General features: G+C 47.9%; 8 protein-coding genes across 22 annotated transcripts in view; 4 read left to right on the forward strand and 4 right to left on the reverse strand.

Moving 5' to 3' along the window:
* Positions 1-45,314: 45,314 nt before the first annotated feature.
* SDC4 (syndecan 4) lies at positions 45,315-77,177 on the reverse strand. Of its 2 annotated transcripts, none has more exons than XM_073309687.2 (5): positions 76,513-77,177; positions 50,273-50,417; positions 49,192-49,235; positions 48,709-48,898; positions 45,315-48,242 (listed from the first exon to the last, which is right to left on the reverse strand). In XM_073309687.2, exons 1-5 carry the CDS (start codon positions 76,534-76,536, stop codon positions 48,091-48,093), a joined length of 555 nt encoding a protein of 184 aa, XP_073165788.1. In that variant the 5' UTR covers positions 76,537-77,177; the 3' UTR covers positions 45,315-48,090. The 2 variants fall into 2 exon arrangements, with proteins under 2 accessions (XP_073165788.1, XP_073165787.1); XM_073309686.1 differs by lacking the exon at positions 76,513-77,177 and adding an exon at positions 68,764-68,925.
* On the forward strand, positions 77,134-125,936 carry SYS1 (SYS1 golgi trafficking protein). Of its 5 annotated transcripts, none has more exons than XM_073309693.1 (4): positions 77,134-77,228; positions 78,044-78,287; positions 79,146-79,213; positions 81,051-81,793. In XM_073309693.1, exons 2-4 carry the CDS (start codon positions 78,126-78,128, stop codon positions 81,289-81,291), a joined length of 471 nt encoding a protein of 156 aa, XP_073165794.1. In that variant the 5' UTR covers positions 77,134-77,228; positions 78,044-78,125; the 3' UTR covers positions 81,292-81,793. The 5 variants fall into 5 exon arrangements, with proteins under 5 accessions (XP_073165794.1, XP_073165796.1, XP_073165791.1 ...); XM_073309695.1 differs by lacking the exon at positions 81,051-81,793 and adding an exon at positions 125,848-125,936 and having other exon boundaries at positions 77,142-77,421; XM_073309690.2 differs by having other exon boundaries at positions 77,160-77,421.
* On the forward strand, positions 79,144-134,632 carry DBNDD2 (dysbindin domain containing 2). Of its 2 annotated transcripts, none has more exons than XM_073309689.2 (4): positions 79,144-79,213; positions 125,848-126,000; positions 126,290-126,433; positions 130,750-134,632. In XM_073309689.2, the coding sequence occupies exons 1-4, from the start codon at positions 79,201-79,203 to the stop codon at positions 130,950-130,952; spliced, it is 513 nt and encodes a 170-aa protein (XP_073165790.1). In that variant the 5' UTR covers positions 79,144-79,200; the 3' UTR covers positions 130,953-134,632. The 2 variants fall into 2 exon arrangements, with proteins under 2 accessions (XP_073165790.1, XP_073165789.1); XM_073309688.2 differs by lacking the exon at positions 79,144-79,213 and adding an exon at positions 116,193-116,426.
* LOC140897282 (neuritin) lies at positions 87,252-97,940 on the reverse strand. Its single transcript, XM_073309696.2, has 3 exons — positions 97,548-97,940; positions 95,081-95,228; positions 87,252-88,448 (listed from the first exon to the last, which is right to left on the reverse strand). Exons 1-3 carry the CDS (start codon positions 97,588-97,590, stop codon positions 88,376-88,378), a joined length of 264 nt encoding a protein of 87 aa, XP_073165797.2. The 5' UTR covers positions 97,591-97,940; the 3' UTR covers positions 87,252-88,375.
* Positions 134,633-137,106: 2,474 nt separating the features above from the next.
* PIGT (phosphatidylinositol glycan anchor biosynthesis class T) lies at positions 137,107-144,610 on the forward strand. Of its 2 annotated transcripts, none has more exons than XM_073309663.2 (12): positions 137,107-137,322; positions 137,629-137,833; positions 138,782-138,909; positions 139,757-139,857; positions 140,128-140,214; positions 140,614-140,701; positions 140,800-140,897; positions 141,322-141,487; positions 141,895-142,095; positions 142,886-143,051; positions 143,259-143,342; positions 144,029-144,610. In XM_073309663.2, the coding sequence occupies exons 1-12, from the start codon at positions 137,127-137,129 to the stop codon at positions 144,279-144,281; spliced, it is 1,773 nt and encodes a 590-aa protein (XP_073165764.2). In that variant the 5' UTR covers positions 137,107-137,126; the 3' UTR covers positions 144,282-144,610. The 2 variants fall into 2 exon arrangements, with proteins under 2 accessions (XP_073165764.2, XP_073165765.2); XM_073309664.2 differs by having other exon boundaries at positions 137,656-137,833.
* Positions 144,611-156,604: 11,994 nt separating this feature from the next.
* BLCAP (BLCAP apoptosis inducing factor) lies at positions 156,605-175,285 on the forward strand. Of its 2 annotated transcripts, none has more exons than XM_073309665.2 (2): positions 156,605-156,734; positions 173,501-175,285. In XM_073309665.2, exon 2 carries the CDS (start codon positions 173,619-173,621, stop codon positions 173,880-173,882), a length of 264 nt encoding a protein of 87 aa, XP_073165766.1. In that variant the 5' UTR covers positions 156,605-156,734; positions 173,501-173,618; the 3' UTR covers positions 173,883-175,285. The 2 variants fall into 2 exon arrangements, with proteins under 2 accessions (XP_073165766.1, XP_073165767.1); XM_073309666.1 differs by lacking the exon at positions 156,605-156,734 and adding an exon at positions 156,741-157,041.
* Positions 175,286-194,693: 19,408 nt separating this feature from the next.
* SRC (SRC proto-oncogene, non-receptor tyrosine kinase) lies at positions 194,694-267,023 on the reverse strand. Of its 7 annotated transcripts, XM_073309678.2 has the most exons (16): positions 266,450-267,022; positions 232,868-232,942; positions 228,739-229,050; positions 224,269-224,518; positions 223,835-223,934; positions 221,868-221,885; positions 215,112-215,144; positions 213,807-213,905; positions 212,749-212,852; positions 207,350-207,499; positions 205,980-206,135; positions 205,164-205,343; positions 204,220-204,296; positions 202,920-203,073; positions 201,873-202,004; positions 194,694-201,386 (listed from the first exon to the last, which is right to left on the reverse strand). In XM_073309678.2, exons 4-16 carry the CDS (start codon positions 224,507-224,509, stop codon positions 201,178-201,180), a joined length of 1,653 nt encoding a protein of 550 aa, XP_073165779.1. In that variant the 5' UTR covers positions 224,510-224,518; positions 228,739-229,050; positions 232,868-232,942; positions 266,450-267,022; the 3' UTR covers positions 194,694-201,177. The 7 variants fall into 7 exon arrangements, with proteins under 7 accessions (XP_073165779.1, XP_073165778.1, XP_073165780.1 ...); XM_073309677.2 differs by lacking the exon at positions 228,739-229,050; XM_073309679.2 differs by lacking the exons at positions 228,739-229,050; positions 266,450-267,022 and adding an exon at positions 266,192-266,338.
* A 13,017-nt stretch (positions 267,024-280,040) lies between these two features.
* MANBAL (mannosidase beta like) overlaps positions 280,041-285,382 on the reverse strand; it is a 10,476-nt gene continuing 5,134 nt past the window's right edge. Inside the window, exons 2-3 of the mRNA XM_073309697.1 lie at positions 283,532-283,728; positions 280,041-280,455 (exon numbers count right to left, since the gene is read on the reverse strand). Coding sequence (XP_073165798.1) covers positions 280,348-280,455; positions 283,532-283,705 — 282 coding nt within the window. The 5' untranslated portion in view covers positions 283,706-283,728 and the 3' untranslated portion in view covers positions 280,041-280,347. The remainder of the gene's footprint in view (positions 280,456-283,531; positions 283,729-285,382) is intronic.

Consider the following 285,382-nt stretch of genomic DNA (forward strand, 5'->3'; position numbering starts at 1 on the left):
CTGAGCCGAAGATGTAACTTTTCTTCATCTTTCTCTGGTTCCTAATGTATTTAAAAACCCTCTTCTTACTGCCTTTTATGTCCCCTGCTAGGTGTAACTCACTGTGTGCCTTAGCCTTTCTGCTTTTGTTCCGGAGAACTGCTAGATAAGGTCCACTGGGAAGAAAATCTAATGGATAAAGGAGTTCAGAAGAGCTGGCAGTTTCTTAAGGAGAGAATGTTAGAGGCACAACTGTCAGCTATCCCAATGATCTCTTCTTATTCTTCTTCACATCAGGCTAGTTTGCAGTTGTGACTTTAATAAGATGGGACCTTACCACCAGTTCTCTGCTTGTTTGAAGTTCATTGTCCTTATTCTGCAGCTCTCATTCCTTCCTTTCCTTAGAATCCTGAAATCAGTGATTCTGACTTGCCTACTGGCTCATGTGGAATTCATTACAGTTTGCAAAGCACCTGGAGAAGGGGGAAGGTAGCTAAGGAAGGGCAGAAGGCTATTAAACCCCCCACTTAGCGACATTGTTCTGCCTTTCCACCCCTGCTGGCCCCCCACCTCTAGTGTCCAGCAGAGGGATCAGCAGAGAGCAGCGTCTGTGGTCCCAGCCACGTGACTCATGGGCATGAGTCAAAAGCCTGCTCCCCATGGTATAGTTTCCTGTATTCCGCTCAGCTCGTCGGTTAATTCTAACTTTAGCACATAAAGAAAAAAAGAGCCATTCTGTTTTCAAGACGGCAATTCGCCATCGCTTCAACAGAGCTCTCTGTTGACTCGGGGCAGATATATTGCACAGTGGAACTCCAGGCAGCTCTGGCAGCTTCACGGTCCCCGGGGCATTAGGCATGAATGGCACAATGTGTAGCCCTAGATCATTCCAGCAAGAGTGGTGAGAAGAAAAATACATTTGATTGGCTCTGCTGGCTCCAGTCGCAGGCAGGTGAGGCCAACAGCCGTGCTGAACGGACTTGGGGTCGAGTCTTTTTCTACTTTATGGAGACCAGGTCTGCGCTGGCAATGCTGCAGGAATTGATTTTTACAGGCAGGGCAGAGCAATGCACAGAAGCTAAAAATACATCCCAGGGCTAGCTGCCGAAGGAAATACATATAACCTGTGTTTTTAATGCAATAATACAGGGGCAGATCCTCAACTGGTGTAGCTTGCATAGCACCAATGTGTGAATGGTGTGAATTGCCCTTCCTTAGCACCCTCTAATGGTGTTACAACCATTTATACCAGCTGAGAATCTTTTCCACAGTGTCTGCACCCGGTGGCATGGCATGGGCATCCACAAACGATATGGGAAAGGTTTTTGGAGAGAGAGGCAGTAGCAGCAAAGTTTCCCAGGATTTCAGGGAGTACCGAGTTAAAAGAGAAGGTTCAGAGATAAACTCTAATGCCAAAGAGAGCTAAAGAAATATTTACGACATTTGAAAATATATATATATATTCCAATAATAAACTATGTTACAGGAACATTAAAGATTGCACAATTCAGCAGAGAGAAGCCAGGAAATGCCAACATTAAGGTTTCCTGTTCAATCTAACTGTACCTTGTCCACTTGCGTTACAGAACACTCCTTAATTCCATGATCACATATTAGCTCTCAAATACAGTGTAGCATAGGGTTTTTTTCTATCACGTTAACCCGGGTGTCCCTACATCGCTGACTACCAGATGCTGGGACTGGGCAAAAGTGAGTGGATCACTCTAGCTAACTGCCCTGTTCTGTTCATTCTCTCTGAAGCATCTGGCACTGGTCGCTGTCTGAAGACAGGATACTGGGCTAGATGGACCATTGGTTTGACTCAGTAGGGCCATTCGTATATTCTTATGTTAGCCTTGCCTGTGCTGCACCAAACAGTACATGATAAGCCAGACAAAGAAACTCTCTGGAATTCTTATGAAAAGTAAACTTTAAACCTTATTAGCTATGGAGCAGTGTGGCATAGTGCAGAGAGCACTAGATTGGGTAGTCAGGGGACCTAGATCCTATTCCCAGCTCTGCCCCAACTTTGTGGGTGATCATGGGCAAGTCACGTCATTGCTCCCTGCCTCAGTTTCCCCATCTGTAAAATGGGGGTAATGAAACTCCTTTGTAAAGTGCTTTGAGATCTAGTGATGAAAAGACCTAGGTATTGCACAACATACCCCAGAGTAAGTAGACAACAGAGTAATAGTGAAACCTTCCTGGCAGCCCTACTCTTGGCCTCCTAACTGCACAGATACGTTAACTGCAGGTTTGTTTCTGGTTGAAAATAAAATATGTAGTACATGGATGCTGACAAAATTATTCCAATACAGACCTAGAGAGAATTTGATGAAGATGTACTGGGTTACTCTGTCACTGAAATTAGCATAAATAGAAAAGAATGACAAAAATAAATGCTACAAATCTTCTTTTCAGGTAATTGGGGAAATTGGTGTGATATTCCATTGCATTGTTTTAGAAATAGTAAGTGCTTTTCCTCATTAAGGGCTACATTATGACAGCCGTGCAGAAGGAGGCAGAGAGTTTAGCATTTCCTAACTTTCGAGTGTTTAACTATGTAACTTTAACTTTCTGTTAACATTGTTTGCGTGTGCAGTTTCCTAGTTTCTTTTCTTCTTCTTCTTTTTTAAAGAAGAAAACAGATGGAAACAAAATGATAACACAAAGGAACTTAGTTCTCCAGGATTTCCAGGCTCCGCTGGCATTGCAAAATAATTGGAACTAGCTTGTGGAGATTCCAGAGTAATAATAATACCTAGCATTTATACAGCACGTTTTATCAGAAGACAAAACTATGTATAAAGGAATGGCAGGATCATTACCTATATTTTACAGATAGGGAAACTGAGGCACAAAGCAGTGAAATGACTTGCCCACAGTCACAAAGCAACTTAATAGTAGAACCAGGGATAAATCCTTAGGTCTCCTGAATCCTAATCCAGTGCTCCAGCTACTAGACCGCACCAGAACTACTTGCCTAGCCACCAGCAGAACATCGTGGAGCCAGAACACCCCTCTCACCCAAAGAAAGGTTCCTTCCAGGGCAGAGCTCAGGCCCATTGGCAGGGACAAGCAGGCTCCTCAACCTGCACTTCCAGTGGTGTGACAGCCTGGTGGAAGAGCCTTGGTCAGTATCGTAGAAAACTATACTTTTCTGTAGATTTTTTGGAACCATCCTATAGACTTTAAGAGATAATAATACCCCTGCTGAGGAATTGTACAGGATGATTTAGACCAGTGATACTCAGACTGAAGCTGGGGAGCTGCAAGTGGCTCTTTAATGTGTCTCCTGCGGCTCTTTGCAGCACATGATATTAAGACACTGTGTGATTTAATTATTAACCAATCTAAGTTATTAACCAATTGGGATGCTTTTACTGTGTTATTAACCAATTAATCAGTCTCCAACATACGAAAGAGTGCCTTTGAACTGCTGTCTCCAGCATAGAGCCCAACTTCACAGCGCTGGTTTTATAAGAGTGCCACAGTGACAGCCACACAGGTAAGGATCATCATTTGAAGTTTGGATAACACATGATTCTGAATAAGCATTAAGAGTTCTGTCACTACAATTGTGGTTGATAAAATAATAATACTTATTATTCAAATACTAAGTATTTCCCCTGCCATACTGTTAAAATATGAATAGTACTATAGTAAATGAAACAATAAATTCACACGACTGTGGCTCTTTTGGGTAATGTTGATTGCTAATTTGGCTCCTGAACCACTGAGGTCTGAGTATCACTGATGTAGAGAGAAAACGTCTATAGAAAGAGAATGGGATTCCCCTTAATTTCTCTAGGTGTTTAATGTAACTGAGGTAGAACCCGGTTACATTTCCAGAACCCTATTGCTTTAATCCCCTGTAAATTATGTAGGGCTTTTCCATATGGGCACTGGACCTATTCTTCAGGGGATATCAGCACCAGATTCTCAGCTGGTGTAAACCAGCGGAGCTTTACTGATATTAGAGTTGTATTTATACCCACTTGAAGGGTGCTTTACAGAGCACCAGAGTGGTGAAAAGGGGCCTTAGTGTAAACAGGCATCAGGCCCAAGACAACCCCTTAAATCGATGACCACGTGACAAAGTCCCTGCTTTAAGGATTCTTCCTGTAATCCCCTCCTGAAACTATTTCCTACCCAGATCTGCTATGAGAAGAGCTGGAATTGCATGAAAGGATGGGAGATTCTTTTAAGTTGATGTCTTAATTCTCTGGTTCTATCAGTGGGAGAGATGGAATAAACAATCTGCTTGAGCCACTTCCCCCTTCCCTTTGAAGCTTCCCTACAGAATGGGGTGCCATTCAGATTTTGTGAATGGAAAGAGCCCGCCACTATATTTAGCAGTATTTTGTGTTCTGTGGGGAAGAAGTGACACTTTTTACTAGACATCAAGGGATTTGAACAATAGAGAGTTTTGTTTAGTTTTGTTTACTGCAAAGCACTTCGCTGGAGCCGTCAGAAAAGCGGCACATTCTTAAACCCCAATGGATTAAGCAAACAGCTGCAGTAATTTGAATCACATAGCAAAATGGAAAACTCAGCAGCTCCTTTGGGTTGGAAGGAACCTAGAGTGGGTTGCCCAGCCTGTCCTCCTGCATCGAGGCAGGATCGATTTCATCCTCCCTTAAACCAGCCAACAGCCTGGGTGCGTTTTTGCCCTCTGCCTTTCCCACCAAGCCCTGCAAGCCATTTGTAAACAGAAGTCCACTACTCTTAAAGGGGCGGCTCCTTCCCTGCCACTGGGGGGACTGTGTGTTCGGCCTCTCAGCAGAGGCGCTGGCAAGGCCCTGTACACTGTTTATTAGCATACTCGCTGATGAACACAGACGGGTTCTGATGGATGCCTGCCCTCGAGTCATAAAGTCTCACTCCCAAACTGTAAATCAGCAGCCCCCAGTTTCCTGCTGGAATGTAACATAAAGCTGCAAGTGTTAGGCAGCATGAGCACAGAGTGTGCCCATCTGGCTTCCCTAGTTCTCAGCCCACCTCTCTGCAGCTCTCAGGACTCCTGCCTCTGAAGCTGAAGCCAGCACTGTACGTTCTGCAGCGCTGGAGGGCTAATCCCATGGCAGGCGTTGAAAGCTCAAAGCAAACTCCTCCTCTCAGGCCTGCACTTCAGATGCCCATGGCCTGTCTTGCACATGCTGCCCCCAGTATTGCCAGCCCCCCACATTCATAAAGAATCACACCTCATTCTTCAAAAATCATGGGATCAGCTTAATAATCATGAGGAATTTTTTAAAACTAAGAAACCTGCTGGGGCTCCTGGTATTCATCTTGGTGTGCCTGAGCCACTGTGTCACACCCAGGATGTATTTTTTAAGCTTTTGTCCACAACAGCGAAGGCTAAAAACTCAGTTTTATTAAAAATAAAAGCTGAGAGTCTCACCTAATCACATGACTCCATGAGCTGGAGCTTCAAAATAATCAGCTACCACGAGACTTGTGATAAAATCATGAGAGTCAGCAAATGCTGCCACCTGGCTGTCCCAGTGATGAGGATTTTACACAAAGGAAAATGGCCAGGCTGTTAGGCTATCACTAAGGCAACACTGGCCATCTGGGGGAGCTGAGTTTGTCCTAACAACCTGGACAGGTAGCACCAGGACTTCCCCACACACCTTGCTTCCTCCTGATGAGCCAGGAATGGTGTTGATGGGCAAAAGAAAAGAAGAACATAAGAATGGCCATACTGGGTCAGACCAAAGGTCCATCCAGCCCAGTATCCTGTCTGCTGACAGTGGCCAATGGCAGATGCTCCAGAGGGAGTGAACCTAACTGGTAATGATCTAGTGATCTCTCTCCTGCCATCCATCTCCACCCTCTGACAAACAGAGGCTAGGGACACCATTCCTTACCCATCCTGGCCAATAGCCATTAATGGACTTAACCTCCATGAATTTATCCAGTTCTCTTTTAAACGCTGTTATAGTCCTAGCCTTCACAACCTCCTCAGGCAAGGAGTTCCACAGGTTGACTGTGTGCTGAGTGAAGAACTTCCTTTTATTTGTTTTAAACCTGCTGCCCATTCATTTCATTTGGTGGCCCCTAGTTCCTATGTTATGGGAACAAGTAAATAACTTTTCCTGGCCATTATCTTTGAAAACTCGTGGCGAACGGGGGAAGTCCCGGATGACTGGAAAAAGGCTAATGTAGTGCCAATCTTTAAAAAAGGGAAGACGGAGGATCCTGGGAACTACAGGCCAGTCAGCCTCACCTCAGTCCCTGGAAAAATCAGGGAGCAGGTCCTCAAAGAATCAATCCTGAAGCACTTGCATGAGAGGAAAGTGATCAGGAACAGCCAGCATGGATTCACCAAGGGAAGGTCATGCCTGACTAATCTAATCGCCTTTTATGATGAGATTACTGGTTCTGTGGATGAAGGGAAAGCAGTGGATGTATTGTTTCTTGACTTTAGCAAAGCTTTTGACACGGTCTCCCACAGTATTCTTGTCAGCAAGTTAAGGAAGTATGGGCTGGATGAATGCACTATAAGGTGGGTAGAAAGCTGGCTAGATTGTCGGGCTCAACGGGTAGTGATCAATGGCTCCATGTCTAGTTGGCAGCCGGTGTCAAGTGGAGTGCCCCAAGGGTCGGTCCTGGGGTTGGTTTTGTTCAATATCTTCATAAATGATCTGGAGGATGGTGTAGATTGCACTCTCAGCAAATTTGTGGATGATACTAAACTGGGAGGAGTGGTAGATACGCTGGAGGGGAGGGATAGGATACAGAAGGACCTAGACAAATTGGAGGATTGGGCCAAAAGAAATCTGATGAGGTTCAATAAGGATAAGTGCAGGGTCCTGCACTTAGGACGGAAGAATCCAATGCACCGCTACAGACTAGGGGCCGAATGGCTAGGCAGCAGTTCTGCGGAAAAGGACCTAGGGGTGACAGTGGATGAGAAGCTGGATATGAGTCAGCAGTGTGCCCTTGTTGCCAAGAAGGCCAATGGCATTTTGGGATGTATAAGTAGGGGCATAGCGAGCAGATCGAGGGACGTGATCATTCCCCTCTATTCGACATTGGTGAGGCCTCATCTGGAGTACTGTGTCCAGTTTTGGGCCCCACACTACAAGAAGGATGTGGATAAATTGGAGAGAGTCCAGCGAAGGGCAACAAAAATGATTAGGGGTCTAGAACACATGACTTATGAGGAGAGGCTGAGGGAGCTGGGATTGTTTAGTCTGCAGAAGAGAAGAATGAGGGGGGATTTGATAGCTGCTTTCAACTACCTGAAAGGGGGTTCCAAAGAGGATGGCTCTAGACTGTTCTCAATGGTAGCAGATGACAGAACGAGGAGTAATGGTCTCAAGTTGCAGTGGGGGAGGTTTAGATTGGATGTTAGGAAAAACTTTTTCACTATGAGGGTGGTGAAACACTGGAATGCGTTACCTAGGGAGGTGGTAGAATCTCCTTCCTTAGAGGTTTTTAAGGTCAGGCTTGACAAAGCCCTGGCTGGGATGATTTAACTGGGAATTGGTCCTGCTTCGAGCAGGGGGTTGGACTAGATGACCTTCTGGGGTCCCTTCCAACCCTGATATTCTATGATTCTCTGATTCCTTATTCGCTTTCTCCACACCACTCATGATTTTATATACCGCTATCATATCCCCCCTTAGTCTCCTCTTTTCCAAGCTGAAAAGTCCTAGCCTCTTTAATCTCTCCTCATATGGGACCCATTCCAAACCCCTAATCATTTTAGTTGCCCTTCTCTGAACCTTTTCTAATGCCAGTATATCTTTTTTGAGATGAGCAGTCCATATCTGTACGCAGTATTCAAGATGTGGGTGTACCATGGATTTATATAAGGACAATAAGATATTCTCCATCTTATTCTCTATCCCTTTTTTAATTATTCCAAACATCCTGTTTGTTTTTTTGACTGCCGCCACACAATGTGTGGATGTCTTTAGAGAACTATCCACGATGAGTCCAAGGTCTCTTTCCTGATTAGTTGTAGCTAAATTAGCCCCCATCATATTGTATGTATAATTGGGGTTATTTTTTCCAATGTGCATTAATTTACATTTATCCACATTAAATTTCATTTGCCATTTTATTGCCCAATCACTTAGTTTTGTGAGATCTTTCTGAAGTTCTTCACAGTCTGCTTTGGTCTTAACTATCTTGAGCAGTTTAGTATCATCTGCAAACTTTGCCACCTCACTGTTTACCCCTTTCTCCAGATCATTTATGAATAAGTTGAACAGGATTAGTCCTCGGACTGACCCTTGGGGAACACCACTAGTTACCCCTCTCCATTCTGAAAATTTACCATTTATTCCTACCCTTTGTTCCCTGTCTTTTAAACTGTTCTCAATCCATGAAAGGTTCTTCCCTCTTATCCCATGACACTTAATTTACGTAAGAGCCTTTGGTGAGGGACAGCAGCATCTACCCTGGCTTGAGTAGTGCAAGTCCTGTCCACCCTGAACTTACAAATCTAGCAGCTGACAGTCACTAGACTTTTCCCCATTGTCTTTAGTGAAGTCTTGTTAAATCTCATTGTATGTCTGGGCAGTCAGTTCGCTGGGATCCCCAAGCCTCAACATCCCTTGGGCAAACGTAGACCAAAGAGAGCATTGGGTTTTCACATGGATTCTACGGGGTATCCTGCCCACAATCATCCAATTCAGGCCTAGTCTACATCTAAAACGTAGGTCAACCTAGCTATGAGAGACGTAGTTAAGCCAACCTCAGCCCTGCTATAGACAATGGCTAGGACAATGGAAGAATTTTTCTGTTGAGCTAGGTACCACCTCTCAAGGGGGTGGATTTCTAAAAGCAATGGAAAAAAATCCTTCGGTGGCTGTAGCAAGAGTCCACAGCAGGTAACTGCAGTGCTTGTAGTGTAGACATAGCCTCAGCAAATCAGCTAATGTGCCTCACCTGCCTCTAAAAAGGAAGCCCTGAGGGTTTGAGGTAAAAGAATAAACAGGAGGAGGTGTGGGATGCTGGCAGCTGCTCTTCCCAGCAGTGCAGGTACCTGAGAGGCTTCCTGACCCTGGGGGATTCACATATCAGACACATTGTGACATTAGCACCAAACTCGGCCCAGGGAGCTCAATGCTTCTCGGTCACCTTTTAACTCCTTTTCTTATTTGGGGCCTGATTCTGCTCTGCCTTACACAGGCTGTAAATCAGGAGCGAGTCCATTGAAGCCAGTAGAGTTTACACTGGGGTAAGAGAGTGAAAATGACAGGTTTCAGAGTAACAGCTGTGTTAGTCTGTATTCGCAAAAAGAAAAGGAGTACTTGTGGCACCTTAGAGACTAACCAATTTACTTGAGCATAAGCTTTCGTGAGCTACAGCTCACTTCATCGGATGCATACTGTGGAAAGTGTAGAAGATCTTTTTATACACACAAAGCATGAAAAAATACCTCCCCCCACCCCACTCTCCTGCTGGTAATAGCTTATCTAAAGTGATCACTCTCCTTACAATGTGTATGATAATCCAGGGGGCACAAATCCAGGGTTTAACAAGAACATCAGGGAGGGGGGTAGGAAAAAACAAGGGGAAATAGGTTACCTTGCGTAATGACTTAGCCACTCCCAGTCTCTATTCAAGCGTAAGTTAATTGTATCCAGTTTGCAAATTCATTCCAATTCAGCAGTCTCTCCTTGGAGTCTGTTTTTGAAGTTTTTTTGTTGAAGAATTGCCACTTTTAGGTCTGTAATCGAGTGACCAGAGAGATTGAAGTGTTCTCCGACTGTTTTTTGAATGTTATAATTCTTGACGTCTGATTTGTGTCCATTTATTCTTTTACATAGAGACTGTCCAGTTTGGCCAATGTACATGGCAGGGGGCATTGCTGGCACATGATGGCATATATCACATTGGTAGATGTGCAGGTGAATGAGCCTTTGATAGTGTGGCTGATGTGATTAGGCCCTATGATGGTGTCCCCTGAATAGATATGTGGACACAGTTGGCAACGGGCTTTGTTGCAAGGATAGGTTCCTGGGTTAGTGGTTCTGTTGTGTGGTTGCTGGTGAGTATTTGCTTCAGATTGGGGGGGCTGTCTGTAAGCAAGGACTGGCCTGTCTCCCAAGATCTGTGAGAGTGATGGGTCATTCTTCAGGATAGGTTGTAGATCCTTGATGACGCATTGGAGAGGTTTTAGTTGGGGGCTGAAGGTGATGGCTAGTGGCATTCTGTTATTTTCTTTGTTGGGCCTGTCCTGTAGTAGGTAACTTCTGGCTCTGTCAATCTGTTTCTTCACTTCAGCAGGTGGGTACTATAGTTGTAAGAACGCTTGATAGAGATCTTGTAGGTGTTTGTCTCTGTCTGAGGGGTTGGAGCAAATGCGGTTGTATCGTAGAGCTTGGCTGTAGACAATGGATCGTGTGGTGTGGTCTGGATGAAAGCTGGAGGCATGTAGGTAGGCATAGTGATCAGTAGGTTTCTGGTATAGGGTGGTGTTTATGTGACCATCGCTTATTAGCACTGTCGTGTCCAGGAAGTGGATCTCTTGTGTGGACTGGTCCAGGCTGAGGTTGATGATGGGATGGAAATTGTTGAAATCATGGTGGAATTCCTAAAGGACTTCTTTTCCATGGGTCCAGATGATGAAGATATCACCAATGTAGTGCAAGCAGAGTAGGGGCATTAGGGGACGAGAGCTGAGGAAGCATTGTTCTAAGTCAGCCATAAAAATGTTGGCATACTGTGGGGCCATGCAGGTACCCATAGCAGTGCCGCTGATTTGAAGGTATACATTGTCCCCAAATGTAAAATAGTTATGGGTAAGGTCAAAGTCACAAAATTCAGCCATCAGGTTAGCCGTGACATTATCGGGGATAGTGTTCTTGATGGCTTGTAGTCCATCTTTGTGTGGAATGTTGGTGTAGAGGGCTTCTACATCCATAGTGGCCAGGATGGTGTTATCAGGAAGATCACCGATGGATTGTAGTTTCCTCAGGAAGTCAGTGGTGTCTCGAAGGTAGCTGGGAGTGCTGGTAGCGTAGGGCCTGAGGAGGGAGTCTACATAGCCAGACAATCCTGCTGTCAGGGTGCCAATGCCTGAGATGATGGGGTGCCCAGGATTTCCAGATTTATGGATCTTGGGTAGTAGATAGAATATCCCAGGTCGGGGTTCCAGGGGTGTGTCTGTGCGGATTTGATCTTGTTCTTTTTCAGGGAGTTTCTTGAGCAAATGCTGTAGTTTCTTTTGGTAACTCTCAGTGGGATCAAAGGGTAATGGCTTGTAGAAAGTGGTGTTGGAGAGCTGCCGAGCAGCCTCTTGTTCATATCCGACCTATTCATGATGACAACAGCACCTCCTTTGTCAGCCTTTTTGATTATGATGTCAGAGTTGTTTCTGAGGCTGTGGATGGCATTGTGTTCTGCACGGCTGAGGCTGTGGGGCAAGTGATGCGGCTTTTGCACAATTTCAGCCCGTGCACGTCGGTGGAAGCACTCTATGTAGAAGTCCAGTCTGCTGTCTCGACCTTCAGGAGGAGTCCACCTAGAATTCTTCTTTTTGTAGTGTTGGTAGGAAGGTCTCTGTGGATTAGTATGTTGTTCAGAGGTGTGTTGGAAATATTCCTTGAGTTGGAGACGTCGAAAATAGGATTCTAGGTCACCACAGAACTGTATCATGTTTGTGGGGGTGGAGGGGCAGAAGAAGTGGCCCCAAGATAGGACAGATTCTTCTGCTGGGCTGAGAGTATAGTTGGATAGGTTAACAATATTGCTGGGTGGGTTGAGGGAACCATTGCTGTGGCCCCTTGTGGCATGTAGTAGTTTAGAAAGTTTAGTGTCCTTTTTCTTTTGTAGAGAAGCAAAGTATGTGTTGTAAATGGCTTGTCTAGTTTTAGTAAACTCCAGCCACGAGGAAGTTTGTGTGGAAGGTTGGTTTTTTATGAGAGTATCCAGTTTTGAGAGCTCATTCTTTATCTTTCCCTGTTTGCTGTAGAGGATGTTGATCAGGTGATTCCGCAGTTTCTTTGAGAGCGTGTGGCACAAGCTGTCAGCATAGTCTCTGTGGTATGTAGATTGTAATGGATTTTTTACCTTCAGTCCTTTTGGTACGATGTCCATCTGTTTGCATTTGGAAAGGAAGATGATGTCTGTCTGTATCTGTACAAGTTTTTTCATGCAGTTGATAGATCTCCACTCCATACGGCTAAATGCAGTGCCTTGCATAATGACAGGTTTCAGAGTAACAGCCGTGTTAGTCTGTATTCGCAAAAAGAAAAGGAGTACTTGTGGCACCTTAGAGACTAACCAATTTACTTGAGCATAAGCATAAGCTTTCAGCCACACTATCAGAGGCTCGTTCACCTGCACATCCACCAATATGATATATGCCATCATGTGCCAGCAGTGCCCCTCTGCCATGTACATTGGTCAAACTGGACAGACTCTACATAAAAGAATAAATAGACACAAATCAGATGTCAAGAATTATAACATTCATAAACCAGTCGGAGAACACTTCGATCTCTCTGGTCACGCGATTACAGACATGAAAGTTGCGATATTACAACAAAAAAACTTCAAAACCAGACTCCAGCAAGAGACTGTTGAATTGGAATTCATTTGCAAATTGGATACAATTATCTTACACTTGAATAGAGACTGAGAGTGGCTAAGTCATTATGCAAGGTAACCTATTTCCCCTTGTTTTTTCCTCCCCCCCCCCCCCGACGTTCTTGTTAAACCTTGGATTTGTGCTGGAAATGTCACACCTTGATTATTATACACATTGTAAGGAGAGTGATCACTTTAGATAAGCTATTACCAACAGGAGAGTGGGTTTGTGTGTGGGGGAGGAGGGGAGAAACCTAGATTTGTGCTGGAAATCGCCCAACTTGATTATCATACACATTGTAAGGAGAGTGATCACTTTAGATAAGCTATTACCAGCAGGAGAGTGGGGTGGGCGGAGGTATTTTTTATGCTTTGTGTATATAAAAAGATCTTCTACACTTTCCACAGTATGCATCCGATGAAGTGAGCTGTAGCTCACGAAAACTTATGCTCAAGTAAATTGGTTAGTCTCTAAGGTGCCACAAATAGTCCTTTTCTTTTAGAGTGAAAATGCTGGCTCCTAAGACAAGTCCTTAGATTTAGTAAGAACATTATAAGGAACTAGATGGTTTTTAAAGTTAATTTGATTTCAAACAGTACATGTGGGAGGAGGTTCTGGCCTCTGAAATTCCCAAATCCTGTATTATGGGCTCAGCCATTGGCCTGTGGGCAGGGCTGGCTCCAGGCACCAGCGTTCCAAGCAGGTGCTTGGGGCGGCAGTTAGCAAGGGGCGGCAGTGTTTCCGTGGCAGCAGTTCAGCGGCAGCTTCTCTGTTTCGCCAGCCGCAGCAGCAAATCAGCAGCAGCTTCTCCCCTTTGCCATCCGTGGCAGCAGTTTTTTCACTGCTTGGGGCGGCAAAAACTGTAGAGCCCACTGCCTGTGGGCTTGGGCTGTGACTTTGGCCTTCATGGATTTTCAGGCTGCGGGTAACAATGTACTGCAAGAAGGCTGAGCTCTGAGTAGCCAGCTGCAACCTCCTTAGTTGGCAACCTCTAAACTTCCAGGGTTTAGAGATTTCAAGGCCAGAAGGGGCCATTGGGATCATCTAGTCTGACCCCCTCTATAACACAGGCCATAGAACTTCCCACAAAATAATTCCCAGAGCAGAGCTTTTAGAAAAATATCTGATCTTGATTTAAAAATTGTCAGGGATGGAAAATCCACCACGACCCTGGTAAATTGTTCCAATGTTTAATTACTCTCACTGTTAAAAATGTATGTCTTATTTCCAGCCTGAATTTGTCTAGCTTCAACTTCCAGCCATTGGATCATGTTAGACCTTTCTCTGCCAGAATGAAGAGCCATTATTAAATATTTGTTCCCCATGTAGGTACTTATAGACAGTAATCAAATCACCCCTTAACCTTCTCTTTGTTAAGCTAAATAGATTGAGTTCCTTGAGTCTATCATTACTGGGCAGGTTTTCTAATCTTTTAATCAGTCTCGTGGCTCTTCTCTGAACCCTCTCCAATTTATCAACATCTTTGTATGGTGGACACCAGAACTGGACCCAGGATTCCAGCAGTGGTCACACCAGTGCCAAATACAAAAGTAAAATAACCTCTCTACTCCTACCTGAGACTCCCCTGTTTATGCATCTAACGATTTCTCTGGCCCTTTTGGCCACAGCATCACACCAGGAGCTCATATTCAGCTGATTATCCACATGACCCCCAACCCCATCCCAGTCCTTTTCAGAGTCATGGCTTCCCCGAATAGAATTCCCCACACTGTCAGTATGGACGACATTCTTTGCTCCTACATGTATACATTTACATTGAGCCATATTAAAATGCATAGTGTTTGTTTGTAGCCAACCTACCAAGTGAGCTGCAGGTACCATCCATCCCCAGCTCACCCCTACTTCTGCAGATCCAGCACCCCTTTACCACAAATACTAAAATGCCCCCATTTAGTTGAATTGGGGGAGGGGGAATCCTGCTACTGGGCAGCACCCCCCATTCCATCATGGAGGACAACGCAGCCGCACCACACTACTTTCTTTTGTCTCCAGTACACAGGGTCAGTGAGAAATCCCCTCAGCCCAGCACTACTGTTGTACCAGCCCATGTGCCTGGGTCACAGATTCCTTTTAAAAAGAACAGGAGGACTTGTGGCACCTTAGAGACTAACAACTGTATTGCTCAGATAAAGGTGTTAGTCTGTAAAGTGCCACAAGTCCTCCTGTTCTTTTTGCGGATACAGACTAACACGGCTGCTACTCTGAAACCTGTCAAAAGATTCCTTGTAGTGGCTGAGTTCCGGCAATGCTCAGCCTCCAGTTTATTTGTGTAAACAGCTGCTGCCATCTAGCGCACAGGAACATGTACAGCAGTGTCTCCTCATAACCAGAGTTATCACAGCCCGTGCGTTGCACACGTATGCTGTTGGGTTTGTTCCTGTGGCCAGGTGACAGGATCAGGTGGAAGTTGGGGTGGGGCTTGGGGTGCGTCCTGGAGCTTGTGATGAGCAAACTGCCACCCCGCTAGTCTGAGAATCAGCCTTCCCAAATGTGACCCTGAGCCAGCTCTTCCCAGCCCAAGGGCGGTTTTTTGTCCTTATCCCATCATGTGTTGGTGTGTCACAACACAGTTCATCATGTCTGTCTTGCTGAGAGCTCGGCAGCCATTGTTACTCTGACCTTCCCTTTAGCAGGGTTTTGAGTGAGGTCATTTACCGTTTTTTAGATAATCTGTGTACTGATTTGATTCTGTAGACCAGGGGTAGGCAACCTATGGCACGTATGCCAAAGGCAGCATGTGAGCTGATTTTCAGTGGCACTCACACTGCCCAGGTCCTGGTCACTGGTCCTGGGGGCTCCGCTGCTGGCCTGGGGTCCCAGCCACCGCCCCCTGCCAGTCGGGGTTCCATCCGCCAGCCCCGCTTAGCCTGCTGCCAGCCCCGGGTCCTGGCCACCAGTCCAGGGGACTCTGCTGCTGGCCTGGGGTCCCAGCCACCGGCCCGGGGCTCTGCAGCTGCCTCCAGCTGTGGCCCACTGACCCCATCCTGAGGCAGTGAGGGGTGCAGACAGGGGCAAGAGGAGGCACAGCTCAGCACCCCCATCTTAAAAATGGTTCCAGCGCCACTGTGCTGGGATATTTTAAGTCCTGATTTGCTGCTTACATCACTATCGTGTCATGTGAAACAGCACATTGCATTTGACATTGAGATTAGAATGTACATGCAAGAACTGGAATCAGAATTTTCTGACAGATGTCAAGATTTCCAGCAATTTGGCCCAATGCTTTCTTTTCTAATTAAACCTCAAAAGTTCAACAAAAGCAACTTTCTTTCAGTGGATGGGTGTTGAAGATTTCTAAATGCCTCTCATTCACTTAAAAAGCTCAGAATTTTGAGCATCAAAGTTTGGAGATCTGCGGAGTGCACTTGAAGCTACCGAGAGAGATCATGGGGCCTCTATTCTGACCTGCTGGACGTCACTGCCAATGAAATTTAACTGTTTGAAGAAAATTGCGTTTGCAATGCTTTCAGCATTTGGATCCACATACCTGTGTGAACAGGTATTTTCACACATGAAATCTGTCCTCTGTCCCTCTCGGAGCCGGTTAATAACTGATCACTCAGAAGCCTGTGTGCAGCTTAAAGTATCCAAATACGTGCCAGACATTGGAAAACTCAGCAAGCAAAAGCAAGGGCAAGGATCACACTAAACTGATAAATTCTGCATTTTAATTTAATTTTAAATGAAGCTTCTGAAACATTTTAAAAACTTTATTTACTTGACATACAACAGTTTAGTTATATATTATAGACTTATAGAAAGAGACCTTCTAAAAACGTTAAAATGTGTTACTGGCATGTGAAACCTTAAATTAGAATGTAGTGATTAAAGTGCATCTGGAGAGAGCGGCATGTAGTTTGGGGACCAGGTAGTGGCAGAGGAGAATTTATTGCATGAACTGACATTCTGTCCAGAAGCCTGAACAGAAACCAGAAACAGTCCTCATGCCCCAGTGCATTCCAGAACCCCCTGGACGGATCCCAAACTTTGCTGCAGGCCAGAAATCCCCAAACACAGCCTGGGACCTCCCTGAGTCCAGAAACACCCCTGCACAGTCCAGGTTATCACTGTGCAGTCCAAGCGCACATGCTGGTCACATTCCAGACTCCCTGTGCTGTGCCCACACAAGGACCGTGCTGCCCCTTCATTCCTTGTTCTTTAGGCAAAGTGATTTCTGCACATCAGTGGGGAAACTCTCAGTGTTATCCAAGTGCAAGAAGAACCCTTAAAAATCCAACCTGGGGAGCTTGTTCTCCAGTCCAAATGGGGTTAGTTTGTTTAAATGAGGCTGGGGTTTTTTCATAGATTTTAAGGCCAGAACAGACCACTGTGATCGTTTAGTCTGACCACCTGTATAATACAGGCCATAGAACTTACCTGAGTTAATTCCTCTTTAAACTAGAGCAGATCTTTTAGGAAAACCTCCAATCTCAATTTTAAAATTGCCAGTGATGGAGAATCCACCATGACCCTTGGTATATTGTTCCAGTGGTTAATTACCCTCACTGTTAAAAACTGGTACCTTATTTAGAGTCTGAATTTGTCTAGATTCAACTTCCAACCACTAGATCTTGTTATATCTTTGCATGCTCAATTGAAGAGGCCTCTATTATCACATTTCTCTTCCCCGTGTAGGCATTTATAGATTGTGATCAAGTAACCCCTTACCCGTTTCTTCGTTAAGCTACATGGATTTAGCACCTTGAGTCTGTCGCTATAAGGCAAGTTTTCCAATTGTTTAATTGTTCTCATGGCTCTCCTCTGTTTTTCAACATCCTTCTTGAATTGTGGACACCAGAAATGGACAGAGTATTTTTAATCCCAACATACAGAAACTTCTGAGAAACTTCAAACTGGAGGCAACTTTTGCAACTGAGCTCCAAGCCGTGAAAAGGATGAAGGAGTGGGGCTGGGAGAGAGGCAAGGCTGGCTCTAGGCACCAGCGAAGGAAGCAGGTGCCTGGGGTGGCCAATAGAAAGGGGCGGCAATCTGTCCGTGATTGGGGCAGCATGACCACGTCTTCGGTGGCAATTCAGCAGCGAGTCCTTCACTCCCTTTCTCCCTCTGCGGCGGCAATTCGGCAGCAGGTCCTGCTTTTTTTTTTTCTTTGCCACTTGGGGTGGCAAAAAAGCTGGAGCTGGCCCTGAAGAGAGGGGAGTGTTTGCATAGTGATGGGGAAGAAGTATTATGGGAGGTTGATGAGGGAAGTGCAACAGAAGCTTAACTGTACGGTGGCAAGGGCCTCTCCTCATCTGCAGCTTGGCACAGACAGGCCCAGCCATGGGGTTGGTCTCCTGTCCTTGATCTGGTTTCCCAGCTTTACTCTAATTGCTTATGCATTGGCAAGAGGAGCCTGGGGCAGCTGCCTGAAGTTGTGCTTTGGCTGAGAGCCCTCCCAAAGACCTACTATCAAATCAAAGCAGTTGCTTGGGTGGCAGGGATCACACGGGCACAGCTCACTGCTGGGGACTGAAAAGGGCACTTGACAAGGGCAGTCAAGCCTTCAGGCTTCTCCCAAACACTGGGATGGAAATCTCCATGTCCAACCACAGCCCAAGTAAGACACAGCAGCAGGCAGGAGTCGGAACAGGAACTCACACACAGTGACAGGGATAGATGAACCCCCAGAATGGACCTGGAGATGCTTACCATGCTTCCTCAGGTTCAGCCTAACAGTCATGCAAGCCACCGTAAACTAGGTCTTGGAAAAGGGAACTTTGATTGATTTAAAGGAGGCAGGCAGTTTCAGGGTGTTTGACCACTTTCTAGTGCTAATAGCTAATAGCCCTAGTAATCACTGACTCTGAACCCTGGGCCCCAGTCTGGCAGATCTACCAAGGCGTGTGTCCAAGCGGTCCTCTTCTGGGAATGATCCTCCATGCTAATGTATTAGACAGGTCTATGCTGGAGCCCCCGGGATTATGTGTTGGAGACATGAGGGTGTGAGATGACTCTACTCTGCAAGCCAGGTGTGGGGCGAATTAGGAGAAAAAATGCACCACTTTCCTGAAAAGCCTCCCCTGACTCACAGCAGGCCCTAACTCACCTTAAATGGAATGTCCTGCTCAGCTTGGCTGAGCATTTGTTCAAGGTCTCCTCATCTCAGCTACTCTCCCCTGACCCTGTTTGCATTGCAGTAGCATTGGGTAACAGCAGAGCCCATAAAATATCTGCTAACTTTACTGTTTTTCTGTCAGGACTATATATATGCTGCCTGGGCCAGCAGGGATGCAAAAGAGTCCATTGGCCAAACCCAAGCTGAATTTGGTTGCTTAGGAATTTCAATTACTTGCTCAAAGGACTCCCAGAACAGCCTATGCATATGTGCGTGCTGACCAGAATCAAACATAACGAGCATTAAACATAGAGTAGGTCAGACACCAGCCAGGACTAAAATTACACCAGATGGCTCACGCCACCAGGCTCCGGTATTATTGGCTATTGTCCCAAAGCCAGAAATCCACACTGCTCTGACTGTAGGGCATATTCCTGCTGCTCCCTCCCCAGCTCTTGAGCCACGAGATCCAGCAGGTCCTTCCTGGATACCCAGAACGCTTTTACAGAAATCCTTTTTTAACATTCCCTTGGAAGCGCCAAACATCCCCATTTCCCCAAGATCCAGCAGAACAGAGTCTATCATCCAAGGGGCAGGGGATAAATGACACGAGGTCTCATGGACGCTGTGACCGGAATAGCCAGGGTGAGATCACAAGAGAACAGCAACACCTTGCTCCAGACTCCTGTCCAATGTCTGTAAAGGGTACATGGCAGACTATTGCACAGGCTCTGTTCCAACAAGGGCTCTCAGTCCTCATGCTGGAGGTCTTAAGTTGATGGCTGGCTAGGGCCAGGTAGGAATTCCCCTTCCCCCTCATTGGCCCTGGGCTTTTACAGCTGTTTCCAAAGCATGACATCCCTGCTGAAGGCAGCGAAGGAGGCTAGACTGGGTCATTGGTCTGGTCTGAATTGGCTAGTTATGGTCCTCTATGTCCATTGAGGCAGACTAGTGAAAAACTGGCCAGGCACAAGTATCTGGAGCTCCAGCCCTAGGTACTATTCATTCATACATAAAAACAGGATCACAAACCAAACAAGGAGTCTTCCTAAACAGTTTGCAGGCTGCAGAGTCAATGGTGTGCTAATGGGAGGTGGAGGAAAGAGGGGTCCTGGAAGGGGACCCAGGATAGGGGGAACAGTGCTGGGGAGCAGCATGTGCAGTTTGTTGGCAATATTGTTTAACTTTGTTTCAGAATTCAAGTTTCAGAGAGGTAGCCATGTTAGTCTGTATCAGCAAGAAGAGAAACACTGATGTTTTTTCTCAGAGTTCACTATACCAGGGAGGCAAATTTTTAAACAGCTTAGATAAACAATTGGGTATGGCAAATGTAGGCCTAATTTCCATGCACAGTCACTGTAATTATTTATATCTGTAAATTAGGCAAGCAATTTCATCTCTCATGTGTTTAACAAACTGGTTCAGGATTTAGAAAGCAATGACTGGGTCCCAACTGTCCCTCCATCAACCCAGTGTGGTCACTTCCCCCATCCAATCCAATCCCCCCTACAGGGTGGGACACACGTATGCAAGGAAGGAGGAGCCCTGGTGGTTGGAAAGACCCTCAGCAGGCTCCAGAAATGATGGGTCAAACCCCAAGTGCTTTGGGAAAGGTTCTGTTGAATCCAGAGCCTCCTTCCTGGTGAATGTTATCTCCTGGGGCATTGGAGCAGCCTGGGTATACCCAGGCACCCTCCTTCTCTAACCACCTGCATGTGGCTGTAATGGGAGGGCATATAGAGTTCATGCTGTTGGCACTACCCAGTGCCCCACCCCAAACCCGCAGGTTAGCCTAGCCTGATCCCCTCCCTGTGTTGCTCAATGTGGTTATCTTGCCAGATGTGCAGGAGATCATGAAGCCATTCAGCAGTCACTTTTTTCAGCTGCTATTGCCCCAAAGTGACCCAGTGCAGAGGGAAAAGAACTAACTCTGCCCTAGGAATGCTGGATTTACCTCGTTGGCACCAAGTCTGCCCACATCTCAGATTCTTGGACAACTGAGATACCTCACTGCACCAGCAAGGCTGCTCTGGGGCCCCATGTTGCATAAGGCAGCCTCTGACCAGCCTCCAGGAGATGTCTGGGCATTTAAAGCATTTAAAGCCCTCCTGAGTTGTACGTCTCTTGCCCTGGACTCAGGGAGCCATAGCTGTCAGGACCATCAGTCTCTCTAGCTGCTCTTTGCTCAATAACCACACAGAGCAGCAGTGAGCAAACATTGGTGGTAGCAGGCCGGCTGGGGCTCTGTGCACAGAGGATCCCAGCCCAGCCAGCCTCAGCCTACTTGCTTTCATTCACACTGGTACTTTCCTAGGACCTGGGGGCGCCTCATTTCTGTCTGCCTGGCAGCAATGGGCTGCCTGGACTAGGAGCCCTCACTAACAGCCATGAGCATACTCCAACTATCCCATTAACCCCAAAGCAGGCCTGTGTTCCTGGACAGAGAAAATCACCTCTCACTTTGTATCCATCCCTACTGCCCTCTGATGGCTGCTGAGCTGAAGAAACCCCATGGGGCAGCCGGAACAGGCTAGTGAGTCCACTCGGTGTCAATTGGCTACTGTTTGCTGCCAAATTCCTCCGTTTACCGGACTGTTCAATGCCACTGAAATTGGCTGAAGTTCTCTCTCTGTCATGTCACATACCCTGCCTTAGCCACCTCAATTATACCCTCAGCTTAGGTCAAGTGAGATTGTAGGAGATTTCCTGCACAAGCAGACAGCATGTGGGATGAAACAACCACAGAGAAGTGACTCAGGACTTGCTTGTAATGGTAGGCCCTGCTCCTTTAAGGGCTGGAGGCCTGGAGCCAACCAACCCCATCCAATTAGCTCCCAGCCATACCATTAGTAGAACAAGCTGCCCATGGATGAGCTGGTTCCCCTATAAAGATCAGCAGGAAGCTACAGACCTGGTGATAGTTAGGGAGAGAGACAGTCAGAGTGAAGGGGGAAGACTATAGGGACTGCTGGGAGTGAGGCAGCTCCAGCAGGGACCCTGAGTCTTTGGGGAGAGGGCTTCAGGCAGACTCCTAGCAAGACAGACTGGGTGTATGGGGATTTTGAGAACTTTATTTTGTGATTGATTGTGTTATTTTAATAAATACAGCACCAAAGATGGGTGTGGCTGAGCCACAAAAGAGTTTGTTTGGGCAATTTGATTTTTGGGGCACTGAGCTAAAGAAGAGGGAAATTGAGGCAGGGAGCCTGCAGAGCCACCTCAAGCCATAAATAGGCACTCAGGAGGTGGCTGGTCCATTTACATTGCTACATAACTGTGCCCTAAAGGTATGATTAGCCAGTGAGAGTCTCCTGTGATGATGTAACGCTTCTGGCTTGCGTTTCATTGGTGGAGTGGGTTGTCACGCTAGCCCTTTGTTCTATTTGCAGCACTGAGGCAAGTAGGTCTAGGCCTCCCCAAAACTAAATTTAGGGGGAGGAACCACTAAGCCCAGGCTACAATTGATTAGTGGGACAACAAATGAAAAAACAGGAAAGAGAATGAGGTTAAGGGTTGAAAATGAGGGATCCAGAGGGGGGACAGTAATCAGAGAACCCCCGACAGTGCCCAATGCTCCTCAAAGGCATCTGGGGAGTCAATAGACACTGCCCAGAGGAACTCTGCCTGGAGACGTGAGGGGATAAGGGACCAGAAATAGGCTCCACGCTCACAGAACACCATCCTCACCACCACCCCAGCTTCCTCCTCCTTGACAAGGTGGTCTTGTGACTTTGTGGGGCCATGGATGGGGTGTGCATAAAGGAGGAGGTGAAGGAAGAAGTGGATCCAGAACCTCCATAGGAGGAGCTAGAAGAGGGGCTGCAGTCTGACACACTTACATAGAGGTGGGCCAGGGTCTCCCTCTCACCACAAAAGGAACCGCTGTCAGGGGAGTTTGTGAGCTGCTCCAGGTATGTGGCTATGCTCACGGCCCCATAGAAGAGCGGCCAACTAATTTTCCCCATGGGCCATAGAACCAAAGTGGAGTACAGGCTGGCCCCCCCCCCCAGGGTTCCTCACTCTGCTTAGGCGGCAACAGGTCTCACCACTTGGTGTTGGGGCAGATGTAAGAAAGTGTATGGCGTGAAGTGTGAGCCTGTACAGATGTTCTCTGTGTGCGGTTCAGAGGCAGACCAGCTGGGTATTGTAGCATGTTGGGGGCAGTTGGGGAGGCTCACAGGACAGGGGCCCAATAATAAGTTCCAGAGGGACAGCCGGGTGCATAGTGGGCAGGGAGTACCCTCCTGCAGGACCTGCTTGAGGCAATTAAGAGAAGCAGGAGGCAAGGCTGCCCTCATCTCCTGAAGCACCTGCCTGGGGATGTGCAGGGTGTGCAGCTCCATGCACTGGCTGGGCGCCATGGTGTCCACCCAGTCCTGATCATAATCTAGGAAGTCTCTGAGTCTGGTAATACCAGCCAGGCACTATCCTCCACGTGCTAAGGTGAGGATTGTGTAGCAGGGGTTCTGCTAGGAGGTGCTCTGCCTCACGGCCACTGCAGACCTGGTCGTTCATGCTAGTCTGTTGTGTGGTTGGAGTTCTGGACTAGAAGGAATGCTCCGTCTTCCCCACTTGTGGTGGAATGTGTCGCTCTCTCAATAAAAGTCTCCATTTTCCTAACTGGGCTTGGACTTAACACACTTGCTCCAAAAACAGTCAGCGATCATAGCCCTGATCCTGCACTATTAAAATCAACCGCAGCTTTCCCTGCATCAAGCTCCAAATGCACAACATCCAGAAAGGCAGTATGATTACTAACCCTGTTGGTGTCCAAGCTGACACCTAGCAAAGACTTTATGGTGGTTCCCTTTTGAGGGGACTGCCTTTCCAAATCTGCTCTTTTCCCACCTCCACCTCAACTTGCTGTGTGAGCTTGTGAGAGTCACTTCCGCTCTTCGTGCTTCCGTGTCCCCATCTGTAAAATGAGGATAATGACACTGACCCATCTTTGTTACGTGTTTTGGGATCTGTGGCTGATAAATGGGACTGAGTATTGATTGCGGCAAGTGCCCAGATACGAGGGTGATGACATTGTTACTAAACCCTTAGAGAGAAATGGAATCTAATTTGGTGCTATTAAAATACAGATGGCCATAAACATCCAGTACTTAGCCCATTTTCCCACTCTGGAGTCTGGATAAGGGGCAGACAGCCAGCCCTTCATTAGATTTCATGAAGCCAAGTGGTATTTGCAATTTTTAATAGTGAGAACAAAGACCAGGGTAAATTAAAACTATAAAAAAGCTCCAACACATTCCAGTGGCTTAAAATAAAATACTAGAACCCCTTCAATCCTCCGTCCCTGCTTCTCTGATTGCCTCTCTGGTAGTGCTGCTCACGCAAAGGTTTGAATGTTAGGGAAACTTCCCTAACTGTGGTGTCATATCCATGAGCTTGTGACCTCACCAGATGAATCAGCCAGGAGGAAGCATGGTGGAAGAAAGGGAAGTATCTGGGGGTTTTTACACACAAAACATCCTCATAGTCAACTGCAATAAGGAAGGAAACCCAGAGGGGCAGGGAAGCCGAGTGTTCTTAACACTGCACAGCCTGCAGGAAGCTGGGTTCAATTTCAAAAACACAGGGCTTGTCTACACTTATAGCTTCGTGAAGACACTACCTACAACATTGGGAGAGCTTCTCTCCTCAGCATAGGTAGTCCACCTCCCCGAGAGGTGGTAGCTATGTCGACCGGAGAAGCCCTCCCATCAACACAGCACTGTTTACACTCGGAATTTGGTCAGTATAACCACATTGCGCTGGGGTGTGGATTTTCCACACCCATGAGCGACATAATTATACCAACATAAGTTTTGTAATGTACACCAGGGCAAAGTCTGAACAAATAAAACTCTTCTCCTCTCCAGTAACACCACTTTAAAGCAAAAGCTGTACACTACACATATACACTGGCTCACGTGAACACACACACGGAGCCTTGTGTAAATTGTATCTGATCCAAACCACTTAAGAAGTTAAAATAAGCCACGTTAGAAAGTGCACAGTCCAGCTGGATGAACATGAAGTGGTGAGACCTATGAAACAACTGCCTCAGAATAGTGTTAGCCAAGGTAAACAAGACAGGGTTTGGGCTAACTGGTCCCCACCCCAAATCCTTGCTCCCACGGGAGGTGGGATTATAAACCCAACAGTTGAGGGAATAAATTAGCCTTAATTGCGTCTTGTTTAATTTGACCAATTAAACAGCGAACCCTTCTGTAATGTGGCTTCTTTGCCACATGACCTGGTTCGGACAGAGTTATTTATTCCGCTTCCAAGACAAATGCCTGAGTCCCATTTTGGGGTTTATTCCAGGTTTTGAGGAGGTGCTTTGAGATAGCAGCTTCCTGGTGAATTTGCCCTATTGTGTCATCATGGAGAACAGAAAAAGTCTTTGTAGCAGTTCAACAGGGTGGGGGAAGGAGGAGTTCTGATTCCAGCCATAGAAAAGGTGGTAGCAGCCTCTACTATTGTTAAAGAAATATTGAGAGATCTCAGGATTCAGAAAGGCTGAGTCTGTCCAACAGGAGGACACGCATATATTTGTCTGTTGTGCGAGTGTCCTGGGGCAGGAGAACACAGCTATGTTATATGTGTTGTTAAACAATCACAATTCATTCTCTAGCACCTGCCATCCAAGGATTTCAAAGCACTTTACAAGCATCTGTACATTAACCCTCACAAGAGCCCTGTGAGGCAGGCATTATTCCCATTTACCAGATTAGGAGACTGAGGCATAGAGCCCCAAAGAGACAGTAGATCATCACAGAACTGCCCCAGGAATAGAACCCAGGAATCCTGATTGCTAGCTGTCTTGTGCTAGCCCATACACTACACTCCTTCTCAATGATCAGAACAGAACCAAGGAGTCTTGACTCCTATCCCTGTCCCCCCTCCCATCCCTAATACACACACACACACACACCTCACAGAGCCAAGAAGAGAACCCAAGAGTCCTGACTCCCCGCCCTCCCTACTTTAACTAACTCCTTCCCCTCCCCCATCTGTGATTAGAGAAAAGAAAGGGAACATCTGAAATCACCAGGACGCACACAGACAAGTGCAGTATGGGCTTGATTTTCAGAGAAGCTGAATGTCGCCAATTCCCGTGGTGTTTTGGGTGCCTAGCTGGGGCCTTGTCACTCCGCGAATCAGCGTGAGTCTGTGGCATTTAGCAATTCTGGGCACTTCAGGGCATGGCTGACAGGGAAATTGATAAGAAACCCCCTAGACTCTGACATCTGGGCAGAGTTCAATCAAATGCAAATATGTGAGTTTGGCCCTGGGGGCATTAGGCCAGGAGCAGAGTACATGGCTGTAAGATCCTGGGGTACGCAGTCAGCAGAGCATACCGTAGGTCAGGCTCAGCACCAAGCTCCTGTCAGTTCCTTTTCAGAGCCCATGTCCTGTTTCCTGTTGTGCATGTTTTACACATTGGCTCTTGGGAGCCTGTTCTGGTCCAGCTCTAGTCTCTGAGCCCTTCAGAAATGGGTCCCTGAGGAGGAGGGCTCCCTCCTGGCCCTGGCTAACAAGAACCCGGTGTGGATGGGAAAGGAATCAGATGCTTGGCTTGCTCGGGGGAACCAGCTCCAGGAAGAGAGGTGCTAAAGGCAGCTCCTTTTCCCAGAAATTGCCCTTTCCGGTGCTTCACTCACTGGGGATTTCTTTGTGTTGAAGTCACTGCAGCAGCACAAGCCCCAGTGAGAGAAAAGGAGAAACGGTCAGGAAACAAATGATCTTTCGGGCAGAACCAGCCCAGAAAGGGACATAGGCCAGGTTTGGCCAGGGCCAGAGACACACCAAAGGGGTTAATGGAGTCACTGGGGAGCGAGGGCTTTGGTGACAATAATTGTGAGTCGGGGTCAGTTCTCCCTGCAGAGGGGCAGCGCCAAGCACCCCCATTCAGCAGCATGCAAACTAGAACCTGCCCTGCGAGAATCCAGGGCAAACCTGGCTTTGGAGCAGGGTTAGAGGAGAGCAGGACAAACAAACAGGGCTGCTGGCACTCCCTGGCCTGAGCAGTTGGCCTTCTCCTACCATGGCTGGAGTAAGGCGGCAGCATATCCCACTGCACGAGCCCCCACTGCCCAAGGGTCTCCATAGCTTTCAGTCTTGTGTTTCCTCCCAAACATAGACAGAGACTCCCCACCTAGCTCAGAATCTGTGCCATCATTTTTGAGCCGCTCCTGTCTGGTATGTCATGTGACTCCAGCTGATGCTGGGCCGGTTCCTATTAAACTAATTGGCAATTGTCTTCCATTTAATGCAGCTAAAACTCAAGTGTCCTGGCTCCCGCTTCTCTCACCCGCCTGGTGCCTTGTGCATGAGCAGCTCACACCTCAAGCCCTCAGAGTAGCACAAGAGTCTTCCTTCCTCTCATGCTGGATGCTAGCAGCATCTTTCAGGACAAATGACCATGCATCCGCCAGCAACACCCTAGGCCAGATGCTCCTATGAAACCATAGGGAGCAAACAAGCATTCTGAACAGACAGCATCGAGCATCCCACCTTCCTTCGGGGTGCCGGTACCCAGTGCTGGCACAACAGGGAGCAGTGACGTTCCCCAGCCCTGGGGCAGGATTATGCCCCAGCCTGGAGCTGTAGGTGTTACAGATACCACATGTGCCATTGTCCCCAGAGAGCTTTAAGGGCCTGCATATTCAGTGAGGGGTAAGTGGAGAGGTTGTGAATTCCAATCATGTCAACAGCCACCATGCAAAATGCTAATGACTTCATATGGATGTAAATCAGGAATGACACTGCAAAGTTGGTGGAGTTACACTGGGGTAAAACGGGTCTAAGTCAGAAACAAGATAAAAATCTTAAACTGAATGGGACCATCAGCTTTCTTGTTTAAAGGAGACCTGCTCTGTTGTCTGAGACGCCCGGATGGACAGACCAACTGGTGGGAAAACACGCCAAGGGGCCATTTTGCACTTCACCCAGTGCAGCAGTGAGTGCAGAATACAGAATGATGCTGGCAGCCAGAGAATGCTCCAGGGGAGAAACAAAGCGCTGCGGGATGGCAGAGGGTGATGCACTCATTTTTATAAATGCACCTTCAGTGTTAGGGCTAGGCCCTGGGGCCTGCAGAGCAGATCTGCAGAACAGGTCAGGTTTCCGAATGGCAGCTCCCACAGATGAACTTGAGGCCATTTTCAAAGGTGCATGAAATCAGGCACCGAACTCTTTTATATACATTTTCAACTCTTTTGAAAGCCTGGCCCAAAACACTACTCCTGGCACAGGCCTAAGGAGTGAGTCAGAACATTACATCATAGAGGCCCCCGCTGTCCTTGGCCAAACTTTCTCCTGCTGCTGCACGGGCTGCCGGTGGCTGCTCCCTCCCACCCAGGGGTGAGGCATGTCTCTAGTTAGGTCGGCTGGGAGGAAAGGAAAGCTCCTTGTGTCCTTCCTGCTTTCTGGAGCTAATGCTCCTGCACACAGAGGCAAGTGCCCTGCCCAGGACTGCAGCCCCTGGCTCCCAAAGGGAGATTAGCCTGGGTGGTATGTGGCAGGGAGAAGAGGTTAGATCTATTAGGTGTCAGGTTATTTTCCAAGGGTAGCATGTGGGAGCCAGTCGGGAGCAGAATCAGAAATGTAATCAGCTGACCTTGGAGAGAAAATCCTGATCTGGTTGCAGCTGGACCCCACAGCCTACACCTTCCTTGTCCCTCACAACCACAGCTCCTACAGTCATCATTCTCAATGGACAGTCCCTAGTGCTCTTTACTGCACCCCCTTGAGCTCACCTCTTCCCTTAGCTCCCTGGGAACTGACTAGCTAGTACATAGACCACCCTTTGCACAGGGGCTGCCAGGAGCTACCTGCCTGAATGGTAGTGAACAGAGTGGGTTCTGTAGATATACACTGAGCTCTGTGGAGGGGAGCTGAAAGCATTCAGCAGGGAGCGGCCAGAGGCTCCCATCCGTGATACGAGCCACCCCAGGGGCAGTAGAAAAGGTGCTTGATTAAACCAGCTCCAGTTAACTGGATTAACAAAAAGAATAGACACCCAGGAGCAGGAAGGCATTTGATCTTCCTGCCTCACCTGCTGCAGAAATGGGAATTTGGCCACAGGACAAAGGCTGCAGACAGCTGGGGAGGGACTGAAGGGCGAGGAACTCATCCCAACAGGCCGATGCCAGAGCAGCTGATGCAGCTTCCAGTGCAGATGGATGCAAACTCACGCCACGTCCCAGCCCTGAAGCAGCAGTTACAGGCCCTCACTGAGCTACTTGGTTGGGAGGCTGCTGGTCAGAAGCCAAGGCCCCCACGTCTCAACTGAACACTGACAAACACATAGCTGGAACCAGTCTGGCTCACTTGTGCGGTAGTGTTGTTAAAATAGGTCTCAGTGTTATAAAAATGTGCTTAGTGTTTAGACTTTATTGAATGCTTGTAAATTGCCACTTATAGCATCTGTATCCCATCTCAGAAGGTTTCAGAGTAGCAGCTGTGTTAGTCTGTATTCGCAAAAAGAAAAGGAGTACTTGAGACACCTTAGAGACTAACCAATTTATTTGAGCATAGCTGTAGCGCACGAAAGCTTATGCTCAAATAAATTGGTTAGTCTCTAAGGTGCCACAAGTATCTTCTGAGATGGCAAAAAGAAAAGGAGTAACATTTAAGTGTTTGCATTGTAAACCTCTGTAACTGTAAATCAGCAGGCAAGAGAGAAGCATTAACTACTGTGAAATACTAATCTCCAACAGAAGGGGTTATCTCCTGCCTGACAAAGAAGGGCCATCAACACCAGACAAACTATTGTGGAACATAAGATGACAAAAGACTTTGTTGATTGCTCCTCCCAACCTAACCCCACCCCCAGTTGGAGACATACAAGTGAATTCCTCCCGGCAGCTGAGCTGGCAGCTCACAGAAGAGGAAAGGGAATAAAAATCCCTGACAAGGAGACACAGGGCTATGCTGCTCAGACTCTCGAGGCAAGATTTCCTAAGCATAAGCAAGAGATCTCCGGTGTTTAGCCTGGTTAGCCCTAGGGGACATATAGAGCTTGCTTATTATAGATGCTTCCATTACCTTTCGAATGTGAGACTAACTCTTTCGCATGTGCATGTTTACCTGCTTTAACCTTGTAATTAACTCTATTTCATTCATAAATCTTTAGCCAGTTTATTATAGGATTGGTTACAAGTGTTGGCTTTGGTGTGAGAGCTAAACTGCAATTGCCCTAGGGTAACTGAGTGCTCCTTTTGGGAATATTGGGACCTTTTAATAGTGTTGTGATGTTTGGTGTAAGGGACCTTCTATCACAAAGGCAAGCTTGCCAAGGTGACAAGATAGAAGAGTTCCCTCTGACTCCATGGTCAGGCTGTTTTAGTGCCCAAGGAGTTCACACTTGATAGGTGAAATCTAAACGTGGAACTCACCGCCCATTTGGGGTTTGTGCCCTGCCTCTTTAACAGTCTGCCCTGAGGCTGGTACTCACGCTCTTGAGCCACTGCAGGGCAGCTGGACTGATATGGCCATGTTTTTCTGGGTCCTTTTGCACCAGCAGCTTCCTGTGCAGAGTGGGCTGGTACTAGGGTGGCCAACGCTGTATTTCAAAAATAAGGAACCATTTTCTTAGCACCCCGCCATCCCTCCTCCCAATATTGTATTATTATCATCATCATTAATAATAATAATAAATAAGCAGTGCTCTCCTACATTCGCCAGGGATATTTCTTGCTGCTTTTTGCAGCACTCAGGAACTCCCGATCTTGTTGTAGGGAACTCAAAAAGTAAGGGACGTCCCTTGTAATAAGGGACTGTTGGCAACCCGAGGTGGTATCTGGCTGGAACTGAGGCAGGCTGCATCTCCTGCTGTTAGCTCAGCCAGAAGTAGGGCTCACCCAACAGCAGGCTGCAGTGCAGCACCTGTCCAATAGAGGGTGCACATACACACACAGTGCAGAATGTGAAAGTCAGACCCATATCCAATAAAAGGGGTTGAAAGGAACAGGTAATAAATACAGCTAATCCCTTAAGTGACCACTCCAGGGACTGACAAAAGGGTACAGCCGAATTGTAGCCAAGGGGCCAAGTGGTATAAATAAGTGTTATAGTTTCTGACTTTGACACAACTCCCTACAGTGTCTTACACCAGCTGAGGATCTCGTCCCCTCTCTAGGGACTCTCTGGGGCACTCTGAAGATGATAGGCAGCCTTATAAAGGTGATGGGGGGAGAGAGGGAGTGCCCCGGGTGTGGGTTTTCTGCATGCCCTGACGTTTCCCTGCAACACAATATTCAGGGTCAAAGAAGTGATTTTTCCCCCTTGATTAGCTATAAAAGTGCTGCTCTTGCCCAAGGGGTTCCATTCACCACTCACAATAACCTATGGATACAACTAACCCTGCAGCAGTACCCCATGCAGCAGCCATCCATTCGCCCCACACTCAGCCATCCACCCTGCACTCCATCACGCCCCCGATCCCTGGCAGGAATTCCTTGGCCCCCCCATTCCAGCTCTGCCAGAAGGAAGCCAGCGCTCGGCAGTGGGTTTAAAAGGCCCTTTGTTATCCTGTGTAATTTTACCTGAGTGATAGAATAGAAATGTGCTGAAAACTCACTGCAGACTTTCAAAAGGAGTAACACAGTTCAAACAAACAGTGAGCCCATTGTTCCCAGCAGCGCCAGGCTGTTGGGGGCTCATGCTCCCCACTCCCCATTTCATATGTTAGCCTGGGATAATCAGCCAGTGATAAAACGGGCCTTTCACTTAGCTAAAGTCAATATTGGGCAGCGAGCACCTTGAAAGTTTCTCCTTCATCCAGCAGCACTTACGCTCCTGGGAGCCAGACCCACTGGGGAATGGCTAGCCCAGCAAGGTGGAATGTAACAGCGGGTTATAACCTGTGGGAAGATGGAGGTTGAACCAAGTTTGGGAATGAGGAAGAATTTTGGCCCTAAGGCTCGTGAACTGGGCTCTTAGCTCAGCCACTGCCCATAAACAGCCTATGGGGAATATCCACCGCGGTCATTGATTATGCACAGTGCTCAGATACAAACAATCCTGCCCATGATGAGCTCCCCATCCCATGCCTGACGCTCCTGCCACACCACTGAACAGCTCTGTGCACACAGATGGGGAGGGAGCAGGGAGATGATTGGTTCATTCCCTGTGGATCTGGGTCTAAACATTCGATCCTAAGAGACTTTTTGACGCTGGCCTCGATTTTCCGGAGAGAAAATCTCCCACTTGGGTACCAAAGCATGTGGCCAGGTTTTCAGGTGTCTATGGTGGGCGCTGAGCTCTGTTGGAACTCTGGCCCCATGAAGATTTGAACTCGTGCTCATAAATATCTAGCCTGTCGGTCTCAACCCCATTGATCTGTAGGCGGGAGAGATCCAAATAGCATGGAACACAGCACCAGCCAACTAATGGTGAGGCTACTATAGCATATTTGGCTATATATAATCAAACCAATAGGCCAGCCTAGGGCTATGTCGATCCCAAAGAACCCAGCTCAAGGCGAATCATAGTCATATAGGCTCTTCTGCTAGGTCACGTGCAGAGGAATTGGACCCTGCTGTGTTTTTCAGAGGGAATGACTTCCTCTGTCACTCTGCCATGTGTTTCAGTGACGGTAAACACTGGGCAAATGGCTCCCAGAGCCCAGGATCAATGGCAGACCTGGGACTTTCTGCAAACTATACGGCCGGTTGGTTCCTAGGTATGAACTGGTGTTTGCCAGCATGAATATCTGGCCATGCAGCCTTTTGCTCACTGCTGGCCTCTCTCTGGTTCATTTACTGCTGCTGACCAAACCCATCCCCCAAATGTAGTGAGTCTTAACACATACTCTAATGAGGGGTGTGGGGGGCATTAAAGCAATTCCCTGAGCAAACCTGGCTGTGTCTCTGCAGGAGGTCTTCGCCTCCAAATGGAGCCAGTCACCACTGTGTAAATGCAGCAGATTCTGCTGCATTGTAAAGTAAAATCAGCCCCTCCAGCTAGCATGTCCCTCTGCAAAGCACTTTGTAAACACACATCCCTGAGGCAGGGAACCTCCCAGAGATCTAGCCACTGGTGCTCTGTTTTCACACCGTGCTCCCCCTGTGGTGTCTGATACAAGGAGCAGCAGTCTTGCATTTCTCAGTGAGGAAATGACACGGTGCTGGGGGAAGATTTAAGACAGAGCAGGATTAGGCCTCAGTGCCCTGGGAGCCCAGTTCATGCAAAACAATTGCTTTTCCCTGCTGCCGGGCTGGATTTCTGGATTTTCCCAGCTTCTGAGAACTGCTGGGTTTTCCCGAAGCCTCGCAAGAGCCAGAATCTCTTTGGTGCAGAGGCAGCACATGTTGAGCCCCACAAATCCACAGATGTCCGCAGACCAATTTTGCAGATTGCGGATCGGATGCAGATACAAATTCTGTATCCGTGGAGGGTTCAAAGCACATGGACAAATCTCGCCTGACCCTCTTCTTTCTTTCTTAGCTCTTTGGCACCTCGATCAAAGTATAACCACGAAGCAGTCATTGCAAGCTAGTATTTATGAGACTGCCACATTTCTGAGCAGGAACTCCGTTTCCTCCTCCGTCTAGTTCCCTCCGCTGCTGTCTAGACCCAAAACCTCAGCGAGGTTTGCAGGGTAAAAATTTCAAGCAGCTTTCAAAGAGCGCTGACCAGTGACAGGAGCATCAGAGAGAGGGAGAGGTGCCAGAAGCAATAGTGAAAGCACGAATGAGGGGCACAGAACAATAGGGAGGGCATGGTCAAGATGAAAGGTGGAGAGAGGGAGGCATGCATGTACATACACATCTTCTCCCATGGCAGGGATCTGGGCAGACTCTTTCAATCTGCCCCAAGGACTGTGGAGATCTAGGAGCCGCCAGTACGGAATTCCACTCACTATCAGGCAGGAGGAACGCCCCTTGGAAACTGGAAATATGGGAAGGAGGTGGGACCTGTGTTCTGGGCAGCCTACAGTCAAAATCCTCCCCACAGTGCTCCAAAATTTTATTTCCTTTCCATGGACTGACCAGCTGTAATGACACCCTATTTCAGAAGAGCACATCCACAGGAAGGCTGAGCTTTGGGAAGTACCAGGAGCAATCTGCCCATCAGTAGCCACAAGGCAGCTCTCTGAAGGTCCCCATCAGGTTTTGGCCCCAGAGTCACATCAGTTAAAAACTGTGGTCTACTGAGGACCGTGGTGGAATTGCAAGCTATCACTTTAAGAGTGGAGGGTATTCTGGCAAGCTAGGAGTCTCAGTATGGAAATATGTTAGTGGCAGCCAGCCAGCCTACAATAAGATGGAGTGAGTTGTGTGTCTCTGTTTTAGGGAGCAGCCTGTTTTTTCTCTCTCTGTTTTGGGGTTTGTGAGTGTTCTGAATTCTAAGTATTGTTATATTGCAACCTCCCAGCCAGTGTATTTAAGTTTTCATCCAGTTTCTTTGTATGTATGCCATGAAACATAACTAGAACAAGCTTGTGTCCAGTCAAATCAAGACTAGAACCAAGGGTGATGATGTCACGTCAGCTGAGGCAGGATAGGGAGAAGGGCAGGGGAGCTGCTGCAGCACACTGTGGCTGTGGGTTTTGTTAACATCAGTATCCACATTGACCAGGACTCTGGACTCTGGCTGGCCCATTGCCAGGCATCTTGCTGCTGAGCACTGGAACAGGCTGCCCGGAGGGCTCAGAGAAGCTGCTACAGAAAGGACCGGAAAAGACTTGGTTCAGGATTCTTCAGTTCAGGCTCCTCTTCCCACAGGGGAAGGCGAGTAGCTGCTGCCAGGGGTTGGGTTTAGGGGAGTTTGCCAGGACAAAGGTGGCTCAGTCACCACCAATATTTAGGTAGCACCAGGGTGGCACAGGGCACTTAATGAAATGGACCAGACTGTGTTGTGTTAATACAGAGTCCTTACCCCAGAGATCCCTCTGTTGACCTTGGGCCCAAAGAGGCAGTCGTGATAGAACAGGATGAGGCTTTCTTAGACTGCTTTAAAAATCTGCTCTGGTCCATAAAACACCCTCCCACCCCCGCCCCCAGGCTCACCAGACACAGCCCTGGATCCTGTCACTGTTTAGTGTAGCCCCGACATACCCCTGCTGCTGTGTTTACCTGTGAGGGTGCAGGTCTGTGCTCCTGTCGCATCCGATTGATTAAGTTGTGTACAAGGCGGCTCTGTAAGAAGGGCTGGCGGCAGGCCGGCTGACTGCTGCAGGGAGTGTAGAAGGGCCTGAGAGAGAGGGGAAGGGGAAAAGCAAATGCCTGTCCTTGAGTGGACAGAGATGGGCCCTGCTGGCTCAGCTGGACGAAGGGGCAGGAGGCTAGAGAGACCAGTCCTATTTGTGTGGGGACAGGTCCCTCCCAATTTGGCAGAAGGTGAAAAGGGGCCAGCTTGAGAGTGCCGTAGGCTAAAAAGCCCAGTTTAATCAACAGAGCAGGGACAACACAGAGAATGGCAGACCAGCCTCTGCCAGATTGCTCAGCCCCGCCTGCCAAGGGCAAGGCCCATTCAATCCTTCCCCCAGCAGAACCCGCCAGCAATGGGTCCACTTGGTTCCGGTTGTGGTGGTAAGTTGTTTTTGAGATGTGTCCACCTGGAACTGGACTGAGACCCACCAGCTCATCCCACATATGGAGACTAATTGTCACTGGGCCAATCTCCTGAGCAAAGGGGCTTTCTGGGTCCCTCTGAACACGAGAGACGCTCTCATTGATTTAAACAGAGGTTCTCATGCCCTCTCCAAAGGCAGGTACTCAGTCCTTCTGGATCAGACAAAGGCCTACAGTGGGGTGGAGGGAGAACACCAGGACCCTCCAGAGCCAATGAACAATGGTGCCAGCAGGGATCTGGAGTCAGATTCGTGACACGTGCGATTCAGGTATCTCAACTGAAAGGTGGGCTGGATGAAAGTGAGCAAAGAAATGTCCTCCTTGTTTGAATAAGGAGCCCAGGAACTGGCTGGACTTACTAGCCTTAGTATAAGACAAGTGCTCTGGTTTCCTAGGTAAACCCTCTGGAGGCTTCCAGAGAGCCGGCTGGTGCTAAAAGAGCCACATCACCACAGGCAGAAAATCCACAGATTGGAGGCCCTACAAGGGCCTGGTGGAGGCGGAAAGGCCCAAACTAGTCCCAGGCGTCTGTTTCCAGAATCTGGGATGCCCTTTATACGCGACTGGAGCCATCTTTGTATGTAGTGTAGTTGTAGCCATGTTAGTCCCAGGATATTAGAAAGATAAAGTGGGCGAGGTAACATCTTTTATTGGACCAATTTCTGTTGGTGAGAGAGACAAGCTTTTGAGCCACACAGAACTCTCCTTCAAGGCTGGGAAAGGTGCTCCCAGTATCACAGGAAAATGCGAGGCGGAACAGCCTTCTTTAGCAAACAAACACTTTTCTCCAGTTCACACCACTGAGCCCAGGAGTAGCCCTGCAATAAACTGCCTCCAAGAGCGTGGGATCTTCAGGGCAGGGTCTGGCTTTGTTCGTGTCTCTTACTGCACCAAGAACATCCTCAGTGCTTGTCATCAGTAACAAGCCAGAGCATGCACACAGCACAGAGCTCACAAATGGCTCCACGCTTGAGAGCAACCCTTTAATAAGAAAGCAGGGTGCAGCCCCAGTACTCAGGATTGATCTTCAGTGACAAACCAGTGTGTGTCGCCCAGGGCTCAGCAGTAACCCTACAATAACAAATTAGGGAATGTATGCACAGTCTCGGGAAGTCTATTGCTGCACAAAGTCACATTGCAGTACCACGCTCTTATAAAGAGTGAATTGTTTTTTGGGAGTTTTTTGAAACTTTTTTTATTTGATCATCATTAATATGCATGGACTTTCCATACGAGTAGTAACAAATCTTTTTCATAACCTGTACTTTTATCTGTAAAAGATACGTTTGTCTGTGGTCATCCACTTCTCATTATTTGTGCACTGATTTTGGTAACCATATATTATAAAACCGACCTTCTTCCTGGTATAAGTCTGTCATCTTTGCCCATTTGAAACACTTCCCGTACTCTATTTCTCCATGTCACTAATATCTAACTCTCCCAGTTAATATTTCAGTGCACAAAACATCAAATCATAGAAATGTAGGGCTGGAATGGACTTCAAGAGGTCCTCCAGTCCATCCCCTGTGCAGAGGCAGAAGCATGCTAACCTTCAAATGCTCTATCATTTCAAGAGCTGCTCAGCAGCAGCAGATCCTCACGGAAGGTCTTTTCAAAGTGATTTCTCGAAGCACAAAGTGACTTTTATAAAATGTTGATTACTTTTTTTTTTTTTTCACTCACTCCCAGTCGCCCAATCAGATACAGTTTAACTTCTTTCAGGCATGGGCCTAACTGGCATCAGCCTATTAGATGCTTCCTTTGATAAGACCTCCGTAATGCCTTTTGCAAACACATGGCACCTCACAGCACTATTGTGCCACATTTGGTTCCATAGCAACGGTTGGAATGCTCCATTTTGAAAGGGACGCTGTGAGGACAAATCATGTGGTTTTAAAATGCAGTTTCCTCCCCCGAGTTACTGCCACCAGAGGTTACTAGAGTGATTTTTGAAAATCGAATGTGGGCTTCTTTCTGCTTCTGCTTTTTTTTTTTTTTTTGCCTTTCACTCAGCCAGGGAGGAGGAAAAAGACCAGGCCATGCCCCTTTGTGGTCTCAGATATTAGCACAACATTGGAAGGTGTGGTTGCACTCAGGGCTGGATATGTTTGAATTCAGGCAAAATACACCTCGATCAGTAGGCGTCTACTTAGGTTGAATGATTCCTAAACTCCCTGGCATTGACCTCTAAGGTCAAACTGGGAGGGAACAGCCCTTTCCATTTCAATTTCTCCATCATCTCATTCACGCGTGAGACTGTAAGCTCTTCAGGGCACGGCCCTTGGAAATGCTGTAAAAGTCATAAGATCATAATTTGGGAGTGATGTAAGTGGGGAAGGAGCTGTGAGGGGGGTGGGGGCAAGGTGGTGATGGCTTGGAGCAGGTGTGGGAGGTGCAGAGGGAGTGGGAAAGGGGCCAGAGGTGACATGTGGGGTGGTCACATGCCCCATCACCCCCAAATCTTTAAATTGCGGCCCCCCACTATCACCATCAAGAATTATGGGTCGTCTCTGTACCACTGTGCTGTTGCATCTAAGTATTGAGGCTCTTTAAAATTCCATTTGCCAGCTGGTCATTGATTATTGGCACTATGTACCTGCAAAATAGTTAGACTGCCAAGTCTTGGTAACACCACGACTTCCACTGCTCTCTGCTGATGCAAGTGGAAGCCACATTATCACCAGCGGCTGGTACTCAGGGCTTTACTGAGAATATACACTAGACGGAATAACGTGCTCTGTGACATATAATGCCACTAATCCCAAGAATGGCCCTGCCCCTAAGTGGCCATGTCTGGGACAGTCTCCAGCACCCATCCTTGTTCAGGCAAGGTGATGTGGCCTATCATGATCTGTGCAGACAAAAGCTTGCCAAGACTGGGCATTTGCTCTGACTCCCACCATCAGAACAGCTGCACCCATGTAAACCCACAGTGTAGCCAGGCAAAGCCCCTCATTTGCATTGGCAGAGCTTACCCTGGTTTCAAAGATGGCCACCAATGGCTGCAATGAGGGCAAATCCTTTGCCTAGACAAGGCCGCTGGTTCCCTTACAGCACTGCAGATTTTGATGAAGAGGTGGTAGCAGAAGCAATTAGGGGGTGCCCTGGGCTCAGCACATGAACAGCTGGGATCAAGTAAAACGGTGAGATGGGGAGGAGAGGGGAGAGTCAGAGTGGCTGGGGAGGGATTGAGGTGGGTGTCTGTTTAGCAGCTGATTCTATTGCCATCCTGAGAACTGGTCACTGTCTAGAGGAGTAGCCCCTTTGCCAAGGCGAGCTGATGGACTGCAGGTGTGTCCGTGTGGAAACTATTCCCCTTCCGCCTGCCCTTTTCACCCCGGGTGGAAAATCAGCACCATTGACTTGCAAAGCATGCAGAAGAGAGCAATCTGAATGTGGCGGCAGGCGTAGGCTGCACACCGAGTGCTTATCTCGCCCCATCACGCACGCTCCAGGGTCAAACGAGTGTGCCCGAGTCCACACTTGGAAAAAGCTCCCTGCTGATTTCCTTTTCACTGTGACATCATGGACACAGAACGAAACCGTTCCCAGAGCAGCTTGGGGCACTCGGTGGTTTGAGGGCCCAGGGCGCAGGGAGAGGGTTAGCCCAGCAGATGGCAGTAGACTACAAAACGAGTGGGGAGTTATTTATGTACTGGGGATTTTAAATATTATCCTTGGTTCAGAGGTTTAGTGGAATTGCATGCAGCAATTCATCGTACACATTTTACTGACATTTCACTGGTGTTAACGTGCTTGTAACTGGAGCCGTGGCTTGTCCCTCCTTCAGGAGAATGGCCAGTCCCTCTGCCCTCTTTTCCATTCCGGATTTGTAAACTCATTACATTCCCAGCTTTTCTTCTGACTGGGTCTCTTCATCTTTCCTCCTAGGTCCCCTCTTATAAGGGAACTATAGACAGGCCCAAGCTGGAAAACCAGATCCAAATCCCAGACTTTAGGATCCAGGTCCAAACTTCATGGCTCAGGCCCAGCTTTATCAAGAACAGAAACATCACGGCTTTCAAATGTTCATCTAATGTCAGACAGGGACCTGTACAGAGATTTAAACCTCCATAATGCACTTATTTGTGTAACACTCACATGGCATGGGGGAAGGGGGTATTCTTACCAACACCCCACCCCCACTGCTGATCGACTACTGACCTAAAGCAGGAAACTAGAGCCCTTATGCCAGGGAGTCACTGCAGATGTGATTTAGACATAATAAAAGCTGCTCCCTAAATCCTATTCATCTATGTGTTTAAATATGATATTTTATCATGCAACAGTGAGTTCTGCAGGTTAATTATAGCTCTACTAACAGCACTATCTTTCTCTTGGTGTCATGGACTCTGTTTTAAATTTGGTGCAATTAATAGCCCTGTAGGGCAATGTGTCTATAAAGGTCCCAAACCTTCTCGCTTTTTGGTCCCTCTTCTTTGAATGCTCCGGTTTGTCTCTGGCTTTTTATTTTCAACGTGCGGCCCCAAACAGCACAATGACTGACACCACCCCTGTGCCAAGTAGAGCAGAATAACTACCTGGTGTGGTGTACACATGATGCTTCTATTAATACGGCTCGATAGAGCATTTGCCCTTTTGGCAACAGCCTCCTGTTGATTCACATTCAATTCACCATCTGCAAGGAGGCGGCAGGTGTCCAGGGAGGTTCAGAGAGGTGCAACTCAGAAGGACGGGTTCCAAATGGGCAGAGGAAAGTTTTTAGACTGGACTCCAGGAAAAAAATGTTCTGGCAAGAAGGGCCACATGCACCCTGGGATGACAGAGAACACCAAGAACAAAGGCATTTAATTGATGGTTGCCTCATGCCCAAAGGCAACCTGCCTGATTTCCTCCCTTGGACTCTCCTAATCCCCATCATTACAGATGACCAAGGCTCAGACTAGTCACTAGCTAACAGGGATAATGAAGCCAGCCCTGCTGTGATACTGGGGAGTGGACTGTGTGGCCTAGGGCAGGCTCCCGCTGACCCAAAGCATTCTGTGGTGAATGTTCCAGATATAAACAGGCTGGCTAATCTCCAGTTCCACTTCCTGTTAGCCAAGCTGCCCACATTCATGTCCCTGTGCCTCTCCAAGTACCCAGTCCCTTCTGACGATCTACCCTGAATGTGTTGACATCTCTCTTATACTGGGAGGGCCCAAAATTGCATGCAAGGTTCCTGGCATGGTCTGAGCAGGACTGCTGCTGCTCATCCCAGAGCTCAGCACATTGGTTATCATTTGTATTATGGTAGCACCGAGAGGCCCCAGCAGAGCTCAAGGTCCCATTGTGCTAGGTGTTTGGTACAAACACCGTGAGAGATGGTCCTTGTCCCAAGGAGCTTACCATCCAAATAGGTAAGACAAAGCAAAGGTGAGAAGAGAAAGGGGCACAGAGAGAAGCAAGTGACTTGCTCAAGGTTACCCAGCAGGCCAGTGACACAGCCAGGTATCCTGAGTCCCAGGCCAGTGCCTTACCATATTGCTCTCTTCCCTTTAGGTGACTGTGGAGGTAGGGAGAGGATGCGTGAGCACCCACGGGGCATGGCCAAGGGGTCTTGATTCCCTTTGCTTGCTGCTTCCCTTAAAACTTCCCAGCTCTGCCTGCAATTGGAAAGCTAGACATGTGAGCCTCCCCTCCTGCCACCCACCTCAGGGACGGGCCCTCTGCTGTTTGTGTGGGAAGTGCTGACAGGAAATACATTGTTTCTCAATTCAGAAAAATACCATTCCCTCCAGCTGACTGTGGGGCTGCAGGACTGATGCAGTGCCCCCACAAGGCCCTATTCTGCTCCTCTCATGTCCCTGTGCCTCTCCCCACTGAGATGCTATGGCCAGAGTGTAGCCAAAAGTCCTGAAACTGTGGAGGCCATTCCGCTCACACCCTATCCCCAAAGCTAGGCAACTGTTGGTGTTTGGGGGAGGCAGGGGGACTCTTTTCTGCTATAGAATTACAGGCTGATAGGGAAGAGATCAGTAGCTCAGTGCTTTAGCTGGCCAGGGTGGAGGCTTGTTTCTGTGCTGGGGAGGAGAGGAGGATGTGTATTGGTTCGGCTGGTGTGACCTTAGTTTGCAAAGCCCTGGGCTGGCACTTGAGGTTAAGCACATGGGACCTGTGTTGGCAGCGGTAGAAGTCAGAGATCCCCAGCAGGAGCATTCAGCACAGGCCCTTCAGCTGCATAGCCAGTGCCATGGCGATGTCTACACTAAAGCCCTGGAAGGTTAGAGCCCCTCTGGCCCAGGGGCTGTTCAGAGGTCACATATTTAGCCTCCAGCACCTCCTTCCTCTTTGCCATCTCTGAGTCCATCTACACTTACTGCAGCACGTACAGACACTGTATGCCCAGCCAACATGGATATAAACAGCAGTGTCGATAGTGAGGCATGGCTTAGGTGAGTGTATATACTCCACAGGGCTCTCTGCATGCTTAAGCAGTGCCTCCCACATCTATGCTGTTCTCTTTAGAAGTGCAGTGGCCTGCTCCCTCCCCGCTGCAAGGAGCCTGTACCCACTACAGTGAAAGGCTCCAGCAGTGGGAAAGACTCTGGCAGCAGGAAAACAACACACTGCCATCTCCCTGCTGTAGGAACTTTTCCCCATGGCCGAAGCTTTCTGATGCAATGTATAGCTGCACATCAAAGTGCCAAGTGTAGACACAGCCGACCTGTCCCTGCAGCGTTTAGCTATGCATCTAGTACCTAAGTGTAGACATAGCTCCTACCTTCCTTCTCTGGAGGGGAAAGCCCAGCCTGGGTTCTCTTTGGGCCCAGGGCTAACTCACTGCTCCTCTCTTGCTTGAGATCTCTGTTCCCAGGCAGCAGGGTCCTGATAAATCTTCTGCCTGGAGCTGAAATTCTCTCTGCTTTGATCAGCAGCACATCCCGAGAGTCTCTGCCAGGTTTTCTTTTGACCCGTAGGGGCTTTTTGTTTTCACTTGAACTTTGTTACAAAAAGTCTCCTAGCTACCCTTTGGGTCTGGTCAAGCAATCTGTCTCCTCCCTCTGTGGAATGTCCCTGCAGCTCCCTGAGGGAGCCGCTCCCTCCCAGGGCCAGAGCTCACTCCCTTAAGGTAGAATGGCAGCCAGTTTCATCTGTCTCCAAGGGATGGTACTGGCTTCCCACCCCAACCTTTTCAGATTTCATCCCAATAATACTGGCTTTTGAAAACCTGCTCAGCCCAAGAGAAGGGACTGGCAGAGTGCAGTGACTGTACTGCAGCTCATTCACTCATGGAAGCAGAAATTGGGAGCAAAAAGAACAGTTCTGCTGGGGGTCTCTCATAACTCTGCCAATATCTATCCACCTAGTGCTGTCTACGCAGGGACTTAGGTCTGGTTAGGTACGCTGCTGAGGAATGTGGATTTTTCACATTGATGAAGTTAAACTGACCTAATTTTCTAGCATAGATCAGGCCTCAAGTAGGGGCAGGTGTGCGTGTGTCCCACCTCCCATTAGCTTACACAGAGCCGAGCCAACCCCACATGGTCAAAAATCATGAGTGACACCCAACCCCCCCCATCATGATTAGCATAAAAATGAGATTTTAAACAAATTTTTGGTGCCCCCCCCCTTTTTTTTTTTGGCCTTGAAGTGGCCCATGGGCATAGCCAGTCCTGCTGCAAGCAATGCAGGCCTTGCATACACCAACACCATACCACTGGGAGTTAGGTGCCTACTTTTTATTTATTTATTTTTAAGTGGGCCTTACCCTCTCAGTTTCCCCTGCTTTAGCAGTCAGGCACAATTCACCAGCAGTGTTGCAAGGACGAAAATAGCTACAATACATGTTAATGGAAGCTCAAAAAGTACTAAGACAGTCAAAATAGAATATTGATTTACCTGAAGTTACATTGGCACAACTGGTGTGTAGACAAACCCTTAGATGCCAAAATAGAAACATTTTTGAAAAATGGGACAACCCTTCCCCGCCCCGATGAGATATACAGTCATTTCACTTGTGTATATTTAGGGTCATCTGGGGAAGCACACTAACAGATTTTTCTTTTTGATTAAAAGAAGTTACCTTTAGCTCAGAATACAAGAGAGCTCATTAAGAGGATAAAAATAGTTATACTGATTCCAATTGGTGGGGCAGATGGGCATGCCTCTGAACTTTGTCCTCCATGCAGCTTTGTTTTTATAACAGGTTTCAGAGTAACAGCCGTGTTAGTCTGTGTTCGCAAAAAGAAAAGGAGTACTTATGGCACCTTAGAGACTAACCAATTTATTTGAGCATAAGCTTTCGTGAGCTACAGCTCACTTCATCGGATGCATACTGTGGAAAGTGTAGAAAATCTTTTTATACACACAAAGCATGAAAAAAATACCTCCCCCCACCCCACTCATCCCAAATTCAGGTTTTGTGCTGGAAATGGCCCAACTTGATTATCATACACATTGTAAGGCGAGTGATCACTTTAGATAAGCTATTACCAGCAGGAGAGTGGGGTGGGGGGAGGTATTTTTTCATGCTTTGTGTGTATAAAAAGATCTTCTACACTTTCCACAGTATGCATCCGATGAAGTGAGCTGTAGCTCACGAAAGCTTATGGTCAAATAAATTGGTTAGTCTCTAAGGTGCCACAAGTACTTCTTTTCTTTGTTTTTATGTAAGTCAGAGCTGCCCGAAGCCATGTGACTTGGCTGGACTAGAATCTGGGAGGGTTTGGGGTTAGTAGTAGCTGAGTGAAGTGGGACTTTAAGATTTATTTTTAAGTGTACCGTATTTATACCACCTCATGTGCCAGCAGGTGAAATGACAAATTTACATCTCATAGGTCAGAGCTGTAGTATAATCAGCCTTTTTTCTAAAGTCTGTTATGCACAGAGTCCCTGTGCTGTAAACTCGGGAGGGCAGTGAATGCTGGAACTGAACAGTTGAGTCCGAAGAGTTCTGCTACTCTGCTCAACAAGATGTTGCAAATTCAACCCAGGGGCTCAGAAAGCCCTTTCCCCAGAAACTGGGGAAACTGAGCAGAGCTCAGGTTCCTGATGTGGGCAAAAGCCACCAAGCTCCCTTAAATAAAGAATGCAAAAGTTTGGTGTTTTGCAGTTTCATTTGTGAGAATATTGTGGTAGAAACTTTGGAAAGCTCAGGCAATTTCCTCAGCTCAGAAGAGGAAGTCTGGGCAGAAGAGCTTACTCAGAAAAGTAAATCCACCCACCCCTCATGACTGTAGCAAGAGGCAAATGAACACTGAGAACCTTGGAATAAATCAGCCTCAGTTCCCTCTGCAAACAGCAAGTCCCAGAGGAGTAAAGGTCAGACATGATTCAGAGAAGTTGGCTGATATATTGGCCTTATAGAAGAAGCAAATTGCTCAAGAGCCCAGTAGACAGGACATGAAACATTAGCAAACAATAAGGAATGAAGTAAACATTTCTGCTATAACCATGTAGGAGTCTGAATGTTTGAGCCCCATCCCATTTCCCTAGACATCTGCTAATTCTGCCCACTAAGCACCTGGAGCAGGTGTTCTGCTTCTAACACCAGCTACAAGGGAATAAGACTCTCACATGGGCTCTAATCCAGAGAAATACAGCACCTCGTAGAAGGCTCAGCACTTTTCATAGAGAGCAGTCTTGCTGTACCCCCTGTGCCAGGCAGTTTTGCAGCTTTCCCTTACCATATGGTCATGGAGTAGCTGTGTTTAAGCAGCCTCACACTATTAGAAAGCAGGCAATGAAGTTCTGAGAGGCTGACTAGGTGCACTGGATCCTGAAGGCAACAGTAGCTCTGAGGTTCAGGTGTATACCTGGAGTTGCACCAGTTGAATTTCTATGTGTAGACAAGCACTTAGTGTGAATCTAAAGTGAACTCATTCGGATTAAGCTAATTTAGACTAAAGTGCTCATTCTGGAATAAGAGCATCCACACATGGAGTTATTCCAGAATAGCTGCTCCTGATTAACTCCTCATGTAGACAAGCTCTAAAAGTGTGGTTTTAAACCTATTCAGTTAGCTTGTCAGTAGACTTGCATGCATTAAACCCACATAAACAGTTTTAAACCAGTGTGCATCTCCATACAACACTTTGCATGGATTTAAACTAGCTTACTCACAAATTTGAATCAGGTAAGGCCTAAGTGCCATGCGTCATTTATGTAAAAAAAACCCAAAAGAACGTTTTTAGAAAGTACCAGTTTATTTGATAAAGTACCAGTGGGGGAAAACCCAAACAAAAAAACAAAAAAACAAACAAAAAAGCACAATTACATGAGAGAATCTCTTCCAAACATCAAAAGAAAGACAATTCATGTTTCACAGGTGGCACGGTCTGTAGACAACAGTTGCAAATGGGTTATTTCCATAACAGCAGAATTAAAAAAATATTAAGTTTCCACATATTAATTCATTCCAGAGCTAGGCCCTGGGACAGGCTGGTCTTTGAATTGAAAGGTACCCATTTAAAAAAAAAAAAAAAAAGGAGGGGGGAGGGAGAGACAGGACTCCTGCTAGAGACTTCATTGCAGGGGTTCTTAAGCTACAGGATCAAGCCTTAGCATGGAGTCCACAGAGAGGAGACCCCTTGCCCACAGCTATAGAACTCAGAAGAGATCCTCTTCCTTACACCAGTCTAGAATCAGGTGTAACTGCACTGATTTCAGTTAAGTTATAACAGGTGCATAACTACAAATGGAAAGAGAATCAGGTCTAAAAAGTCTATGAAAAGATTCTCCAGGGCCTTCAGAACCAGTATGATTTTTATGAGCTACACTGTATGCAGTTGCCCCCACTCTCCACACACAAAAAGCCACCCCACAGTCAGCTATTCTGTAATCTTCGTTGTATCTGGAAAGGTAGAGACTCAGATCTAGCAAGTAAGACTGATGCAACAGGACCAAGATAAGTGGATGTTTTATATACCAATTCTGGAACTAGCCAAAGACTGCCAGAAAACCCTGTAGGACAGGAATGCATCTTCTATTCACTCAATGAATGTTTTGTGGAACTGGACCAACTCTGACAGAGGTAGGATCTGCTTAAATGATGCATTAAAACCCCTTAAAAAAAAGTTAATAGCAAGTGGCTTGAGGAAGTCAGTGTTCCCATAGAGCCACCCTTAGCAAGAGACATGATCAAACAATATTCTAAATACTGAAAGCCATCCTACTGAAGGCAAAAGGGACTAAAGGAGACTAGTTCAAAATCTCTTAAATAGCTTAGCCTATAAACTGAACAACAATTTTGCAAGAGAAAAGGTAAAGGTTACTTCCTTTGAACAGTGAGCTTCCAACTTTTGTTTGCAGCTCTACTGCAAATTAGAAGTGTCACTTTGAAATAAGGGGACGGGATCTCAGCTCCACCTCCTGAACATGAAGGAGCAAGGCTGGCATTTTCAACACAGCAACTGTTTCTAATTCATGGAAGTTAATCTGATGGCTGCTGCATTCAGGGGGCACACAGAGCGTTAGTGACCTGGCTAGTTCAGCAACCATTAGCCTGACCCCCAGCTGTGATGAACAAAACAAGGAAAATATTACTGCATTCAACATAAACAAGACATTGCACAAAGAGCAGCATATAAACAGACCAATACGCCCTTCCCTTACACACAGTAAGGCTGCACAAGCCCCAAAACCTCTAGCCTTTGTATTCTTAATATTTGTACACTTTGCTGGAAAATATATATATATATAAAATATATAGCTCTATAGGACTGATTACAATATATTACAGGATAAAAATTCCCATCTTTCCCTATAATATACTTTAATCATGTTTTAAGAATCCAATTTTGTATACAGAGTAATTCTAGCAGAAGTTATTGCCTTCAGTTTATAATTAAAAATTCACAGAATAAAGCTTAAATAGTTTTCACAATCATAAGAGATTCATTATATTAGTGTTTTATATATAAAAATGAAAAAATAACCAAAAAACCAAAACATGAGAAGGAACCATAAATAATCCTATAAAAATCAAATCAAAAAATTATGGAAAATCCCCATAAATATATCAATTGCATACAGTAGCTGCTATATAGAAAGGGAAACCTGTAACATACTGTAGCCAATCCTGCTTCAGTTCAGAATATGAATTGTATAAAACACAATATATACATCTAGAGAAATGCCCAGCCAAAGGAAACAAAGGATTTAAAAATTAAAAAAAAAAAAGTCTTAGGAATTTTTTTAAAAGTGTGTTTTTTTTTATTTCAGTACTATTTCTACAAACATAACACATTAGGCTATTTTTCCTACTTAAAAAATTATAAAATCCTACATTAAAAGGTAATTCTCCAACTTGTAAGAGGCTAGGTGCAGGGAAAGGTTAGTCTCAGAGTCAAGCAAGCCAAGAGGCTTTCCTGATTTTGCAGATTGTGACCTACCAAGGGCCAAAAAGGAAGAGGAAATTTCTCCCTAAGAGCCATTTAGGCCACATAGTTATTTCTCCCATGGGCCCTTTATGGCATATGGGCATCCTGAGCCAAGGGCACAGCTACTCCCTGATAAGGCAATGATACACTGTAGTGTAAGAGATTAATAGATAATTCTCTATAAAATGCTTTATATGATTGGCCTGCTGCAGGACAGGCACAATACTACAGGGGAAATAGAATAAAAAACCTTCTACAAAACAAGGCAAATTGGAGAGTTGCACACCAGATGCAAACACACATATATACACCCTCCCCTAAACCAAAAATAAGGAATTTGACAATCATTTGCACGCCCCCTCCCCCCAATATAGCCATGACAATGTTCCCCTCCCAGACGCTTTACATTTGTTGTGCCCTTGTTAGTTTAGCAGGATGGAAGGGTTGCACAGAAAGATTTTTTTTTTTTAAATCGCTTTGAAATTAGATCCAAGAGAGCATTTGTTGGGAGCATCTTAGCTTAGGTCCAAATGCTTTAACAATCAGTTTTTGTCCCTAGAGGGGCACAAGGTGCTGGTGGCTTTAAGCGTAGAATTCATTTGTAGGCGCTTTCTTGTAGATTGGTTTTTTGCCAAGATCATAACTGCCCTCATCCTTTTTCTTCATGCGATAGACCAACAGGAGGATCAGGAAGACAGCAAACAGCAGCCCAACTGCCCCACCTGCAATAAGAGCTGGAAGAGAATATGGAATGAATATAGCATTTAGGAGGAAACGGCTACCCTCACCAGTCATAAACCTATGAAATCTATCCCAGAGTTCCAGCATTTCAGGGCTTTCTACTGGCAGCTTCCATGTTGCTGAAAGTGACATTTTCAGTCCAAACAGCATCTAGAGACCAGAACTCACTTTCCACGCAGTTTATCCATAATTAAAAAAACCAGCATTTAATAAAAAAGTTTCTTTTGATTAACACAGGAAAGAAGCTTCCCTAATACTCTGTGCCTCCCAGCTTACCTGAACAAAGCCAGTTGGCTCAGTTTCAAGTGACCTGTGGGTTGTGTGTTTTTGGTCACCATTCTTGCCCTCTAAAGTATGGGAACAATCATATGACCCCATTTTTGGCATCCCCATTTCCCCTTCCTCCCACATTTACAGCGTGGCTGATGAGTCACTAGACTTTGGGGACAGTGAAGTTACCTGCAAGGACTTCTGTTCTTTCAAAGAGGCTGCCGTTGGCTGTGCTGGCCATGGAAATCTTGTTGGACGGATCCATTTTCTCAGCGGGCAAGACTTTACGTGGAGTTATTTCATTGTCTACCACCAGGTTTTCATCCACATCCTTTGTCCCCTTACCGGTATCTTCAGGGATATAGTTGTCACTCGAGAACTGAATAAAGCAGAGACAAACCACACCCTGTCATGAGCAGCTACAAAACACTTCAAAACAGGAGAGACAGGACAGACACCATTTAATGGCAGGACAGTTGAGGTCATTCAAGAGTTCGGTGCATCGTGAGCACCTTATTCCAGTGGACTGGATATGGAAGCCCGCTATGGGGGGGTGGGGAGTGGGTTAAGGCAACAAGAGCCTTCACAGGCAGGCAGGCCGGGCCGGCCAGATACCACACAGAGAAGGGCTGTTGGGCTATGTTTTTCTGAGAGTGCTCAAACACCACCTACCATAGGACTCTCTTCAGTGGTTGAAGCAATGTCATCTTCAGCATCTAGATAACATGCAAACATACAATACAGAATTAGTTTCCCTTTGCTTTCAGAGTGTTTTCCCAAAGCCCAGGCACACTCTATAGCAGCACTAGCTGCTATTGTCTAACTAGGGCTCTGCTTTGATTAAAGTGCCCTCTTATCTGTAAGTACTTTCACCAGTTAAATATAGTTTTGATTACACAAAGCCACATGATGCAAGCTCCAGATTACCTCATTCAGAGAAGAAATCTTCAGCTCCATCAAGTGGCTCTTGCTGCAGGGTACCAGGATTTGCTCAGAAAGCTAATATGCTCTTGTGTGCTATGCTGGCTTCAGGAGAGCACTCTTTTGAACACCCATCCCTAGAGGATAATTTGCTACGATACTAACCACCAGATCTGCCTGAACATGCCACATACTAATTTCAGAGCTTGTTCTTTACCTTTTGAGAACACAATGTGAACATAAAAAGGGAACAAGGAGCTGTTTAAACTAGTTTATGCTGGGAGTTTTGAAAGCCAAAAAGAGTTCTCTGAAAACACTGAATTAACTAGCTTTCACTACTACACTGGTTTTAGGGACAAAGCTGGAAGATTCAGAAATGTTGGGGCTGGAGGAAGATGAGATTTAACAAAACTAGTTAAACTTTACAGCCCCATGGTATTAGGGTGTGGGGGGGTAATGATTTGAGTAATGCATTGTCTACCCATTGAAGATAGCATGTAATCTCATTACAGGGGTGACCTACTTGGATGCCCCTATAGAGAGGGAAGACAGAATGAGTCCCACATCATGGCATGGTGCCCTATTGCTGTTCCTATCAGTGTACTGCATCCAAGCAAGCCTCCACATAGGAGGTATTTTATTAGGCTGCTCTACTGATTCTTCTGAATGACTTGCTGAGCTTAGCTTTACAGACTTTGTAGCCCATTGCAAGTTCCATTAAAGAGCCTGTGAGACTCAGGGGACTATGTAGCTTTTCCAGGTCACAGCTATGAAGATGTAATAGTCAGAGGAAGACTCCAATTTAAAGGCTATTTCTTTCTTGCCTACATACCATCATCTCCAGAACCAGAAAACCAGTCACCCTCTCTGCTCAAGTCAGGCCTGGGGTCACTGATATCTTCATCATCTGGCAAGGCTCCAGAAGAGAAATAGTCTTCTCCATACTTCTCTGGGTCCATGGTCTCAGTTTCTCTCACCTGAGAAGGGAAAACCAGCATTAGACATTAGGCAGTGCAGCCAGCACAGTAATATTTCACCATCTAACTGGTGAAGTTCAATTCAGCCCACCTAAAAGCACCATCTTTACCTTCTTGAAAACAGCTGAATTCCCCTAGTATTTGAGAGCAGGAACCAAGATCAGCCTGCGTGGGGATTTCCAGAAGGACTGTGGGTTCAGAAGGTTCCCATGAAGTGACTAGGGTCTGAATTTACTGAAAATAGCTTTCTGGGCAAGAGCTCATGGCAGAACTCCTTGAGGTAGAAGGGAGGAATAAAGTTCAGTGTGATAGGCAGGAGAGTAGTCGTGGGACTTATGCCTAAAGAATCTTTTCCAAGCCTGTGTCAAGAGCTAGATTGAGGTTTCAGTGCTACAGTGAGAACCCAAACCCAGTATGTTTAATAGCATCATTATTTCATTTACAATTCAGATACTTTATCATACAAAAGGTTAAAACTGAGATTTGTTTGCTCCCCCCCCCATCTGTATATTCTGGGGAACAATACAAGGAGATCAAAAGCATTATAAACAGTAACTCATTTGTATCAAGTGTCCCCTCAACAACACACACAATTCAAAAAGCAAATACCTCAGCAGTTCCCTTCTCAAAATAAAACCAGGATACTGGGATCTGACAAACAGTCAGACGTGCATTAGCATGGCAGCAGTAGCCCATATAAGCCAGTCTGCAGGGGCATACAAAGGAGCCAAGCCAAAGAATTGGATGTTAAACTGCCTGACAATGGTTTAAATCAGACCGCATTTTTGCTTGGGCCTCTGAAGAGTAGAGGGTGAAGGCAGAAGATTTAGACCACGATTATATAAGTTCCCATAACTATTCTGTATAACTTTAGTGACCCTTTAGGGCCAGTCCAGGCGAGGATTCCATAACTCTGAGATCATGGACCGTCCACACTTCCAAACTGGCAGAATCCAGTGTTTGCTGTGGAATTCCAGCAGCAATTCACAATTCCACAGCCATTAAGTCATTTGCTTGTTAAGGAATTTAACCCTTTCCTTACAGTTGGAAGTACAATGCAAACTGAATGGACAGCTGCTGCCGCCGCCGCCACCACCACCAGTTTCACTGGCCTTGTTTGGCTAACGATTCCCATTGCTATCACCAGTTCTGCTCTGCTAGCGATAGAAATGCTGGGAGCACTAGTGTGGCTGGTGGTGCCTAGCCACCTGTTACAAGCATGGAGATGCAGGGTTAACTGGAGAGGGGGGAAGTGGAGACTTGGGGAGTAAGGAGGGGAACACAAAATATTGGTTCTCCACCAAAGCAGCTCACCCTCCCTTCCCCCAGATGGAATGCCATCTTATCTGGTAGCTCCTGGAACCATTTAATCGGTGTTAAGCGCTCCCAGTGCTTCAAGGGGGTGGGGGGTGTTCAGAAAGCAGCCTGTCTGCTGCCTTGCCCCAGGCATGGTCCCACTGCAATAGAAGACCTGTGGCATTGCCACAGCTAGCCCTGCTCAACTTGTGGGGCACAGGCTGCAGACCAAAAAACTGCAGTACAGATATATCCATAAAAACTTTATTACAGTGCCAGATACAAGTGGTCTTTTCCCCTCACACCAACAATCCACTTCCACATCCGTAGATATTGCAGTTGCCCCAGCCACCAGGCTCTACAATCAGGCTATGAGAAGCTTCTCCTCATCCTGAATTCGAGGGGCTAGAACAGTGACGCAATAGCTTTTCTGGCAGCTCTGGTTCATTCTACCCCTTCAGAGTCAAAAGGGACCAGAAAACACTCAACTGAGCATCCTGAAAAACCAAGAAGAGCCTGATTCTGCCAGACTCCTCACCTCCCATTATGCCCCAACTAAGACAGCTAGAAATACAGCCTGGAACAAATATTCCCAGCATCACTGGTCATTTATAGGACAACTTTTATACATTTATAGCGCCAACCTTAATTAGAAAGGAGGCATCTGAAGCTAGCCAAGACACCAGGGCTCCCTAAAATGGTACTGCAGCATAAGCCACAGCTGGAATGAGGAGGCTGCTGCTCCCATCCCAGACTGCGGATGTTTTATTAAGATACAGAAAGGGTTTGATTTCCATTTGCTACCAGGCCACTGTTCAGCAAGTCAAGGTGTGTCCCCCAGACAGTAGCTTTCATGTAGTGCAATGGCAACAGGTTGAGGAGGTTTTCCCTTGAAAAGCAGACAAATATTGACAGGTGTCAGTACTACATTACATCTTTGTGCCAGCTCACCCAGACTGTACACTCATGACTGGTGAATCACAACCATCAGGCAGACACAAAGCAAATGCCTAACAAGGGAGGCTCAACAGAGAAAACTAGGCTGGATCAGTGAGTCTGAAGGGACTGAGTAACCTGCCTTATTCAATCAAACCAAGGATGAGTAAGAATGGTAGACATTTGCTATTACTGGATACTTTGGAATACACCAGGTTCAGATATCACAGGGGGCTTATTCATCAAAATACACACTGTCTGTGTGTATGAGTGAGGGAGGTCCAATACTAACGAAGTTACTGACTCACAGCAGTAGATACGATTATATGGAGTTTTCCATGCCATTGCTCGTTTGGCCCTGGGCCCAGGAGAAAGTAAGTGGGAAGTTCACTCTTCATCTACAGTAACTTTCTGGAAAATATCCAGACAGCTACTGGGGGAGGTGAGCAGCAGCAGAGGGACCTACACTTCTACACACTTACCCTCAGAAGATTAATTGTGTATCCTTAGGGGCTGGGAGTTGAGACTATTTGAGGTACTGGGGGTGCTGTTGGGCATCTCACTTCCTTCCTGTATGGGTAAATGTGGTGACATTCATTCCATGTTTCTCCCTACACAAACTCAAAACACACCCACGTAACAAGCAGGCACCTCCCTGGAGCTAGGTGTAAATCCCACCTTGCAGAGCATTCTGAATGGGAAGAGTTAACAGTGAAGCATCTGTGCTCTGTGCCGGGTGGATCTGGAACAGTGACATTCCTCACATACACACCTGCAAAGGGCACAGAGGAGCAGTTCAGAGACTCCAATGGGGTTTGTGGGCTCAGGGAGAGGCTTAGTGCAATGTTACAGTTTCTTTTAATATTGTCTACTAGGGACATTGCATTTCTAAAGCAGGAGGAAAGTCTCCCCGCTTCCCCATATATATTCTACAGGCTTCCCTAGGAGGCAGTTTCCAGGTATGAAGACTCCCTCCCAAATGGGAATTTGCAGTCCATGGGGTGCAGAGTCAATAACACAGTGGTTTTCAACCTGTGGCCCATGTGACATCCTCAGGGCCATATAGGTAGTATTGGATACAGCACACAACACTGTTGGTAAATAAGTTGAGAACCACTTCCCCTTTTCAAAAATACCTGGCACTTGCCGAATGTCCTCCACAGCCGCATTCAGCCTAACACTTTTGGCAGTCACCAGCTGGAGGCTGGCATCGGATCGAAACTGCTTGTGGCCAGTTGTTCTGCCACCTGCTATTATTGTGCTGGAACTGCCTCAGGGCTGAGTCCAGCCACTCTTATGATGGGAGAAAGACTAAATGACTGTGCAGCCTCACCTACTTCTGGCAGCTGAAGTCAAGCCTTCCTGCTAATATGCTTTAGCAAATAGAATCCTTTGACTACAGAAGGATGTCGCTTCTGCTAAAGTCCAGCTCCAGGATTTCTTCTGGATGTTAAGCAGCTTTTACCCACAGTGACGTGAATGCCAAGTAAGATTAACAAACATCATTGGGGGGAGGGGAATAGAAGGGAGGAGAAAGAGGGCAGGAGCTTTCCCTGCTTAGCAGGAGCAAAAAGAGAGGCTTACTTCTTAGCTGCCAGCCAGAGTGTGTGCAGGTATGCATACTCTGCCTTTATCGTCACATGCTGCTTCAGTAGGATCCACGCAGGGGAAGTGAATGTTTAGGCATTACAGGAATTAGCACACTAGACATGCCAAGATGCAGAGGTAGCAGCCTCCTGTGTATGGATCATTCATGTAGAAGAAGCCTATGGCTCCAGGCAGAGGAGCTGGCAGGGCTGCGATACCTGATCCCCTCTCTGGCTGAGGAGTCTGATTTCAGAGTGGCTTTGGCTCTATTTCAGAAACCCAGATCAGCACTAGCTGCTTCTCACAGTGAAATCTGCTCACACTGCAGCACACAAAATTCCTATCTAACATGTGACTTTCCACAGCCACTGACTAGTTCTGAGAAGGAAAAACAGTAAACTCTAACCAAGCCTGCCTCCTCCAGCCCACACACCACTGCCATAGCTTATGTGCCCTTTCACAGCAGCCGAAAACAAGTAACATTCTCTAGGGCAAGGGCATGAAATGCACATGATCAACTTTTAGTGCTGGCCATTGTCTCTGATCAAACACACCAATGTTTGAATTCACTCCACGCTTCTTTGAAGCCTGGTAGAAAGTGAGTTGGACAGGGCTTGCACATGCCAATTCCCAGGCATCTGAAGTGCAGGGAGCTCTTTACAGGGTTTCCAACAAGCCAGATAATGGAGCCCTATAATTTGCTTCAGAGTCTCTGCTTCCCAGCACTGTGTACACAAGCCCAGGAGTAAACAGGAGTGAGGTGAAAGTCAAAAGAACATGGACAAAAGAATATGGACCTGAGCCAAATTTGAGAGGGCAGGAAGTGACAAGAGAGGCAAATCAGCACTTAGTTAACTATTTGCACCCTGCAAAGACAGAGGTATGGGGAGTTGGTCTGACAGCTCCTTTCCAGATGTTTACTGATAGTAAAAATTCTATTCTTAATTTCAACACCAGGAGATCAAGAACTGATTTTCATCAGAGAGACTCAACAGAATGTGTGTCTCACCTGCACATCCATTCATATGACCACTGGAAAGTGATTCAAACCCAGACAAGTCCTGCTGCAAGTTTCCTCCTCCGCACAGTGAATTTGAGAACGGTCACACAGGATCAGACTAGGGATCCATCTAGTCCAGTATCCTGTCTGACAGAGGAAGATGTGAGAAGTTCCATACTGGAACAGTCATGGACTAGCCTGCCCAAATGGGAAGTTTCTTCCAAATCTTGTCAGCTGTTGATTTGTGCTCTGAAGCAGTCATCCTGCTCAGTACAGTCAGTTCTTCACAATATAGATATCTAATTCTTTTGAATTCTACTTTGATCTTTATGTCTCTCTTCTAGCAAGAAGTTCCACACAGTAATGGTGCATTGAGTGAAAATATTTCCTAGTTTTGAATTTGCCACCTTTCAGTTTCATTGAATGTCCTTTTGTTCTTGTGTTATGAGACATGGGGTAAGTTAGAAATTCCTGATCTACCTTCTATACCATTCTATATGGAGAAACATCTTGTCCCCTCACTAAACTCAGTAGTCCTGATCTTTTCAGTCTCTTAATGCGGCACTGTTCCTCTAGTCATTTCCATTGCTATCCCTGAACACACACTGGTGTTCTGAGGTTTGACACTGTACTCCAAGTGAGGGTATACCGTTGATTTAAAATAATGGTATTGAATCTTTTCAGTATTCTTCTCCAGCCAATTCCTTGCTTCGTGTAGTTCTGCTGCACACTGAGCAGAATTTTTTCATTGAGCTGTCCACAGCAAGGCTTAGGGCTTTTAAGCCATAACCACTCAAGGAAAAACTACTCACCCACAGCTTAGTTGTAGGGAGTTGTTGGATCCCCAGTTACCCAGACAGGCTGGAATGGTTTCGAGAATATGCTAAAGCTCATCCAGCCAGTGAGTATTTGGGACTTCCTCCAAGATGCAGCTCATAGCCTAGAGACCTTCAGCAGTTTGTGCACTTGTGGATTTAGGGAGTAGCACAGAGTCATTGTGGGCTATTATATTAGTGGAGTATTCATGAAAGAGACAAGAGCCCTTACAACATAGCCAACCTAAAATTCAATCACTTAGTATGCATCCGATGAAGTGAGCTGTAGCTCACGAAAGCTTATGCTCAAATAAATTGGTTAGTCTCTAAGGTGCCACAAGTACTCCTTTTCTTTTTGCGAATACAGACTAACACGGCTGTTACTCTGAAACCTACCATTTAGTGTGTTTGTTGTTGCTTCAATTGGGCACTTGGAAAGGAGTGGCATGTGTTTATCTTGACACCAGAGCATAATCCCATCCTCCCCAGGCATACACATAATGTCACATGCAGCAGAAGTCATATTACTAAAATGCACATCTAGATTTCAAGTTAAAGGATTCTCAGAATGGGGCTTACACAATACTGAAGTCAGCCCTAGAGTCTGTACTCTAAGAATCTGTGTTTAAAAGAAGCATGCCTATACGAAAGCCACCACAACTGACACTAATTAGCCCTCTTGCTGGATGTCTCAGCAGAGAGGCCAAGGACCAACTACTAGACCATGGAAAGTGAACTGTGTCAGCACCAGATGTAACCCCTCCAGGGCAGGGACGTGAGGCATACTGGTAGAGTACATACATGTTGCTTCACTGCTTATGCTTGTGATGTGACTGACTGAAAGCTCCATGGCTGTCCTGACATTAGCACTGAATTCACTTAAATACTTCATTTCTGCCCCTTTGCCCTTAGTTCCAGGCCACCAAAGAGTTGTCATTCTTGTATCAGGAGATCCCAGAAACTAAGCCATTGTTGAAGCAATCTTGGCCAAAATGGATTTGTCCTACCATGGTACATGGCTGGGATCCAGCTTGTCAAACTAAGTGTAAACCACTGGAAATCTGATGCTATAACGGAAGCGCTGAGGCCAGCAAGCTGCAGACCATGTGCTAGGAGAGCTGTGAAAATAAGGTAGGCAAAAGAGCAAAAACTGTGATCTTAGAAACAAAGGAGCTAAGCCTGGGACAGGAGGGAATTTCCACCCACTGCCCTTTGTTCTATCTGATTTATTTACATGAGACTCCTGTCTCTTCCTAGCTGTTGGAAGGGATTTTAAATAAATCTGTTCTTAAAAAAACAACAACAATGAGGAGTCCTTGTGGCACCTTAGAGACTAACAGATTTATTTGGGCATAAGCTTTGTTAGTGTCTAAGGTGCTACAAGGACTCCTCGTTGTTTTTGCTGATACAGGATAACATGGCTACCACTCTAACTTTGTTGTAGACAGTTACTTTAACACGCACTCAAGAAGTGTCTTCCAGAGAACTCAGTGATCTTCAGATACCAAGCCTCAGATCATTTTAGCATATTTTACAATATCCACCAGTCAGCTCTCTACTATAGATGCTTTGGAGTCACATCAGACTCAAAACACCTCCAAAACAAGAGCCACTTGTTCCCTTCCAGCTTCTCTAACACGGACGCACTGTAGCGCCATGGGGTATGCCACCATCCATCTGCCCCTTTAAAGCAGAGACAATACCCTCCTCTCCCATGAAGAGCTCTGTTAGAAGGAAATCACTGCTTCAGAAGCAAGAGTTTCCAGAGACTTCTGTCTTATGTGACTGCTTACTACTGTGGAAAAAGTTGGATAGTACCAAGCCAGTCACATATGACTGAACTCTACCTGTGAGGGGTCCTGCATGCTGAGGTAGTAGTTATCCCCCCATGTTAACAAGCATTTCTGTATGTGGTGAGCACAAAGGCCTGGTCTACACCTAAAATGTAGATTGACATAGTTATGTCATTCAGGGGTGTGAAAAATGATGGAAAATGGTGGAAAAAACACTTCTATCTCTGTAGAAAGGATCTGCAGTATAGCATTGCTGCTGTGCCACTGTAGCGCCCAGAGAGTAGACAAGCCCAAATCTCACCAGCAGAAAATGGGTTGCTTCTTTTCCTAACTCCAAAACTCCTCCTCTTTAGATGCATAAACTCCTTAGCACAGACACTGAAGAAATCTCTTCTATGCCTGGGAGCAGAGCAAATAACCTTATTTTAATCCAGGTCACACCTTATATCAGCATTCCTCTGCATAACAAGTACTGTAACAAATCCACATTAGCTGGCTCACTGTGCCCTCTGATCATCTTTGGTGACTGCTTGCTAGTCAGCTTGCTCCAAATTATTGACAGGATAGATGGCCCCTTCTGGCTTTAGTGCCAAGGAAGAGAGTTTAATCAAGGCTTCCCTGCAAGTGCATGCACTTAAATAGGCTGGAGCCTACTGAGCCAATTGTGCTAGGAGCTTTCAGAGACAAAGTGCTACTGTGCATTTCCTCAATATACTTTAAAGTATCAAGTGATTGGTCATATTGATGAGCAGCATCAGCTCTCACTAGGCAAAACTACCTTTACACCCAAACTATCACATAACTACTTGGCTAGGGTGTCCTCAGGTCAACATAAATTGCCAAAATAAACCCAAAACTTTAGGTTAGATCCTGAAGCCTGTGCTGAGTAGGAAGTAGCAAGAGAGAACAGCAGGCCAGGATTTCTGCAGACAGTTATCGTCCAGCTGTCTGGGTGGCAGTGAGACTGGAGCAAGAAGAACAAGTCTGTTGGCAAGCATATTCTAGTTGTCTGAGACTGGGAGAGTCACTTTCAAATTACAGTGCAGTCCTTCTGCATTTCCACCTCGGGTTCCCTACCAAGAACCTTAGCAGGTAGATAGCGGTAAGAGTAGAATCACTTGTCATTCCTCCTGTACATTCCTATTGTGATGTTTTAAATACTGTGGCAATGAGGGGCTTCCACCTACCCCCGCCATCAGACAACCCTGCAGTGAAAGGATAATCTCATAGCAATAGATTATAATGTATTAAGCAGAGAAGTCAATTTGCCATCACCAGTTCAGCAAGAGGGCTTTACTGTAGCCAGAACCCAAGGAGAGTGAGTTCCAATATGTAATCCAGAGCAAGCTCTAGGTAACATTGTATTCCGAGTTTCATGCTCTCTGGAATCAGTTAGCTTTTGACCCATGTGCATTTGCCTAACAGAGCCCACACTTATTTAAGACTAGGTGTGTGTGTCACTTAAAAACAAACAAAAACAAACAAAAAAAAAACCCTGAAGAAGATGCAAAGAGGAAGACAAAGAATTGACTGGGAGGAATTTCTTGTTTAAATAATCTGATATTAGCAAACAGAGCCATAAAAGAGGTTGTACAGTTCCCATGACAGACGGTCACATGCAGGGATCTATTTACAGCAAGTGGACTCATTAACTAGCATCATAACCTTTTCTGATGAACCAGCTATAGGTGTTTGGAATCGTAAGTATCTATTGGTTACAAAGTCTAATTTCAGCATCTTCACCACAGGGATCTACTCATGTTTTAAAGAGCGATTCAGTTAAGCAGCTCAAGGCAGGATAAATAAAGCCAGCCACTGACAGCCATAGTGTCCAAATTCAGAGTACGGGTGGGAAGAGTCCATTATGCCTGTTCTCCCAGGGAGGTGAAGGCACAATGGGTTCTCAACAGGAGTAGATCCTCTTATCATGGGATTTTCATTCAAACATCAAAGTTTGGTATACAGAAGACCAGAGTCAAAGAATGCAATGTAATATACCTGTTTTCCAAAATTTAGTCTTCTCCTTCCCTCACCCGAGGGAGGCATATGGAGATCCTTCCTAGAGCATAACTCAATCCTCCAAGTTATTTTGCAGAATTGCTATGGTGTTTTTTTTGTTGTGGTGGTTTTGGGGTGTTTTTTTTTTTTACATGTGTATTACATTACTAGCTTGTGTGTCTTGCACCTTTAAATTCCTTTGTAACAGTGTTAGCAAGATCAGACTTCAAAGAGAATAAGGCACACAGCAGAAGTTTTGGTGCCTTTCCTAGCTGGCCCAATACAGAGCTAAAATGGCCTGACAAGCAACTAATCTAAGCTTCCTTGTACAGTTGAGATCCTGATACTGCATCTTGAAAATGTTTCAATTCCCCACAATCTATGCAAGTTTAATCATATCAAGAGACTAGAGATTTAGGTTTGATTTACACTTAGCTATGTTAGTTTAGGAAGGTTTTGCTCATATAGATGTGATTTAAAAAATAAAATGTGTAATTAAACCAGAAAAGCCTTTAAGCGTAGCTCAGAAAGGCTCCACTAAGGTCTTGTCCATGCCCAGGAAGCTAATGCCCACATCTTAACTATTTCCAGATACTCACACCTTCCCAGAATCATGCAAGTCACCTACTAAAGTTAAACATGCTTACAGCACCCCAGCATTCTAGGGCTTGGTTTTTCTCCCCCTCCTCCGACAAAGGAATACTTCAGCTTCACACACACAGACACACACACCCTCCTTAACCCCCCATCATCTGGGTGCCAGGGTGTCTTTCTAAATGCATGCTAGTAATCTAGAAGACCATAACGTTCTGTTATTCACCCCTTCTCTGGCTTCTGAAATCCATAGACCCCACAGCACTATCAAGGCATTTAGTTACCAGCATGCAATGACAAGGCCCATTAACAGTAGTAATGTTTATATGACAGTGTTTCTGATGCTTGACCTTTGTTTAGTTAGAATTAGTGCCAAGACAGAGTGTATAAACAGCCTCCTGTATAAGAGGCTTCAGAGCATGAGAGAGAATATTCTGGATCCAGTGTGCATTTCTATTTGCAATAAATATTTCTTTTCTTGGAAAAAATCCTCTCATAAATTAATTCTAGTAAATGAAGTCTCCTCCACCTACCACCACAAATAGAAACAGTCTTTTTAAATGGGCTCAGAAATAAAATTGGAATCCTTACCACCTTAAGAAAAGGTACCTGCTCTAACAAGACTGGGGACTTCTAATCACAGTGCCAGGAGGGCTTGCTGTACTGACCAAATTCCTAATTCCATAAGGTCAGACAGGGAGAAGAAATCCTATTTAGGAGTTGCAGTTTAGCCTTATCAAATTTGAACAATGGTCCATCATGCGAGATATGGTTTGAGCATTGGCCTGCTAAACCCAGGGTTGTGAGTTCAATCCTTGTGGGGGCCATTTAGGGATCGGGGCAAAAATTGGGGATTGATCCTGCTTTGAGCAGGGGGTTGGACTAGATGACCTCCTGAGGTTCCTTCCAACCCTGATATTCTATGATTCCTCCCACCACACTACATCAGGTCACTGGTCCAATAATTCAGTCTCTGGTCATCAGAAGTAGCTAGACCCTGATGTTCTAGACTGAAAAAAAGAACTCATAATAATTCTGTCCAGCTGCGATCGCCTTAGATACAAGGGGTCTTCACTGTGCCAAAAAGAAAAAAAAAAAGTGGGATGGGGGGGTATTTAATTAAAGAATTGCTACCTCTCTAGAAAATTGCAGAACTGCAACATCAAGGAAAGTTTGAGTCACTGATTCTCAGAAGAGAAACAAAACTATTATACAAGTGCTGACAAGAGGTTTACAGAACCACAGTAAACTTCTGTCTTAGAAAAAGTAATTTTCAGACTCCAGCAAGCTTCTGTTTTAGAAATGTGACTTCCACAAGTCCAAATCAGAATGTAATCTCTATATTACTATTAGTAAGAAGATCTTGGAGAAGTTCTGAGCAGAGGCAGTTATGGCTTTAATGATTCACAAAAAGAAAAGGAGTACTTGTGGCACCTTAGAGACTAACAAATTTATTTAAGCATAAGCTTTTGTGATGCATCCGATGAAGTGAGCTGTAGCTCACGAAAGCTTATGCTCAAATAAATTTGTTAGTCTCTAAGGTGCCACACGTACTCCTTTTCTTTTTGCGAATACAGACTAACCCGGCTGCTACTCTGAAACCTTTAATGATTCAGCAACTCATCTGTATGACGAAAAGGCACTGGTTTCTAAATGTGTAACTTAAGCTATGTATCTAACAAGAAGTGAAAATTCTCACCCACTCAGTCCTAACTGGAAATGGGAGTCTGAAGTATTTAATCCAATAAAAAGCCAAGGCAGCTGCATTCAAGTAGAATCTTTTATGGCACAGCAATGCAATAACTTACCACATCTTGTGTTAAATATTTAGCACACTGCCCCCATCCCATTCACTAACAATGAACTCAGCCCTGCCTCACCACAACAGCTCTATTCTAGTGCAAATCATTTCACGCCTTAATCTAAAGGGCCTGCATTCCACCAGGTTTCAGCAAGCAGCCATTCGCTCACTGATAGAAACAGTTTAGAGGTCAGATATACTCACAGCTGGCCTACACAATTTTTGACTGCTTTAACTATATTGTAGTTAGGGAAGTGTACAACCCTCTATTGTTTGACACAGTTATAGCAGTAGAAGGGTGATGACAGAAATAAGGTGTACCATATAGTTTATTTCTGTCAGCACCTGTACACTGGTATAACTGTTTCAACCTAGGGGATTCTACTTCACTAACTACAATCCATTGCTAAACCAACATGGTTAAAGTGGTACCCAAAAGGAATAAAAATCTTTTTCAGATCAGCCAGGAAAGCAAGCCTCCTGTAGGGACAGGATAAAGCTAACATGAAGTCACATACATCTCTGCACTGCTGTGGTGAAGATATTTTCCAGTTTGGGGGAGTCCATTATATGCAGGGTTATGCACCAGAGAATTGCCCAGCAGTCAGTTACTACACAAAAATGTAATTCTACTCATCTAGGTGTGAAAACAGGGGCTACCTTGACAATAGGGGTCACTTATTTTACAGATACTAGCACCCACTATACCACACTATTCCCAGAGATGCAGTTCCAGCCCAAATCACACCAGGCATTTAGGAAGCACCATGTACAGAGCAAAACAAAGATTCTCCCATTTGAGGACAAACTTTTTTTTTTTTAAAGCAATAGAGAGAATAGTGAGAATTCAGAGTCAGCCAAGTGGATTCTAGCAGCAAGCAAGATTTCAGTAGCGTATTTAGCAGCAACAAGAGTTTGAAGTGTGGTAAAAACAGACTGTGGGAATTCTGCAGAAGTTCGCACTGTGATGGCAGACAGACTCTCCTCCCCATTGTTAGGCTAGAAGTCAAGTTAATAGAGCTCAGCCTTACAATTGAGAAATAGGGCAAAACAAGGCACTAGACACTATGCAGGAACAGCAGGATAAGAGAACAAAGTCATATCCTGAAATGGATTCAAGTCATGCACATTGGAAGGGCCTTGTCCTCTCTCCCCACCCAAAAACCAGAAAGAAGAGTCCATGGTATCCTAGCCATAAACAACAGTTTTCACAGCTGCTGGACTGGAGGTGGATTTCAGCAAATAGTCCGCACATCTTTGCCAAGCCATTGCCAGCCACCTCACGGGCCTGGTGCACTAGCAGTAATGTGGTAGAGGTAGAACGAGGTAGAGCATTAGGATAACAAACATGTTTAACTCCTTGTCTTCTTATACATCGTGGGTTTGGGAGTCTCTAATATTAGAATTCTCTGGAAAAAGTGAAGAGTTCAGCCCTGGGCTGCCTCCACCTGTTCAGAACGCAAGAGTTCTCGTGATCTCTTCTCAAATAGGGGACTCAGAAAGGTGACTTATGCAAGGGATTTGTTCCCCAGCTTCCATTGTGGAGACTACTTCATAAGAGAAGTTCCTCTCAGGGACTCGTCTTGCCAATCCTTAGTTTCCAAAGGATTTCAGTCTCTGGGACACAAGGAAGGGCTCTGGGGATTCCTGCTTAAAAGCTACCTATGAAGATCTTGTTCTGAGTATTCAGAGTACTGAACTGAGGGGACTATACAGATATCACTCCCACCCTATTGGGTGTAACCAATTTGCATATTAGAAACATTTCTGTGAAGTGCTAAAAACTAAAAGAAACTAACTTTTTTTCATTTGCAGACCGCCTAACAAATTTCAAATGGAGGTGCAGACCTCTTTGGAAATTCAACCTGTGGTCCAAGGACCCCTACCATAGAAGTCTTAGACTAAAAACTGACTGAACAGAATTCAACTGTAAATGCTGCACATGCTCTGCATGGCATTTGCTGCACTGTGAAAAGGGCACTAAACTGTGGGCATCTATGGGAACGACAACACTTCTGATGGACCACAGGTTGAAAATCACTAATCTATTCCCTCCAATACAGCTGCTAATTTGAGCAGATGCATTAAAAAGCATTTGATTTAGTGACAAGAGCCATCATCTCCTCTTTTTCCTTCAAAACTCTGTTCCAGGTACATTAGTCTTTGTAATACAGTCTGCTGCTCTATGTTGGACAGGTATTGCTCTGGCCAAGTTAAAAATCACACCCTGATTGAACGCATCCACACACTCCATGAGCCTCCCCAAGTCAGAAGGTGAAGCAGATGGAAAATAAAGTTATACATACAGATAGCAATATCTTGATTTGATTGAGAGGGACAGATAAGAAACTGGGCAAAGAGCAGAAAGAACAGGCCTCGGGGAATGATGGTAGCAGGACAAGCCAAACCGGTTTAAACATTAATAATGCAGCACTACTTTCCAAATACCATCATGAACAACAAAACATCAACTCAGCCAGTCAGATGCCCAGTGAGTTCTAGGAAGTGTTGACACTTTTTTGAAGCGTTAATAATAAAACAGACAGGTGTTGCAGCAGAAAAGCAGGGCCTGCCTACCTACCTGCTTCACTCAGACCCCTTCTCTCCTCTCACATCTCCCATTTAAAAGAGCTTGATTAGAGATACTCTGGGTGTCATAAGTTCAGGACTAGTCTATGAAATGATGCTATGATCTGGCATGCCAACCTCTAAAAGGCAGAAGCACAGCACCTCAAAGATTGATTCTACATAACTAAAACCAATGGAGCTCATAGGAACGGTCTCACATTTAAATATTACATCACGTTAACATAATCCAGTCTGTTACCTAACTAACAGAGCATAGGAATTATGCCATGGAGCTTTCAGGAATATTTTCAGTCCTTTTACATGTGGTAAGGCTGCCTCAGTCAGAGAAAACCTGGCTGCAGTGAGAGCCACATGGGGCATCACATGCCACTTGAAAGAAGTAGAGCTTGCTCCAAAGAATTTCTGGCTCTTGCATTGTAAAGGCTCTGTCGGACCATCACCATACAGGATCACGTAGCCCTCAAGGCCCTGCCCTTACACAAACACAAAATAGACTCCATGTCCTGTGGAGTTCCAACAATATGTCTGCACCCTCTCCATATCTTGGGTGTACAAAAATTACAAGCCACATGCTGTGTAATCCAGCATATTGTACCAACACTACAAAAAGGGACCCATTCCTCCCACACTAACCTAGATGCTGCATCACCAGAGACCACTCCTCAGTGGGGGTTAGGCCCATTACCAGCACTTCTACTAAAGTAAACTTGGTGGCATAAATCAATTCAATATTGCAACACTAGAATACAGCCACACTAATTAAGCATAGGGCAATAAGTTGTATTGAGTGTACTGTAAACTCAGCAGGAGGGGTTATAGATACAGCTATGCAGAAATGTTATCTTTGGAGGCATCTGAACTCTTTAGGACACAGCCTACCAAACCCACAACCCATTATATTCCCCAAGCACACTAGGTTGCAATGTTAATTTCATACCAGATGTGGTCAGAGAGCATCCAAAAGCTGTACTGACCCAAGACGTCTTTGCCCAGACACTTCAAGCATTTTGGCCTGAGAGCTTTCTTGCTAAACCACTAGCATCTTGGAATGGAACTTCAGGACAGAAACTGAACAAAAAGTAGTAAGTGGTGACCTACCTACAGAGCCTCAGGGTGCAAGTGAAACAATGTGGACGATTAAACCTAGTTTGGGGATACTCTAATCTCTTGCAATTGCCCCAGTCCCAATGCAATCCCTACTAACCAGTACCAAAGCAGGAGTCAGAGCTGGATACCTTCTGATTTGAGCATAGATACTTGTTAAAATTAAAAGTTAAAAGCCAGAAACCCCTCTGAGTTACATACATGCCTGGTGTTTGTACAGGGTCCAGGATCATTTTGAAAGGTAGAGAGGATCTAATGCCCATAAAAATGAGAGGTACCAGTAGAACTTCATTTAGAGATACTTGTAAAACTTCGGGATTACATTTTCCAGCACTCACTGTATCTGAGCACCATACAAATTTAAAAAATCCCTCAGCATCATCATATTTTGAATTCCTTTCCATCCTCCTCAGACTTTTGATCTCCATACACCTTTGCTCCCCAATCCTAATCTATATCCTTGTTATGCAAATTCTACTCCCCCTCTTTCTTAAACTCTACAACTGCACCTCAAGCCTAACCTGCAGCATCCCTGTTAGCCCACTCCTGAGCCTCTTTGAGAACTACTGGGGTACAGACAAGCAAGAAGAGCAGGGCCCATCCAAGGGCACAGCAGTCACAGAGGCAGAATCAGAAGGGGAGAGCAAAGGCGTAAAGGAGCACAAAAGAAAGAGCATATATTGTGGTAGACTAATTGTAGAGTGAGAGGAAGGCTGTAAGGCATGGGTAAGGCAAATGCTGATAAAATAGAACCCGCAGGGCAAGCGGGTGGGTAGGTTGGTAGGTAAGAAAGTCGGGCCAACATCAGAAGAGGTATCACCTGATGGGAGGAGAAAAGAGGAAGATTTGTGAATAATCAGAAGGAGGTCGCACAGAGAAGGGAGAGGAAAGGAGTCTCTGACCCAAAAAGAGGAAAAGAATGTGATAAGGATTGAGAAGAGAACAAGGAACTTGGTGTAGAGACAGGCAAGTGGTGATCAAGACAGGAGTTTAGCCGGGGTGGGGTGGGGGGGAAGAGTCAGTTAGACAGGAAAATTATATTTGGAAGCATAGCAGTGCACAGGCAGGCGGCAGATCCATTTGAATGGCAAGCCAAGTAAGCGTTAGTCAGTTAAAAGATAGGTTTCAGAGTAACAGCCGTGTTAGTCTGTATTCGCAAAAAGAAAAGGAGTACTTGTGGCACCTTAGAGACTAACCAATTTATTTGAGCATGAGCTTTCGTGAGCTACAGCTCACTTCATCGGATGCATCCGATGAAGTGAGCTGTAGCTCACGAAAGCTCATGCTCAAATAAATTGGTTAGTCTCTAAGGTGCCACAAGTACTCCTTTTCTTTTTAGTTAAAAGATAGAAATCCATCATCAATACATAAATAATGGTGAGTAGTTCAGTATCCATCAAGCCACACGGTCCTATCACCAGCATATTTTCAGATGGAAACCAGCTACTCCTCCCTCATCCCACTCCATTCAGATGGAAACCAGCTACTTCTCCCTCATCCCACTCCATTCAATACACAAGCTGTCAAAACTAGAGATAGTTTAAAACCACAAGACAGGGACAGCCTTAGATAGCTCTGCCCCTTTCACCTACCCAAAGTTTATGGAAGTTGGAAAAATCGTGGCCATATTTACTTCAAAGCCTGCTACCAAGTAGCATATTCCCTCCCTGGATAATAGATATAAATTGCTTCAGGAGCAGGCACAAAATCATCTGGAAAAAAAGGCCGTTCTGTTCTCCCTCAGAAAAACCTGTTTCCCTCCTGATGGGAAAAGCCAGGTTTCTGCCACTAGCACATATAATATTAAGTCAGGTAAGGACAAAGTCACACAGAATATTTGGGGGAGCTAAACCTGGAGTCCTGGCTCCACAGCTAAAAATTCAGAAAGATGGGGGGGACGGTGACAGTAGAGAAAGGAATCGGGTGACCAGATGTCCCGATTTTATAGGGACAGTTCCGATTTTGGGTCTCTCTGATACAGGCTCCTATTATCCCCCACCAGGTTTTTCCCACTTGCTGTCTGGTCACCCTGGGGAGGAATGGGGTGTTTGAGCTCTGGTACAAGTCTGCATCACACGTCTCTTCTCCTCCAAGGCTGGTTATAATCCATTACTCCCCCTGAGGAGGAGTTAGATCGAGTTCGAGATCACGAGGCGAGGATGGAATTGGAGCAATGCCGCTCTTACCCCAGCTGGAGTATGGGTGCGGGAGGCCTCTGGTGAGGGAAACTCAGCCGCTTACCTGGGTTTCCCCTCAGCAGCCCAGTATTCTCAGCCCGGGGAAATCGGGGGTTGGCACAAGGTAAAGGAAAACCGCAGCTGCGGGGCGTGCCGTAGGAGGGGGATTTCAACAGGTCCCTGTGACAGGAGGCAACTGCCGCAGCCTTACTCATGCCCCAGCTATGAGGGCTGGGCACTATCTGCGCCATGTGCTGATGCTGGAGCCCGGGGGCGGCCGCAGGAGCAGGGGGGCAGGCACGAAGCAACGTCCGGCCAAGGGCTGTCGCTGTCCACCCCCGGGACGGGGCGGCCCTTTGCCCTACAGACCCACCCGTCAGCAAGGGACGGAGACAGGCAGAGACTCCGAGGAGAGCTGTCCCGCGTGCGGCCGCTCCCCAGCCCTTCCCTGGCGCCGGGCACCACCTGGGACACAGCGAGTCTCAGGAGGCCGAGCCGGCCCCGGCGCCCCGCAAAGAGCGGAGTCCGGATCCGGACCCGAGCCCGCCCCCTGCCCTCAAGCGGGCCCGAGCGCTGCCCCCCGCACTCGGGGCCCCGCGACGCCCCCCGGCGGAGGCACGGAGCCAGGACACCCCGCGGCGCGGGCGGGCACTCACCGACTCGGCAGCGCTGGCGGCCACCAGGAGAAGCAGAGCGGCGCAGAGCGCCCCGGGGTGCCTCGCTGACAGGAGCTGCATGGTGCTCGGGTGTGACAGTGGCGGCACGATGATCAAGCGGCTAGCACAAGCCCCCCGGCCGCGCATTTTATAAGCGGCCCGGCCCCGCCTCAGCTGGCCCGGCCCTGGGGAGGCGGAGCCGCAGGCCCAAAGCGGGTGGGGAATGCCCGGAGCTGCTGGGAGTCCGGGACGTGCCGCTCTCCTAGTCCTGTCAGCAAGGCAGGGGCATTCCTGGGCTCTGGGTAAACCGGCAGCCCCCTCTCCACCACCATTCTCCTCACAGCCCCGTCCCCTTCTGCTCCCATACAATCCCCTTCCCAGTCCCTGGGGCGTGACGCCACCCTGTCCCCCCCACCTAACAGCCCCCTCCCCCATCTCCTGGGGCCGGCCACCACCCTGTCATCCCCCCCTCCACCTAACAGCCCCCTTCCCAACCTCCTGGGGCCCAGCACCATCCTGTCCCCCTCCTAACAACTCCCTCCCCAAGCTCCTGGGGCCTGACACCACTCTGTTCTCCCCCCTCCACCTAACTGCGCCCTCCCCAGCCTTCTAGGGTGTGACATCACCCTGTTCCCCCTTCCCAGCTCCTTCCCTGGTCCCCTGTATTCCAACCCCTCACCACTCCCTACATTTTACCACCACTTTACAGCCCCCTTACATCCCCTTCCCAAATGCCCCCATGTGCAACTCTAACACTTCACCTTCACCCTTGAAGGCCCTGCCAACCTTACACCCTGCTTCCTGAACTCCCCTCACATTCACACCATCCCCCTTACACCCCCAACCCAGTCCTATACCACCTTACCATACACCCCCACCCTCTTACACCAATAAGAACTTTATGAACACATAGGAAGAGAGGGAAATGGTAAGTCAAATTTTGGGCCATGTTACCTTGACGTCTCTTAAAAATCAAGGTATGAGAGAAACCAGCCTATGAAAATACCATTCTAAATATGATTTTTATAAAAATCATATTTAGAATGGTATTTTCATAGGCTGGTTTCTCTCATACCTTGATTTTTAAGAGACTATAGGATTTTTTTTAAAATCCTCCTCTTGTCCTCCCCTCCAGATTTGCCATTTCTGCCCATCTTCTCTGGGTCTCTCCTGTGGATTATAAATCCTTCTAGGTAATGCCTGGCTGTACTTCTGGGTGTTATACAATGTTTATCCTACTATTGGCTATTAACAAATAATAAATTATTGCAAAAGGGACCAATGGGAATTACTGTTAACAAAAGTGCACCATGAAATTAACAAAGACTGGTCACTTTATTTTATTTTAAAATTTATTTTTTTCCAGAAAACTAAAGAAGGTTGTATTTTAAGGGTACCAAAAATATTCTACTGGACATTCTACTGAAACAAGCAGGGCACATGTTTTATGACAGGAACGAGGCCCTGATCCTGTAATCTGATTCATGCACTTGGACCCCTATGCCTGTGAGGAGCCCTGTTGATTTCAATAAGACACCACTCCAGTATAAGGGTCTGCCACAAGGATGTAATTACAGGATTCAGGCCAATATCTAAATCCAGAACAACATTACAATCAACACAGACCATGACGACAATGTTCTCTCCAACATTTAAGACTAAGCTGTGAAGGCTGGTGATGTTTCCAGGGCAAGTTTTCATAATCAGGCAATCTTTATGCAAAATAACTTCCAGGAAAATCTATTTTGCACCTGAATACTGACTGCAACTAAAGTCTGCTGCAGTTTCCACGGTAAACATCTGATGAAGTGAGCTGTAGCTCACGAAAGCTCATGCTCAAATAAATTGGTTAGTCTCTAAGGTGCCACAAGTACTCCTTTTCTTTTTAACACTGTGCTTAGATACTATGGTGCCTAGATACAATATCTCTGATAAACATGGAAATAATCTGTTACTCATGTATGATAGGAGCAAACAGATATTTTAATTTTTTTTCTGGAAGCTTCACAGTCAGGCATTTAAAATCCATATCTGTTTTTGATTAATGCAATAGAATTTTAAGGAATATTTCCAGCCTTCATGTCAGATATTTAAAAACAACAAAAGTGTTTCAATGTTGTTAATATCTGGGACAGGCAGCAATCCCGATCCTTCTATGAATCTCATGCAAGTGTATGGCTCTGCTTGCATGGAGCTCATTGCAGGATTGGGGTTTTAGGTAGCTTTTGTTTTTAATATTTTAAGCTGCAACAAATATTACCATAAATAAGTGGAATCCATAAAAGAACATTAATAGGTAATGTAGGTCCAAAAGGTAAGTTTTGTAACTTTTACATGAATACAAATGTTTGTTACATTTGATGAAAAAATGAAAATAGTTTTCTGTTTCCAAAAACAGCAGTGGCAGTTTTAAATGTAAACTGGGACATTACATCACTGTGTTCCTGAATGAGACCCTGAAAGCAAAACTGCTTGGTCTGTTTTCTGTATCTAAGCAGAGGCAAGTGCACAGACCAAATAGCCATCACAGATGGTAAAAAGAAAGACTTAAATATTTCAATTTTAATCAACTCAAGGTATTCATAACACAAGTAAGGGAATTTGTTTATGCTTTTTAACCTGACAAGGTCCCTTTACACAAGAACCTTAGCTCTTTGTAACCAAACTGATAAAATCTTTGGCTCAGGCTCAGTCATAAATATAGTGGGAAATGAGACTTGCCTGTAATGTGTTTTCCAACATTTAGAGTAAATTTGCATAAATCCAGTAATGACAGACTTCCTGAGCACATTTTGTAGATTATCTTTCCTCTTTTTGAAATGTAAGTTCTCTCTCTACTGTCACAAAAAGAAACTGCTTGGTAGGAAATACAACCCTAAAAATTTAACACTGTGCTGTGAATTCATTTTGCCCTTCAAATGTCCCCTTTCAAGATGTTTATATTTTACTCTCACTAGAACAATGCAAGAGAAATCTTATGTACATGACACTCACTGAGAGTGACAGGATAAAATGGGCATAGAGAGAATTAGTAACTGAAATTTTCTCTGCTGAAATCCACTACCATCAAGTAGCATAAAAAGTCACATCTCAATGTTGTGATTTGATCAGACTTTTGAATTATGACATTTTTAGGTATACATCAGCCCTTGTAAAATATAAGATTACAGCTTTCAAGGAAACTGCACAAAAGTCAGCTTGGCTCAGCCTCTGCTGTTTCAGTCCCATTACTTAATAATAATGCCCTGTTCATTAAATCTTAAAATCAAACCATAACTGGGTAAAAAAAAAAAAAAAAAAATCTTGAAAAGTTAATTAACTTGTAATTGTGAATCTGTGACAAAAACATCCAGGAGGAGGAACTATGATTCCGGATAGATTTTAGTTCTAAAACCACATTTTTCTTTTGTCATATATAAAGCACAGACTTTGTTATCTTCAGGAGGCCATGCATAAAGCCAACAAAGACTAACTTCTAGTCAAATCCATCATAGTTCCTACTGGACTGGCCAGGGAAAGACAACTTCCATCCAAGACTTGCTTAGCACAATTTCTAGGGTCTGATTTTTAAAAGAGCACAGGCCTGGATTTTGAAGTAGTCAGAACCCATTACTGAGTATTTTCAAAAAACCTCCCACCTAACATGCATCCAGCATGCTGAGCTCTTGAAAATCTGACCACTTGCTTTGGTGCCTAAATGGGAGCTGAGCTCTTCTTAAAATCTGGCCTCAGTTGTGGATACTGAGCTTTTTGAAAATCTACCCTTTACTTTCTCCCTGCCAAGATCACCTTAGTGGTCTATTACTTCCTGCTTGTCCAGGGGGTGGTGAATCCCAGCAGTGACCAGTTCAGCAAGTGATTTGGTCCACCTTGATTATCATACACATTGTAAGGAGAGTGATCACTTTAGATAAGCTATTACCAGCAGGAGAGTGGGATGGGAGGAGGTATTGTTTCATGGTCTCTGTGTATATAATGTCTTCTGCAGTTTCCACAGTATGCATCCGATGAAGTGAGCTGTAGCTCACGAAAGCTTATGCTCAAATAAATTGGTTAGTCTCTAAGGTGCCACAAGTACTCCTTTTCTTTTTGCGAATACAGACTAACACGGCTGTTACTCTGAAACATGGTTTTATGTCACAAGTTGAGTCAGAGAGCTGGTTGCTAAGAGTTCTAGCTGGGTTTTCTATAGTGAATTGATGGGAGATTATTATTATACAAGCATTTCTAAAGTCACCACTATCATAGTATTTGAGTGCTTCATTTTGTACTTAAAAACTGCATAATTAAAGGGAAAGTCAGTCTGTAAAGACTGAAAACGAAACTAGGAAGTGGAAGTTAAAGTCTAGCCATTGGCTTTCAGTTCCCACAGTACCACAGAGCCAGAAACTGAAAACTAATGTGTACAAAGTACTAAATGAGGCAGTGCTGTGGCTTGCAATTCTCTGTGATATGCAGGCAGCAGAGAAACTATGTGACCCTCCATGTCAGAATCTGGGACTTTCCCAGTCATTTTGTAAGGTCTAGAAATTACATCAGAATCAAGCTATATCGAGGGCACTGAGCCAGGTTTTTGAAAATGGTGCAGTCATAAAGAGCTTCCTCTTCCTTGCACAAGCCCTTCTGAGGGAGGAGGGAAGCAGCTGGCTTCTGAGGGCGGAAACTTGTCACTACAATGATGCAAGCTCAGCTCTTGACGTTACCCAGAATGGTGAAGGAAAGGCAACCATCAAGACTATACAAGGAACTTCCCAGCTGGGTCAATGGGAAAAACCAAGCGTCACGGGAGAATCTGCCAGAGAGAATGAAACTTAATTTCTTATTACCAGGAACATTCCCCCCGCTCTCAAAGACCTTCTCACACCACAGAGACCTGGCCTTCTTCATCCTCCTCCATCTCACATGGACCTAGAATTCCTTTGTTACCTCCTACATGCTGCAAAGACCTGGGATTCTTCCCCTCCCCTGTCCCACAGAGAACCTGAGGTGTCTCCACCATCTCACTGTTGGGCATTAGCTAATGAACTAACTACTCATGGTCCACAGGAAATGAACAAATAGTGACGGGTAGGATAATTGAACTATTGAATTATTTTTATGTACAGCATCCAGGTTTCCTTTTGGCCTGACAGCTCAATACATTATTTAAATAAATATCACATTATTCAGGAAGAGGATAAATAAAAAACCCTGGAAAAACTAGATCACTCACCTGACCAGAGAAAAACAAACTTAACTGGGGAATTTCCCATCGGGAGTAAATCACCTTCCCTAGGAAAATCCAGTATTCCATACTGCCTTGAATGCTTGGTATACCCTCTCTCATGAGGCTCCTTGTATTTAAGTCCTTGCTAAACACCCATTTCTGCTGCGATGCCTATGGGGAATCTAATGGACATATACTATCTACTCCTAGGTGCAGTCAAGCACAAACTGGACCTACATATATGTTGTACCCCTTTCTTCTAATCTCTGTCTGTTCTTTTGTCGTACTTTAGAGTGGCAGGTACTTGAGCAGGAATTGTGACTTATTTCTGTTTAGAAAGTTCCTATTGGAATTCCCCGCTGGTAGTGCCCACTGCTTGGGCACTACCAGCAATAAATAATGAAAAGCCAGGAAGCTTCAAGTAACTGCTATATATCTCCATTTAACATTTCACAGTAAACCCGCTATAAATTCTTAAAGGTCATATTTACCCAAACACTGAGGATAGCGAGGGTAGTGGGAGGAAGCTGCCAGGTCCCCTCAATCATCATATGCAGGGCAGTGACTACCCAGGTCTGATCACAGCTTCCAAATGAACTTTTGGAATGTGGAAGATGATCAAAACAAGCCTTAAGAATCAAACCCCAGAATGGAGAGGGTGAGACTAGGATCTTAACTATAATGGGGACAATATGCTAAACCAAAATATAGCATTTACCTTCCCACATAGATTGGCTCAGCAGAATTACCTGGCGGATGGGATGCCATCAGTAGAGAGCATGATGGAATACTATGTCATCCAAGACAGCTCTGAGTATTGTAGATCACAAATCCAGCACAAAATCAAGATTTGACATTAAAATGTGTGCAGTACCCCTCCTCAGTTTGGTTATTTTGGGCCATTCAGATCTGCATGGAATTCTACATCTATAGTCCCTCAGGATATCTAAATCATTAAATGATATAGATATATATGTACACACACACAGTATGTGTCAGTCACCTTTAAGGAAAACTTGCTTTATTGAAACCAAACCACCAAATACATAACAAAAGATAACTGCCACCTAGTGACTACCTGGCAGTAGTGCACCAAGACAAATAGCTCCATAGCTCCCCCGTCAGAAATTCAGCCCCAAGTATAAGCAAACATTTCTGGAAAACTGAATTGTTTAAAATGTCCAAAGTGAGGAAAATTCCCACATTTCCTTGGGAAACTGTTCCACAGTCTGATACATCTCATTGACAGAAGATTTCCCTGAAATTCAGCCTCAATTTTCCCTTTCTTAATTCCATGTTATTAATCTTAGTTATAACCCAGTGTAACACATGGAACAGTTTATCTCCCTCATTGTTTTTTCCTTCAGATCTTGCAGACAGTTATTTTGTCACCATGTCCCATCTGTCTCCTGTTAACCCTCCAGCTCCCTGATCATTTTTGTAACGGTTCTTCAAACAACCTCCAGTTTGTCTATATCTGTGGTAGCAAGGTGACCAGAACTGAATCAATAGTCCAGGTCTGGTCTCCCATCAGTAAGGAGAGGGGCTGCCTTGTCCACTTTGCCTTGTGACAGAATGCCTCTGTGAATGCATACAGAAATTGTACTTGCCTTTTAAACTTGTATTTCTATCTAACTTGCTGTCCATTATCACCCTGGTACAGTACCACCTTTTGATTAAAAAAAACTAGAACAATACAAAATTAATATGGCACACATTAAATGGATTAAAAACTGGCTAAATGATAGGTCTCAAAATGTAATTGTAAATGGGGAAATCATCAAGTAGCTGTGTTTCTAGTGTGGTCCCACAGGGATCAGTTTGTGCCTGTATGCTATTTAACTTTTTTATCACTGACCTAGAAGAAAACATAAAATCATCTCTGAAAAAGTTGGCAGATGACACAAAAATTGGGGGAGCGGCAAATAATGAAGAGGACAGGTTGCTGATACAGAACAATCTGGATCATGTGGCACAAACAAACAAACAATATGTGTCTTAATATGGAGGAATATAAATGTATACATCTAGGAACAAAGATGTATCTGGGAAGCAGCAATTTTGAAAAAAGATTTGGGGGTTGTGATGGATAATCAACTGAACATGAGCTCCCAATAGTCGAAAGGATTAATGTGATCCTTGAATGCATAAATAGGGGAATCTCAAGTAGGCATAGAGAGGTTATTTTACCTCTGCATTTGGCACTGGTACAACCACTGCTGGAATACTGGGTCCAGTTCTGGTGTCCACAATTTAAGAATGCTGTTGATAAACTGGAGAGGGTTCAGAAAAAAGCCTTGAGAACGATTAAAGGATTAGAAAATGTGCCAACAGTGACAGATTCAAGGAGCTCAGTCTAGTTAGTTTAACAGAGATGGTCAAGGGGTGACTTGATCACAGCCTGTAAGTACCTACATGAGGAACAAATATTTAATAATGGGTTCTTCAGTCTAGCAGAAAAAGGTATAACAAGATGTAATAGCTAGAAGTTGAAGCTAGACAAAATAAGACAGTGAGAGTAATTAACCAATGGGACAACTTACTGAGCATGGTGGTGGATTCTCCATCGCTGACAATTTTTAAATCAAGATTGGAAGTTTTTTCTAAAAGGTATTGCTCTAGGAATTATTTTGGGGAAATTCTATGGTCTGTGTTATACAGGAGGTCAAAGATGATCACAGTGGGCCCTTCTGGCCTTGGACTCTACGAAGCCGTTGGTCTACCAAGGCTGCTAACTTGTAGGTCATCATTTGTTTGACCCTAATCATGTTACCAGGGAGGTCTTTTCCCACTGATTCTACCCCTCAGTTCCACCTTCTGATCCTGTGGAGCCTTGTCTGGGTCAAGGGCCAGGACATCACTATGATACCCCATGTCCCTCGTGTTGGCAGCACCTGGGCTAGGCAGGTGAGGTCAGAAGGCCGCCATCCTCCTCCTCCTGCTGCTGCTGCTGCAGAGTGTCAAAGTAATCCCAGGCCTGATCGGCAGTCGGGGTCAGCGGTCACACCACCGTGCCCAGCGGAGCCGCACCGGAGCCAAAGTTCACAAGGTCACGCCTCATTTTGTACACAGCCCTGACGAGGTCAGAGGTCACCGGTTTCCCGACCCCTTGAGAGGGCGCCGAGCACTGTACGCTGCTGCCCATGCGCCGGGGCTGCCTGGTCGGAGAGGTCCCTCTAGGCCCGAGCGCCGTCTCCGTGGTATTTCCGGAAATCCGGTCCCGGTGATGCTGCTCTAGGCGTCGGGCGCCTTTTCTATGGTAACTGGCCGAGATGTTGGTGCCGCTCTAGGCGAGCGTTGCGGCCTCCGTGGTCCGTGCTGTTAAGCCGAGCCCGGCCTGGCTGTGAGGTGGCCTGTGCTGTCTCGTCCCGAGTGAGCCAGAGCGTCGCGCGGGGCTGAGCCGAGGGACTTTTTCCGGGTGGGGTTGGGTCGGGAATCGGAGGCTGCGGCTCGTGAGTGCGATGGGAGACTGGCGGGGGAGGGTTCGTGAGCTGAGGGAGATGCTGGCGGGGGAGGGTTCGTGAGCTGAGGGAGAACCGGGCGGGGGCGGGAGGAGTTGATGAGGAAGATGCTTGGGGGGGGGTTGGAAGAGGAGATGCAAGGGCGGGTTGGGGGGGAGGGCTCATGAGCTGAGGAAGATGCAGGGGGGAGGGGAGGAGAGGGTTGTGGGGGTTGGAGGAGGAGATGCTGGGGCGGGTGGGGGGCTGGAGGGAGGGGAGGAGATGTTCTGGGTGGGTTGGAGGGGGGAAGGGTTCGTGAGCTGAGGAAGATGCAGGGGGGAGGGGAGGAGATGGTTGTGGAGGTTCGAGGAGAGGTTCGTGAGCTGAGGGAGATCCGGTGGGGGGGAGGAGTTGATGAGGAAGATGCTTGTGGGGGTTGGAGGACGGGAGGAGATGTTCTGGGCTGGTTGGAGCGGGAGGGTTCATGAACTGAGGGAGATGCTGGGGGAGGGGGGCTGACTCCGTGTCATAGCGGAGACCCCTTGGGGCTGGGCTCAGATGGGTGTCTGTGTGGCTGGGCTGAGGGGGTGAGCTGGACGCTGCTGTTGGCATTACCCCTGCCCTTCTCTTCTAGGTGCTGAGGAAATCACCTAGTGTCTCCTTTTGTGGCAGATGTGCATCAGCTTTCCCCTGGTTGTGTGCGAGCTGCCGTGGGAATGGCAGGACAGTTCCGTAGCTATGTCTGGGACCCTGTCCTCATTCTGACGCAGATTGTCCTCATGCAGGCAGTCTATTACAGCTCCTTGGGGCTCTGGCTAGCTCTGGTCGACAGCCTGGTGCAGAATAGCCCTTCTCTTGACCAGATTTTCAATTATGAGGTAAGAGTTTTTCCTTAGCTCGAGCATGGAGAAGGTCTCACAAATTCAGAGACTAAAACACTGCAGTCTTACTTGGAAATGCAGAGTCCTCAGACCATTTTGGATCTTGAGTCTCCTGCACCACTGAGCACAGAATTAGGGTGATTCCACAGTCGAAATCTGGGTTCAGTCTAACAAAAAATTCATGCATGAAAATATTTAGCTGCTGATTGTGGCTTCAGACCTAATCTTCTGGCAGTACTGTTGCTAGAAAGAGGACCACAGGAATCCATACAGCGTTTCTATTTGCTGTGCGCACGCTGACTATGCTTCCACAACTCAAACCTCACGTGCTCTGAGTGCTCCAGAAGAGTCAGTATCTCAGAGAGCAACTGAGATTCTACATTTAGTTATCACATGCAACAACCGTGGGAATTCTCATAAGAGAGATCCCTGCTCTGAAACCTAAAGAGAGCTTTGTTGCAGAGATGGGATCTAGTCTTATCATTGTTGTTCTCCAGACCCTCCTTAGACCTACAGGGCCAAACTCAGCCCTGGAGTAAGTTTACTGAAGTCAGTGCAGTTGCATCCAGGGTGAATTTCTCCCTTGTGTGTTTTGACATACAAGCTCTAAAATTCCCAGATGCCCAGGTAGAGTTAACCTTATAAATACAAATCCACAACTTAGCAACAACAAAAACATTTTATTTTCCTATCTTTGGCTTTTTTGTTGTTTTTTAAAATCTAGAAATATTAGTTTGTCAGCTTTGTAGGTGGCAAATAAAATGGAACTGGGCCACTGGGAAGAGCCTGAGTTGAGTAGAGCTAAAGCAGTTTTGAATTTATTTGGGTGTCTGTCTTATTTATAACCCTATATAGATCTTGGGATTCTCTACCCCACCTGGAAGACTTTCCATGATTGCTTTCATCCTCAATGCACTCACCTGGTAAGTCAGCTCTCCAGTGATCAGTTGTGAGATTTTGAGCTTCTGTTTATCCATACTGGGACTGGACATCTTCTATCTGGGATTAGCCATCATTGTCTTGAAATTAGAATTTAAAGCTGTGATGTTAGCATGTGCTAGCTAACACCTTGTAAAAGGCTACTGACTGTATACAAGACATACTGCCTTTAACACAGCAGGGAATCTAGGCTTTAACTCAACAAGTTTAGCACATGTTAAAGTCTACCCTGCTGCCTTGTCTATGCTAGACTTTTCAAATGTATTAGTACACAGTAGCTAACATGCTAACAACACAGCTTGTTACCCTGCTCTTGATGAGGCTTATACTGTATTGATGGTAGGAATGTGGACTGGGTTCAGAACTAGCCGAAGCCTCTTACTCCGCCTGAAACGTGATATCTGAGTCTGGTGACCTTGCAAACTCTGTGGGAAATTGTGTTTCTTGCAGTGTGAAGGGAAATGATGTAAGTGCCTCTGTTGCATATCCACAGTGTGAGCCTGGTGCTTTGTAAGTTAAATTTGTCCAGTGAGGGAGTCTGTTTTTATTATTTTTTTGTTCATAGCACTCACAGTGTGCTAGGTATCCTACACTTACAAAGCATACAGAGCCACAAGTTCCCTGCTTGAAGAGCTTTCAGGCTAATGGTAGACATGATGCAACAAGTGAAAGCTACAAACAATAGGTTGTGAAATAGGAGGATGGGCTATAAATTAAAACTGTAAAAACCAGATCACACATTCATGCGCATATTGTATCCCCAATTCCCTCCATTCCAATTTACTAAAATGCTCTTCTAGGGGAAAGTGCCCCCTTAGGACAGTCATCTTCTCCTGAGCCTTCCTTGCCATCCAGTCACTCTCTATTCTTTCTTCATACGTCAGTCCCAGGCACGTCATCCTGTGAAGAGTTTTACATCTCTCTGGAACAATTGCCCTCTTTCCTTAGCACAAGTTTCCTATCACTCTGCATTGGTCCTGCTCTCAAAAGCTGTTCCTATTCCCTGCCCCTTTGCCAAGCTGTCCAAGCAGACAGCTGGTATTGTGTCTGATTATGTCTTGTGTGCTAGAACTAGCCCACAGTAGCAAGGATCTTGCCCCGTAAGGTGCCAGCCAGGAGGTCATTTGGGTCTGGTGATTTGAGTGTCTCCTTGATCGTTCTTTTGTTTTAGGTAGAGGTGTGTGCATTAAGGTCACTTGAACTATGTTGTTGCAGAACAAATGTATCTTGTTCTTGTTGGCTGAGATCTGAGAATTCCTTCCATTTATCCATAATGACTCCTGAATGGGACAGTTGGCAATTAGGAGGTCTAAGCACAGGACTGGGAATGAGGAACTCCTGAGTTCTAGTCCTGACTCTGATGCTGATTCTTCTGAACCCTCAACAAGTCATTTAACCTCACTGCCTCAGTTTCCTCATCTTTTAGCTGGGGATAAAATATGCACCTGAGGTATTTTGTGAAAATTAATTAATATTTGTAAATAATTGTTTATCTATAAGGTGCTAAAAGGTGCAAAGTATTTAGTCTCAGCCAGTGACCAAAGAGTGTAGATACAATGCAGAGAGCCAGCCAGGAATTTTTAAACTAAAAGCTCTGCCATCACATAATTTAAAATGCTACAAGCTGCTTAAGTTTTACTGCAGTAACATTGAGCAAGGTCAGAATAGTCCTGACTTCAGAACAGTTAAGATTTATTTTTAATGGATAAATAATCAGTACAGATAATTCCTGGTGGCTGCTGCTAGATTCCTCCCTCTGTGGCCACTCCAGTTTAAGGCAGTTTGCATATAGTTACACCTGTCTCTCCTTTCTTCTTGCAGTGCTTTGGGCTTGTTGTACTTTATCCGGCGAGGAAAGCAGTGTTTGGATTTCACAGTCACAGTTCATTTTTTCCATTTGCTGGGTTGCTGGATTTATAATGCACATTTTCCCACAGCTCTAACATGGTGGCTAGTGCATGTTGTGTGCACGGCGCTCATGGCTGTGATTGGGGAGTATCTCTGTATGAGAACAGAACTCAAAGAAATCCCATTGAATTCAGTCCCCAAGTCCAGCGTATAAACTTGTTCTGGGGATGCGTTGCATCAGGCCATCGTTTCCAGCACCTCGGCAGTGACACAAATCAATGCCAGAAAACTTCATTAAATAAGCACAGCAGGTCTGTTTGGACTTTTTTAGATCTTGGTGGCTGCATGAGTGTGACGATCTCTGCTGTTGCCAGAAGATAGTGAATAAAGCAGAAGTTTTATTTTAATAACACAAGACATTTAACATGACTATTCTATGTGAGCCCTTTCACTATTCATTCGAGTGATACGGCCCAGCAAAAAGTCAGGCAACAAAACCTAGAGCATGAGAAGCAACTGGAATTTAACACATGTGCAAGGTCTTTGGAGTGCATGTTGGAGCTGGGATGATCACACCTTCTGGGAGAAACGCACAGGGATTGACTAGGAGCTGCTTCTTACATCTTCTAATGCATTTTTCCTTTGGTTGGTTTTTGTTTTAAAATCAAGGAGCTAAACTGATGTAGTATTAAAAATAATTGTGTTTGTCTCAGTCACCAGTTGTGAACCTATAAGACCTGTACGCTCATATGGGCTTGGTTATTGTTCCTGTGTTTAGTTCCTAGAGTAGATGTAAGGCAACATATGTTGCTGACTTGAAGACACTTTTTTAACAAAATAGGAAAAATGGTATTAAGTTGCCGTCAGTGTGTTACAAGCCTTCTGGTGAGCTGAGCACTTTGAGCTACGCAATGAATGTCCACATCACAGCAAAGGAGTAAGGTCTGGCCAGAAAGGAACACCAATGGTCACTTTCTAGGGTTTGTAAATCTTCCCACAATGAATGTTAAACACCACAATCCAGGAGCCAGTGAAAATGAATCAGTTTATTCTCATCTTGCATGGAGGGTTGGCCATAACATTCACCAAACGTTGAATCTTATGTTGAGTTGGTTGAGGGGAGCTTTCTGCTGCATGTTACAAGCACCATTTCATCATTCCCACTCTGTAGTAACCTGCGTCTTCCTACCAATCGTCAGGTTCCAGTACTTACTCCTGCCTGAAGGCTGCCACCAAAGACTGGTTTCCAAAATTGGTAGGTGGACTTGCTGCAGGACGCCATACTTGGGACTGTTATTTGTCTCTTATTTTATTAACGAGATGGTGCCTTTGACTGATAGGCAATTTAAATAGAACCTCCCTTCTCATAAGGCACCGACCCCAGTATTCCCAATTAAAGGAGTAGGCCAAATGGTTTCCTAGAGTCCTGCATTCCAAGTGGTCAGACTTACCTCTAGTTGTGTAGTTTCCTCTAAGGGATGTTAAGTCTGTGCTGTCTGTGTGTCATTCTAATTTAGTGACAAACTATGATTTTAACGTTGAAATTCCTTTTTTCCTGTGTGGCTTGCTGCTGCCAATCTCTTTCCTTTGTACATTAATATTGGTGAACATTATTAGTTTGAATAAATTATATTTGCTAAATTAATGTGCAGTTTGTAAAGAATTGGAATTGCTGGGATGATTTGACGCAGAATTTGATAAACTCTCTCTAAAATGGGTCTCTTGATTTTGTTATTTCGTTAATTTCAAAGCCAAATTTCAACTGTTCATCTCATATATTCATATATAGTGTTTTCATCCAGGGTAAAATATTTGTTTGAAACTCTCCTGAGGTATTACGGAGTGGAGAGAATCTCTCTGTACTATCAGTGAACAGAATGCTGCTGTTTTCATGAGCAGAGCATCATGGCATTCTGTGGGCTGCTGTCTCTTGATTTTCATCTGTCCTGTGTGAGTAGGGACAATGTGAGACTTGAGCTTATCCTATTTGACCTTGATTGAGTGCTGTCTGGAGAACACAAACTGTTTCTGTTTAAGCACAATTCTGCTAATTTGTATTTTTCTCCTTACTACTTTGGGGGCATAGGGAGGGGAAGCATTTTTACGATGACAGGGTCCTAGTTTCCTCAGAGTTCAACTGCTCCCTGCTGCTCCAGTAAAGTCAGAATCTTCTATTTGCATTACAAGCCTTTCCAAATAACTCCATTCTGATTTAGGAAACCAAGAATCTGTTTCCATTAAATGATCCTAGGAAAGAAAGGAGGAAGGGAATATGCAAAACAATTGTGGTACAGCAGTCTTTCCCGAGGAAATAGTTTAGGCAGTTTTTTCCTAAATAGAGCAAAGAGCTCTTTAGAAGGCCTTTTCCTGCTGTTTAGAGTGCAATACTGCAGTAGCCAACCAGCCTTAATCCCCCTTATCCTGTTTTACCTAGGCCAAAATGCTACTCCTTCCCGGTCTGTTTAGGGATGTGTCTGTTCCTTTAGGCATGTTCAATCCTGGGTGTGAATTACCATTTCTTCCAGGAGGTGGCATTGTTACCTTCCTTTCTAGGAGAGGAAAGTGCCCAGACGCAGATTGGAACAGACAATGCTGTAGCCTTGGGTTGTCAAACTTTTTAGTATAGATAACATATGAAGAGAGACTATCTCCCAGCCACCTCCCTTCTCATTCACAGTAGGATGAATTTCCCCTCTGAATATGATATCATAATACTGTACTTGCTTACAAGGAAAACTAATATCAGTACAATATGTAATAGCTAAAAATATCTCCTATTGCAGTTTAGCAGCTGAAAATAAGAAATGCTAGCACTATGTGACCATACGCTCTGAAGACCACCAGCAACTGCTGAACGGACCACAGTTTGGGAATCTTTGCTGTAGCCTTATTAAACACCATCACTGCAGGCTCAGCTGACCGGGCATATGTTCAGAACAATTCTAATCCCATTCGTAGTGGTTTCAGGGCTGAAGCACGTAACCAGAATGATCTGTTACAATTTTCTCCAGTGTACATTATCCCATACAGTTTGTGAAGAGCCTGCTGCGTATATGTGACCCCAACTTCAGTAGTAATCTCATTAAACCATAGTTATTAGTTCAGATCTAGGATGAATAAACGATCTTTCCACTCTTAGAATATTGGTAATTTGGGATAGTCCACATCCAAGTGAGCCTCTAGATGAAAGGCTGTTTGTGATATTCAACCTTAATGTCTCCTTTCTGTCAGTACTAGTATGAGGGAAGGCTGAGTCCCATATGCACAAAGAGCTGCAGGGTCTTGTAGGTTTGATTAGTGGGTCGGTAACATGCTGCCAGGAGAGTGACTTCACAATGGCTCTCAATCACATTTTTAACAGTCGATCTTCTTGAGGAAAATATCAGAGTCTCCTTGACTAGAATAGATACAAGGGAGAAGCAATGGAGAGCTGCAGTAGTCCCACTCATTAAAGAGGAAAGAGCTGCTGGCTACAGATACATATTTGTGAGACCTCCTGATCTAAGTGTTACTGTTATGTTTCCCATTCTCGTTCTTATCTGGAAACAGTACCACTTATCTCTTTATGGTCTAGACCAGCAATTCTCAAATTGTGGGTTGGGACTCCAAAGTGGTCCGGGAACCCATTTTAATAGGATTACCAGGGCCAGCATTAGACTTGCTGGGGCCCGGGATTAAAGCTGAAGCCCGGGCCCCAGAAGCCAAAACTTGAGGGCTTCAGCTCAGGGCAGTGGGGCTTCGACTTTGCCAGGAGGGGGGTGTCATGTAGTAATTTTTGTTGTCAGAAGGGGGTTGCAGTGCAATGAAGTTTGAGAACCGCTGGACTAGACCATGCTGCATTGGTATGAAATGCTGTAAAGTGGGATTTGAAATATGTTTGTTGACAGGTCTGGATTCTTTGCTTCTGAGCACTTGAATTTATACTATATGTCAGTGCCTTTTATAGGAAAATTCAGTGCCTATCTGTCCTTGGTTGAGGGGAGCAGAGTCTTTTTAAATCAAAAATTGAGTTGGAAACGCTGAGACCCTCCACTCCCATGTCCTAAAGTCTAATTTTCACTTGCACATAGTTGATGAATTCTCAGCAGTTCTTTGGCTTTGGAACTTTTACAACTCCACACCAGAGCAATGGCAGACGGTCTATTTCTTAATGAACCTTTTCTTTTGTACATTGGAGCTGAGGGGTTTTGCTCCTAGGGAGATTTTCTCCAACACCTGCTCCCTTTCTGGGGGTTGCAGTAGTGTCAGCAAACTGGATATTTTAATCCAGGCTCTGTAAGGTTTGGCAGGAAGGAGGCTTTGCAGAGAGTACTTATTGTTAAGACATCATTCTGTCTTCTAGAACTGTTTAAAAGCTTGAAAGTTTAACACTTGGAAAGATACCGATCTGTTAAAGCAGCTAAGAAGAGGAAGCCTGTTAAAGCATTAGATAATTATCTACTCTAAACCATACTATTGCTTCCTTTAAAGCAGAATTAAATAGGTGTGGCCACAAAGCAGTCTCTGCCTTGGCCGTTGGCAGTGTCCAGCTATTCCAGCTTTCCCCCGCAGGAGAATGTGTAGGGAATAGGCAGGGACACTGATAGTGGAGAGAGGAGAGAATGGAATGAAACCACAGCCTGTACTGCATTTTGTATCAGAGCAGAAAGTAGAACCAAGCTGAATATAGAGTTGAGATTAGTTCATCTAAATCCTACAATGATCCTTGTTAACCGCTTCACCTGCCAGCTACCATTGTGCCCAATGCCAGAGATGTTTGTCTCCCTGAAATCCATATGCCATCATTAAGAGTGTGTTATTAATGTCTTCCTCATCAGCAAAATCTCTGAATGCCCCACTTGGAAGTGGAGTTTAAATACCTGCTTCTCCTCCCCTGAGCTGTTTGATTTCTTGGGAGCTGCCACTTCATTAATTTTGTAGAGGACTCCCTCCCGGCTGAAAATGAGAGCAGGGTTGCTTAGCAGTGCTGTGGTGAGCAGGGTGGTAAATAGTAACTCGGGCAGCTGGCAGAGTGCAAGAAGTTACACAGGAAGGAACTTGACTTGTCAAGGGTGGCACTAATGGACCTCTTGTCTGCAGTATCAGCAGAAAGACCAAAAGATGTTCCTTGCTGAAAGAGAAGCTTGCGTACATGCCTGTAATATACTTGGCTAAATCCCAAGGGCCAGCAGTGCCTCGCTTACTGGCCCATTAAAGTCATTGTTCATACTCTAAAACATGTTCCCAGATTTGCAAATGTTGTTAGAATCTTTATACCTATTGTTTCTAATTCATACTTGCTGGTTTGAACCAATCTGTGGATGTGTGAGAGAGACTAACCATAAACACAGGCTTCTCATTTAGGATAACTAACAATTTCTTCCCTACTGTGGTAATGGGAATCCTCAGAGCTGTGCAGCTCATCCATACTGTACAATGCGAGCTGCTGCTTCCCTCTATTCAAAATGGAATGAGTGCCCTGCTCAATGGTCATGAGTGTCATAATAAAAGTATATACAATTAACGCTACAGAGAAAGTAGAGCAGGAGCTTCTGTTCTCCCTGTCTCGTAATACAAAAACAAGAGGACCTTCAATACCATTAAATGATGCAAAATTAAAAACTGATCCAAGGAAAGACCTTTTTACCCAGCGCATAATTAAACTGTGGAACTCATTGCCACAGGAAGTTGGTGAGACCAAGTAAATCGCAAGATTCAGAAACAGATTGGAGTAATATCAATGACAAGAGCATCCCTAGTTGTTATACTTAAAGCTAACAAACGTTTTGGAAAGGATATAAAACAATATGCTGAGGCCTTGAACCAATCTCCAACTATTAGGGATCAAGCTGAGACCTTCAATGGGCACAGATTATCCCACATCTGCCTACTGCAGATTTCTTGTACCTTCCTCTGAAGCATTTGGTACTGTCAAGGGATAGGTTACCGGACTAGATGGACCTTGGGTTTGATCCATTCTGGAAATTCCTGTTCTCTTTGAAATGCTATAATAGGTGTGGAAGAGCAGGCCTGCATTGATGCACATTATTGTCTTTGACCCCCTTGTTTGCCCAGGTGGGGCCTCTAGGGCCCAGGAGATAGTTCTTAGTGCCCTGCTTTCAACTGCTAGATAATACAGTTGAGTTTTTCAACATATCCTGAAATCACTTGCAAGAGTCTCCTAGTATTGAAAATATATTTAATGGCAGTGTTGAAGCCGTGACATGAACAATTGTCTGGGCTGCACAAGAAGAGACAGGGAGCGACTGTGCTATAGACCAAGAAAGCAGGACAAATGATTTCCAATTTGACAGGTTTAGGTTATACAATAGACATTATTTGATATTCTTGAATTACACAGTCAGTCACAGTGCTGCTCACAGTGCCTCCTGGGATACTTTTAAAGCAAAAGAGTTATTAGAAATCTTTACTTTGCCACTAGCCCAACCCTGCCCCTTTTCCCCATTACGTTTTTCCCTCTTGTTTCCTTATGAAAGGGATTTACACATACCGCAAGAGTCATTCAGGTAGCCAGGTGCATCTCACAAGAAACAGACCCATCCGAGATTGTTCTGCAAGGGGAGGCTTCACCATCCCCCCAGGGGAGGATTCTACTACCAACATAACAAGGAATCCTTCCTGTCTTTGACGGGCTCAGTACGTTCTTCCTGCATTTCAAAAACACCACCAACAATTGCTTCCTCCCGCCCATCACCACTGAAAAAACATCAAGAATTTATCTGGCAGAAACAGGCAGCTGAATAAACAGATTCGTTTCCAGTGACTATAGATAGAAAAGATTGCAAAAGAATCTAGTATTTAGCACTAATCCTGAATTTCTCCACACTCCTTTGGCCCTCCGGCTACAGCCTCCAGCACTCTGCACCATCTTTTGGAGCTGTGGGTGCACTTCCAGTTGAACAATGTCCAGTTAGAGCAAGTGCTGAATTTATGATTAATCATGTAAGTTACTTAGAGACAGTGCAACCAAGGCTATGCTGCCAAGCTCTTCTGAAGCTCACAGATCTGGAATAATAAAATTAAGTGTCCATCAAGCGCCATACACAGTATTTCTCAAAGGTTTGGAAATACTACATTTCTGATCATAACTACACTTATGACACTGATAATACCTCTTCATTCCAATACTTTCAGAGCTGCTCCATTTACAAATTAAACCAAGTGACCATCAGAGAGATGCTTAAGACAATAAAATTTGAAACATTTGTCAAACTGAAGCTCTGGGAGCTATTGGGACTGCAGAGATCAAACAAGCTGCCTTGGAATTTGATTTTTCTAGATTCCCTTTTCAAAGTCTCCTAGATACTGGCTGCCTCCTTCTGGCATTCCCAAAGAGCAATCATGGTGCACATGTGAAATTCATCCCAATACCTGTAGCCGAGGGAAGAAAGGAAGCTGTTAGTTCATTTAAAACACTACAGAGCAGAAAGACCCAAGACAAAACCTTTCTCCCCACTAGAAACTCTCAATTCAATTGGCCCCAACATTTACATTTGGTGCACTTGTTTGGCATGTGATGTCTATGTGTTCAGCATTGTATAATGCCTCAAGATACAGAAAGTCTTAGTCCTGAATTGCTTACAGTTTAAGGCCCCAATCCTGCAATGAGCTCCTCCAGTGAGAACTCCTATACCTCCTTGAAGAAAAGGAGTACTTGTGGCACCTTAGAGACTAACCAATTTATTTGAGCATGAGCTTTCGTGAGCTACAGCTCACTTCATCGGATGCAATGAGCTCACGAAAGCTCATGCTCAAATAAATTGGTTAGTCTCTAAGGTGCCACAAGTACTCCTTTTCTTTTTGCGAATACAGACTAACACGGCTGTTACTCTTATACCTCCTTGAGTTCAGTTGGATTCTGCACAGGCTTATGGCTCTACCTGCACTGAGAGAATATCAAGATCAAAGCGCTAAAGAGAGCAGAAGCCAGATGCACTGGTAAATCTGAGGGAGACTGACCCAGTGGTGGTTTTTGTTAGTGGAATCATAGGGTTAGGAGGGACCACAAGGGTGATCTAGTCCAACCCCCTGCCAAAATGCAGGATTAGTTGGATTTGAACCATCCAAGATAGATGGTGACCCAGTCTCCTTTTGAAAACCTCCAATGAAGGAGCTTCCACAACCTCCTTAGGCAGTCTGTTCTATTGTCCTACTCTTCTTACAGGAAGTTTAGTTTTCTACCTCCCTGCTCTGGCATCATTAATCCCCCTTTGTGGGTCTCTCAGAGCTCATTTGCTAAAAACTAAAACCCCAAACTTGTTGAAGTGTTTCTATGATTTTTTTGAAAGCCAATAAAATCCATTGTTTTTCATAAACTGATGTCCCCCTTCAGTGCTTGGAATTCCAACTCTGAGTCCCTGAAAGTGAAACAGATTAAGAGTAAATGTTTGACTGACTTCATTGCTCTTCTTTGTCCAAGCTGAATGATAGGCACAATGTAATCACAGACTGGGGGTAAGGACACTGGCTCCTGAAAACTTTCCGTTCTCTAATCCGGTGTCTATACAGAATGAGGGAAAAGTCTATAGTATTTTTTTAATGTGCCTCGGTTTATTTGCTTGATATCGTGCCTGAGTGAAAGGAGTTAAATCAAAGGAGGCTGTTAATGAGGTGTGGGGTGAGGGGAAGAAACAGGAAATTAAACAATGACAAAAATAAGATACGCTAGAGAGAATGGTTTGCTGGCCATATTCTTCAAGGAGGGATTTGATGCACACATCTAGATGTCCCATGTCAATCTGGGAGATTGAGCAGACCATTTGGCTGGGGTCAGCCCCCCAAGCATGGGAAGACATCTTTTTACTTTTGTCCAAACCTTCCTTTTCTGGAGATGACACTATTTCTTCTTGAAGTATGGACATTAGTGCTTTTCTTTTTTAATAGGATTTATGTCAGAACACCAGCTGCATAGAGTTCATTAAATAGAGCCAGTGTGGCAGAATAAATGTCCTGAGATCATAATCAGAAACATTGGTGCCAACCAAGGCAAGCTCTTGTGTTCATTAGAGCGCTTCACTCAGTACCCTGCAGCAGCTGAACAGGGAAACACAGCTTGGTCAGGTAGGGGTTAAAAATGCTCTCTCTCTTCAGGCAAAAGATTAAGTGGGGCAGGGGAGAAAGAATGTCAACTTTTAGTCCTGGTTCTACTTTCAGCTGGGTGATCACAATTCCCACAATGCTTCACTCTTCACAGCCTCCATCTGTTCAGCCAGACAAGCTATGATCAAATGACTTGTCAGTGTTGGACTCTGGGGAAATACTGCACAAGCAGAACTGAAAAACAAATGCTGCTGATTTCATACTAGGCTGCCTTCCAAGGCATCAATTATTCTGATCTCCATATCTGTCACTGACCTGTGTACCTCACTCCTGGAGAGAACATGGCACAGGAGAGGCTTGAGAAAACCATCCTCCATCAGCGGAATTGTAGATGGCATAGGGAGAGTTAAGGGTTAAAGGCCAATAACTGCCCAGGATATTCCTTGAAAGGAAAGGGGATCATTACTTTTTTCCTTCAATCACAATAGCACCGGTTGTCTTGCAGGTTGTCCATTCACCAGGACCTACGCAAGAACCCCTGGTAGTGTGGTCAGGATTCTGCTGCTACATAGCACTGTCCGCAGTTCCAGTGTTTTACTGATTTTCTGTATTTGTTTTCAGCCCTGTGCCCTGTAACTTCCTAGAAAATCAGGCTTTATTGCAAATTGGAGCAAAAATCAGTTGTTTCTTTAGAAATGAAACAAACAAACTTTGTTTTTTAAAAACACTGAAAAGCTGTTCAGTAAAACAGTCAAATACAGGCAATTGTTTGCATCCACAAAAAGGTCAGTGGTATGATATGCTGTTGTGTGCTGCCAGGAAGAAATACAGGCTACAATTCACAGCATGACACATGGACTCCTCTGAAAGCCCCTTTAAAGGAACCTGGCTATTTTCTACTGCTAGCGAAGATGCCCTTTGTCTTCCATTCCCAATTCAAACCAGAATCTCTGCCCAGCATTATCAGTCCAGGAGGCTTTTCCTTCTAACCTTGCTGGAAGTTCTAATTTGTACATGGGATTCGCCATTAAGACATTTTTAAAATGGAAAATATACAAAATTTTATATTTTCAAAATTAAATAGTTTGTTTAATGCCAGATGGATCCAGCACAAAACATTTTGTTTTGTCAAAACAAATTGAAACATTTCATTCAGTTTGACATTAATCTGTGTCTGTTTGAGTTGCCGTGGTACGTCATGGGAGTTGCAGTTCAGGTGCTCCATGCCCCTTTTCTTCTCTATGGGCTGGGCTCCCTGGCTGGACAAGATCTCCTATGGTTAAGGCTGCGTGTCTGTCATGGAAATCATGGACTCCGTTACTCTCTGTGACCTCCATGACTTCTGCAGCAGCTGGTGCTGGCTCAGGGGCTGCCCAGCTGCTCAGCCCCTGGGCCATCAGCAGCAGTCTGGGTGTGTGGAAGGGGGCTCAGGGCTGGGGCAGGGGGTTGGGGTGCACGGCGTCACTTACCTGGAGGGGGACCCCGGTTCCCATCAGCATGTCCCTGTAGCTCCTAGGCCAAGGGGCTCTGTGCTGCCCGGGGCACCGCCCCCGAAGCTCCCATTGGCTACAGTTCACGGCCAATGGGAGCTGCTCAGCTGGCACTTGTAGCGGGAGCAGCAGGCAGAGCCCCCCTGTCCGCCCCTACCTCTAGGAGCTGCCAGGACACACGCAGGCAGGTAGGGAGCCTGTGATCCCCACCAACCCTCCCCTCCCCTCCCAGCACCAGCAGAGGTCCTGGGCCACGCGCCGCTGCCCACCACCCCTAGCACCAGCAGGGGTCCGGGCCACCCCCCGATTACATGTGGCACCCCCGGAATGCTCCCCCAGAGCACTGTGGCCCCACAGCCCAAGTTTTAGTTAGGGGTATATAGTATAAGTCATGGAGAGGTCATGGGCTGTGAATTTATGTTTACTGACTGTGACCTGTCCATGACTTTTTTTAAAAATACCTGTGACTAAAACGTAGCCTCACCCATGATGCACCAGTTCAACACAAAAGCACGTGTGAAAATATTGGAATTTTCCATGGCATGGAAATTCTGATTTGTGAATTTACTGGCTTGGGCCTAATATTTTTCCTCCTCAGAGCTGGTCTACATTAGAAAAGATGCACTGGTTCAACTAGATTGATTTAAAATCAGTCTAGTAAAACTGGCACAAACCTCAAATGTACATACACTTGAAACAGTTTAACCCTTGCCTAAATTGGTATAGCTTAATGCCACACAAGCTAAAACCCACTTGGATTAAACTGGTTAGCGTTTGTCTACGTTAAAGCTCTGCACTAGTTTAAGTAGATCAATTTAAAATTAATGTAGCTAAACCCGTGCAGCGCTACTAATCTATGAATTTCAGATTTGGTTCACGCTACAGACCTGGGAAAGTTCATGTGTGCAATGGTGATGGGGAAGATATGTCAGAAAACAAGAGCACATAGGTCAGCTTTACATTACAGCATACACCTGGGAGTGGGGGAGTGTTTACTTCACACCTGGTGGCTGGATCAGGTTATATTATTGTGTACAGCTGGGGCTGGAGGAAGGGTTACTCCAAAGATCCCCTAGGAAAATAGAAAGGCAGCTTTTCCTCCAGGGTACCTACTCTCTGGAACGCCAATCTGCTCCCTAAACCAACTCAGTAAAGTGTTTAACAAAGGTCTTTCCTCCTTTCTAATCCATTGGGAGGCCCAATGTTAGATTTCAGGACATTCCAATGAAGTGGTTAAAGCCAATAGAAACAGGAGGGCACAGCTCTCACTGACTAGCCAAAGAGCGTGGGGTTTGTGGGGGAGCACTGCTCACTCAATCCAGGGACAAATGGGGGAGCTCCCCCTCTACTTTTAGCCTAGAGGAAGCTGTGTTCACCCTAATCCACCCCCCTGCACAGCTTCCGCCTCCCCTTCCCGGTTACTATGTCCATTGTTACGTTGGTTATAAGGCAGCAGTCCTATCCCAGAAAAAGACCTTGTGAACTCAATGGTGTCAGCTAAACCGAGACCTCACCCCCTATGAAGCTGGAGATACATACATAAATATCGGCTCCTGGATTGCATTACTTCCCTTAGAGCTAGCTTAAATGATCCGTAACCCCTGTTACTTAAATCCGACGCTGACTTGCCTTGTGGCCGTGGCCATATCACCTCCCTCCTCTGTGCTTCAGGTACACCTTCTGTAAACTGGGGATAGGGACTCTTCTCTGCGTGAGGAAATGGAGTGGAGTGTAAAGCTAAAAGGTCAATGTTTGGGAAGCACTCAGATCCCTGGGTAGAAGGTGACAGGAAGAAGAGAGAAGCAAACTGTACCCCTTTCTAAGCAATGCCCCCCTTTGCTCCACACAGCAATAGTGAGGTTGGCTTCTCTCCACCTGGGGCAAATGGATCCTGCACTCAGTGTCAGGGATCCTGCAGAGTGCTGGCAAGAATCTCCACTGGTGCTGGAATTCTGTCATGTTCTCCTTTCCAATCACTTGGGCTGGTGGGCTTCTCAGCTCAGTCCCGGCATCTTTCTTCCCTGGCAAATGGTTGCCTGTTGCATCTCGTTCCTGTTCCTGTGCAAGGCTAGGAATTCATTTCCATTTTCAGCAGCCCCATCAATCCCACCGCTTGTCCCTTTCACTAACCCCTAACCCTGAGATGTAAGAGAAATGCCTTCATTTGGATCCTGCCTGTCATTTCCACCCCTCCCCCTTCCCTTTTGATTCCTTATTAGTTCAGATGCTCTTCCTCCTCTAATCTTCTTAGCACTCCTCCTTGGGCTCGAAGGTTTACACCTCCCCAGTGCATCTGTCTTTCCCTTGATTGCTTTCTGCATCTCCTTATTCCCCCCGTGGCCTTTTCACTCCTGTGGATTCATTGCTGGGGCTGCTCAGAACCCTCAGCCACCTTCATTTATCTCTGCCAACTTTTCATTTCCTCCCTGTGTCTCCCTTCCCTCACTTGCTTTAGCTCATTCTCTTTTAATCAGACCTTTCCCCGAACATGCTCTGTGGTGAACTCCAGCAACTTTACTATTTTACCCCCTTCCTTGTTTTCCCCTTGGTCCTGATTAGGTTATCACCCCTGGTAACTGAATGGCTCCTCCACCTTTCAAACTCAGCTGTGAAGCTCACCTGCTCATTGAGGGGCCTGAAATCAATGGACTTTCACCAGGAATGAACGGGGCCCTGAGCCTGCAGTAAGGACCCTTGAGTTCAGCTTGCTTTTAGGCTGCTGATACCTGATTAAATGCAGTTTGCAGTCTGGCTCCAACGGCTATTGTGTGCTTAGTCCTTGGCATGGTCTAGCCTGGCAGGATTTGCTTGACACCTTTCTTGCTGTGGGTAAGAGAATGTGCCTCATGCAGCCCTAAAGGCTAGAGCCATGCTTAGTAGGGGCAGTTATCTCCATCTCCACCTACAGTAGCTGGGTGCAGGAGTCTTCTTCTCCACTGATCTCCTGAGGACAGGGAAAGAGTCATGATCAGGGATTGGCAAACTGTAGCCTTTGTCCCAGCTCCTGCCTGAGGTGGGAAGCAGGAGGGTGAGGAGAGCCGGGCTTCTATTTGAAAGAAACCTTTTTTTTTTTTTTTTGGTCAGAGAGAGCAGCCAGAGGCAAGTGGGGGCCTGGGAGGCTGAGTGGAAGGTAAGGTTAGAGCACCCAGAGTAACCCAGAGGGAGGGATTACCTAAATCCTGAGGACCCCCACTCTGTCGCTAAAAATGCACAATAATAATAATACCCCAAACTACTCTCCATGAGTTGTGTCCTCAGCTTTGATTGTGAGTCCTTGGAGGGTTCGCAGACTCCCTGCTCTGTAGTCTCTGTGGTGCCCTGCTGTCTCGACCTGCGTGACACTGTATGTGTGAGGGTGTGTGTCTGCCTGGGTGTGTGTTCTGCATCTCAGGAGGTTGGGGTGAGCACAGCAGTGTGTGCATTTGCCATGTGTTTATAGGGAAGAAGGGCCAGAACTGGGGGGTTGCTACTCACCCGCAAACAGTGTTCAGCCCCTGCACCTTATCCCTGTTGTCCTCTTCGTAGCTGGCCATGTTTTTGCCCAGTTTTAAGACACAGTTGGAGAAGCCTTGGTAAATGTTTTCACATTTAGTTTCTGTGGCCAGTGAGCTGACCAAATACCCTATAAACCAAAAAGGGGATTTATGTAACAGTGTAGCAACCCAGCTCTGAGTCAACCCAGTAAGGTCACCTCCCATAGACTTCCCCACAACTGCTAGCATGGGCTGTGGGAAAAGAGGCCACGTTCTCTGAAGGGCTACATACATGGAAATGCCTGCATAAACCAGTGGGCAAACTGGGCGAGCTTATGGCAGCTATTTCATGGGCGCTGCCATCTTGTGCTTCACAGTCTCAGCATAAAACAAGCCTCTCGAGCCCTCATCACTGCAAAGAAACTTGTTTCAAAACATGAACCATGTGTAAACAATGCAGTGATATGTGCCCGGGTTTGCAGGCAGCCTGTAGTAGTAGCTATGAAAAGGGGAACTGCTCATATTCATTGTGATGGGACTTTAGCAGTGAAGCCTAACAATGATGATTTAAATAGCAATGTTAACTCTTTCACTGCTGATCACAGCTGGAAAAAAAAGAGGGAGAATCATATTAGGAAGCTTGGCATAAGCTACAGCAACACCTCATTTTAGTGCTTTAGGTGGGCAGGGCTTGGTTTGTGGGAAGAGCTAGGGAGAGTGCCTTCCCCTACACAGATATCGTTCCATCCCTGGAATAAATATGAAAAAAAGGAATCATTAACATTCTCTGCTCTGCTGGGAAGGGAAAAATGCACTTTTTAGCCCTTAGTAAACAGTGTGTCTTCTTGTTAAAAATCAGTGGACTCAGTGATGACACAAAGTGGGGATCTGTTCCCATTCCAGCCCCCAGTGAATCCCATTCTGCCCAAAGGGGGGATAGCAAGAAGAATGGCCAAGAATTCAAATCTGCACTGCCCCTTTTTTTGGATCCCTGTGGGATATTTCCCAAGCCCTCTGTGCCCAGGATTTCAGGAAGAAGGTTTCTCATGGATGAGTACTGAGATAAAGTTTGCAGACAACACAATAACTGGGGGTGTGGTAAATAATAAAGAGGACAGCTCTCTAATACAGAGCAACCAAGATCGCTTGGTAAAATGGACGCAAGCAAACAGTATGCATGTGAATATGGCTAAATGTAAAGGTATTCATCTAGGAACAAAAAATGTAGGTCATACTTATAGGATGAGGGAATCTACCCTGGGAAGTCGTGACTGAAAAATATTTGGGGGGTTGTGGTGGATAATCAGCTGAATATGAGCTCCCAGTGTGACACCATGGTCAAAAGGACTAATGCAATCCTTAGATGCATAAGAGTACAGAGGTTATTTTACCATTCTTTTTGTTAACTTAACAAATTGAGGATTAAGGGGTGACTTAATTAGTCTAGTCTATAAGTACCAATATGAGGAACAAATATTTAATAATAGGCTCTTCTGTCTAGCAGAGAAAGGTCTAACAGGATCCAATGGCTGGAAGTTGTAGCTAGACCAATTCAGACAGGAAATAAGGCACACTTTTAACAGTGAGAGTAACTAACCATTGGGACCATTCACCAAGGTATGTGGTAAATTCTCCATTCCTGACCATTGTTTAATTGATTGGATGTTTTCCTAAAAGCTCTGCTCTTTAGGGGAAGTTCTCTGGTCTGTGCTATACAGGAGGTCAGATAATGATCCCAATGGTCCCTTCTGGCCTTGGAATCTAGGATTCATGGGAGCGAAGAGGCTGCTCTGGTGACAGATGCTGAGTTTATTGTGTCTCTCTTGTGTGCCCCTCCCTCTGTGACCCGTGAGAGGAGATCCTATTCCTGGCTAACTAAGCAGCCGGGCTCAGAGCCAGTTGCGGTGCCTGCAGAGGGGAATGACATCCTCCGTGCCCAGTCCCATGGAAAGGGGACTTCTGTGCCCCAGCTCAGAGCGGCTGAAATGCAGCCAGCTCCGCATTCCACGGCAATTGCAACCCACTCACTCCCCCAGCAGGAAGGGCCCGGGGGAGGTTCCCGCCCCCTCTGCTCCCCTGCCCAGGCTGGGCTCGGGGTTAAGATGGGAAGGGCCATCGGCTGCCCCCGGAGGTTGGGCCCGTCACATCCAAGGATGAGCTCGGGAAAGCTGCAGCCAGGGTCTGGGCGATGGATGTAACTCGCGGGCCACTCGCCCCCCTATCCCCCCTCCCAGGCGGAAGCCGAGGGAAAAGCCGCCCCCGAGGGCAGCCTGGGCTGGGGACGCCTGCGGGCTCCGGGCGCGCCGGGGCAGCCCCGCAGCTCAGCGCCAGGGGGCGCCACCCCGCCGGGGCGGTGCCGGCCCCTGGCTCGGCTGCCCCCCAGCGGGACCCTGCCCTATTGCTGGGGGCCCGGTCCCTGCCCTGGCTCCCCCGTGTCTCCTGGGCGACCCGGGCTGCCCGTTCCTTACCTAGCGTGAGGAGCAGCAGCACCGTGCCCAGCCTCTGGCCCATCGCCTCATCCGGCGGCCTCGCTCCTCAGGGGCTCCGGCGCGGCTCCGTGCCCGGGGTCAGCGGCAGCCCCCCGCTGCCAGGGCAGTTCATGGTCCTGAAGACTCCGCGATCGCTCTTCCCGCTTCCCCGAGCCCCGCCCGGCTCCAGCTGCCTCTCAAGCCCTTTGCATTTCCCCGGGGGTTCTCCCCCTGGCCGCTCGGTCCCTGCAGTGTGATGCCCCCGCCCCCCAGGGCAGCTTCCAGGGGGTTGGGGTACCCCGCGGGGAGTCCCCTTAACACCTAGCCATGGGAAGCCCCCTTCTTCCTGATCCTGCAGAGCTGGGCGGCTCAGGCATCTGGAGAGTTCAGCTCCTTCTCCAACCCCGTCTCCTCCCCCAGCTCCCTGCCCCTCCCATAGCCCCGCCATCCCCACACCTGTCTCCGGATGGAGAGGAATAGCCAGAGCCCGTGTGAGCGCTGAGCTCAAGGGACGGAGCGGGGGGTGTAGGAAATACTGGGGGGCGGTATTAATAGTCTCACGCACATACGCCCCCCAAAATCGATCCCGGGTGAAGCGCGGGTGGAACTGGCTTCTTGCAGGTTCTGTGGAGAGGGACTTGGCATCAGAAGCCCCTGGAAAGTGCATTAGTTCCCAGCCTTGGGCGTTCTTAACAATCCTCACCCTTTCTTCTGCCCCTGCCCAGACTGATGTGGCCCCTCCTGGCGTCTCCAGCGGGTGGCATGTTGGGCTTTGGCTTCCAGGGCATGGGCAGCAGGAAACTTCTCTAAAGATCAGCACTGGGAGCCACCTAAGAATGATCCGGAGGAGAGACTCAGGAGAAAGGTATTGAATATAGGGGTCTTCTGTGGTCACGCTACCTAGCACTTGGGTATACACCCTTACAAACCTGGTGTAAGGTGTAACCTGGTGTACAAACACCTGGTGGCACACACAAACACCCCCCATGTATACACACGCTGACACTCCCTTACAAACATACAGATCCCATCTCTCTCTCACACACACACAAACACTCCCTTACAAACATACAGATCCCATCACACACACACTCCCAAACACACACAAACACTCCCTTACAAACATACAGATCTCATCATGCACACACACTCCCAAACACGCACCCGCACACACAGAAACACCCCAGTCACCCACACCCACCCTACTTCTCCCTCCCTGCACCCTTCCCCTCACGTTCACAGGTAGGCACATGGGGCTTCATGCAGACTGTGGAAGGAATTTTTTGAGCCACCAACTGTTGTATGAAAGGAGAAGAGGAGCTCCCTGTAAACATGTGCAAAACCACTTCTGTCCTCCTTCAGATCTTTCCTTAAAACTCTCATTTGCCCTGATGCATACAACATATTTGACAAAAGTTAGGGTGCTGGTGTGCCGAGACCACTGCCTGCCATGCTGACCAGTATTGTAGGTCTCATTGTCCGTACTGCCCTGTCTGTCTGTATCCATCTGATGGCTCTCATTTTAGTCTTATATTATAAGCTCTTTGGGGCATGGACTTTTTGTACTGTGCTTGTACAGCACCAAGCACAATGGGATTCTGGCCCATGTTTGCAGCTCCTTGGTTGTACTGCAATACAAATACATAGAAACAGTAATAATTATGAACCGAAGAAATCCGAACACTCCGCAGCAGCAGGGAACTGCCATGTGAGGTTCTCAGTTAAGTATACAGGGCAGCAAAGCCAGAGGCAGGAAAGGGAGCTAGAGGGAGGAGCAGTGATTGAAGCATGGAGGTGGCAAGGGGTATAGGAGACTAAGGGCCCGATCCAAAGGGAGTCTACTGACTTCAACAAACTTCAGGTCAGACCCTACTAGAAAAACCATCCGGGCTGATAACCTGCCACCTGATCTAGAATGACCAATGGACACAAGGATCAAACTCCAAACACACTGTGTGACCCAGCCTGTGCAGGTGGTGCCCACTCCAACCTCCACCTGAGGTGGCTTGTCTTTTTTCCTTAGGCTTGGCCACTCTTGGCCACACAATTACCACGCCAATTGAATTGAATTGCAATGTAAAGTCCTAGCGCCACCTGCTGGCCTCTTCTCATATGTTTAATGTTGAAAGGGATTAGAAAGTTGAGGAAATGCAAGTGCCCGTTTTCTATGGAGATTGTCACTGTTTTAAAAGCCTCTGCAAATGTTTATGTAAAACAAAAACAATGGAAGTGGGTCTGCACTCATAAGCAACCTACAGTAACAAACTTTTGCTTTCCCTTGATGCCAATAGCATGGGCTAGGCAGCTGTGACCACTGTTAATCATGCTGACCAGTACTGTTGCATTGTTTCCTTGGGCTCACCCTGTTTATCACATTCACCTGTTGTCTCTTGTCTTAAACTTAGATTCTAAACTCTTTGGGCAGGGACCACTTCTTTGTACAGAGCCTAGCACAATGGGGCCCTGATCCATGGCTGGGGTCCCCAGGAGCTAACTCAATACAAACAAACAAACAAATAATAATAATAAACCAGTGTGTGCAGCCCAGCCCTTATAAGCAACTCTACAATAACAAACTGATTATGTATTTATTTGTTAAAAATGATTCTTTAGCACCCCAAGTTTTATACACAATCATTCATAATGATTCATAATTCATATATTCATAACTCAGTGATCTCTCAGGGTCTAGGTGATTTTTCCTGGAGACCTGTGGGTTAGGTCCCAATTCTGAAAAAACTTGTGCACATGCTTAACTTTGTGCACTGTAAGTAGTTCCATTAACTTAATTGAAGTAAATGACGTTAAGCACATGTGTTTAAAGTCTTCGCAGGATCAAGGCCTTAGCTGTTATCACAGAAATAAATCTTCCCATGCTAAACCTGCCCACAGTTGTTTCCATCACCCTAACCTGCGTGTGTTGGGGGATTACACACCATTTTGCATATCTAGGGCCTGCTTCTGCATCTGCTCTTGCTTACATTAGGCTCTATTGATGTGAGTGGGGGTCACTTTCCAGTTACACTGGTGGAAATGAGAGCAGAATCTAATCTTTGCCCACACGAGCTCTTTCCTGCCCACTTTGATGACATCACTTCATGGTCTGGAAGTGTCACAGGTCAGCCTCTGTGACATCACATTGCTGTATGTTTCACTTGTTACTATAACCACATTAACCCTGCCTGTGACCAGTGTCAAGGCCTTCTGGAAGTTGAAGATGGGCACAGGATTGTGTCGTTTTCTATTCCCTCCTGGATCTGTGGATTAGGGGAAATGAAAGCTTTTTGGGCCAAGGATGTCCCAGGAAATGCCCTTCCTCCTGACCCAGACAGAAGAACCCTCCATGGATGGAGATCATAAAAATGACCTTCTGCTAGGACTGTTCGTTTAGGAGAAGGAACTCATTTGCTGGTAAACTATTGAGCTCCTCTTTGGGTTTCATTTAAAGGTAGCATAATGAGCTAAATCCATCCCTGAAATAATGCCATTGACTTTAGTGGAGTTATAAAGTTACAATGGGGATTAAAGTGACCTATTATAGTGAGTAGATGTTCAAGTGATTGTACAAAAGAGGCAAAATCAAATTCCTTGTCCACATGCAAGTATCCTCAATAACCAGAGTGTCCATTGCAGCCCACTCTTCAGAGATCTGCATTGCTGTGAATGCAAGTGAGGTGGAAACTACAGCTTTGGCCACCTTTGGCAAACTCAATCCAATCGGCTCCAACTTTGACACATGCCAGAGACACATTTCGTGTCTGAAGGATGCAGATTATTCCCTTTATTTGTAGAATTATGGATCAGTGCATCACTCAGCTGATCTTTTTCTTGAAACCTCATTTCAGTCTCTGCCCAGCTCAGAACATCTGCAAGCCCTGAAAGGAAAACAAACATCAGTGCTGTTTCTCTAGAGAGAAGTATCATCGAGTGCAGTGATTGGGGCTTCTCGAGGCTGAAACACCAACCCACAGCAAGAGGGTAGCTGTTTATCTGCCCTGGAATCTGCATGCTTCATGCTGGGGCTGAGCTAATGTGGATGATAATTATATACGTCATAATCCTATTAGTGTCGATGGGAATGATGGGACTTCATCAAAGGGGGGAAGGTCCTGTTAATGAGTGGTGACCTCCTCCATGGGGAGGGAATGTATTATGTTAGGCGCGATGTGTTACCCACAATCAAGGAGAACAGACTTTGAATGTGAGCCCTTCACGGCAGGGATCGTCTTTACTAGACTGGCAAAGTGCCCTGTGTATGTACGGTTCATAGAATCATAGAATATCAGGGTTGGAAGGGACCTCAGGAGGTCATCTAGTCCAACCCCCTGCTCAGAGCAGGACCAATCCCCAACTAAGTCATCCCAGCCAGGGCTTTGTCAAGCCTGACCTTAAAAACCTCTAAGGAAGGAGATTCCACCACCTCCCTAGGTAACGCATTCCAGTGTTTTACCACCCTCCTATTGAAAGAGTTTTTCCTAATATTCAACCTACACCTCCCCCACTGCAACTTGAGACCATTACTCCTTGTCCTGTCCTCTTCTACCACTTAGAATAGTCTAGAACCATCCTCTTTGGAACCACCTCTCAGGTAGTTGAAAGCAGCTATCAAAAAGTTGAAAGCAGTTATCATATATAATGAATACTCAGTTAAGAATAGGACCAACTGGTGACCTGGATCAGGCACTGCTGTTATTGGGAATAACCTCATCAAAGAATTCATGGAGACACCTACAAGCTCTGCACTGGATTAACCCAATTTGTCCTGCCCCGTCTGTGCTGAGTGGCTGAGACAAGAGTGCCTAGCTATGGAAGGAAAACAGGAAAGTATTAAAAGTGGCTTCGGGGCTCAGGCTCTTGCTTGTATTGCTAGCATGGCTGGGTTCAAATCCCTCTGGCACCATGGCTGGGGGAGTGAAAATTCTAGGTGCTTCAATACTGTGGTGAGGAGTGGGGTATAAGAACCTATAGAAGAGGGGGCCCTGCATGCTAGTCCCCCTGCCGCTTGTTTTGCTGCTACATAGATGTTTCCAGGTTAGGTCCCTCATTCAATCTCCAGCTTCTCAGGGCCATCAAGGTGGGGGTGGGAAGCACCTCTGGCCATTGGCAGGGTTTAGAAGGATCCAGCCTGGCTAGGGGAGAGAAAGTCGCAGTGACTCAATGTCTAGGAGAGAAAATTACAGGGGGATGCCAGAGATTTTCTCTTCAGTCGAAAGCCAGCACCAGGAAGCTTACAGGGAGTAGACACTGTCACTCCTGGTACTGGATGGTGAGAGTGTGCTCCAGAGTCTCGCCACAGGACCGAGTGCAGCAGGGTTTGATCCATCGCTGGGTCGCAGGTCTACAGAGCACTTTGGGAGCTGGTACGTGGAGCCGCTTGGGCAGGCCTTCGAACCAGCACTTCTGATGTAGATCAGGAGGCTGGGTTTTCAAGGGCAGCTCAAGGTTACTCTGCACAGCTGCAGCATCTATATCCATGTCCTCAGGATCGGTGACAGGATTAGCACCAGCATCTGTTTGAGGCTTGTCTGGGTCCTTGGAGGAGACACTTGTCCTAAAACAAAATCCAAAACGAAACACGATTGTTTTCCATTCCAGTCAACTGCAGATTCCAAAACAGCTTATAAAACAGTCCTCTTAACCCAGCTGTCCTGGAACTGGCCACAGAGACAAGCCTTTTGACTGAGCATGCAGCCCACAGGGAATGGTAACGATCATTCTGGCAATAAGGTGCAGGAGTGAGAGAAGCCAAAAGGAAACATGCAGGGGCCATTCACACAAGACATCCCCCTCCCCAATACAAAAAGGAGGAGGAGGAAGAGTCTGAGTGGCTCAGAGACAGAGGGCAAGGTGCAAGCATTGAAAAGGAGCTACTGCAAAGAAAGAAGGATGTGGTCCTGCTAGATGGCTGGAGTGAGGGACCTGGCTACTTTGGTGTGTTGCCTCTTACGTGCCCGGACAAAGGGTTGAGGTGGAAACAATGACGTGAGTGAAAGGAAAACAATGTTTTAGAGATGATCATGGTGATCCGGGCTGTGACTGCCCTCACGTACCTCCATTATTTCAAATACGTGGCATTTTCATCATGCTTTCTGTGTTCAGAGCAATGGACAGAAATTAACTAATTAATCTGGCTCACAGCACCCCATGAGTCCGGGAGAGAACTCATATGATCTTCCTTTGACAGACAGCGATACTGAGACAGAGAGCTGAAATGACTAGACAATTGAATTGTAGGCCTGGAAGGGACCTCGGGAGGTCATCTAGTCAGTCTCTGCACTCGTGGCAGGACTAAGTATTATCTAGACCAGAGGTTCTCAACCTTTTTCTTTCGGAGGCCCCTCTCAGCATGCTATAAAACCTCCATGGCCCATCTGTTGCCCAACTACTGATTTTCTGCCTATAAAAGCCAGGGCCAGCGTTAGGGAGCAGCAAACAGGGAAATTGCTTGTGGCCCCATACCACAGGTAGCCCCATGAAGCTAAGATGCTCAGGCTTTGGCTTCAGCCCCAGGTGGTGGGGCTCAGGGCCTCAGGCTTTACCCCATGCAGTGGGGCTTCCACTTTCTGCCCTGGGCCCCAGTGGCCCTGCTTGACGGACCCCCTGAAACCTGCTCGCAGCCCCCCAGGGGACCCCAGATCCCTGGTTGAGAACCACTGATTTAGACCATCCCTGACAGGTGTTTGTCTAATCTGCTCTTATAAATCTCCAATGATGGAGATTCCGCAACCTCTCTAGGCAATTTATTCCAGTGCTTAACCACCCTGACAATTAGGAAGTTTTTCCTAATGTCCAACCTAAACCACCCTTGCTGCAATTTAAGCCCATTGCTTCTTGTCCTATCCTCAGAGGTGAAGGAGAACAATTTTTCTCCCTCTTCCTTGTAACAACCTTTTAACAACTTGAAAACAGTTACCATGTCCCCTCTCAGTCTTCTCTTCTCCAAACTAAATAAACCCAATTTTTTCAATCTTCCCTCAGAGGTCATGTTTTCTAGACCTTTAATCCTTTTTGTTGCTCTTCTCTGGATTTTCTCCAGATTGTCCACATCTTTCCTAACATGTGGCACCCAGAACTGGACACAATACTCCAGCTGAGGCCTAATCAGTGTGAAGTAGAGCAGAAGAATTACTTTTTGGGTCTTGCTTACAACACCTGCTAATACATCCCAGAATGAAATTTGGTTTTTTTGAAACACAGTTACACTGTTGACTCATATTTAGCTTGGGATCCACTATGATCCCCAGATCCCATTCCACAGTACTCCTTCCTAGGCAGTCATTTCCCATTTTGTATACTGATTGTTTCTTCCTATGTGGAGTACTTTGCATTTGTCCCTGTTGAATTTCATCCTATTTACTTCAGACCATTTCTCCTGTTTGTCCAGATCATTCTGTTTCGGAGTGCCTGATTTAGAAGGGGAAATAGCCCAAGGCCACCCCCTGAATCAGTGGCAGAGCCAGGATTAGCACTTGGGACAGTCTGACTCCCAGCCTCCTCCCGACTGTCATCTCATCCTGCTTCAACAATTGTACCTCCCTTGTCCACTACCCAGCTCTCCAGACTCCAGCCTGTGAAGGATGGGCTGCTGCTGCTGCTGCCCTTGCCAAGCATACAAAGTACAAGCGTATCTCTCCCACCTCCAGGCAGCTCTCTTGCCTTAGGGTCGTTACAGGATACAGCTCAAAATTGCCTTCTTTGATTTGAAATTCCTCTATTCCACTTACTATAGGTCATATCTCCTCTAGTACCTTCGCTGATGACTCCAGCCCTCCAGCACTAGCCTCTTGGAGAAATCTGGGCATGACACCACTTCCCCCTTTTTAAATCAGGCATTTGGCAGCAGAAATCAGACTGTCTGTGGCCCCATGGAATCATGGCTGAGAGGTGGCCTAAAATATTCTGAATGAGCTAATTTCACCATCTGCCACCTTTCGCTTTCCCCATGCCCCCAGTCACACTTCCTGGCCCAGCCTGCAAAGACTCCCCATCTCACAATGTACTCTCACAAAGCTCACCATCATGTAACGATCCTCAGGTTCATGTATCGTGCCCATTAGACGGAGTCACAGGGACACAAAGAGCCTGGGATTCCATTATACAGTGACTCACCCAGAGGGGGCAGCAGTGAGGGTGGGAGGCTCCTGGAATGCCAGTGACTTCCAGTAGCTGACAGCTAATGAACGTAGCCGGAGGATCCTGTGATCAGCGTTCTTCAGCAGCTTCAGCAGTGACAGCTTCTTGAGTATCTGCCAGATTGGGTACAATGGGAATGAAAGGCTGAAATACTTTATTGCCTTCCCTGATCTCATGAGGTTGTCACAGCCAGAGAAGGAAGCAGAAGCTACAGGCCAGTCACATCCTTTCCAGCCCCTTGGGCCAGCCTGTCAGACAGATCCCCAGTTGTGCATCCCTTCTGGGCCCTTGGCCCATAGAAGAAAGAGACACTGAGATGTTGACATGCACACCATTGCCCTCCCTTTAAATTCCAGCCAAGAACCAGGGAGAGTTTGAGACGAACAAACACACAACTACTGGAAGAGTCCATGCACTACAGTTCGGCCTGCAGAGGGGTAGGGAACAAGGTGCCTGACATGCACAGACCCCACACTACTGTCCAGTTTTACAGTGTCCACTGCCTCATAGTGAGGGCGACACCTAGCTACCAGGGGCTGGTACGTGTAAAAAAATGTGTAAAAAAACATGCTGCATCCGAAGAAGTGAGCTGTAGCTCACGAAAGCTTATGCTCAAATAAATTGGTTAGTCTCTAAGGTGCCACAAGTACTCCTTTTCTTTTTAAAAAAACAGGGTGGCTCCTTACTGTCTTTAGATGGTTCTTCTCTTGTTCCATGTCACTCAGCTGACATGCTCCAGTCTCCTCATCTTCAGTCTGTGAAAGGGAAAGACCAGGCACACTTGAGGCAATAGATTTAAAACTAGAGTGGACAAAGCACTAGCAAATGCATTGTAGGGGACAATCCTGCCCTGTCCTCTGGGGGACCAGAGTCTAGATGGGACCTGATAGGTCTTTTTCTTATCTCTAATGTCTCTGAGCCTATGAGTCAGTGCCACATTTAAAAGGCCACTGCTGGATAACCCTAGTATGTGTTCAGCATCACTTTCGACTTCTTTAAATCCATGGCCTTGCTGGGACTTTCCCCACTGGATATGTTTGTTATTGCTTTAGTGGTTGAGCCCCACCAAGGTGCTCCGCATTATACAGAACATGTAGGAAAACCAGGTCCCAGCCCCAAAGGCCTCACAGTCTATATCATTCTAGTCTAAGGGCAAATTCTCTCTCCCCCCAACCAATTCAATCCCTTTGCCAGTTTCAGAGGTTCAGGGAGGAGGATCACTACAACTCATCACAGGGTCTGAAGAAGGACTGACTGTACCTGGTGAATGAGGGCTTTCTTCTTCCCTGGGGCCTTCATTGTCATTCAGGGATTGTTCTATAAGGGCTTTGATGGGAGGTTCTGTGGCAGACAGGCAAGATAGCTGAGAGGTACCTGGGAGCTCTCTCTCTCTGAAATGCCACTGGTCCTCCCTAGGGTCTGAGGTCTTGAGGTGATGTCAATTCAGACAGAGGCTGTGACCTCATTTATCTGTGACACCAGAAAGCACATGTCAATATTGAGGGTGACAGGGCCTGCTGGGGAGTTGCAGATGGGGTGGGGGGTAATGCACACTGTGGGAAGAATAAAGAGAAGGGTGTAACATCAATAGTGAGGGATTCTATCTTCCCGAGATAGGAGAATTTCCAATTTAACATAGGAAACCAAGAAGTGGAACAGCACAGCAAACGTTCAGGGAAGGGGACTGGCAGTCAGGACTCCTGGGGTCCACTCCCAATCTACCATCAGCTCACTGTGTGACCTTGAGAAAGTCAGTCTGTGCCTTCGTTTCCTCACCCATAAAATGAGAATAGTCCTGAGGCTTTGTTAATTAATGTTTATAAAGCCACTGAGATCCTGAGATGAAAGGGACAGTAGCAGTGCAAATTTAAGTATTATTAAGAATAAATAAATAAATATCAGGAGCTCTCATGATTCCTGGCACAATACCTGGGGCTCTGGATATTGCTGTAGAGAGCTGCTCTGGATATTGCTGCGGAGAGCTGTCCTCATGGTGAGAAAAGTTGGGGAAATGTGAAAGGAACCGGCTTTGGATTTATTACATACAGAATGTTTCTGGTGTCCTCTCTCCTGAGCCAGTATTTGTGATAGTAATAATTCATAATAAAGACGAATAGATTTGAGGGAAGGGAAGTAAAAGTGTGTATAACAGAGCAATCTGCCCCTTTAATAGTCTCAGGGGGGCAGGGAAAAAAGAGTACAAACCCTGTCCCAGAGAGAAGACCAGCAGGCAGGTGCTGGGAAGCAGTTGACACAGCTGATCAGCATCTCATGATTGGCCCACACAACATAAAGGACATTGGCCGGACAACATAAAGGAGAACTCAACCCATGAAGAAGGGGGTGGCTAGGACTGATGTTTTCTTTAGTAACCAGAGCTGGCTGGTTGGCCCTGAGGAACCTGCAGGGGTTGGAAAGGATCCTCCCTGGTAGCTACTGAAGCTCAGAGGACCCCAGTCTGAATGCTGACTAGGCTGATGTTTGTATTATTTTTTGCACACCTTTCCCCTCCCCCCTTACTTTCTTTGTGAAGGTGATATAAACAGGGCTCTGAAGAAAGAAGCAGCAAACTAACCTGGGTGTGTGATTGTTTCTCCTCAGCTGGTGACTAGGGCCACAGCGTAGAGTGGGTCTAAAGTGAGAGTCAAGTTCACAGACCTGAGCGTTGTGCCTTGTAGGCCTACTCCCAGCAGACTGGGGCATTCTGAGCTTCCAGAGCTCCTGGCCTGATTTCTTTGTGTCTATAGAGCAGTGATACTCCTCAGTTGTTCAGGAGCCAGATTACCCAAAAGAGCCACAGTAGTGTGAATTCATTGCTTCATTTACTATAGTTCTATTTGTATTAAACAATATGATGGGAAATAGTGTGTGTGTGTGTGTGTGTATATATTCACCACAGCAAATAAGCTAATAACTTAGTGCAAGTTGATAACTTAATTGGTTAATAACATAATAGAAGTATCCTGACTGGTTAATAACAGAGTGTTTTAATATCATGTCCTGCAAAGAGCCCCAGGAGACTCATTAAAGAGCCACTTGGTCTCGTGAGCCACAGTCTGAGTATCACTGATCTAGAGTGTAGATGACTCCAGCTGTGACGTTGTGACTTGCTGACCCTAACCAGCACCAGCTACCTGGAGTGATCTGACACAGGGAGCTCTAAGTCCAGTAGAGACTGGCGAGGAACTGTCCTACAGACCTCTCTACAGCTCCTGTGTAAGCACACCTGGAATATCATGTCCAGTTCTGGGCTTCTCACTACTTGATAGAAGGGCATTTAGGGGCTGGAGGGGCTGATTTCTGGGAGAGGTAAGAAGAGCTAAACAAACTGTGAGATGATTCAGTGTTATACACAGGGGGTGCACCTGAGATGAGTGGGATGAAATTCAGAAAAGGACAGTGTAGTCTGAATATCCGAGGCAAGCTTCCTGTCAAGGGGAATGATTAGAACAGCAGTTCTCAGCCCCTGTGAAGCTACATTGCTCAGACTTTGGCTGCAGCCCCAGGTGGCGGGGCTCAGGGCCCCGGACTTCAGCCCCATGCGGTGGGGCTTCATCTTTCTGCCCTGGGCCCCAGCAAGTCTAATGCTGGCCCTGCTTGGTGACCCCCCTGAAACCTGCTCGTGCCCCCCCCCCAGATCCCTGGTTGAGAACCACTGGATTAGAACAGGTACCAGAGCAAAGGCTGTGAGTCTCATCACTTGGGGCATTTAACAATGAACTAACAAATCTACTGGCAGAGAACAATCTTGCACCTTCCCCCACCCCAGGAGAGAGTAGAGAGAATAGGCCTTCTCCATCTCCAGTTTCTACAAATATCAAATCAGTGCCCAGAAAGCAGGCAGGTGAAATCAAGCCTGGGATGCAAAGAACATGAGGGAAAGGAGGGAAACCTGCCAAAGAGAGAGAGAACACAAGGCAGGAAAGCTGAAACTGCATGTGCCTTTCAGTAGATTGATCTCCAAGAGAGTGGAGCTGCCCCAATGGGGCTGGAAACACAGAGCCCGTGATTAAATATACAGTACAAGGAGAGTGCTAGCTTCTCCTTTTAATACCAGGATGGCTAGCTGAACAAAGATTGTTACTATTGCTACTGTCCCTGTTACTCCTGGGGGTGGTGGACCTGTGTGTGTGTGAGTATGTGTCCCTGCAATGCTGCTGGGTTGAAGGCACTGTTGTATGTGGACATGGGTGTGAGTGTGGATTGACCTCTATATGTGTATGCATGTGTTTTAAAATGGGTATATATATCCAGCAATGCATCTGCCTCCATGTCAGCGTATTAGTAGCATGTCTCTGTGTGTAAAACACTGCTGTATTGAAAAGTGCTTTACCAGCGTGCGTATGTATCCCATGGGTGTATGTTTGTGTGTGCCGGCAGGCACGTGTACCTGTGTATGCATCTAGCAATACTGCTCTGTTTGAAACTGCTGCTGGCATTTCCCTGTTCGAAGCTCCCCCTCTTTTCTCCCAACTCTCTCTGCCTCCTCTCGCCTTTCAGTGGGGTCAAAGTGTATGATTAATCAGTACGGCATAGAAGAGAGAGGCGCTGCGGCACAAAGGCTGAATTCTGCAGGTTTGGGTTTGAGGGGGACCTGGCTTTGCTTTAGATATGTCCTTTCAAGATAAACAAATCAGCAGCTCTGATCTCATCTGTGAAAGTTGCCTTGCTAACATGCTGCGTAAAGCTCGGAGGTGTTGGCACTGGGTCCCTGCACCTCAGGCCATGGGGCACTGTCCTGTTCGGTAGATGGGCAGTCAAGAAGGGATTGAAGTTCCTGCTTTGTTTGTGGGATCTCTGGATCAACCACTTCGAGAATTTGTGGAGCATTTTCTGATGCTTTTAACGATAGCTGGGGCAAAGGAAGGGCAAATGCTCGCAGTGCAGACTCCACAGCTGAGTGGAACTAGCTGATGAGGAGGGTTATGAAGGAATCAAGGGGTCCCCCACCATCCATTTGGGAATCTGGCTCTGAGTTTCCTCTCCTTAGTGATTATGATAGTGTCCAGGGGACCATGTCTGGTGTCTGACTGTTCGTGAAAGTGATGTGGGCAGAGCACTGTAAAGCAGGTATGTACAAAGGCACAGCAGTGATGAACTCTCATGCTTCACAGTGTAGAGGGATTGGTCGGCAAGGGGTAGGGGGAAATCCCTATCTGTCCTGATATGCAGCATTGCAGAGTTGGTCAGGGACATCGAGTATACAGGCAGGATAATGGACTAAATAGACCACCAGTGGCTGTGCTCACAGACCGTCCTCTCTGCGTTTCAGCTCTTTGAATGTTTAAAATGAAAGGATTAGTGTACCCAGGGCAAGGACTGTCTTTTTGTTCTGTGTTTGTACAGCAGCTGGAACAATGGGCTCCTGGTCCATGACAAAGGCCGCAGGTGCTACAGTAATAATGGGTTTAACTGAGATGGACTAGGTGGCTCAGGGATTGAGGAAATCAGCCCTTTTTGTATAGACCATCAGTTCCTCGCTAGCCCTGAGAAGTCACTGCCTGTAGCTCACGAAAGCTCATGCTCAAATAAATTGGTTAGTCTCTAAGGTGCCACAAGTACTCCTTTTCTTTTTGCGAATACAGACTAACCCGGCTGTTACCCTGAAACCTGCCATCTGGTGGTTGATGATGGCCCCTGAGTGAAGGGACTTGGTGGCTCTGGGCAGCTGCCTACATCACAAAATCCATCCTCCACTATGGCATAGGCTGGTGCTCTCAGCAGAGGAGAGGCTAAGGTGTGAAGGGGCCATGGACACAGAACTCATTTCTTACCCCTGTGGGCCATTCATGCAGAACAAAGATTACACCCATCCTGGGGTAGTTGGTGCTGAATTCACACTTTAAAAATGTGAACTGAATGTTCATGCTGATGTGAAAACAAGGGGGAAATAAAAGCTCCTGAATGTCAGGGCTCTGGCTAGTCATTAGCCTTGATTTATTTGTTTAACACCAACAGTGGGCTTAGCATTGTACCAACACCCTAATATAGAGACAGTTCCTGCCCCAAGCCTAAAAGACACACACAAGATGGGAAATCCAGCAGTAAGGAAGACTTATCATTGGGGGTGGAGGGCATTTTCAGATGTATCCAAGTGACTTAGGAGTACAGTTAGACCAGACAGAATGGCCTCTGGTTTGAGGGATGTGGGCTATGGCCAGGTGACGGTGGGGAAAACTTGACAAGTAGAGCAGGTAAGAAGAACCTGGCTGGAACAGTTTTCCAGCTGAAAATGCAATTCCAGCAAAAATGAAACGCTTCATGAAATTGTTTTGATTTTGCTGAAATTTCATTTAGGAAAATAAAATGGGTGGGGGGGAGGAGAGGGAAATAGTTCAGATAGTGTTGAAACACTCCCACTTCAACATTTTCAGAATGAAACATTTTGATTTTTCTTTTTGAAATAACCTTTCCTTTTAATTTTTTTAATTTGTTTTATATTCTATATTAGAATTATTGTCATACTATAAAATAAAGTCAAAATGAAACATTTTGATTTGAAATGAAACTGTTTTGGAATTCTCTTTTGCAGAGGATTTCAAATTTTGTTCAGAAAAAAAAATTAGAAATCTCAAAATCCTCCATGAAACGGAATTTCCGTTCTCTGCAGAGCTCTACTGACAAGTCAAAGTGTCCTTTGCTCTGGTGGCCGTATTCCTTACTGTTTGGACCCCAAATAAAGCAGCTGGTCAGAGTCATAGAAAACAAAGTTCTCACGAGGGTAAAAACATTTCCCTTTCTCCACTTCACACCCACCAGGGGCAGATGTTAACTGTGGAGTGCGAGGTGGCTCCTTGGCGGAGATGCATGGGACAGCATTTCAGGGGCAGTTGAGATGCCTAGTTCAACAACTTTCTGTTAGCTGAGCCCCAAGTCCCAAAACATCTACGCTTTAGGCACATTTTGCTGCCAGCAGAAGAGCGGGGTCGGGGGGAAGACAATAAAGATGCTACTTCCTGCTATGAGCCTCCTCCTCAGTTCTGGCAAACACTAACTAGGCCAGTGATGTATCTGTGCAGTGATTATCACCTGCCCCAAGACAGGAGCTAACTGCTCTGAAACTTTAGCAGGAGACTTGCATTGGGGTTTGAACAGGTCAGAGTGGTGCATCCATCTAATGAAGCAGCATAAACAGGAGACAGCCTAATTTACCCCATTGTATAACCTCCCATCACATCACTGACATTGCCTCAGAAGCCGCATTAATGGACCTGGAATCATCCACCATCTCCAGCCCTGCCATTGTCTCTGTGCTTCTCCTCCAAGCTTCCTAGCTCCACGTGAGACACGTTCACTTCCACAGCAGCCATATTTCTTCAATAGATGGGAGCTGTTCAGGATCCCATCTATCCTGGACCAAAATCTCCCTTTAAGGGAACTGCAAGATTGCAGGGATTAGAGATGGCATTTCAGCCTGGATGGGCTGCACTCTGGCTCAGCTGTAATTTGTTAGGAAAGAAACCCTGGACGTCCATGGCAAAAAGCCAATTTCCATCTTTACTCCTGCAACTTAGTGAACAAATCAAGCCGCATCTCACGTACAGCCTCTTACACATGGTGCTTGTAAAGAATAAGATCTATTTTCACTGCTTTATGATTCAGTGCCTGGCTGGGGCTTGTTCACCTTTCACTTGGCAGCTGATTTATTCCATAATCCTCCCACCCTGTCCCAGTGGTCAGGGACCTGAGTAACCTCCTGTTTTCTGCAAATCTATAATAGAAGAAAGAAACCTGAGCAGGAAATGCAGGAGGAACAAGTCACGTTGCATTTTATTCTGATGATCAGAGTGCTCAGATTACCAGCTTGCCTCAGGAGCTCTGGCAGGAACTGAACTTTGTGCCATGGTGATGGAAGAGCCATTTTCCCCCTAGGTTTGCAATGAGGGCTCGCAGCTGACCTGTGACTATGATGTCATCTTAGTAATTCTGGGCACTAGTTACTGTGATGACCTGGAGAGAGACAGTTCAATTCAAGGAGATTTGATTGGCCCCGCAAGTGATGCTGGTGTAAAGAAAAGAGCCAGGCCCTTCAGGTATCTGTCAGAGAGAAGTAAGATTCCACCTGAGCAGGGCTACATGCTGTTGGCCCCTTGTGTCCATTCCTGATGGATTGCTGTGTAGCGCGATTCCACCTCTGCCTCTCTCCTTTCTCCCCAGGCCAGGCATTCATGGCCAAGAGCAGAGGGGACCAAGCTGGAACTTACAGGGCTGGGTTACATTAACTTAATTTGAGTAAAACTGATACTCAACAGGCAGTGGGGCCCTATGGTAAAATGCCAGGATGCTTCAATGTATGCTACATGCAGGGGGTGATGTTGCTTAATTCTAAGAATTAATTTACTCTTTGCCATGGAAACAGTAAAGAGTGAGACAGCAGAGGGGTGCATGTTTGTTGTGTTGTTATTTATTATTTGCCAGATTATGCCTCTGGTATTCCCACTGAGTAGTATCTTAGTCTTCAATTAGCTCTAATGAAAATCTAATGAAAATCAATCAAGGACTACTCACTGTGAATCAGGGTAGCAGAATCTGGCCTTAAATCTCACGTTAGTGACTGGTGCCAATTTAGAAAAAGAGATGTACTATAGCAGAGATCTGGTCTGAGGCCCAGGCCCTGGCCCTGGCCTCTAGCTCCCATAGCTGAGAGTGTATATCAGGGAGATCAGAAAGGAAGGTGTGGGACAGGAATTTGAGGAAGTGATACTACTGGCTAAAACCCCTCATAATACTGATAGGGGCAGTGCAAGAGGTTTTTGTACATTACCAATATACCTCAATCCAGATCGGCAGTGGCCCTGTTATTCTAACCTTGAGCCCCTCACAAACACTCTACTGGGACCCCATAATATTGACCTGCAGTCCCTCTGCTCTTCCAGTCCTGTGCCCCTACCAATGCTCTTTAATCCGGACCCCAGGCTATGGACAGAAATAGTCATGTGGAACTCTGGGGTGGGTTTTGGATGTGGATAAATAATCATGTGGGCTAAACTGAAACCTCAGAATTAATTTAACTTGCATCAGATGGAACCAGTGGCATCAGATCTGCACAAATAAACCTCCATGCATGAGCTGTGAATCATCTCCCTCCCTCAAACCAGCCTCCTAACATAGCAGGTTAACTACCATTGGTGGCAAGGGGTTTCTGTTACAACTACCATGTCAAGGGGCCAAATTCAGGAGGGCAGCAAAGCAACAGTGTCCAAGTCAGGAACAGCTGATGCAGACAAGTCCAACCTCTCCACTTGTCTGATAATGTGGTGATGCAAACCCTCTGAGGCAGTTGGCTGGGTGGGACTGACACTGGTTGTGGGAAACTCCCTTTCATGCAGAGGAGGGGGAGCAAATCATGCTCTGAGGAGTTGTGAATCCTGGCTGTGAGCAGATCCTGTCTGTCCAGAGCAGGGACTGGCACTACGGAGGGACTGAGTCACTCTGTGGAGACGGAGGAAGTAAATAGAGGCCCTGCTCCTGAGAGCTCTGCCATTGACTCCATTAGGAGTAGAATCAAGCCCAGCATGTTTCAGTGATAGCCAAAGAGCTAATGAGGAAAACATGCTGGATATGAGGCTGACAGAGGCCTCTAAGGGAATCTGTGTACTGGAGACGCAGGGAATCAGTTATGATAAGAATGGAGTCTGCAGCCCATTGCCTGCTTGATGATCATATGTGCAGTGCATATAGAGAAGCATAAGACATTAATTATTAACATTAGCACCAAGTAGGCAGGGAGAGGCAGTTTTCCAGATGCGCCAGTTCTTGTGCTCTGAATATATGAGCTCTCTCCACAGCAATTGCAGCCTGTTGCACTGGGATGGAGGGAAGCTGATATCCTATCCTCCCCGCACCCCCTTCTGCCATAAGTGCAGCAAGGATGCCGGCTTTTCCCAGCTCTGTTCAGCACTGCTTTGGCTCCCTTTGCTGGCAGGCCTCAGGCTGCAGTGCTGAGTGCAACCCCAGCTCCATGCTGCGGCCCAGGGAGGGGTGAGAAAAGGGCCCTGACTGGCTTCCCCTGGGTCTCCCGGGCAGGTCACCTGTCCTCCCCCCACTCCCAGTGCCATGGTTCACGGTGCCCCCTTACTGCAGGGTTCCCCAGTGCCTGCCAGAGCCACTCAGCTCAGGGTGGACACTGTGTCCCTGGCCAGAACCCATCCTGTGCAAACAGGGCCAGCCTGCCAGCGCTGCAGTGCCTGGAAGGGGGCAGAGGCTTTGCAGGGTCAGAGCTGAGACGCTCGCCATAGACACCCCCCTTCCAGCCCGGTGCAGGGTGCAGGCTGCTGTCTTGGGTCCCGCCTGCACCTGCTTCCCAGCCGCCCTAACGGGGACCTCAGCATCTCCTGCTCCCTTTCCCGCCCCGCTGCTCCTGCAGCCACAGGCGATTGCCCGCGCGCTCCCTGGCAGGCAGCCCCCGCCCCAGGCTCCAGCGCCTGGCTTTGGTACAGCCAGCGGGAGCCCGCAGCCCGTGCGAGCCGCACTCCCACCCCCTTTGCGGATCACGCAGTTGGTACAGTCCGCCGAGCCCCAGCCAGCCCGGCCCGGTAGGCAGCCCCAGTTGCACTCTCGGCCGGGCCAGCCCCGCTGGAGCGCTGCCGGCCCTGCCTGGAGGGATGAGCAGCCTGCCCCGGGCTGCAGCGCGCCCTGCCCCCGCCCAGCCCTGAGCGCGCCCTGGGCTGCCTGCAGCGGACAGCGCCCGCCCGCCCCTGGCCATGTCCGGACCCGGAGCTCACAGCCAGAGCAGGAGGCTGCCCTGTAAGTCCCGTCTCGGGAAGGCTGGTGCGGGGGTGGGTTATTTGTCCGGTGGCTTCCCAGCGAGGGTCCCCCCGGCTCGGTGGGTGGGATCACCCTGCCGCTGACTGTCCGGGAGCAGGCACGGAGGGGACATGTGCAGGACCGCGCAGGAGGCGCCCTCTTCCCCTCCCGTGCAACGCCTGCTCCAGGGCTCTAACGCTCCCCGCCGCAGGGACCCTCCCTGGCCCGGACAGCGCCCCGGTGTTGAGACCCACGTGAGGCTGAGGGCACGCTCCTGATGCCCGCTGCACTGAGCGGGGCTTGGACCAGCCCCCTGCCTGCCAGCTGCACCCCGGGCACAGTCAGCACCGCCAGCCGGAGGCCAGTGCCCGCTCACCCACGCGCACAGACAGCAGCTGCCTCCTGCCTGGGCAGCCTCCCGCAGGAGGGGGGCACCCTGCTGCACTGCAGCTCTTAGGCGGGCCTAGCTCAGGGGGACTTAAAGTGGGCAGGGTCGCCACGGGTCACAGTCCTGGCAAAAAAAAAAATTAAAACTGAGTGGGATCACTAAGGGTGCAAGTGCTGCCCTACCAGTGCAGGAACATTTATCGCAGCTGGGATTGTCCTGAACAGCTGGGCTTTTTCCAGGCCACTTAAAACAGGGAGTTTAGGGATTCACAATTATCTTGTAGCGGTCAACAGCCCAGAACAATCCTGACTATTGTACAGAAAGCGGCTGATTCACCCCCGTCCCCAAAGTGTCATATATCATGGGCACTGGCAGTGGCCGTCGCCCGTGACTCACACACACTTCCCATCTGTTTCACACAACTTTCCCCTACACCCACTTGCTCCTTCTCTCACACACTTACGTTGCACCCCCACTCAGCCACACCTGGATCAGCCTTGCACTGTGTGCGTCTCTCTCAGCCAAATGTTTGCTCTGTAAATTTAGTCAAACATGAGCGATTGCTGCTCAGCCAGATAGCCGTGTTGTCTAGCCGCCTCCCTGCGTTCTGTCAGTCAGTCCCCTCTGGGTGTGCCCGTGCGTGCCCATGTACCGGAGGGAACTGACTGAGAGGGTAAGGGAGAGAGCCGTGCGTCTTGGGCTGGCGGGGGGAGTTGGGCTTTTGTCCGTGTGGAAGTGCTAGCCCAGTGGGGCTGTGCTGCCCCAGGCCTTGCCCCCGGCACACGACTCTCTGAACCCTTTCCCTTTTTAGTGAATTCTTTAGCTCTGGCCCCGGCTATAGCAGCATAGACTCCACAGGCAGCAGCCACCAAACGTGCTCTCAACAGGCACCAGGCAGAGCACCGCCCACCACTGGTCCCATGGACACTGCAGCCCTCTCCTCCCACGGGCATAGCCCTTCTCTGTCCTTCCCCAGACAATTCAGCCCATACTCCAGTGCCCTCCCACATCCCTCCACACACCCCCTAGGGCTCTTCCGCCAGCGCCTTCCCACATCCCTCCACTAACCCCACGCCCTTCTACCAGCACCCTCCCACGGCCCTCCATGCACCCCAAACAACCCGCCCACCAGCTCCTCTCCGTCCCCTCCCCGTGCAGTGCACCTCTCCACCCGACCAAGCAGCAGCTTCCTCACCAAAGCCCTCAGCTCTACAATCCCTATTTCCTGGCTGCTCACCTCTGCACAGCCACCAACCCCCCTGCCTCCATCTCGCAGTCACCAGGCACCAGCCTCCCCTGAAGTCTCTCTGCCCTTACGCCCCGTGGTGATTGGCGCCTCCATCCTTTTCATCCTTCCATCCGTGGTAATATCATTAGTAGTTCTACATGCTGAGATCCAGGCAGTCACATCCGGGGGAGGAATAACTCAGTGGTTTGAGCATTGGCCTGCTAAACTCAGCGTTGTGAGTTCAATCCTTGAGGGGGCCATTTAGGGAACTGGGGCAAAAATTGGGGATGGGTCCTGCTTTGAGCAGGGCGTTGGACTAGATGACCTCCTGGGGTCCCTTCCAACTGTGATATTCTATGATCTCTCAAGCTGCTGAGTGGCAGGAAGGGCTGGCCCTATCCTGGCATGGATAGCTCTGTGCCCTCAGCTGGGGGCATTCCTTTTGGTGGGGGTGCAGGCTGCTTTCCTGTGAAGCACCAGGCACTGGCCTTTCCCAGAAGCTGGGCCCAGGACTGGCTGGACCGTTGTCTGATCCGGAACGGCAAATCTCTTCTTGTCACCTGTGGAACCTAAGGACAGGAGCAAACCCCTGAAGCAGCAAGTGTCCCGGATAGAGAAGCTCCATGGAGCCGAGCAGACAGCGGGTCAGTGAAGGTCTCTGCACAGCCAGGCCAGCTCCAGGCCAAGCTAGGGAGGAGAGACGGGGTGGTATCCCAGCTCCTTTAAGGAGTCTCTCTGCAGGACTTGGAAGAGCTCCAGTGTGTGGGGCAGAACATGGTGCCCAGGCTGCCTGCCCACGCAGCGCGCAGCAGCGAGCCTCCCAGCCCGGGTTGACAGACGCAGAATAGCAGGACTCACCTTAGCGCTCTAAAAATAGGTGTGTGGGCAGCGCTTTGAAGTTGTGGCTTGGGCTGGAGCTCTGCCCGCCCCCATCCCTAGGCTTCAGAGCCCGAGCTCCAACTTCACAGCGCTGTCTACACCGCTATTGTAGAGCACTACCGCAAGCTCCTGTAGCCCGAGTCTGTCGACCTGGGTGGGGAGGTTCGCTGCCATGGGCTATGTAGACATCCCCTGGGTGGCTTATGAGCCTCCCCACCGCCTCTTATCCTCCCTAATGCTCTCCTGGCTTTATCCTGCTCAGGGTTCTATGTCAAGTGAATCAGGCCCTGTAAATAGCAGGGTCTTGTGACGCGGACTCTCCTAGGGAGAGAGCTCTGGGCTGTGGGGATATTTTTAGTTTGGAGTCACGGAGGAGTTGAAGAGTGGCTGGAATACCATTCACGAAGAATCCATGTCAGAAACCAGGATCACAAGGTGCCACCTCCTCACCCTACTGACACTCTTGCTCTCCGCCCTCCTGTTTTTTCCTGCTCTGTCTCTGCTAAAACCACTTCCCTCCCTCTCCCCGCCTCCTGTGCACTCCCTCTCACCCAGCAGGTTTGGGTTTAAGTTTTTCCTTTTGCTGCAATCAGAATCTGAGAGGGAGGCTGCGCAGAGAGTTTGTACAGGAGCATTCGGCAGGTTCCAGTCATCCAGTTTATGGTCAGCTTATTGCCACTGGCCTCTTCCAGATCATTGCAAGGGTTCTGCTCTAGCTGCCTCTCCCCAAGACTGAAGGAAGTTGCAAATTCTTAGGGTGGTTTTACCCTTTATCCTACAATGTTCTTGCTGAGAGGGGCTGAGACTGAAGTAGCTGCGAGCTCCCCACACCGTCACTGCCCCGACCTGTTCACTGTAATGCCCCCTTCTGGCAGGGGTTGGGAGTTCACCTCTATAGATAGGACTCCAATCAAAGGGAGCCCAGGGTACTGTGATTTCCTCCACCACTAGTGTGGACCGGGTCAGTGTGTCCCTGTTCCGGTTCACAGGACTGGGGTGATGCTTTTGAGGGAATGCCCAGGCATGGCATGGCCAGATCGGGTGTGAAGCTGTGTTCCTTGGAGTTGTTCCCTAGAGAAATGATCCACACCCTGCAGAGTGTACCCCCTTCCCTCATTTATACTCTGTTAACCTCCCCTTTCCCCCTGTCCATACCCCATTAATGGCTTACTCTGTTTCTTTAATCTCTTGGGGAGTTTTCAAGGGATTTAAAGAGACATCAATTAAAGAAAACCCTCTCTCCATCTCCTCTTGGATTGTGCCTCCTTTAACAAGCCAGCCCGCCCCCCCCCCCTCCGGCCATTCATACTGCCTGGTGCACAGAGTGGGGTTTGTACTAGGATCCAGCAGGACAATGGAAAATGACAAACATGTCCACTCCCAGCGGAAACACGGCCAGACAAGCTGCCGTGTGCTCAGCGCTGAGCCCAAGAAATCAATGAAAAGATCTCACTGTGTCCCAAAGAATCCATTCAGCCATATCACCCCCAGGGCTCATGTCACCCTCAGTTGCTGGGAGCGACTCACAGCCAGCGCTCGGCACCATTCCCTGCTGGTGTGGAATAGCTGGGAGCTCCTTGCGGCTGGCACTCCTGCGCCGTTCACTGTTATGCTTCCTGCAGGAAGATGGGGAATAGAGGAGCTATGAGCACCTTCCATGTCTGGCCTTCCTGCAGTCACCCTACAGGGTCTCATGCTGAGAGACAGAGAATCCCAGCTGTGCAACCCAGCCAGCAAATCTGCCCTGTTTCTTTTAGTACCTCTTGCTAAGGCAGGGTGGCACTGGAGTCTCTGGAAACAGAACACCTCCCCTGGCTCCTTACATTGCTTCCTGCTGCTGGGAGAGGCTGGGACAGAAGAAACTGAGCAATGGCAGTAGAAGGAAATCCCCATATATGTTTCCTTCTCATGGGCCTGTAGTAGGCTGGCTCCTCTTCCTTCAGTCCCCACACTTGCATTCAGGTCCAGTTCTTCTGTAGGCTTTGGTGCCTAATGAGCAGCAAGAGCCGGAAGGATTTGAAGGCAGCAGGGAGCCTGGTGCTATTTCACACTCTTGGGAAGTGACAACCTGATGTGTTGGGGGGTCAGCGATCCAGGGAAGGCAGTGCTGTGTCCCAGCTGCGAATGTGCATAAGCCTCAGCCCGTTGGTTGAGTGCCTTGTAAGAAAGACCACCAGCAGGTATTTAAACCTCAGAATGAATTCCCTGCAGCGCACAGGGGCTGCATTGTGTGAGTGTGTGTGTCACTTGCTGGGAACATGCCATCCCGATGAGACAATCACAGCAACTGACAGCGAGGAGAATGTGACCATCAGTCACATGGCGAAGGGCAGAGACAGGGAATGTTACTCTCTTTTATTTCCTTCATGGCGGTTATTTAGCTGTAAATACATGAGCAGAGCTCTTGACCTCCTAGAGTGCCTGAGATACAGGAACAGAGCGAAGGGGAGGGGAGAGAGGGAGCTGAGATGAGGGAGTGGGAAGAAGGCTCCATCTCAGTTTCTCACTGTAGTCACCAGTCAGTCACCCCGCTGCACATCTTGCTTGATGCCTGCCTTAGTTATATAATGGTATTTCAGTGCCGGCTGCCTAGCTGGCTAAGAAAAGCTTGCCAAGGAATTTACAGACAAGTTTGCTAATACATCCAGGCACATCTTCCCCATTGAGGCTCTAGCACAACCCGTGAGTGAGAGTAACACACCAGCACCAAGTGATAGTGTACCAGCCCATGCCACCTCCCTGCATCTCCTCCTGGGGGCCTGGAACATCCCAGGGTTGTAATTCTCATGTTTTGGGAGAGAGATGTATGACGTGTGCATTAACAGTGTAGAAAAATGCAAACTCTTAGGATGGCCTTATCCTTTATCCTGCAATGTTCTTGGAGAGAGGGGCTGAGACTGGAATAGCTGCGCGTTCCCCGCCCCATACAGACAGTGCCTTCTTCCGGCAAAGGTTGGAAGCTCACCTCTACAGACAGGGTTCAAATCAAAGGGAACCCAGGGCACTGTGCTTTCCTCCAACACTAGAGTGACTGGGGTCAGCGTGTCCCTGTTTCCACTGTGTCCCCTGTTCCACTGGAATAGGTGCACCGAGTAGATCACATGGTGCTTGTTGCTCTGCTGGAAAGTGAAGTTGTAACGCATTGGCTTTTGGGCCCCCAAACGGCAGTGTTTTTGATCTCTTCGGTTCATATTGATAGTGCAATAGTATCTAGGGACCCTGACTGAGGACAGGCCCTGCTGTGCTAGGCACTGTACAAACACATAGTAAGAGTCATGCTGTGGTTTTGGAATTCGCAGCACAAAGCGATGAAATAGAAACCAGCCTGTGGTTGTGGACGCTGTTGATGCCAAGGATATGGGGAATGAGGGACCTTGGGATGAAGTGTGATGTGCAAGAACTTCCAGATCACCTTCTCCAAAGCGTCCCCAGCTCTCAGGGGTTTCACTATAGCTGCTTAACGCCCCCAGTACCTGAACCTTGACTTCTCCACTCCATATTGTTGGTACTTGAATTTGCTGGCCACTTTCCCTGGGAAAATTGTGACAAGCCACTGGATGATCCAGCCTGTTAGCCATGGATTCCAACAATGCTATAGCTGCAGCTTTCCTGGAGCAGTGGGAGGCTGGTGACTCTGCCCTGGTGGGAAAGCACAATAGGGCAGGCTCCATGCAGCTGGGCTGTGTCATTAGTAAGGCTAAGATTTGATCATGGTTATTTTTAGTAAAAGTCACGGACAGCTCACAGGCAATAAACAAAAATTCATGGAGCCGGTGACCTGTCCGTGACTTTACTAAAAATAACCTGGGGGCAGGGCTAGGTAGGGGGGAAGACTGAAGTCCCATGTTGGGGGACTGACAGGCCAAGCCCCCCGCAAGCTGGTCACAGCTGTGGGACAGGGGTGCGTGGCCCTGGTTGCAGCTCCCACCAAGCCTCAGCTGCAGCCGGGGGTGGCACATGGCCCTGGGAAGCTGCGAGGGGGACGCACTGCCCCCGGCTGCAGCCCCTGCCAAGTCCAGAACACCACAGGGTTTGGGCGCATGGCCCCACCTGCAGCCCCAGCCAAGCCCACAGAGGTGAGGCATGCATCTCTGGCTGCAGCCTCCCGGGGAAGCTGCGGGGCTGGGGCTGCAGGGTCCTGGTTCCAGCCAGCCCCAGTTTTAGGGCAGGGGTGCTCAGTCCCGCTTCCTGAAGCCCTAGACATCACGGAAGTCCGGGAAAGTCACGGAATCCATGACTGCCGTGGCCTCCATAACTAAATTGTAGCCTTAGTCATTAGCTACCCTGCAGGGGCTGCCAAAGGGACCCAGAGTTACCTCAATGCTAACTGAGGGAGACACAATCCTTCAGGGTTAACCTGTTCTTTGTGCAGCCCAGAGCTTTGTAATTAGACCACCCCAGTCTCCTCCCTTCCTCTGTGCCGTAGCTGTTCCCCCAGCCCTTCTCTGCCTCCCAGACTTTCTCTGACACAGCTCTGGAGTTGCCAATGGATTAGCGAGTATGTGTGGGGGCGAAGGGGTGGGGGCTTGGATTCTGTGTGGCCCTGCACCAGGATAAGGAGGAGAATGAGCTCCTGCCAGTGCAGCAGCAGATGGTGAGACCAGCAAGGAAAGTAAAATGGGCTTAATCTCGACATGTTGTTAAGGTGCTTTCAACATGGGATTTAGTCTTTTGGCAAAGTGTGTGAGATCCTGGCTGCATGGGCACCTTGCCAACCCAGCCCTTGGCAATGGACAAGGAGACAGACAGCAGCAGGGGCTTGCACTGAGCTCTCTGGTTGCAGTAAGTGGGAAGGCCTAGATCTGGGCTGGGCATCTTGGAACCAGAACTTATGCCAGGCAGGTTGGAGCCTGGAAATGGGCCCAGCAGTTATGGGACAAGCAGAACCAGAAATGAATACAGAATCCCAGGGGAAATGTGCAGGTCACCAGGAGCCATAAGTCACACAGCATTGGCAGCTGGTTCCTGTTTGGTATATTTCAGATGGAGGAGTTTAGCCCTGCTGGGTTTCCCTGGGGCAGGTGTCTGGGCAGGGAGTTTAGCCCTGAGGGGTTTCCCTGGGGCAGGTGTTGGGGGGTGGGAGGGGAAGGAAGAAGAAGTTTGTTTCCTCTGGGGTCCTATGTTATAACATTCTGGTCCTGATACAGACACGGCCCCTGCCAGGCAGGGTGGGGATCCCAGGCAATTGCTGCCCTTTGCTGGGATCCTCCCGCCCCCTGTTCCAGCAGCAGGAGGTGGGTTTGGTCAGTGCTAGGATGTCTGGGGACAGGCTAGGATGTTTGTTTGGTTTCCTTGGTTTCTGCCCTGCCCGGCTAGGTTGTCACATTTTCCTTGCCTGGCCAAGAGCAGCAGAAATGGACCCTGGAATGAGACTCCAGTCTGGGAGCATCCAGGCAGCTGCTGGGATACACCAGCAAGGCCCAGTTCCTCAAAGGTATTTAGGCTCCTAAATTCCATTGAACTCAAACACCTTAGTGGTTCTGGGCCCAGGAAACCAATTGGCCAAGCTGGAAGGGCTGCTGGTTCTTTGCTCCTCTGGGTTCCTAAAGCAGGAGGGACAGAGACAGGCCCTGCTGTGCTTAGGAGGAACTGGCCCTCCATCGCCTTGTTCCCTGTGGAGGGCTCAGCCTTCTTCCTTCAGTGGCTCCTCATTGCTCTTGGGAGCAGAGTTAAACCGTGGGAGGGATGAAAGAAATGCAAATGCAAAGATCCAGGCTGGCTGTGTATGAAGGGGAGTGGGGCGAATGGAGGAGCCTGTTTGTGTGTGTGTGTGGTGAGGGGGGTGGGGACTGGGATTATAGACTGGTGTATGGAGGGGAGTGTTTGCAGGTGGGGGTGGGGGTGTTAATGCCATTTTATTACTGTCACATTTCTCAGTCCAGTATCCCTGGCACTCAGGGTCAGTTCCTGTTCCTGGGAGAATTTCTGCTGTATTAATATTCAAAGGCAACTCTCTGGTTAAGCCTTTGTTAGGCAGCAGGAAGACCAGTGTGTGACAGGCTGGAGCTGAGACTACCCCATATCACACACACCTGAGCTCTCTGGTTACACAGTCCTGAATGTTCAACATCCGGGATGCCATGTTTCTTCTCGCCAAGAAAGGCAGGAGTGTCATCTAGTGCAGGGGTTCTTAAACTCCATTGTACCGCGACCCCTTTCTGACAACAAAATTACTACATGACCCCGGGGGTGGAGGGCGGGAGTCTGAGCCCTGTTGCCCCAGGTGGGGGAAGAGAGGGGGCTGGAGCCTGAGCCCCACTGCCCTGGGTGGCAGGGACAGTGGGCTGGAGCCCAAACCCTGGGACTCAGCAAGTCTAATGCTGGCCCTGGCGACCCCATTAAAATGGGGTTGCGACCCACTTCGGGGTCCGACCCACAGTTTGAGAACCAGTGAATAGTGGCTAGAGCAGAGGTCTATGATTCAGGAGGACCTGGTTCTATTCCTGGCTCTAATGCTGGGCGACCCTGGGTAAGTCACTTCTGCTTTCTGTGCCTCAGTTTCCCTCTCTGGAAAGTGGGGATAACAGAACACTAAGCCCCTCTCACAGAGGGGGTGAGCGTTAAAGTTTGTAGAGTGCTTTGAGAACCGTGGGAGAAAGGTGGTAAAGCCCAAAGCAGGGGACGATCATTGCAGCTGTGGACACCAGGCTGGGCTGGATCACAGGAGAGGAGTCAGTAGCAGTGGCCCCCAGCACAGACTGCACTGCTGGAGCAAGCTCGATGGCTTGTAATGCCTCTTCCATTGCTACTAAATCACAATGCACCCCCACAGGTAAAGTAGAGCAGGAGAGAAATACCTGTCCTGCAGGACACTGACAGAAGGAATAGGGCGGACTTATGCAGCCCTTCTTGGCCTTGGCTGATCTCCCATGCCCCATCTGACTGCATCTAGCCTGTGCCTGATCTTCCATCTTGTTCCTCTACAGCTGACATGGAGCATGGGCAGCGGGGACTGGAGCCAGAGCAGATGCAGCAGCAGCTCAAATTACGTGACAGGCAGAAGTTCTTTGAGGAGGTTTTCCAGCATGATGTGGATTTCTTCTTCCCCATGTCCCACCTTCAGATAGAGCACAGAAGACGTAAGTGCTGCCCATCTGGGGCTAGGGGGAGACGTTTGTCACACACAGAAGGGGATGGAAGGCAGTATGGAGGGGATGACCTGTTATTTAATGAGCCCCGAACACGCCATAAAGATATAAAGATAAGGTCCCTGAAGAATTCACACTATAAACAAGCCAGTAGGCTAGTCCCACATGCTGGCTTCCCCTGGCATCGCTTTCTCAGTTCTGCTGGTCCAGGGCTAATAGGTTCTCATCTGGCTGGCATTAGTGATGGCCCTCCCTGGTTTTCTGGCCCATGTCTCTGCAGCTCCGCTGGGCAGCATTTCCTCCATGGAGGTGAATGTGGACATGCTGGAGCAGATGGACATGATGGACCTTTCTGACCAGGACACCATGGACGTGTTTCTCAGCTGTGGGACAGAGGATAACAATGTTGCCGGTCTCCTGCCAGGTACATACGCAACCCTCCCTGTTAGCTCCCTGCTGTCCCCGCAACCTTCACGCCAGCTGGTCAGTTCTTCAATCCAGTCCAAGCCCTGCTGTGACTCTCTCCAGTCCTAAAGGGCAACAAACTTGGGGCTTGGGCCTGTGGGGTTGGAAAAGTTCACACCAGCACGGCTCTGCTAATGCAGCTCCATTGGCGATACGGCCAATGGAGGCTGCCCTGCAGAAAGGGCACAGGCATTTTCAGCATCATGACATCTAATCTTAGGGAAGGATGCTGTTGTACAAACACCTGTCCCCTGTCTACACTACAGCCACCATTGCTGGGAGCAGAGAATTATGGATCCGCGATTTTCCAGGGCTGATGTGCAGTCTTAGCTTTTTAGGGTTTGTAGGACTGAATTCTTGTCCCCACAAACTGCTCTAGAGCAGCCCCTACCCGTCACACCCTGCCACACTCCTCACCACACTCACTTTCCCCTGGGTCCTGATTGCCCATTCTGAGCTCTCTGCACAAAGTGTGGGGGGTGCCAAGACCCTGACTGTCTTGCATTGAGCTCCCTGTTGGGGGCGGTGTCAGCACCATGGTGGCCCTAGGCTGGAGCTCCCCACATGGGAAGTGGGGAGCCAGGCAGACCCAGTTACCCTGTGTTGAGCTCATTGCCTGGGGAGGGGAACCCAAATGGGGGAGGAGGAGTAATCAGGAGCCTGATCACCCCATGCTGCACTCCTTGCAGTGACTCTGAGTATGAGTCACTCTGAGAATGAGTCAAGCCATTTAGCGGCAGATTCTTCTCTGTTTCAGTTAAACAGCCTCACACGTGAAGGCCCCAAGCTGGAATTTTACAAGCGAGACAGAAAAGGCTCCACTGCCAAAAATGGAGAAGGAATGTGAGGCACATGCCCTGCTGCCAAAGTCTGGGACTGGGGAAGGAGACCGGGCTCCAGCAGTAGCCTGGCTCGTGCTGGGGATCAAAGTTGGACTAGGGGACCGGTAGCTCAGCTTGTCCTGGAGGTCAGTGGGTCTGCAGCTCAGTCCTGCTTATGGCCAGCTCATGTCTCTCGGCTCATGGTGTTGTACCAATAAAATAAAAACCAGCAGGATCTTATTAAAGGGAAAAAGGCAAAATACCACATTTATTGTGAATACAGAAAGAATCATAGTAAGCAGTTATGTTTCAGAGTAACAGCCGTGTTAGTCTGTATTCGCAAAAAGAAAAGGAGTACTTGTGGCACCTTAGAGACTAACCAATTTATTAGAGCATAAGCTTTCGTGAGCTACAGCTCACTTCATCAGATGCATATCGTGGAAACTGCAGCAGACTTTATATATACACAGAGAATATGAACCAATACCTCCTCCCACCCCACTGTCCTGCTGGTAATAGCTTATCTAAAGTGATCATCAGGTGGGCCATTTCCAGCACAAATCCAGGTTTTCTCACCCTCCACCCCCCCACACAAATTCACTCTCCTGCTGGTGATAGCCCATCCAAAGTGACAACTCTTTACACAATGTGCATGACAATCAAGTTGGGCTATTTCCTGCACAAATCCAGGTTTTCTCACATCCCCCCCACCCCCATACACACACAAACTCACTCTCCTGCTGGTAATAGCTCATCCAAACTGACCACTCTTCAAGTTTAAATCCAAGTTAAACCAGAACATCGGGCGGGGGGGGGAGGAAAAAACAAGAGGAAACAGGCTACCTTGCATAATGACTTAGCCACTCCCAGTCTCTATTTAAGCCTAAATTAATAGTATCCAATTTGCAAATGAATTCCAATTCAGCAGTTTCTCGCTGGAGTCTGGATTTGAAGTTTTTTTGTTTTAAGATAGCGACCTTCATGTCTGTGATTGCGTGACCAGAGAGATTGAAGTGTTCTCCGACTGGTTTATGAATGTTATAATTCTTGACATCTGATTTGTGTCCATTTATTCTTTTACGTAGAGACTGTCCAGTTTGACCAATGTACATGGCAGAGGGGCATTGCTGGCACATGATGGCATATATCACATTGGTGGATGTGCAGGTGAACGAGCCTCTGATAGTGTGGCTGATGTTATTAGGCCCTGTGATGGTGTCCCCTGAATAGATATGTGGGCACAATTGGCAACGGGCTTTGTTGCAAGGATAAGTTCCTGGGTTAGTGGTTCTGTTGTGTGGTATGTGATTGTTGGTGAGTATTTGCTTCAGGTTGTGGGGCTGTCTGTAGGCAAGGACTGGCCTGTCTCCCAAGATTTGTGAGAGTGTTGGCTCATCCTTTAGGATAGGTTGTAGATCCTTAATAATGCGTTGGAGGGGTTTTAGTTGGGGGCTGAAGGTGACGGCTAGTGGCATTCTGTTATTTTCTTTGTTAGGCCTGTCCTGTAGTAGGTAACTTCTGGGAACTCTTCTGGCTCTATCAATCTGTTTCTTTACTTCTGCAGGTGGGTATTGTAGTTGTAAGAAAGCTTGACAGAGATCTTATAGGTGTTTGTCTCTGTCTGAGGGGTTGGAGCAAATGCGGTTGTATCGCAGAGCTTGGCTGTAGACGATGGATCGTGTGGTGTGGTCAGGGTGAAAGCTGGAGGCATGCAGGTAGGAAAAGCGGTCAGTAGGTTTCCGGTATAGGGTGGTGTTTATGTGACCATTGTTTATTAGCACTGTAGTGTCCAGGAAGTGGATCTCTTGTGTGGACTGGACCAGGCTGAGGTTGGTGGTGGGATGGAAATTGTTGAAATCATGGTGGAATTCCTCAAGGGCTTCTTTTCCATGGGTCCAGATGATGAAGATGTCATCAATATAGCGCAAGTAGAGTAGGGGCTTTAGGGGACGAGAGCTGAGGAAGCGTTGTTCTAAATCAGCCATAAAAATGTTGGCATACTGTGGGGCCATGCGGGTACCCATAGCAGTGCCGCTGATCTGAAGGTATACATTGTCCCCAAATGTGAAGTAGTTATGGGTAAGGACAAAGTCACAAAGTTCAGCCACCAGGTTAGCCGTGACATTATCGGGGATAGTGTTCTTGATGGCTTGTAGTCCATCTTTGTGTGGAATGTTGGTGTAGAGGGCTTCTACATCCATAGTGGCCAGGATGGTGTTATCAGGAAGATCACCGATGGATTGAAGTTTCCTCAGGAAGTCAGTGGTGTCTCGAAGGTAGCTGGGAGTGCTGGGAGAGCAGTTAGTTATAGTTATAACATTCCATTCAATCTCATATTTATTCACACATTCATTCATACAAACATACACACACAGGTTCTGCAAGGTTGTTATCATAGTTACCAGCCTTAGAGTTGCTCATGCCAAGCCACTGGCCAGGTGGCCTGGACATGAGGAGGGAGCAGGGCCTTGTCAGATGCTCATCTGATGCTCCTGGAAGTTGGTTTGCAGAATCAGACCCCAAAGTTCTCACTTTTTAGAGTCTATTTTTATAGGAATTTCTTCCTATGCCAGTCTATGGGAATTGCTTCATCATGCTGTTGCTGAGTCAATCAGCAGATAGCACATTCCTGACGGCTCCAAGATGTTATCTTGTTCTTTGGTTCTCCCATTCTTGAGGCTGTTGGGTGGATTCCAGTCTGCCCTCCGGGGGGCGGGGGGTCCTCTGGTTATTTCCACTTGACGCCTTCTTCAGCCGATGGACACTGGATTCTTAGGCTGGCACCTCCCTGATCATTCAGTTATTATCCACACCAAGCATCCATCCACATACATCCTCTATCTCTATTTTAATCACAATTGTTAATACAACAAAAGGGTGGGGAGTCTCTGGGTGCTGTTTCTGTTGTTACAGAGTATTGCTTTGAGTCTCTCTCTCTGTGAATTGCTTTGAGAACAGACTCTGTCTTAGAATGTACTAACACAATTAGCAGCTTGCAAGTTTCACACATAGAGGGAGAGAAACAGTACCAAAAACCAAGAGACCTCTTAATTAGTAATACCCTGGAATTTAAACTCTGGGGAATCAAACTCATTTGTGATTTTAATACAGAATTTCTTTAATATGATCCAACAATGGACAATAAGAATGTTGAGCCCAGTAACTGCCACCCAAATCCCTCCTACCCCCCACCTCTCCTGACAGGGGTAGTTCCAGCCCATTGCCTCATCTCCTTTCCTCCTAAAGGGCCTAGAAACCTTGTGTGCCAGAGTCGCTGGCTCCACTGAAATGGCGTCCTGCACATATGTAGCCCCTGCAATGGGCTGGGAAAGGGATGAAGCCACAGCCTGCCTGCGGAGGGGTACGGTGGAGGTGAAGGGGGCTGGGCACAAGGCCAGCAAAGATGCTAGCATGTTGTGTTTTTTCTGCTAATCTTGCCTTTCTCCTTGGGCAGAGCCCAGCCACTACCAGGAGGAAATCACCCTGCAAGTGCCCAATGCGTCCGAGATCAAATCCCGGATCTCGTCCACATCCTCCGTCTCCACAGACCTGAACAGCCTGGACACCAGTGAGGAGGGGGCCGAGACGCCCGTGGTGCAGTCAGATGAGGAGGAGCCCCAGGAGGACAGCCCTGAAGCGCAGGCGGCCAGAAGCTAGCAGCAGGTTCCCTGCTCTCTCCTCATCCACCCTCCGCATGGACCTGCCAGCATGAGAGGAAGGAAGGCTGCTGGTTGTTTGACTCCTGCTCAGTACACCCCGAGCCGTCTCCCCATCCCAAGGAGCGGAGAGACGGCTTCCCCCAGCGCGTTCTTCAGTCAGCCACAGGAGAAGGAGAGTGGGGCAGAAAGAGAGGGGTAGTGTAGTGCTTCAGACATTAACTCTTCAGGCTTTGCTACTAACTCTCCTGCTTCACTCACCTGAACTGCTACCCGAGCCGTGGCCTCAGCTGTGCCCATTCCTGGCAAGGCCTCCCCGCAGGATTTCAGCCCCCCCAGTCCCAGTGGGACCCCCAAAGGCAAATATGTAACAAAAGCCTACAGAGAAATTATACTCCTGTCAAATAAGCCGTCAGGGTGGTGTGTGTTATTGGAGAACCACGAAAGCCCAGTGCTTGGTGGGGATGAGAGGCTGGCTAGGAAAGGGTTGCAGAAGGAGGACAAGGAGAGCCTTAGGGAGGGGAGACAGGCTTAAGGCAGGGGATGAAGCAATTTCAGCCACGCTACCAAGGACAAGACCTCAGTGGTAGATGAGTCAAAATTTCTCAGTCGCCGGAGAACAAGGGTCTTAACGTCATTCCCAGACCAGGCGCCAGCCCAATCCAGTGGCCATTCCTCTGCCCAACATAAATACAAGTGGCATAGTCCTCATTACCCACCCCTGAGGAGAACTATGGGGGTTAATGGGGCAAATCACCAACCCATCCCAATAATAATACTGAGCACTTCTATGGTGCTTTGCATTTTCAAAGGGCTTTGATTGCATTTGTGCTTACAGTGGACACAGCCTGAGACGGCAGTGAGAATGTACTGATTCCCACACTAAACCCACATGGCTGGTGGGCGTGGGAGCACTGTGATCTGTAACATGACCCCATGAGTGTGTTAATGCAATTCCCCATGAATTGTACAACCCTTCTAGCACCGCAGACTAGCCCCCTAAGCACAGCAGAATACCCAGCATGGCTGCTGGAGCTCTGGCTTACAAGGACAGATTGTCACTTTGACTCCTCCTTGCTGGCTATTTGTCTTGCCCTCTTCCTACTCCCAGGAATGAGCATAGCCGTAGCCACACACAGATCCGGCTGCATCACCATTTTAGAGAGGCGTGCAACTGCTACCAACTGCTCAATACGGGGAAGCTTTGGCCACCAGGAGACTATGTAACAGGGAAAACAAAGTCACTGCTGTGATGAAAGTGGAGCAGCCTCAAGGAGAGGGAGTCTGGTACATAAATAACAGAGGCCAGGTATTGCTCTAGAGCCAGGCCATTTCCCAGGGGCACTCAGAGCTGCATAATAGCTAGACACATACTAGTAGACGCTGTTGGACCCTGGCTGCAGCATTTACATCCCAGGTATCATCAAATGACAAGCCAGGTGCAGATGAGTCACATTCTGTCCATAATACTGCCTCATAAAGCATTCTCCAGAGAAAGAGGTTAAAGGGAAAAGAAAGGTCTGAAAAGAGGAAGTGACTCAGCAGATTGGCAACTCCCGAGAGATGGGGGCAGCATAAATGTAATCCTAGCAATCAGCTGAACTCATGGAAAAATCCAAGAAGTGAATGACCACTGCTGAGCAAGGACTGCTCCCAGGACCCCGATTTCAGAGCCAGTTTGCAGCAGTCTGTGGACAGGGTGGTGCAGGGAGTTCCCTAAGCCCAGAGAATTTGTGTCCAGTGCCCCTGGCTATCCTGGCTCATGCATAGCTGAAGCATTCCAGCACTGCAAGTCTCCACTCCTGTGCTGAGAAGCTTGGCATGTTCATTACAGGAGTGCTCTTCCAGGCCTCAGCTGTTTGGGGATAGGGCTGGGCATACATTGTGAGTTTTGGGGTATTGCTTGGGGCTGCATTGAGTTCTTGTTTGTGGCTTTGCAAGTCAGAATGGTGGCAGGTGTTCTCCAGCTGTTGGGTTTGGTTCAAAACATTCTCGAGCAAGACCTTCTGTTGTGCAGCATCTGCAGCTCCCATCCAATCTCCTAGGCCTGGAGTCCCTCACGTTCTCTTACAAAGTCCTGGCACAGCGCTCATGTGTCTAGATTCTATATGGACTTCTGAGCAAGCACTTGTTCCTGCAAGGTGTGGAGCATTCTGGCCCTGATGTAGAGAAGCATAAACATTTAAGCAGGTGGCTAGCCAATTGAAGTTAATGGGCTTACTCACAAGCATGTGTTTAACCTTAAATGTAAGTGTTTCACTGGATCAGAGCCAGCGTGCTCTGCACGTTGCAGGATCAAGCGGAACTTCTCCTGCACTCCCATCAGTACTTACTTAGGTTTCAGAGTAACAGCCTTGTTAGTCTATATTCGCAAAAAGAAAAGGAGTACTTGTGGCATCTTAGAGACTAACAGATTTATTTGAGCATAAGCTTTCGTGAGCTACAGCTCACTAAAGATTATCCTCTAAGGTGCCACAAGTACTCCTTTTCTACTTCCAACATAGGAGACTTGTCTCTGAACATTTTGTGTGGATCATACTATTCATTATTAAGGCTACGTTTTAGTCATGGGTATTTTTAGTAAAAGTCATGGACAGGTCCCGGGCAGTAAACAAAAATTCACGGCCTGTGACCTGTCCATGATTTTTACTATATTCCCCTAACTAAAACTTGGGACGGAGGCTGCTGGTGCTCGGGGTGGTCCAGGGGCGCCGTGGGTGCTGGGGGTGGGCAGCGATGCGCAGCCTGGGACCCCCCTACTGGTGCTGGGTGGGTTGAGGGTTGGGCTTGCAGGCTCCCTACCCAGCTCCGCATGTCCCTGCAGCTCCTAGGTGGCGGAGGGGCCAAGGAGCTCCGCACGCTGCTCCCAGCACTAGCGCTGGCTGTGCTGCTCCCATTGGCTAGGAACTGTAGCCAATGGGAGCTGCGGGGGCAGGACCTGTGGGCAAGGGCAGCGCGCGGAGCACCCTGGCTCTTCCATCGCCTAGGAGCTGCAGGGCCATGCCAGTTGGAGCCAGGGAGCCCTCCCACCCCAAGGTAAGCACCCCCCGCTCCTCCCAATGCCTGTCTCTAGCCCTGAGCCCCCCTCACACACACCCAAACTGCTGCTGCTGGCCTAGGGGCTGCCCGGCTTGGGAAGCCCCTGAGCCAGCACCAGCTGCTGCAGAAGTCTCAGAGAGTCGTGGAATCCGTGACCAACGAGACAGACTCGCAGCCTTATTCATTATCTTTGTACATTTGGGAACTCTGGAATTCAGCATACGCCCCAGACATTGGAAATGGCAGAAATGATACAAGTTTGGACTGTGTTATTTTAGGAATGATTTTTTGCATACACATTACCGGGAAAAACAACAGCACTTTGTCTTGGTTGCTTGTCTGGCTGAGAGACTGAGCTATAAACTGATGTGCGTAGCTTTTATATCTAGTTAAGGATAAGCAGGGCAGGACCGGGGGTCCCTTGCACGGCTAGCTCTTTGCACTGTGTCTACCCTATAATGTAAGATCCTGCTCTTTGGCATATGTTAAAGCTTTGCTGAAAGGCTGCACTGTGCTCTGGTAGGCAGGTCAGACTATTCTTAGTGAGATGCTAAACCTGCCCTGTGTGGTATAATCCATTAACTCTGAGGAGATTGCAATGTAGTCCTGGGGTTAATGGTTCAATAAAATTTCAGGTTCAAATGTGTGTCGTGTCTGCCCTCTAGTGGGGAATGTAATTAGACATTAGAAATGAGTGCAGGAATTAGACCTGATTGCCTGCACAGCCCCTGTAGAAAATAAGAACTTGTTCTCGCAGAGTAGGCCTGGTGAGATGTTGTTTCACACTGGCACAGAGAGCAAAAACAACTGTTTCACACTGGCACAGAGAGCAAAAACAACTGTTTCACACTGGCACAGAGAGCAAAAACAACCACAGTGCAACAAACTCAACATCCTAGCTCCACAAGAAATTAAATAACTGCTAACAAGCCTTTTAACCAAGCCCTTCAAACAAGAGAAAGTTCGCCAGGGTCAGAATCTGCTTTATCACTCCATCTGTTCAGTGCTGAGGGAAGTGGTCAGGCCTGCTGTCATCCATACTGACAGCTCCAGGATCAGATTTCAACAGACCTCAAAACCCAGGAACATGGTGCCTGGAGGATATTCATTAGACAAGTAATCCCAGTGCTAAACCACAGATATATTGGCCACAGCAGCAAGCAGTAGAATGTTAGAGACAGCAAGTGACAAAGGCCCTAAAAGCCCAAACAGACTCCTAGAACTGGAATTTCCATGCCATCAGGTTCATGTAGAAGAATTTTATAAGAAAGCAAGGCAAAGTGGAGAGATCAGTACACCCTGCTCCCACTGATGGACTCTGGCATCTGCCCTCAGTTACCGACACAGCTTTCAGAGGTGCTTGGCTGGATGTATATCCAGATTAATATTAAGGTAAACATGTCTATATAATATAAATCTTCCTGTTTCACAGCATACACCATGATTAGCTTTCAGTATTAGGAAGAAAATTCCTCTTTGGGCAAATTATTACATAACTGTCTATTGTGTGTTTTTAGCAACTTCTGCTAAAGTATCCATTACAGCGGAGGTGGGCAAACTATGGTCCATGGGCCACATCTGGCCTGTGGGACCGTCCTGCCCAGCCCTTGAGCTCCTGTCCCTCCCCCCCTCCCCACAGCCATGCCACCAACGCTCTGGGCGGTGGGGCTGCGAGCTCCTGCAGGGCAGCGAGTCTGGCTCCGGCCAGGTGGCGTGGCGCAGCTGCTGAACATGCTGCTCTGAGCGGCATGGTAAGGAGACCAGGGCCAGGGGACTTGATAAGGGGCATGGGGTCCTGAGGGGCATTCAGAGGACAGGGAGCGGTTGGATGGGGCGGAGGTTCTGGGGGGGGGGAGAACGGGGGGGTTGGATAAGTGTGAGAGTCCCGGGGGGGGCGGTCAGGGAGTGGAGTGTGGACAGGGGTCAGGGCAAGCAGGGAGCAGGGGGGTTGGATAGAGGGTGGGTCCTGGGGGACAGTTAGGGGCTGGTGTTTCCAGGAGGGGGCGGTCAGGGGACAAGGAGCAGGGCGGGATGGGTCAGAGGTTCTAAGGGGGGCAATCAGGGGGCAGGAAGTGGGAGGGGTCAGATAGAAGGCAGGGGCCAAGCTGTTTGGGGAGGCACAGCCTTCCCTACTCGGCCCTCCATACAGTTTTGCAGCCCTGATGTGGCCCTCGGGCCAAAAATTTTGCCCACCCCTGTACTACAGGCCAACATCAGAGACAGGCCACTGGTTTAGATGGACCCCAGTTAGATCTGATATGATAATTCCTCTGTTCACAGAAAATACTCATTTTCCCAGGATAATCCATGTTCTATCACCTTGAAAAACAGATGTTGATTTATATTCCCCCACCCACCCAAAAAAACCCCATAGCTAAGAAAGGTGACAACTCCACAGGCCAGAGAAGTTGTCTTTGCAGTCAGACAGTGGGGTACAGAGGCCTTCACCTCTAGGGTACAAGTTCCAGCGTGACCCTAGGTTAGGGCCACTAGCTAGCTTGGGGCAGGCCCCAGGGAACAGGATAAGGAGCATCCTGCACCCAAGGCAGTGACCGTATCAGATCCAGTCCCAGAGCAGGCTGGAGGCGACCCAAAGGCCCCCCTCCGCCGCTGCCCCCTGGCCTGCGGGAGGCCAGTTGGCGGGCCGCGGTCCTGTCAGTTCTCGGTGGCACATGTCCCATTGCAAGCAGCACGAAGCGGGCTGCCCGGCCCCGGGGCTGATCAGGCCAGAGCGGGGACTCCCCGCTGCGGAGAGCGGCGCGGCGCAGCCCCGGCGACGGGACCAGAGCTCCCAGCGACCCCCCGTGTTGCTGTGTATGGGGGCGGGGGGGGCTGCGAAGGGGACGAGCCACGTGGGTCCAACTCCCTGAGCCAGAGGCCAAGCCCACGGGTTGCGGCGGCGCGCCCCGCGACAGGCACGCGCCTGTGCCCCCCGCGGCCGCGCCGGACCCCGCCACGCGCGGTGCGGGACTCAGGGTCACCGCGGCAACGGGGACGCTGCTGGGGCGGGGCCTTCGTTCGGCCCCGCCCCGTGTCCGCTTGAAGTCCCCGATCCCGCCCCTCCACCCGCCCCCGCCAGGCTGTGCCGGAAGTGCCTCCCCATTGGGTGAGCGGGCCGGAAGCGGCAGTGCAGAGGATGGCGGGGGCTGCTGGGGTGCTGGGGCTCTTGCTGCTGCTGCTGCTGGGGTCTCTGGGCGGCTGTGGGGGCTCGACGGCGCCCCCCCGGGACAGCCTGCGCGAAGAGCTGCTGCTCAGCCCGCTCCCTTCCGGGGACCTCGCCGCCACCTTCCAGTTCCGGGCCCGCTGGGACTCGGAGCTGCACCGGGAGGGAGGTGAGAGCGGGGCCTGGGGGGGCGGGGCTGGAGTATGGTGAGCGGGGCCTGGGGGGGCGGGGCTGGAGTATGGTGAGCGGGGCCTGGGGGGGCGGGGCTGGAGTATGGTGAGCGGGGCCTGGGGGGGCGGGGCTGGGGCTGGGGCTGGGGCTGATCCGTTACTGTCCTGCCTCAGTGGCTGGGGCTGCGCCGCGCCGGGGAGCCGCGGGGCGGGATGAATGGCGGGCTGAGGCTGGGTGCAGGGCTGTGGGGGCGCTGGGTGGTACGGGCTGACTGGGCACACGACCTCCTGGCCTCGCCCTGCAGGTGGGCCGCTCACTCTGCTCCCCGCAGTCTCTCACTACAGGCTCTTCCCCAAGGCTCTGGGTCAGCTCCTCTCCAAGTACTTGGTGCGAGAGCTGCACCTGTCCCTCACCCAGGGCTTCTGGCGAACACGGACCTGGGGACAACCCTACTTGCAAGCTCCAGCCGGGGCCGAGCTCTGGGTCTGGTTCCAGGACTCTGTGACCGAGTAAGTGTCTCGGGTGGTACCACAATAACCATTCTAAAATAAAAGTATTGCAGCTGGGGGAAATGCCCAAGCTTCACTCACCCAGTGGTGTGGCATTGGCCTCTTCCCAGCAGCCCAAGGGCCACACCTAACTGGCACCCAATGGACAGATATATTGCAGTTACTCAAGTTTTTAATACTGATCGGTAGCCTCTAAACATTGTGGGGTGATTCATCTGCTGGCATAAATGGGCATGCTTGTATATTATGGCAGTGAGGGCTTAGAAATACCAGTAAATAAATGCATTGCATCTATTTATCTTATTGGTGAATTTGGCCCTATAGGTCCCAACATATAGTTCTCCATCATCTGCTGTCACCTATAGTCTGGCTGCTAGCTGCACTGTAGATTGGGCTGCAGTGTGGTCTCCCTTGGGTTAGAGAACTGCACTCACAAGGGAGACTTTGCAATGTTATAGATTTCTAGAAGAAAGTGTGGAATAAGTTGCTATTCATTCTAAGGGTGCCAGGATCTGGCCCTGTGTTTGCAATGTACTGTGCACATCTGTGATGTTCTGTAAACAATATTTGTGTTCACTATTGGAGCAAGTATAATTATTTTGTGGGCTATACATTGACAAGATTCCATTTCTCCTCTTTCCACCCCAACCGTGATACCCATGTAATCTGGTATTTCACAGCACACATCTATAGCTTACTTTCATGGACATCCTTCCAATGTCAGTGCTCAATAACCTAATTTCTGTCTATCTCCCATGCCCTTGGTTTATTGTTGTCTGGTTAAGGCTCCAGTAGTGATATTTACACATTTATTAACAGCCCTCTCTTTGTAATGATCTATTCATTTATCAAATACACTTTACAAACTTTTAATTTCAAACAGACCCCTATAGATTTGGGGGAGAGAGACAGTTGTGTAATTTGTTGCCTCTTATATTTCTCATTCAGTGTTGATAAAGCCTGGAAAGAACTTAGTAACATCCTCTCAGGGATATTCTGTGCCTCTCTGAACTTCATAGATTCCACCAACACCGTCACTCCAACAGCATCATTCAAACCTCTGGGTTTGGCCAATGGTGAGACGGACCTGTATGGAAGGGCTGGCTTTGCTCTGTGGGGGAACATTTATTGATTGTTGACGGTTCACTTCACTGTTGCTGTGGTACTGAGGACAGGGTTTGGATGCAGGTCCTGGGAGAACTCTTGGGTTATGCTAACATCCTAAGTATAGGTCTTCTAAGTGAATTTGGAAGTGGTGAGGTATCGGACAGCTCTAGAAACTGAAACCACCTATGTTCACAGGACATACACAGCATGGGTAGCAGGCAGGCTAGATTCACCCCCACCAGGGTCTCATTCCTCACCTGAAGGGACCACTTTTAGGGGAAAGGGTGGGAATTTAAGTGCTCTGGCTCATTCGGTCCTCTTCTCTGAGACAAGAGGGTCAGTTAGTGCCAGTTGTGATGATTATTGTGATGCGGATACCTGCACACTAGGAACTGGACTGAAATGTCAAAGTAACTTCATACGGGCCACTGGCAGTATGAAGCATCTTCTAGTCCCCACCAAACTCAGCTCGATTTGAACCAGTGACGTAAAGGCCCTCTGATAAGAACCTGAATAGAATAGCTTCCATACCTCAAGTTATTCAGGCCCTTCTGTGCAAAGAACTGTAGAAAGTAAGAGGACTGGAAGCTTGCAGGCTGTTCTTCCAGAAACTAGACCAGAAGGTTTTTTCCTATATGTCCCCTCAGATCCACTGTTTGATAAAGTGGCCGTGCAGTGGTCTCCTCCCTTTTCCACAGAGCTCATGGGATTCTAGACCCCTTCAGAGACTGATCAGCTTTGGGAGTGAGGAGTGTTGCTTTGGTGCATGTGGTCAGACTAACACCCGGTTCCTAACCCTCCACTCCCCCATCCCAGTTACAGATTACCATCTCCTGAGATATGCCGTCTTGCCCCGGGAGGTCGTCTGCACTGAGAACCTCACACCTTGGAAAAAGCTGCTGCCATGCGGCTCAAAGGTGAGGGCAAATCCCAGGCCTTCCACTGGCTATGATCAGGTCATAGCCAGAGTCTTTGGAGTGGGGTTCCCAAAGAGCAAATGTTACTACATCGCTATAGCTCCCATTGGAGTCCCGCTCCGATCTCAGTAGGAGCAGGTGGAGTTGGGTTACTTGGTGAGCGGTGAAGCCTCTGCTGGGCTCTTTGAAAGTTTGAGGCGCCTGATAGCTTGTTGGTGGTTACCTTTGTGGCTGGTGATTCAATCATGTTTTCTCCTTCACTGTCTGTAGGCTGGTCTTGCTGTTTTGCTGAAGGCAGAACGTTTGTTCCACACCAGTTACCACTCCCAGGCAGTGCATATCCGCCCTATCTGCAGGGTGAGTACCATCACTAGCGTCCAAAATCTGGTGAGCAGGGTGGCATTTCTGGACAAGTTGATAAGACCCTTCATGGGTCTTTTAATGAATGAACATGTAGACTGAACACTAAGAAGCATTTCCTAATCATTTGGGTTGTTAAACTGTACCAGACAAAGCCCTGGAGAATACACTGTAGGGAACAGCTCTGCCCTGGCCCTTGTGAAATAGGCTGGCTGGGACCTAATCCACGCACATTTAACTCATATGTTGTCCTTCTCCACTCTTATGAGTCCCATCTGGGCCTTGCAGTGTGTATCATGACCCTTTTATAGCCCCATCTCCCTCTTGTGATGAGTCTTACCCTTCTAGAAGGTGGGTTTGTGTTGAACACAGTCTCTGGTTTGTCTTGTCCTCCAGGATGCTTCGTGTCTGAGTGTCTCTTGGGAGCTTAGACAGACCCTCACCGTGGTCTTTGACACCTTCTCCATTGGTCAAGGAAAGAGAGGTATCTGGAATAACCTGCAGTATGTTGTGTTCTGTGGGCGTACTGAGCCTCATTCACTCACATCCTGGCTGACCTCTCTTTGTGTCTGTCTTCTCCAGACTGGTCCCTTTTTAAGATGTTCTCACGCACTGTCACTGAAGCTTGTCCTCTTGCATCTGAGAGCAAAATCTATGTTGATATTTCCAGTAAGACCCAGGTAACACTTTCTGTTCATTGTCCTGCCTAGTACCCTGACATAGCATCCTGTTAGAAGGAATTTGGATTCCCTGCAGCATTGTCTGCTGTCTCCAGTCGCACCAGAGTGCAGAGATGGAACTGCCCTGGCATGCCGTCACCCGAGCTCCCTGCAGAGATGGGATTCTTGATGAAAGGATTCCTATTATGATTTGGGCGGATGTCTATTTATTGAAAAAGTAAAATTACTATAGTACTGCCCAGAAATGGAGATGCTGCAGTAGTGTTATAGAAGGTCCTGAGCTGGCCCTGTTCCAGGGGGAGCATTCCTAGACAGAGTACAGGCCAGTCACTTCCATGCGGGGGAATGCTAAGGACCTCCATTCTGTCTACTGGTTAATGTAGGAGTTGCCTTTCCCTCCTATGTGCTCTGCTTATATTCGCAGGAGAATGAACTGCTGGAGGTGACCCCACCTCCACTGTCCGTGCATGAAGCATCTGTCCAAGGAGACAGGAGAACCTATGCAGTCTATGACTTACTGAGCCCCTTCCTCTTTAATGTGTCTCGCAGCCTCAACGTGCAGCTGAAATGGAAACGGCCCCAGGATAGCTGTGAGTGACTAGTGGCTTCATTTTACCTGCACAGTGCATAACTCCAGCTCCTCCCCGCCCAACCAGTTCTTAATATGCCAACCTGGAATGTGGATTCTCAGACTCCTGCTGCTGGTAGTCACTGTGTGGGCCTTGAGAAGGAGGAGAGAACTGCATGCTTCTTGCTGGGGAGAGACATATAGCAGCAACATTCAGGAGACTCTTCCTGCATCCCACTCTGTGCCAGGGTGTGAGGCAGAAACTGCCCCCTCTTCTGCTCCATGTGAGGTGGGAGGCAGTAGGAACCATGTGAAAGGGGAGTGCCCCTGACCTCTCAGCTCCTTGCTGGGTGGATAGCACTATTCTTGTGTTCAGAGTTACAGCTGGGCTTTGGTGTTACTAGCTCCTGTTTGATTTCCCTGTTGCAGTGGATCTGTCAACACCTGTGCTCCATGCTCAGCGCTATGTGAGTGGATATGGCCTGCAGACAGGAGAAATCAGCACCCTGATTTATAACACCCACCCATACCGGGCTTTCCCTGTGATACTACTGGAGACCGTGCCCTGGTACCTGAGACTCTACGTTCACACTTTGGTCATCACCACCAAGGGAAAGGAAAACAAACCAAGTAAGGAATACACTCTGTGCAGACTCCCCTGGCCCCAGGGTCTCTTTCCAGAGACCAGTCAGTCCCTGCCCAGGTTCCCAGGGATTCAGTGTGAGCTCCTTATATACACTGTGCTATTGTGGAAAGCTAACTTCAGAAACACACCCTCAAGTTTAGCACTAACAGCAGCATCTGCTCAGGAGAGTCCCGGGGCTGGAATAACTGCAAGCCAGCATTGGGGTGTCTGAGCAGAGTTGTGTGTTCAGGAAACTTGCACATATCAGTTCAGTTACAGCCTTGCTCTTATGAGCATTACACTTTAAGAGTAAAGAGGTTGGGCTGATAATGGACACACACAGAACAGTCTTTGGGTGTTCCATTATCCCCGTGGTGATTTGTAGCAGGGGTGGATGAGAACTTCTTCCCTTACAGTGGTGTCTGAGTAGATGGGGAGGGGCATCCTGGGTATTCATCACAGAGCCTCTCTCTGACATGAGAATCATGTTGATCTTTGTGTGTCCTTTTGGGTTAGTGAGAACTGGTCAACTTGAGCATCTTTTGCTGTTGTTATCCCTGTGAATTACATGCTGAACCCTGACTGTCCAGAACAGAGCATAGCACAGTCCCTGCCCTGAGGAGCTCTTGCTCTAAGTGGGGAGAGCAGAAGCCATATGGGAAGGGTTGTGTGAGGTGTGTGTCATCCTGTGCCCTCTCTTGTAGGGGAGGGTGGAGGCAACAGTATCTATCAGTGCTGTCTGTGTTAGTGGGGAACGTTCCCAGCAGGGTGACAAGTGACTGTCTTTGGTGTTAGGTTATATCCATTACCAGCCGGCTAAGGACCGAAGGCGGCCCCATCTGCTGGAGATGTTGATCCAGCTCCCAGCAAACTCTGTCACCAAGATCACCATCCAGTTCGAGAGAGCCTTACTGAAGTGGACAGAGTATACCCCTGACCCCAACCACGGCTTTTATGTGAGGTAAAGCCATGTGCCCCTGCTTTGGGGTAACTTACATACTGTGGGCCAGACTTCTGCAGGGCTTTCCCTTTCTAGACCCATCACGGGTTCTGGTCCCAATGCCGCGCATAACGCTGGGCTCCTGGTGTGTGTGTTGTTTGCCATTTGTTTTCTAGCATGACTGAAGACTGCATCTTTCAGACTCTCTTGCTGCTTTTGTCTCCTTAGTCCATCTGTCCTGAGTGCCCTGGTGCCAAGTGTCATAGCAATGAAGGCAGAGGATGCAGAGCAGAGTCCTCTCTTCACTTCGCTGTAAGTGCATCTTTTCTCTGGCCATGGGGGAAAGTGAGGGGTTGCTTGTTTTGGGCTGCAATTCCTAGGCACTTGCTGCACACGGGTCTCACACATGGTAGGTGCTAATCTACATGTGCCAGCACTCCGTTCCCTGTAGAGTAGTAGTAGTCAGTATTTAGTAGTCAGAATACTCAGTAGTCTTCTCAGTGACATGTTCAGAATCTGAGCCACACAGTCCACCCCTTAGGAGCCCATGTGAGGGGAATGGCCACTTCCTGGAGTGGGAGGAGTGAGAAGGCCGCATACAACCATCTCTGTGTGCTTGTTCTCATGCAGGGCAGCCACAGTTTCAATGTGAACCTGCAGAGTTTGTAGAGTGGCTTCCCCTGTAAGCCCTCCACTTGGTCTGGGATAGTCCTGTGCCCAAATGAATATTCCTCCTGTGTGTGCTTTTCCCTCGGGTGCTGTCAGCTTCTCCCAAGGGGCTCAGGTTCATGATGGGTCTTCAGAGATGACCAGGCAGGGGTGTCTAATGCTGGCTGGAAAGTGGGGCCCAGGTTCCCAGCAGGGTGTAACTAGTGCACCTTTGGTGTGACTGTCAGAGCAGGTGGGTAGCATTGCTCACCATCACACTAGAAAGGATCCTGTTGGAATGTTTTGCATGGGATGATCTTCTTCCCCCCCACCCCTACTTCTATCTCCAGATTTCCTTCTTCCGATGGCTCCAGCTACTTTGTGCGTCTGTACACCGAGCCGCTGCTGGTGAACTTGCCAACGCCTGACTTCAGCATGCCATATAACGTCATCTGCCTGACCTGCACTGTGGTGGCTGTGTGCTACGGCTCCTTCTACAACCTACTGACCAGAACCTTCCATGTAGAAGAGCCAAACAGGGGAGGCCTGGCCAAGCGACTGGCCAACATCATCCGCAAAGTCAGAGGGGTTCCACCCCTCTGAGAGAATCCAATGCAGCCAGTGCAGTGGGCATGTAATGTGGGCTTCAGTGGGAGGGCTACAGCCAGGGCTTGCAGGGAGACTGAGAGAGGACAGGAAAACATTGCTGCCTTATCTCCTGCTGCCTCATGTACCTCTGTCTCTTGAAGCCAAGAGGGCTGGGATAACTTCCACCAGTTAAGAGGCTGCTGGGAATTGTAGTCCCAAAGCTCCATGATCACAGGGAAGTGCAGAGCCAAGTGATCAGGAAAGAGGTGTGATAGTCCTGTTCTGGGGAAGGGTAATTTATGTTCTGTAAAAAGATACCAGAAATAAATCTGAGCTGTTCTGTAGGCCTGTGCTGTTCTTTTTTTGTAGCTGAAAGGCAGAGGGTTCCAGCTTCTTCTGTCTCCTGGTTTAGCCTCCCATGTCAGCCCTGCCCCTGTAGGGACACTCATTCACACTCCTGACTCCTTTCCTGGGCCAGCTGTGTTGCTGGGCATCTCAGTTAAGTACTCTCTTACCCCCTTGCCTGGAAATGTTCCACTTGAATGGCAGATCTGTTTTTGTTGCCCTGGCAACCACCATAAGTGAACAGTTGCCCGCCCTTCTTGGTAGTGACACTGTGGGAGTAGGTCAGCATAAAAGTTGCAGGGGCTGGAGTAAGCAGGAAACTCAAAGTCCAGCTGGAGAGTGAACATAGGGGAGTGTGGAGACAAAATTGAAGAATTGCACAGAGTTGAGTAGAGCACTGATCCTATCTACTCCAGTATCTCACTGCCTGCCATTTTGAACCAGGCCATGAGTATGCCCCACATGCAGCAGTGGTCAGTGCCTGTCAGTGAGACTTCAGGAGAAGCTAACAATTCCTCACTGTGTCCCTTGCTGATGAGGCAATGCTGCACATAGATATAATAATTTTATTAAGATAATGTTGAAGTAAAAAGAAAATAGTACAGAGTTTAGGCATAAGTTTCTGGTTATCAGGGAATAAGGTACAGATTATCAAGGGGTGCGAAATTCAGTTTAGGAATGGGTGGCGTAAGGAATACATAATCTGCAATCTCCCCGATTGGGGGTAAAAGTTTAACCGGTCAAAGTACAGACATTGAGATATGGGGGTATGTTGTCCATATAATGGCTATGTTCAGGTGTGGAGTATAGTGAGTGGATACGATGATGGGGATGGATCTACCCTCATTTGGTGGGATTTAATGTTCAGTGAGTTTATGGTTCCAGTTCATATGGTCCAATGGGAAAAGCCTCTCGGTCCCTTTCCCATAAGTCTTGCCTGACCCCTGCTTGGATCAGTTTACGTTCTGAAGTATGAGATTTAATTATATTTCACTTAGCATGGAGAACTGCATTTAGCATGGAGAACTGGAGTGAGGTGGTGGGTGGAGGAGGGGAGGGTCTCTGTTCCCCAGGGGCTGAAAGATTTGGCAGAAGGGCACCTCTCCCAGAGCATGAGGACCAAATGGGTGCAAAGGTACAATGATCTGATTTGTGCACAGACAGCTCATGTGAACATGTGAATGCAGATGTGTGCATCTTTCAGTTTTTGGCATTTGTTATCCAAGGCAAAGTACTGAAAAAGCTTTCCCAAATACTACTTTGAAGTTTTCCATATGTTTTCTTGGAGGTTGGATTCACTCCTTTGGTGTTCGCTTGCCAGGAGTAAGATAACTGATCTGGAGTGTTACTAAAACTGAATTTTAATGGAATCTTGGAGAATATTTGTGGAAAGAAAATGTAAGTGTAATTGTGGTGATTTACCCTGGATCCTGATTCCAAGAGTTGCTCTTGTCCAGTTGGAACAGAAATGTATCACTTGATGTGTAACTGATCTTGAATTTCCACAGTGATAGTCGGAGAATCAGCTACAGACCAAAATTTATTCATAGAGAACAAAGTTATGAATGATTCATTTAGCTCTACACGGGAAGCAGGTTCTGATTGGCCACGTAGTGCTGGGTTTTATGCGGGGGGTTGGGTCACATTCAGTAGCCTGCATTGGCCTGGAGACTTTCCTCTAGCAGGATGAAGCTGTTACTGTTACCTTTGTAGCCTCTCGTATAATCATCAGAGGACTTGAACGTAGAATTATAGAAATCTCTTGGGAACACTACCCTACAGGGGCCAACTTTGGGGTTGAGCTAGCAAAATTCTGGAGACAGAACAAGGAAGGGGGTTAACGAGAGACGCAACAGCCACAACCCCATATGGCCACAAGTCCTACACTCTGGTGCTCTGGTCTGGGGTTTGTGGCACCCACCATCTCCCCATGCAGCAACGGGCATAGCAGTGGTGGGGCTGGAGCCTTGGCCTTACTTTGAGGTTTAGCCAGAAACCGTTTACAGCCTCTTCTTCCTGGGAATATTCTCTCCCGCAGCTGCTGTAGTGATGCTAAACAGACATTGAGGAGAGGAATCCTGCTCTAGTTGGAGCCAGGCCCATGAAAGTGCACAGCCCCTAAGTGGCAGAGCAAATAAGAGCTGGGAGTGGTGGATGGGTGGCATCATAGTACATTGAAGAGAACCAGACTTGGAGGCTGATGATTTCTTCCTGCCCACAGTGACACGAAGGGACCTGCTAGGGGCCCACATCCATGTTTCCCTTTTCACCATAAATGCAGTTTAGTGACATGGAGGAAAATGATCAGGATTTCAGAGAGCTGAGCAGTCATCTGGAGCAAGAGCCGTCTCCATTATGTCATTGCTACACCCCAGGATGCTAGGCTGGCCTCATCTACTATATTAACATCACACTATAAATGCACCTAGAGAGGATCTGCATCTCCCCAGCCCAGATCTGGGATCAGTGTCGTTAGCAGGGCTTCCCATGAGCCTTGCCCGGTTCCTCAGGGGCTACTCCCTATGTCTCAGTCATTGCCAGGAATGTTTATCTGTTAAAAGACAGTATGCCCTTGCCAACTTTTTATCCTTTAAGAGTAACAAAAGAACAGCTGCACAGTGTTAGCCTAGAGCTCCATCTTCTCCTACATGCTGTTTCCCAGTGGCCAGAACTAGCTGCTTTAGAGAAAGAAATGCTGCTGTGGGCAATTATTTCTTCCCAACTCTGAGCAATTGGAGGCATGAGGGTTCAGATCCCTTATCTTTGTTGCCCTCTCTAGTGTAACTGAGGATGCTCTCATTATCCATGGGTCTGACCCTTTTTTGTATCCTTGAGATCTTGTGGCAATGAGTTCCATGGATTAAATATGGGGGGTTGAGGGGAGATGTCTTTATATCGGTTTTAAATAGATTGCCTTATTTCATTAACTGTCCCCTAGCAAAATGGGAAGATAAATAGGAACACCTCCTGACCTTCTCTGTACCTGTCGCTTGTATTTTCCTCTGCCATGTTCCCTTTCCAAACTAAACAATCACAGTCTCTTCTGTCTCTCTATCTATGAAGTCTCTGCAGGCTTCTAGACATTTTTTGTACCTCTCTCAGAATTCCCTTTATTTCTGTTACTTCTGATTTCTAGAAATGGGGTGACCAGAACTGAACCCAGTATTCCATGTGAGGGTGAGCCACTTCTAACCTAATTGTAGTAGGAGTCTCTATCCCATCCATTTTATCCGTTTAACAGTTTGTTTGCTTTTTTTCATTTGCTCATTGAGCAGAGGTCTTCACCAGCTCTGTTTTCTGAGTGACGCTTAATTTTAAATCCCAGCAAAGTGCATGAATGGCTCAGATTATTCCTTGTAGTGTGCATCACTTTGCATTTGTCAGCAATTAATTTCATCTGCTTTCATGCTGTGTTCTTCACATTGTTCTCTCGTCTTGACTAACCCAAATAGTTGTGCTATCTGGACTTCTTGCTACCTCCTTGCTCACTCTCTTTGCCAGATCATAATAATGGTCCTAATGCAGATCCTTGGGCACTCTGCTATGTTGAAAACTGGCCATTTATCCCTACTCTGTTCTCTATTACTTAGTTTTTAATACATGACCATACTTTGCCTGTCATCCCATGACTACTTTACTTCCTTAATAGGCTTTTGTGAGGGACTGTCAAAGGCTCCTTGAGTGCCCAAATAAACTATTCCAACCTGTTCTCCTTTATCCACTATTGTGTGATTATGCTTAAGAGTATAACAGATTGGAGAGGCACAGCGTTTTCTGGCAGTAGCAGTGCTGAACAAACTCTTGTGCAATTAAAGACACACAAGCCATGTGGCTCACCTTTTGTTCCAGATATGCAGCATCCCATCCGCCTCTCTTTTTCTCATTTTTAAAAAGTAATATCTGGCCCTAGGGAGAGTAATTAGTAGCAAACAGTACATTTGTTTTGAAACCTGTCTGCTATACAGTGGCAGGTTTGAGGCCAGGCAGGGCCTCTTTAACGTCACGCACTACACTGCGGGCAGCATCTTTCTAGGTTGTGTACATCTACCCTAAATAACAGATTGTGTGCATTTCCCCTAAATTCAGCCTCCTGCCTCAGTGGCTTCCCCCATTTCTACAGAACCACAGCAAACACAGGTGAGAGAACATTACCAAGATTTCTTCACTGCTTCCAACCAAATGAAACCCCAGCACCAGGACCAGATACTATGAAAGTGTCAGTGTTTCACCACCGGAATACTCCCCCCTGTGATGGATCTCATGAGATTCCAGATTCACTCAGCCTCTGCTTCTCTACCTCCTCTATTTAAGGCACCCTGCAAACTAAACATGAAAACCTATCAAGTCCAGACTAAAATGCAGCAGTGCACCTTGTTGCTATTTTTCTTCCCATCAAAGAAAACCCCGCTTGCCCTAGGCTACTGAGTCAGGAGAATTTTACAAGACCCATCTGGGCTGTTTCACAGTTGAAGGCTGGTGTCATCACTCGTCTAGGAGCATCATCCCACTCAATGCAGAAAAAGCATTAGTTGCCCACAACCATCGTTTCACTCTACTTTTCTCTCCTTTCCCTTCTCTCTCTCCAAGTTTTAACTATGTCCATTTCTGCTGTGGCTCCTTCCAGCCACAAGGTGTCCCCAAAGCACTAAACTAGAAACGCGGAGGCCAAGACAGTAAGATTTTGTTAGGTTTCAGAGTAGCAGCCGTGTTCGTGTGCATTTGCAAAAAGAAAAGGAGTACTTGTGGCACCTTAGCGACTAACCAATTCTCTAAGGTGCCACAAGTACTACTTTTCTTTTTAAGATTTTTAAGAAAACTCGTGGCGAACCGGGGAAGTCCCGGATGACTGGAAAAAGGCTAATGTAGTGCCAATCTTTAAAAAAGGGAAGAAGGAAGATCCTGGGAACTACAGGCCAGTCAGCCTCACCTCAGTCCCTGGAAAAATCATGGAGCAGGTCCTCAAAGAATCAATCCTGAAGCACTTGCATGAGAGGAAAGTGATCAGGAACAGCCAGCATGGATTCACCAAGGGAAGGTCATGCCTGACTAATCTAATCGCCTTTTATGATGAGATTACTGGTTCTGTGGATGAAGGGAAAGCAGTGGATGTATTGTTTCTTGACTTTAGCAAAGCTTTTGACACGGTCTCCCATAGTATTCTTGTCAGCAAGTTAAGGAAGTATGGGCTGGATGAATGCACCATAAGGTGGGTAGAAAGCTGGCTAAATTGTCGGGCTCAACGGGTAGTGATCAATGGCTCCATGTCTAGTTGGCAGCCGGTATCAAGTGGAGTGCCCCAGGGGTCGGTCCTGGGGCCGGTTTTATTCAATATCTTCATAAATGATCTGGAGGATGGTGTGGATTGCACTCTCAGCAAATTTGCGGATGATACTAAACTGGGAGGAGTGGTAGATACGCTGGAGGGGAGGGATAGGATACAGAAGGACCTAGACCAATTGGAAGATTGGGCCAAAAGGAATCTGATGAGGTTCAATAAGGATAAGTGCAGGGTCCTGCACTTAGGACGGAAGAACCCAATGCACAGCTACAGACTAGGGACCGAATGGCTAGGCAGCAGTTCTGCAGAAAAGGACCTAGGGGTGACAGTGGACGAGAAGCTGGATATGAGTCAGCAGTGTGCCCTTGTTGCCAAGAAGGCCAATGGCATTTTGGGATGTATAAGTAGGGGCATAGCGAGCAGATCGAGGGACGTGATCGTTCCCCTCTATTCGACATTGGTGAGGCCTCATCTGGAGTACTGTGTCCAGTTTTGGGCCCCACACTTCAAGAAGGATGTGGATAAATTGGAGAGAGTCCAGCGAAGGGCAACAAAAATGATTAGGGGACTGGAACACATGAGTTATGAGGAGAGGCTGAGGGAGCTGGGATTGTTTAGCCTGCAGAAGAGAAGAATGAGGGGGGATTTGATAGCTGCTTTCAACTACCTGAAAGGGGGTTCCAAAGAGGATGGCTCTAGACTGTTCTCAATGGTAGCAGATGACAGAACGAGGAGTAATGGTCTCAAGTTGCAGTGGGGGAGGTTTAGATTGGATATTAGGAAAAACTTTTTCACTAAGAGGGTGGTGAAACACTGGAATGCGTTACCTAGGGAGCTGGTAGAATCTCCTTCCTTAGAGGTTTTTAAGGTCAGGCTTGACAAAGCCCGGGCTGGGATGATTTAACTGGGAATTGGTCCTGCTTTGAGCAGGGGGTTGGACTAGATGACCTTCTGGGGTCCCTTCCAACCCTGATATTCTATGATTCTATGATTCTATGATTTTGTTATGTTTCCAGGACTATGTCCTGAGGTAACCCTGTTGTGGCATGCACAGATGACAGTGGCCAGGGATGATAGAACAATTTTTGAGAGAGGTGTTGAGAGCCTTTGAACCAAACTGTAAACCCTGTATAGGACAGAAACCACTTCAAGCCAGGGGGTGCTGCAGTACCCCCCGTACCCCAAGTTCCAGCACCTATGGCAGGGACCAGCAACTGTCTACAGTAAAAGTGATGAAGGTGGCTAAATGGGGCACGAGGAAATTATTAGAAGCAGATATTTGCAAAGACCAGTTTGTTGATGAAATCCAACCTGTGAGGATGGAGAATAATGCAAAAGATTATTCATTAATCTGGACATGACCATCCAGATTAGAATTGAAAAACAGAAAGATTTAAAAAATCTAACACAACCACACAGCCTTAATTCTGTCCTTTATGGTAATGGGAACATCATGCTGCCTTACCTGCCCCTATCAATAATGTGTCTTTCTTTATGCCCATCACAATTCCAGATCAGGGCCCCTATTAATGCAGTCCTACAGGACCCTCGGTGCAGCAGCTTTGACACAAGGATTGTCAACTCCTGGAGCCAGGGACTGTCTCTTTATTAGGCTTTGTAGAGTACAAAGGGTTCAGGAGTAATTGCAGCTAGCTGGCAGACATCATGCAGGGCACATAGAGCTGCCTCTCCTCTTCGTTTCAGCCACACAATCACCATTCAAATGGCTAACAACTAGAGCTGTGCACTGAACGGAAATTTTGTTGTGTGAAGGATTTTGAAATGTTAAAATTTTTGAGTCATTTGAAACATTTTGAAAGATTCAAAATGTTCAGTTTTCAGTCTGTAATTCTTTGAAAATTGACCCAAACCCATTTCATTTTGGATTGATCAAACGGCTTCATTTTGATTTTGATTTGCTATTAGTATCTTCTATGTCCTCCTGTACCCTCAGGTGCCTAGACATCCACCAGTTTCTGCCATTTATTTCAGACTCGTGCTGGTCTGTTCAGGCTTCTGAGTGTCATGTTGATGAGTTTGGTTTCTTTCTCTAGGGTTCTGTGTTATGGTTCTCTAGGTTACCCGCATTTTCCTGGTGGTGTCCATATTATCGCTTTCCATGGAAGTCGTGTTGGTGGCATCCTTAAAGTGTGTCCTAAACAAGTCCATTATTGTTGTCTTACCCCACTCCCACAAGAGCGAGACGATAAGGTGCTGGCATCCCTAGGGGGCAGAGTTAAGGTTGTGTTGTGTGTTAAGCAGCAGCTTAACTGAGCACTTCCTGTGTTTGGTGAGCCTGTGGCTTGCTTTTTCCTGCCACACTACCATCCCTTCTGGGGAGATCTTACCTGAACATTTCTTGGTTTGGTACTGTTTGAGCATGCGGCTCTGAAGTCCCACGGTTCAGAAGGGGATAGAGAGGAGGCAGCCCTATTGTGCCGCTGCAACCATCTTCGCACCATCTCAGTGAAGTTGTTAATGAATTCAGGCTGGTAGAGGGCTGTGGTTTCACACCCACTCACCTATGTATCATCCATGCAAGCACAGGTGGGCAGATGTTACAGGTGAACACACGCATTCACCCTCTGACACACTGCATTGCAACATGGAAGAAGAACCCTGGCACAAGTTTAGGGCTATTGTAACCCACTAGTGAGCATGTGTTACAGGCCCTGGGTTATACTAGCATCAACGAACTGGTGAGCATGCCCCAGACCTTAGGCTGCAGGTGAGCACAAATAGTCTGTAAGGGGCCATGAGGATTCCTGAAGCCAGCTTGATCCCTACCTTTTTTCAGCACTGTTTCAAACACACTGTCCCATTTCTGGCAGCAGTTGTTGGGAGTGATGGAGCCAGTTCAGGTTTGTGGAGTTCCCCAGCCTTGCACAGAACCAGCAGGGAACTACCTAATTTGCCATTAGTCCCCACATAGAGCTAAGGAGGATTCATAGTGGGACCTGTGACGTTAGCGCTGACAGCAGCATGGCTCCCCCTGGGATAAGAGATCCGCATAGGAGACAATAATAGAATATGTCATTGTGCATGGCACCACAGTAGAACAGCTGTAATTGAACTGACATTGATAACTACCTGCTGTATGGCTTGGCAGAGGTCTCAGGTATGTAAATACAGACATCCTTGCTTTGTGCTGATGCCGAACAGCAGGTGTACAGACATTGATGGGGGAGGCTGGATCAAGTGCCTCCAATGCTTCCTTTTGGAGCGGGGAACCACATTAGAATATGGGCAATTTACCTGGGGGCAGTGAAACAGAGAGCTTCGTGCTCCACAAAGTCCTCTCTGTCCCTTCACCCCAGAGTCTCACTACGCCATGCTTATACTCAGGCCCTCTCTGAGGTCCAGAGAGGCCCAGGCCACTTCAAGCTTTGGAGGCCCTAGCCATAATAAAAATAAAAAATGATGACACATGAAAACAAAATAAGGTACCAAAAAAAGTGACAGGTTTCAGAGTAACAGCCGTGTTAGTCTGTATTCGCAAAAAGAAAAGGAGGACTTGTGGCACCTTAGAGACTAACCAATTTATTTGAGCATAAGCTTTCGTGAGCTACAGCTCACTTCATGATGAAGTATGCATCTGATGAAGTGAGCTGTAGCTCACGAAAGCTTATGCTCAAATAAGTTGGTTAGTCTCTAAGGTGCCACGAGTACTCCTTTTCTTTTTGCAAAAAAAGTGAGACTTTTTTATTTAACAAATGCTTTTCTAGCCTTTTTCTGGGCAAATGCACTAATTATTGGGGAAAAATCTAGCTTTTGTGCAATGTCACAGTTGATATTAAGCATGGCAAGCCCATTCAAAAGCTCATAGTTGAACAGTGATAGCTCTTTACCTGCTTAAATTTGCAGCTCTAAGCTGAAAGAGTGTGTCACATTTTGGTCCGATAGGGATGTGCATAAAAACAAGTTTAGAAACGTGTCAAATGCCAAAAAATTAATAAGTGTCTAAATTTGAGGCCCCCTTTGAGCTTGAGGCCCGGGCCAAGTGGCCCTCCTGGCCCTCCACCCCCCGATTGGCCCTGTCTATACTACAGCTCTGACCTCATCAGCAGCACACAGTTATCTGACAGAGACATCAGCACTCTAACATGGAGGTTTGTTTGCAATGTCACTAAGACAGCATAGTTATGAGTTAGTATCAGGAAACTGCACTACAGTCTAGGTCATATTAGGGTTATGACTTGCATTACAGAAGCTCCTAACAGCCCTGTTATGTTCATAGCGTGCATACAAAGTGTTAAGAAACCCCCCCACCCCCAAATACCCTTCCTGGAAGGTTGCAACATAACTTTATTTCTAAGAATCCAGAACTCTTCCCCACAACAACAAAACACAGAGAGAAAACAGGCTGTTCTCCAAGGCAGAGAGGCACCACTCACCCCACCTTGCTCCAGATCGCACACTTCACAACAGAGCCCCCTTGCCTGCAAGCAGGGCCAGGAAACCCCTTAAAATGTAAAGTGAGAGCCTGTAATTGTAACACAGTTTTCATTACACCACAGGTCTTAACTGAGATCAGGACCCAACGTGCTAGGCACTGTACATACATGTAGTGAGAGAGAGTCCCTGCCCCAGAGCACATACACTCTAAATATCCGAGACACACAAAAGGGTGGGGGAAAGGAAGTATTATTACCACCATTTATGGAGAACTGATCAACAGAAGATCAAGTGATTGCCCAAAGTCAAACAGGAACTCTCTGTGGTAGTAGGGCTGACTTTAATGGCTGAGCTTCCTAGACAGAGAGTCTGGGTAAGGCACTGTGAAGTTCTTGTTGTTATGCAACACCTGTGCATAGCAGAAAGTGCTACCATGCTGATCTGATACTGTTCGACCCCACTTTGCACAGGTGTCAATGAAGACACAAGGTGCAATGCAGGGGACAGGAACACAGGGCTGCAGAGAGCCTGAAAGAGCAGTTGAAAAAAGCACAGTGCCTGACCCTAAAAGAAACCTGAGGAGAGGTCAGTGATGCAGGCTGAAAATAGTACCCTTGGTGCTGTGAACAAAAGAAGCTGTTTCCATCTATTTGATTCCTTCTGCATTCAGAGACACAGGGCTTTGTACATTCTTTGTAAATAGACAAAACTGCTTCCAAGAAAATACATCACTGTCACCGATTTCTCCTCCTAACTGGAAAACCCTACTAGGTCCCCCTCCCTCCTCCATGTTGGCTAGTTATTCAGGTCAAAGGGGCAACACTGGTTTCTCACAGTGTGATCAGACACAAGTGACACATTGCAGTCATTAGAGTAGCAGCTGTGTTAGTCTGTATCCGCAAAAAGAACAGGAGGGCTTGTGGCACCTTAGAGACTAACAAATTTATCTGAGCATAAGCTTTTGTGAGCTACAGCTTGCTTCATCAGATGCATTCCGTGGACTGCATCCGATAAAGTAAGCTGTAGCTCACAAAAGCTTATGCTCAAATAAATGTTAGTCTCTAAGGTGCCACAAGTCCTCCTTTTCACATTGCAGTCATGTTACAATGGAGGCTGCTACACAGAATGAGATATACATGAACAAACAACATTTCCGCTGCAGTACAAAGGCACAGGAAGCCTATAATTCTGGAAACATTAGCAATGTGTTCTCTACCTCTCCCTGCTATGCACATTATATGATGCTTCTCCACCACAGACAGATGACAAACCAGCCACGTGGCTCTCCAGTTGCTACCTAGCTCTGGAGATGGGTCAAAGCCATTAAAACTGAAGTGCAAGGGTGTTTGGTTCTAGTGTTTTCATTTAATCTGCTATGAAGAGAAAGGTATAAGATAGTTATAATGACTTCTAAGCCAGTTTAATGAATTGGGGGGCCTAATTCATGATTTTTGAATATTTGAAATTGGCAACACTGTCTCAGCTGGTGTAAATTGGTGTGCCTTCATTAAAGTCAATTAAGTTATGCCAATTTGCATCAACTGAGAATCCATCCCCATATCTATTATGCAAGCTATGCGAGGATAGTCAATGCTCATGTTTCTGGCTATAAACTATTTTGGATTTTTCCTAGGTACTGCATTGCACGAGTGATATGAATTGTGTGTGTGTGTGTGGGGGGGGGAATTGTGTATGAGGTTTTCTAAAGCCTGGAGATCCCTGGGGACAGGATATCAAGAGATGCTCCAGCTGAGCTGACCCGATATTAGCCACCAACACCACACGCACGACTGCATGCTCCATTGCAGGGCGTGCACGAGGGCAGCCTGCGGCCTCCAGCTTTCCAAAATCGGATCTTTAATATCCCTAGGGAAATGTGTTTATTAGTTTAAAAAAATGCACCATTGCAACGGTGCTTGAGGAGGGTTGTGCTGTAGTAACCCAGACACGCACAGAGATCTATTCAATTAACACGGCCACTCCAATGCCCCCAGCAGTCTCGCCCCACACCCTCGAGAGAGGCCAGCCTGCCGCAGCTCCCCGCCCCAGAGCAGGCTCCAGCGATCTCTGCAGCGCCCCCCGGGCCCTCGCACGCTGCAATACGCACGAGCCTGGAATCTCCAGGCGGCCCTCAGCTGGGGCTGTCCGTGGCGGTGCCTGATCAAAATACGCCCAGACCATCGACATGGGGCCAGGTTTCCCCAGGGAGCGCTGAGGAGGAGTAAAGGAGTGTGTTAACCACTGCGGGGGGTGGGGGGGAGCCAAGGCCACCGGGGTGAGACGGCGCGGGATAGAGACAGGCAGTAGGAACGGCAGCCCCAGAGGAGACCCCCGACTCGCGGGCAGAGAGCAGCAAGCTGGGGCCTATGCGAGTGACGGGCGCAGGCGCAGAGCAGCGCAGCAGGACGGTTCGGTCCGGGCCGCAGAGAGCGCCATGGCGGAGTACGCAGGTAACGGGGTCGCGAGCGCCTGCCCGGGGGCTTCTGAGGTCTAGGGCCCCAGGGGGCCTCTCCTAGCCCGAGTGCGGCCCCCGGGCCGAGAGGAGGCAGCGCCCCGCCCCCCCCCCGCGGCCCGGAGGAGGCAGGGTCCCCGCTGCAGGCGGGCGGAGGGGGGCCCTGTCCGCCCCTGTGCCTGGCCTCGCCGGGGCTCCGGGCCGGGGTCCCGAGGCGCGGCTCCCGTCACCCGCCCCGCCGTGCTGGCACCGTGGCTCGGCCTCGCAGAGCCGGCGAGAGGGTCTCCCTTTGCTCGAGGGCTGTGGTGAGTTCTGGAGCCCGGACTCCGCGGTGCCTCCTTTGCCGTGGGCTCTCCCGTGATCTGTAACGGGGGGCGGGGCAGATTCCTGTTTTCTGCAACGATCCACTGTGGGGCCACGTTAGAGGCTTTCCCCAGAACGGACGAGTGAAGTGCAAGTGTGGCCCACAGCTTGGCGAGGGGTTGGTCTCTGTGGAGAACACAGCAATGTGCTCCGGCAGATTATCCTTACACAGAGAAGCGCAGCGTGAGGGGCTTGGAATGAGGCCTCTGTTGCCATTTCTCTGCTGATCCATTTGACTGATTTCTCTAGATAGAAATACTTTCCCATCTTTGGATCATCCCTTCATCTAGTTCTTTTCTTATCCCCTTCATGTCCTTAGGGTCTGTAGATCTCCCTTATTCCACTCCTTGGCTTTCTATGGTTTTTTTTTTTTAAAACAAAAAACTACAAATAACTGTGCACACCTCTCTCATAAAAACTAGTCTGGGCTAAATTTGACAGTCACACAGCAGTAGCTCTGTTTCCTGTTTATGTATTACATCCAATTTCTTTGCTATTGCTGGACCATGCTTGTAACTTGGCTGCTCTTTAGGGTGGTAAGGCAGTGTTGGTATGGCCCTCTGCACTGAACAAATATGTAGAAAATTATGTTTTAATGATAACAGACATATAATTCATTTCAGTGGATGATATGTTAATCCTGCTACTGAGGTGCAAGCATAGATGGATGCCATGAAAAATGATTAAATGTGCAGCTGTTTTGATGACTGATTTGATTTGATCTTTCTCCTTAAGATTGTGATAGGGAGACAGTACTGTCACCTGAAGTCCAATGGTGGGTTAATTATTTGTGTGGTAGTTCAGTGTGCTCTCAACATAATTTTTTTTAGTACTGCAATGATTATCTGTAACTTACAGTGGAAAAATTAAAATGCATTTGCTATTTTTTCCATGCTGTCATTCTCTTCTACGTATCTCAGTCTTCTCTCTCTCCTTTCAGAGTCAGGTAGATAAGATTGGCACTTCATGCTAAGAACATAAGAATGGCCATACTGGGTCAGACCAGTGATCCATCTAGCCCAGTATTCTGTCTTCTGATGGTGGCTAGTGCCAGATGCTTCAGAGGGAATGAACAGAACAGGGCAATTTCAAGTGATACATCGCTTGTCATCCAGTCCCAGCTTCTGGCACTTGGGGGTTTAGGGACCCCATGGGATTGTGTCCCTGACCATCTTGGCTAATAGCCATTGATGGACCTATCCTCCATGAACTTCTCTAATTCTTTTTTGAACTCAGTTATGCTTTTGGGCTTCACAACACCCCATGGCAATGAGTTCCACATGTTGATACTGTTGTGTTGTGACATGTTTGTTTTAAACCTGCTGCCTATGTATTTAGTTGGGTGACCCCTAGTTATGTTATGTGAAGGGGTAAATAATACTTCCCTCTTAATTTTCTTCACACCATTCATGTTTTTATAGACTTCTATCATATTCCCCCTCGTCATCTTTTTTCTAGGATGTACAGTCCCAGTCTTTTTAATCTCTCCTCTTATGAAAGCTGTTTCATACTCCTAATAATTTTTTTGCCTTTCTCTGCACCTTTCCCACTTCTGATATATCTTTTTTTTGAAATGGGGTGACTGGAACTGCAGGCAGTATTCAAGATTGGGCATACTTTGGGTTTACATAGTGACATAATTATATTTTCTGTCTCCTTATCTATCCCTTTCCTAATGGTTCCTAACATTCTGTTAGCTTGTTTGACTGCCACTGCATTGTGTGGGCATTTTCAGAGAACTATGCATGATGACTCTAAGATCTTTCTTGAGTGGTAACAGCTAATTTAGATTCCATTATTTTGTATGTATAGTTGGAATTATTTTATCCAGTGTGCATTTATCAGCATTGAATTTCATCTGCCATTTTGTCACCCAGTTTTGTGAGATCCCTTTGTAACTCTTTGCAGTCAGCTTTGGACTTAACTGTCTTGAGTAATTTTGTATCGTTTGCATATCTTGCCGCCTCACTGTTCGTCCCCTGTTCCAGATCACTTATGAATGTGTTGGAACATCACAGATCCTTGGGGGACCCTGCTATTTACCCTTCTCAACTTGTAAAAACTGACAATTTAGTCCTATCTCTTTTTTTTAACCAGTTAGTGATCCATGAAAGAACCTTCCCTCTCATTCCATGACAGCTTAGTTTGCTTAAGAGCCTTTGGGACCTTGTCAACAGCTTTCTGAAAGCCAAAGTACACTGTATCCACTGGAAGAAGAAAAAGAGTACTTGTGGCACCTTAGAGACTAACAAATTTATTTGAGCATAAGCTTTCGTGAGCTACAGCTCACTTCATCGTATTCACTGGATCACCCTTGTGTGCATATTTGTTGACTTCCTCAAAGAATTTTGATAGGTTGCTGGTTTTGGTAATTAAATATTCATGGTAAATAGGACCAATGGCCTGTGATGGGATATTAGATGGGGTGGGATCTGAGTTACCCAGGAAAGAATTTTCTGTAGTATCTGGCTGGTGAATCTTGCCCATATGCTCAGGGTTTAGCTGATCACCATATTTGGGGTCGTGAAGGAATTTTCCTCCAGGGCAGATTGGAAGAGGCCCTGGAGGTTTTTCGCCTTCCTCTGTAGCGTGGGGCACGGGTAACTTGCTGGAGGATTCTCTGCTTCTTGAAGTCTTTAAACCACGATTTGAGGACTTCAATAGCTCAGATATAGGTGAGAGGTTTTTCGCAGGAGTGGTGGGTGAAATTCTGTGGCCTGTGTTGTGCAGGAGGTCAGACTAGATGATCACAATGGTCCCTTCTGACCTAAATCTCTATGAATCTGTGACATGATTTCCTTTTATAAAAGCCATGTTGATTTTTCCCCACCATATTATGTTCATCTGTGTGTCTGATAATTCTATTCTTTACTAGTTTCAACCAGTTTCCCTGGTCCTGAAGTTAGGCTTATGGGCCTGTAATTGCCAGGATCGCCTCTGGAGCCTTTTTAAAAAATTGGTGTTATATTAACTATCCTCCAGTCATCTGGTACAGAGGCTTAAGTCGACCTATGTTAGATTGACTTAACAGCCACTGCAGTAGTTACTGCAGTGGCAGATGTCCATGGTACCCTCCTGTCCGCAGTGCTTGTCCTCACCAGATCACTTCCACCGACTGAAGAGGGGCAGCATATGTGTGTGTGTGTGGGGGCAGGGACAGCTCCACACTGGGAGCCCAGCTGTTCTCCAGGGCTTCTCGCCTCCACCCTCCTAGCCGGGAGCTGGGGGCATTGGGCAGCCACCCAGGGCCTCTCGCCTCCAGCAGGTAGATCCTCACCGGGAGTCCATTTGGTTTCCATGCTCCCGGTGGGGAGCTGGGACCCTGGGGGGCAGCAGGGCTTCTGGCGAGGAGTTGACAGCAGCCTGATTGGGGAGGCCAGGTGTTGAATGACAGCCAACAGCCCATATATAAGGAATGCAATATTGCCCTAACTACACTGACATAAGCCCTATGCCTCTCAGTGTAGTAGGGTACTTACATCAGCCGGAGTAAGGCTGTAATGTAGGCACTGATATAGTTAGGTCGACGTAAGCTGCCTTATGTCGACCTAACTCTGTAGTGTGGACCATGTCTAATTCTTTCAGTAGAATTATTCATAAAAGGTAAAGAAATGTGGGGGTGGAGTTTTATTGCACCTGACAAAACAGAAGTACCTGTAATCCAATGGTTTGAGGCGCTAGTGGCATGTTCTCTTTTTGGAGGGTTATGCTGGTTATGAAAACTACAGTTTCTTCTGTGTATAGATAGTACCAAAACTCTATTCATGCATGTTTTCTTTTTCGTTCTTCCTCACCCACTCAACATGGAGAAGCATAACTTCCTCCTAGCGTTGCTTCTCTCCTAACTAAGCACCTTGGATAATGTGTGTGCCATTGAAATAGCCTATATTTTTGGTGTTGGGGAAGGTAACACTGGGCAGCTCTCTGTATTCTGTGATCTGAAACCTGCATTGAGTATATGCTTTACTCTTTCTCCTGCTTAGTACAGAGTCTGGCCGCATGTCTGTGCAGATGCACAATTAAAATGTTAGGAGTTCGAGAGCTCAGAGAAATGGAGTGTGTGATGGGGGTCGATCCTTGTCTGGAAACTAAACACTTTGAGTCTTGGTGGTAGATATTCCCTCTGGGAGAATGGAGACAGGGACACCTATGGTCAGGATCAGCCAAAGAACACAAGTACTGCCCCCAGAAATCACTCATCTTCCAGGGATTGAAGAATTAAAAAAACAAAACAAAAAAAAATACACTTCCCCCAACAATGCCAAAAAAAGAGGGGGAGGGCTCCTTGTGGAATGCCAGATAAGCCATTCTGCTACTGACTGGGCTAAAACTGAACCTGCTCCCTGAAACTTGTCACTTCTACTTCCCGGGTTCACTTTTAATTTTTTCTTGCAGTGGTTTGGGTGTCAGTGTGTGCATTACTAGGAATTGTAGGCCCCATGTGTTTTGGGTGCTAAACTGTGTATGAGGACCGATTTAAGGACTGTTCTTAAACACGCGCTAGCCTCTATGGCCTGAGACAAAACCTTCTGTTAAAAGAAAAACCAGTGCTACGCAGAGATCTAATTTAGAACATGGTCCTGACAAGGCTTTTATTCCAGCCAAACTGTAGTAAAAAGAAACTGTATTGTAGGTAAGCTGTATAGGAAGGGATCTTATAGTGAGCCCCTGAAGTGACTTGATATAGTGAACACAGGGCAGGGAGTTAGTGACACGATCAGGACTTTGGGCAAGTAACTTAGTCTCATTTTCCCCATCTGTAAAATGGGGAGAATGTGCGCTGTATGAGAATGGATTGATGTTCATAATATGTTTTGAACATGTAAATCTGTATGTAAGTGCTTGATTGTGCAGTTCTGGCATGAATATATGTAAACTTTGCAGAATTAACTTGGGAGATCTCATTTACTCGAGACACCTCGTGCCTCTAAATTCCAGGGAGAGGTTTGGGTTTCTAAAAAGCTGAATAGTTGACCAGCTTCTTGCTGGTACATGAGTGATCTCTTGCTGTAAAGCCTTTCAGCTGTCAGACTGGGTGTCAGCTTGACTACCATGCTGGGAGGGAATGATTCATGAATCACTTAAGTATTGCCTTCTCTCTGGACCAACACCTGCTTAACAGCAACCCTAATGAGGGCTGAATAAGATTACCACTGAGCACTTCCTTGGGTGTTCAGTGGGGATAATCAGAGCTGACTTTCACTAGTTGGGGTAAGTAGAGCCCTAATGTAATTGGGAGTGGCACACTCTCTCTGCAGAAGAGAGGGGATATAAAATGGGTATCCATGGACAAATATATAGGGACTATAGGTTAATGAATACCTTACAACTAAAGTTATGATGAATTAAGCCTTTTCTGCTTTAGACTATCCAGGAATAGATCACAGGCTCCTCAAATGTATTTATTCTAGTAGCTTTTTGAATACTTCATTGCAAATACTTAAAATTCGAGCAGTGCTGGTTACTTGTGGCTGGTTAGATAATTCATAATATTGTTCTTGTTCCTGACTCCCTGAATGTGCAAGTACTTATGCATGTGAATCTTAAAATTGTTCCTGTTAAGTTAGACCTTGGTGGTTTGAGTAACAGAATCATAGAAACGTAGAGTTGGAAAGCACCTCAAGAAGTCAAGTCCATGTCCCTGCGCTGAGGCAGGACCAAGTAAACCTAGACCATCTCTGATAGGTGTTTGTATAACATGCGCTGCCCTCCTCACTGTACTCCATATCTGACAGAAGCATGGAGCTTGCACAACTCTGCACTATTGTTAAGTGTTGCACATGATTCTCTGGTATTTGCAGAGCTGTAAGAATAATCGAATCAGCGGGGAACATGAGAGTTTCTTGGAGGATAGGCTGCTGTGGGATGTAGTGAGAACCAGTTCAAAGTTACTGGTGCCATTTACAGAGCAGCTGAAGATGGTGGAGTGCTATTTCTAGGTCTGAGAAACAAGCACTGACTGGTGGGATCGCATCGTAATGCAGGCTTGGGGTGACGAGCAGTGGCTGCAGAACTTTCAGATGTGCAAGGCCGCATTCCTGGATCTGTATACCAAGCTCGTCCCAGCTCTGCAGCGTAGGGCACTGAAATGAGAGCTGCACTGACAGAGAAGAAGCAAGTGGTGATCGCACTGTGGAAATTTGCACTGCCAGATTGCTTCTGGTAGCAATGAGAAATCATTTTGGAGTTGAAAAATCCACTGTCGGGGCCATTGTCCTGAAAGTGTTCAGGGCCATTAATAATCACTTGCTACATGGGACTGTGACTTGTGGCAATGTGCAGAACACAGTGGATGGATTTGCAGCATTGTGGTGACAGACGGTGCACACATCCCTATTTTGGCACCAGACCACTTTGCCACAGAGTACATAACAGTGCTCCCTTCCTACGGTTATGCAAGCATTGGTGGATCACAAGGAATGCTTCACCGACATCAGTGTTGGCTGGTTAGAGAAGGTGCATGACATTCACATCTTTAAGAGCACAGGACTGTTCAGAAAGCTACAAGGAAGGACTTTCTTTCCCAACTAGCAGATTACCATAGGTGATGATGAAATGCCAGTAGTGATCCTAGTAGACTCAGCTTATCCCTTGTTCCCTGGCTCATGAAGCCATACACCAGCCACCTTGAGAACACCAAGGAAAGATGTAACTACTGGTTCAGCAGGTGCAGAATGACAGTTGAATGCGCTTTGGTAGATTGAAGGGATGTTGGTATTTACTCTCAAGATTGGATTTCAGTGAGAAAAATATCCCAGTGGTTATAGCCAGGGCCCTATCAAATTCTTGGCCATGAAAAACATGTTACAGACCGTGAAATCTAGTTTCCCCTCCTGAAATCTGGTCTTTTGTGTGCTTTTACCCTATACTACACAGATTTCACGGTGGAGACCAGCATTTCTCAAATTGGGGGTTCTGACCTAAAAGGGAATTGCAGGGGGGTGTCACAAGGTTATTTTAGTGGGGTCACGGTATTGCCACCCTTACTTTTGTGCTGCCTTCAGAGCTGGGCAACCGGAGAGCGGTGGCCGTTGGCCAGGCGCCCAGCTCTGAAGGCAGTGCCCTGCCAGCAGCAGTGCAGAAGTAAGGGTGGCAATGCCATATCATGCCATCCTTACTTCTGTGGTGCTGCTGGCAGCAGTTCTGCCTTCAGAGCTGAGCTCCTGGCCTGCAACTGGCGCTCTCCAGCTGCCCACCTCTGAAGGCAGCAGCACTCCCAGTAGCAGCACAGAAGTAAGGGTAGCAGTATTGCAGATCCCTCCCTACAATAACCTTGGGACCCCCCCCCAACTCCTTTTTGGGTCAGGACCCCTACAATTACACCTCCTTGAAATTTCAGATTTAAATAGGTGAAATCATGAAATTTACAGTTTTTAAAATCCTATGACTATGAAATTGATCAAAATGGACAGTGAATTTGGTAGGTCCCAGTTAGAGCTGCCTGGTGTCCTGGATAATGTGTGTGAAGCAAAGGGGGAAAAGTTGCTGCTGGGGCAAAGGGTCGAGATGGAGTAGCTATCTGCAGTGTTTGAGCAGCCAGATACAAGGAACTTATACGGCTCAGGGAGGCTTTGAAAGAGCATTTAAGCAGCAAGCCACAGTAATGAGTTGTGGTGTACTGTGCTCTACCTGGCCCTGCTGTTTTGGGGCCTGTTAAGAATTGTGTGGCACTTGGTGTACATCTGTGAATATACCACTGTCAGTGCACCTATTATATCAAATGCTATACATTTGATATTACACTGTTTGCCACTGATCCTATGAGTTGTTACACTGTACAGTAACAAGTGGGTGATTTCAGAACTGCTTGGCACTCTGCAGCATATATTTGTGAACTAATAAAAATGAATTATTTTCCAAATAATAGAATTTTATTCAGTAATAGAACCAGTGCAAAGAAAAGTCTGTGGAATTTAAAAGCAAATACATTAAAAACTTATGTTCTGTTCCATTAATTTATTAACAATGTGAAAGAACATTCATGGCCATTTTATATCCACATACAGCAACTGTGGCATTCACAGATCAGTGTATGTAAAGCGTTGGTTGTCCTTTAATGTCACCCAGGTGGAATGTTGGGTAGGGAAGAGGCCCCTGAAAACACCTGGTATGTAGGGGTGTGTGCGTGCACATTGCAATTAGGTTCTCCATGGCCTGCAAAGCAGGTGAGCCCAGGATTGTTGAACCTGTAGGTCCACAAGAGTCTGCAGCATCTGTTTGCTGCCAGTGAAGCCCCATTATGTCCTAGTACATATCCCTCTCCTTTTCGTACTGGGACCCCTGGGCCTTTCTCTTGTCCACTCTTTTTCCTTCTCTGGGGTATCTGCAACGTTCACCTTCCAAACTCTTTGCTCATGGTGTGACACAGCTTGGAGACTCTCCCTGAACATATCTTCTTTTTCCTCCATATTTGGCTTAGATGTTCAATGGGTGTGTAGGGGGAAACCCTCAAGGCTGCAATGGCAAAAGCTGCAGATAAAACACAGAGCTATAGTTCCAATGGAAAATGAAAGCTAAGATTCAGAACTCTTTCCTTGTTCCCGCGATGTTTTAAACAAGACAGGTATATTGACACTTCTGCTTTGGAGTGCTTGGGCAAGCCACTGCTCTCAGGACCAGCCATGGTGAGTATGGCTCTCCAGTGGTGAGGAAAACAAGGAGGCAAATGCTTGGTTGTATGAAACTAAGAGTATAGGGTATTGGTACTGAATACTAGCACCACATTCCGCAGGCAGTGATGATTTTAGCTGATATTTCACTCCTGAAAGTAACAAAGGCACAGAAAGCACAAGTGCTGGTGGTGTCCCAAAGTTGCCCAGGCCTGTATGCTGCTAGTCTGTGTGCTGCAATGGTGCCTGCTGAGGTTAGCACTGACTAGTGTGGGAGAAGTGTCCTATGGTAGAGGAAGAAATAAGGCTGCCATCCTAGAAATGTTTGGGAGAGGATTGCAGAGTACCTCTGTCATAAATATAAAGGGAAGGGTAACCACCTTTCTGTATACAGTGCTATAAAATCCCTCCTGGCCAGAGGCAAGACCCTTTCACCTGTAAAGGGTTAAGAAGTTAAGGTACCCTCACTGGCACCTGACCCAAAATGACCAATGAGGGGACAAGATACTTTCAAATCTGGAGTGGGGGTGGGCGGGGATGGGAAACAAAGGGTTCTGTCTGTGTGATGCTTTTGTTGGGAACAGATCAGAAATGCAAGCCTTCCAACTCCTGTTAAATTAGTAAGTAATCTAGCTAGAAAATGCGTTAGATTTCCTTTTGTTTAATGGCTGGTAAAATAAGCTGTGCTGGAGGGAATGTATATTCCTGTTTTTGTGACTTTTTGTAACTTAAGGTTTTGCCTAAAGGGATTCTCTGTGTTTTGAATCTGATTACCCTGTAAGGTATTTACTGTCCTGATTTTACAGAGGTGATTCTTTTACCTTTTTTTTAATTAAAATTCTTCTTTTAAGAACCTGATTGATTTTTCATTGTTCTTAAGATCCAAGGGTTTGGGTCTGTGTTCACCTGTACCAATTGGTGAGGATTCTTATCAAGCCTTCCCCAGGAAAGGTGGTGTAGGGCTTGGGGGCATATTTTGGGGGAAGACGTCTCCAAGTGGACTCTTTCTCTGTTCTTTGTTTAAAACTCTTGATGGTGGCAGCGTACTGTTCAAGGACAAGGCAAAGTTTGTACCTTGAGGAAGTTTTTAACCTAAGCTGGTAAGAATAATCTTATGGGGTCTTTCATGCAGGTCCCCACATCTGTACCCCAGAGTTCAGAGTGGGGAAGGAACCTTGACAACCTCCATGGAAGTTTCATCAAGATCTCTCAGGAGGATTCAAGGGACATCTCTGTACATAGAGAAAATGCTCTGCATAGCGCCCCCCCCTTATCTAACTTTACAGGGGAATGAAAAACAAATAACAGCGCTACCTCTTTGTTGTACCACTACCTCTTCTAGTACTAGTAAATTAATGAAAAGTCAATGGCTGTGTCCTGTTAAGTTGGGGGTGTCATCACTGTAATGTACACACTTACACAGTGTTCCTTTCCCTGCATCAGGCTCGCCCGTTCTCGACTGACTGGAGTGCGGTGGAGTCTCAAACAGGTCCTATCTTGTGGCATAGCAGGACCCCCATGTTGCATGTCCCCCATCATCTTTATTGCTCATGCCAGGGCCTCATGGCTTGGGCTCCCTGAAAGTATCTGTGGTGGTGTGCCGGGTGATGGTGGGATCTCTGCCAAATATGGCTTGTAGCTCTTTGTAAAAATGACAGGTCTGCGGCTCAGCACCGGATTGACTGTTGACCTCCCTAGCCTTCTGATATGCCTGATTGTAGTTCCTTCCCTTTCACGTGGCACTGTTGCTGGTCCCTGTTGTACCCCATCTCCTGAGCAATCTGCTCGTAGATGTCCATGTTTCTACGGTTGGTCCATAGCCGTGCTTGCAAAGCTGCTTCTCTCCACAGGCCCAGGAGATCCAATATCTCCTGTTTACTCCAAGCGGAAGTGCGCCTGGAGCACATAGCCAGCCTGATCAGCTGAGGAGTTTTATGCAACAATGGAGAGCTGCTGGGTGTGCCTGCCAACTGGAACAATCAAGAAAAGGCACTTCAGAAATTCACAGGGCTTTAAAGGGGAAGGGGGGACCTTCTGGTCTCCATGACTTGTGGGCAGTGGAGTTCACAATTGTGACCAGAGCAGTCAGTGTCAGTCATTGTGGGACAGCTGCTGAAGGACTGTTAGGGTCAAGCTAAGTAAAGCAGTGTTTATACTCACACTGTGTGGACCTCAGTACACTGACCATGGCTCAGCGCCCCTTATGGAGTTGGTGTTACTATGTTACTATAACAAGATGCTTACATGGGTAGGAGACAAATTTTAAGTGTAGACACATGTGCAGCTAGGTTGATGCAAGGTGGCTTATGTTGACCTAACTTTGTAGTGTAGACCAGGCCTCAATCTTGTTTGTTGCAAATTAAGCCCATTACTACTTGTCCTACCTCAAGTGGATATGGAGAACACCCTTTTATAACAACCCTTAATGTATTTGAAGATTATCAGGTGCTCTCTTAGCTTTCTTTTCTCAAGACTAAACATGCCCAGTTTTTTCAACCTTTTCTTATAGGTCAGATTTTTCTGGACCTTTCATAATTTTTGTTGCTCTCCTCTGGACTCACCAATTTGTCCTCTTTCCTAAAGTGTGGCGCCCATAATTGGACACAGTACTCAGCTGAGGCTCAACCATGCTGAGAAGAGAGGAACAATTACCTCCTGTGTTTTCCACATGACACTCCTGTTAGTGGACCCCAGAATTTTAGCTTTTTTTCTCAGCTTCATCACGTTCATATTCAGTTTGTGGTCTACTATAACCCCCAGATCTTTTTCAGCAGTACACTTAGCCTGTTGTTCCCATTTTGTAGTTGTGCGTTCGATCTTTTTTCTTCCTAAGTGTAGGACTGTACACTTGTCATTATTGAATTTAATTTAGTTGATTTCAGACCAATTCTCCAATTTGCCAACATCATTCTTCAAAATACTTGCAACTCCTCCCATCTTGGTATCATCAAATTTGATAAGTGTACTCTCTGCTCAATCATCCATGTCATTAATGAAATAGAGTGATACTGGACCTGGGACATACCCCGTGGGTCGCCACTAGATACATCCCCCAAATTTGACAGAGAACCATTGATAACTACTCTTTGAGTACGGTTTTTCAGCTAGTTATGATTCCCCTTATAGTTATTTCATCTAGACCACATTTCCCCTGTTTGCTTGTGAGACTGTCATGTATGACTGTCAAAACCCTTACAAAAATCAAGATATATCACATCTACTGCTTCTCCCAATCCACCAGGCCAGTAACCTTGTCAAAGAAGGCAGTTAGATTAATTTGGGAATAATTTGTTCTTGACAAATCCATGCTGGCTATTCCCATAACCCCATTATCCTCTTGGTGCTTAAATGTTGTTCATGGGAGCAAGTAGAAAGAATGTGAGCATGATTGGCGTGGATTCACTAATGAGCATGAGCGACTGTGGAAAACCATTTGTATTTGCTTAGCTCTGATGTGTTGGGTGGCTCAGACCCTGAGGGTATTGCAGGAACTCTAGGGTAGGAGACTCGAACGCGCTGCCTGGAGATCATAGAAAGGAACAGTGAATTGTTGAGTGCAGTGAGAATGTCAAGGCAGTTTTTTGTGCGCCTCTGACTCGGTTGTAAAGTTAAACTTAGTTATCCTAACAGCTGTGAAGGTTTCAGAGGAGTCACTGTTCCTGGAATGACTAACAAGACTGGCTGACAAGCCAGATGAGAGTGACTGTAAGGATTGCAATCTGTAAAGATGACAGTGCACCATCTTAGCCAAGGAGTCAATGAAAGATGAGTCAGAGGTGAATGAGATCAGCAGGTCTGGAAGAAGCAGAATGCCATTGTGAGAAGGGGAAGCACAGACAATGAAATGTTGGTGTATGGCAGTTAATAACTTGCTGTCAGTACCTGGCAATCTACTCCTCTTGGTCAAGAGCAGATAACTGTAGTTTCCTTGAGGAAAAAGAGAAAATCGGGTGGGGATTTGGTGTGCTTGCTGTGTCCCTGCCTCAGACTATTGCTTAAGAGTCTAGGCAGAGTTGGACACTTCTAAAATACTCTTGTAACTAGATAAGAAATTGTGTGTCAAAGATCACAAGAAAATAAGTATTTCACCTTTTAGTAAAAGAAAGGTGATATGGCTAAGATGACCGAAGTCCCCATGGGACACTCTCATAGCTGCATCGGACTTGGGTGGGTGGGGAAAAAGGTGGAAAAGACTACTTGTTACTATTAACAGCTGATCCACCAGCCAGGGAAGGTGGAATCCATGCCCAAGACTAATGCATAGTTCTAATTCCTTTGGTCAGAGCTCTTTTATGTTTTGAATCTTGGTGTCTCAATAAAGCAACCCAATATAGTCTCACTACCCCTCAGGGTCGTATGTTAGCATTTATCTCTAGGACTTCACAGCCCTACCCAGCTGAGGTTTCTCTCCAGCCAGCTCCTGCTCCCTGTAGGTGTCTTGTCATGCTTTCCACTTGACAGGTACAGAGACCGCCCCCTTCCTCTGGCTGCTTCTCTGCCTGAGAGAGAGAAGCCTTATGAGATTGCCTTTAGGCACATAACTAGGAGCAAACACGTGACCTACAACTACAGCTCTCAGCCTTAAAGGGCACAACGGCTGTACCATGTGCTTCATTACACTGCAGTCCATTGGCGGAAATAGTGATGTTTGCGTATACTTTATATAACGGTTAAGCTTGTAACGTGCTTTGGGGGGTACATGAGGACAAAAATTGCTATATAAGTAGCAATAAGATTCATGTTGTGCATATGATATGGAGCAGTTTAGAAGGATTCAGGGAGAGCTGCAGAGCACTGACTTGCCACAATGGTTTTACTGCCTGCTATCGTACCATATGTTTGCATGGATAGGAATGAAAAGTGAGTGTCTGAGCAGGGAGAAGAGCAGTGACTTAGCTGCTCCACTCCCTGTGAGCTGTGCTACCGGCTCACTTCTGTGAACACTTACCCTGGGGAGGAGCTAACTAATACTTAGCTTCTATAATGACGTTCATCTGAGGATCTCAACAGGCTTGACAAAGGTTAACAGCCCTTCTGCACCTCTGTCATATAGGTAAGTATTATCTTATTAACTAACTATGGCCCATGGACACAGCTGGAAGCAGGAATAAAAACTTGGGAGTCAGATTTCTATTTCTTGGCTCTAACCACTAGAAAATACTGACATGTAAAACAAACAACTTAGTAATTGCGAGGCCTGAAAATAAGCTCATTAGTTTTACTGATAAAATAACCCCCACCTCCCTGCTCTCTGCTGGACAGTACTCTCTCTCCTCTCCACCACACCCTCCCAGGATCAGCACCCCATGCTTTCTCCAGGAATAATCTAAAACGCTGATGATGTGCTGTCTGCTGGGATGGAGATGAATGGGCTGCCTCCTCTTTCATCACTATTAAAATGCACCCTCCCGCTGGTGGCCTGGGGAGAATGTTGCGTATGAGTCTGGAATCTGTTCCCAGCTGTTGCTGGAGGAGCAGGTACCCAGACATGGCTGGGAACGTCTTAATCTTCATTATGACCTCACTCTCTTTTGGCAGGAAACCATGTTCTTTGTGGGCGTGTTTTGGCTTTTTCATGCAGCCCCATCTTCCCTCCTCATCCCCGCTCCCCTAGCCAGGAAATCCCATCCTTCTCTTCTAGTTTTAGCCAAGGGAATGTGTTTATCTTGTTTATCTTCTCAGCTTCTTTGTCCCACTAGTCCCCCTACAACTACAGTTTCTATTCCTGCCTGGCTCGGCTCAGCCCTTCTTCCCTCTGACACAAAGAGAGAACCATGCAGCTTAGTGTTTGAAGGAAGAAGGATCTTTAGGACAAGCCGTTATAAACCAAGAACGTGTTTACTCTGCATGATCATTAGAACCCCTTGCAATTCTCTAAGAGGAGGGGCTTGTCCTGTTGTCCTTGGTCACATGTTTCCTTTGCCCTTTTGTGCCTTGGCTGCCTGCCATCCCCTTCAGCTGTGCTGTATAAATGTAGTTATGAAGCACTGTGGGATGAAAGGTGCTGTATAAATACTCTCATTAGCCCTGTGGAGAGATCTGCTGCCTGTGCCTTCCTTTTTCCCTTTACCAGCACTGCACCTTGTGTGTATTGTTTCAGCAAGATACTGACAAGGAGTCAGAACCAGGACGAGTACTCTAATCCTACCATTGACTTGCTATGTGGTCTTGGGTAAGTCTCAAAATCCTCTTTCTCTATCCATTTCCCCTATCAGTAAACTGAAAATATATCCTCCTTTCTAAAGTACTTTGAGATCCTTGGATGACAAATTCTATCTAGAGCTATGTATTCTAGCTTGAGCTGCTTAGATTGCTCACTGGGGTTGCTGCTGATCTGTTGAAGGGAGGAGTGCAACTTAGTATTCTGGTTGGCCACCCTCTCCATTCAGATGCCTTCTCAAAACATGCTGCTTTCACATGGTTTTATTATGATAATCCAAGGAAGGCAATCCTATATTTATGTATAAACACTGTCATTTTGAGATTGTCCCATATCTGATCCATCAGTGTATTTTGTCTGATCTGAATGTGTGTGTCTGGCTTAGACTGTCTCTGCCTGAAGGATTTACAGTCTTTCTCATTGTAGTATAGTGTGCATGCTGTCATCATTCAGAGTTTAGCTACACATGGCTTGAATTTCATGTTGCATGATTGGGATCTCTGCTGTCAGAATGCTGCATTAGAAGATGCATACTACGTTTGGGGTTGGGGGACTTTTTAATGGACCCATGTGTGTGGAGAGGAGATGGTACATGGATGGGCTCAAGATGAGTGTTTCAGCAATGTGTCCAAATGCCACAAAGGCATCTTTCTCTGACCTCCACCCCAGCTTTCGCTTTTCTAAGATCTTAAGAAGTTGCTGAGAGAAACTGAGTTTCACTGTTGCTTTTTACCTCCTCCCCAAGGGCTTTCTTTGCAGTACCTGAATCTGTGTGAAATTGACTCTGGGTTTGCAGCTGCTGAGCAAAGGAATGACGAGCAGGACTGCAGAGCAGACTTGATAGAATTCTCGCACTTTAGGTGCAGACAGGAAAGCAAGAAGCAACCTGGCAAAGGAGAGATTCCCATGATCCCATCCTCAGTTCAGATGTGAAGCTCTTTTCAATCATCACAGTCCCTCTCACATGCCGTCAGCCTTATGCTGAACCACTTTTCCAGAAGTGCCTATTAGACAGATGTGATTTCCCCTTGGGAAGCAAAATTAGATTCTGTTCCTTGTCTTCCATTACTTCCCACACAACCCCTGTGCGGTGATCTTTGTAAAGTGTACTTGCTGACACCACCTTCCAAATCTCTTTGGACAGTTTCAGCTGAGCATACACATTAGTAGGAAAACCAACTGCTCTAGTCTTTCCCCATGGAATCCTTTGCTTTCCCTCTAGCCTCCCACACTGCACGAAGGGACTGGGTTTTTTTACGACTTTGTTAGAATTTGAGCCAGTGACACAGATAACAGCTGGCCTTTGGGAAAGAGAAGCATTGACCAGGAAGTTAGTCCAAATCCATCTCCTTGTCGATGCAGGCTTGCCTCCCTATTGTACATTTTTTTAATGTTTTATCTAATGTTATGTACTAGTTGGTGGTGTTTCCATATTTCCCCGGGAGACTGTAGTGCAGCCTGAGATCTCAGTGTGAGGAACTCCTAATACTAAACCATGTTAAAACAATGCCATGATTGTCAGTGTACAGTAGATCGGGAGCAAATAAGTGACTCGGTGTATAAGGAGAATTGGTGTTGGCCTCTCTAGCACATTACTCTAATCCCAACTATTTTTCTTTTTTCTTTTTAAAGCTTTATCTTCACGTTACAGAACAGTGTTGGGAATCCTGCTCACCTGAGGAGCTGCAGGAAAAAGTTCTAGGAGTGCTTCTGATTGCTGCTATCCCTAGGTCCCTGCCTGCCAGCCGCTATGTACTGTCTTCAGTGGTTACTGCCTGTCCTCCTCATTCCTAAGCCCCTCAACCCGGCTTTATGGTTCAGTCACTCAATGTTCATGGGCTTCTATCTGCTGAGTTTCCTCCTGGAGCGGAAGCCATGCACAATCTGTGCCTTGGTCTTCCTGGCAGCCTTGTTTCTAATCTGCTACAGCTGCTGGGGGAACTGCTTCTTGTATCACTGCAGTGGCTCCCAGCTGCCTGAGTCTGCTCATGATCCCAGTATAGTTGGTACCTAAAAGTTCCTCCAGCTTGCTGCCAGCTCTGGTTTTGCTTTTAAAGAGGGGAGTGGGGGTTTGGGGGGAGGGCGGGCTTGCTAGGCATGTGACTGGACTACAAGCAGCCTGTTTTCTATAACGTGTGTGGACTACTGCGGCAAATTCCTGACCAGCCCTCCCACTTTGCATATGATATTTGATGTCAGTTGTTTACTGTATGAATTCTGGCACTGCTACCTGCTTTTAGAAGCAGAAGAGTTTTATGTTTTCCCTTCCCTTATTTCTGGGAATGTACACTGGCCCTCCCCTCTGAGAAGTGGTAGAAGAAGGACCTGCCCAGCTGTTGCGTGGTGGTCATCTGTGTTCGTCTCTCAATTGTCTGTATAAGGCCACAGCTGTCTCTGTGGGAGCCTTGGCCCACCAATTCTGCTGAAGCAGTTAGAAGAGTTTCCATGTTGCTGTTTGCGGGGAAGCTAGTTGTCTTTGCACTGCTGTTCAAGGGGACTTGCAACAGCTAACAGATGCCCTTAGCTGAAAGCTGCTGGAGCCAGAGACTGCGGAGTCATCTCCTCCTGCTCATCATGCCAAATTGAAAACTGTGCACAGCGCCAAGTGTTTTCTGAACTACTTGCATTCTCCCAGGTCATAACTGAAAAAACTTTGAGTTGTCATGATGCTGCTTTTAAAGCGCTTCTCACAGGCATCAAAGCCTGCCTCTCTCTGCTGGATTTCCAGTTTGAGGTCTTGACTCTTTGGATACAAAGCATGCTCTGCTGTGGTGTTTGGGGTTATTTTAATTTCACTGTTAGTTTAAAACTGTCAGCATTCCTAGCTGAAATGATGAGGAGAGAACAGGGAGGGAGGATTCAAAGTTTTTTAGTAAGCATGATGTGGGGTGGTTCAAAATAGCAAATGGTTGTATCCATTTAACTGACAGTGTTTGCAGGCCGGGGCTGTCTGTGCATTTTCTTTTGTCCTAAGCAAACCAGCCACTGGGAATGTGCAATGGAGGGAGGGAGCAATAAATGGATAGTGAGCAGTCCTGGGATCTCTGTTCTCTCCTGGCAGGCTGGTTTTGGGGAGCCTAAGGGAGGTTTCCCTAGTGGCACTTGCTGTACTGCTTTCTTTCCTGCTCATCTGTTCCAATGCATAGCAGAAGCTCCCAGAGGGAATGGTGTTCCTTGCTGTGGCAAATGTTTGCTTGTGAGAAACTTAACCAGTTCTTGAAATACACTGGGTCTATAAACTTTCAAAGTTATGTTCCTGTCTCCACACAAGCATCTACTGGAGAACAGCAGAAATGGTTGCTGTTCTCTCACAGGACGTTAGAACTAAAACCAGCTGTGAAACTTCCAGACCATTGTATTGTTTGTTCACTGCACAGCTGTTAATGTTCAATAAAGCTTTATAAACTTTGGTCTATGGACTTGTGCCAGTTGTGATTCATTCACTACCCCTGGACTAAGGCATCTGAATGAGTAATGTTTTCTGACCTTTTCTGCCCCACTCCACATTCTGTTCGCAAAACCTCCAAAAAAGTGGTTCAGGAGTCTACGCCAAGGTTTGTCGTATGACACACAGCTCCCCAAACACTGGTGCTTTCCATTGATTGATGTTGATTCAGGTTGTAGGGTTTAAACTGTTTTACACGTGGCTTTGGGACCTCATCCAAGTTGCAGCCCTGAACTCTGTGTGCGTATGTTTGCTTTGACCTGCCCTTAGAGCTTGAAATCTAATATTCAGGGTATGGGCACATTAGCAAAAGTGAGACCTGTAATTCATGACATGCAGCACCACTGGTGGAAGTTGTAGTGAAGAGAGGTCTCTGGTACCTTCACTTGAAGAGTTTGATGACAAGTGGAGGCAATGCCTGAAACTGCCATCCCCGAGTACTTTCTGCATCATAGCGTCCATAGCTGTTACCGCCCCTGGAGCTGTGCTGGGGGTGAAGTGATAAGGGCCAATGTAGACTCAAGGTCAGTCAGCACTGTGGAGGCAACACAGCTTCCAGCAAGAGGGGTCAAAAAGTGTGGTGAGTGAGTGTGTTGGCACTCTCTCTTTAAAATATGATTCATTCCCCCACCAGGCTTGTCCAAAGGTACAGTGTGGGGCTTTGAGTTATAGAGGTCTGGAGTCATAGTGTGGTAGTGTAGACTAGCCCTACATCAGTGCAGCTGCAGCACATCTGGTGAAGATACACTCTCCCCTTGGCATAGTTACTCCACCTCCATGAGAGGCAGAAACTATGGTGTCGGGCCAACATAGTTATGATGCTCTCCCATCAACAGTGTGGTGGAGACACTGCTTTAAGTCTGTATAACTTACATCGCTCGGGGGGGGAAGAGGTGGCTTTTTAAAACCCAGAGCCAGGTAAGTTACATCTACTTAAGTGGTAGTGTAGACAGGCCCATAGCAAAAGCTGAAATGAAACTAACTTTCAAAACTTCAGTCTCTTCAAAAATGTAAAGGGAATGACATGAGTGAAATATACCTGGCCTCAGACATTCTGAAATTAATTGCAAAGCACTGAGATCCCTTCCTTTTCACCGGTTTAAAAGAGTCCATAGAAATTATACTTGCCCAACTTACTTAAAAAAAAAAAAAATCTCAAAAGCAAGAGTGAGAACACTTCAGCAGTGAGTGCCTGAGTAAGGAGAGTTGTCTTCCAACTAAAAGTCCACAAGCATGGCAGGGAGATCTTAAAGTTGGTCATACAGCAGAGAGTAATGGACTTTGAGACAGGAGCCATGATGGCTCAGGGGATAAGGTAGAATAGTAGAGATGCTCTCAACAATGTGTTTGTTTCAGTTCAGGTCAGTAGACTTATGAGCTGAGAGAAGTTCTGTGAGCTGTATGACATGAGCTGTTGGTTCTTACCCAGGTTGCAAAAGGAAAAGTGTCCGTATCTCACATCCTTCACATTTGATACTGTTGTTGACAGCAGTCTCATCAAATAGGACAGGGAGACTGAAGTACTTTTGCTTCCTAAAGTGTGATCCCTTCCAGTTGAAAATCAAGGTATGTTGGCAAAGCACCAAGAAGGATTTTTCAAAATTGCTCACCTGTACCTGTCCGGTTACCAGAGGATTGCAGTTCTTGGAACCACCAGTCTGACTCCTTTATAGTAATAACTTCACCTACATGAAGCTAAGCTGCAAGGCTGCAGCATGATTATGCCAGCACTACCAATTTAAAGTATCCTCCTGACTAACACAAGGTACCGGGGCCCCTTCTCATTGGTGAGGTAAAAGAACCCTGCCACCATCACCTGTTCCATATGCAGATACTCCAAGGGGGCATAGTGCATCTGTCCTCTGATTGCAGGACTGCGCTGTTGCATTCTCCTGCCATAATCTTATGCTAGCTCACTTATATCTAACTGGCCAAATGAAGACATAACACTGTTGCCCCGGGAGTTGTGTTCTGCTTAGTGAGTAAATCTTGATAGGAAACAGGCCTAGTACTAGTGAAATGCCTGCCGTTAGGCAGTTATGATGTGAAGTGAATGAAAACCAATGCTTTTGCTCTGGAAATAATAATTCTAGCTGTGATTGCATTAGACCATGTAACTTTTTAAAAAAAAATACTTGGATGGTCTTTGCTAACTATGGCCAGTTTCACTCTGGGACTTACTTAAATATTTGTAACGTTAAAGCCTTCTCTTGCACTCGAACATGCACAATCTTAAGGGCACACAGGATTTGGCCATTGTTTTGCCATAGCTCACTGCACAGCTGGTTCACAATAGTTCCTTCATACAATTTTGAATACAATAGCAGGTGAGACAGCTGTGAATTTCTTCATTCTAAGACTAGATCAGACTTGAATCAAATATTTAAAAATGAGGTTCTGACCATGCAGCACTATAGATCTGTGTGTGCATGAGTTGGGGTGATGCTAAAATTATACTTTGAGTCCCAACCCAAAGCTGTTTACAGTTATATATTCCTCCCTCAGGTACTTACAGGGTCCCCATTACCATAGTATCTCAGTCCTTTACAGTCTGTAGCGTACTTAGCCTCACCACATCCCTGTGAGGGTGTAGGGAAGTATTATCCTTTTTTACAGATGGGACACCAAAGCACTAAGGCCCAGATCCTCAAAGATATTTAAATACCTAAATATCTGAGGATTTGGGCCTAAGTCAAGGTCACCTAGAAAATCTATAGCACAGCAGAGAATTAAACCGGTGTCTTCAGAGTCCCATGCCCTAACCACTAGTCAGACCCTCTTTCCTCACTGTAGACCACCACCAAAGTCCAGCCCTGGGTGGAAGGTCTACCAACCAGCCCGCCACACTGTATAGAACAGTGAGGCTTGAGATATGGAGGATACCAACTCAAACCCCTAAACCATAGGGTCTTTCCTTTCTATACACAGCTGACCAGATCTGTGTAAGGGTTCTTCTGAATCCAGTAGCACTGATCTAATTTAAGATGCCTATAAGAAACCATTTTATTCAGAGGGACAAGCTATTTTCCATATTCTCTTAAGAACTCCTTAGCTGCCAGTGAATGCCATATGCCAGGGAGAGCTGAAATGATAGTGAAATGATAGACAAGGTAAGTCTCCCTCTGTCTCTCTGCCATATACTTGTATATATTGTCCATGTACACATGCATGCACATGCTCTCCCCGCAAAAAAAACCCAAAAACCCACTAGGCTAGCCCTGGAGACATGGATTGAGAGTTTATGGTTATAGTACCATTCTAACATTGCAGTACACAACTGGGCCACTGTGTGGCAAACATTTTCTTTAATATTTGTATTTTGGATTATTATCCTTGTAGCCTTTAATTTTAATGTAAAGTTAATTTAATAATGTATTAAAACACTGTGGGTTTGGCTGTGGTTGCTACGGTTTCAAGGTCAGAATGAAAGTCATATTAGCTACTTGCTTCAGATTTAGAGTCCCTGGGATCACAAAGACCAAGGATAGTGACCACACACAGATTTCACAAGTACAAAGTCTAGTCTGTTTTACAAGTTTATTAAATCTTCAATTAAAGTTATGATTACCCAAGCATAGAGAAAAGGAGTACTTGTGGCACCTTAGAGACTAACCAGTGAAGTGAGCTGTAGCTCACGAAAGCTTATGCTCAAATAAATTGGTTAGTCTCTAAGGTGCCACAAGTCCTCCTTTTCTTTTTCCAAGCATAGAGGAATTCTATGAAAACCTATGCACAAGTTACAAATCTAGTCATACTCACATCCTTAAGGATGTTCTAAGGTCTGATGGCTGCCTTGCCAATTGATCATCAGGAGGGGAATGGGTCCTGCTGAAGTTTTCCCATAGGGAACTCCATTTTCCCCTTCTGGGTACCCTCTTTTTCTAATGTGATTCTGAATATACCTCATTAGCATTTATGCATACAGTGCACTCTGCAGTTAGGGCATGTGTAGAAAAATGTGACTATGGATATCTTGTAAGCAAAAAATTACTCTTTAATTTTCATAATACCACGACAACTTGCACTATGACCTTGTGCAAGTCTGTGCCCCAATTCGCCACTATCTGTAAAACAGGGATAATTTATCTTACAGGAGCCTTGTCTGGCTTATTTCACCCCTTGGACACCATCTGGAGTTCCATGGATGGAAGGAGCTATAGCAGAGCAAGTGGTTTAGGACTTGCAATGTAAGGGTATGTCTACACTACGAAATTAGGTCGAATTTATAGAAGTCGGTTTTTTAGAAATCGTTTTTATATATTCGGGTGTGTGTGTCCCCACAGAAAATGCTCTAAGTGCATTTAGTGCATTAACTCGGCGGAGTGCTTCCACAGTACCGAGGCTAGAGTCGACTTCCGGAGCGTTGCACTGTGGGTAGCTATTCCCACAGTTCCCGCAGTCTCCACTGCCCATTGGAATTCTGGGTTGAGATCCCAATGCCTGATGGGGCTAAAACATTGTCGTGGGTGGTTCTGGGTACATATAGTCAGGCCCCAGTTCCCTCCCTCCCTCCGTGAAAGCAGCAGTAGACAATTGTTTTGTGCCTTTTTTCTTGAGTTAGCTGTGCAGACGCCATACCACGGCAAGAATGGAGCCCGCTCAGCTCACTGTCACCGTATGTCTCCTGGGTGCTGGCAGACATGGTACTGCATTGCTACACAGCAGCAGCAACCCATTGCCTTGTGGCAGCAGACGATACAATAGGACTGGTAGCCGTCATCATCGTGTCCGAGGTGCTCCTGGCCACATCGGCCAGGAGCGCCTGGGCAGACATGGGTGCAGGGACTACATTAGAAGTGACTTGACCAGGTCATTCTCTTTAGTCCTGCAGTCAGTCCTATTGAACCATCTGATGGTGAGCAGGCAGGCGATATGGATTACTAGCAGTCCTATTGTACCATCTTCTGCCAACCAGCCATGAGATGTGGATGGCTTGCAGTCCTTCTGTAGTGTCTGCTGCCAGCCAAAGATGTAAAAGATAGATGGAGTGGCTCAAAAGAAGAAATAGACCAGATTTGTTTTGTACTCATTTGCTTCCCCCCTGCCGCCGTCTAGGGGACTCATTCCTCTAGGTCACACTGGAATCACTCACAGAGAAGGTGCAGCGAGGTAAATCTAGCCATGTATCAATCAGAGGCCAGACCAACCTGCTTGTTCCAATAAGAACAATTACTTAGGTGCACCATTTCTTATTGGAACCCTCCTTGAAGTCCTGCCTGAAATACTCCTTGATGTAAAGCCACCTCCTTTGTTGATTTTAATTCCCTGTAAGCCATGTCGTCAGTCACCCCTCCCAGTCAGAGGAACAACTGACAATCGTTCCGTGCCTTTTTTCTGTGCGGATGCCATACCAAGGCAAGCATGGAGGCCGCTCAGCTCACTTTGGCAATTAGGAGCACATTAAACACCACACGCATTATCCAGCAGTATATGCAGCACCAGAACCTGGCAGAGCGATACCGGGCGAGGAGGCGACGTCAGCGCGATCACATAAGTGATCAGGACATGGACACAGAGTTCTCTGAAAGCATGGGCCCTGCCAATGCATGCATCATGGTGCTAATGGGGCAGGTTCATGCGGTGGAACGCCGATTCTGGGCTCAAAACAAGCACAGACTGGTGGGACCGCATAGTGTTGTGGGTCTGGGACGATTCCCAGTGGCTGCGAAACTTTCGCATGCGTAAGGGCACTTTCATAGAACTTTGACTTGCTTTCCCCTGCCCTGAAGGACATGAATGCCAAGATGAGAGCAGACCTCACAGTTGAGAAATGAGTGGCGATAGCCCTGTGGAAGCTTGCAACGCGAGACAGTTTGTGGAGTAAGGAAATTGATTTTAAGAGCCCTTTAAGTCGAAAAAAAGAGCTTCATCATGTGGATGGGTGCAGGTTTACATCGATTTAACGCTGCTAAATTTGACCTAAAGTCCTAGTGTAGACCAGGGCTAAGACTTGACATGTGCTCCAGCAGCCTGCTAAGCACACAGTGAATAGAGAATCTTGAACCATTCCTTTACCCCCAAAGACACTGGCGTGAACTTCATAGAGAAGCTGTGAGTTTTCCCTATGCTCTTCTTCCTAATCTCCACCAGCCACGTTGCTTTCAATTTGATTGGGGGATTATATTGACAAGCTAATCTGCCCTTTGGCTCTGCTTGCAGTTGTGACTGGGGGTGCAGGAAATAGAGAATGGCAGGCAGCCACTTTGACTTGGGGCCAAAGTCCCAGGGGAGGAAAGAAACAGGAAGACTCTGGAAGGGGCAGTCTATAAGAGCATTGCTAGTTCACTTGCTTTCACTTTTCTGTTTTCGCTATGTTCTTCCAGTGCGGAAAGCTAGTTTTGAAAGTGTAGCACAGTGGTGCGGCTTTGCTCATCCAGTTCCTATGGTGAGAGCCTGGTGAATGGACAGATCAAAACAATCCTAACTGCTCTGCTCTCCTAGTAGCGACTATATTGATATTCCCCAGAAAGGGAAATCCAGACTGCTTTCACATGACAAGGCTCTAAGGGGCATTGCTAACAGTTGAGTTAAAAATGGGTCTTAATGGCAGGTAGGCCAATGAGTTAAGTGTTCTGGAATGGAGGTTGCAGCTGGAGAGAGATGACTTCATGATTGAAGCAATTGCTTTACACTGTGCCCTGGTGTGAAGTCAGACCTCCATTTGATTCAATGGAGTGACAAAGATATAACAGAGCAAAACTTAGATTGTATTTCTTTTTCCCTTCCAGCCAGTTAAATTCTCTCTGTATTGCCCCCTGTACTTGTATCTTGCTGTGACTTTTGTGGTCTTGGGGGTCAGGATCAAGGTGAGAGGAGCTTGCATGGCACCTGGCTAGGTTGATGCTTCAGCCTCCATCTCCTCCACTCCAACGAGGATGAAATTCAGCATTAATTTTTTTAGAACAAACTGATTAATTGTCTACTAGATCTTCTCCTTGAAATCTGTCCCTTTTAAGTAGGAGTGTTGCGGAGTCCTGCTTACTGCATCTGCTAAGAGTATTATCATGTTCAGCTCCTCCGTGAGAACCACTCATCCTGGCAGTCTCTTCTCTGAAATTGCTCAGCAGACTGGAAAGCTCAGCTGACATCTGCCCCCAAATACAAGTATTTTAAAGATAAATGGACTTGTGCTGAAAGGGGGAAAAAATCCAACTCTGAAATCCCAGGGTGTTATTCCAAAGCATCAGGGGCCACTAGGGGTGTGTGGTTATGGAAACATGAATTTCCCATTCTTGTGCTTTGCTCAGCAAAGCTGGCATCTCTACCACCAGAGAGACTGTTTCTCGTTAGTGACTTATGACTAGCATCCTACCAAATTCATGGTCCATTATGGTCAATTTCACAGTCACAGGATTTTAAAAATCATAAATTTCATGATTTCAGATATTTAAATCTGAAATTTCATGGTGTTGTAACTGTAGGAGTCCTGACTCAAAAAAGGGTTGCAAGGTTATTGTAGGGGCATTGTGGTATTGCCACCCTTACTTCTATGCTGCCGGTGTTGCTTTCAGAGCTGGGGGCCCACCTAGTAGCCACCGCTCTCCGGCCACCGAGCTCGGAAAGCAGCACAGAAGTAAGGGTGGCAATACGGTGAACTCCCTACAATAACCTTGCGACCCTCCTCGCAACCCCCTTTTGGGTTGGGACGCCCAGTTTGAGAAACACTGGTCTCCCCTGTGAAATGTGTGTAGTATAGGGTAAAAGTACACCCCAGATCAGATTTCACAGGGGAGACCAGATTTCACGGTTTGAGGCATTTTTCATGGCCGTGAATTTGGTAGGGCCCTAGCTATGACAGTGACAACCTTTTGGCCTCCTGAGAAAGGCAGGTTTCATTCCTTGTCAGGCTATGCTCACGGCTCCCTATTTGTCCTTTACTAATAAGCAGAAAAGAGATGCACAGCGGGCACTGGAAAGATACCTTCAAAAAGAGCTGAGGTGCTGTAACTTAGTAAATGGAACGGAACTGAACTCAGAAATGCGGGCTCCATGTTCCTGCTAACCAGGCTTGCAGCACAGCCATTGTGTTAACCAGTCTTTTAAAAATGCTTTCCTGCTACTGCTACAAAAGTCAAAAGGCATCCCAGAATCCTCAGTGCAATCCGTGATGCTTTCCTGGATATCCCCAGCCAAGCAAGTAGCACTGAGTATCTCGTGAGTGGGGTGAGAATTGCACAAGTATTAGCTGAAGAGTACTCTGTACATCCTGCCTTAGGAAAGGTGGGACCACTCAGTGAAGAAACCTGGGCGGAACTCAAGTTCCTTTTTTGCTCTGCCGGTCACCTCTAAGGGTAGTATTTACACAGAGCTTTGGGGAAACTGAATCAGGGAATTAGAACTTTTGCCCGTCTACAAATCAGGCTCAATAGTATCAAACTGCTGATTTTATGAACTCAACTGTGCCACTTCTAATGCCATCCTTCCAAGAGTCAAGCACTAGTGGTAGATTGTAGAGGGAGGTTTCAAGTGGTCAGGCATCTCCTATGTATGTGGCTGGCTTACGCATTAGCCTGTAATGTAGTTAGTGCAAACTGTCAACTGGTTACGGGGCTTCTCCTGTCTGGTACGCTTTCACTCCTCTCAGCACCGCTGCCTCGCTGCCACTGGCCAAGAGTTCAGAATGTAGAGCGTGGAAGCGATATTTTGACTTTCCTCTGCCCTCATTCTCCCTGTATTTGTGTAACTCTCAAATCCCATGCCTAGATTACAAAGAGATCAGGGGAGAAGCAAGTGCATGAAACAAACAGTGAGATTAATTCCTTTAGGAGCCTACAGTGTGTAATCCCCCAAGGCACATCTGCCAGTCCGAGTGAGGCTTAGCCAAAGCAAGTCTGGCAGCTATGAGGAATTTCTGCTGGGATCTCTCTAGCTGGGGGGAGGGGAAGGCAGAGTGGGGTGACTGGCTGCAGCTTGACAGAATGATGCTGTGGGCCTGATTTACACCCACCTATGCTTCATACAGGGTTTCAACAGTATCCCAGCCCGCTTGGCGATACATGCAACAGCCTCTCTTCTCCAGACTGCCCAGAGTCCAGCAATTCCATATGTTGTCCTACCAGCATAGCCATGGTTTCTGCCCCGCCCAAATCCAGCAGTCCTATGTGAGCCCTCCGCAGACCTCTCAGTATCTCCCTTTACCTGGTAGGAGTGCCTTGCAGCAGAGAGAAGCAAATCCTCTGGGCTCCCGTGACTCTCCCCTTGGGAGATGGGCTGGATTGTGAGGCAAAGAATAGGTCTCCTTTGATTCTTGATGTTGGTACATTTCCAGAGGGTGGGGTTGGGGCACATCTCCCCTGCCTGAGGGGGTGGCAGAACAGGACTCCTGGCTTCCTATCTGTACCAGCCTCTGGGATGGGCTAGGGGAGGTGTCACGCTGAATGGGAAGCAAAATAAACTGCTTGGCTCCCTTTCAGTGCAGCAGCAACTTGGTCTAATTTCCTCTCCTCCTGGTCTGCTGCTGGAGTGGGGATTCTGGGATAGGTCATGCAGGTACCCTGGGGGCACTACTGGGGGAATCCAAGAAGGGAGTGCCCTTGGTCTAGCAGCCAGGTGCACCCAACAGAGGGCTGACGCTTCCAAGGAGCAGAGGAGGCCTTAATGTTTTTGGATGGATTGCAAAGTGGTCTTTTGCAGATTCCCAATCCCCAACGGCACTAGTTCCTGCCCACCCTGCTCATGTCCCAGTGGACATGGCTGGCCTAGGGAGAAGTTAGGTTTGGGATGTATCCCGAGGCATCATCTCCCTACCGGACTCATTTTCCTTTAGAAATGGGAGCGTTGGAGAGAGGTTGTGGCTGCGTTGCTCCTAGGATATTAGAGAGACAAACTCTCTCACCAACAAGAGTTGGCCCAATAAAAGATATTCCCCCACCCCCCTTGTTGCTCTAGAGCTGGAGAGAGTCTGTTCAGTCCCTGCCTGCCTCCTGCTGCAACAGTGGAGCCCAGGCAGCAGACTCCATTCAGTCCTAGCAAGCAGCTCACCAGTTAGGTTTTCAAGGCACTTTACAAGGGAAAGATGTAACAAAGAGCCCAGGGTTTCCTCCAGCGGTGCCCCCTCCAGCTCCTCGGTGCCCAGGGAGCATGTGGACAGCCGCTTGGTGGACAGCTTCATGTCAGTTTGAGCGCAGAGAAAATTTCTGCTATGGAAACACGCACAGACTGGCATCCCCGTAGCATGGCCCCTGTCCTCTTAGGAGCTGGGGGGGTTACTGAAACAATCCCAGGAATTCTTGGGGAGCATTTGTGGAGGTATCACTCTGAATTTTGGCCTGCAGCTTTTGCCTCAATATTATGAGCCAGGCCCCTTTGCTTCCCCCCCCCCCCCAACCCCATACAAGCATCACTAGCAGATATCTCGTGGAGGTGAGAGGTAACTAGAAGTGTGTGAGTACAACTGGCAGCCACATTTTGGTCATGTCCCCTGCTGCTGCTAGTGCCAGGTCACGTCAGGCGCTGGAGCCGGAGCGGGGAGGAGGTTGCTGTGACAGCAACATTTACTTTTTCACAGTGTGAGAAATTTCAGGATGACTCTGCTGCTGGCCGAGCCCCCTGGCGCAGCTCCTTCCCCAAACTAGGAGAGGCAGGTGATTGCGAATGAGGAACCTAGTTCCTCCGTGCAGATCTTGGCTCAAAGAAGTGGGGTTATGTCATCTCCTGTGTGACACTTGCTGGGCTGAGTCTACACGGATGGTGGCGTGTGGAGGATAGACCCTGTGGGCCCCCCAGCATGGGTATAAATAGCAGTGTAGAGGGTGAGGCACTGCTTAGGTGAGTGAAAATGCTCCAGAACTTTGTGGTATACACCTTACATGGCTCTCTCCCCTGTCAAGCAGGGCCACTCCTGGCTACAGTGCTATTTGTCGCAGTGTAGTGTCCCGCTGCCTGGCCTTTGCCAAAGCCTTCCTCAGCCACATGTAGCTGTACCCTGCAGTGAGCATGGACGCAGCCCGCTCTTCAGTGTGGTGCGTAGCTATGTGCATGCTACACACCGCCAGTGGAGACAAGGCCTTAGAAGCAGCTTCAAGCCCAAAAGGCATTCTAGGCAGCACCCTCTGGTAAGAAGAGCCATGCTTCTTGATAAAATAACACTTGATTGTTCATATGCTCCATTAGGCTGGGACACTTCCTCATTCACTAGAAACAGAGGAGAGACTCCCTGGGCCCCCGGATTATTCTCTACTCAGCGGCACTGCACTCTGCCTAGTGTCCTTAACTGTATCAGTCCCCAGGCCAGATTCTCAGGAGAACTCAGCACGCCCCTTGTCACCAGAACAGGTGGCCAGACTTTCAGATGAGCCCAGCACAGCAGGTGCTGAACGCTCTTGAAGAATCTAGCCCCAGTTGAGGATGCGGTGAAGCACTTGTGCTGGCTGTCCAGTTCAGATTAAGAACTGGGGCCTTTTGTTTTGTAAATGGCACCTGCAGAAGGCATAGGTTTAAAAAAGCAGCCTTCACCTCACCTAGTGAAGTGAGCCTAAACACTAGTTCGTATCCAGGGAGGTTGTGGAATCCCTCTCATTGGAGGCTTTTAAGAACATGTTGGACAAACCCAGCAGGCCTGGTCTAGGTTTACTTGGTCTTGCCTCAGTGCAGGGAGCTGGACTAGATGGTCTCAAGCTCCCTACCAGCCCCACCTGTCTAGGATTCCATAATGTAGTAAGAGGGCAAATGGAAATGGTTGGTGGTCGTTTTGCCCCACCCAGGGGTGAATCAATGTATGTAATTAACCAGTCATTCATTTAGCATTTCCTCCTTCTTTGGTGTTTGTTAGATCTGAGATATAAATATTTTCTCTAGACAGCGGTGGAGCAGGGAGTCTCATCGATGCTTATGCCCAGATTTACAGAAGTGCACAGCAGCAACAGAAACTCTTCCTGACGCTTGAGGCCCATTAGAGCTGCTGAAGGCTGTTGAAAGCCTGACTGGTAGTGTGAGAGCAATATTGGCTGCTGCCCTTGTGCTACAGCTCTGATGATGCTTGTTAACAGGCACAGTTAAAAGCTTCCAAAGCAAAATCCTATAACCACACCTAGTGAATTAGACGGCAAAAAGCCTCCTATTTAACAGTCTAAATGTCCTGGCTATGTGCCCCACATTCTCCCTGTAGTCACACAGCCCCTGTGCATAACCATTCCAAAAGGGAAAACTGAGGCCAGAAATCCTCTTTAGCTTTTGAGTAGAAACAAAGCTGCTAGTTAAGGAATCAGCCTGGATGTCAGAGGCTTACAGAAGACGGTTGCTGCTGAGAAATATTCCCTTTCATTTCATGAATTGCTTTAACGGGAGGTATACTACAAAACATTAAACATTTAAAAAGACAAGACTGTCTCACTTACCAAACATAACAGATCAGAGAAGCAGATGGCAGGAGACAGGCCGCCGACGCTCAGAAAATTCATATTTGCAAACATACTAATTCCTCTATTGTTCACCCCTGGGCCTTGTCATCAGGCATCAGTCTGCCCTTAAATGGACTTTTCCTATGGGTGGGCCTGGTATCAATTGTCCAATCTGTTTGATGCCAATCAGATCCCTTTTAATTACCCTAATTAAGCAGGCCTGTCACTTATCAGATTGCTGATCAAGTGGATTCATGATCGCATGCCTTCCCGCTACACCCCCCCCCCCCACTAACAGCTAGTCTTTTTGCAATAAGGCTTTTGCCAGTTTCTACTTTTTGATTCACTTTCAAAAATCAAAGGAGCCTGGACTGACGTGGAGAAGACAGGCTGGCCACCCAGGGTGGAGCTGACCGTGTGTCTGCCAACCAGGCACCAAACTGCCTTCCTCATAACACCATTTTAAAAAGATTACTGTTTTTATGAATAAGCTGGTTTCTGATTACACTTTTTTCCCTCACCCCAGGAAATGAGCAATGGATGGTCAGTAACAGGAACATAAGAGTGGCTGGAACAGATTGAATGCTGGGCCATCGAGTACAGTACCCACCTCAAAACCCATAGTCCATTAGGCTAGGTGTGCAATGTGCATCAGAGGTGAAATGAGTCTGTGTGTGCCTTCTAGCTGGGGGCGGGGGAGGGCTCAAAACTCTTAGACACTGGGGTCAGAATTAGTATCACCATATTATAATTGGTGATGCAGAGTCACAGGCTAAGTAACCTGCCCAGGATCACAGAGTGAATTAGTGGCGGAGCCAGGTCTCCTAATGCCCAGTCCCCTGCTCTAATCATTAGAGAAAACTTCTCTTCACTTGTTTAGTTCTATTCTTTATTAGTGCTGATAAAATTACCCAGCCACTTTCTAAACCCTGCCCCAGTGGTTGACACAGACACCCTTCGTTGCAGCAGCCCTGGAATAGACACTGTGGTCTAAATGCAGCACTAAATTTGCAGCGTCCTAGCACAGTCCTAGGGGCTTGACAGACAGGGGTTCAGTGACGCACGCACCTTCCTTTTTGTGTTGCAATGTTGTCCCTGGGTGGGGTTGGGGTGAGAGAAGGATGGTGTGTGAAGGGAGTGGGGCAGGGGCGTGTGTGGGAAGGGTCGGGGGAGAGGCCACTGTCTCTGGGAGGTGGCTAATCCCTGTGATTGGAACTGGACTCTCCCACAGCCTGAGTGAGTAGTCTACCCATAGGGGACAAAAGAATGATTCACATTTAAGCCAGCACCCTCTTCAAAACCCTTCCTCTCACGGGGTGGGATAGAACCAGGATATCCAACAGCTCAGCTACGGAGCCTAACCACTATGCTACCTAGGGGTTCTCACACTCAGAATGTGCTTTGGCCTTTTAATAGTTTATTAAAGCGAAACAGAATCAACAGGCCAGAAGGAAACCACTCTTCCAAGCCCTTCTCATCAGGCACAAAGAAGACTTGAACCAGGGTACTAACAGCCCAGGGGAGGGCCCTAACCACTGGGTGACAGAGTGCTTCTGACATTTAACATCTCAATTTGGCGAGTTAGTTAAGTAGAGCAGCTTCAACAAGAAAGCCTGAGGGAGCCCCACCTCAGAAAAACCTCAAAGTGCAGCAGTTAAACCATTCACTTGAGCTGTAAGAGAACACTGCTTAAATCCCAGCTCCGCAAAGAGCAGGGGGTGTGACCCAAATGCTCCTATAGTCTAGGTGAGTACCCAAAATGCTGGACTATAGCGGGATTCTTACACTCTCTGTGGCCCAATGAATGTGTAATTTTTTTTTTATTAAAGAGGAACAGCTTCAATAAGAGATGAAGAACACCCAATATCAGCATACCCCTGCTGTTAGTGATTTGGGTATTCACGTGAAAGAGTGCAGACCCTTAGTCACAGCCCTTCTCACCAAGCATAGGAGGAACTGAACCAGGATTTCCGCCCCCATCTCCCAAACCTTACCAAGGGCTAGAGAGGAGGCAGGGCCTAGGCTGAAGGGAATGGCAGTTAGTGTCAATTCTACCTTGTTCAGCATTGTCCCTGGCTGCAGACCAGTAGGAGGGAAGGTGGCAGGGGTGCTGGGATGTGCAAGGGGTGGTAATTCCCAGGTCATAGCCCAGCTCTTGCCAGAAAATGTCAGCAGCTCCCGTCTGCCAGCCCCCATATCTCCCTGCTCCCAGCACTGCTGGCATCTCTCTTCCTGCCACAAAAATTGCCTTCCACTGGTCTCCCCTCTTGCTCTCTCCACTGTCTCTAGCTCCTGTCTCTCCTGTCCCTAGTGGCTGGGTTCCAACTCTTGGTCGTTCTGCAGTAACATTCCCCGCACACCCTCCCTGCTCCCCCCCCGGCCACCCTCGTGAGGCAGGATCCAAACTGCTATTTCTCTTGCTAGAGCCACAAGATTTGCTTCCTTGTGGGAAAACAATTTCTTGTCTTGTAAATGGCTCCTGGTTTTTGACTGACTAGGCGAGTCGCCAACAGCTGTAATTGACTCAGAAGGAGCCCAGGTAGTTAGCCCAGAAACTCCATAGAAAGAAGCCTCCAACAGCTTCCCATCCTTCCCCCCTAAGCCTTGACTGTCCAGCCCCACTTCCCCTACAGCCGCCACGCCGTCCCTTTCCATGAACTACCCAGTGAGGAGAGGCTTATAAACAAGAGACCCCTGTACTAGCTGTTATAATGTGCAATGATTGTTGCGGAAATATTTCTGTGAGCCATTAAACTGTTACAATGGAAGCTGCAGGGAATCCCTGGCTGCCTTTCCAGGGTGAGAATTTTGCCAGGGATAGAATCTCAGGGCCCGGGCCCAGCAAGAATAACCTCACCCACAAAGTAAAAGGAGAGCTTTTTCAGTGGCTGGGTTCTGTTCAGCCCAATGTGGGAGACCACTGAGAAAGGAAGACGCATTTATGGATCTGGTTAAAGCCTCCAGCTGCCCCACTGGCTTCCTTGGGGCCAGGGAGGGGGAGAGGTAGAGGGGCAGTTCTTTTACTTTGTGGGTGAGGTTATTCTTGCTGGGCCCGGGCCCTGCAATTCTATCCCTGGCAAGAGCAGCATGATCCAGTGCCTTGACTGTATTTTGGGTGCCACCGAGCAAAGGCAGGGCCGCAGCATAAGGAGAAAAGGGGAAGCTGCGATTCTTTGTACAAAAATGGGATGGTTGTTTCAGACAGTTCCTCAGGCCCGAGGGCTCTAGCTCAGGGGAGAGAAAGCTCCGACATGTTTCCATTGGCGGCCATGCCTGCCTGGGGGATTTCTCGACGTCCAGGTGCAGTGGTACAGGCCCCTCATGGAGTGGCGATCAGATCCCAGCCCTTCCGCACTGTGGCCACTGACTGCACTGGGAGCAAAGCAGGCCTAGTACTGCTAGCGGCTCTCATGAGGGTTACCCCAGTTTGAAGCCGGGGAGAACTGCACCAGTGCAAACAGCAGCTTGGCCTGTCGGCACTAGGGCTTCACACTGGTGCAGTTGCAGTGATGGCTGTGACTGGCTCAGACTGGTGCCCTGGGGAAGTGGAAACTAGCTTGTGAGACATAGAGCCTTTCAAATCCACCGCCATCTCCACAGCTTATCCCTGCAAGCACCACTGGGAGGAGGGGCCGAGGACTGGACAGGCCGCAGAGCCTGGACTTCCATCTTATCACCAGATGCTCCTCCTGAACACGGGTAAGGTGGGTAGAGTATGGGTCAGCTTGGGTTGCCACTGCCCAGGCTCCCCCAGCTCTGGGGCTGGAAAGGAGGGTCTCAGAATCAGGTCCCCAGGCGCCTCTCACTAGCCTGAAATTCACATGGGGGGGAAAAGAAAATATCAAATCTGCTAAAGGAAAAGCAACAAATAACCGACCTGGCAGCCATTCAGCGATTGCAGGGCTCCGAAAATAAAGGCAGGAGCCTGAAGCTAACCACCCTCCCTGATGGCCCTGGCACAAGTGCGGGGATCTTGGTGTCCATAGCACAGAGGAGGCTGCGTGCTGCAAACACAAGGGAGACTGGCAGGGAAGCGGGATCGGGGCTAAGAGTTAGAATCTTGTTTTATTCACACAAAAAAGACTGCAGTGACTGGAAGAAGCATGTACAGTGCTAAGGAACTCATCATGAAAAGCCTTCTCTTGGCACAGGGGTTGGTCCCAATCCCAGCCATTAGCATAGGTGTGTTCGATTTAATTATAATGCTAGTGGAATGCCTCAACTCGTCAGAGGAGTTTCCCCGATGTGTGGTCCTACTTCCCCTGCTAGATGTATTGGTGTGGCTGAGAAGGGACTGCAGAGAACAGGGTGCCAGCTAAGCACGTGGCAGGCACCAGAAAAGGTCTGTACAAGTCCCCCCATGGGAAACATCGCCGGCTGAACGGGAGGCAAAAGGTTGTGCTAGCTGGTGGGAGTGAAACCTGGACTGCCCAGCGAGGCAAGAGAGTGGAGCCTGTTGGTGGGTAAAAGATCCCACAGATTAACACAAACATCTAATCTTAAAGGACACCAGATGAGAGGGGAGCAAAGGCAAACAGAAGGGAAGTCTAGGCAGTAGGGTGACGAGCACCCACCCCCTGGAGCAACCATCGCTGGGCTTGCTGCCTCATTATCTTGTCAGAAGGTAATTGGATCCCAGGGTTTATTGTACAATAGCGCAGATTAGCTCACCGGCCATCCTGGCCCAGGGTAATCTTGTTACAGGATTACACAGCCACGTGTGAGTCCCGCCCAATTGGCTGATGGATACACAAGGATCACTCCTAGAGGGGGGAATGGCAGAGGGGAACTTTCTCTGCAACATCTTGGCAGACCTGTAGTTTTCACAAGAGTCTGATGCATCAGGAGCGTCCAGGGTCTCAGGCCCAGAGCACGCGGCTGCGAATGGACTGCTCTGCACCGAGTACCACCAGCCTTTTCTGCCCTGCACAGACCACAAGCAAGGCTGCGAGTCAGTCACAGCTTCTGTGATTTTACGAGACCTCTGCAACTCCAGCCCCGGGGGGCGGGGCTTGGGCTTCTGTGATTTATTGTTCACTGCCTGCATCTCGTCCCTGACTTTTACTAAAAATACCCCTCACAAAAAAACTTAGCTTTGGTGATGATCAGTCCCTGGCCACCAGGGGGCAGCAGGGGAGCAAACAGTGAGCACTGTATCGATGACACCTGGGCCCCTAACCAAATGGGGATTTTCACAACAAAGCAGAGCTCAGGACATGCCTTCTCTTATAGGTAGGGTTGCCAATTCCCGTATTCTCGTATTCCTGGAGGTTTTAGCACATGACAATTTTAAATTAAATGTTAATCTTTAAATCCTGGACACTCTAGGCCAACCCTGGAGGGTTGGCAACCCTAAATTCATAGGCCTTAGGTCACCCCTTCCAGTGCATGCAAGAGGCACATGCACCAACCGTTTGCAACAGCGCAAATCCAGGGGATGGCTCAGGCGCAAATCCAGGGGATGGCTCAGGGTATAAAGATCAGAGCTGAAATACCTTGAATCGCTAGCAATGTAAATGCCATCAGGGCTCATCCAGCTCCGCCTTCCCTGGCATTACTGTAAATTGCACTAGACTGATGAAGCAGTTGCATGTGGAGATTAAGGATCATCCAAACCAGGGTCAACTGCAAAGTTCATCTGTTTGGAGCAGTACCTGCAAACTGATAAATTTTGCCGTTGATCCCGGTTTCTAAAGTCAATGTCTCCAGCCCCCTTTTCCATGCCAGGAAAATTCACATGCAGCTGTGATCAGGCTAGTGTGACTCTTATTATCTGGCAGGACAAAGCCACTAGATGCATGAGTTACTGTAGCAAGCTAAGTAGCACAGATCTGCTTGTGTACACCTTGTGTACATTAACATACATGTGACTTGCTGTCTTCAGTCAGCAGTCTTGTTGGGGTGCTACAGGGAGCAGCAGCTGGAGGTTAGCTGCAAACCAATCATTCCCTCATCTGCATTCTATTGTGACATGGCCAGCAGGACGGCCTGTGCTCACCCACTGAAGAAGTAACGCAGATGGGAAGAGATGCTAAAATAAGCAGCAAGAGCCTCTGGCATGGAGCACATCAAGCATGTTGTTTATTTTAAAGGAAAACCAGCTCCATCCAAATGTGTCGGGGGAGGGAAGATTCCCCTATCAAGATCCAGCTTCTTTCCAAAGCTTCAATATACACCCATGTCCCCATTATCAGCTGGAAGAACTATAAATCAGTGAGGGATGTGATTATCTGCAGGCTGTGCATCCAGGATGAAGCAGCTACTAGTGTTAAGGTCCAGCTCCAACCTGCATTAACATTTAGATGACACAAAAAGAAACCCAGTTTTGTAGGAGCAGTGCTAGTCAGCCCTCTCCTTTTTCCTGTAGAGCAGCAAAAGGAATTGAGATTCAGTTTGCTGGTAGATCCAGCTGCTTTAATATTTGTACATAATAACCCAGCTCCGCTGCTAGTAGACTCCAGGGACTTCACATTACCCTACGCACGGAGCTTGTCTATTATATGATAGAGCAGAGTTAATTTTTGCATGCCTTCTGGAAGCCCATTCCTAGCAGGGCAGAGGGATTCACTAAGGCTGTCCACTCCCCCAGGGGTTCATTTGCAAGGAAGGAGTTCTTGTCTCAGCAGACTGTGATGGATTCCAGAGGGCTGAGTGTCGCTGGCTAGAGACATGCTGTTGAGAAGGGCACTGGCTAATAGTCTGATGGGCCGTGGTAGTATAATGCCTGGTAGAACTTGCTTCCTTGAAAATTTAAGCTGATGGATTGGGGGGGGGGGGGGGGGAATGGAGGTTACCTAAAGAGAGCGCTATTGTGGGCCAGAGGCCAGCTACCCAAGTAGTGTAGAACATCCTAGCTCCATTAAGGTCAATAATAGATATACCAATGAGTGCCAGCTAAAGTCTGGCCCGAGATCTGTAAGAGGTGCTCAGATATTACAGGGCGGCGCTCATGTTTGTTACAGGACGTGCAGTGGCATGGAAGGCTCCCCACTAGTGCACACACAAAAAGCCGATCTTTTCATTCATACACAAGATACAACGCTTTTTTAGTGAGGTCTGTGTGTTTAATCAGACAAACTGCAAAGTATTTACACCAATATCAGAGTTTCAAAGAACCCCCGTGTCCCCCTCCACAAATCTGGGGACTTGAGGTTTTTCCAAAAAGTTTTATTATTTAAAAAAAAAAAAGGAGGGGGGGAAGAACTAGATAGTTAGACACTCAAAAGGCAGTGGGGTGGGGAGCAGGGAAGAGAGGCAGATCACTTTGTTCTCTGCATAGTCAGCAGCCGGAGATTTTACAAAACACTGTTAACAAGTTACAATAGCAGAAGAATACCTTCTACGGTGTTATTTATTTCCCTGAATCAATGCAAAAGAGCATCAGACTCATTAGGTAAAGAGATTCCTCTTCAGTTTATTGGCTTAAAAAGTAAAATTGGCAAAACACACTGGTGCGAGAGGACAGTCTCCCCATCCTGCTGTCTCCAGGGTATTAGTGGGTTCCAACGCCAGTATCCAGCCCTGAGACATGAGAGGACCTAGGGTTTGTCATGTCCACACATAGGAGAGTTACCCTGCTCTACCATACTCGAGATCATGCACAGTGGAGAAGGGTTTACTCTGAACCTGGGACAAAAAAAGAATTGAAGGAATCCTGCTCTATTCTTCTTCAAAGCTCGCCAAAGACAGGGAACAACAGCATCCCGTGTTCACTTACATTATTGATCGTCATTATTGCTACACCAGCTGTGGTAAAATCAGACAGAGCTGGAAACAACCAGTATTCAAGTCATTCTGTTCCCCCATCTTTCTTTGAAAAACGTACATATTGAAAAAAAGTCTTTTCGGGCTGTACAGCTGCCGTTGCCTCCCCTCCCCAGCTCCCGCCAGCCTGCTGGGTTTCAGCATATTCCAATTTTTGTTTCTGGAGCAACGATTTCTTCTTGGTGGTAGGTGTGTAAAGTTATATCAATTATACAAGCATCACTGGCACAACACACGCTTAATGTCCCCTCCCCCACATACACTTTCTCTGCATGTTAGAAACCTTACCAAAAATGGGGACGGGAACCTGATCTCGCTAGAAATGAGGATTTCTCCCCAACTGCTCAACGTCGGCAAAAAGACACAGAACCTGACAAAGGGAGCGAGAGTCCTGGCTCATGAATGCAGCAATCTCGCCACAGCAACTTTTATGCTGTGCAGAAAAACTAAAAGGTCCAAGTCCAAAATTCATTTAAAAGACTACAGAAGATTAACCTTCTTCCAACCAAGAAAGGTAGGAACTTTTCTTGGAGAGGAGTGGAAACTCAGCTTTTTCGAGAGAGAAGGAGAGAACCAGGTTTAATAAATTAAGAGTGAGATGCAGGGCTGGGTTTGCATTTTCATCAGTCCCATTTTCCCTGAGCTCCTAGGGGGGAAAAAAAAGAAAAAAAAATGCCTAAAAGGAAGATTCTTGTTTGGGTCACAGCATTTCTGGGAGAAAAGGAACCACCCCTTCCACCATGCCCAGGTTTGGAAGAGAATGGCCGTAAAGCTAAATTTCTAGCTGCATTTAAGGGGACAGGTTGGGAAGTCACAATGATCTCATCCCTCTGCACCTGCTTCTCCCCTGCTGGACTGGGAGGGTTTTATTCTGAGAGGCCAAGGCTGGGGCCACTTCAGTTAATGGGAGTTGTGTCCTGGATTTCCGTGGGGCCTGTACATGGCTGCAAGAGCTCAGGAGAAGGCGGCTTCCAAAAGAGTCTATAAGCCAGGGTGGAGTCACACGCCACCTAATTTTCTGACCCTAATGATTTTTAATCACAAAGTCATACCAGCAATACAGACCAGATACGTGAGTTAAAGATGATCTATAAATACCAGCACGGTTAGACTATCTCCCAAGGTTGCTTGCATTGTAGTATGACCAGCAGAGGTAGAGGGGACTGAAGGACAGATCCCATTGAAGCCAACAGGAGTTTTGGCACAGATGGCTGCGGAAGGAGGATTTAGCTCACATGCAGCCAGTCATCTCCATGAATGCCCCATGACACTTCTCTCACCCCACTAGCTCCACCTGGGGGATTCACCACTGCTGCTAAGACATTTCTGCAACTTGCGACTGTGATACACAAGGACCTGGCACATGGTGGTGGTTTGGCTCAATTGCCCTAAAGATGGGGAACAATCCCAACATTGGAAAAGCATTAGGGTCATGGAGGAAGAAAATGTATGGAAAAATACCAAACCCCATTTTGCTGCAGACCCCATCCTACAGGCTGGGGTGGTCGGGGGGGGGGGGGGCGGCACATCAGAATCAAATCACTTGCTTCCACTTCCAATGTCATGCGTAGCTGGGCCTCCTGCTTTTCAAGGTTTTTTTTTATCCCATGTGCTTCTGAGATTTCACTCTCCCCAGCTGGCATTTCTGCAGGGGAAGGATTTGTGCCTGCCCAGCACTCCTTACCACCCCCCCAGAAAAGAAGAAGTTCTCCTCCGCATCAAGAATGGGCATCTGAGCCAGACCAAACCCAGCCTTGGGCAGAATGGATCATTTCGAGCCATGATGCCAGCCTACAATTCTGGAGTCACTCTCAGCCAGCGTGCCAAAGCGCCCCACAGGGCAGATGCCACCTAAAGGAAGCAATTAGGAGAGCACCTGTTTGGGACAGCTAAACTCTTTGAATAATGCATGGACTAAGTGGGCCACACGTTGGGCTTAGAGCATGGTCCCTCAGTTGCCAAAGGGATTTGGTCCGTGGGGATTTTTGGCACACTGAAGAGCATCCAAAAATACAGACAAAAACGAGCGAGTGATGACAATAACCAAAGCCTTGCGGGCAAATGGCAAAGAATTCCAGTTACATCCAATTGCAGACACGAGCGTTACCTTAGAAAAAACACATGCAACTAATTCAACAGGCGAGTCGAGGGCTATGTACAAAACCAGGCTATTTTACAGCTCGTTAGACATTCTCCCTTTTAAGAAGCCATTACCCCACAGAAAGCTGCTGGGCTTCCCCAGTTGAACAGCGTAACTTTGCTACAAAGAGGCAATTGAAATAGGGCTTCGGTGGCTGCTTGGGTTTTCTAGTTTGTTTAAAGAATCACCCATTATGAGGGGAAGGCAGGAGCGAGATCGGTCATTGAAAACGGTCAAACTCAGAAGCATTTCCAGCCCCTGTATGTGGCATAGGAGAGGGCAGTCCTGCGGCCCCCTTCTGCCACCCCACCGAGCACCCTCCCTTCGAGAGGTTGGCCAAGCGCATCTCGGTCCTGCTCCAAGGACGGGCCCACACCACATGGGGCTTTATGACTGGAACTCATTTAGAACGAGGAAATCCTTAAGGAGAGAGCAGATGGGACCTCGCCTGGCGTATTTGGAGACCTGGGCCGAAGACCAGCCAGCTGTCTTGGCCAAGGATGGGGCAGTGTCTCTCGCATTCTCTCCTGTCTTTGGCACAGCACCTGCCCATTAATGACACTTTGCCCACATGGGCACCATTTGCTATTCCACCCACCTCCCCGTCTCTCTCATTCGGACATTCCAGGTCCACCTCAAAGAGGGATAAAAGCAGCGTGGAGCCTTTCTTCTGCAGCCAAATGAGAAGTGGGCCTGCTGTTCCTTTGGCAGGGCTTTGGCCTCACCTCCAAAACGGGGGTGCACGCTGCCAGCACGCAGCTGCATTAGGGCACCTTACTAACAGGGAGGGAGCCCCATGACATTCTGGAGTTCACGAGAGTTGAGGTTTCCTCCCTCCTTCCACCACTGAAGAGAGTGGTCCTTTTGCTTAGCACAGTCACTGAAAGGCCAGGCTCATTCTCCATTTTAACACTTCCCGCTGTAGATCTCAGCACAGCAGTCCTCCCTTGTCCATTTGGGACCAGTATCTGAGACACAGATCATTCATTTGCAGTGTTGTCCTAGAGTGCAACTAATGACCTGCATTCAAGTGCTGGGCCAGCCCAGCTCTTACTGCCCTGCATACAATCCATCCATCTGCCTGTCAGCTAAAAGCAGATGGAGAGTTATCTCTTGACCCGTGGCTACTGTAATCTCTCCTGCACCATGACTAACTTGGCTGTAAATAGCCTATTAGCTTCTCTGTCAGGGTAAGGGTCACCAGAAAACTCCCCTTGACAGCAGCTTGAGCTAGAACTGGTGTCTGAATCTGCCTTCCACCAGATCTCTCCACCTGAGGAGACAGCAGGAGAGAAGAGATGATCAGCAGTGATCTGGCAAGAAGGGATTCCTTAGAGATTTTAACAACTATATACACACAGGGCAAAGCTTGCAAACTTAAGTCTGCTGTTTATTCACAAGCCTGATGAAAAAATACAACCAGCCACTTGTGTGTTAGCTGCTGTCAAGGCAGCCTCTGCTACCTGGCTGCATAAATACAAGCATGGAAGCCACACATGCACCATCAGAGAGCGTTAACTGGGAGCAACAAGCTGTTTGCTGAAGAAAGTACATAGGATCCAATCCCACAGAGTGCTGAGCAACCTGAGCTCCCAAGGATTTCAGTGGGAAGTGAGGGCTCTTAGCACCTCACGGAATCAGGCCCTTCCTCCTCCCTTTCCCCACCAAGGCTTAGAATAGAGATTTTGCAGGATTTCTGCATTCAGGGGCCCAAGGCCAGCTTGCAGCAAGGGCACAACTAGGCCAGACACCAATACACAATGAGGCAAGGAGGTTGCTTCCCTACCTTACCATGCTGCACACAGAGCAGGTACAAAGATCTCACCAGGATTCCAGAAGATCTCAGCTCTAGCTGCTGAAGAATGGGGTTGAGTAGAAGCCCTGAACTAGTGATCTTCCCCATGGGAGCCCTTTCCCAGACCCTCACCTGCACCCAGAGAAAACAGCCATGGAAGCTGGGCTAAAGCAGGAGACTCCACAGTTTTAACTTTTAGGCAGGGTCTGGAGTTTAGGTGATGCCCCCTGTAGCTCAAGACCTATTATGGAGTGAAGATGGAGGGGAAGGCCCCTCTGCTCTCAGGCAGAATGGAGACTTCACCTCTACCCCAAATGCATCCATAAGTAGTTCTTGAAACCATGCCCCCATGGAATGGGTGATGCTCTCCCAAGCTCAGCAGCCTGCGGAGGATAAGACAATGGGGCATGGCCAGGGCCCCAATTCCCTAGGTAAGCCAGCTCCACATCAGGCCTTGATTCAGACAAAAAGAGCCCTTTGCTGGGCAGAGGCTTTCCTGACTGTGGCAGAGCTGGCATGAACACCAAAGTGTCCCAAGAGTGACCGACCCTGCTTCTCTGGCACTATAAACCTTGGAGTAAACTAAGATGCAACTGAATGAGTGGAATGAGGAGAGGTAGGGAGGGTCTGGCTAGGTGTTCTCCACATGTGCTGCTTAGGGTGGTGGCTGGAAGACCAGGGGTACTTCATTGAAGAATACCCCTCAAACAATAGGGGGTTGGCAGCAAGGGTAGGAAGAAGGAGGGGTATCCTGCCCCATTGGCATTTGCCTTAGTGTGTCTCTAAGAAGTAGTCATCTAGATTAAAGGTTCCCTTTGCTGGGTCAGATGAGACTGGAAGACAGAAACCTGCAGCTCATGATCTAACATGGTCCTGAAACAAGTCAGAAGTCACTAGCACCATGAGCAGCAACACTGAACCCCAGTGCAGCTGCATGTGCAACTCAGCCATGAAGTCCTTCTAGCTCTCCAGTAGAACCTCGCCCAGGGAGAAAAAGTCACCTCAAGAGCCTCCAGGTCTATATGGCACAGTCAGCATCCCTGATCCAAACTCACTTGTGCCTGGGACCTGCAGCAAGGCAAGGGGGCTGGGGCTGGTGTCTCAATGCCACAGCCCTGCACACCAGCAGGATGGGGCAGTGGAGACTGAGTCATGCGAGCACTGAAATGTGAATGTCCTCTCTGGAAGAGTCTCTCAGTCTGAAACCACAAACACTCCTGTACCGAACTGCAGCCAAGTCTGCTCTGGGAACAGGCGTAGGGAGCAGAGAGGTATGGGGGAACCTTGTGCTGGTTTAAAAGAAAAAAGAGAAAGGCTGGAAGCTGCATGATCGGAGATTGAAAGGTGTCCATCTGTAGCACTAGCATCCAGTCCCAGCAGATCCAAGCGTTCCAGTGAGGAAGTCTAGGTCATTGTTAGACAGAGGTTGTCTAATGCCTTTCATTGCACTTCAGAACTACTAGGAGGAAGACCCCTGAAGGTCCCTCCAGCTTCTGCACAAACCTTCCCTCCTGGGTTTCTTCTGGAAAGGCTCCTTCTTCAACCCCCAGTCACTGCACACAGCCAATTCCCTTCAGACTCATCTCCAGGTCAAATGACCACACTTTGTTAAACACAGACCATAAATCAGTAATTAGTGATCAGGAGAACCCAGCCCCCCTCCACCTTGCGGGGCTAAAAAGCACCTAGTGCCACCCTCTGGGAGAAGGGCTAGTCACCAGAACCAGACTCTGCAAGGAGTTCCTGAGATGCCGCGTGTCTTGTGACATGTGCGTGGACACACCAGGAGGAGAGCAAGGTCTTTGGCACCAGGAGCCATCCCCAGGTCTATAGGTTCTCGCCTGGCTGGTACTGGGGCTCTGTCGACGTGAAGTAGTCCTCCAAGAAAGCCTGCAGGTACTCGAAGGTGGGCCTTTCCTCTGGGTCCTTCCTCCAACACTGGCACATCAGATCGTGCAGCGATTCGGGGCACTCTGGAGGACAGGGCATCCGGTAGCCACGTTCCACCTGGTCCAGCACTTCCCGGTTAACCATACCTGATAGCCAAGAGAGGGAATAGTGAGACATACCAAGGCTAGCTGACTTGACTAAAATCATGTAGCTAGTCTGTGACAGAGCTAGGAACTGAACCTTGATCTTCTGCTAGCTAGATCTTCCTCAGCCCTAAATACAGCCAGTCACTCACTCCAAGCATGAATGGGAGGAGAACTTGATCCAAGGCAGGAGGTGTGGGGCTTGACTCAAGGCTCAGAGAACGTCTTCTTCCAAGTACAAGATCCCCTCAGGTCTTTCCCACCATGGGGAAGGCCTCATTATCCACCCCCATCCCTAATCAGTGGCAGAAACCCCACAGCAAGTTTCTCCATTGAGGAGAGGAGCCTAGGAGTCACCATGGCAACTTAGACAGAACACTACTCCATAGATCAGCTGGGATCTGCCACAGCCGGAGCGGATATCAGAGCCTGCAGTGGCCAGCGACTGCATAGGACCTCTTGGTGTCTACAGTCGGTACCTACTCTTACCTGGGTATGGCACTCTGCCCTTAGTGGTCAGCTCAGTCAAGAGGATTCCAAAGGACCAGACATCTGACTTGATCGTAAACCTGCCATACAAAGCAGCTTCTGGGGCTGTCCACTTAATGGGGAACTTGGCACCTAAGCAACAGAGATAGAAAATAAGATTCAGATGCAATCACCCTGTATGTCCACTAGAGGAGCCTACACGTGGAGAACGGAGGGATAGTGATACCACAATGGGTGTGAGCTGAGAGCTACTCTAGGTGGGAGGTTTCACCAGCCGGACTTGCAGACCTCCGTTCAGAGGACTAGGCTACAGAACTAGCACTGGAGAAAAGTAATGTCTGCCCCATCTGCAGTCCGTGGCACTAGTGATTGTGATTGCTTCCCCTCTCACCCCTTACAGGGACAGCAAGTACCTTATTAAGTTTCATACCTAGGCGGGGACAGAGCCTGCATCAGGAGTAAGTCTGAGCATAAGATGGGGTCCCAAGTCCCATCCCCTTCACTTTTCAATAGCACCAGCAGGGAAGGGTGGGTAGAAGCAGGTGAACGGGAGTTAAAGTGCTGGTTTAAAAGTACACAGTATGGAGCAGCAGGGTCACACCATACACATCCGAGTACAGGAGTGAGACTGCAGACTCCTGAGGAGTGCTGGATCAAGAGCCCTGCACAGCTGTGTCCCTCAACACCTGCAGTCTGAGCTGTAGCTGTGCAGACTCCCTCACCGGCTTGGGACAAGGGATACTTCAGCCTTCATGCCCTGTTTAAGTACTTGGCACCTCTGCAGAGGCCACCCGTGCCAATGGGGCAATCTGCAGGGAACCAGACAGGCCCACAAACAGTGGCTGGAAGGAAACAATTTTGAGTCATTCCTGAGCTGGGCTGGGCTGGACTTGAACCTAGGAGCACATACCAATGGCTTGTGCCACCTTGCGCTCACCTGCCCTGCTCTGCAATGCTAAGCAGTTTGGGCCTCACTCATTTCCATTTTCCACAGCTTCCTTTGACACCCGCACATAAAGGCAATGCGCACCCTCCCACTCCCCATACCTTGCCTGGCTGTGTATTCGTTGTCCTCAATCAGCCGGGCCAAGCCGAAGTCGGCTACCTTGCACACCAGGTTTTCCCCCACCAGGATGTTGGCAGCTCGGAGATCCCGATGGACGTAGTTCATCCTCTCCACATATGCCATTCCAGATGCGATCTGTAGCCCACACATGGGACAGTGCGCAGAGAACGTTAGATGCTACAGGACACAGTTTGCCCAAACACTAGACCTCACAACTGTGCTCATGTGAATGCAGAGCTGCTTGCAGCTGCGCTCTGGGCATGGTAAACAGTTGGCACTCCAGCAGCATCCTGGGAGGCTCTGGCTGAGGTGGAATGGAGGTGGTAAAGTGGCAACCCAACATCAGCCCGGGGGCTGGGCCACACTGAGCTGATAGGACTTGGAAGGGTCTTGGAGTTATTTTGCAACACTTCGTCAGGCCAATGCAGGTTTGTGGCCATAAATAAGACACCGATGGGGGAGAAACAAAAGCCTGGCAGTGATGAGGGATTTTCTTCTCCGAGATTCTATGTGAAATACCGCACAGAGCCCCAGACTAGGGTCCTTTTCTATAGCAGCCTTTTCTATAGCAGGTCAGGGCACTAAAACCTGATAGGACCGGTCCAGTGGCAGGAGCCAAGCTAGGGACGATAGCTGCTTTTTGTTTCTGTGTATGCACCATAGACTCAGGGCTACAGATCTAGCACAGGATCCCTCACAGTTTTCCGGAGTACATCTCTAATTTGGTGACCCTCCAGAGCCCTATAAATCTGCTTAGGGCAGGCTGCTATTGACCTTTCACCACGGAGGTTGCCATAACACCAACAGCTGCTGGCAAAGACCCCAGAAGGTAGGCGATCCAAAGTCTAGCACTTTATGGCTCTGGCTGTGCCCTGACCAGCCAGTTCCCAGGCCTCGCTTGAGAGCGCAATTGTGGCAGAGAAACAGAAAGGAGATAAGGGCAAGTGGGACAGAGGCCCTCCCATTCTGAACAGATTCTTCCTCTCTTCCCCGCCCACCCTGCCCCCATGGGATTGCTGGCTTTGGATCAGGTTATCCCCAAATTCAGAGGACAAGGACATCTGAGGCAGCGCCTCAAACTCTGGAGGGCATTTCACTTTGGTGCTAGTAGATTCCTGTTGGCCTTGGATCGCACTCATGAAGGCTAGTATGATGGTCCTGTCCTCTCTGGCAGCTGGAGCCCCACACCCTACCCAGACCAGGCCCGAAGTCCAAGGGCCACAGCAGCCAAGAAGATAAAAGGGAAATTCAAACTGCAGCTCTCCATTGAGCCAGACCCACCTGAGCTGCCATGTCCACCAGCTGGGGCAGCCGCAGATACTTGCCCATCTCCCCCTTCAGGAAATCCAGTAAGCTCCCTAGGGTGGAAAGGCACAACCATCAGCTGCAGTTAGGAAGGAGCAGACACCAGACTCTCGGCCACTTGATGGTGTTTGAGCAGAATAGCAAAGAGGTGTCCTCATGCAGCTGCCCTTGGAGTTAGGAGATGATGGGAAGGGGGCGGGGTGAGGAGTCTTGTGCTAAGCCAACCTGTAGCCACCTGGGATTTCATTGCTCTACATCCACTTGGAACACCATGGCAACAGTAAGGGCAGAATCCAAATTCTCCTGCTCCAAAAAGCACAGTCCCCTGCCTGCTGAGCTGAAGACCAATCTGTTAGCGGGATGGGGCCTATGACACATTGAGCAGCTCCGGTTCCATCCAGGAGAGGGCAGCAGAGTGGGAACATTGTGAGGCAGGAAGTTCCAGCCCAGAACTGGGTGTGGTTATTCCTCTCTTCACAACCTGTGCCCTCCCCCTCCTCAGTCAGCTCCCAAGCAGGCCGTTTCCTTACCCCTCTGCGCTCTAGTGGGCCCCAGCTCCCTTAACTCTATCCCTTCTAGTCGGGAACACTGCACATTGCCCATGGCAGGTGCCGCCAGTAAATCTCCAACACGCCTCCTATGGAGGAATGGGTAAGACTGCTCAGCTGGCTAGGTCTCCACCTCCGCCCACTAGGATCCGGCTTTCCATGTATGGGAGCACTATGGAATCAGTCTTAGGGGAGAGATTCCTTCCAGCTCCCTCAGGTGGCTGCATCTTGCTGCTGCCGGTGGCCAGTGCAGCTTGCCCTACGCGCTTCTCTCTGCTCACACAGTAGGTTCAGTTTCAAATAGGAAGCAGTTCCTCAGTTATCAGAGCCTATGACTGCCCCAGCCCTATCCCCTGGGTGCCAGGCACTGACCTTTGCTCATGTACTCCGTTACAATGTAAATGGGCTCCTCTGACACCACCGCATACAGCTGAACCAGCTTCTCATGTCGGAGTTTCTTCATCACCTGGGCCTCCTGCAGAAATGCCTCTGGAGACATGGTGCCGGGTTTCAGAGTCTTTATGGCCACCCGGGTGGTGCCATTCCAGGTCCCTGGAGCAGAAGCCAGAGACAGTTTATGAAGCAGCCCCTGGCGGATTAGGCGCTGCCTTTACAGGCGCTCACCTAGCACCCCGCCTTCAGGGGCGTGGTGCCCAGCACCCAGTCACCCCGGCACAGCCGGATTATGCCATGACACACTATCAACAGGATGTGCAGGGATGATGCTGCACCAGGCGTGGAAGCCCAAGTGCATGAGCCTGACTAGCACAGGGAGAGCTGCGGACTTCACCGCGCCCCACCCGACTTCCGACACATCAGCATTCCTTGGCCAATGCTCAGTGCACTGGCCACAATCCACGGGTCTCTGCCGGTGCTAGAAGTTATTCCCTCCCATCCCATTTATACGGCCTATTTGGTGGGCAGAGATGCTCCCTCAGAGTGCCCTGGGGGGCACTTTCAGCGCTGGGGAAGCTTTGCATCACTCCAATGGTGGGAGACACCAGCCAGGAAGGAGAGATTACTCAAATCGCTGCAAGGAATAACGAAGGCTGAAATGCCTATTCTCTCATCCAGCCCTGGCTGTCAGAAATCCAGCTGGCTCATTAAGAAGTCAAGATGAGCAGACACTCCATGGCCCAGGCACCTGCTGCCGCTGCCGTAGGCGTGTGTGTTTGGAGGAATCCTTACCCATCCACACTTCTCCAAAGCAGCCTTGCCCCAGTTTCACCTCCAGTCGCAGAGACTCCCTGGGGATTTCCCAAGCATCCTTAGCAAGTCCTTGAGTTTGGGGCTTGGCAGTTGGGCACACGTTTGTGAGACGGTGGCACAAGCCATCAGCATGTTCTGGCAAGGGGGAAGATAGACAGGCATCGGGGGAGTTTAGATAGACGACATCTTCACCAGAAGTCCTGCCAGCCTCAAAAGCTGCAGAGTCTGTTCTGATCATCATCCCTTTCCTTCTTACTTAAAATCCCATTATTTGGCTCTTCTCCATTTTATTTCAGTGGGAAGGGTGCCTGGGACCCTTTTGCCTAAAGTGCTACAATCCATGTGGAAGACAACATCCCCTGCCCACTTCAAATGGGGCCTGCCATTCACTGCTTACCTGCTAGGCATTTAGGCCATAGGTCTCTAGGGGGTTGTTCTCTGCATTGCAGATGGGAGGGAGAAAACGGTCTTCCTTCCTTGATAATTTCCCTCCTAACATCTAGTATCCGTCTCCCCTGCTGAGATGCGCCATCTCCTTAGGAGACAAGGGCTAGAGAGGAGGGAGCCTCACGTTTACTCATTCTATCTAAAATCACCAAGTCTCCTGGCATCCTGTATGTTTTCAGGGAAGTGGAAACAGACCTTTGGCTTCTCTTTTTGATTGCTCGACCTGCCAAAATGAAGGCCCAGGCCTCTCACCCCTACCACAATGCAGCCCTAGGGCTTTCTACACTGGGGATTTTTTTATTGGCAAAGTTACCCATCATTGCTAACAATGGTGCAGCTGCGTCAGTGGTAGCTTGGAAGGAAGCACTAAGATAGAAGAGATCAGCAGCCCGGTCTAAAAAACCTGATCAGAGCAAGTCTAGAGTGACACAGTGTTGAATACCAGAAGCTGCAGGAGCCTTGTCCACACCAGGGTCCCACCACTGCAGCCACTTAGGGAGCTGCACCAATCTTCTCCCCCCTCCCCATTGCCAAGAGGGAGGCAGACAGAGCCTCAATTCACATGCAAGGCGTACATCTCTGTGCCTCCGTACACCCCCCTCGGATGTCTCTATCTCCTTCTCCCACTCTCAATGCTGTGCTTTTACCAGGCTGTTCCACAGGTCCCATACACTCGCCCTAACCTCCAGCAGCCTCTCTCCCCTCCTTCAAACCCAACTCTTGGGGCAATACACCCTCTCCTCCATCACTACTAACCCACAGGCCCTGGTTTTCCTGAGTGGCTGTCCCAGGCCTGGCTACACTTTACTTTGCATAGGCCATAAAGGAATGCAGGGCAGGGAATGGGTTCAGCTGCATTCTGTACAAATGCAGGGCGCAAATACTGATCTCTCGACACCTACTGGAGTAATACGCCACCAGCTGCTGCAGGTTGTTGAACTGCGTGCGAGAGGTGATGTAGAAGCCACCACTGTCCAGCTTGCGGATCTTGTAGTGTTTCACGTTGAGCCCCTTGGCGTTGTCAAAGTCAGAGACCGAGAGGCAGTAGGCACCTGTGGGGAGAGCAAGTGCACCTCAGTCCTCCTGCCCTGGTTATGCCCAGGCCCTTGAGGGAACACTCCAAGAGCAGCGGGAAAATGACTGAGTAGGGTACATTAAAAGCGCATGTCTCCTTCCTCTGAGGTTTATAGAAAGGGAATGGTGGGGTCGGGGCCTGGGCAGGGGCACTCATGCTCTTTAGAGATGTAACTCGGTTGATGTGTCATTCTAAGACTGGGACAAGTTGAATAACTCTAAGGTAGCCAGTGTGACAGAGTAAGACAAGGGGAGAACCAATGCAAACAACTATTGGTTGCACGTTGCTTTCTCCCTGGTGCTGTACAGCCGCAGGGCATGGGAATACACACAGCCTTGCGTACAGTCCCATCCCGCTGGGAAGCCTTGATCCTGTGTCCCTGGAAGAGATTCTGGACATGCCAGTGCAACAGGACGGCAACTTCACAGCAGGACCATGGGGAGGGTTGGGGGAAATCGAAGTGTAGAGGCATCATGTCCTTTGAACAAAGCAGCAGGCAAGGCCAACTCCAGTTATGTTTGCTGAAGCAGTGAGGCTGTCAAGCGCCATAAGCTAACCAGTGTGGGATCAAGAGAATACTTGGAGATGGGAGACCACCACAGAACACCTAGACACTAAGGCAGTGATGCTGGTGATTTACTGCCCTGTCAGTGCCAAGCCAGTGTCCCAGCGTGGTGCTAGGATGCACTGTGGGGCTTGTCAGAGATGTCATGGATGAAACATAAGACCTGGCATTACGCCATCACAGGAGGTCCAACGGCAGTATAAGATGGGGTTATTCACCCTCAGTGTCTTGGGAGAAGTGTCAATTCGTGTGTTTACATTCCACCTCCCTAAATTCCCCCCTGCAGTTTCTCCTGGATACTGTTCCCTCACTTCCAGCAGTACTATACAGCAGTTTAGGAAAGGTGTTCCCAGATAGCACATTCCACCCCAGAGTTCCACAAGATCACACGTATCCATCACACCTACTCATATAGGTGTACCCCTGACTACTTCTCTGGCCCATACAGCACGTAATCTTTGTGGATTGGCTTAAGGCAGCAAAATGAGACTGGAGGGGAAGAAACGTGAAATGAGTAGCACCAAAATGAGGAGTACACAAAAGGGCAGGCACAAAAACCAGCCACTTCCCTTGAAATGGGGACATTGCTCTTCAGTGGAACGTACAGGGAGATGCACACTATTTTGGTGAGGTGTCTAGGATCAGCTGGCCCTGCCATCACCTCCCTGTGGGGAAGTGAGAGTAAGAGGAAAAAGGTGCCTCCCTGTGTGATTCCTGGATGCGGTATGAATAGGAAGAGACCCTGCTGGCTTACAGGAGCAAAGCTGCGAGGGGAAACAGCTGGCAAAAGGGAACATGACCTCTGGAGTCTTGCTAGGGCTGGTTGGGTTGGCAACAGGGCAAGCAGCCATGTGAGAGGAGCAAAGATGAATGCACGACTGGGGAAGGCTCCAGATAACAACAAAAGCAACAAAGGAGGAATCTGCCTCGGCAGGAACCAGCCGAGTCCCAATCACCAAAGAGGGGAATAGCTGGATTGTGGGAGCTGGAAGGGTGGGGAGGAGAGCAAGCAACCGGAGGGCTCCAAGCCCCCTCTTTCTGAGAGGAAGTAAGAATGTGCTGCGCTGCCATAGTACCTCAGATGGGTCATTGCTAGATACGAGCGTGACAGACCCCTCAGGCTAAAAATCATGTTTAAAGCCAATCTCAATTTTCTTCATCAGCTTCTCAAAGGAAGGGCCCAGATTAATTCCCAAACCCCAACCCCCTCCAGCTTTGGAGGGCATTGGATTCTGGAGCTCAGTGGGGGCTCCAGCTCAGCTCTTCATGCACCGGCCCAGCACTGCCATGTTTAGGCTGCCAACGCTTCAGGGGATGGCTGGTGCTTTATTCATATAAACTGTTTTCACTGGAATAAAAAAAAAGAAAAAGAAAAAGAAAAAGATCATGCTGATTCTAAGAATTATTGAAGTGTTTTCAGGAGCTCCCAGACCTCCATTTGGGGTGAAAATTTGACCAGTGTCCTGTTCATTAACAGAAGCACCAACCCAAGTGTTCAAAAATGATGACTCAGCCCCCCCCGCAAGCCATAACATTTTTAAAAATAAAAAGAACCAAAAATCTATATGCCTTCTGATTCTTGAACCTTTGGGGGTGGGTGGACAGGTGGAACGGAGAGGAATCACATTTTCCAGTTTTTCTCCACAACCAGGAAGGGCTAATAAAACCACAAATGTTTAAACAAAATAACAACACCACATGACTCCAGGAGCTGGAGCTTCATTGTGAGTCTTGCAAGGGTGGGGCCTCAGGGCAGAGCAGGGGTGGAGTATCCACCCAGACAGGAGGAAGTCAGTGCCTGCGTTTCTTCTCACGCACTCCTACAAACAAGCCTGTGAATTAATCAAGCTATTATGGCTCCTATGGCCTGAGAGGGGAGAGTGTGCACGTGTTATTTCTATTTTTAAATGTCAGGGGGAAACGGGGGCTCCACCAGCACCCAGAATAGATGCGGGCACTCTAGGCAGGCAAGCAGGGTCAGTCCTGGCGAGGGAGCGGTTTGGACTCATTTCAGGGCAGAGAGGCCTCCACACACAAAAATAAAATTCGCAACTTGCATGACCTAGTGAGCTACTGGCAACCTGCTCAACAGACTTGTGCCATTGTGGAGCATCGAAAATCTGCCTCAACACAATCCAAACCAAGACGACTCTCAAGCAGTGAAATGTTCCAGGCTTCCTCTTTTTATTGGTTTAAATGGATTTTTTGCAGCAAGAGTCAGACAGACAGACTCCCTAGAGCAGGGGTGGGCAAACTACGGCCCACGGGCCGGATCCGGCCCCTCAGGGCTTTGGATCTGGCCTGTGGGATTGCCCCCCATGGTCCCTGGGGCTCCCGGAGCGGAGCGGCAAAGCATGGGGCCCCGGCAGGCAGATAGGGAGCCTGCCCTGGCCCTGGTGCGCGCCGCTGCCACCCTGGAGCCGCTTTAGGTAAGTGGCGCCGGGTTGGAGCCCGAACCCCTCCTGCACCCTGCCCCCCCAACTCCCTGCCCTAAGCCCCCTGCTGCACCCTGCACCCCAACCCCCTGCCCTGAGTCCCCGCTGCACCCCTCCTGCACCCCAACTCTCTGCCCTGAGCCCCATCACACCCTGCACCCTAACCACCTGCCCTGAGCCCCCTCCTCTGCCCCAATCCCTTGCCTGCACACTGCACCCCTTCCCACACCCCGCACTCCCTCCTGCACCCCAACCCCCTGCCCCGGACCTGCATACGATTTCCCCACCCAGATGTGGCCCGCAGCCCAAAAAGTTTGCCCACCCCTGCCCTAGAGCCCTGGCCTAATCCTTATTTGGGTGGTGACCCTCTGTTCACATAGGTTCTCCCGGTCGTTGAAGTGGGGGAAGTTAGTCTGAACTTCCCCTCCTGAACATGCTTTCCTGGAACTTGGGAGATGCAGAGCCAGGAACTGAGCTGCTGCAGACATCTCATGTGACCTTGATCAACTCCCTGGGCCTCAGTTCTGACTCTGCAAAATGGGGATAATCTCCCTTCTTCTAATTCTTTAAAGGCTAAAGCCTTCCCATGTTGTTTGTACAATGCCTGCCACACAGCCCTTGTGCAAGGCTTGGGCAAGATCTCGAGGCACTACAAGCATGACGACTGCGTAGCATTGCCACCTTCCACCCCAGAGATGAATGCACAACGGAGGAGGGGGAAGGGAGCCTGCTACACATAGGCTGACTTGGGCTACGCCGCGAAGAAAAGCCATGGAGATGTTGCAGCTCTGGCAGGAGATCGGGCTTTGAAGCCTAGGGATGGGGGTAGCTCCAGCCCACGTCTACACAGTTAATTTTTAATTCAGTGACCTGACCCCCCACGAGCCAGAGTCTGACCCAGGCTCCGAGACTCTCTGTGTAGACTCTCGCTGAGCTAGCTGCAGCAGCACAAGCAGCAATGAGCAGTGGCACGGGCTAGCTGCGAGGGGGACAAACCCGCTCCGGACCCCATGGGTACGAACTCAGGGCAGCTCGCCCGTGTTTCCACGGCTACACTACTTCTCGCGCACTAGCTCAATGAGAGCCAGGGTGAGCATGTCGACGCGCCCAGCTCCAAGCACGGACGGAGCCTACACCTGAAGCACATGGGACTCCATCTAGATGGGAGGTTGCTACGTAAGTTACTATATACCCCTTTTATACCAGTCCTAAACTTCACCATCCCACCCACCATCTTCAGAACATCTCACGTCAGCATGCAGAGAGCTGTTTGGGGCCTTGGATTGCACGCTCCAAACCAGCTTGGAGACAGCACCAGAATCCACTCATGTCAGAGACACAACATTCAGCCCCCCCTCCCCAGTTATCTTAACTAAATACCCCACCCCCAAGTCTCAATCTCTGTCTGACTCAGAGCAATTATGCTGCTTGCACTGAGTGCACCCAGGTCAGAGCAAAGCTGATGAAATCTTAGCAAGCACAAGCATGCAGGGCAGATGTAATTCACAGCCAGGCTCTCTGCCGATGCAGAGGCCACTGCTGCCCGGATATAGGCTAGCCTGCTCCGCCCCGCAGCCAGGTCCTCACACAGTATCCATGAAGCAGCTCAAGCTCAACAGCCCCTGGCACTATAGGAAGGAGGGAACGGCAGAGTTCCCCGTTGCTATTGGTTACCCAGCTATTCCCAGCTCAGTGACCCAGTTTCTGCACAGTTCTCCTGGAGGGGAAAAAAAATAAAAGAGGCGAGCACAAGATCGGAGATTGTTTACACCAGACTTTTCAATCCCACCCAGCTCTCAGCCAATCGGCTGGGGAAAGAGTCGGGGGAACCGCCCATTGGAACAGGCTGGCTGAGCAGGGACAAATTAAAAGCGCAAGGGTTAAAAGCAAGGTGGTCACCGATTAAGGGTCACCTTGATACAGGACAAGGATTCTGGGTGTACTGCAGACAGGCTGCCCCTCCAGGCATAGGATAGGGGGCACTTTAGGGGTTGTGCGCACAGAGAAGTGGGGGCCTCTCAGCAACTCCAGCTAGCATCTCCTCATTCTATCTTTGTGAGAGGAAGCGCAGAGCCTGGGGAGACGCCTGGACCCAGCAGACTGGCCACCCCACTGCCTTGTGCCTCCAGATCCTGACAGGAGCACCGTATAGGGATGGTTCTCCAAGACTTAACCACCCCATAGGCCTTCATCATGGACCTAAGCGCCTGCCGGGGATCCAGTTACCTTTGGTGGTTTCACTCTCCCTGACCAGGAAGGTTCCTCGGGGGTTCTCAGAATTGAGCAGGAGCCGCTCCGACTCCCGGCGAGTGATCTTGCCAAAATACCACCTGGAAGAGCAAGCAACAGATCAGCACAAGGAAAACCCCCTGGATTTAGACCCTCTTCATTAGTGCTACCACGTTTTAAAGAGGGATGCCCCAACATCCCCTCCCCCACAGCACTGATTGCTAGAACCAAGGGTTGCATTAACAGCCAGAGGCATTCGTCAGAGTTCTCAAATCCCAACAGCCAGGGATCTATTCGGAAAGATATAATTAGGTAAACAGCAAAAGCCTCTCCCCTCCCACCCCTCCAGAGCAATTCTGTGTCATAGGCAGTCACTTGTCTTTTTTAATTCAGGCGTCCCCCAGGCATCCCAGCCTAGTGTTACTCCAAGAACTCTGCCCCCCCGCCAGATGTGGAGCAGAAAGCGGGTGTTATTTTCACAGCACAGTGCAGGCTGCATGAGTGCCTGCAGCAGTGTTCAGATGGGAGTCTGTGTGATTTGGGGTTAGCCCTGTCTAGCCTTCCAGCATGGTGCGTGCAACCCGTCAGGGTAGATTTACATAAAAATTAGTGGTGCAGCCAATTGCACATGCCTAATTTGCACAGACCACGAGCGTGATTGCATACACAAATAGGGCCACTGCGGGTGCAAATGTGCCTATTGGCATGCTGCCCCTAATTTGCATAAGCAAATTAGTCAACATCTTGCATATGCAATTAAATGCCTATTTGGTCTAGGAAAAAAAAAAAAATCAGATTCTTTAGGGCCACATCTACTACACAGGCCATCCCTGGGCAGTTGCTCAAGACGGGTTTCACTGTATATGGCACAAAAACATATCTAGTCTTAACATTTGGCTTTGAGCATGTCTGAGGAAAACAACAAAATGTTTAACAGAGTGGCAACCTCAGAAAGCCCAAAGGCCTTTAGGAGGCTACAAAACATGTCGGAAAAAAATATACTTGGCAGGCTGTTTGCATTGTTCTTTTAAAGCATCTAAAAAGATTTCAATTACTCTTCAGCCTGGATGGAGTCTGAGGGTGCGACATAGTTACTGGGGATGTAGCCCGTTTGTCCTGTCGTGAGGGAGTGAGCCAGCCACCAGTCTCCTTCCCTGGAAGAGAAATAAAGAGAGACAGACATTCAGAAAGAGGAACTTCTCTAGCATCTGTCAACCAAGAGTGGACTCCCTAGGCTGGAGGTATTGCCAACAGGCAACCCAGCCCTTTCAGGGAGGTCACTGGCACCAGGGTTATTTCCAAGCTAGTTCTTCTGGATTGTTTTGCTTAGGTCACTGTTGGGTGCCCACAGCTTTACTGAACTGGGAGATGTTCAGAGACCCAAAGCTACAATCAGATTGGATTGAAACTGGATTTAGAGTCAACAGGGCAAGGGACAAGCTCTCGAAGGTTCAGGGCGAGTTAGTTCAGGTTGGGGGCTGGGGGCTGTGAGCCCTACTATATGTCCACCTTCCCATGTTTCCTGTGGTCATTAGTAGGGTTGCCGAGTCTCCAGGATTGTCCTGGAGTCTCCAGGAATTAAAGATGAATCTTTTTAATTAAAGATTGTTGTGTGATGAAACCTCCAGGAATACATCCAACCAAAACTGGCAACCCTACATTACAGATGAGCAGAGGAATTTGTTAGGCCACAGAAAGCATCACTCTTTGCTCTCAATATTATTTTTACCATCAACTACAACTGCTCCCCATGACAGTCACTAGAAATTCACCTTGAAGTACCCTCTCCAAGGGACCATTAGAACCCCGGGGGGCAATAGCCAAGCTGGCAGGGGAACTAATAACGGAGCTTTGCTCACAAAGGGCTGAGTCTAAGGTGCCGAGCACCTGCAATTCCCATCAACACGGGCGGGCGGGGGGGGAAGAGGATTTACAGTTGCTCAGCACCTTGATTTGGCCCTTGTTCTTTTGGGCTTGGATTTACTGCACGAAGCAAGAGGCAGAGTGCAGAACCCTCAACAGGCAGAGCTTTGGAAAGGGGTCTGTCCCTCCACAGCCACAAGAATCTAAGCATTTGCTTAGATATAGTCACTGACCATCATGACAGCCATGGCACCAAGTGCTCTAGGAAATATATTGGCAACAAGGGTCAAATTGCTCCGGTATCAGGGCACCCTAAGTTAATTCAGAAATGCCATTTGACCAGAGATTCCAGTGCGGATACCACGTTGATCCCATAAGGCATGCGATGGCCACGGTCACTGTGCGATCACTCTCACATACACACTCCACAGGTAATAGCCTTTTAAATAAGGAAACTCCTTACTTAAAAAGGCACATCAGATACCCATTGAAAATACCTTTGGAGCCATCTGAATTTGAACCAATTCTGTCTGAAGTGTGAAGCATTGGAAATCCCAGAGAGCAGAAAGAACAGGGAAGCAGAGAAGGAAAAGAAAAAGAAAAAGAAAAAAGCAGAATGACTGTGATAATAAAAAAAAAGTGTGCCAGAAAAGACGGCCAAACAAAGGAGACTTGTTTGTTATATGCAAATCACATAAAAGCAACAAGGAGGAAGAGAGGAAAAAAGGGGAGGGACAGAGCATGAAAAATAAATGATTGAGGCATGAACGTCACTTAGCAGGGCTTGAATGGCACTGCCATTTATTTTGGCGGCAAAACTCCTTTTGAATTCAGTGGGGAAAGGACGGTCATGATTGGCGTCAGGTTTCATGTAATCTCTCCCTATCAGTGATCCTGTATGAGGCGCTTACATGATTGGGTGAGGGGCTCTTCCAGCAGAAGTGGATCCAGGCACAGGTGCCGACTCTGTTCTGTGGGGAGAACCCACGGAAAAAATAGAGGGTGCTCAGCACCCACCAGCCACAGCTGTTTGGCACAAGATTGGCAGCTTGGGGAAGGGCAGAGAACAGCAAGCTGGGGCCAGGAAAAAGCGGAGCGAGGGCAGGGATGGAGCAGGGGATGTGGCCTCGTGGGAGGGGCCGGAGCAACCCTGGGGAAAAGTAAAAGTCGGTGCCTATGGATCCATGCTTAAGTATTGGGCTGCACGGGGAGCTCAGAGCTACTGCGGTGTTATCCCAGGAGTCACCTTAAGAAGCTGTCTCGGAGCTCAGTTATTCATGTGGCCGTGCACAAGTTGCTGGTGCAGCCCTGGTGAGATGCAGTACCCTAAGCTTTATGTGAAGTGAGCAAGAGGGAAGAGGTGAGGAGCAGGCTCCTGCTCCATGTGGTACGCGCTCCTCTCTCTCTAAAGAACTAACCCTGAAAGCACTCCAAATGTCAAGGTGGTTTGGAATGTCTTTATCTTGCAGAATTTCACAAGTGAAGCCACGGCTGCTGGGTAGGCAAACCCTCCATGTGGATTTGAGAATACATTTCCTCAGAACAGAGGTGTCTCAGACTCCACCAAGCTGTTTCATAGACTGCGATGACAGCACGAACTCCCCCAAAAGACCACCTCCCTGCACTTTGAAAGGAACGAGTGTGTGTACCCTTAACACAGTGTATACACAGATCAGATGGCACATGGCAGCCTTGGAAAATGGACAGGAAAATTTTCCAATCCAGACACAAAGCTCAAATGTTCCTAACTGCATGAGCAAAAGTGCATCATTTGCCCATGGGATTATGCATAGACATTTACACGTACAATTACTGCTACAGTGCACACAGGCTTAGTGACTAGATGTAGAAGTTGTTAAAATCTATTTTAAAAAGTGTACTTGCTCATCTGCACCAGGAGGATTGATCCAATGTATATGCCCACAAAAGTGTTACTTGCCCCAAGTACAATTTTACAAGGCTGGAATTTGAGAAGAGTCTATACAGATTGTTCTGGTTCATCACTTTAGGGTCTAAGCACATCTAGGGGCTCTGAGACGGATAACGGGATAGTCAAGCCCACCATCTTGTCACAATAAAGTACGGCTGTCACTTCCATTAGCAGCGATCTCTTGGGATAAGCAGACTGGTGAAGTGAGAAAACAAATCCAGGGCAACGACTTTGTCGCACCAGTTCCCAGATTTTCACTGGGGTGTCTCGGGGGATTCTTGTAAGTGGGTCACAAGCAGAAAGGAGTGCCCGAAGACTGGGGAAGTTTTGTTCTATGGGAGATGGCAGTCATATATTACAGAGACTGTTCTATCAGAGTCAGATGGGAGAGAGGAAGGAAGAGCCTGCGTCTAATTTACTGTGACTGCAGGATAAACAAATCTACAAAGAACTCTGCAGATTCCTGATAAGGGTCTTGAGATACTTTACCAGAGGATTCATATTTTCAGAACAAATAAATAAATATTTAGTTTCAAATAAATGGATAACTTCAGGGTTTTTTTAAAGGCACATTTTAAGAGATGGTCTGAGCTTAACAAAAAGACACCCAACCACACATCTTCCAGATCTGAACTCTCTGCCTCAAACCCTGGGGAAATTCAGATCCCCTGCTAGTCCCTCCCTGCACAATGGCCTAACCCAAAACCTGGATCCAGATCCCTCAGCCTTTGGTAGCTCAGGCCATCTCATGACCCATTTTACAGGTGTTTTCACTCTGTATAATGGGGAAATATTGTGCACCTGCAGATGCACCAATACTGCCCCATTAGCAAGCACATCTATTTAGAAGGCCAATGTAGTGCACGCTTCCCAATGAGATCTTGGGCAAGTCACTTTCTCTCTGTGCCCCACCTGCAAAATGGGGAGATTAGCACTGCCCTGTCTCTCAGGGGTGTGGCATACACATACACTGAAGGTTGTGAGGGGCTTGGATAACACTGGAATGGGGGCCAAATAAGTAACTAAGATAGATACCAACAGTGCATTCTGGGAAACTCAGGTCAACTATGCCATCCTGCCTCAGCAGAGGCTACAGTGCCAGAGGAGATGCATGTAGAGCAAGACAGGGGACAATGCATTTTGGGAGCTCTTTCTAAAGAGAGCTGGGAGGCCCAGGCAAACTGCTTACACACCCGTGATCGGGATCCTGTCTCCGCTGCAACACTAGGACGTTGGCAGATGGTGGCATCCTACCAAACTGTTGCCTAAGTAGGTAGGTATGCTGCCAGTGGGCCACTCTGAAGAGAGATCCCTCTCCATGGAAAGGCATGGGGAATAGCTCAAGGGATTCCACAGCTCCCCCTGTGCTAAGCTGATGCGCCAGCCATGGGTCCGTGCTGTACTGAATCCATTACAGAGGGGACAGACACTGGGGAACAAGGATGAACAAGAGCTGGCTGAAAAGAGAAACTGAGACGGGAAATTCTGAGCTTTCAAAATCTGGTTTCATCCCACATTGGGACAAACAAACCAACCCACCCCAAAATCTGATTTTTAACTCCCCATGAAACAAAAATATCCCAAAATGTTTAATTTCGATAAAGGTTGAAATGTGTTTTTTATTGTTTCAATTATATGATAGTTTGAGTAAAAATGTTTAAATCTAAATAAAATATTTAGATGTTGTTTTTTTTGTTAGTTTCCCTGTCAAAAAACATTTTGCAAGAGCGATTCGATTTCATCGACTCGGCATTTTCCAATGGAGAACTGTTCCGTCAGATAAATTTTTGACCAGCTCTAACAAATGAGCAGGGTAAACCTCAATCTTTCCAGCCTAGCCAATGTGACAGGAAAGTCCAGCTTTGCTGTCTGTCTGTCATGGAGACAATGATGTCAAGTGATTCTAGCTGTATCAAGGTTCCTTAACTGGGCCCCTGTCCCAGGTTACGCCTTGGGTATGCTGCAGCCAAGATTCCTAGAAGTGACTTCTCCTCATGAAGGCCTCAATATCTGAGGCAGATCAGAGGTGTGACTTTTCAGGAAGTGCTGAGCTCCCACCCTCTGAAAACTTTACGAACGTCTTCCTCCCCCCTCCCTCCAAAAATGGAGGCAGCCAAAGTCCCTAGCCACTTTTGTAAATCTTGGCCTATTAATTTAAGCTGCCTTGTAACCAGGTTAGGGATGACAGTGTCATCAGTTATAGCCATGGTACAGAATGGGGCCTGAGTCTCAGAGACCTGCAGCTGAACTGTGAGGTGCTGGCGATCCTGATCGGTAGGTTTGGTTCAGCTCACTATACAGTTAGATTGGAAGCTCCTTGGGGCAGGGGCTCTGTTTGTTGTGTGTTTGTACAGCACCTAGCACAACAGGTCCATGGACAGGGCTCCTAGGTGCTATGAGAACACAAATTATTCTGGCAGTTCTGAACCGGGGCGGATTTCTAACCACATCAAGTTTGGGAGATCCAATTATTCATATGGGGGTGGGGGTGGGGGGTTGTTTGGGGGCCATCTCTACAGTGCGTATCATGAGCATTTTAAATGGTCCAGTCAGCCCTGACATTAGCCTCTCATTGGGGTGTGAGAAGTGGAGCGGGGCAGCTCTCGTTACCAAGTTGCTGTGCTATTCCCCAGTGACTTTGACGGACCCGCACACCTTTTATATGAGCTTTGGCTATAGGCCACCAAAGCTCAGGAGACAGAGGAGAGGCCTTGCCACTTACCACCTTCCCAGCTTTGCAAAGGTGTAGTCACCTCCTGGCTCGCCACCCGAGTCCCTCCTCTTTAACCGAAGGATGGGAGACACTTGGCTGTTTCATTCCACAGAGGTCTACGCAATAGTTCTCTCTCACTCCAAGCCTATGGCTCCTTCTCAAGTTTAACTGAGTCGAAACAAGATCAGCGACTCCAGAAGAAAAGTGCTGAAGACACTGAGCTCTGTGTGGTTTCGAAGCAAACCCATAAACCAACTCAGATTGACTCAAAACCAGGCGTGGGCGGGAGTTTGTAACCTACCTCAACCAGAAGCATTTCCTGAGAGGTTACATGACTCTAGTTCCAATACCAAAGGGCCTGGATGTATCGCTAGGCAGGATTTTCCATCTGCCACATATTTCTCTAATGATACTTCGCAAAAGGAAAACAAAATGACTAGGTTTTGGGCTAACTGCATTCAGAACATGTGGCTAGAATGCCAGCTCCACTGCATGGTCAGCGAGAACGCATGACAAGGTGGGTGGTTATCCCAGGAATGTCTGCACATCTCAGTGTGTTAGGCAGAAGATTAAGTGTTTTCAATCATTCAACACGTGTAGGTTAGTCACTCCCAGGGGTGAAAGTGAGCCAGTACGGGCCGATACTGTGTACCAGTAAGAACCAGCACCACATTAAAGTGCTGCCCTTTTGCCTCCCCTGTCGGCGGCCCCGCTGGTAGGAGGCGGAGGGGGGAGGGAAGGGGCAGCGATGTTAAATCTTTAACGTCGCTGCCCCTTCCCCCACCCTGTCAGCAGCCCTGCCAGTAGTGTCCGTACTGGCAGGGCCGCCTACAGGGGAGGCAAAAGTGGCAGGGACATTAAAGCGTTGCCACGGCAAAGGGCCATGCAGCACTTTAACGTCCCTGCCCCTTTTGCCCCCTGGCCACCGACGGGCGGGGGGGGCCCCAAAGGGAGCACCTACCCTGGGGCCGGCGATTTAAAAGGGCCCAGGGCCCCAGACGCTGCTACTGCGGCAGCGGCATCCGGAGCCCTGGGCCCTTTAAATCAACACGGGAGCCCTGGGCAGCATGGGCCAGGCAGCCCCTTCCGCTGGAGGCCCCGCCCCTTCTGGGGGCCAGAGCCACCCCAGCCCTGTACTGGTAAGTGTCCTCAGTTACTTTCACCCCTGGTCACTCCCCTAACAGCACTGCATGAAGCTGCTTTCTAAAGATGGTTTTTTCCTCTGATAAAGTGAAGGTCACAGCAATGCGGTTACACTGGATACTGTGGGGTATGTAGCTTGAAACGGAGATCTTTTCTCCTGCATAGTGCACCTTAGGATTTCCAAGCACTCTACCTGGCCTGCAGAGATAGCCATTTTGTTCTCAGAGTCCCTGCAGCATGTACAAAGGAGACACACATACTTTGGAATAGTGAGCAAATGTAATTCAGATGGAAAGCAGAGTTGCCTTTTGTGCACGGGAGTAGGGGGAACCTCTCTCAGACATTTGCACAATCCAAAATCCCCAATAGGCAGATTCCTCCTTTTAGGGTACTCATTAGAAACCAAAGCTAGCATTAGTACAAAATTAAGATTCCAAAAGTCAAACGTTCAAAAAGGGGTCAGGAAACTCCCAAAGTTGAGGTTTCTTCTGCAACACTGAACTTAGCCACTTCACACATTAGAGAGAGATTTTATGGCTTGAGTTAATAACCAAAAACACACAGGAGTTGGGAACTGAAAAATTCCATTTGGGCAACACCACACAAGTAACATAGCAGTAGAAACCTCACAGTCAGGGAGTTATTGGACCTGCCAGTGCTTGATGTTGCAATCTTTAAGTGTTTCCTTCACATTTTAAATTTCCTTAGTTTTAAGAAAGTGGCAGGGGAAAGTGTAAGAACCCGGACAGATGTGTCTCCCACAGCACAACCTTTGCCAGAAGAGCATGCACATTCCTTGAAGCATGGCTATTTGGTCGGCGCACCGTAAGAGCTCTGAAACGTATCTACTGATAAGCTTGTCTGTGCATGCACACTTATTAAAAAGCACACACTTGGTTCCAACGAAGAACAAATTCAACACCTCTCCTTCTGCAGCCCTTTGCACTATCCTACTTCCAACTGCATGCGACATGCAGTGTAAAGAGCTGGCAAGAATGCCACTGGGGGAGCTGAGGAGATGAAGGGGTGCAGCACCAGGAATTTCAGAGAGGCAGGGTGGAAGCAGTCCCCACTCTGTCCTGCCTGCCTCCCCCATTGCCATTAGAAAGATTGGTGCACTGGTGGCTTGGATGAATGGGAGAAACAAAAAAGGGGGAGAGAAAACAAACAGGTAGGAAGTGCTTTGTTGGGAAGGGATGGGGGAAGAAGGTGCCAGACCTGGATGAGAAGAGGGGACTGAATTCAGACCACCGCAGTATTGGCACACAGATCTAGGCAGGGCTATTCAGTAGTTAGAAGATGAACCTATAAAAGCTCCACTGGGGGGAAAAACAAAACAAAGGGATCCAAGTGCAACTGTGACCAGGGACCATAAATGGACCACGAAGCAACCCCCTCCCCAGCTGCCCTTTAGCCCACCCGGGAAGGAAGTTGGCTTTAAACAAAAAAGTAAAAACAGATACACACCTGACATCCACTTTTCTCCTAAATGAAAGCATGTTGTGCAGGAGAGAAAGAGACAGGGCTTAGATTAGAGGTACTACACAGGCGCCGGTGCTGCTGAACTGGGAAAGAAGTGTGCGTGGAGAGATCTCACAAGGCAATCAAAAAGGATTTGAGATCCTGTGGCCTCAGTTGAGGCTGTCAGCCAGAAGCAGGGAAGCACAATAAACCCCCGAGAGGTGTGATTTATTTAAAGACTGGGGAGGCTGATGCCACTAGGCAGAGGAGAGATTTGGCAGCCAAGGGGCACCACGAGTAACAGGACAATACTTCCCAATGGGGGTTTGTTTTGGGGAGTGGTGGTGGTGGTGGTGGGGCAGATTCACCCTAGAGAGAACCCTCTGGTTCACCCTAGAGCCTGGCCCCAACACTAGGTCAAACTAAAGGTGATCCTGACGATGCATCTTTCAATAAGAACCTCTAGGTCTGGCTCACCCCAGGAAGCATCTAACCTTTCGCTCTGCCACAGACACCTTAGATGCTCCGAGCAGCCAGAGAAACAACCAACAATCCCTCTCCACAGCGTCAACAGCAGAGGGCCGTTTCCTAGCTTACGGAGGGGAACTGTGAAGTGATCCGAGCACAGAACTCGGAGCCAGGGACTCCCGAGTCAGATGCCTGCTCCCTCTGTGGCCCTGGGCACGTCACTTAACCTCTGTGTGTCTCGCTTTGAGGGGACTGCAGTGACTTTAGTGATAGTTCTAAGGGGAGACGCCACTTGCATTCAACCAGGGGGCCCTTTGCATGCTCGCTGCTCACCTCCCGGTGCTTCCCAGCACCCTTTTGCTGGTCCCCTCCTGGACCTTCCCAGAGCTCAGACTGCCTGAACATCTCACAGCTCAAGATAGGCCTCCTCTAGCTCCAGAACACCAACCCCGCCCTAGCACTGGGGAGAGCAGGCCAGATGCAGGACCCAGCTCTAGTAAGAGAGGGGGACTAACTCAGTAACCCCCAGGATTTCCCAAATGCCTCATTCTGCTGCCCAGCTCCCGCAGCGCAGGCTGCCTGGGTAAATGCAGTTCCCTTGGCACCTAAACCCCGGAAGGCGTCACATCAAGACACAGAGGGCTTCACAATCTTCCCAGTGGATCCTCCGGCAGGGCGAGCAGGTGTCTGTTACCCACTTCCATGGGAGATCCTCTGCATGGACCGTAGGATGCCTGTCAAACCATCTGAGGTGCATTCACTGCCTCTGCCCCGAGATACACATCACATCCAGTCCTCAAGGGGTGGGCAGGACGCTGGGGACTGAGACCCAGCGGCACCATTATGTCACAGAGCAGGGGAGAACCCACCACATGACTCCAGTCACAGGTATGCTCCTTAGAGCAGGTCAGCTTCCCTTCACTACCTCCTTGAAGGGAGGGACTGGAGCCTCTCTAGCGCTCTGGGCAGCGCTGCAGGGAACCATACCAGCCCTCCCCAGTCCTGGGACGGAGGGCTAGGGAGGTAAGAAGGGAGGCTGCTTGAATGGGGCAAGTTGGAGGATCCCACTAGCTGCCCCTCACCACCTAGTGCTGCATGGGCTGCTCCATGGCCCCGAAGCTCCCTATCTGGCAGCAGCCCCAGAGGCAGAGACAGCAGCTCGTGGTACTCTTGATAAATCCCCTGGGTCTAGCTCAGGGGCCCTTCGCTGGCACAGGAGGCACAGCCCACCCCTCTGCAGCTGGACAGGCAGACAGCCACACTACCAGGCTTTGGGAAGGGAAGGATCCCAGAGGAACCACGTGCAAACCCCAGGCAACAGACATGACCAGTCGGGGCTTAAACATAGAAGAAAGAGGAGAAGCAAGAGGGAGAAGAGCAGTTTTGAGGCAGGAATGTTACCAGCGGGGCTCCCCTGAGCAGGAAGGGTCGGAACCTCTCCAAGGGAGATGCCAGCCCAAGCAGCAGAGGTGTCCCCAGCCCAGCGAGCAGGCAGACGCACTTACGTGTTGTTGACAATTTGGAGGCGCTCCCCTTTCTTGAAGGAAAGGTCTGTTTCCGTCCGTGACTCGTAGTCGTAGAGGGCCACAAAGGTGGTGACTCCGCCTGAAACAGACCCAAACTCATCCTGTTAGCCACACTCCCGCTCCAGGAAGCATTTGCTCCCCCATGGCAATTAGCCATGAGCCGTGCTCGGCACAGCCTCTGCTTTCCTCATGGCATTTGCAAGGCTGGATTCTCCACTGCAGCCTTCCTCACAGCTGGCAAAAATGGCACCGACCCGTCATACGGCCCCCACCAGCCTAAGGCTCAGGGTCCAGCACTCCCGCGAGACAGTTCTTCCTCATCTAGCACATGGCTCCCTTCTAACAGCCTCCCTCCCCCAGAACCTCCAGCTGCTCCTCCCACTCTGGCAGGTCAGAGCTGACGTCATACTGACCAGCTAAAGCCCCCGAGCGCTGCGGGGACGTGACTGTGTCGGACGTATTGAAGCCTCCGAAGAGCTTTGGCTCAGCAGCCATGCTCCCGAAGGAGCGGGTGGGGGTCCGATGGGGGTCGGGGACAGGCGTCTTGCTGGGTGTTTGAGAGGAAGGGTAGCCGCCATGGTGGGCATTCTCAGCAGATTCCAGGCTGCGTCTCCTCTGGCTGGGGTCTTTGGGTTTGCTCTTGCTGCTCCCCATGGTCCAAAACTGGAGGAGAAGACAGTGGGGTTAAGCAGATCCCTGTGGTCTGGGTGACACAAACGTCTACCCGCTAGGGTCTGGACGGACTCCTCCAGACCCCTTGTGTACTGGCCAACCAACCACTGTTCAGCTGGCAAACCTCCCATCACGACCACCCGGGGATGGGCTCCACCTCATTATATTCAGGTACAGTCTCCCACTTCTCTGTATTAGCTAGTGAAATAGACTCAATGCACTTAGTAAGCGATATTTCAAGTACCAAAGAGAAGCACACTCAATAGCATTGCAGTAGAATGAATTATGCAGAGCACGTGCCTTTCACAAGTAACCAACTAGACAGACTAGCCTAGCCACAAAGATCAGGTCCAGAGTCCAGAAGCGTTCCGACTCCTCTGTACTACATGGAGATCATTCTCCACCCAACACTGCCAAGCAGCCATCTCTAGGGGGGATGATGCATCAGCAAACACAGAAGAACGCTACAGAAGATCCAATTTCACACTGCAGCAAGCACTTCGACTAAGCTGAACGTACTTACCAGAGTTCAAATTTGGCCCGTGCAATAATAGGACTAGGCACCCCAGGAATTTTATGGGAAATTTAAGGCCTACAAGCAATCAGGACCTCAGGTAGAGGATCCGAAGACCATCTGCCCTAGCTCAGCTAAGGGAAAAAACAAGTGCTGGGCTCCAACATTAGACAGCTCTGAACTCTGCTGCTCCCCTCGGACCACCCCCACTCAGCGTGAAGTGTTCAGACACCAACTCCCTTGTGGGCCCACTTTCCCGAGTGCATCCCCTCACACACACGCCCAGCAGAGGGCCTGCGGGTCCCATCATGGTTGTGCATTACTCTTTGGGAAAACTGGACATTGGGAGCAGATTCAGAATGGTCAGCTGATGTCTAAGGTTCACCATTTCCTTTGGGGGCAGGTAGGATAGCCAGCGCCCACTGCTCATAGGGTACCAGACAGGCACTGGGGAGGTGCGTCTCTAAATCCTAGAGCCATTCAAGATGTGCTACCACCATTGGCTTCCAAAATAAGCCTTTTCCATAATCCTCCTTTGACTTTCCTCTCCCACAAAAAGAAAAGGAGGACTAGTGGCACCTTAGAGACGAACCAATTTAGTTGAACATAAGCTTTTGATGAAGCGAGCTGTAGCTCATGAAAGCTTATGCTCAAACAAATTGGTTCGTCTCTAAGGTGCCACTAGTCCTCCTTTTCTTTTTGCGAATACAGACTAACACAGCTGCTACCCTGAAACCTCTCCCACAAAGGTCGTCTGAACAGCAAGGAAGTTTCCGTTTCAGAGAGGCAGCCCAGCATTCTGAAAGCAGGACTCACAAGACCACGGGGGCGTCACTGACACTTCACCAGGACGACAGCCACCCCACATTGCAACAGCCGCCTTGTGATCCGACAAGAACGTTACGTGGGACACAGCAGAGGGAAGTAATCGCATCCAGCAGGAGACTGTTGCATACAAACACTACATTCAGTGTCCCTATTAGGGGACAGGCAGGAGCAGGCTGGAACAATTTGTATGATGGGGGTGCTGAGAGCCATGGAACCAAACTGTAAACCCTGTATATGATGGAAACCACTTCAAGCCAGGGGGTGTGGAGCACCCCCAGCGCTTTTTGTTCCAGCACCTATGGGCAGGAAGAGAGGAGTCAGATCATCTTACACAAGTTATAACCACATCAGAAGTTCAGACACAAGTGCTGGATCATCACTGGAAAGATGGGATTTTAAACATCCCGAAAGATTGTGGGAGACACCCTACTACCCATAAGTAGCCCATGGGATGCAACAGTTGAGTATTAACACACACACTGCATGTAGATGTGGTTGCCCCATCTCAAAGATATATTGGAATTGGAAAAGGTTCAGAAAAGGGCAACAAAAATGATTAGGGGTATGGAACAGCTGCCATATGAGGAGAGATTAACAAGACTGGTACTTTTCAGCTTGGAAAAGAGAGACAACTGGGGGGGGGGGATATGCTTGAGGTCTATAAAATCATGACTGGTGTGGAGAAAGTAAATAAGGAAGAGTTATTTAATCCTTCTCATAGCACAAGAACTAGGGGTCACCAAATAAAATTGATAAGCAGTAGGTTTAAAACAAACAAAAGGAAATATTTTTTTCACACAATGCACAGTCAACCTGTGGAACTCCTCGCCAGAGGATGTTGTGAAGGCCAAGACTATAACAGGGTTCAAAAAAGAACTAGATGAATTCATGGAGGATAGGTCCATCAATGGCTATTAGCTAGGATGGGCAGGGATGGTATCCCTAGCCTCTGTTTGCCAGAAGCTGGGTATGGGCAACAAGGAACGGATCACTTGATGATTACCTGTTCTGTTCATTCCCTCTGGGGCACCTGTCATTGGCCACTGTCAGAAGACAGGATACTAGGCTAGATGGACCTTTGGTCTGACCCAGTATGGCCATTCTTATATTCTTATGCAACACACACAGAGTTCCGATTCTGAGCATTTTAGGTAGTTAGTAGCTAAGCTCCGTGTGTGTGTGATATATTTATATATATAAAAATAATATTGTGTGTGATATTATATATATATATAAATAAATACAACATTTTTCAACTCAAGATCACATTCTATAAATACGTTCTAAATAGCGATATACATGAAAGAAGGGAATTATTTTGGTCTCTGAAGATGGCAGGATACATAGCAATGTCCTGAAGCTACAGAAGGAAGTATTTAGGCTAGTTCATTTTGGGGGAGAGGGGCAGTTCTTAATAAGTTGAGCAGTTGTGCAAGGGCCAGAGAAGATGGCAGATACACGTGTGGGGCAGAAATCTGAGAGCAGGTTAGATGAAGCAGTGCAGGAGGAAGTTGCAAGGGATTCTGCAAAATGCACGGGGCCAGGTTGGAAGCTCAGAATGATCTTTTCTGAGCAAACTTCTCTCTGACAGAAGCTTAAAGGGTGTGAGCCAACAAGTTCAAGTCTACACTGTGATGGTCATGTCAAGACAGAGAAATTAGATAAAAACAAAAATACTCTGGCTGGAAGGTTGCAACGTAACACTACTTTATTTCTTAGAATTCAGAAATAACGCTCAAGAACCTAAACAGAGAAAACGGGCTACTCCCTCAAGGTAGCCACGCACAACTCAGTGCACCTTGCTTTAAAACAGACTGATGCCAATCAGCTGCACCTTTGCAGTCACATGCTTTGCTACAGAGCTCCCTAACCTGCAAGCAGGGTCAGGAACCCTGTCCATCTCCCTTCTCTTAAAGTGACAGCTTGCAATTCCAGCACTGTCTGGAATACACCACACACCTATACAGAGCCAAGGAGGTTCTGAGACAGTGTTCCAGTTGAGGAACCTCATCTCCACTTATGATTTCTGCAAAGTGGGATCAGATAGGCGTGGGTGTATGGGCCTTTGCTTTAGGGAGCTACCTACCCCTTAAATGGAAAACCCTTCCTCCTAATGGAATGAGTTCTGCTTCTGTAAGCCCCATGTCTTTATTATTAGATCTTGTCTTCAAAATAAACTCCTTTGTTTCTGAAAAAGCTGAGGTCATCTGCTCACTTCCAACCTCTAGATCCAGGGAGCATAATTGTTTTTCTACAAAACCAAAAACCACTCACTTACACATTATTAACCTTTACTATCCTGAATAGCTCCATTGAAATCAATGGAGCTACTCCAATGGAGCTACTCAGGGTAGTAAAGTGGAGCGTACATGTAAACATTTGCAGGATCGGGGCCCTCATCCATAGCTAAAGAACCAGGAGTCAGGAGACCAGAGTTTTCTTTTGGACTCGGACACTGGGAGACCTTGGGCAGGTCACTTCTCCTCAGTTTTTCCTCCCCATCTGGGAAGTGAGGGTAGTATTTCTTTACTTCAAACATTAAGCTGTGCAAAGTGCTTGGACCCCTCAGGCTGAAGGCACAACAGGAACACAAAACAGAATCCTTGGGCAGGCCAAGAGACTTCCGTGGCAATGGCATCTCACAAGGGAGGCAAAGTCATGGCTTGCCTGTGCATGGAGGAAAAACAGGAGCCAGAGACCAAGGGAATAAGGGTCTTTTAAAAATAAATCATGCAGAAGAGCAATACAGAAAATATGATCTAGGAGACTGCTGTTCCTCATACTCTGGAATACTTGTTAATAACAATCGGACAGGGAAAGACAGAAACATTCCCTCTTGCCCCCAGTTCAGCCTTTTATTTTTTCCTACCTTTGTCTCAGGTGATTCAGGTCTCCCGCCACGTGTTCCCGTTACTAGATTCTGCCCTGCTAAATTCCATCTATGCGCAAAGGGAGGAGACGACACGCGCAATGCAGGACAGGGACTAACCACACGGCTCGTTTTCCACCATTACATGGGCAGTCACAGTACCCAAGTCAGCTCAGAATTTCCCCTGGAAACAACACTTCCCCAAACGGAAAAAGACAGAGTCTCGTAACATGGTCTGTGCATAAGAGCAGGGATTTTTCCTAATCATTCTGAGTCACTTTCTTTTGGCCTGGTGAGCGAGCAGGCGAGCATCTGAAAGACAGACATAATGGGCCTAACTTAACCGTGCCGTAATGCAATGCAGTGTCCCCTTTTCAGAGTCCCATAAGAGCCTAGTGTCAGAGTATTTCACTAGGACTTCCCCAGATCAGTGTGTAGTGGGAGGAGAAGACAGACAATGGGCCAAATTCTCTCTTCCTCTGCTGAAATCACTTACACTAGCTGTGAACTTGGTCCAGAGAGAATGACTCCTGGGAAAGACAATGGGCAACGGGTGTAGGAGGTGGGACTGACACTGTACTGCTCACACAGCAATTGGGTCCCCACAGGCGCTTATGGGTACAACATCACCACAACTCATTGAAATGGGTTTCAGAAAAGGGCCAGGCTTTTTACATGAGTAAGATCCGCCCCTGCAGTTGCACTAGTTAAAATACAGTTGAACAAGACCAATCATCCCCTTGCTTCAGGAGCCAACCCCCCACCTTGCGTCAGAGAACTGGTGTATGGGGGGGGGGGCGTGGAGAGGGGAAAGAGGCAGGTCTTCGTCTAAAGCACCCAGCAATGGCCACTCCGACACGTTAGACCCACGGTTACTTGTCACCTCTTGAGACACTTTCTGATCTGCTTAGGCCCCAAACAGGCAGCAGGAGTTTTGATGCCCTTGTTTCAGACTCCTGGGGGTGTTTCTCCTCCACCCCATCCATTCACAAGTGGGGCACACTACAGCAACCTTACTCTCAAGAGAGTCCTTGTCTATCTTCAGGGACTTCATTGGGAGAGAGTCCCCCCGAACTTTCCCTTCCCACACCCACTTTGAACCACTGCCCCCACATCACGAGCCCCGCCAGCAGGCTCCAGCTGAGAAAGCCGCCATGCTGGGCTGGCGTACCTTGGAGCCTATGTCAGGAAGTTGCCTAGGAGAGCAAGAAGCTAGCTGCAGCACACTAGCCAGTGTGGAAGGGTATCCGGCGTCTCCAAGTCAGGGACTATCCAGGCCAAGAGTCTAGGACACAAATTAGCCTCTAGAGGGAGGGCTCCACCCCGAGCACCTTTCACAAGTGCACAGTTTGTGCCTTGGCTTAGAGTCCTAAGTGCTGGAAACCCCCATCCCTCCACGGGTTTACCCCTTTGAAAAAGGGGTCCCACAGACTCGTGCTGAACCACAGCCGGCACTGCTTTGATGAGGCCTAATTTGGCCTCGCGCTCATGTGGGCTTCTAGGGCTTTGGCTGCAGAGACAGGACGCACAGACCAAAAAAGGAAGGGTCGTAGGGCTCTGCCTTTCGTTCTACTGCTCGGCTGGAGAGAGGCAAACAACGGCACATACGGGGCCACTGGCCAGGAGGCACAGAAGAAAAGTCAGTCAGACAGCAGGCTCAGAGTGGGGCAGAATTCAGTGGTGTGGTGGGGGAGAGGTGAACAGCTCAGACCTGTCCTGGGTCCTTCTTCCTTTACTTACACTACATACTTCCCAAGGTCTCCTCTGCCCCGTGTTCGATCCCATCCCCCATGCCACCAGCTCAACTCCCCTTACAGCTAGCCCACCCTCCCATCCCCCATTCCTCTCCTCCCAAGAAACCTCCACCAGTTACACTCTGTAGGATCACAGCATAGATAGGGAAGGGCCATCAGATCAAAGTACCAGCAGCAACTGATACAGTGAGCCTCAACATTCCTTGGATGCCCACTGGCTTCTAAGCAGGCCCAGTGCCCACTGTAAGGTAGTGCCCCAACGTCACTCTTCCCTGCTGGAGATGCTGCCAAAAACATTTTTCTTCCTTCCCTCCCTGTGCGAAATAGAAGTCATGCTGAGTCATTGAATCAACCTTTGGAGAAAGAGCTGTGCCTCTGAAAGAGCGAGAGGCAACACCCACCCTCCAGCTAATGGTGGCCCACCAAGAGCTGGCTGTGGGCAATCAGTAGCCACACTGGCAGAAACCTGACTGCCAATAGCTGGAGGTAGCCACGCTTCCACGCTCAGGCAAAGACAGGGTTAAAATTCCAACCTCTGCCTACAATCCAGGAGGAAGCAGCAGCAGTGTTGTGAAAGCCAGCTGTACAAGGAGATCTCCAGCCACCCCCTTCTGATAAAACCAGGAGGGTCAATGCCTATTCATTAGTCTAGCAAAGGAATTTGTATTGCTAAAAAGAGTGGCACAGGGGAGGCCTGGGGGAAAGGAGTTATTAATGACCTGTCAGGGAATGTGCTGTGTGCAAAGGTCTCGGAGTTAAGGAGAGATCAGACACACTCTGCCAGGCGGGGGAGAGAAAGAATGAGCCACGAAAGAGAAGGGAGTAAAGACAGGCTGCAGGGAGGAAGGAGAGAATACAGTTGAATCTACTGCCGGTTAGCCTAGAGCCTCCCGGGGGCTGGCTCCTCCGCTCCCTCCCACAGCTAGTTCCAGCTCTTCTAGCCTTGTTAAATGAGTTACTGGGCTTAAAGGAAGCTACCAAGCTGAGAAGCTTGTAATATCAGCCCCAGCAGGAAACAGATATTGGACACTTCCCTGGAGAGCCTTTAGTCCTAGCCACAAGATCAGAACTGTGCCAACTTCAGTGTGGTTGCAGCTAAACATGGCTGCTTTCACCTCATGAGAGAGGCCTTTTGCCTTGTGAGTATGGCAGGAGACAAACATCTGCACAGCACCACGGTCTCTGCACTGGTATCAGTAGTTTTCCAGGCTCCCACTACGCTACGAAGGAGATCTGCTTGGAACATGGGTCCAAGCTTCAGGTGCAAGAAGGAAGCTGCCTAAATCATCATCCCCAAAGCCGTTACTACAGCCTACCTGTATTGTGGTAGCACCTTGGAGTCCCAATCCTGACGCGGAGCCCAGTGCACACTGCATCGTACCACATATGAACAAAAAAGATGGTTCCTACCCCAGAGAATTACAGCCTGTCTCATATGGGTTCCAAACCACGTGCAGAGCCATACAATAAGGACACAGAGAAGCAGATTGTGTGGGGAGAGAGGGAACAAAGTGTTGTCACTTTTCAGGAGAGGGACCAGAATCTGTTGACTTGTACATTTCCTGCCTCTCACGCCCATCCTCCCCCAAAACAAAAACCCTCTTGCTTTTCACATCATTTCCCCCAGTTTAAAAAAACAAAACAAACAATGGTAGCGCTACATTGTCATGGGGAAAAACGTATTTGTGGTTCCAGTTCACATCTGGTTTGTGAGCAATTAGGATCTCACAGAATCTTTAATGTGAAAGCCCCCCATCCCCTCTCCATACAAAGGTGAAGTGCAAAAGCAGCCAGCATTCGCAAACGCTTGCTCCTGGCTGATTAGACACGGTAGAATAAGGCAGGCTTTTCCGCAGCTGGATTAGCACAGAAGGCAAGTTCAGGCCTGCTGGAGCTCTCTGATGATTTCAGCTCAAGGGAAGAAATCACAATGGATGAGTTTGAGGCCATTGGTGGGATGAGTTTAAGGCCTCAGCTGTGTCTCCAACAGGCCAGTTAGAACTAAAAGCATCATGCCCAGTTTAGCACAGTCAGTCATGTCTGCTCTGGAAGCACCAGCTGATATGAAGACAAACCAAACCAATAGCTGCACTTTTCTCCACACAGCTTCCATAGGGCAGCAGCCCATTGCACTCGGCACCGAACCACACATATTACTCTGGCAGGACCGGGTTATGTGCGTCATTCCCACGCACGCTGCACTGTACCTGACCTGGGACCTAGCTAAAGTCCACCCCGCTAAAGGTGCCTATTGCCTCGGGATCTAAGTGCCTCTAAGTAGAAGATTTTGCTTTCACTTTGTGATCTGTTCAACAGTCACTGCAGAACTCTCAGACCCTCTTCTCCCCTCTGCCCAAAAAGGAAAAGGGTCTTACCTCAATGTGTCCAGCTACAGCCTTTCTACAGGGGTGGAGTGGCTGTATGTGAAGTCACCTCAGCTCTTCAGGAATCTGAGACACAAATAAAGTGAAAGGTTACCACAGAGTTCTCAACATGCTGCTCACTGCATGCCCCATAGGCAGTGATGCTTCCTGGGCACCTTCCCAGCACAGATAGCCCCAAGCTTGCAGCTTTCAGTACTCCAGCTTGAGATCAGTTTCACACCTCCTCCCTTCACCCCCGCCCTCCCATGAAGGGGGCTTCCCATCAGCCTCCCCATCTGGCCAAGAGGAGCTTATGGGAAGGGCTAATCAAAGCCAGGGAGGCTGTGATCTCCACCCTCCTCACCTTCCCCAAGAACTTTCTAGCTTGGTGGGTCTCTGAAGTCCACAACAGCCAGCCAACTTCTGCCTCTCTGATCAGTCATGTGTAAAGAGGGGACGATTCTCCGCTCCACTTCATCAAGATCAACAGGGTAAGGAAGGGGAGGTTGTCTGTGGCAGCCCAGGGCTACCCAACGCAAGCGTCTGCCTGAATGGGTGTCTGCATTGTCACCAGTGTAAGAAACTGCTCCCTGCATGAGCCAGGTGGGCCAGCGCAGTACCCAGAGCTGCTGGGTCTCTTCAGAGGAACTGTGGGTTTCATCTCAGAGCGTTTAGACACAGATCCGACCCCACCCCGCAACTAGCCTACACAGAGCAGCCTGAGCAGCCCTGTGCACGGATGCAGGTTTCCTACTGGGCAGGCTGGGCAAGGACATCATAGTGCTTGTGAGAGATGCTGCAAGTCCTGCCCCCAGAGAGAGCACAGGTAGCAGCAGAGCAGATAGGCCCAATATGCCATCCCAAACCCCTGGATGAACTGGAGGCTCAGGTCTTAACTGGTTTCTACCACCTAGCTTCCATTTGTTGACCATGCTCAGGCTCTTGGACCCCTTTCGGCTGAATTTATTCTAGTTTGAAAGCAAATCCTTTCAGAAGTGTCACCAGTACTCTCACAGACATGGTGTGTGTCCAATCTCATCATTTCCACAAAGGTCACTCCCTGGAGTAGTCATTAGTTGGAATTCCACTTTCAGGGAGTTATTCCTCTAATCCTCACCCCCCAACAGGGGCACAAAGAGTTAAAAAAATAAATAAATCCACAAGTCACTCATTTTGTACTTCTATAGCAGCTTTCAGAAGATCTCAAAGCACCACACACCTCTTCAATCCACAGGAGAGGAGGGGGGATATACAGAGAATATTTAAGCTACCCTGAAATGCAGCCACTTCTGGGGTGAACACAGCAGCTATAACAATGCTCAACAATTTAAAACTTAGTGGAGGTACAACACCACTACCTATATGAAAATTTAGGGGAAACTCAGACTATAACTACTGAATTTGGGGTTTAGCTAGGGCAACATCTTTACTCAAAGTGCTATGGGATCTTTTGCCATGAGAAAATGGCCAGGCCCATGATTTCACATTTCATCCAAATGACAAAACCTGTATAAAAAAAACTAGTGTAGACAAAGCCAGGAAGTGCCATTGATGTTAGCAATGGCGAGTGCACTAGAATAGATCAAGTCACTGGTGTATTTAACTTGGCTCAGAGCTGGGCTCAATACCAGTGGCTGCCTGTATGTTTTACCTGGGAACTCCCACTTGCAGAGCTGCACAGGTCAAAGGTTTTAGAAAGAATCAGTGTAGACAAGGACCAAATGAGAGCACACAGTGATCCTGAGCATCTAAGATTGCCTTTGAGATCTTCCATAAAAGACCTGACCCAGCCCCCGCTTAGCTGGAGAATTAAAAGGATCCCAAGACAAGGGGGTATGGCAAAGGCTAAAGTCGGGGGATTTTTGTTTTTGTTTTTTAATATTCTGTTGCACTGGGGTGGATATGAAAAAAAAAAAAAGGATTTTATTGCCAGGATCTATGCAGACCCAGCCAACCAAACATCTCCTCCCAGTCCCACTGGGGTATTTTGGCTGGCAGTTTGAGTACGTTGGTTAACATGCTGCAGATGCTCTACAGTGCAGTTTGATATCTCTCCCTTCTCCCTGCTAATAAGTTTTGACACTATTTTTAGTGAGGTTGATTAGGATAACAAGCAGCATTTGATTGACAGCTCTCTAAGACAAGAACAGTTTGTAATTTGTACTTGACTAATATTTGCTAGAAATAATTGCACAGCAGGATGCATGGATTTCAAGTTAGTGTCTCAACTCAGGATTGCAGTACATACAAATAAGATTCCCTTCCCACATCCATACTCCACTGCAGTTGACAGGTCTTCGGAGGCTGCATCCCTTGGCTCTGTCCGATTCCGTTAGAGCCACAGTGAAGTTCTGGAAAGGGAAACTTCCTAGTTGCACTTTTTTTGGCTGATGCTTAGTATTTTATTTTTAAAGACAGTATTACAGTTTCACTGTATTTAGCAAGATGGTTGACTAGTCTGAATCACATTACAAAAAACCCTCATGGCTTGAGCTGATCAGCGTGTCGGATCTGATGACGTGCCACCAGTGAATGAGGTGATATTAAAAAAATTCCACCAAGACACCGAAGAAAAAGCATCCATGGGAAAAGAGATGGATTACAGGTCTGGTCGGGAAGATAGGCAAGGTAGTAACAATTCAGGCACTGGACTAGGACTCTAAAGATTTGGAGTGAAGTCCTAGCGCCACTGAAGTCAGTTGGGCCAGGATTTCATCCTGGGTTCTATACCCATCTCTGCCACTGACCTGCTGTGTGACCTCTTGCAAGTTACTTCCCCTCAGTTTCATACCCTCCTACCCTGCGTCTCTTGTCTGGATTGGTAACTCTTTGGGGCAGGGGCTGCCCCACACCAAGTCCATTCAGTGCCTCTAGGTGCTCCTGTGGTACACAATATTACTAAGGGTGAGAGGACGGCAAAGGAAGGAAAAAAGTTACAGTAGATAATATTGAAAACCCTAGACGAGCTGAACAACACCTCCCACCCCAGCACTGCTGAAGCCTCTACATGAGTACATAAGTATTGCCTACACTAGCTTTCCATGGTCTCTCTTTGTTTGGCATCAGCCACAGTGGGAAGTGTTTGCGAAGTTTGTCTAGCATAGACCAGGCTAATCATGTTCTGGAAGCGGACATCCTTAGTGCCTCTAACTCCTGGGTTAGGTGGGCTCACTCCAGGGCAGATGGTAACACCTTTTCAGAATTTCCCTCTTACTAGCATTGCACTGTCCACTCTTTACAGGTCAGGTTGGAGGTGTGGAAACAAATTTTTGCACCATCCTGTCTGGGGATTTCGAGAAATTATGGACTCTTCTTTAGGCTCAGAGGAAGCCAGTGTACAGAATATTGCTTTGTGTATCTATGGTGCCAAGTGACAAAAGCCCATCCCAAGATCTCAAAGCACTGGAAAAAGTTCCCCCTCCCCCTTTTTTTAAAAAACAGAAGGGGAAACAGAGGCAGTGAAATGACTTGCCCAAGGTCACACACTACATCAATGGCAGAGTTGGGTTCAGATCAGCACCCACGGCCCTTGAATTCAGCCCAGCAGCTGTCCACCAGACCATGCCACAGATGTAAACTGGTCTATGTTGAACTTGAAAGACCTCCATTCTAATTAGGGATGGTTGATAGGCAGAGCAATACTAACAAATAATGCACGCACGTCCCTAGCACCTTCCACCCAAGGATCTTAAGCACTTCAAACTAGCGGATTAGTCACCACCACCAGGTTTAAGCACGATCCACATTTTACACAGAAATCTACTGAGGCACAGACAGGTTAAGAGACTTGCCCAATATCACAGTAAAGCAGTGATGGCGCCGGGATTAGAACAGGCAGTAGCCCAACTTGAGTCTCATGCTCTAACCAGACAGACAACCATGCTACCATCCTGCCTGGCATTAAGACATCAGAGCCTGCTCTGCCCATCTTTACTCTGCCAAACAGTGGCAGCTTGCAATCCCCTATTCAAGAGGCTTAAAACGGCCAGCTCCCATAGACACTGTTGGAGGAGCAGGAGGGAAGCGAGATACCAAGTAGCGAAGGAGTTCATGATCCATGAGAATTGCCCTTTCCTTGGAGCTCTGTAGCATTTTCCAGCAGCCAAGAGGAACATTTCCCTAACGTCCAGTTCCAGGTTTTCACCACAGCTCTTCCCTCCATCCACTACCCTCCGCCCACCCCAAGCTGTGGCACTGATTAAGACCAAACAGGGGGGAGGGAGCTGGAGGGGGAAGCAATGGATAAGCTGAGACATGCAATTCCTGCCCTCAGGAGACAGACCAAGACAGATCTTAGCAAATGGCCTCCACGCCCCCCCCAAAAAAAGCAATTAAAAACAAGGCACTCCACTGCGTAGTTCAGCTTGGTTCAGATCATGGTGCTTAGACAGCACTTCCTCCTGCCCTCCCCCTGGCTTCATCCATGGCAAATCTGGAAGGCTGTGGGGTTGTTAATTGAATGAGCCACAGGACGTGAAAAGAAAGCGTTGGCATATGGAGAGTAAAAATTAACTGTCTGGGAACGCCTCCAGACCTGGCCAGCGCTGCTTCCACTCCTTTGGATCGGCCAGCCCAGAGGCCCCGGAGCGGCTGGCGTTTCGGTTTGTGCTCTGCATCCCATCTGCAAGCCCATCACCGCATTTGTTCTAGAGAGATTCCGTACATGTGGCATGGAGCTTCCCGCCAAGGAGATGGACGCACTGAGCTGTATTGTGCGCTCCCCTCCGACAGGCTATGGGAGCAATGGTTATAGCCCCAGGAAGGAGAAATGGTGGAGAGGGTGAGAAAAAGAGCACTTTGAAGTGAAGATCTCACTAGCAAATCCATGGCCATTAGCTAGGTGTGTTGTGGTAGCACTTAGGAGCCTCAGTCATGGTCCAGGACCTGCACAAACATGAACAAGGCAGTCTCCACCCCAGAGAGCTTGCAAGAGACCCCAGGTGGATGCAGACACAGCGGAACCTAGAAGTTCTGGTGTGCAGCATGCGGATAACGGTCACCAGTGGGGTCAAAGCTTCCTGCTCCAAAGCAGTACCCCTGCCACCTGAACCTAGGGGAATCTCCACTAGCTGGTAACAGAATGGGGCCTATGGCACAGTCAAGAGGGCAGCAGTCTGCACTCACACACTACAGCATGTATTCATCATGGGGCGAGAGGCTGGCTAGGTGCCTACGGGTCTCATCTGGTGCCTCCTACAGAGCCCACAGGGAAGAGAGAATTTCCCGTACAAGTTGAGAGCCACCCCACGGTGGAGCAATGAAAGGGAGAGTCTCCCAGCAGTTTATACTGACCCAGGATCTCCTGCCCTGAATTTCCCCTGGAGCTGCTACTCCACGAGTTTAAAAGGGGCAAGAGAATGACCCCAGTGACTTACATCTCCCTTGGCAGAGTGACACTTCACCAGCTGCAGCCCGAGGAAATCCAGCTGCATTGAAGCCAGCCTGTCTCCTTGAGAAAGACTCGCCCGCCCACCACTCCCAAGTAGAGAGGCTCCTTGTACCCAAATATCTCAAGGCCAGAGTGCTATCAGTGTGGCTTTTACAGCTTTCCAGACTGGTGGTGGAGGGGAAACAGTCTCCTTTCCAGAAGGGCTAAGGAGGAGAGAGAGAGAGAGACAGACAGACCATGTTACCAGACCAAGATCTGGAGATACCACATTCTTGTTTCTCTTACAGGAAAGCAGAGGCCTTGGGAAATAGTGTCATCAAAGCAAAAGTCCCAAAGCACTAGGAATGGTGGGGATTAGGCCCCATAAAGGATGGAATCATGCTCCTCCCTTTGGGGTACTGTACCTAGAGCAGCTAAGCTTACTGTACCTAAGAGGCCGGGGGCGTGAATCCTAGCACTAAAAGAAAAGGAGGACTTGTGGCACCTTAGAGACTAACCAATTTATTTGAGCATGAGCTTTCGTGAGCTACAGCATCCGATGAAGTGAGCTGTAGCTCACGAAAGCTCATGCTCAAATAAATTGGTTAGTCTCTAAGGTGCCACAAGTCCTCCTGTTCTTTTTGCGAATACAGACTAACACGGCTGTTACTCTGAATCCTAGCACTAGTATGCGGATCCTATGCATAACATGAAAACCCTCTCCCCTCATTACTGGCAAGTGCAACCTGTGCCTTCAGCCTATGCAGAACTGAAGCTTTCTGCTAACCAAAAGTCCATGTTTCTAGCCCCCAAGGGTTGCCAGGGACACTTTATATATGGGAGCCAGGTGTGAACGGATGTAGCATTGCCTTCCTGAATCAGCAGATAAGCAGCTCTAGTGCCTCTACTGCAGCCTGGGAAAGCTCTGAGCAGCAGCAGAGTGAAACCTTACCAATGTCTTGCTGTTGTCATGGCTGCTATTCAGAAGAACCCTGTAGGCAAAGGGTCAGTTCCACTTGAAACTAAACACCCAGCAGTAGCTAAAGCAGGCACTGGAGATGACCTCTAAAATGCCACGGCATTAGCAAAGACACCGCCTATTACAGCAGCCAGGGAGTGCAAAATAGAGATGGAGAAACCCTCTGCCCTCCCCAGGGCTGAGGAGATCAGGGAATGAGACCACTCTCAACCTTTCCAGTTGTTGGGAGACAGTGGGCGGAGAGGAAGTTTTTGAGTTAGCACACACTTGCTAGCCCCGAAGAGGATGGAGCCCCCAGTCAGGGTCCAGGGCCAGCACCCTGGTAAGAACTGCAGCATCTCCAGAGGTGAAAGTAAGCCGGAATGCCCCGGCACAGCGTACCGGTAAGAGCCCGTGCGCCGTACCGGGACCGCCTTTCCCAGAGGGCAGTTTAAAGCCCTGGGGTAGCAGCGGTGGCAGCGGCGCTGTGGCGGGGATTTAAAGGGCCCCAGAGCTCCAGCCCCCAATACCCTCCCCAACCAGGTCCCTTTAAATCCCCGCCTGAGCCCTGCTTCCCGAGCCCTGGGGTAGCAGTGGCAGGGATTTAAATGGCCCTGGAGCTCCAGCCTCCGCTACCCCAAGGCTTGGGCAGTAGGGCTCAGGCGGGGATTTAAAGGGCTCAGGGCTCCAGCAGAGCCCCAGGCCCTTTAAAGCTGTGCCAGAGCCCAGAGGTACCGGTGGCAGCCGGGAGCCCCCAGGGCTTCTCAGTGATTTAAAGGGCCCAGGGCGCCGCCGCGGTAGTGGCAGCCTGAGCCCTGGGCCCTTTAAATCGCCCCCGAGCCCCGGGGCTCCCAGCCGCCTCTGCAGCGGGTAGATTGGGGGTGATTTAAAGGGCCCCGGGCTCCCAGCCACCACTACCACAGCTGGAGCCCTGGCCCTTTAAATCAAGATTTAAAGGGCCTGGGGATTTAAGGCCCTGCCTCTTCCGGTTGAGGCCACGCCCCCTGCTCAGGACTCCAGCATACCGGTAAGTCCTCTAACTTACTTTCACCCCTGAGGATCTCCCTCTTGCCCACAGCTTTTTTGTGAGGGGATGGAGAGAAAAGAGAGACTTCTCACAAAGGCAGAGATTGCCTCTGGATAGAGCTGGCTGGGAATTTGACAAACTCCTCTTCACTGAAAAGTGTCAATTCTTCCACACTGAAATTGACCCTGTTTCACAAACAAACCATCAGGTGACTTGGAAACTTTTTGGAAAGGAAAACGTCAAAATGGGAGGCTTTGACAGCTTGGTTTTCTAGTGAATGACTTCATTTTGAAACTTCAGTAAATTAGACTAAAAAATAAAAGCAGAGATGTTTTTATTGATCCAAATTAAAAGCTTATTTTTGGATTTTCAGTGTGAGGTTGAGAGTTTGTGTCTCAAATTTGAATGGTTTCAGATATCTCAAGATGTTCACAGGATGGGAAAATAATTTCTAGCCCAGCTCTACCCCTGTACAGTAGGCTCTGGCTAATAGGAGCAGCTTCAGCTCTTTGGTTAACTGATGTCTGGGAAGTTTTGAGCACTGATCAGCTGGCTGTAATGCTAAAGTCACATGCTGGAATACTAAAATTCGAGCAGTTACATCCCCCTGTCGCCACATCCCTGGGATGGGAGATGCGGAAAGAGAACAGTGTGCATGACTACTAGCTAGGCCCTGTTCAGAGCCTAATTCTGAAGGCAAGTACAGACAGTCAAACTGAGACAGGCTTTCCCTTCAATGGTTTGCAATACCAGAGGTTAATAAATGCCTCTGCCGCATGCCAGACTAAGAAGGGAGTTTTTAGGCTGGCAAGAGGGACAGAGGGGACTATGGCTATATTACACTACAAGTGCTATGTAGACATTTCCTACACCGCAGAAGGAGGTTTTTACGGTCACTGTAAGTAATCCAGCTCCCTCAGTGGCCATGGCTAGATGAGTGGAAGAATTCTTCCATTGATCTAGCCACATCTACGCTGGGGTCCCGGGGTAGCATAGCTCTGGCTCTCTGGGGTGTGGATTTCCCCACCCCAAGGAATGCCATAGCTAGGTTGATCTAAATTTTAAGTGTAGTCCAGGTCTCCATGGAAGAGCGAGTGAAAGTACAAGTCTTACAAGTCAGAGTCTGAGGCAACAGATTGGGGGCAGGGCGGGGGGAATGGTATTTCTCACCCACACTCTCAGCATGCAAGAACTATGCAAGAGAGAGTTCCAAATGTTGCTTGGCTGATCTCTTCTGTTCCATCCCTAAATCTTGAACTTTTGCCTGTTTGGGTCTCAGTCTTCGCAGAAGAGGCCAGAAGAGAGAATTGCCTGGAGCAACTCTAGCCTGTCAAAGTGGACAGTGTGTAATTAAAGGGCAGGATTTCCGATTACAGGTTGGCATGGTGCCAATCCCCCCAGTGTAGCTCTTACAACATCCAAGGCAGTGGCTCCAAGGCAAGAGACATTTTTAGGTCTTCTGGTCTTGCAGGCCATTTGTTAGGGGGAAGTGTTGCAACTGGAAACTTGCTATCCTGTTCCAGAATGCAGTTGGGGTTAACAGCTTTCAGCATCAGTCCCTAACATTTCAGGGTCTCTCACCTGCCATGAAGACATCCGAGTGCTTGGAGTCAAAGACATTGGATGGTTCTCAACTAAATGCTTGTATCTAAGCTGCTGCCAAGACCTTTGGGCAAGTTTAGATCCACACTTTGCAGCCCATAACCAGGGGAAGGGCCACACCAGCCCCATCACAGTAAGAGACAAAACCGCATGATAGGTCAAAGGGTTCTCATGCCAGAGTCATCTGTAGAGTGGGTTGTTCCCAACCTCTCGCGCATCATCATGATGGCTAGCTCAGTCCAACAGGAAGGATAGGCCAATAGTTAATTTGCTGCCTGGGTCTTGGAGACCTGGTTCAATTACCTGCTCCACGACAGACTTCCGACGTAGCCTTGGACAAGTCATTTAGTCTCGGTGTCTCAGTTTCCCAAAATGGGGAGGACTAGCACTGCCCTGCCTCCCAGGGGTATTGTGGGGATAACCGCATTATAGATTGTGAGGCCCTCAGTTACTTTGATGATAGAGGCCACGCAAGTACCATAAATAGAAGATCACATTGCCTCACTAGGCACACGGGGCTGATGAGACTCCACTCTGACCCTGTCAACTGACTGGCAGGGATGCAAATCTGTGCCAAGAAACATTACAAACCACGTCATGATGTTCACAGCATGGCCAACCCCAGGCATTCAAAAAATTCATGAGTCAGGCCCCAAAATACCACAAGGTGTTTAGAGGAAAAATTGCTTCTTTCTCTTTGCACGCTACAGACTCAGACCCGAAGGCACTCAGGGCACATACCAGCTTTTCTCCAAAACCATAACGGGCTAGAAACTTTATTTTTCAAATGCAAGGTGATTCGGGGAGACTCTGCTGACTCCAGGAGCTAGGGCTTAAAGAACACACCAAACATTACAAGGCTCACAAAGCCGCAAAGGTGGGCCACAGGGAGTTAAACAGCCAGCTTCCTTATGAACCCCACCATTCCCTGTGCTGCTGCCTGGAGCGAGAGCTCTGCTTTCGGTAATGTTCAGCAGTTACCCAGCGAAGATGCGAGTGAAGGAACTCCATTCATTAGTCATTCCTGACAATGCAGCTTTCCTCCCCCATCCCTCTTAATCCAGCTAAAATTTCTCCAAGATAAAAGAAATAGACAGGGTGGGGGAATATGGTAAATTACGCTCCTGGAGCTGTCTCACCTCCCACAAGACCCAGACTAGTGTATTAAAGACCCAGACCCACCCACCAGTCCTGTCAGCTCCTGTTAAATTTAAAACCATCTTAATGAAAGCTACATAGCCAAACCTAGCAGGGGCCAATGGGTTATGGAAAGGGATAATTAAAATTAAACAAGCAAATTCACTCTATCCCCTTCCCCACAGAGGGAGAAAGAGGGGCATTCAGAAATGGGAAGGAATTAAATGCCTTAAAAAAATAAGACTGAAGATTGAATCAAGAGTTTTGGATGCTTTATCTGACTAAGCAAACCATGAGCACAAACACACACAAATCTGCATAATCAGGCAGCAACAGATTGGAATCTTCCTCTATTGCATGAGCAGGTGTCGTCTTTGTAGGTTCTGGGCCAATCCTGGCAGTTATTTTGGCTTGTCAAGTAAGTTATGAAACTACTTGCCTAGGCAGGCAGGGTTCCATGTAAGTTATCTGTAAACACCCAGCACTGACTGCAATTGGCAGAGACCCAAGTGAAAACAAGAGGCAGGGAAACATGCACTATCCTAGTCTGGAGGAGGGTTCCTTTCCCAGCAGGAATTTGTGGAATGAGAGTCTCAAAGCATGGGCCAGGTGCGTAAGACTCAGAGGGAGAGGAAAGGGCTTTGAGGGGCTCATAGGAATTTTATTGTATGCAATATTGCCAAGCCCATACAAGCAAAGATTATTAGCTCAGACCCTAAAGGTCATGACATTTAAAAAACCTGGGGGATGCTTTCTGCTTTTTGAGCCCTTAGGGGTTAGAATCCTAGTAGGGACGGCAAGGGGCATCTAGTCTAACCCCCTGCCAAGTTGCAGGATTTGTTGTGTCTAAACCATTCAAGACAGATGGCTATTCAGCCTCTTTTTGAAAACCTCCAGTGAAGGAGCTTCCATAACTTCCCTAGGCAGTTTGTTCCAGGGTTATGTTTTGAGCTTTACTCCACAACCATGCAGGCTAGAATTTTTAGGGGTTTGGGGGCGGGGGGGAAGAGGCAGGAATACAAGATTCTCATATCCCATGACTCCAGGAGCTGGGTGTTTTTTGTTGGTTTGTTTGTTTGTGTTTAAGAGCTCTGGGTGGCTGGGGCTTGCACAGAAGGGCTGTGCACACCTGGGAAGCAAGGATAAAGGGGACAGCTGGAGCCCCGCCATCGCATTCCCTCCCCGCCCCCCCAAAAAAACCACAGTTGGGAGAGAGGGGAAGAAATATCTTCAGCCTCTCACTCGAGGTAGGGGGCAGCATCGCTTCCTGTCACAGTGTCAGGGCAGCTGACGCAGGCCCAGGTTACAGTGACAGCCGTCTGTCACTGCCTCTGTTTCTTTCCCCCCTGGCTCCCAGCCCTGGGAAGGGATCTGGCAGCTGCAGATACAGGGGAGGGACCAATCGGCTCTCTTGCTGAGCCACAACGTCTGCTTGCAAAAATCCCAGACGTTGCCTCTTATTTGAAAAAGCCACCCAGCCAGAGGATCAAAAAAGAGGCAATGTCCAGGAAAACCCATATGTACAGTAACCCTACCCAATCCCTTTATGTCTGAAAAAAATCAAGCCCCTTTACAAGGAACCTGAAGTTGGGTCCCCAAAGTAATTTTTGAAAATTTAGGCCAGGGGTTATAAACCCCACAAGTGCCAAGGAGGGTCACGTAACCAGGGAAGCTGCTGTACTGTGCACAGCTGTTTGGAGAGCTCACAACTACTACACTCGGAGCAGAACGCTCGGCGAGAGAACTTGTCAGGATTGGCGAACACCGAGCACACACCCTGGCACGCCTGTGCCTTTCTCCTATGTTAAACACAGCGTTACATACCATCTTGATGTTTGAGACATAATCTTGAGTGACGAGTGGCTGATTCCCACCTCAGACACCTGACTCACCAGCTTTTTAAAAACAGGCCTTGCCCAGACTTGCCGATTCCTCCTTGTACTTCATGCTGCAATCAGCCATAGGGGTCAAAAAAAAGATAGTGGGTAAATACAACTGACCCCAAAACTCTGGGGCAGAGGGGAACCACTCCCTACCCCCAGATTATTCCCAGTGGTGGAGAAAGCCAGACGGACATTAATGCTACCCCAGCTCTGTCAACACACCTTTGTAACGGGCCCATCCCCATCCCTGGGCAGAGCTAGCCAGTCTTGCTACACTGGAGATCCAGTTACATTAGGAAAATTATGTGCTGCGGACAATGGTTGTCAGCCACCGACACCCTGCTTACCCATCCCCTCAGGCGGGTGCTGAAAGCAGCCTCTAAATTGCTACTGTAGACATAACCAATCCGTTCTCAGAGAGCATTCACCGCCGCCGCCACACAAAGTCCATTGAAGAGCGCACAGAGATCGAGCCTATCCATGCTAGCCCCTGCAAGGAGAGCCTTTGCTAATGAACAGTCAACATCAAGCTACTTTTCTAGCACAGGCAGGGCATGAAGCCACTGGGGTTGGCTTGAGGCAGAGAACCACTGTGCACTAAGGAAGCCTTCCCTTTCATGTTGGTCTTACTCAGGGATTTGAATTCAGATCTGTAGAAGCAGAAGGCTAGTGTATCAGCCTTGTTTATCCAGTCCCACTCAAGGAGAGAAACTGATATTCTGCAGTCCTTTATAGTCACCACACAAATCATGGTTCTTCCCTCTGACCCGCAGCGACCGTTTGCCTCCTTTGTCTTTTGGTAGGCTTGCCCGAGCTCCTTAACTTTCACGCAGCACTGCTGTGTCTCCCTGCTATAGCCTCTGTCCAACACGCCCCGAGAGATTTTGGCAAATATATTTGCATTTCTTCTTTTGGATCAGAGTTCTGCCTGCATGGATTCTTCTCCCCATACAGCGATCAGATCCAGGGTCTCCCTTGAGCTCCAGCATGGACCGAGTTTGCAATTCTGGGACTGCATGGTCACCTATGCTGCTGAGTTCGCCATGCTGACCAAACAGGAAATGAAATTCAAAAGTTCCCGGGGCTTTTCCTGTGCACCTGGCTAGTGCATTGGAGTCAAAAGTGCTGTCCAGAGTGGTCACAATGGAGGACTCTGGGATAGCTCCCGGAGGCCAATACCATCGATTTGCGTCCACACTACCCCAAATTCGACCCAGCAAGGTCGATTTTAGTGCTACTCCCCTCGTCAGGGCTCTTAAAATCAACTTCTGTACATCTCCCTTTAGATCAATGGAACGGGGTTGGTTCTGTGGACAGGGTCATTTTTAAATGACCTAACGCAGCTAAATTTGACCTAACCCCATAGTGTAGACCAGGCCTCAGTCAATAGTCACCCTCGCCTTTAGAAGCAGCCCTCTTGCCACTGTTAAGTGCATACATGCAGATTAGAGACCACAGGAGATTCCATGACAGCTAGAAAACAAGCCTTCCTGGAATTGCTTCCAACATACCCAAGTACCTCCAACCCTCACTTAGAGTAGTCACAGAATCTCTCCCCCTCCTCATAAGGGCCACCATACTGGTCGGACCAATGGTCCTTCTAGCTCAGTATCCTGCCTTCTGACAAAGGCTCATGCCAGATGTTTCAGAGGGAATGAACAGACCAGGGCAATGGAGTGACCCATCCTATCATCCAGTCCCAGTTTTGGCAGTCAGAGGCTAGAGACGCTCAGACTGTGGGATTGAATCCCTGAGCATCTTGGCTAGTAGCCATTGATGGACCTATCCTCCGTGAACTTATCTAATTCTCTTTTGAGCCCTTTGGCCTTCATAACACCCCATGGCAATGAGTTTCACAGTTTGACTGTGTGTTGCAAGGAGAAGTACTTCCTTATGTTTGTTTTAAGCCTGCTGCCTATTAATTTCACCAAGTGACCCCTGGTTCTTGTGTTATGTGAAAGGGTAAATAACATTTCCCTATTCACTTTCTCTGCACCAGTCATGGTTTTATAGACCTCTATCATATTTCCCCCCCCCACCCCAACCCCCTTAGTTATCACTTTTCCAAGCTGAACAGTCTCTGTCTTTTTAATCTCTCCTCACAGGGAAGCTGTCCCATACCAGTAAGTCATTTGTTGCCCTTCTCTGTACCTTTAATAATTCCAATATATTTTTCTGAGATGGGGCAACCAGAAACACATGCAATATTCATGATATGGGTGTACCATGGATTTACACAGTGGCATTATGATATTTTGTGTCTTATTAGCTATCCCTTTCCCAATGGTTCCTAACATGGTTAGCTTGTTTGACTGCCACTGTACATTGTGGATAGTTCTCTGAAAATATCCACTCAATGACTCCAAGATCTCTTTATTGAGCTGTAACAGTTAAATTAGACACCATCAGTTTGTATGTATAGTTGGAATTACATTTTCCCAATGTGTATTGCTTTGCACTTATCAACATTGAATTTCATCTGCCGTTTTGTCGCCCAGTCTCCCACTTTAGTGAGATCCCTTTGTAACTCTTCACAGTCAGCTTTGGACATGGCTATCTTGAATAACTTTGCCACCTCACGGTTCATAAATGGTCTGGAAAAGGGGTGAATATGGTGAACAGCACTGGTCCCAGTACAGATCCTTTGGGGACTTTGCTATTTACCTCTCCATTGTGAAAACTGACCATTTATTCCTGCCCTTTGTTTCCAGTCTTTAACTGGATGGTGATTAGTGAGAGGACTTCCCCTCTTATCCCATGACTGCTTAGTTTGCTTAAGAGCCTTTGGTGAGGAACCTTGTAAGGCTTTCTGAAAGTTCAGGTATGCTATATCCCCTGGACCACCCTTATCCACATGCTTGATGATTCCCTGAAAGAATTCTAATAGATTGGTGACGCATAATTTCCCTTTACAAAAGCCATATTGACTCTTCCGACACATCATGTTCATCTGTGTGCCTGATAAATCTGTTTTTCACTGTAGTTTCAGTCAATTTGTTTAGCACTGAAGTTAGGCTTACCAGCTTGTAACTACCAGGATCGCCTCTGGAGCCTTAAAAAAAAACAAACAAAAAAAAAAAACCCCACAATATTACATTAGCTATCCTCCAATCATCTGGTACAGAGACTGATTTAAGTGATAGGTTACAGCAGTTGTGCAATTTCATATGTGAGTTCCTTCAGAACTCTTGGGTGAATCCCACCTGGTCCTGGTGACTTATTACTGTTGAATTTCTCTCCTTTCAACAGAGTTCAGAGAGATGGATGGAACACTGGTGCTAAAGAGCAATGAAATAGTGGAAGCTAGGCCCTTGTGCCACTCAATGGCTCTTTGTGTGCACTTAACAAGGGGCTTGAAGATGGAAGATTTGATGCAATGGTTTTTGAAGGGGGAAGAGAGGCCCCTAAGGTCTCTATGTGCCAAGGTGCCAAGACTGAGCCCCTCATACTCTGTAGAGGATCAAGTCAGTGATCACTAAAGGGAATCCAAGGAGCTGGCTGTTGCCTAGACAGAGCTGCCTCCTTGCTCCCCGTTTGCAGGGAAAGAAGCCATGAACTCTGCCCGATTTCAGTTCTACCAGGTCAGGCAACACTAACGCATTTTCCCAGCAAACTGCCAGGCTACACTGAAACGGCCCCCTGGGTGTTTCCCAGAGACTGTGTTTCCCTCCAGAGGGCTGTGTGCTGGCAAAGCAGTCTATGTGTAACACTGACAGACCCCAGTTGTCGGCGGGTGGGATCGAACCTAGGACCTCTGGAGCTATATGCATGAGCCTCTACTACATGAGCTAAAAGCCATACGGCCCTTAGCTGAGGCTATAGAGCAGACTCACTCTCTAAGTGGTCTCATGGGCAAGAACACCACACCCAGCATGTGTGTGGGTTACATATGTGAAGTGCACGCAGCCATGCAAGTTCTTTGCAGACACCAGCTAATCTAACCCACACAACACCCACATATGTGAGCCAGACACAACTAGATACCACCTAGGTGAGGAAGGTTAAGAGTAGGTGACGAGATAGAGGGAGGAGAGAGAAGAGGCTTTGCAGGGTGAGACAGTTACTAGGCATGGATTTTTGGAGGGTAGGAAAGGTGGGGAGTGGGAATTTCCCCCATCATCAAGCCAAGCAGTCTTTGGGCTTGAACCAGGAAGGCTGTAAAGTCACAAGCTTTGCTCAGAGTTCCAGGTCTGGACACACAACTGAACAATTTCAGCACAAAGCCAGGTGAAACTCAGCCACTTTGGCCAAGCCAGGAGTCGTTTTAGGGGTCTGAAGTGAAACCTGCCAGCCTGCCCAGTGATCCACAAGGATCTGAGTTTCACCTGCCTCATGACATTTTAAAGCAGACCCAGTTTCCTGCATTTCACTATGAAAACATTTTGCGGGGCTCTCTGCAAAGCCCAGCTGCCTGGGAACAGCTGACGGGCCAGCAAAGCTATCTTTAAAGAGCATCATCTCAGGAGACAGGCTTTAACAGCCAGGAGTGGGAAGCTATAAACCTGTCTAAGAGCAGCTCTGGAATGCCAGGAACAGAAGCGGCCCATTCAGACCACCAGAGAGCACAGACGCCGGAGGAAAAGCAGTGGGCCCGGGCCCTGCACTCAGGATCCTCTAATATGTAGCTACGTTTAGAAAAACCTCCATTTTGTTCTTGTTTCTCTTCTAGCCATTTCCTTTCCCCAGTTTTTGCCTTCCTAATAATGAGCTCCCATTCCCCATGTCTTCACGCCTCCAGGGCCTACCCAGCTCCTGTCACACCTCAAGCAGATGGTGCATGCCAGTAATGCCAGGGGTGCCACAAGTTTTCCAGGAAGAACAAGTGTGTGACTGGAAAACATACACAAACCTAGAGGAAAAGCAGGAAATGTGACCTGGGACCTTTAGCCCCAATGACATGTTGGTTACTGCAGGTCATTAGTCTAGTGCCTGAGGGGAGGGTTGAGGGCAGATGGCTTTAGAGCCTTTGTAACTGAGATTTTCATACCCAGTTGGTGGTGATTTGGACAGAGGAGGTGTCTCACCTCTGCTTCAAGTTCCAACCCTGTCACATTAGGTGAAAGAGCTAGAGAAGCATCAGTGGGCTCGAAACAGTCTCTGATCTGGCTAGGCAAGGATTCCCCCAGTGCAAGAGCTGCAGTGGACAGCCTTCCAAGGATGTCCTTGCAAGCCTTGGCCTAGGGAACTGCAGCACTGTTGAGATTCTGAGCAGCTGAGTCCTTAGGGCAGTCCAGGAGTAGTCCACACCGCACACAGGACACCCCTATTTCTCAGATACCAATGGGCACTCTTGTTGGCAGGGTTAGAGGCCACAGGTAGGCTAGGTTCTGGATTTGGGGCTTTCCTCTCCACTAGGCAGTCCTTATAGGGCAGGGCGAAGGTGCACAGATGGGTTGTGTCTGGGGAGGGAGCCCTCCCAACACCTGTTCAAAGAGAAAACCACAGATCTCAGGACTCAGATTTTGGCACTCTGTTCCCTTTAGAAAAGTGGTTCTCAAGCTTATTTGATCAGGCTCCCCTGTGGCTGCAGTCATTCAGCCCCTCCCCCCAAAGTACATATACCCCCACCCAGCTCTGAAGGCAGTGCCATGCCAGCGCCCTGTTGCCACCCTTACTTCTGCGCTGCTGCTGCCACCCTGGGGCAGATACCCTCCCGGTGAGGGACGGTGGGGCTCTGGCTGTCCCATGTATCCTGGCCTCCCAGGTGTGCAAAGTCCTTCTGTATAAACCCCGGACACCCAGAGCTCCTAAAAAAAAACCAAACCATGCACACACCTTATGCCTCCCTGGACACATTCCAGTGCCTCCCTTGAGAGGCCCACCCCATAGTCTGAGAACAGCTGTTTTAGAAGAAGGAATCTCCTGGTCACCATTCACACCAGACAGAGCACACTTCCTTGGTGAGGCGCCCCATCCCCCTCTCCCCAGAGTGGAGAAGCGGCACAGATAGCAGACCCAGGTTTTGGCACTTTCCACTAGCAGGCCCATGAGCTTTCCCAGCCCTTGTGGAAACACGCCCATCAGCAGGCTCTGGAACCATGCCCAGGGCACCTTTAGAAAGTCTGTCCACTCAAGGTCGAGAGAGGAAAGAAGAACATCAGTGCAAGCTTTGAGTTGAATACTGGTCCTCATGGCACATGGGGAAACTGCTGAAGCCCCAATGAGTTGTTACTGTATTTTACATGCTTGAGTGAGGTCACAGACATTCACCTGAAGTGGGGAGAGGGCTGGGGAGCAAATCCAGATGCAAGTTCCAAGCAAAGTGAGTTCAGTCATCTCAGCCCAGCCCAGAGCAGACACCCCATACCCCCCCCAAACTTCACCAGCCAAAATGGGGTTATGCAAGATCCAGGGACCTTTCCTTCCTGCCACTTCTCCAGTCCTTCAGGTCAGGGGGCCACCTGCAAGAAAGACAGCACAGGGAAGTGTGCACTGCAGCTCAGTCAGCTGCACCACCAGGCCTGGGGATTTCAAAATAAAACAGAAGCACTTCCAGTTTCTGGCCATGGCAGTCTCTTCTCTGTCAGCAGCACTAGTATGCCAAGCAAGAATCTCACATGTGTGTGAAAAGCCAAGAGAAGTAACTCCATTCAATGCAACCCACATCATTTTGCTGGTGTCCACTGATGATGATTAGCATAACAATCATCTCACTGCACTCTAGTGCTCCCCCCATCTGTATCCAGGTGCTGTCTCATCTTAGGCGCAGGCTGTCAGCTCTTTGGGGGCAGAAACGGTCTTTTTGTTCTGTGCTAGGTACCGTACAGACACAAGGGGGTTCTGATCCCCAGTTAATGCCTCTTGGTGGTACTGTAACAATATTCCCTCCCTAGGAAGGGTGTTCAATTGCAGAGACCTCTTCTGCCCCTTTGCTCCTCCCAGGGAGCTGTGTGAACTGCGAAGCCTGAGAGCTTATAGCAGCCAGCCACACATTGAAATCAAACCCTGAATCACCTTGATCCAACACACGAGCGTAACTCTCTGTCGCTAGTAAAAAGTGACCTCATTTACTCCGTGCAGGCAGACCAGCTTCTCTCTAATTCACCAGTTCAAGCCTTCTTATCCCTCTCCTTTCATTTTAATGAAGCTTTTGTTGAGTGGAATGCATTCAGAGGGCAGGAAAGAGCTCCTTGAAGGCTGCACTTGATATTTTGAGGCCCTCATAGACAAGCTCTGTGGAGGAATCCTGCTGTGAGCAAATCTGGAGCATCTCCTCTTGCTGAAGGGCCGGACAATAGGGCTTTCTTTCCCCTTGTTTACCGCAGAAGATTAAAAGAAAAGCCGGGGAGGGGGGAAACCCACTCTGTCCTTCCCCTCCTCCCAGCATGCGGGCTTTGATCTCTGAGCTGGAATACAGAATTGAAAGGCAGGCCATAACGCTACTAATGTACACAGCTCAGCTAAACCCAGATTTCATTCATGCCACCTTAGAGATCCCCTCTCCCCCATTAATGGTAGCCATCATTGCTGCTTTCTTGGCAAGGGTTCCCATAACTCCTCCTCCACCCCCTAAGTGAACCCCCATCAAGCAGGCTTGGCACAGCCCCATTTACACTCACTCTCAGGAAGGCAGAGAGACTAGAGCACAAGCCAGTTCGCCTGGCCTGGCAAGCCAACCAAAAGCAGCATGGTGAGCTCACCCCCTGCAGTTGCACCCCAGGAAAATTCTGACCAGCTCACTTCCAGCAAGTCAGAGTCATTAAGAGATGGAAGAGCCCTAATGGAGCAAGCTAGCCTCTTCCTTGAAGGGGGCATCTCCACTAGCAAGTTGATGCTTAGCCAGCTGAAATAAATAAGTCTCATGTACTTCTAGCATGCTGCATGTTTAAAGCCCTTCGCAAACAAACCGTCTTCGCAGCCCTCCTGTGAGGCAGGTGAATACGGCACCATCCTCCTTTCACAGATGGAGGAAGAGGTTTGTGGCCTGGCTTAGGACCGGGCTGAGCACCTGCAGAGACTCACCATGGACCATATTGAGCCAGCAGCAGCGTTGGAACAAGAAGCCCGACTCTCCATGCCCCGGCCTTGTGCTCTGAACACTGGACTATGCTCCCTCACAGAATGCCACCTCGAAGCTCCAGCCATCCCTGAACCTGGGGGTCTTTCGAGGTTCACTCCATTAGGTTTTTATGGCACACCCATCGCTATGGCACCCGATTCCCTTCGGCCCCCACCCGTTTCCATGGGGAACCCGCTGGGTGACCAAAGCCCTAGTTGAACTAACAATATTCCCCCTCCCACAAAGCCTATGGAATCTACAGGGAGGATCCAAGGGGCCTGTGCTCCTTAGTGCAAAAGCAATTTAGCCGCTTGCTCCTTGGGCATTTCATGGTTCTCTTTGCTAGAGCCCTGTGCACAAATTCATCTCTCCCTTTGCTCCAGCCTCGGAAGAGTCCAATGCTTGATTCCCTTCCCCCCACCCCCGAATCCGCTTTCTCTCTTCCCCTCTCAGGAGTCAGGGTCAGAAAGGCTGGAGGGGCCTGCAAGGTGCTGCTGAGAGCCGGATCAGGAATGGATCCGCTCTTGGAGTTCACCTTGCCCTGCTGCATAGGCAAATGGAGCTCGACTGTCAATGGTAAATTAAAGCTCTCAATGCACAGAGGGACACTTTGCTGACTAGCCCTGCTTGGCAGCTGGCACCTTCTGTTTCACTTCGGTTTGCTGTGAGGAGCAGCTGTGCTGCTGCACCCATTCCTGCGCCTCTAGCAGGGTTCCCTTGCCCTCGTGTTGTATTTCCGCTGGTGACTCGCCCTTCCTCACCCCGCGGCCGCCAGCGACAAGGCGTATCACTCCTGTTTGGAGCCCGCTCTCGCTCTGCTCATGTCAGCACAAAGCTGCTCAGAGCTCCCTTTGATTCCTGCTAGTTGGCACCTGCGATGTGAGATCTTGACCCTATGAACAGAAAACGTTCTCCACGCCCTAGTGGGGAATCTGGTAGGGTTCAGAAGTCACCTGTCTCTGCGGTGACCTCTATTTGGATCGGTCACCTGCTAATGGCGAATGCAGCGCTCTTATAGTGCGGTGCATGTGCAGCGTAGCACCTTTGAGATTCTTTGCGTGCTTTCTGCTGATGGGTGGCCTTGTAATCCTTATACAGAGGGGGAAACTGAGGCAGCGAGGTCACTTATCTGGGCCAAGGCCACACAGCAGGAGAGGCAAATAGAGACGTGACTTGCATTAAACCCACATGACACAGAGGATAGAGTGCTCCGAGAACAACTTCCCTATAGAATGGAATAGCCAATAACCGTATGTCCTTTTGGGATCATCTTTATCTCCGCTATCAGGTTTTGAAGAGTAAGTCCTATAGATCCCTATTGTCTTAATCCCTATTAAAGTCTATAGGGCCCTTCCATAAGGGATCAGCACACTTGTGATGTGTGTGCTCCCCCATCTCTGCATGCATGCCTCTAAGAGCTGGAGTTGCCAGCAGAGGATTTTGAAGCCTGCAGGAGTTCCTCTCCTTGTCAGACTGGCCTGGCTGGTTTTTGGTATTGGAATGCTTGGGCAGTGACATGGCCGGGTTCTTCCTCCCCCTCAAAGGATTCTCCTGCCTGGCTGAGCTGGTATCCTTGCTCTGGCACAAGGCTTTCAAGAATACGAAGTGGCTCCAATGATCTCTGGTGTGTCATTCCCTCTTGGCGCTTCACCTCTGCTCAAACAGGTAGAGAGCAGCACTTTGGCTGCCCACGGGTAATACTGTGGCCGAGTCACTTCCGCCCTCATTCGGAGTGTGTGCTCTCCACAGCTCTCAGGTGTAGGAAGGCATCTCAGACTGAAAGCAGATGCTTCCCCTGTAGGTTCCTGTCACTAACTCTGGGAGAGAGCTTGCCAGCATGTGGGTCTCAGCTCTGTCGAAGCAGCTGCAAGTGGAATTTGCTTCTCTCCTACAGCTGGGAACTAGTTAGCACTGGAAGGAAGTTTCTGCCTCAGGAACAGAAATCCACGCCGCTCCGCCTAGAAATCAGACTCCCGTTGCTAGGTTGCTAAGGTCAAGCTATAGTGTTGCATCTCCATGGGCCACATCACCACCCTAAGAATGGGATGGCTACATTTGGTTCTAGGCCCTGGCAAGCTGCCAATATTGCCCCTTACCCTGGGCAAAACTGGACTCTAGATGGACCATTGGTCTCGTCTGACCCACTATGGCCGTTCTTATCTACATCTAGTGCCTGATTCTTCAGTGTCTCTTCTATCCTATACATCCCTAGCCTCCAGAACACATCAGAGGAGCCAATATCATACCCAAGTGTAATTAACAGACAATTCTGGCAAGTGATATGGGTGCAGTGAAGATTTGAATGGCAATGCAGTGCAGCACAGAGACCACCTAGTACCCTTAAGTGGCCACTGACTCTTTGCATAGTGATAGCAGAGAGAACACAGATCTTCCTGCTTCAAGAGGACAGGCCTCTGCCACTGAAACAAGGAGGAGAATCTCCACTAGCTGGTGGTAGTGTGAGGTCTATGGTAGAGCTTCACATATCCAGTTCAGACCCCTGTACAGGGCAGTGGTACACAGGCATAAACCAGCCAGTTTCAAATCAATATTGTACACGCAGAGAGAGAGAGAGAAAGGGAATCAGATCTAGGTGTTTGCAGGGGTGCTGGAACTAGGGGTGTTGCCGCATCCCCTGACTGGAAAAATACAGAGTTTACAGTTTGGTTCAATGGCTCTCAGCACCCCCACCGTACAAATTGTTCCAGCACCACTGGGTGTTTGTGTACAAAACTACATAAGCCAAGAATCCCCTGGCTGCAGACTTCAAGGGGGTTCCAGGCACGCAAGTGGCTGGGTAAGAGTGAACATCTTGCCCCTGATCTCATGGTAATATGGAGGTAACATTACAACACAGACAACACAATGATTGCCTATTTCAAGGCTGGAGCTAGTGAAATCAATTTGAGGAGCAGCATGAGCCAGTAGGTAGGGCAAGGAGACCCAAGTTTTATTCCCAGTACTGCCACCAGCCAGCTGTTCAACCTTCGGCCTGTCTCAGATGCTGCTTCTACGTTGCTTGTCTTGTTGATTTGGACAGTACGCTCTTTGGGATTGTCACATATGTATTTGTACAGCACCAAGCATAGAAGACCTGATCTTAGCTGGGGCCTATAGTCTCTGTTTTGCATTGTGTTTGTTGCCTGTATTTCCCCACATGTGCAGTATTTACTCCCTCAGACTCTGTATCAGGGAGAGATCTTTTCATATATTGCAACAATAGCACAGACGGACTTATCTGAGCTAGGTTTTCCGGCCCTGGTGGCGGTTTGTTTGTTAAGAGACAGCACAAGCTCAGGTGCATAGGCCATCCTGGCCCACCAGCACCTGCATCTCTAGCAGATCATGGTTGCTCCTAAGATGAGCAAATCAACATCCTGGTTGCATCAGATTCCTCGGAGCTGCTCTGGCTTAGAGAGCCTTGGGAGGCAAGAAGGCAGCGAAGGCTGTACCAGAGCGTGACCAGGCCAACCTCAGAGTAAGAGACAGTTGGACAAGCTGAGAGTTCGTTTCTTTTCCACCCCACCCCTCCTCCAAGATAGGTCAGCTCCATGAATTTCCCAAACACAAGACACTCAGGGCTACCGTGCCAGCCACAGCCATGAGTCAGCCAGTAGATGCTGTGGCAGGACCTACAGGAGATCCAGAGGTTCCAGCAGCACAGGGCTGCCTGGAACTGAAGAGAGGGAAGGGTTTCTCTGAGTGAAGTGAACAATCACTTAACCAGGACAGCTTTCACCAAACTGGCAATGGCAGCAGCTTGCTACATAGGGGCTGGCAACATGCTGGAACCTGTGGGGAGATGAGAGTTGCAGTGACAGGCTACAGACATGGCCTCTCTCCCTGACAGTCCCGGTATTTACGGCTTTCTGCACTAATCGGGACATGCTGTGACACGCTCACTGGCTGCTCACTGGCTAACAGGGCACCGGCGTGGGTGAGGAGTTTGTTAGACCACTCCCTCCATTGTGTCTCCTTCCATTTCTGCTGCCTTCGTTCATGGTGTCCTTTGTGCCCAGCACAGCCACACCTGCACCTCTTGGGCTTCCAAAAAACCCCTGCTGACCCATGAAGCCGTGCAAGGAGAAGGGCCACCGCCCATCCTGTTTGCTATGGCAAAGCAGGCACCGCAGGGCCGGGACTGGCTCTTTGATCTCTGTGCAGCACCATGCACGTCCTCTGCAGCCACTCTCCAGCCTGGAAGCTCTACTGTGCTCTCTGAAGAGAGAAAACTCCCTCCCCCCATGCACACCTCACAATATCAGCCAGTCTCCCAAGGGTTAATACTGCTGCCTCAGTTCTTCCCCCCCCAGTCTGCAGCTGAATGACAATGGGTCCTGGCAGGCCAGGAGTTGAGCTGCTCAAGCACTTGGAGGGAGGGCTGTGAATGCATTAAGATTCCCATCCCTCCTAGATTATGCCCTGGTATTCCTGATGAGCTCTAATGAGAGCACTTTGCCGCTAGCACTGCTGAAGGTGAACAAGGGCACCCAGGACTGTTTTGGTGCAGGGCAGACAAAGAGCAGCGTTCACTGGCGTTTCTCAAATACCTACAACAAACATTAACGCCAGTGAGGCTTCCCAGTCAGACTGCTAAAGTGCAGTTAAAATGAACCCTTATGGAGAAGTCTATACAAGGGCATAGGATTTTTAAGCCAGCCTATAATCGGGATCCAGTTTCCTCTCAGAGTCCACAGGATGGTTCTGGCTCATTTCTGTAGAGCCCTATTGGGTCAATCTCAATCCCCATCACAAATCAAGGGGATTTCTCCTTAAGGGAAGGGCCTAACTTATTGCAATCCCCTTCAAGGCTCAGGGATGGGAGGAGGGGTGCAACATGAAAGGCAGACAGAGATGTCTACTCAGCCACTGCAAACAGGGTCAAACCTGCCCTCCTTACGTGGCTGTTAGTACCCAACTCCGCAGCAAGAACAGTGCCAGATCTGCACCAGACTTTACAGAGAGGCAGCCGGGCAGCACAGCCTGGGAGATGCACGCTCTGAATCTCAGGAGCCGGCCGAGAAGCATACAGCTATTTCCCCTCATGCAGCAGGGTCCCCTGCCATAGGAAGAGGTCACAGAGCTTCCCCAGCATTACTTCTTCCCATCTCCCAAGGCTCAGCAAGTCGGCCCCCTCTAGACCTCTGCCAGGACATGCCTTCTTCTTTGACTCCACGCACTGCTCTGAAGTCACATGCCTTGGCAGCTGCGCCACCTGTGCTCGTCTCACCCAACGATCAGACATTTATCAAACCAGAGTGGCAGCGAGAGGGCCCCCTCCCGGGCCCTGTATTTCCACTCTGCCTGCTTTAGAACTCAATTGCCCATGACATTGGAGCATGAACCTAATCCCGCTTACAAGGGCTCTCCTAGCCCCACACACTCGCTCAGCCCCCTCCAGGCTGGACATCAGCCACCAGCACAGACCTTTGTCTGGTCAAACCGGTCTGAGGCTCTGCTGGGGGGAAGAGGTGGGAGGAGGAGAAGCAGCCTGTCCATATAAATCAGATTGGCTCCAGAGAGGTGTAGTAGAACAAGGCTACAAGCAGCAAGCAGGCTGTACCCACAGGAAACCCTCAGTCCCACTTGCTTGGGGCTGTCATTTGCCATCAGAGGCTTCCATAGCTTCTGCCGCGTCAGAGGGTTGCACAGAGGATCCTGGTGCAAGGCTGGAATAGGCAGAGGAGGACAACACTGCATATGGCTGTGTTCTAGCCCCAGTCACCTCAGTACCACTATCCACCCTCACTCATTCTTTGCTGTAGTCCCAGGTCTCATGAGTAGAACAGATTCCATCCCCCGCACAGACGTCATGGAAGCACCCTATGCAATGCCAAGCATTTCTAGAGCTTCGTCAGTAGGCATCGAAGTACTTCTGAGATGGCAGGTACTAACCGTATTTCACAGATGGGGAAATGAGACACAAAGTGAAGTTAAGTGACTTGGCCACAGTCACAAACACAAGCAGTGACATAGCCAGGAATTAGAAGCGAGGTCTCCTGGTCCAGTGTCCCATCTTCCTACAATCATTTTCTGGGGGAAGTGAGATTCAAGCCCACCAGTAGGAATTCTACAACAGACAAATGCTCAAGGGCTGTAGCTGTTTCTATAAAGTCAATTGGTTTCCTGCCGATTAGAGTTTTTCCTGTTGCATTTCCCTGACACACAGCCAGCCAGGGCTCAAAGCACCCAGTACTCAGACTTTAAGGTCAGAAGGGACCATCATGATCATCTAGTCTGACCTTCTGCACGTTGCAGACCACAGAACCTTGCCCACCCACTCCTATAACAGACCCCTAACCTCTGGCTGAGTTACTGAAATCCTCAAATCATGGTTTATAGACTTCAAGTTACACAGAATCCACTATTTACACCTGTGCCACATGCTGCAGAGGAAGGAGGAAAACCCCAGGGCCGAACATGAGAGAACGGGAATAAAGCAGGACAGGGACAGAGGCATATGGGTTTCACTTCTAATGCATGTTTCATGTTGTACAGGCCCAGTTTCATGCTGGCCCGCATGAGGAGAGGGCATAGCCACGCACAGCAGAACGGAGAATGATTCCACAGTTTGCAGACGTCGAGGACACATTTCTGCACTCCCCACGTTTTGATTCACAAGAGTTTCAGAGTCTGACAAATGCAAAGTAAAACTCATTTGCAGCTGCCTCAGTTCATTGCTTCTACATTCCAGCCACAGACCAGCAGTCATGCAGTGTCAGTGAGAAACCACAAGCTGAGAAGGAGACATGCAGTGTGGAAGCTATTTCTGTAGCGTGCAGTCAGGTTTTCGCCCCTTTGTTTGCACAGCACAGCAAGCCTCGGGCCAGTAAAGTTTACAGTCACGGAAATGAGACCATAATAGGTCAAACATGAGACAGGGCTGAGAAATTTAGAGCCAGCCTCCAGAATTTTCCTACAGTACTAGAGGAAAATCAGGGAGTAAATATTGCACAACTGAAGTCACAAGCAAGAAGAGAAAATGACCCAGCAAAACCTAAGCGGGAGACAAACTCAGTATCACAAGAGATCAGAACTTTCACCTTTGTCAACCCCAAAACAAGCTCCTCCCCAAGGATATCTGAGCACTAGCATGCCTCTTATTGAGAGAAGAGCTGACATTTTCCTTTGCAGTTCCCCTTGGACAGGACACCAGGAGCCAGCTACCATACTTGCCTTGGGGAGAACCATTTACATTACGGAATTTGTAACCTGCAAGGTTAGGGCATAGAAGCAAGTTGGACTAATCTTTACTGAACAAGTCCCTGGAGCTAACCAACCTGCCCATAACATACATGGCACCAGGGAAAGGAACATCTTCCCTCCCCTCAAAATAACATCAGGGCCCCATCTTCAGTTCAGTTAGGATTTAGAACCCCTCAAGCCCCAGAATCTCCGTCTGCCTCCTATCCCAATTCATCCCAGAGTGGGAATAGCAGCAAGAACTAGTCGGCTAAGACTGGTCATACAGGAGCAATGCTAATTACAGCTATCTCAGTGCATCTTGTCATGAAACCAAGAGAGATCTGAGCTGAGACATTCAGACCCTCAGACTTCAAGGGGCGGGTTTCAAATTGGAGACCCGGTGTTTTCTCCTCCAGATGCTCTATGGCATTGTGTTTCCTCTCCATATGCTGTTGCCCCACAGCAACCCCGTCCTCAACTGGTCCGAAGAAACAACCTCAAACAATCGTCACGGACGGCTATTCCAGTTCCAGGCTTCCTCAGTTTCTGGCCTCTCACTTGGGATAGGTCTCAGGCTCCCCAAGACCAGTGGTGAAGAGGAAGGAGCACCAATGTCCTGCATGCAGGATTAGTTTAACCAGACTCCCGTTTGGAGCAGAAGTCTCCCCAAGCACGATGTTTTGTAGGTCCCTCCACAGGATAGCTGGTCACCTAAATGCCTGATCCTGCAGGGCACTGGGACCCTCCCAACTAGGGGCTCTGCTCCCATTGACTTCAGTGGAAGCTGAGGGTGCTAAGCAGCTTGGCTCCCTGGGGCATTGGGACCCCATTCTGCAGAGGACTCAATAAAAATGGACACCTGCTTTTCTCTTTCTAGAATCACAGTTCACTGCATTGGCCCCATCACATGGGGTGGCCATATCCCTGCTTTACGCTAAGCCAGAAACACAGTAACATTTGCAGCATCACACCCTGGGAGCCAGGAATCTGCCTGGTTTAATTAAAGAGATTTGGCAAATGGAACAAGAGCCAGACAGGAAGCAAGCACAGGCCAGCTGGTTCTCCCAAAGGGGATATTCATCCTTAGCCTTTATCTGCAAAGCACTTCACAAACATTAATGAATTAAGTCTCACCATGCCTCTGGATCATCCCCATATTACTCATGGGGAAGCTGAAGGCAAAGAGGTTATAAATGGCCTCAAGGGAATTTGGTGGCAGAGGTGGATTTACACCCCAGGAGTTTCTGTTTCCCAGCCTTGTGCTCAGACCATGCTCTCTCAAAATACCTCCCAGAATGTGTTTTCAAACCACATTTTGAACATTAGAATCTGCAGCCCAGTCAGTTTGCGGCACAGAGTAAAGGCCCGATCCTGAAATAAGATCTTCACCACATCGGCTGCATCTGTGCAGTCTCAGCTGAAGGTAACGGAGCTCTGCCTATTGCAGGATTAGGGCCTTGATGTAGGTCTGGGCATCTAGGTAAAACCCCTGGGAAAATGCGGTGAAGAGCAGCAACTAGATGACATGCAGCTGCATTTCAGAGTTGAATCTCAACTAATTTCTCCCTCCCACACAAAAGAAAGAAATCTACATGTGATTTTACTACAGTGCCCCAGGCTTACTCTTCTCTTCTAGGGAGACCTTGGAGGCTTCTAGTTATTTTGTGGTTCTGTGCCATTTAAAAAAATTAAAGACAAGAGTAATTATTTTTGTAAAGTTTGGTTTAAATAGCACCACATGCTTTAAAATTTTTGCTCCCAGGCAGACTTTTGCTAGCAAATTTCAGCCTGGAGGGATTTTTGTTTTGTTTAGCTAAATGACCCAAAGTTATAAGTCTCAGAAAACAGGGCTTTATTGGAATGGAAACATTGACAATTTTAACTAGAGCAGCATGAATAGCATTAGCAGAGACAGTTATTTCCATGTTAAGTGATTTAAGCTCATATTTCATTTACAAGCATCAACTTAAATGAATCTGCCTCTTCCCTGTTAAAAACAAACAAACACAAACAACACAGCAACTTGGGTGGAGGTACCTCATGTGCTTTCTTCACTGAGCACGGAGGGGAAGGTTGGGGTGGCAAAACGGGCAAGGCGGGGCAGGGAAGAACTTGTTTCACTCTGGGATGTTCTGCACCCGAGTAAGTGAAATGCATCGGAAGAATATCCAACTGGGTTCTATGAAACGAGACACCGCATGTTGAGGAAGTGAGGTCATATGGGAAATTGTTCCATGAGATAAAAAGGAACATGTTAAAAATCAGGCCATAAGACAGACAGTACAGGAAACAATAGTACTTTAGATAGGCTTTCAAACATCCCCAGAATGCCAAAAATACAGACCTTTATAGAAACGACACTGCCTTTTTGTGTTAAGCACTCAGAGGAAGCAGACTAAGGAACTGAAGTCGTCCACTTCAGTCTATGGTTCGCCCCAAACTCAAAACATTATTTGCATTTGTGGGTAGTTAAGAGAGACTTGGGCCCAGTGGTTCTATTCTAGATCATGTTCAGAGAGTTTTACCAATGACTTCAAAGTCCAGGCTTAATCCCATCATTAGCCCTAGCTCCCACCAGGAACAGTGCAATCAGAGACTGGGCAGCTCTCAGCCATCCCCCTCCAGCCACACTTCTGCCAATACACAAATGGGCAGCAACAGCCACAGCTTCTCCAGCTCCAGCTGCCATGGAGCAGGTTTCATTCTGCTATTCAGAGGCTGCTCAATCAAGTCCAACTGGGGAGCCACTGTGGTAAGTGGACAAGTGCCCACTAAGGCCTGGTCGGGCCCACCTGGAAACAAGCGAGGCTTCAGGCATCAAGTGCTGCCGTGGCAGCGACAACAGCATCACTTTCACATGCTATTACATTTCAACACGTGTCCACCAGCAAAGGCCACCACACGCTTTAGTACAAGAGAGGTGACTGTGCCTATTAAACGCAGATTTCGTTTCACACGCTTAGACCTTTGAACATACACCCCTTCCTGTGTAACCAGGCTACAGAAATTAACGACGCCGCTCCTCTGGTTTGTCTCACCAGCCACGCTTCCCATGCACATTGGTCATTTCTAACTGATACCCCCTTTCTAGGTCTCAAAAGAGAAACTTTAACCTCCAGGTGTGTATCTAGGTACTTGCTGGGCCCCCACCACCAGCATACCTGGGCAGCTCATCAAGTTTTAGAGCTGCTTTTGAGGCAACTCTCCTGATTCTGCACAGCACCCTGGCATTTTGCAAGCCCACCATGCCTGCCTAGTGTAAGGCAATCCATGGGCAGGGCATACCATATCTTTCTCTTAAGTCCGGCACATGGCCACACACAAATCAGCCTCCTAAAATGTCAGGCTGATCCACTATTTCAGCAGCAGCCACAGACTAAGTGGAACTGCAAGAGAAATTCCCTTACCTGCCTCCCTTGCTCACAACTTGGAAGCAGATTCCAACTCCAACCGCCTACAGTTCAAAGCGGTTTGGCTCAGGCCATCTTTTTGTTTAACATCCATAATCATTAAAGGCCTGAGTGCAGAGTGGCCAAAACTCTCATCAGGCTGGATCCTCAGTTGGTGAAAAATGGTATAGCTCCATTGACTTCAATGTCTCCAAGGTTCTAGCCCTGCTTGTTTTGGGGATCTTGGTGAGTCTGTCACTATAGATCAGCTAAGGATCCGGCCCATTGACTAACAAGTTGTCGGTGCTGAGCAATTCTCAGGACCAAGTCCCCAAACTTAAACATGACATATTTATATTTAATTGCCACTGCTTTGTTGTCTTCTTCTGCACCTCCCCCAAACACAGGTAATTGCACTGGGATCATCAGACATCCCATACAATTTTGGGGGGCCCCCCTTCAGCAAAGGTGAACTTCATAATGTACTTGAATGCTTTGATGAATGAGGGCCATAGACATTTATAGAGCTATCACCTGCTGAAGGGGAACTCCAGGCTTGGCAGATAGGACATGAATGGCTTTCCAATACAGTATTTGAAAAGAAATTAAAAAACAAAATCTTTGGTTGCTTCTATACTGAAGAAGTTGGTAAGTGGTTACCTGCACTGGTATGGACCACCATGAAGGCTGTGGTGTAGACAGGATGCAGGCATTTCACCATCATGTCCCCTAATCTAGCTCACAGAGTAGCTGCAAGACATGCCTGAATTCTGTCCATGCTACAGCTTCTACTCTTGGAAACACTGGGACAGGTGTATGTGTTGGTGGTGCGGGGGTGGGGGGTGGGGGGGAGGTAGAAGGGGGAACCACCAACAAGCTTTGCATGCTTTTCCAGTGTAGGCAAGGTCTTAGACAGCACTTCTTGGAGGTTCTCAAGTTGTTTTACTAGTGTGGGTCAGGTTTGTTATCGCCCCCACCAGCAGCACTTTGTAGGTGGCACAAAGTGCCTCACCCATGATCCCATAGCAAGTAGGGCTAGAATCCTAGAGACTTCCAAGCACAGCAGCCAGGCTGAGTTCTCCACCCTGCAGCTCCCACACACAAGCCCAGCATGACGGGGAGCATTCAGAAAGCTAACACTCACTGGCAGCAGACAGGCCTGCCCAAAAAGAAAGCCAACCCACACACCTCCAGGTGAGCATTCTGCCGCATGAGCCAAGAGCAGCTACCTGCTTCAAGCCAGCAGAGGCAAACTTTACCAGGGATTTGTTGCATTGTGGGATGACCTAAAATACCCTTCACGGTCTGGTGGGTCATCTGCCGTTTAGCTGTTTTGAGGAACAGGTAAAATAGTTAGCCACCTCTTTTGGGGAAGGAGAACACACACACACACCACAATCACTGACCATCTTCTTTCTTTATGAATGTAGACTACTGGGTGGCTGTTCCTAGTCTATTCTAGTACAAAGAGACTGTGTGAGACAATTCTGGGTTCCCAATGCAGCCTATTCCCCCAAGGACAGTCACCCACCACAGGACAAGAAACTAACAAATGGGCTTCTAAATCCCTAGGTTTTATAAAAATGGAAACCTATTTGGGAGGGCTTAACATCTGCTGGTCTCTAGGTAAAAATACCCCCAACAAAGCTAGGGTAAGTCATTGCACAAGTACTCTGGGATGGGGAGGGGAAGAAATGGGGGAGCCAAGGGAGTGATCCACAGGAAGAGACAGGAGCAGGTTCTCATTCGTTTTTTGCAGAAAGCCATACAGAAGTTCGCTGGTAGACACCACACAGTACCAGGAACATCCAACAGAAGAGGCACCTCACGCCTTGCCAGTGCCAAGATGTATTAAGCACCTCCTGACTGCCCCTTCCATTGGGTCCACTAACATCTTCTTCCAGCAGGTACAAATAAGCAAACCAAGATCACAGCTGGAATTCTTACAGTGTCTCAGAATGATAAAGCAGAGCATGGGCACCACCCACATCCCATACTCCCAGGATAGCTGGGGAGTAAAACAACAACAAAAGCCAATTGAAGTTTGCCAGCTCTGACCCCAGGCGTCTGGCTTCAGAAGAAGGACCTAGGACTCTGTGGAGCTTGAAAGCTTATCTCTTTCGCCAACAGAAGTTGGTCCAATAAAATATATTACCTCCCCCACCTTGTGTACCTAGGACTACAGTGGTTAGCATGGCAGCAACTGATTACTACAGACATGGTCTGAATTATAAAACCTAGCGTGTTACTTTCTTTTTTATATAGGTGTTCTACCAACCTGAAGAAGCAGAAGTTACAGGGCTGGTAAGTAATAAACGGCTTCCCAGTCTTCCACAAAACAAACACTAGTTAAGACAGGACCAGGTTAGAAGGACAGAGGGAGAAAGAAAGAAAGAGTGAGGAGCAGAGCTTCTCCTACACTCCCTGAAGTGATGTAAACACACAAACCCCCAAAGAGCAGCTGCGTGGTTTAAAAAAGAAAAAAATCCCACTGAAATTAATATTTAACAAATAGTAAACGCGAAATGGATCAGAAGACATCAAAGCAACCGAGGTATTAATATTTCATGTTTTGGCCTACATACAGCTCCTGCTCCCCCCCGCCCGGCTTCCCCCAGTGATTTGATTAAATGAACTACAGAAAGTCTTCAGCTAGACAGAGAAGCCCCGACGTTTCAGTCAGCCCTACTCCGCCACCACCACAAAAGAAAGTGAGGGGGCTCTGAACAAGTCACACACACACCCCCCGGCCGCATCACCCTCCCTTTCCAGCCCCACCAGACAATACCTTTCGCGTTTAGCTGCTTCAGCTAGTGCATCCTCAGCCGAAAGGAAGCAGCCCCCCGGTGCCACACACAGGCAGGAATCGCTGCGGTTTGTTGTTCAGAGGCGAAGCGTAACGCGCCTACACGACCCCGCAAATACCACCAAGGCGGGAGCTGAACAAAGCTCCGGGGCCGCTTCATCCCCGGGTTAGTCAAGATCCCCGAGCGGATCACCGGGCAGCCGCTACCGCACAGCGGGCTGCAGCCGGGCGGTTTCTTACCTTGCCTCTCCGCGGGAAAAAACACCCCGAGCCCGGCGGCTCCGTCGCTCTGCTCCGCTCCGCTCCTTCCTTCCCCCCGCATGCAAAGCCCTGGGCGGCTCGCAGGCCCCAGCGGTTACAGGACTCGCCCGCGCCGCTGCCAGACACCATCGCGGAGCGGCCGAGAGCCGGGCAGCCGCGCCGGGGGCACACGGCTCATGGTTGACGCGCCCAGACAGACACAAAAAACCCGGCTCTGGCTTTGTCTCTCTCGGGGGGCGGGGGAAGGGGCGGAATTAACCCCCTCGGCTGCTCAGTCCCCCAGCCCCTGCCCGGTGCGGCTGCGGCGCTAGCAAATGGCCAGAGAGACGGCTCGTAACTCGGAGCCGTGATGTCAGCAGCGGTTCACGCCCGCCTGCGGCTGAGACACCTTCTCCCCACAGTGATTCATGCCGCTGCCTGCTTGGATTCAGCATCGGGGGCCAGGCGAGGCCACCGCTGTAGCCCTCCCCCCGCTCGGGCTCTCACGGCCGGGGCGGCTCCTGGCCCCTGGCCCCTGACCCTCCTCCTCCTCCTCCTCTCGCTGCTGCTTCTGCGGCTACCACCCCCAAACGTTAGCATCGATTCTTATTTATTTGCAAATGCTCCCCTCCCCCAACCCACCCCAAAAGGGGGAATATGGCAGCAAACCGGAAACAGATTAAGGAAAAAGAACCAGCCCTTCCCCCTTGATATGTTCTTCTTCTTCTTTTTTTAATAAGGAAAAAAAGGGCTCCGGGCGCTCTGCCAGCGGCTGGAAACTGGCAACGTCCCGATCGAAGCGGCGACGTTTGCAAGCCAGGGCTGGACGTCGCTTTTCTATGGGGAGAATACGGAGCTCCCGTCCCCAGCCCCCGCCGCAGCTAGATGGGTGGCGGGGCTGGAGCTGCCGCGGCTAAGAGGCTCGGAACAGCCCGCCGCGCTGGGGCGAGCTCTGCACACCCCCAGCGCAGCTGCATCTCTCCTGGCTCTCCAGGGCTGGAGGGAAACCCCGGGACTGCTCGCCTCCCAGGGTCCCCGGAGTGCAAGTATTATTGTTGTTTATTTATTGTACTCCCGTAGCAACTAGGAGACCCCGTCATCATGAACCGGGGCCCTCATTGCACTCAGAGCTGGAAAAACAGAACAAAAAGACTGTCCCTGCCCCAAAGAGCTTCCCTGGTGAATATGAGCTGTGCCAGACTAAACCCATGCAGGAGGCCTGTGTGTTTGCCCATGTGCTTGCCTCTAAGTAGCCTTTTAGAGCACAAATAAAGAGTTGTGTTTAAAAAAAAATCCAGTCCGTAGGTTCCCTAAGATGTCTAGGGGCACCCAAGTAATTACTGAGCAAATCCTGTGTCCCAGAAGTGCTTCCTGTGGGGATATTCCTGGGCTTTCTGTGGCACCCATCTGAGCCCATCACAAGCAGGAATGAGAAGGCCTGGAATTGTTATTATAAGGCCTCAAACAAGTTTAGGGTCTAGAGACAGTCCTTTCCGCTAAGAGTTTGCAATTGAAACATATAAGGCTGACAAGGGAGGAGAAATGAGGACAAAGAAGGAAAGTGACTTGTCCAAGGTCACACAGCAGACCGGGGCTAGAACTCCTAACTCCCAGTTCTATGATGTAGTTACTAGATCATGCTACCTCCCCTGAAAGGGCCTCAGCTACCTGTTCCCCAAAAGGGTGTGGGTGGAGGTTCTGCTTAGACTTTTACATTAGCATTCCAAATGGTATCTGGTTTTTAACACAGAAGGGCAACTGGAGAACTACGCTGTTGACGATATCCCATAAAACTGGAATCTGATTAATGGAGAAGAGAAGTGATTTTCATGCAGTCTGTTTAAAATTCCTTGGTTTTTATTATTTATTTTATTAGTTAACTCTGACACCAAAAAACAGTTGGAAGAAAAGCTCTTTTGTTACTTACTCCAGCCCTTTCAGTTAAGAACTGAGAGAGATCTAAAGCCATGTCTGCATCCTCCAAGAAAGACCTTCAACAAAAGAGGGAAAACCAGCTTTGATACTCCTGATATTTCTAAAGTAAAAAACAAAATCTCTCCTCTAGAAACTAGCATGGAAAAATAAACAACCTTTCAGGCCTTCTTGATGCAACATAGAGAAATGGAAAAGAAGACCAGCCCTAACTGTATGTTATTTTGCAGCTACCTTTAAGGTAGCCAGGGAGTCTAACCGCACCATATTTGAAGCAGTAGTAATGGTACATATCTGAGTGATCTCTAAGACCACTGCTTTAATAGTCTTGTAAGTCTCGCTCTGTCTCCACTTTATTCTCTTTCCCCACTCACCTGGGATCAGGATTTAAAGAACCTGGAGACCTCATTGCATCCCAGGAGGCTGTGGTCTATCAGTTAAAGGTCGAGCTATCTTTGTGACTCCACAGGGGGAAATCATAAATTGCTCCATAACCAAATTCACAGGCTTGAGTAAACACTGAGACTGCATTCCCCTCTCTGCTCACGTGGCCCCTTTAGGTCACTGTTTGGGGAGGTTGGTAAATCACTGGTGGGAAAGACCCCTGCAGACAGGCAAACCAGCTTCCTCTTGGCCCTGGAGAAATGGCCTTTTTGGAGCCAGGCAGAAACATTCAGTAGATCAACATGAGGAAGTGCAGGGCTGAATGTACAGTGAGAACAGAAGTGGAATTGAAATAGGATTCCACCCACACAGCTTAATACCTTTTCTCTTTTAAATGCCCATGCAATCTTCTCAAAGAGGGAAATTTTTCAGCATCTCACCCCAGCCACTAATTGGCACTAATTTATAGATGCAAATTTGCCCAGCTGAGGGTATTGGCAACCATGAGGTCTCCCACACAAGCCAAAACATGGACACATCAAACGATTATTTATATGCACTTTGAGAAAGATACTTGGATTGACAGAGCAGGAGTCCAGATTCCTCTCGTTCTATACAGAAGAACAGATACAGCTCAGGAGAGTAAGCTTTTTCCCTGATAACTTGTCCTTGTGCCTTGCTACTGACCCGGACATACTGTTGTTATTGAGGATCCTGGGAGCTCTTTGAATTCAAGCACTGACATTACAATGATGGTATCTACCTACTTTACTGAGCATGTCCCTGCTGCATGATTATCTATACAGTGCTGACTAACCCCTCCTTCAACAGTTCCCTCCAATCTTTCCCTGTCATATCCAAGGAAGAAATTGGGTCCAGTACTTAAACCACACTTGTAGATTTTCTTGAACCATTAAATCAAAGGCAGAATAAAACAATCTGTTGTCTGTAGCAAACAGCACCTCATGTCCGTAAATCCCATGCAACTCTGAAGTACTTTGATTTTTAAAAAATCACAGTACTTCAGGCAGGAGCTGACACTTGGAGAAAGTTGGAAACGTTAAAGCATTCCATATACCTCCATGGCTGATTTTTTTCTTTTTCTTTATTGAAAAAGCATTTCCTGTGACACAGCAGGAGGCTTACAAGCCTGTGAGTCACAAGGAACAAGGAGTCATACCGAAAGCTAATTCCATTATCTGAGTGCCCAGCACATAGTCACTTGGAGCTACGAGCAGCTGTTCATTTGATAAGTTCCTTATCAGTTTATCATTGGAGCACGCTGTCTGCAATCTCAGTTAATAGTTTTTGATCATGGCCATACCGAGGATAGGCCCCCGCCTTTTCACCGACAAGGGCTGGCTCCCTTACATGGCCTTTAATTCCTGGATGTCTACTAGGCACTGATGCACAGGTAATATTTAGTTATTTGCCTAGTTCACAGGGTTGCTGTGAGGACCAGAGCCATAAAGCAATTTGAACATGAGAAGCACTGCACAAGTGTGCTTATTACTGGATAGCAACTGTTACTTCACTACCTGAAAGCCAACCAACAACCAGATTTATAAAGAGTTTTGGGTTGGGTTTTTTTTGGCTAGGATCATATATGCTGTGCTAATGCCAGCCACCACCTCCCCTAGTTCACTGATGCAGGAGTTGATGACCAGGGGTTCCTTTATCTTTTGGTGACAGACTGTTAGGCTACTATGGGTGCCACTAGCAAGTATGAAAGTTAGGTGCTGTGAGATCTGAATGATGAATTCTTGGCTGGGATCGGGAGTGTTGGTATCTTGTCAACGCCCCTCCTATGATAAACCCTTAACCACTATGGTGATTATCATTAGGGCCATATAAATACCAAGCTAGATAGGATTTTGTCTACATACATTTCAGTTTCTAAATATCTTGGATACAGGTGCAGAGATGCCATTGTGATAGCAGGCTCTCCATTCTCCACATTCCCTCCAGCATAAGCCGTGGCTATAATTCCTTTTCATCTCCCCGTCACATCTTTCTGAATTTTTGGTAACAAAAGGCTGTAGGTTAAGTCCGGCCATTTTTAAGGACCAGATTGGGAGTCCCCGTCTTCTCACTGCTCAGACATGTAGTTCCAATGAAGTCAATGGGAGCAAGTAACTGCTTGTCAGCAAGAGTGAGGGATTCACCCTCAGGCCCAATATGAAGTGGAGTTTGTACAGTCAGGTCTTTTAAGGGATGCTGATCCAATGTAATGGAGAGCCCTTTGGATAGATGAATTTTATTTTCTCTTTTGTAGCCAAATCTGTTACTATAGGGTGTGTTGTCATCACAAAACTCTCCACTTCTGGGAGCTGTTCAGTGTTGCTCAAAGGAGAATAGCAAAGGGTTCTTCTGTCCCATTTAACATGCAATAACCCAGTTTATGTTATGATGAGGGTGATGACGTGTAGATTTAAACATTTGCAAATATATACATTCTGAAATCAATCCACTCCTCCTTCTCTGACTTGCTAAAGCTCCGATTCAGGAACACAACATAGGCACAAGAGCACTTAAACACAAAGCATTGATATTAATGGAACTTAAGCATGTGCTTAAAGCTAAGCATGTGCTTCAGTGCGTTCCTGAATCAGTCTCAAGAGCAGTGGCTTCCCTTGGAGCTGTTCATGCCCCTGCTAGCACCAAATGTCAAGCATTTTTGTTTGCTTTCCATCCTGCTCAAAATGTTTTTCTTGGTCCTTTTAAAATCTAAACATAGATTCTGTTACTAATTGGGGACCCTCAGCTCTTATTTGAACTTTTTTTATTCTCAAATGATTCTTCTGTTCACCTTTATCTGGTGCCAATAAAATTCACAGTTGCGAAAGCCTAAGGAGGGGAAATTGGGCATACCGAGAGGTTTAAATTGACACAGAAAAGAGGCACTTTCAACTTGAATGTAAAAACCAAACAACCAGACTATCTAATTGAAAACAATTCCACTTTCTGACAGGTCCCATTTATAAGAGCATGTCCTGATTTTTTTGTTAATAATTTCTTTAAAAACGTGTAAGTGTTTTTTTGCTCCCCTGCTGGTGTTTATACAAGTCTTTTCCCCAAGAGAGAAACTGATGAAGAGTGAAACTGACTATACACAAAGTGCTGTCAACTGCACAAAATAAACAAGCAGAAAACTACAGAAAAATATATGTATTCTAATGTATTTCTGTTTTCTCCTCCTAGGTGTTACTTATAACCACTAATTGTAGGTGAATATATTTTTCCGACAGAAATTTGAGTGGCAAGGTGAAACGGCCATTTAACATTCATCTAAAGAGGTTTTCATCACTTATTTTTAAGCCCTCTGTTTGACCTGAAGTGCATAGCATCTCTCTTATACACACTACACCTAAGAACCATGCTCTTTCCATGCAGGAGGAGCCCTCAAGATCAGGAGTGAACTAGAGAGCATAGATATGCGAGCTTTCTTCACTCATTGTATAAAGTGAGTAAGAGGAAGCCCACTGAGTCCTGAGCTCTTAATCCATAGCTGTGGATTTACACAGTGCATCTATTCTACTCGAGCCAGATTAATTTTTAAGCATCTTGGCAAATTTTAAAGCTTTGGTAGTGTGGATCCAGTTCCTTGGGCTGGTTGTGTTTTGCTCAGTGCAAAGTCCAGACAGCTCTGCACAAATTGTGATGATTATTTAGAGTGTGATAGTGTCCGAGATGCTGGGCAGACATTGAGATAGACACAGTCCTTGCTCCGAGGAGTTTACACTCTACAGCCCTGATCCTACAAAGACTCATGCACATGCTTCACTTTTAGCCCATGAGTAGTTCTACTGAAGCCAAGCTGAGCTGGTGAGTAGCTGGGCTTGTCTACATGGGAAATTGACTGGACTAGCTTCTGCGGAACATGCTCCACAATTTCTCAGTGTGAACTCTTATTCTGTTCAGTTTCCTCACATGGACATGAGCTATGTTTGCAGGCTGAGGGCTTAAAAAGACAAAGGACAAGGGATTACAACACAGAAGCAAAGGGCTCAAGGAGATGGTTGATATACACTTGTTAGTTCCCTTTTTACTTTTGTATATAATATAGAAATAAAGCATCCCCCATGACCCTGTACTTCACTTTTATTGGTTTGCTGCTGTCTTGCAGGCATTGCAGTAGAAATGGGTCTTTAAGAGCAAAGTGAATGATGAGGTGGCGGTGGCTATGTGGGGCACGCCCGGAAGGCGTAGGATGAAGGAGGCTATCATGAGCTTCAGTGGCATGACAGCCCACGATACTCTTTCTAATGTCATTAGCAGTACTTACAGGTGGGAAAGCAGTAAGGGCCATTACCCTCAACAATGATGTTTCACCCGGCAATATCAATTAGAGCCGGTGGAAAATTTTCCAGTGGAACATTTTCCATCAGAAAATCCTGAATCCACAAAATCGAAATGTTTTGTGAGCCTGTCGATTTCACTCACATTTTTTGATGGGAAAGTATCAAAACATTTTGTTTCACTAAGGCCAAACCAATTAATCTGGTCTTTTCCCTGACACATTACAATAGCATATATATGTCAAAATGATAGTCAAACCTAAACATTTCCATCGGATCAAAATGAAATATTGCAGCTTGCACAAAATTCAGAGATTTTGATTTTTTCTATCCTAATTTGAGACAAAATCAAGCCCATGAAAGTTTATGCTCTAATAAATTTGTTAGTCTCTAAGGTGCCACAAGCACGCCTTTTTCTTTTTGCAGATACAGACTAACACGGCTGCTACTCTGGAACCTGTCAGAATTTCCTGTGGGCCAGAAGTTTTATTATTTATTTATTTATTTATTTTGACCAGCTTTAATATTGCTAGAGAAGAGCAATACCAAAGCCTCAAGGAAATGTTATGGGCCAGATCTTCACCCCTTCTGGCTGATTTGCGAACAGTGAGGCTCAGGAGTCCTCTGGTGCTGGAATTGCAGGGTGGCACAAAGATGGGGAAGCCAGCCTCCATGACCTTCACCTCCAGCATAATGGATGTGGTCTAGAGTGCACTGAGCTCCGGCAATCCTCAGACAGCAGAGCCATCCAAGGCATGGTTCCTATCAGTACAGTGCTGCTCTAAGTTATGGTAGTGGCCGTGTCAGGGAGCGAGAGTGGGTTAAAGCCAACGTCCCTCCCATGCTGGGTATTGTGCCAAATGCAGAACAGGCAGGATGTTGTCCCAGAACTATTGTATATTGCTCCTTCGAGCTTGGGATGGGTTGAGGAGACTAGATTCTGGTTCTGTAAAATTGAAACCAGGTGTGGTTTGGATCCATGGCTACTTTCATCTAAGCTACAGTTTGGGGTGGAGGGAGGAGATATATCATTCCAGCTTTGCCCCATTGCTCTTCTGAACCCAGCACAAATATCACACATCTGAACTGGTGCATAATCCATGCATCTCCCCACAAGAGTTTTTATCAAGGGACAAACAGACATGTATTTCAGCCACTCAAACCAGTCAGATCCAAGGGATTGGGAGTAACGGCGCCACAGGGAACACAGCCTCAGGGAACTTTCTCTACACAAACCCCAATAGCAACAGTAGATCCTTGCTGCGATAACATCCATCAATTAGTAGATGAGCTGATTAAACAGTTGCCCTCTGAAAGGAGGAGAAATGTGTGATAAAAGGCCCCATATACAAGACTCAGCTCTGTGACTGAACCAGCTCCAGCAAAGTGCACAAATAACAACAGGAAGTTGTCCAATTTAGGACTTGAGTCAGCATTAGTCTAGTCACAGAGTTAGGGAGCAGCTTTGTACTCTAACTGCACAGTGATCTCACAGGATTCATTGCACTGAATTCTGCTGGTAGACTGAGGGGTATGTTGTAAGACAGGAGGTTAGAATGGACCTCACAGCAGCTGGGAGCCAGAACGCAGTAGTAATGTAAGCAGGAGAGAGGCATGGCCTAGGCACAAGTCTTGGAGCCAGGAACTCCTGGGTGCTAATTCACACTTGGACAATGACTCTGCCATTGGGGGAAAATCCTAATTTCCTTCTTTGACAAGGTTACTGATGGGGAGAACGCAGGAGATGGCATATAGCTTGATTTTAGTAAGGCTTTTGACACAGTCTCACATGACATTCTCATAAGCAAACATGGTCTAGATTAAATTACTAAAAGGTGGGTGCCAAACTGGTTGAAAGACCGTACTCAAAGAGTATTTATCAATGGTTTGCTGTCTAACTGGGAGGCTGTATCTAGTGGGGTCCCACAGGAGTCTGTCCTGGGTTCAGTACCATTCAGTATTTTCATTAATGACTTGGATAATGGAGAATATGCTTCTAAAACTTGCGGATGCCACGAAGCTGGGAGGATTTGCAAGCACAGTGGAAGACAGGCTTAGAATTCAAAATGACTTTGACAACTTAGAGAATTGGTTGGAACGCAACAAGAAGAAATTCAATAAAGACAATGCAAAATGCTATACTCAGGATGGAAAAATCAACTGCACAGCAGTAAAACAGGGAGTAACTGGCTAGGCGGCACTACTGCTGAGAAGGATCTGGGGGTCAGAGTGGGTCACAAATTGAATATGAGCCAACAATGTGGTGCAGCAGCGAATATCATTCTAGGCTGCATTAACAGGAGTGTCGTATGAAGACACAGGAGGTAATTGTCCCGCTCTACTTGGCATTGATGAGGCCTCAGCTGGAGTACAATGTCCAATTCTGGGACACACTTTAAGAAGAGGTGGACAAATTGGACACAGTCCAGAGGAGAGCAACAAATATGCTGAAAGGTTTAGAAAACCTGACTGATGAGAAAAGGTTTAAAAGAACTGGGCATGTTTAGTCTTGAGAAAAGAAGATGGGGAGAGGGGATCTGATAGTCTGTAAATATGTTAAGGGCTTTTATAAAGAGGACAGTGATCAATTGTTCTCCATGGCAACTAAAGGTAAGACACAAAGTAATCAGCTTAATCTGCAGCAAAGACAATTTCTGTTAGATATTTGGAAAAAGCTTCTAACTACAAGGGTGTTTAAGCTCTGGAATAGGCTTCCAAGGGAGGTTGTGGAATTCCCATCTTTGAACATTTTTAAGGACAGGTTAGACAAACACCTGTCAAGGATGGTCTAGATATACTTGGTCCTTCATCAGTGCAGGGACCTGGACTAGAATCAGTATTTCTCAGCGCTGGGTCCATGGACCAGCATTGGTCCTGTAGCTCTCCTTGACAGTTTAGGAAGGCAGCAATCCGGTCCCTGATATGAAAAGGTTGAGAAACACTGGTTTAGATGACCTCTCAAGGTCTCTTCCAGCTCTAATATCTATGAGTCTGTGAAGTCACTTAGCTTCCCTGTGCCCCAGTTAGTGAAACTGGGGTGCTGATACCCCCTCACAGTGGGGCCATGAGGCTTAATGAGCTATTTGGACAGCACTTTGACAATGGAAAGTGCTAGTTATCATAAGGGCATTTAGGATCAATGGGACTACTTGCAAATTCAGGTACCACTCAGCATGAATAGGGGTGGCACAATCTGGCTCTCAGAGTAAAGTCCTGGCTAAGCAATAACCGTGAGTTGGAGGATGGTAGTGGGAACGTAACAGTTAACATATATTGGATGGGTGGAGACATCAAGAGGGGGAGAGGAGTTAATTAGGATAATGCAAGGAAGGTTAAACTAGGAGGAATGGCATGAAAGTGGGATTCAAAATGGAGGTGAATATCAGGGAAACTTTGAGTTGGTGGGAGGTATTAGACTGTAAAACAGTCTCCCGAGGGAAGAACTTGGAGCCCCATCACTTTTGGGACATTTCAGTCTAGATGGTGGTCAAAATATTAGCAATGTACAATAGGGAATGATTCAGCAGTGGCCCCTGGAAGAGACAAGATCACTAACCTTGTCTTTTCCCTGTCTCCTTTCTTGTGTCTCCTCATTTCCTCATGTGTATCACCTCCAGGCCTAGCACATCCCAGCATTTGAGTCATATTTTTACATTCTTAGCAGCAGAAATGTAGGCGGGGAAATAATCCCAGGCCATACCTTTGGATAGGGAAGGGGGCGGATCTGGGCAGACATCAGTATTCTTCAAAGATGGCTCCAGGCAGTTCATTTCCTATCAGTGGGGAAGCTCACCAGGGTGTATCTGAAGCGAACAGAAGTGTGTGCATTAAAATGAAAGTAAATTAGGTCTGAGTAAGATTAATAGGGATTTAATTGAACTGTGCGAACAGAGACTTCGGTCATGAGCTACTTATTAGCCAGCCTCAAGGGATTGTGCTACTTGTACTGGAGAAGTACAAGGATGTATTGTTGGTGTAATACCTGCGTTCAAAGGGACAGCAGCCGCTGCAGCTCTCAAATGAGGGGAGGAAGCTAGGATGGATTTGCTCTAATACAACCAAATGGCAAATAAAAAACAATCCCAACTCACAAATGTATTTCTACAAAACACAGACCTGCCCGATGGAGTGAAGGGAACTCAGCAACCACAATTAACTGAGGGCATCCAGCTGCCACTTCCTGGGCTTTGGGCTGCCAGGACACTCTGGTGCTGACTAGGGCTCTGCGCAGAGATCGATATTGGGATTCAGACTTTTGGACCAATATTCCTATCTGAAGGCAGGCTCTAAAAGTTTCCTTTACATAAAACAACAGTGACTTAGTCAGGTCTTCAGCTCTCTTTGGGAGGGTAACGACAAACCCACCACAAGGAAAGACTTCAGGGATTAAAGGATTTACCACATAAATGCAGTTGTTCTTTGTACCCTTTCTCTTAGCTTTTCTGCTGAGGATTTGAGCGGTGATGGTCACCAGAACCTTGCCTGAACTACCTATTTCCATCCAACTCAATGAACCGCCATCAGCCAGTACTATACTTCAGCCACTATTAAACTGGTCTAGATTCAAACCAGGGACCTAGAGGCAAAAATCCCCATTATCAATCTACTCAGCCATCCGATCCCCAGTCAGTATCATTAACAAGCAGTATTTTAATCATTACTACACCTTCCCTAGAGCTCTCAGAGCAAAAATATCCCATGAGACACAAATTAATTTAGTCATGGTATTGTTTCCTTTCTCGGGGGGAATGTATATTAAAGGACCGTTTGCCATCTTTCAAAAGGAGCTCAACACAAACATCTACAGTACCTTACAGTATCAATTAACGAATTCCTTACAGGTGAGGGGATCTGAGCAGCTTTTTTCTAACAGTCAGACCATTCTTATGACGAACATTATTTATGCCCCTACCCACTCACTCCCAAATCAATGGCTATTTTCACACTGAATGCTCAAGAGGAGGCAGCAAAGTCTAAAAAGTCCGTCACTGCATTTTCCCAGTTGTCTTTATTACATACACAGTTCAAGAGAAGTTAAAATACAACACATATTGTATTACTCATCTGTGAGCAGAGACTATATGTTTAGCTAATCAGAGGGCTGAACTACATTACTCTAAGGAATAGACTGGAACCTCATCTATTTTTAAAAAACAACCAACTAAATATTCACGATTCCTGTTTACCAAAGAGTGACTAAAATTCGGACTGGCAATAAAATGATGGGTTGACATGGAGGCCTGTCATTTCAGGGCAATGGCCATACAATCCCCATTAACTAGCATGCTATTTAGGATGCAACACAGCCTCTGCCTTTCCAGCTATGTGCATGTTACCACCAAATACTTTGTGCTTCTGTTATAACAAATCAAAAAACCCATCAAATCACAAGAAGCGGGACTGCTTCATTGGGCTAGGACACATGACCAGTGCTGATCTGTCCTCATTTTAAAAAGAATGGCAAACCCTAACTGCACCTACATTGGGACAGCAACAATTATTTTCATTCCCTTGGAGTCTCTGGGCAGGAATATGGAGCAAAACAAGGAATTTGTGGCCTACAAAGATCACTGTTCTCTATCATCTGTTTCATAACATTTCTTTGCTGCATCGAGAGATCATTCTAGCTCTGGAGTTGGGGTAGAGGGTGGGTGGGGTCTTCTTTTGTCTATTAGTGTTTCATTCGGTACTCTGTTGAAAACTGTCTGTAGAATAAATGAAGAGTGAATTCACAGAAGGATTCTCCAAGTCAGGTTTTAACCACCACTAATGTGCTTCCAGCAACCAATGACAGTGACATTCTGTGTAAGCAGGGAGGCAGAGCATCTGGGACAGTACCTACAGCACAGCTGAGAAGTGATCAGAAGTTTGAGTCAGACCCCTCTGAGTCCAAAAAAACCCCAGAAACACAAAAAGGAACAGATGGTTCAGTCTCTCTCTTCAGCAGTGGTAATCTGTAGAAGTGCAAACATATTGTTTTGCTTACGTTGTAGACCAAATGCAGTGTAATATCTGATACCCACTCACAGGCATCAATCCTGCAACTGGATCCTTCCTGTGTCCATTAACATCACTAAGATGCAGCATAGTGGCAGGGATCTGCCCACGTGGATCTGACTGCAGGACTGAGGCATTAATCAATAGAACACTTTCCTTCAAAGCAGATCCTAGTGCTGCTCTGAATTCTGAGTGCATTTAAGCAGTGGTTCTCATACTAATGACCCACTAGTGATCAAACAAGCTGGCATGTGAGCTCTCATCAGGGGGTAGTGCTGCCCTATTGAGGCTCTGCTGCTGTATCACCATGTATGTTTCTAATCCTTTCCAGCCACATTTAAATCTAACATTAGGTCTCTGGCCTCAAAGTGAGAGCCTGGAGGTGCATGGCTATACAGCAACACACACCATCATCTATGCTGTGTTTCATAGCGAGCTTATTGTCCTGTGGATTTTGCATTGCCTCCTTTCCCCAGGGCAGGATAATAGCTGACTTCAGAAGGAGTTCAGTGAGAGGAGACACAGGATACCATGCTAGGCAAAGCTGCATGCACACCCAAAATTTGCCTAAGAGCATTATAGATGGGAGGTCTGATAGAATGATTTCCATGCTTTGCTAGCAGCAGAACGTGGTACATAGAGTTTCTGTTTGTTGTGGGCAGACTGTTTGCAAAACTCCTAACCTCTCTGCTGCTGCTTCCTAGAATGGAACATCTCTGTATTTTTAAGAGCCCAGTAATCACCTAGTCCTTGCATTTTTTCAGCCCTTCTGACCACAGAAAGTTGCGGTTTCCACATTTTTTTCTTTCAGGTTGGAAGCAGAGGGGAAAGGTGTTTCCATGACTAGAGTGGCTAAAGAAAGCAGTCCCAGAGTGGTAGCGATAGGGGCAAGTGAAAGCCCTGAGCTGGGCGACTCTGGACTCAGGGGACTTATTACCTAAGGAGAATTTTTTTTTTTAAAAAACGTAACAAAGCCAAACTAAGCCATAAAATGCAGTGATGTATTTTAGATGTAACAACAATACAAGTGAATATAAAGCTGGGTGGTGTGATGTCCTTGATCCATCGGTCTTTAAAAGAATGACGTAGAAAAAGGTCTCCTCAGTGGCACAACACATGCCCCCCATTCCATGCCCTCACTTCACATCCCAGCCAGCAGGGAGGAGATGCAAGTGTAAGCTTTCCCTCCCCATCGGAGGTGAGATGATCCATGCTGACTAGGACAGTTAAATTAACCATCTGGCTGTGTGCAGTCCACTTGTCTTTAATGCTCCTTTACAAGGCCTTTTATCTCTTTTTCTTGGTTTCCTTCTTGGGTTTCTTGCTCAGCTGCGGAGCAGCCCCCTTTGGCTTCTTCACCACCTCTGAACTTTTAGACTCAAAACTGTCAGAGTCCTACAACAGTCAATTAAGAAAGGAACAGTCAGTAATGTTTTCAGGCATGAGATTTGTATTTCACATCTCATCCCAGTTCAGAATCTGAGTATCTATACCAAAAGGAGCAAGCAACTAATGTAAGGCCTTGTCAACACACACATTGCACCTGTTGGTTTAAACCTAGTCACATCGGTTTAAACATGCAGTCTGTAAATTACTGATGCAAGCTAACCCCTTGTTATCCAGATTTAATTTGATTTAGGAGTATCTATCTTGTTTCTTACACTGGTTTAAAATCATACACTGTTACTGATGCAACTCTGGGTATAGACCAGACCTCAGAAGCCAAGCAGAACCACATTCCATTACCAGTGAATTTGTTACACCCTTTAGGGAACACTTGGAGGAGGAAGAACAAAAGGACGGAGGGCAGGAAACAGAGAAGTGAAAATAAAAAAAATTCCAAATGGGAAGAACAGAAAAAGAATTCTGAAATCAGCTGAACAGGTGCTGAAACATTCAACAGGGATTTTGCAAAAAGAAAAACATCATCATGCATCATACATCATCAGACAACCCCCACTCCTCCAAAAAAACAAAAACAAACCAGCAGCAGGAATTTAAAGCTCAGAGTTTGTAATCAAGCCCCCAGATCTAGGAGAGAAGTTAGAGACAAAGCTCTCTTCACCTGGACTAAGAAGGATAGCTTAGAGACATCCCAATCTCTTCCTTCAAGGGAGATGATAGATAACATTTCTATTATGGGAACCAAACTCTAGTCATCTTGGAAAAATGCAAGGGAGCAGAGCCAGTCTCATCCCAGAAGGCACACACATGCAGATTGCCTCGTTTCATTAGATGAGTTTGGACATAAATATTGCTTATGCTTCTACGTTTCTATCAATCAATATGTGCCAACTGGAAAAGGACACACAAAAATGGCAGAGAAAGATGTGTTAGTTTTAAGCTTCCAAGAGAGAGTTACAGATAATGCAGGGGGAGGGGAGTAGCTGACAGTATCCTTTTGATCAATGAGCTTGGTTCAAATGTTTCTCAAGTTACAATGAGCTTGGTTCAAATGGTTCTTAAGTTGCTGCGCTATTACTATCCATATCTTTGTGGCCTTCCAAGGGAGGAGTCTTGGCTGGCTTGCTGAAGGATGTAATCAGTGCATGGGGAGCTGGGAAACAGTACAGCAATACTGTGGAGAAATAGAGCACTATGCAGCTCCTATTCAGGGACACAGAGTTCACTGCTGCCATATGATGATCACTGCTGCCTTCTAATGTTCAAAGCAAGGTAGTCTTCAAAGCCTGAAGCCTCCTCAAGTGCAGGAGGCTGTTCTGAATTCTACACAGACTCAAGCAGTTGGTGTCACTCCCATGACCAGAGACATCTAATTCTTGTTTATTAGCTTGTAAATTGATCATATGGGACTTGTCTGCAGCTTCTCTAAGAGGGCAGCATATGTGTGTTGAAAATTTAAACACAGCATGTGCACACCAAGGGATGGTTCCTTAAGCATTACAACTCTCATTCAGTGCCTGGCTTTCAGCTCCTTATGACAAAGTGTGAACTCTCCTTATTGTTCACTTTCAAAGTTCAGGCCATTAAACGTTCCCCCCCAAACATAACAGGATCAAGAAAATGAAAGAAACCACATCTCCCTTCAAGCTGCAGCTTGCTCTCACATACATACACACAAACACACCTTGAGCAGGTTCGGCATCTTCCATCTTAGAAATATATCTAAAGATACTTTACATTCAATGCATTATTGCGGTGTTCCAGGCTTCAGACACACGAAGTAGAGTTAATATTGTGATAAAGATACCCCTCATCCTTTCACAACAAGGATCAGATTTTCTAAACCAGGGGTTGGCAACCTTTGAGAAGTGGTGTGCCAAGTCTTCATTTATTTACTGTAATTTAAGGTTTTGCATGCCAGGGGTCGGCGGCTGGAACCCCAGACTGGCAGTGGGCTGAGCGGGGCCGGCAGATGGAACCCCAGACTGGCAGTGGGGGCAGCAGACAGAACCCCAGATCGGCAGCAGACTGAGCTGCTCAGCCTGCTGCCAACTCTGGGTTCCGTCCATCCAGGCTGGCAGCAGGCTGAGTGGGGCCGGCGGCCGGGACCCCGGCTGGCAGCAGAGTGCCACTAAAAATCAGCTCGCATGCCACCTTTGGCACACATGCCGCAGGTTGCCGACCCCTGTTCTAAACAAATCTATTACCAGCAGTAAAGAGAACAAAACTTCCCAAGTTAAGTTGTTCCAGTAAATACTGGCCTCCACCCTACACATCAAGACAAATACATATACATAAAATCACTATGTATTGCGGTCTGATTGCCATCAGGAAAAGTTGGTGTAACGACTAAAGACCCTACAAATACATGGGTTACCAAGTGCATTTGAATCTTGTTCTATCAGAACAGCCAGTTGGACTTTGATCACTCCAGTTTAGCCCATATTTTACATTTTAACTCCATCTCACGTTTGCTTTGTGCCCTGTAGTTTACATTATCATCCCCCACTTGTGCGGACTACAGCCAGGTGGCCTTCCACATGTCTGCACAGAGGTGGGAGTCAGTCCTGAGAGCTGTGTTGCTGGTGCCAGCAAACACCGGGAAATTCAGCTGTATCACATGCAGCGCTACCCTTTATCAAGGATTATGAAAAGGCAGACTCTACTGAGGGTACGCCTTGATTGGCTTCTTGACCAACAGGGTAAAGAATGGACAAGACCAATACTAATATGGCAATGTAGATTTGAGACTGAAGTCACCCCTTTGTCTGTGTGCTGGAAGAAACTGGGAGCAATGCAGAGGCAAGGACACTTAGCCCACATGAAAAGTGCTGCTCCCTTGTGCTGATGCTCAGAGAAGCCCTGGCAGGCTCAGCTGTTCCCACCTTCTGTGGCTGGGGAGTGGGTTGCAGTGACGTGGGACTGTTAAGGCGGAAGAGAGGGAAAGGGATCCTCGCAGAAAAGACAGGAAATGCACTGAACTACAGAATTGCTGATCAACCATTAGGTTCTGGCTACCACCACTCGATTGTGCCCACTCATGCTGGCACTGCAGAGAGCAACTTACTGTCTTATGGGACTTTGAAATTGGGAGGATTATGGCCAGGACACAGATCAGCTGGAAAATGGCTCCAAAAAAGAGTCCATAGCGCAGCAGGTTCTCCATGAATGTGGGCTCTGGGACTTCAGGGGGAGAGAAATCCAGCTCGGCAGCCATGGCAGAAGCTCCTTCCTCCTTCATGAACACTCTCAAGAAGTCAGTTTCTACAGTGAAATAATGACAGAAGATTGTTTACTTTGAGGCATAGTTTCTAGAATTCAGTCAATTTTATTTTCCATTAAAAAACAACCTCACAGAATAAATGATGTTGGTGCCTCTAAAGGCATTGTCATGCTTCAGAGTCAATAACAAGGAGGGGACTGAAATTCACACTTCAGACGCCTTAATCTTTTGCAAGCTGCTGACCAGAATAGCCTTCCAATGACCAGAATAGCTTGCTTATGGGTGGGAGGAGGCTAAACAAATTGCCACGTATGTGCTGGCCATACAGTGATAGCGGGAAAGCAATGAGCAAGTATATATTTACCCCTGAAATGGAACATGTGATTGGACATTTATTACTACTTACATTTTGCATCACAGGAGAGCGTGCAGGTCTCAACCATGAACACAGCCCCATTGTACTAGACTCTGTACATACACATAGCAAAACAGTCCATGCCCTGAAAAGCGTACTAGCTAAATAGACAACACAGAGTATTATTATCCCCATTTGACAGATAGGCCCTGATCCAGCAAAGCACTTAACATGTGAGTTGACCCATAAAGTCAGTGGGACTACTCACATGCTTAAGTGCTTGGCTGAACTGAGACCTCTGTGACTTGTCCAAGGTCACACAGGAAGATTGTGGTGGAGATGGGAATCGAAGTTGGCTAGATTGTCGGGCTCAACAGGTAGTGATCAATGGCTCCATATCTAGTTGGCAGCCGGTATCTAACGGAGTGCCCCAAGGGTCGGTCCTGGGGCCGGTTTTGTTCAATATCTTCATTAATGATCTGGAGGATGGTGTGGATTGCACCCTCAGCAAGTTTGCAGATGACACTAAACTGGGAGGAGAGGTAGATACTCTGGAGGGTAGGGATAGGATACAGAGGGACCTAGACAAATTGGAGGATTGGGCCAAAAGAAAACTGATGAGGTTGAACAAGGACAAGTGCAGAGTCCTGCACTTAGGACGGAAGAATCCCATGCACCGCTACAGACTAGGGACCGAATGGCTAGGCAGCAGTTCTGCAGAGAAAGACGTAGGGGTGACAGTGGACGAGAAGCTGGATATGAGTCAACAGTGTGCCCTTGTTCGAGGGACGTGATCGTTCCCCTCTATTCGACATTGGTGAGGCCTCATCTGGAGTACTGTGTCCAGTTTTGGGCCCCACACTACAAGAAGGATGTGGAAAAATTGGAAAGAGTCCAGCGAAGGGCAACAAAAATGATTAGGGGTCTGGAACACATGACTTGTGAGGAGAGGCTGAGGGAACTGGGATTGTTTAGTCTACGGAAGAGAAGAATGAGGGGGGATTTGATAGCTGCTTTTAACTACCTGAAAGGTGGATCCAAAGAGGATGGTTCTAGACTGTTCTCAGTGGTAGAAGAGGACAGGACAAGGAGTAATGGTCTCAAGTTGCAGTGGGGGAGATTTAGGTTGGATATTAGGAAAAACTTTTTCACTAGGAGGGTGGTGAAACACTGGAATGCGTTACCTAGGGAGGTGGTAGAATCTCCTTCCTTAGAAGTTTTTAAGGTCAGGCTTGACAAAGCCCTGGCTCGGATGACTTAGTTGGGGATTGGTCCTGCTCTGGGCAGGGGGTTGGACCAGATGACCTCCAGAGGTCCCTTCCAACTCTGATATTCTATGA

This window comes from Lepidochelys kempii, chromosome 13, assembly GCF_965140285.1.
Source record: "Lepidochelys kempii isolate rLepKem1 chromosome 13, rLepKem1.hap1, whole genome shotgun sequence".
Taxonomy (NCBI): domain Eukaryota; kingdom Metazoa; phylum Chordata; order Testudines; family Cheloniidae; genus Lepidochelys; species Lepidochelys kempii.

Coding starts and splice junctions, on each gene's coding strand:
- SYS1 (XM_073309693.1), top strand. CDS start 78,126: ATGGCAGGACAGTTCCGTAGCTATGTCTGGGACCCTGTCCTCATTCTG. Junction 78,288..79,145: donor ACCAGATTTTCAATTATGAG/GTAAGAGTTTTT, acceptor AACCCTATATAG/ATCTTGGGATTCTCTACCCC. Junction 79,214..81,050: donor ATCCTCAATGCACTCACCTG/GTAAGTCAGCTC, acceptor TTCTTCTTGCAG/TGCTTTGGGCTTGTTGTACT.
- LOC140897282 (XM_073309696.2), bottom strand. CDS start 97,590: ATGGGCCAGAGGCTGGGCACGGTGCTGCTGCTCCTCACGCTAG. Junction 95,229..97,547: donor GCTGCTGCTCCTCACGCTAG/GTAAGGAACGGG, acceptor TTTGGTTTATAG/GGTATTTGGTCAGCTCACTG. Junction 88,449..95,080: donor GGGCTGAACACTGTTTGCGG/GTGAGTAGCAAC, acceptor CCTCGGCTACAG/GTATTGGGATGAATTTCACA.
- DBNDD2 (XM_073309688.2), top strand. CDS start 116,384: ATGTCCGGACCCGGAGCTCACAGCCAGAGCAGGAGGCTGCCCT. Junction 116,427..125,847: donor CCAGAGCAGGAGGCTGCCCT/GTAAGTCCCGTC, acceptor GTTCCTCTACAG/CTGACATGGAGCATGGGCAG. Junction 126,001..126,289: donor TCAGATAGAGCACAGAAGAC/GTAAGTGCTGCC, acceptor ATGTCTCTGCAG/CTCCGCTGGGCAGCATTTCC.
- SDC4 (XM_073309686.1), bottom strand. CDS start 68,910: ATGCGCGGCCGGGGGGCTTGTGCTAGCCGCTTGATCATCGTGCCGCCA. Junction 49,236..50,272: donor TTCTGGTTCTGGAGATGATG/GTATGTAGGCAA, acceptor CATGTTATCTAG/ATGCTGAAGATGACATTGCT. Junction 48,899..49,191: donor CCACTGAAGAGAGTCCTATG/GTAGGTGGTGTT, acceptor TGCTTTATTCAG/TTCTCGAGTGACAACTATAT.
- SRC (XM_073309677.2), bottom strand. CDS start 224,509: ATGGGGAGCAGCAAGAGCAAACCCAAAGACCCCAGCCAGAGGAGACGC. Junction 223,935..224,268: donor GCGCTCGGGGGCTTTAGCTG/GTCAGTATGACG, acceptor GGTCTGTTTCAG/GCGGAGTCACCACCTTTGTG. Junction 207,500..212,748: donor GGAGAGTGAAACCACCAAAG/GTAACTGGATCC, acceptor CTCTCCCCACAG/GTGCCTACTGCCTCTCGGTC.
- PIGT (XM_073309663.2), top strand. CDS start 137,127: ATGGCGGGGGCTGCTGGGGTGCTGGGGCTCTTGCTGCTGCTGCTGCTG. Junction 137,323..137,628: donor GGAGCTGCACCGGGAGGGAG/GTGAGAGCGGGG, acceptor CTCGCCCTGCAG/GTGGGCCGCTCACTCTGCTC. Junction 141,488..141,894: donor GAAACGGCCCCAGGATAGCT/GTGAGTGACTAG, acceptor TCCCTGTTGCAG/TGGATCTGTCAACACCTGTG.
- BLCAP (XM_073309665.2), top strand. CDS start 173,619: ATGTACTGTCTTCAGTGGTTACTGCCTGTCCTCCTCATTCCTAAGCCC.